The sequence below is a fragment of the Sceloporus occidentalis genome, unplaced genomic scaffold, assembly GCF_023333645.1.
Source record: "Sceloporus occidentalis isolate IW3139 unplaced genomic scaffold, rSceOcc1.0.p SCAF_4, whole genome shotgun sequence".
In the NCBI taxonomy this organism is placed as follows: Eukaryota; Metazoa; Chordata; class Lepidosauria; order Squamata; family Phrynosomatidae; genus Sceloporus; species Sceloporus occidentalis.
The window spans coordinates 152246332-152534689 of NW_028316984.1; the positions used below are offsets into that span (position 1 = coordinate 152246332).

A 288358-nucleotide genomic window follows, 5' to 3' on the forward strand; every position below is an offset into this window, starting at 1 on the left:
AACCTATCACAGAGTTTTCTTGGCAGAATTTCTTCAGAGGACATCTTCCTCTGAGGCTGAGAGAGAGAGACTTGCCAAAGGTCATCCAGTAGGTATCCATGACTGAGCAGGAATTCAAACCCTGTGTCCTTTTCCAACAACCAAACTACTACATCAAGCTGGTAACACTATTTATTTAAAACATTTCTTTTCTACCCCTCATCATAGGACCTCAAGATGGTATTCCATATAAACCATTTAAAACACTTTTACAGGTATAAGCATAAATAATTTGAATATGATAAAACATATTAAACATAGGAACAGTTAATACCACTCTAAAATAATAAAAATAGAATAATACCATAACAATTTAAAACCATATTCATCTACATTTGTTCATGTGCTTTCAAGTTGCCTGTTGACTTATGGTGACCTCATGAATTTCATAGAGTTTTCTTAGGCAAGGAATATTCGGGGGTGGTTTTGCTAGTTACTCCCTCTGAAATATAGCCTATGACACTTGGTGTTCATTGGCTTATCCCATCCAAGTACTAACCAGAGCTGACCCTGCTTAATTTCCAATATCAGATGGAATCTGGTGCCTTTAGGGTATTTAGGCCATATGTATATATATACTTTGAAATAGATTTGCCTCTGATTCTAATAAAAAGACATGTTCTAGCTAGCTTTTAGACAGAAATCAGTGTTGGCACCAGTCAGACGTCAAAGGGGAGGACATTCCACAGTCAGGGCACCACACCTGAGAATACCCTCTCCCAGGCACTCCCCCACTGGTGCCCTCCTGCAGACATCATTTCTAGGGCAAGTTTATGTAGGGAGAGGCACTCCCTCAAGTATTGACATCCCAAGCCATGCAGGGCTTAAAATGTCATCGCCAGCAACTTCCATTGCAGTCAATGCAGCTCCTTAAAGAGTAGTGTTATATGCTGTCTTTATGGTGCTACTGCTGGACTTTGCACTATCTGTAACATCCAAGTCATTATGAGCTGCATGTAGAGTATGTTGCAGTATTGCAATCTGAAATTTGCCAATGCGTGAAGTACTGTGGCTAAGATATCCCCATCCAAGAAAGGTTGGCACACCAGTTGGAATTGGCTCCAAGCACTCCATGCCAGGAAATCCATTTGGACCAGTGATCCATTTGATCCTGCAGAAAAGAATGGAACCACAATAATACAGTGCCTTCAGCTCCCATCCAATAGAGCTAGTGTAGTAACATACCATGGAATTGCCTGATCAATATCAAAAAGAAGCCTTCGACTGCACACTGAGAGATTCATATGGCACTCTGGCATTCCTAGGATTGGCATCATCCAGTGCGGTACCTCATTGACCTCCTGTCATACGACACCATAGAAAATCCTTAGTAATTTTTTTGTACTAATGTTATTCATAAATTGTAATTACCATATATCACTGAATGCAATGGTAATATCTGTGACATAAACAACTGGCAAAATTAAAATTATACCTTTAATTTACAATATCATACTCGCAGACTAAATGTATTTACATGTATGTAGTCCCATGTGGTTAAAGTGAAAATTTGGTAAGATGTGGTGTTTATTAAGATTTTTTTTAAAAAAATTAAAAATGTATTTTTAAAAAAAAAAAATGTTAAAATATAGTTTTTCTAAAAAAAACAACACCTGGGGCCTCTCCTTTCTCCTCCCACTGAGCCTTGCCCCACTCACACAATCTCTTCAGCATTTTAAAGGGATGCAAGTGAATGCCACAGCCCATTTCTGCCCAAAGGCAGATGTTTAGGGAGCAGTGGTGTTACCTCCCTTTAGGGTGCGACCTGGTGTGGTCCACACATTCCTAGTGACATCTCTGATAATACTACTGTAGGGCTGCCATAATTGTCCACTTTTACCAGGGACAAAATGTAGGACAAATTCAAGACCAAACTGTAGGGCAACTGCAGGACAAAACTCAGCTCAAAATGTAGGACATTTAAGGTCCACCATTTTTCTTCAATGTCCTACATTTTGGGCTGAGTTTTGTCCTGCAGTTGTCCTACAGTTTGGTCTTGAATTTGTTCCACATTTTGTCCCTGGTAAAAGTGGACAATTATGGCAACCCTACTTTAAAACTACTTTTACCACCTCAACAAAGGGCCTACTTTTTGTAGCTGAGTGTTGGAGCTCAGCAAGAAGTCAGTGCATGTGTGAATATAGGCCTATAACTTCATGAAGCATGCTATGTTACAAGAGTCATTCTTTGAGAGCCACCCACAGCACATGCCAGAGGTGTCATGAGAACAAGTAAAGATGTAGCCACACTGCATAATTAAAGTAGTTTGATGTCACTTTAACTGTCATAACTCTGTGCTGTAGAATTCTGGGACTTGTAGTTCAACCTGGGCTGTCAGGGAGTTCTGGTGCCTCACAAAACTAAAAAGCCCAGGATTCCACAGGATAGAGTCATAGGTAGTCAATTTGGCATCATACTTCTTTAATTCTGCCGTGTGGCAAAATCTTCCAGAGATAGTATGTTCTAAGGGCTTTCTCATGGGCATGATTGGGGAAAAGCCTAAGAGGAGGAAGACTGCTACATTTTGCAGTTTTGCAAGATCCACACAGCACGGTGATGCTGCAAAAATCCAGGGTTGCCCAGCAGGGCAGGGGCAAAAGGGACAAGTCTATCTCATTCCTGGTAACAGAATGTTTGTGTGTTCATTTATATGTTTGTTTCTTTAATAAACAGAGAAAGAATAGAAGGAATAGGGAAGGATTCTGTAACAAAACTGGCTGAGATCTTTTTACACATCACAACCATGATTGCACTTTAAGTGCCATGACAATACCCTAGGACTTCCAGGGGAGGGGGTTTTTGTCTGGAAAAATAACTTTTTGGACTACAATTAACTCTGAGTCACCCAAAAGCATGACTTCCAGCTGCTGTAGTCCTAAAAAGTGATTGTTCCAATCTCTGTTCTCAGAAAGTATTAGTAGCAGTAGAGGCAAGGCTGTGTGTGTATGTTTGGGTGCATACCTTGAATTTAAAGTGTACTGTCTGTATGCACATGCCATAAAATTACCTGTTTGGAGGCAAAAAACACTCCAAGGTAGTTTTGCCAGTTCCCTCCTCTGAAATATAGCCTACATCACCTGGTATTTGTTGGTGGTCTCCCATCCAAGTACAGTGGGGCCTTGGTATTCACAGACTTACCATTTGTGGATTTGAGCATCTGTGGATGGCAAGCCCATGTTGTCTCCATGTTGCCTGCTCTGCCATTAGGAGCAACAGGACTTCATCTGAAGTTCCACTGTCCCTAATGGTGGTGTGCACGCACTGCCATTGGGGTCCCACTGTTCCTAATGATGGCACGACCAATGCACATACTGACATTGGAGACAACGGAGGCTTACTTGAAGTCCTGTTGTCCCTAATCTTGGCATGGCTGCATGCATGTGTTGCCATTGGGAAGAACAGAACTTGAGCAGCTACAGATTTTGGTATCCCCTGTGGATACCGAATCCCACTGTACTCACTAGGAGTTACCTTGCTTAGCTTCCAAGATCAGGTGGGATCTGGTGCCTTTAAGGTATTCAGACCATAGTGGCCCATTAAACTAAAATAGATTCATATGCTGGTCCTTTGGATTCAAGAAGATGCCACAGTTTAGAAGAGTATCAAAATGCTGTGGCATTTAATCCTCACAAGAGAATCAATGTCTAGTGAGTGGAAAGGCATGGAATATTGTCCTCACTCATCATTCCAAAGTAGGCTGACCATGCATATCATTTTAAATGGGACAGTAACGTGTGTTGTTTTCATATTTCCAGACCATACTGTCATTGTAATATAAATGTCAATTTTGTTCCATTTTCAAGAAAAATGTCGTTATGTTGCAAAAATGGTCCCTGTTTGAAACTGGTTGTCAAAAAAAATTGTGCCACAGAGTGTGAGAAGTTTAATGATAAGGTGTTGAAAGACTGAAATTTGCTGCATAGGATTACTTCATTGGAGAAATATTCATGGTACTATCATGGTGAACCACAGTCTCCAGCTACGTCTACCTAAATTTTTGTATCAGTTCTGTCACTGACGACTTATTGTTAGCTCAATATGTTCATGTAACAAAACTGTTATTATCATCTTACTTTTTCATGAATATGGAATATTATGCAACCTCATCCTGTTTTTGCTCTCCCAATGTTCCACTTTTGTCTCAAGGAACTATGGTCAGCCTATTCCAAAGGCCCTTAGGATTCAGAGCAGGAGGATCTTAATTTCTTTGAGTCCCACACAAGTCCACTTCTGTTAGGAACCCAGTAGCAGAAACAACAGGATTTCCAGTCAAAAGGCCATCATTGCTGTACTGTTCCCATATCACAAGGTCTCCCATCCCCGAACATTACTCACATGAGAACTGTAGAATCTCCCATACTCTGGATCAGGGCCACGAAGACATACTAAGAAGGAGTACATCAGCAGAAAAAACTATAAAACTGTTCCATTGGCCCTGACTAACCAGTGCTTTATCCTGCTGTGTTCACTGCTGGACAGCTCTCCAGCACATCTTGACCCTTGTGACCTTCTTGGTGCCCCGGAGAAGGTATAAATTTGAACTAAATGGTGTGGGTGGTAAGAATGGGACAAAATCTTCATTGCATAACACATTGTGCCCTAAAGATAATAAGCCTGATATCCTCCAGATGTTTGGAAGTGGAACTCCCCAAATCCCTTACTAATGGCCTTGGTGACAGTGGGTTATGGGAAGGCAATTGAAAGCATCTCTAGGAGATACTACATTGCCTATCCCTGCCATACTTAGCTCATCAAAGTGCAGATTAAGAGAAGGGGAGATGGTAGTTAGACAAACAGAACAGATTTATTCATCAGAACTTGACATTGTTATAATCTTCCATGCTTCATCTTGTACTCATGTGTTTCTTTCCACTCCTTTGTAAAGACTGTTGTAACTTGGAGTTGCCAGTGGTCCTTTGGATTTGATCACTTTGAACAGTTCCAACAGTATGGGTTGCTGAACTTTTCATGTCAATCATGATTAGCCATACCTTTTTGCTTTCTTGTGTGCACTGGTAGGTGTAGACAAACCTCTGTCTGTCAAGATACTGCCATATACTGTAGATGAAAAGCTACAGTAGTGTGACAAACAGAATTATCACTAAGTCATTTTCCCCTCCTGAAGACTGAAGTCTTCCTGTCTCCTCGGGAGATGGGGATACTAGTATTTTCTGGAGATCATTGGCTTGCTTAAAATGAGAAATCTGGCAGGAATAGGTGGCATTCTCACCTTGCTCCAAAAATAAAGAACTTGATATTCTATGGGATGTTGGAACCCTGCACCAGAGAGTGTTTTAACAAGGAACAGCTCTTCATAGGACAGCATCCTGGAAAATCCATTTTTCGAGTCTAACAATAGGGGGTTTGCTTTTTTTCTGACTGTAGTTAGAAACAAAGTGCATGGCACTGAAGAAAATTCACAATAGAAATGCAGGATAATTTTGCAGTATTCATTGCACTTTTGAGGAAAAGCTGAAATTAAAGATATCACAGATTTAGGATTAAGGAGGTTTGTCTTCAGCTGCATCTGGATTACAAAAATAATGCAGTTTGACACCACTTGAACTACCATGGTTCAATGCTATGAAATTCTCATTGTGTGAGATATTTAGCCTTCTGTGTTTAAGAGCTCTGGTGCCCCCACCGAGCTAAAAATTCCAGAATGCCATAGCACTGAGCCACGGCAGTTAAAGTGGTGTCAGCCTTAGACTTGAACAGAAATGGTAGGGCACTGCAGAATTAAAGCAGTTTGAAACCACTTTAACTGTCATGATTCTATCCTACAGAATCCCAGGATTTGTAGTTTGGTGAGGTATTTAGCTCTGATCTATCAGAGAGTTTTGGTGCCTCACCAAACTGCAAATCTCAGGATTCTGTGGGACAGAGTTATGGCACTTAAAGCTGTGTCAAACTGCTTTAATTCTGCAGTGTGCCTACACCCTTAGACAGCTTCACCTGACTACCCAAAGTAACCATGTCATTTCAAAAATCATTCTTCACTTGGGCTTTCTCTCTCACATTTCATTTGCATCAACTCCACTGTCAGAATGGTTCATTTTTCCTAACACTCAGACCACAGCGTTATGTAGTGTTCAGTGCTGGTCCTACCATCCATTTTCCTGTCATGAATGGGAAGCAGCTTGTTCACTGTCTAATATGAAATCATAGCCCAGAATCCTGTTGGTGTCTTAGGCATCTATCAGTTCCCTATGGGAATTAATATATTTGTCTGATGCAGAACAGCCATATTCAATTCAAGGCTGGGGAAACATGGGCATTCATGCATGTTGATCATAGGTGTACATTACATATTGCATATTTGACTGCGTAATGTCACAATTTATTAATTGTGGTGTGTTGTGCAACTGTTGCATAATTTTCTGCTTTGGGTACCATGCATCATGGGCAAATGGAGCACCATTGCTATTCTACTTGAGGTAGACTTGATGGTGTTCCTTGTCAGATTACTTGTCTGATTCCACACACTCTTCTATACAAACCCACTGTCCTTACTTTTAAAGGCATCCATATGTTCTTGCCCATAATCCACTCCTCCAGGAATATACAACTAAAATAGGCACTAAAAATACCTCTGTTATAGTATCTTTCTTTTTCTTTTTCTTTTGTTGCATCCCTGAGCCATCATTCCTAGTTATTTGATAACACCATACTAGAGAAGGCACCACTGCAGCAGCAGCATTCAGTACATAATTCAGGAGATTAAAGCTCACTGAAAGAGATTGCTCTAGCATGAACATGGTCAGACAGAGTTTATCAAACAGCTTTCCTTCCTTTTTCCCCTCTTTCTTCTTCTGTCTCTCTTTCTTTCTTTCTTTCTTTCTTTCTTTTTTTTTTTTTTGGAGAACTGCCCACTTGCAGGTTTCTTTTAATAAAAACCTCCCCCCCCCCCTCCGTTACTATTATCAAGGGAGTCCTTGCCTGACAGAGTGTAATTTAGGATCTATTAAATATGATTACATGGCCTTGAAAATGATAGATACGAAACAGAATTATAAGATCACTTTACAAAAGAAAGGTTCCTCTTACAGCATTTCTTGTGGGCATAAAATAAAGACTGGAAAACTCCCAAGAGAATTGTGGCACTTATGGGTTACATTTATGAATAAAGGGATTGATTTTCATATTTAAAAACTGTAAAAAATGAGAAAGGTGATGTAGCAAGTATGTGGACAGCTCTGACATGCCTGAAAATTGAGTGGTGTGTTTGCCATGTTTCACTTCCTTTAATTACTTTTGGGATGGGGGAAAGTGCATTTAATTTCACCTGAACTTTCACATTCTGCATTGGAAAATTAATTCATAATGGCATCTTACAGTTTCTTCCATTTCCGACTGCATTTGACTCTAAGTCTGATTGTGCCAATGTGAGCTGTTTGCTTGTTTCTCATGTGCCCCTATGGTTGCCTCTCATTTCTGTTCTATGATCAGTACATAAATGACTTCATTGTTGGTCCAGGTGACATTCAAGCCACTCAGATAATTATACCCCAAGTTGCCATTTGTGGACAGGGCTTAGGCCACCTTTGCTTTGGAAAGAACTACTCTCAGCATCTGGGAATCCAAGTCCCATCCCCAGCCTCTGGCTATGCCAGGAGAAAAAGATCCACTTCATCATTGGCTAACCCATTTGATAATTTTTCTACAACCATCCTGAAACACAGCAGATAAGGAGATCAACGTCCTATAATGATTGTGTCTCGCCTTTCATAACTGCCCAGTATCTTTATATAACGGTACCTTTTGTGCAGAGTTTGGAAATGCTACTTTTGATTATTACAACTCCCTAAATTTTGGGAGTGGTTTCTATTAGCCGGAACGTCTCCTTAGTTCTGTTGCCCAACATTAGAAATCATCTTTCTCAACCCTTCTCTGGGACCATAACCATTCTCTTCCAGGGCAACTAGGGATACCTACATTGACAGTGTCTTATTGCCTTGTGCCTACAGGTAGCAAGTAGGGATGTAAAGAATATTCTCCAAAATTTGAAAATTAGTAGAAATATGTCTAATTCGAAAATTTCGAAAGCATTTTATAGAGAAGAAATTCTGATCACTTCTCGATCATGAGTAAGAATTTTGATTTTTAGTCAGGATTTGGGTATTTTGCGTAAGAAAAGCTACCATTCATCCTGGGTTTTACCAGAGGCTATTTCCTTTGTTAGGGTGATTCCCCCCCAACTTTGCTCATTCACAGCTTTGCTTTGAAAAACAAAAGAGAACAAAAGGGGAGGCCTTCTGCCCTTTATGTCATGCTCTGCCATTCAAATTCTCACAGAAGAGAAGAAGGGTGAAATCTTAGCATTGGATCATCTCATCCAACTCCATTTTTGGATACATCACATTCTCTTATTCATGGATATTTTGAACTCTCCTTGCCATATATATATATATATATATATATATATATATATCCATATATATATATATATATATATATATATATGCAAAATAAAAGTAGGTTTGCCTTAGCATCACCTTGGGAGAGCTGGAGAGAGAGGTTTGTTATGCCCTGCCTCTGAGGCTGAGAGAATGTGCACTTTCCTTGCCAATTATTATTATTATTATTGCATGACCTTAGCATCACCATGGGAGAGGTGCAGAGAGAGAGGGCAGGGAAATGTCTAACAATTTGTAAGCTGCTCTGATAGGCTTTTGGCTGAAGAGCTGAGCAATAATAATAATAATAATAATAATAATAATTAGAGTGCTAATCCCAGCTCAGCCATGTAAATCCCTGGGTAAGTCATATTGTCTCAGCCTCAGGGACATTCTTAACCATCCTTGCCCAAAAGCAAACCAATCATAGAATAAATAAATAAATAAATTGTAACTTTATTATTTAAAGAGGCTTTCTTGAAATGAAACAAAACCAAAGGGCAGAACCATAAGCATTTATATGGCTGAGCTGGGATCAGGACTCTAGCCTCCCAGTTCACCATAGAAATTCACTGGCTGACCTTGGACAAGTCACATACTCTCAGCTTCAACTCCAACTCCTAGGTATTCCTTCATGGTAGAAGAGGGGTGGTGGTTGGATGACCTCTTGGAATCCTTTCGAATGCTAGGTTTTATCCATCCTGGCAGAATTCCTGCCATTGCACCCCACCCTGCCCCTTCTTCTCTTTTGTGAGGGTCACACTCTCTCAGCCTCAGAGGCAGGGCATGACCATCTCTCTCTCTCTCTCTGCACCTCTCCCATGGTGATGCTAAGGTCATGCAATAATAATAATAATAATAATAATAATAATTGGCAAGGAAAGTGCAGAATATCCATGAATGAGAGAGTGTGACTTACCCAATGTCATCCTGTGGAGTTAGATGGCTGAGCTGGGATTACACTCTAGCCTCCCAGTTCACCATAGAAATTCACTGGCTGACCTTGGTCAAGTCACAGGCTCTCAGCTTCAACTCCAACTCCTAGGTATTCCTTCATGGTAGAAGGGGGGGGGGGTTGGATGACCCCTGGCAATCCCTTTGAATGCTAGGTTTTATCCATGGCAGAATTCCTGCCATTGCACCCCACTCCGCTCCTTTTTGAGGATTCCTGCTTGGCAGAAGAGCATTGCCATTTGACACACCACCCTCCCCTTCTCATCTGTGAGGGTCACACTGTCTCAGCGTCAGGGGCATTCCATGGCAAAACTCCTCTTTATGCCAAGAAAACCCTTGGTTTGTCCCATCTTCCAGTGCCATCCTGATGTTGAACAGGGCTCAGAGTACATGTCCTGTAGGATCCCATGTATTCCTATGTATTACTTCATAGCAGAAGGGGGTTGGACTGGATGGTCCTTGAGGGTCCCCTCAACTCTAGCATTTCTTGTTGGGGCTTCAATCACAGTTTATTTGTTGAGACTGGGCTTTTTTTCCCCTTTTGTGTGTGTGCCTTCAGGTTTTTTTAAGCATAGGAATGTTCTTTAAACATTTGCCAAACTTCCTTTTGACATGGTAATTGAGTTTGAAATGCAAAGTAATTAGCGTAATTATTCGACTTGTCTTTTATTGTCATTCGAGAAATCTGTGGAAAATATTTCGCTAGCTTCTGAAAGGGAGAGAAGAAATCACCTTTTGAAAGGGGGACTTGTGGAACGAATATTTTTTAAAAAAATTCTCATCAAGTTCTCAGTGAACAAGAAGAAAAACATGAGTTTCTCAAATCACTAGTAGCAAGTGCCAGGAGATGCAAGATGCAGTAAAGAGAAACAGTTACAAGTCAGCCAAGCCAGTCCAGGGCATACATGGGTACTTAGGGGAGTTCACCAAGGTTGAAGGGAGGCACCACAGTAAGATCTCAACCATTCCAAAATGTGCCAGGAGAAACCAGTAGTCATGATAGAAATCACTACAGAAGGAGAAGCACTAACATCAACAGGGCATAAGGAGTTAAGTGGTTAAATGCCTGTACTGCAGCCACTCACTCACTCAACCATAAGTTGTGAGTTCAGTGCCAGCCAATGCTCTAGTTCAACTCAGCCTTGCATCCTTCCAAGGGCTAAAATGAGTACCCAGCTTGTTGGAGGCAATTAGCTTACAGTTGTAAACTACTTAGAGACTGCTTAGGTGGTATGAAGCGGTATATAAATGAAGCTGCTATTGCTACTGCTTTGTCATCCCCACAGTAGTGGACTCCCTGGCTGCCCCTGAATCCAACAACATCTGGAGGGCCACAAATTTCCCACTGTTAAACTACCAGAGGTGTTACTCCAAGTGTCCCATCTTCAAGGCTTAGACATATCTCACATGACATCTCTCTCTCTGCAGGGTATAATTGCCTTGCCCTTCTAGGAAATCCTGTTTTAATCTGGGGTGTTTGTGTGTGTTTAAAACACTTATTACTTGTGCTGATTGTTTATTATGATTTTATTTGTTTTGTTGCTTCTTGATGTTGAACTATGATGGCTTATGGTGGGTTTTTAATATGTATATTAAATATACATATTTAATGTGTATAACCACTTCTGCAAATAAGGAATGTAAAAAATGTTTTAATTAACACAGTCATTATTAAGGGATGTTGAAGGTTATCTATGTGAGTATATGAAATAGTATTTTTTTTTCCAGAAAAAACATCCATATTGTTCTCAGTGTATTTTATTTATTTTTCAACAGAAACTAGTGTTTGGATAGACTGGAGTGCAACTGTGTTCCCTCCACTATCGTTGGAGTGTATGTCAGCTGGGTAAGGTGCACATCTCCCACAGGAAGTTCCGTTTCAAGAAAACTGTGCTGTAAATATCTGCCTTCTTCCCATCCCTTCCTCCCACTGTCAACAGATTGCTAGAAGGGAAAACAGCTGTTTTGAAGCTGGTCTCTTTGGAATTGATGCTTAGTTGGAAATGTGCTGCCTCCTAGCTGTAAGCTGGGTATATGAATGCCAATAGGAATCCAGGTTAGTGGTGGAAATATACTCCTCACTGGCTTCCCTGGGAATTTCCTTCAAATTCAGCTGAGCTTCAGTTCAAAGAGGCTTGCAGAGACCAGGATCCAGATGGGAGCAAAATGTCTCTGTCTCTCTATCTGTCTTGTCTCCCTTGCTACCACCCTGCCTTTGGTTTTAACTGAGCTGTAGGTCTTATTCTAGTACAGAAACAGATCTTCACAATGACAGCATCTTGTCACAAAGACCGATGCTCCAGTGGCTGCTCCTTTGAAGGAATCTTGCTTTGGAAAAATTGCTATGAATAATAGCAGGTGGAGGGGGAGAATATTACATGGAAGACATAGGCCTGTTTATTGTTACAATCATATTCCCCTGTGCAAATCTCTTGTGGAATTCTCTAGTAATGCGGTTACTCCAGTCTTCCTCTCTTACAGAAAAATATATATTCTGCTTGAAAAGCTTTGTAATAAGGAAGAACATGCCTAGAAATGTTGTTGGCCTTGCTAAAAAGAAAATCATTTATTTTTCAAAATGAGGCACAGTAAATTGTTCACCCCCCCCAAAAAAAACCCAATTGTTAATATCCTATTGAAAAGAGGATCTGACACACACACACCCCTTTTTTTTTTGTTAATTTAAGACCTAGTCTGATGAAAGTTTCTGGAAAATTAAAAAAAAATACCTCCTATTGTGAAATTATAGCTGCTCCTAAAAAAGCTGGTGGATTTCTGGATTCTCTTTTTGCCACAAAAGAAAGTCACTAAAAAAAAAGGCAATAAAATTGACTTTTATTTTGAGCAAATAAAGAAGGCAGAAACTGGAACATTTTGCTAATGTATTTATAAAGTTCTGCTAATCACCATAATATATATATATATATATATATATATATATATAAAATGATGAACTGCACCCTCCTGTACAAAAGTGCTGTTTGTTTGCTGATAAATCCAGAAGGATTTGCTAATAAATTGGGAGTGTTATGAGTTGGTATGTATAACCAATACAGCAATTAACACTAGAATCTTATATATAATCACTGGCAGTTAAAGAAATAGGCCCCATCCACTTTAATACCCATCTTATGCTTGATTCTGGGTATGAAAAAGCAGAGAGAGGTGTCAGTGCTATGTGCTCCACTGAGACCAAAGATTTTATCTAGTCACAGTTCACATTCAGATGATTCTGATGTTGCAAATAGGGAGCATAGTTTTAATGCTGTTAGTCCCCATGATCCAGATATGCTGCTCTAGGCTACATATGTGATTACAGTATTGTTTGTGGGAGTGGGGACATATAACTGACTTTCTCTCCTTGTTACTTCTTTCAGTCCTGAGCTAAGATCAAGTGGAGCGGTACTCTTGACAGAACTGTTTCCATGAGAAGAGCCAGGGGCTACCGATCCTGCGCTCTTCATCCCTGGGATTTATTGTGCACCCACTAATCTATCTCCATGAGGCTGGAAGATCCTCCAGAGCCAGTTTTCATGTGGTATAGAGGGCTGGCGGAGAGAAGAAAGTTTCACTGTGCTGGCAGTTGTGCTGCCAGAACATGCTCCATTTTATCTCTTGGAATTGCTTGTTTCAAGCAGCTTCCTGACAAGACAGAGAACACATACTCTGCTTGTGATGTTGGATGTAGGCAACGGTCCGGCTGAATGATAAGCAGCTGTCTAATCAAACATGTACCAGAATCCTGTTGGCTAGTCTTAACTAAAACAGATCTATTGAATCAATTGTAGAGTGACATGTCAACATATAAGTAAATGCCACTGATGTAATGAATCTACTCTAGTCAGGACAAGGAACTAATTTTTGGTGATTGTGTGTTTGACTATGGAACATTCCCATCCACAAGATTGGTCTCTTCCAACTCTATGATTCTATGCGACAGCTTTCATTTGCTGTGAGTTTATTTATGTTTTATTTTTTAATCAATTTTTGTGTTAAATCAATATTATTGCTTGTCTCCTTGATGCCTTTCCCTTCTCAAAAGAGGCAGGGTATAAATTCATGGAAACAAACAAACAAACCGCAATCATTCAGCAACCATTACAGTTAAACTAGATTGAAATGTAAAGAAATAGCCATATTAGCATGTATCAGTATCCAAAAGGATATTGTAGTATCTTGTAGAGAGAAAGAGGTCTGTAGTAAAAGCTTTCATAGACTCAAGCCTTGTCTGCACTGGCCAGGATACTCTGGGGGCAGCCCAGAGTATCCTGGCCTTGGTGCAGATAAGGTATCCAGCCAGTGCAGAGTATCCTGGCCAGTGACGTCAAGGCTGCCCTGACCTCCCTGCATTAACTGGCCCTCCATTTCTGAGCTGTGGTAGCTGTCTCCACAGGGGTCCCACTGCAATGACCAGTGCCGCTGCCACCTCCATGCGTTTCTTGCTTCTGAGGTCAGAATGAGGTGCCCAGTGACAATCACATGGCTGGACGCCTTGTTCTGACCTTATAGCAAGCAACTGGCCACAGTGGCAGACGCTCCAGGCAGCTCAGTAGGACACCCATGAGACAACTGCCCTGGCATGGAAATGGAGGACTCTCCTGGGAGGTTCTGTGGCAAGAATTACATTTTTAAAATCCATTATAAGATTATTATACCCTGGTGCTGGTGCTGGTGCTAGTGCTGGTGCTGGTGCTAGTGCTGGTGCTGAACGTGCCAGACATTGTCCAGACTGCTTGCGTCAAAACTGTGGCTTGGGCCATGCGTTATGCAAAAGGGATGATGCCACAATAAGGGCAAAACAATGACAATCACATTTGGCCTTTGCTGATAAGGCCTCAGTCTTCTTCATTAGATGTGTGATTCATCAGGTTAAAATTTGTTAGGCAGACATCCTTAGACTTCCTTTTATATGGATACTAGCATCTGGCACCTATCTTTTGTTTACAAAGGCACAAAGAGTTTCCTGTGGGTTTTCTGGGCTATGTGGCCATGTTCTGGAAGAATTTATTCCTGGCATCTGTGGCTGGCATCTTCAGAGGTTGGTGGCATGGAAGTGTGTGGGGTATATACAGTATATACTTGTGTGACCCTTAATTGGGAGGAAGTAATTTACATGTTAATCTATGTGTTGGTCTGTTGCTGAATGGCAAGGCCTCAGGGTGGGAGGATATGCAATCCATTGTCTGCAGGGCAAACCCCTGACCCTGGGTGACATGAACTGAGTCTTGATTTTGGTGTTCTTCAGGACTGGTACCTAAACTCTGTTTACTTTCAGTGTCTCCTGTTGAAATTGTCCAGTGGTTCAACAACAGAACAACACAGACATTAACATGTAAATTACTTCCTCCCAAGCAAGGGTCACACAAATACATATATACACACACACACACTCCACACATTTCCATGCCATCACCCTCTGAAGATGCCAGCAAATAGTCAGGAATAAATTCTTCCAGAACACAGCCACATAGCCTGGAAAACCCACAGAAAACTATGGATGCTGGCTGTGAAAGCCTTCAACTCCACAAAGACACAAATGGTCTCGGATTCACACACGAAGAGCCTGGTTTTGTATAGACCATTCTAATGGTGTTAGAATGACCCTTGTAACCTAACATTACACCAACATGTAGATTTGTGCTTGTAAAAGCATTTGACCTCAGACAATTGAGTGAACAAGCTTTCTTGCTTTTTGCTTTTCTTCCACAGATTCCTATCAATTCATCCTCAGACCAACCAGCAGGAAAAGGCAGAGGAGATCTTGCACACGTTCCTGAGAAGGTGTGATAAATTGTGTGTGCAATCTTATTTGCACTGTGAAAGCTCTCTATTATATTTTAAAATCTCTATGGTCACAGGGTTGAGGGGCCCTTTCACACTACACACACATAATGCTTTTATTCCACCTTAATTGTCATAACATAATCCTATGAAATTCTGGGATCTGCAGTTTTGGGGGTGGGGTATTTTGATTTTTTTTAGCCAGAGAGCTCCAGTGCCTCAACAAACTACAAACCCATATTTCCACAGGATGTTGCCATGACATTTAAAGTGGAATGACAGCATTATAATTGTGGAGCATGAAAGAATCCAATGTATCAGTTTTATTATTCTGCAGCATCTGTCCTCTTATTATAACATGTTCCTATTTATGTGGTGCATCTCTAATCTTGCACATACATGTACCTATACCAAATTACATTTCCTGCATTTGACTCTTCATTTCTGACTGTTGGTTCTAATTTCCTTGGCAGAAACTTTCTTACTATTTGTCAATCAATTGGATGGTGTTTATTTAAACTGCTGGACTTTACCCACCCCCAGCATTATTTTCCAAATGTTCAGAAAATAAGACAGCATTGAAGGAAGTTTAATATTATATTCAGCTTTAATAAACACTATATAACATGTGCTAATCACGGAGAACGGTTTTATTTTCATGACACTGTTAACCACTCATGGAGTACTTACTGAATGTGTCAGACAGACTGAAGCAATCCACTTAATGACTTAATGGAGGAGTTACATTGTTCCTAAATTCAATTACACCCTTCATACCTGAAATGCTAAAGTAATGCCAGCATTTCCATTACAAGTTCCTTCGGAAAGAGGTTATGTCACAGTTGTAAAACCCAGCCTTGGTTGCCAAGGTCATTCACCGAGGAAGAAGTTTCACTTGCATTACTACACATAGCCCTATATCCAGATGTATGATTATTTTCAATGTAAGTATACAAAAAAAATCTAGTTTGGACATATCATAAGATGACACAGCCCATTAGACATGACAATAATGCTTGGCAAAAGGGGAAGCAATAGAAATAGAGGAAAATTGCATTATAGGTGTATAGGTTCAATCAAAGAGTCTGTAAGATCTGATCAGGGCTGTCAATGATACTATGTCTTGAAAGTCTCTCATTCTTAGGGTCAGCAGAAGTTGCCATCTTCAGAGTAATTAACAGCAATACCCAAAATCCAGCAACAAGTCCACCCTGCTTCCCAATCCAACCACTGCCATCTAGTCCAGCAAGGGCCATCCATTCCAATCCCCTGCCATTCAGGAATACAAATCAAAGCACTCCTGACAGGTGGCCATTCAGCCATCTCTACTATATTTTGTTGGTTAATATGTTCTCTTTGAGAGAATATCTGGCTGACCACCATTGAGAAGAGAATGCTAGGCTAAGATATGATTCTATGATGGGTCATTGGCTGATCTGATAAAACAATTCTTATTTCTAAGTTCAAATCTTATGTGTTCAGCTGATCCCTTCCTTGAAGGTGAGTGAGGCTACCTAGGTGCACAGAAATGTCTAAACTGAAAATTACAGAATAAAGAACCATTAAATTACAAGAAAGATAAAGCAAAAGTATCAAGTCACTACAAATTTCACAGCAGAAAAGTCTCAGGACCATGTAAAAAGTTTCTCTATGTGATATTTGCATCTGAGTTCAATTCAAGATGGTAGGCCTACAAAGCTCTACATGGCTGAAAGACCACCTCTTCCCTTGTGAGCCTGCCAAAAAATTGAGATCTCAGAGATGCCCCTGTTGCATGTCATTATGCCTTGTAAAGTTAGATTGCTGGGTACATGTAACACGGCTTTCTCTGTAGCAGAACCCTGACTGTGGAACTCTCAGCCCAAACAAGCTAGGCTGGCTCCATATCTTTTAAGCTTCCAAAAGGCAGCAAAAACAATGCTGTTCCACATGGCTTTCAATGCTTGAATTTGCTTTATTTTAACTGTTTTAAAACTGCATTTTAGAACTGTTTTTAGATTGGGGTTTTTTGTACATTGTTAAAAAGTATTTGAATGTGTTTTTAAAATGCTTTTATCTGTGTACTATTTTAATTGTTTTTATTTGTTCATCGCTTTGGAAGCCCTTGTAGGCTGGGAGATGACACAAACATATCTTAAATAAATATATATAAATAAACATGGGGAATGATTGTTTATGTATGTAGATGACACACTTTACTTAACAAAAAATATTAAAGCCCTCCGAGCATATTGGCTCAAGGACTGATTTCGGGCTAGATTTTTTTTCTTTTTATTATTATCATCATTGGCTTGCATTAATATTATATAATAGTTGACATTTGATATTTATTTCTTGTCATTTTATTCTGTCATTTTATATTTTGTTCTGGAAACCCCTTAGGTTTTACATTTCACATGAGGGGTCCTAGACTGGGAGAACTGGGGTAATAGTCGTAAAATAAATAAATAAATAAATAAATAAATAAATAAATAAATAAATAAATAAAATTAAGTAACAAGGAATACATATACTCACCTGCATGTGCTTGTTTACTTGCCTTTTGCAGTCAAACTGGTTTTAGATCCATGGAAATAATATATCAGTTATAAGTGCTGATCATCTTTGGGAAGATAAAATAATGAACCCCTTAGTGTAAATATTCCATGGACCTTTTTTGCCATATTGAATTCTTAGATATTATTTTGCACTCACCTGGGTGCTTTTGTTTTATTGCCTGGCTACTCAGCCAGTGATTTCCTGTAGCCAGAGCCTCTGCATTCTTGCTCTTATTCCAGATCTTGGCAGAATTACTTTTTTAAAAGTACATCTCCCAGAATCCCCTAGCCAGCATGACCATTGACTGTGTTGGAAGGGGGATTCTCAGAGCTGTAATTGAAAAAATAACTATCAAGCTCTGAAATCACTTGTAAAGTCAACCAAGACCATGCTGGCCAGGCTGGCTAAGGGATTCTCAGGATTTTAATTAAAATAATAATGTTATCAGGCTCTGAAACTATTTGTAAAATCAACAGGGAAACAGAGCCTAAGAGCCCTTTAGGACGTAATAGTTTTGTGTATATGTGCACAGCAAACAATCCTTTGTAGTTAGAGATGTCTCTATAATCCACACTTGACTTGCATTTTCCCAGTGTGACTTCTGGAGACTTGTGTCATTTTCTCTCATATTCCAAGCCTGGCAATGACATCTAACCAGGAAAAGTCCATCTCCAAGCAAAGCCTGCACATAGCTTGAACCAGCAGTAAAATCACTTATGATACACATAATTCTTCTTATGTTCTCTCTAGAAAATAAGGAGTAAATGTTCCTATATCATGCAGAACACTTTTGCTGAAAAGGGGGTATCCTTTGTGCTGAGTAGTGCAGAACTCTTCATCCAGCACAATGTAAGCAGTGGATTCTTCACCAAGTAAAAACTCTGAGCAGGCATCAATTAGAAATGCTGTATATATGTATATAATATCCTGTCTTGGATTACTACTGAATCCCTTCTGGCTGTGTGATCCTGAGACTACATAGTACTCTCTTCTTTGTTTCAAACATAAAATTGTGACTCTAGGAGGAGAGTAAGAAAGAAACTTTCCGCATTTACTACCAATGAGAGATTAATTAATACACTCATTACATCTGAAAGCCTGAATGTACCTGTCTTCCCACTGTGATACCCACAGTGCAATCAGTGGTAATTTAAAAATCAATTTCTCTTCTGTAGTAATTAAATGTGTCCATTTAAACAGATATAATTGATAGTGCCTGCAACTCATTTCAAAATAGGGATCCTTCTGGGATTCTAGAGATTAACAGAAATGGGTTCTGTTTTTTCTTTCTTTCAAGAAACTCAATAAACAGCAGTGGCAAGCAAACTTGATCGTGGGATAAACTGTGTGCTACAGATGTCACAAGTTAAAATGCATCAGAACTGATACACTTTCTTGCTATAAGAGCCAAATGCAACAGTTAATCACTCTGTTGCTCCTATGGGTCATAAACCGTTTAATCCTAGTTTAAGCAGCATTTATTTACAGTATTTGCCTTCTCTGAAAGATTAAAGTTGCATCTTGGGGATGTTTGTAGGCCAAGCATCACTCTTTGGAACAAAACTATAGCTACGTAGCTATATATAGCTATGTGGCTTCCTAAGAGCAATGGAAGAATGAAAAGAGACAACTTTCATTGGAAGAAAGTCCTTTCTTCTAATGGTCAATATTTTTTACTACTGTACAGTATGTGAGATGTCTCTTTTCATTTGTCCATTGCTCTTAGAAGCCAAGTACCTATAGCAGGCATGGGTGCCTTTGCTCCCTGGTGTACATCTGTGCCTCTTCTTAAGAGAGCCAGATTTAGCCACAATTGTTGTTATTATGTGCCTTCAAGTCATTTTTGACTTATGGAGATCCTATCAAGGGGTTTTGTGGGGCTGAGAGTGAGTGATTCACCCAAAGTCATCCAGAGATTTTCCATGGCCGAACAAGGAATCGGATCCTGGTCTTCAGAGTTGTAGACCAATGCTCAAACTACTACACCAAACTACTCACACTTTCATTACCTTTTGATTAAGCTCCTTCCATGGAAGATAGGCAGTGTAGATCATTCTCTAGGACCCAAAAGCATCATGTCATCCACTGCTATTTATCTATCCAATACCCACACAAGGCAGGGAAGGCTGGATGTACTTGAGATCAGAGCTTGGAAGTAACAAATTACAGGTAGCACAGTTACCTGTAACTCATTACTCTTGAAGTAATGAGGATACCATTAGACTACTGCAATGCACTTTACATGTGGCTGCCCTGGAAAAGTGTTTGGAAATTGCAGCTAATGAAAAATGCAGCAGCCAGACTCGTGTCGGCTGTGCATCACGGAGATCATATAACACCAGTCATGTAAGAACTGTGCTGGGTTCCAGTTTGCTTCCAAACTAAATCCTGGTTGTGACCAACAGATCCTGGTTTTCATCTACAAAGCCTGAGGTGGCTTCAGGCCAAGATGTCTGAAAAACCACCTCTTCCCATCCAAGCCTGCCAGAAATTTGAGGTCTTCAAGAGGAGGCCAACACCTCGTGAAGTTAGGTTGATGGATACATATAATAAGGCTTTCTCCGTAGCAGCATCTCGACTGTGGAAATACTTGCCTAAGGACGTTAAACTAGCCCCATCTCTTTTAAGCTTGTATAGGGCAGCCAAAACAGAGTTGTGTTTCACATGGCACTTAACATTTGAAAATGCTCCATTTTTACTGTTTTAAAATTGGATTTTAGAATAATTTTTAGGAGTTTTAGAGATCATTTTAATGTGTGTGGGTTTTTTTTAATTATCTCTGTATTGTTTGTATTGTTTTTATTTGTTCACTGCCTCGAAAGCCCTTGTGGACTAAAAGGCAGCACAGAAATACTTTAAATAATAACAAATATAACAAAGTTATAATTCAAAAGCGATGAGATTAATAAAATAAAAGTTACTTTGCTGTTGTAAAGAATGTTTTCTAATTACTTTTGAAGGGTATTCTCCTATCACTTTAATCTCTTACCACAGTATTCTTTTTCTGTACAGTCCTCTCTCTCTATACACGGGGGATCCGTTCTGGACTCCTCCGCGTATGGGAAAAATAGCATATGCTCAAGCCCCATAGGAAAGAATTAGGCATGGCGCAGGTACACGCCTCATTACTTCTAATGGGGCTTGCCTTCCGCATAAGCTCAAAGCCGCAGAAGGCAAGTCCGCCTATGAGGAGGGCTGACTGTACTGCATTAATTGTCATGGCTCCATCCTATGGAATCCTGGGATTTGTAGTTTGTTGTGGCACCAGAGATCTCACAAAACTACAAACCCCAGACTTCCATAACAATGAGCCATTATGGTTAAAGTGGTGTCAAACTGCATTAATTTTGCAGTGTAGACACAGTTCAAGTGGGACATAGATGTTTGGTACTCCAGGTCTGATCCTCTTGTATTTTCTTTATCTCTTTTATGGGGGCATTTGGCAAAGGACCAGGCATGTTTAATTCAAACCGACGATACTATTTGTATATGCAGAATCCCAAAGTGTGCCTGAGGATTCATTAAATAGCAATGTTCTACTAGACTATTCATTGCTATGCTTGAGCAGGATTTGTGGGGAAGGAAACAAGCTTGTAGCGGTGCAAACATGTTAAAGAATTTTGAGAAAGGGAGCTGTTCTGTAGATGCATCTACAGATGCTTCTGCTGTATTTCATTCTACAAACACATTTAAAGGAACAGAAGAACAGTGCCACAGGGGGAGGGAGGAAAGCTTTGAGAAATGAACTATTGCTTATTGTGCTTTCAGCCTAACAAATGAAGATAATCATGACTTCCCTCATGGACTTGTAGAGATACATAAATTAAAAGAATTGTAGTTATAGCTCCTGAAATTCTGGCGATAAAGCAGCTCTGGATCTAACTAGAAAAGTCAGTTATAGGCCAGTTCAAGGAGCATCACTAAGGGGGTGTGAGGGGTGAGTCTGCACCAAGTGACACCCTAAGTGGGGTGACAACACAACTTCCCAAACATCTACCTTTTGGCAGACATGGGTTGTGGCATTTGCCTGCGTCCCTGTAAAACACTGAAGAGAAGTTTTGAATGGGGTGAGGCTCAGGGGGAGGAGAAAGGAGAGGCCACAGGTTTTTTAAACAATTACCGGTAAAATTTTAAATTCTATTTAAAATTTTAATTGTTTAAACTTCTTTTAAAATTTTCTTTAAAAGCATCACATCCTACCAAATTTTCAGTTTAATTACATGAAACTAGGTACATGTAAATATGTTTAGGCTGTGCATATGATATTGTAATTTGAAGTTATAATTTAATTTTGCTTGCTTTTTTGTCACAATTATTATCATAACCTTCAGTGATAAATGGGAATTATAGTTTAAGAATAACAGTACAAAAACATTACTAAAGATTCTGTATGGTGTGGTATGGGAAGGAGGTCAATCAGAAGGTGACACAACCTTAGTGATGTCACTGGCCATTTCTTAAACTTCTTAGGGTAATACAAAAGATATTATCAATAGCTGGGGCAACACTAGGTCAATAATGTGTAATAACAAATGCAAAGATGTTAAGATAGCATTGCAGGCAAATAGCTGGCACAAATCTAAGACCCTGGTTACAAGCCCATGTACTGTGTTGTTATATTTGTTTTTATTACTCACCATTCAAGCTTCTTGGTAACATGTCACACCATATGCTAAGTTCCTACTGCTCGATCTTTTTAAGGGCAACACCACTACACATAGGTGTTGCTTGTACATACTGTGAGCATTATTATTTTTTGATATAGCTCTGTCCACAATGCATACAATAATCACATCCTGTGCCATAGACTGGACTGTAAAAGTTCCCTATCAAAAGCTTAATCCGAGGAATTTTTGTTTCAGAGTCACAAATGACAGCGTAACTCATCCTTTTAGTATTTGGGTAGGGCTTCTAGCTTCCATTTATCTTTTTACCTTAATCCACAACACCCTTCTTCCAAACAAAATAAGTAAAGAAATCCTTCCTGTATTTAAATTTCTCATAAATAATTCCTTCTGTTTTTCTTGCTAATTTAAATTCTTCTGGAAGTAAATTTGGAATGGCAGTGCAACCATTTGATGTATGATTTGCTTCCTTGCATAAGCCATTATTTAGGATCTCTGCAAACAAGGGGTCCTGACTTGATTTCTAGCACTGTCAAACTAAAGAATGGTAAGTACGTACAAGCTGTAAATTCCGTGCTTTGCAAACACCTGCTGAGGACAGTCCTCAGGAGATGGGACTTCTGAATTTTTTAAATATGATTATCATATGCTTAGGCCTATAAATTATGCCTCTTGCTTTCCTTGCCTCCCCTTTTCTTATTGTAAATTCTTACATACAAGCTGCAGTGCTAGCAACATGTCTGCAGCCTCTTAACAATGGGAAGAAGCTTTCTAAGAGTATTTTTTTTTCTATCAGACTGTTTCTTTGTTAGAAGTTATCTGAGCAAGCTCTAGATACAGATGAACATGCTATGTTAAGTGGATAACATCAGTTCATTGCAATAAAATAGCGCTGCTATTGATTGTTCAATCCTCTGCTACTAGACAGGATATTATTGAATACATATTTTTGTAGATGGGTGGTGGTATCAGTAAAGCATGCTGCCCATAACATGGTTCCTAAAAAAAAAGATGAGTATAGGCTGCATCTGCACTGCAGAAATAATGCAGTTTGACACAGCTTTAACAGTCATAGCTCAATGCCATGGAAATATGGGATCTGTAGTTTGTTATGGCACCAGAGCTCTCTGACAGAGAATGCTAAATTTCTCACAAAACTACAAATCCTAGATGTTGAACTGCAGTGTCCAGGGTGCATCTGCACTGCAGAAATAATGTAGTTTGACACAGCTTTAACTGCCATGTCTCCATCCTATGGAATCCTTGGATTTGTCATTTATTGTGGCACCAGAGTGTTCCTGCACAAAACTATTAAAAATATTACGTATAAAATTACCTTCAGGCTTTGTGTATAAGGTATACAGTGGCTCCTTGGCATCCACTGGTGTTTGGTTCCAGGACCCCCCCCCCCCCCATGGATACCAAAATCCGTGGACACTCAAGTCCTATTAAATACAACAACATAGTAGAATAGTATCCCTTATGTAAAATGGCAAAATCAAAATTTGTTTTTTTCGTATTTATATGTTTTTTAAATATTTTCAAGTTGTGGATAGTTGAATTTGTGGATAAAGAATCTGTGGATGTGGAGGCCAACAGTATCTTACTGTTGTAACCATTTTAAATGCGATTTTTAAACTGTCTGAGATCTCTTGGTGCAGAATGGGCTATAAATATTTTAATAAATAAACACTAAGACTCTTCATCATTAGCTGCTACTATTTTGAAATTTCTCCTATTTTTTTTAGTATTCAGGTAGTGTTCATTTACAGGGAAGCAATCTCTGTATCTCTTTTCTCCATTCTCGTGCACAGCCAGTCCTGTTTTAGAAATCCATGGAGACTAGACAGATTCATGTAGGGCAGCACTGTCAATGGCTATTTGTCACAGTGGCTTTTATTACCTAAAATACCAGAGACAGTACATGCTAACTTCATTTGCTGGGGGATAATAATGGGAAGATGCTAATATGTGCATGAACTGCTTGTGAGCTTCCTATAGGCATCAGGTTGGTAATGTGGGAACAAAATGCTAGATTAGCTAGGGTTGCTTTTTGGGGCTGATATACCTGTGCTGTTTGTGAATTGGAGAAGAGTTACATAGAGTGCGGTTGCATTTAGAATCTCGTGGCTTTAAAGAATGAGCTCTGTATTTGGTATTCTGTACAGAAAACAGACACATTTTTCTGTACTTATGCACACTATTCCCAGATGTACATAACTGTAATTTTAGCTATGATTCAAGAAAGTACCTATCAATATCTTATAGCTGTTGTTGTGTGCCTTCAAGCTGTTTCTGACTTATAGTGATCCTAAAAGTAATCTATAATGGGGCTTTCTTGGCAACATTCATTCAGAGGGGCTTTGTCATTGCCTTCTTCTGAGGCCAAGACAGTGTGACTTGCCCAGAGTCACCCCATGGGTTTCCATAACCAAGCAGGAATTTGAACTCTGGTCCCCCAGAGTCCTTGTCCAACATTTAAACCATTATACCACACGGACTCTCATATGAATATTTTAGGAAGGGATATATAGGATTGGATTATTTCCCTGTCCCTTGTTTAAGAACAATGTTGTGTTTGTAGTTAGTGTATCAAACAAGCATGCTTAACTGGGAATAAAGCCCACTGAATACTAAGGAGATTACCCCGTTACAAAAAAAAAAAGTGGCTTGCCCCTGCCATTTTCAAGTCAATTACGGGATGCAGTCAGGTATTATCACAGGAAAAATGCTGCTGATGCTGCCAACTGACTGCATCCCGCCTAAAACCCACCTACAAGCCATGCTCAGTTGGCCGGTTTGCTGAGCGTGGACTCTAGCTGGGTTTTAGGCAGGAGGCCGTCAGGCGGTGGCATTGGCAGCATTTTCCCTGCAATAATACTCAACTTTATCCTGTAATAGACTTGAAAACAGAAGGGGTAAATCAAGTTTTTTTAAGCATGTGATAATCTCCAAATGTGATCATCTCCAAATTCTGAGTATTCTGAGTAAACATAGGCTTATTCTTCATGATGTGAAAGAAAACATAATAGTGTGTTTTTTTCCTTTTTCTTTGTATAATTACAGGGATATCCTGGAGAGTTAGTGGCTCCAGCTGAAAATAAAGGAGTTTATCAAATGGGAGGAATTTCTCTTAAATTTGAATGAAAAGAAAGTGGGGCCAGAACGCATTCAATTAAAGTCGCTAGTTTAGCGCAATTATGTGAATGTGCATTGCATTCAAACTGGCTTCCCATTGCCCAAAAACAGCATGCCATTTCCCGAATTTGTGTGTGGCAGTCTATCATGTAATAACATGAAATGACATGATTGCATTCGGACTGACTTCCCATTGCCCGAATTTGCGTGTAGTGGGTTATCACATAATAACGTTAAGCCCCATGATTGCGTTCAGATTGCCATTGGATTATACTTCCAATTTCCCTTGTCTGATAAACTCCATAGTGTCAAGGATCTTGACAAAACATGAACAAAGCAGTTTTCTGTTCAAGACACTAAAAAACTGGTAGTGCATCACAATCAGCCTTATACTCTGGGAAAGGCCATAAATATTTGACATTTCCTACCAACATTAGTCTTTACATCCAAAGTATCACTAAGGATTATCTCATACGCACTGGCCAAAAGCCATATTAATGTAATGCATGTTATACATTTTTTAGGCAGTTGGTCCATCTGGAGAGACAGCGTCTCACCACAAAGTCTGCTCCCCCTTTTATGTATATCATTTGCCACAAGGATTTGAAACATGTAACTGTATTCTAAAGCCACCAGCAGCTTCAAAGTGAGAACCATCAGGGTGAGGATGAACAAGCTGAAAGTTCACAGAGTACTTAGCAAGAGTGATTTGGTCAGAGGGTGTTGTGCTTGCCAAAACTATTTTACAACAAAAGACAGCCATGCATGCAGCAGCACTAAACAAGATCTGGTCATCCGCATGGCACCAGAAGAAGGACAAACATTCAGATATGTGAGACATGCCAGAAAATATTTCTTCCACAATTTAACATGAAATTGCTCAACCACGCTGGCTCAGAGCCATTTAAATACTATACATGTGGAAAATCAAGAAGTCAGCAGGGATGACAATGCATGGCAAAGAAATCTTTATGGGATTTTCTTTGTCAGAAAGAATTTAAAATCCAAAGCAAACTTCTTCAGCACAAAAGACATGTTCCAAATAATGTTCCAGGTAATCCGTCAGGCAAAAATTACGCCCGTCAGGACTGGATGCGAACGGTGCGCGCTGGGGGACGGAACAGGGCCTCTTGGAGGATGTCTTCATGTGCGGTAAACTCCGTTTTGGCGAGGCTGCGCATGCACTCGAGTGTCCTCCTTCTGTCCCCAGAACGTTGAAAATTGAGTGCGATAAGGTCCTCAGCTCCTCAGCAGAAAGCCATGGCAAACCTCCTCTGAACAAATCTTACCAAGTAAACCTCAGGATAGGTTTGCTTTAGGGTCTCCATAAGGTGGAAAACAACTTGAAGGTACACAACAACAAATAATAACTGAGTCCTGTACCTTTAAGTGCAGTGGAGGGTCCAGCATGGTGTAGTGGTTTGAGTATCGGACTAGGACAATGGGAGACCAGGGTTCAAATCCCTGCTCGCCATGCAAGCCCACTGGGTGACTTTGGGCAAATCACACTCTCTCAGCCACTCAGGGGAAGGTAAAGGCAACCCCCCCCCCCCGCCCCCAAAGAAACTTGCAAAGGAAACTCTATAGGGTCACCATAAGTAGGAAAGGAGTTGAAGGCACACAACAACAACAACAACAACAGAAGAAGAAGAAGAAGACAAGAAGGAAGTGGGAGGAGGAGGAAGGACAGGAGAAGGAGGAAGAGGGGAAGAAGAGAACGAGGAAGAGAAATAAAAAGGAGAAAGAAGAAAAGGTGGAGAAATAAGAAGGAGAATAGAAGAAAGAAGATAAAAAAGAAGAGGAGGTGGAGGAAGATGAGGAGGAAGAAGAGGGGAGGAATGCCGGCTTATCCTTGCAGTAGCACCTGCTCCTGCTCCTGCTCCTGCTCCAACAAGCAGCTCTCTGCTGCTCACAGCGTTCACCTCATCCTCCGGGTGGGCTGCTCTCTCTCTCTCTCTCTCTCTCTCTCTCTCTGGCCTCATGGCTCCCTTGCCTACCCACGCCACGTTGGCGCCCCTACATTTTGCCACCCTAGGTGGCCACCTAGCTCACCTATATGGATGAGCCGGCCCTGTCTATGGTATGAACACCTTGGAAGAGATACACAAGTAGCTACATAAAATCGTCTATAGTTTCTAGCAAGCAGATCATTTAGGTTTTAACTCTGGCTCTTTATCAATATACTGAATTCAGGCTATGGTTTGAAAATGAGTAGAGTTTGGATTTGCAGAAGAAAGCATAAGACATGTTTAAAGTATCATAAGCAGGTAGGTGGGCCTATCACCATAAACCCACATAAGCACAATTTTGAGGAAAGTAAAGTCAGGCTGAAGAAAGAAACACAGGTTTTTCCCATTCACATGAAAAAATGCAGTCCTTAAGCAGTCATAATCTGGCTGCATTCACCAAGCAGAAATCTGACCACAGAAAGCTTGTCACTCACAAGGAGAGAGCAACACAAAGAGAGTAAAGGTATTATCCTGGCAAGAATGTAAAGAAACCTATGATTAAGAAATTAATCAGAAAGATAAGCTTACCTGTGGAAGTGTGTTAAACATGGATGATTCAATGCATAATAAAGATGACTCAATTGGATGATGGTTTCTTTGATAATCCACAGGCACTTCAATGTACTTTTTCAGCTTTCAGGAAAAATATACATAATAGACATAAAGTGTGCAAATGTGTCAGATAGGAAAAAACCTTCCCTTCTTCTCCCAAGCTTCAAAGGTATTATCTTACACAGGACAGAAGCCCTTTGGCTGTATTCTTTGCAGGAAGACATTTAGACAGTCAGCCCACTTAAAAAGACATCAGCTCTCCCATACTGAAGAGAGGCCATGTAAAAGCCCTGCATGCCAGGTGGAATTTGAGAACCTGAATTTACTTGTCAGTCACCTGGGAGACAGCTTTGAATTTAAATCTTTACAGGCTTTGGCTCATCCAAAGACACTTTCACAGTCCTCTGACATTAAAGAATCACACTCAAACCATGTAGCTGAAATCGAAGTAGAGATATAATTCGAGGAATGTATGCTTAACATTGAAAGAAATGACATTTCATTGTGTCTGGGCAATCAAATTCTGGAAATGGACCAAAGTGTTGAGCTGATATGATTTTCCCCCTTTGACAAAGAGCAAAAAATAGCATTTAAGAGGCTTTTGCAATATAATGTATGCCTCAAGACATTCAATGGATTCTCAAAATGTGAAAAACTGTTTGATGCATGCTGGACAGATGTCTTTAGTAAATATTGTTTGTAACAAAACATTTGTGCAACCTCACTCCCTTTGAGAAGGTAACACTTTAGAAAATATACTTTTTTGGACTAAAACTCTCAGAATCCTCCAATAAATATCATAGCTGGCAGCTTCTGTGAGTTGTAATCCAAAAGAATAACTTTTCCATCTTGAATTTGTAAAGAACTACTTCAGTTGCATCAAATGGAACATTAGGGCACCATGGCTGAAATTAAGGAAAGCCTTGTATGTTGGATGCGTATATGACCAGGGATGTAGTTACCAGGGGAGGGGACAAAATGAGGCAACCACCACATCACAAATAATTCTGGATCCTCCCAAAGGAAATGTTCTTTCAGACCCCAAGTTTATGGTATTGTTGTACAGTGGGCCCTGATATCCAATGTGGTTTGCTTCCAGGACCTCCCATCAATACCCAAATCCATGAATGCTGAAGTCCCATTAAATACAATGGCATAGTGAAATAGTGTCCCTTATGTAAAATGGCAAAAACAATACTTTTTGGAATTTAAAAATAAGCATAGAAAATGGGATTAAAAATTGAATTAACTTAAAAATGATAAAGCATGCATTTAAAATTGGTCAAAATTTAAAACTTTCTAAATCTTTTTGTGTGTGTTTCTTAATGTGTATTTAGAGTGCATGGTTTAAACGAGATATTCAAGCAAGGTTTGATGTGGTTTTGAGTGCTGTGCTTGAACACTTCAACAGTTCAGTTCAGCAGTTCACTTTTCTCCCAAGGGACAAAAAACTGGGGAAAAGGGGAGTGACATGTGATAAAAGGAAGGCGAATAAGGCAGGCAGGGGACGGCTGGACATCATACTACCATATTGAGCTCATAATAGAGTAAGCAAGTTCATACAATTATTCTTGCACATCCAAACAGTCCATCTCTAGAAAGTGGGTCCTGGCTGTACTGAAATATAGTGTGGCATGCTTTTTATTTATTATATTTATTAAAATATTTGTATCCTATCTTGTATCAAAGATGTCAGGGCGGCTTGCAAAAAGCATGAAAGCAAGTTGCACAGTTTAAAACAAGAAAATAGTTAAATTAATTAAAAACATATTAAACACATAAAACATATTAAACCTCAGCAATAAGTTTTAAATAATTACAAAAAAATTAAAAATTTACACAGTATGTACACCATAGTTGGGACGAATTAATGAGGCCCAAAGGCTTTGATGAACAGACATGTTTTAACCTAAATGACATGAGTCAACACCAAGTGGGCCTCCAGGAGAAGGTATTCCACAGTTGAGGTGTCACGGCAGAGAAGGCCCTCTCCCATGTCCCAACACAGTGTATTGAGCTCACTGGTGGGACATGGAGGAGGGCCTCCCTAGTAGCTCTTAATTGTTGGGCAGGCCCATAAAGGGAGGCGTTCCCTCAAGTACTGAGTCCCAATGTATTGTCTGGAAATGTACTGTCAAGCAGTGCAATTCCTATAAGACTGGCATGATATATTGTCTATATGGTACTCCAGTCAACAGTCGAGCTGCTGCATTTTGCATTAGCTGCCGTTTCCAAAACTACATCAAGAACAGCCCCTTGTAGAGTGCATTACAGTAATCTAACTGGGCTATCAATGCATGGACTACTGTGGCTAGGTTATTTCTGTCCAGAAAAGGCCGTAGCTGGAGCACCAGTCGAAGCTGCACCAAGAACGCAGTACCACATAATCCACTTTGACCTTTGGTGACAAAGATTGATCTATGAGCACTCCCAAGCTACACACCTGCTCAATCAGAGGAGTTCAACCCCACTGAAGACAATCTATTTACTCAGTTCCTGGACACAAGGACCACCAATCTATAGAGGCTCCATCTTATCAGGATTCAGCTTCCAGCACATGCACAGTCCCATCTGAATCAGATGATAAGGAGAAATAGAGCTGAATATCACCAGCATACTGAAGGCACCCTACTTCATAGCCTCTTATGAACTCCCCCAGCAGCTTCATGAAAAGCATGGAGGATATGATGGAACGTTATGGCATTCCACAGTTTAATAGCCATGGGGCTGAACAAGAATCCAACAATACTGCTCTGAAACAAGCCCACTAGATAGCAACAGAACCTCTGCAGAACAGTGTCTCCTACTCCCACCCCAAAGTCAGTCCAGTAAGATACCATGATGAACAGTATCAAAAGCCACTGAGATATCCAGGAAGATCAACAGAGTAGCATTCCCCCTGTCTTTCCCATGGAGTAGGTTGCCAATTAGAACAACTACAGCTGTTTCAGTGCTATATCGTGGTCTGAAACCATACTGAAATGGATCCAGATAATCCATTTCCTTCAAGAACACCGGAAGATGACCAACCACAACACTCAAGCATCTTGTCCCAAAAGGGAATATTTGCAATCACATACCTGCTAGACTTTATCAGCCAAGATGGGCATGGGTCATACTTACATATGGTGGGCAGAATTACTTCAAGCATCTTGTCCACATCATCAGGCCTCAGGAACTAAACCTCATCCTGTGCACTGGACCCCTCCCTGGGCTTTATAATAACTGTGGTGTCAAGATCTGAACTCTTGTTTATTCTAACAATCAAACATGTCCTCCTCTGTTCATTCACTTACTCATGCACTCAAGTTTTGCTTTTATTTCCCCAGCCATCAGTATCCTATGGCCACTGAGCATGATTCTGAACTCTGTAGAATGTTCTGGAAGTTCTCTACACTGGCTGTTTTCCCTGGACTTTGCATGCATGCATGTGTGTGCATGCACACAGACACATGCACAAAACTTGGGGTTCCCTGAGCCTGCTTTTCTTTCTCTTTTGTATGTTGGTGACATGATCCAATGGATGAATAGTTTGATTTGTGTAGATGGCTGGCTGGTTTATGTGCCTCTTAAGATTCACATATGTGGCTTAGCTTTCCCCTTTAAATCTAGTTTGGACACTATCCTCAGATGACCTCAGATTTTCTTAGGTTGACATGAAGCTTAAGAATGCATCATCTATGATCCCTTTGCTTAATGGGCTTCAAACAGCTATCTGGTTCATCGGACAACAAGGTCTGCAGCAAGGTCTATCTAGTCTATCTAGTCCAAGGTGAATTTCCAACAAATCAAAGTGTGCTTTTTACATACAAATATCAAGGGTGGAACGTTTTTCAGAAGATGTCCTGAATAAATATTTATACACAAATGAAAACAGCACAGAAGGCTTCTTTTAAAGTCCTGAATATTTCAGAATGCATCTGTTACTAAACTGAGGCACCACGTACAGCCAACCATTACTGTTTAATGAGATAAACAAAGAAAAGAACTTCTGCTATCTAAAAAACACACACCAATACATTTGACAAATCCCATTCATCTGAGAAGGCAGAATCCAAGAAACTGAGCCAACTAGCATAAGAGATTGAAAGGCAAACATAAAACATACCCAGTCTTTACAATTAAATAAAGCTCTGTTGATATTCTGATTACATACAAAACACCCACAGAACTGTATTAATTTATGTGAATTAGTGACTTCAAGGCTTGTACAGACAATTTTCAATTGATTATTGCCAGTGTGGTAAATCTAAAAACATACTACTTTGGTTTTAAAGATATTTAAATTAAAATAACTGTTTGATAATTACCGTATATACTCATGTACAAGTCGACCTCATGTATAAGTTGAGGTCAACTTTTGGGGCCAAAAATATGGATTTTCATATGACACGTGGATAGGTTGAGGGTGTGCTCTCCTCAGCGTCTCCCTGACTGGGCTTTCCTCGCAAAAGAAGCCCAGCAAGGGAGAGGCTTTTGAGCGATCGCGCGCCTTCCTCGGCGTCTCCTCAGCCAGGCCCCTGCACTGAGGAAAGGGCCTCGCCGAAGAGAGGCTTTGGGGAAGGCGATCGCCCTCTCTAGCATCTCCTCAGCCAGGCCCCTTCTCTGGGGAAAGCCTGGCGGAGGAGAGGCTGCAGGGCACGCAATCGTCCTCCTCACTGGGCGTCGAGGCTAGCAGGGGCTGCGGGGCAATAGGGCACCCTTGCCAGCATCTCCCCAGCTGGGCTATCTCTTGCAGAGGTAGCCTCGCTGGGGAGAGGCTTGGTTAAAGTACCCCATTGCCCCATAGATAAGTTGACCCGCGATTTTGGATGCCATTTTAGGGCAAAAATTTCTCGACTTATAGTCGAGTATATACGGTATGAGTTTCATTTCAACATAAATATAAGTTATTTGGGGGCCAAAGCTATGAATGTGCCGAAGCATATCCAGTGGTATTGGACTGTGACTATTGAGTGATTTGATGCAAGAATGAGACCAGGCAGCGTATTTCATGCAGTTCTTGTTGTGATGAGTGATTTTCCCCCCTCCTTTTAAATGTATAGAATGCTTTTACACAAATGGTACTCACAGCATTGCACAACACATACATTATAAAATAAAACTACATATGGGAATGTTCAGTACCTGGCGTTTCAGTGTCATATTCAATTAAAGCCACCGTAGCCTGGATCCTGAGGACCACACAGTAAACTCTGTCTCTCCATAAGGACTTCGATCAATCTGCTTTCAAAACCGAAGAGTAGCCTCCAATGGTGTGTGAGGATCTAGCAAGATGAGTGCTAGCAATCATGTATCATGGCATAATCAAAACATTGTACGAGAGATGGTACATTGTCCAGATAGTAAACCTGCTAATGGTACTTCATCAGTGGATCTGCTGTGGTATTTTACTTTCGTTTCAGACTCCCCTTAATTTAGGAGCTGCTGCACTGCTCTAGCAAAACTAGAACCACTGCCCTTGTCTGTCCTTTCTTGGCCAAGTACAGCTATGAGAATTGTAAAAAAAAAAAAAAAGAGAGAGAGACAGAAATTGTCAGAGCCAGTGGCTTCATGTGTTGTTGTTCTTGTTATGGTTAACTCAAGTCACTCATGGTGACCCTGTGGGAGACATCTCCAAGCTCCTCTGTCCTCAACTACTCTGCTAAGTTCCTGCAAATCCAGCCCTATGCTTTCTGATTGAGACTTATCCATCTATCCATCCTCTCTTTCTTTCTTTCTTTCTTTCTTTCTTCCTCTCTTTCTACTACCTTCTACTTTTCCTATCATTATTGTCTTTTCTAATGAGCCATGCCTTCTCATGATGTGGCCAAAATAATCTGATCATCTTGGCTGCCAATGATATTTCAAGCTTGATCTGTTCAAAGATCCATTTGTTTGTCTTTTTGGCTGTCCATGGTATTCTCAGCACCCTTCTGCATCAGATCTCAAATGAATTGATACTCTTCCTATCTGCTTTCTTCACTGCGTTGCTTTCGCATCCATACATGGTGCCTTGGATGCTTAACATAACATGGCCTCATACGTGAAGATCTGGAATTTCACTCAGTAGTTAGATTTGCTTTCTACTGTGCCCATTCTCCATTGTGAATGTGAGTGGAAAACTTGGAAAAAACTATAATAGCAGGCTACGTTGGTTAGGGGATTCTGGGAGCTGTAGTATAAAAGGGTAACTTTTCCTGGCTCTGTGTGTGCATATGCACACAAAAAACTCAAAGCAGTATATGTAATGGGACAAATAAATGGGTTTGGAGCAAATCAGGCCTGAACTCTCCCTAGGAGCCAAGATACCTAAACTGAAACTCTAATACTTTGGACATATCATAAGAATACAGGACTGATTTTTAAAAAGACATTGATGCCTGGTAAGGTGGAAAGCAATAAAAAAAGAGGAAGACAACACTATGGGTGAGTAGACGCAATCAAGGGAGCCATAGTCTGAGTTTACAAGACCTGAGTAGGGCTATTGCTGACAGGTTGACTTGGGCACCATTCCCACTCGCCCATTTGCCCTGGATAGAACTGGGCAGATCTGGGTCCTCCACATCAAATCCACTCAGAAAGAAATGCCCACTCCCCTTTACTTCACTTGGGGCAATCTGCCCCTCAGAAGTTCACATTTGTGGTACCGCTTTAAAATGGAGCCTCCTTTGCTGTCAATCAAATTAACTTCTGCTTTCGTCAAAAGTGACATATCCTACAGCCATTGGCCAACCGAATGGGTGCTTTCCCCCCCTCCTTTAAAAAAAAAAAAACTGGCGGCAGTGTGTGCATATTCTGTCAACTTGTCATATTTTAAAACCTCCAGGTGTGTGTGTGTGTGTGTTGTGTGTATTTGGGTCACTACAGATTATGGCAAACCTAAAATGACCCCATCCTGGGGTTTTCTTGGCAAGGTTGGTTCCGAGGAGATTTGCCATTGCCTTTCCCCTGAGGCTGAGAGAGTGTGACTCCCCCAAAGTCATGGGTTTTCGCAGCCTTCCAGCCTCCTGTCTCCCCTTTGCTTGCAGCCCAGCATTTCCTCCTCTTTGGAACTTCTTGCCTCCCCTTTGCTTCCTGCCCAATGCAAAAGCTCTTGCCTCCCCCTTGGATGCCAGCCTCCTGCCTCGCACAAAGTCATGGATTTCCGCAGCCTTCCAGCCTCTAGCTTCCCCTTCACTTACAGCCCAGTGCTACCTCCGAAGCCCTTGCCTCACCCCATGCCATGATCTTCCCGTCATAATAATAATAATAATAATACCTCACCAGAATGCCATCTCTGCATCCTCTTACTTTCCCTCCAACTGCAAACCCAGTATGCGTTAAGATACACGTATACATATGGAGCAAAAGCATTCACATATTGTATCAATTTGCCAAATTGAAAGGGAAACATTTGTAACATTCGCATTGTAGCATTCGTATATTACACACACAAAAATAATTTTTAAAAAAGCCTCTTGCAAAGTGACCTGCCGTGCTGGCAGCAAGCAGAAAGGGAAATGTAGCATAAGCACACAGATTCTATCAATATGTATATGTATCAACCTGTACAACTATTTGCATAGTCTGTCAAAAATAAAAACTACAAAAAAAGGGGAGAGAGAAGAAGCTGCCTGTGAGAGGGGAGAAATGTTCCACGCTCTGCCCTCCCTCTGACCTAATCCTTCCTCTGAACTTGATCCAATCATGACCGGAGCCAAGTTCACATTCGCCGGCACCCAGTTTTTCTCAAAAGATACAGGTAAAACTCCGCTTTCAAAAGACCCGTACCAAGGGGCATTTGCCCCTGAACGGGTGTGCAAGCCTCAAATTCGTGTGTATAAGAATCAGGGCCAGTATGAACTTCCCACTTTTAATCTGGTTTCTGAACCAGGGCAAAAGGTAATCTGAATGGCCCCTTGGATGTCTCACATTCATAGGGTAGCTATAAATTGAAGTTGACTTGAGGGCAATCAGCAGTATTGTATGTAAGGTTCCCTGGTTGCTTTCTTCCAAGACTCAATCCACTGCCATATAGCTTTAGGGACATAAATCCCTGGGCCCAATTCAGTTGTTAGTCCCACAAGAGCAGATTCACTGAATCAAGAGAATTTATATAAGGAAGGACTTCTAACATTCATTCAGTCTATTCCGGATCTTTCTCTGCTACTTCCATTACAGAGAAACTGTTTTGTGTGCACTCAGTTCAGTTTCTTTTCCCCTTAAACCATTGCAACTTAATAGGGTTTCTTTCCAAACTTCAGAAGAATGTCTGTCAGTATATGTCAGTTATCTTATCCAAGAAGAATCCCACAATCTTCCATCTAGTGCCAAGTTTTTCATTAGATACAGTGTCCAAATTTGGTCTCTTTTGTGGATGTTAGTCACAGGTACCTGCAGAAGAAAACACACACACAGCCCTAATGTATAGTTAATTTAAAAGCTTTTGAGATAATGTAATCAATTTAATTCATATTGAATTAACATTTTTAAAAAGCATCCCTTTTACCTGTCTCATTTATATCTGGTTCCCATAGTTGTTTTATTGTATAGTCATTGTTTTATTGTGTTTTTTTTAAAAAAAAAAACCTTTGTAAGAATATTTGGACGCTGTGTGAATGATAAATAATGTGCAGTACAAATATTTTAAAGATAATTTATTAAAATATGTCAATACTTAATTTGATGCTGCTTTATAATACACTATTTCAAGTATTAATAACAGCTTTACATTTGAAAAAACCTGGGAGAATTCCTTCATGTAATACATTCATTATTAAGTGATTTTATTTCAAGAATCTAGAAATGAGAGTCTAATTTAGAGACTATGTTTTAGACTAATGTGGAGACTGATGAACACAGGACAAAGATGCCTGTAAGTAAATAATAAAAGTACATCATGTAGCTCCTACTCTTGCACTAAATGTCCAGCAGAGGGAAGCCGTGATCACAGCCTTTTTCACTGATGACTGAGAAATTTTGAGCTTTTCAGTACTCGGCACCATGCTCAAAGGGCAATCACATCTATCTGTCTGTAATACCTGGGCCTTATCACACGTGGGGGGTTTGCAGCTCAGATCCGCAGTCACTCCTGTACTAGCAACACGAAATGTGATGGTTTTTCACACCAGATCTGGAGTCACTCCTGTCTAGCAATGCGAATTCATGTTAAAACGTGTTATTTTACCACACCTTTCTGATACCCTTCCGAATCGAGGGGGAAGCGGAGTCAGTTCAATTCCAGACAAATCACGTGATGTGGATTCAAGCAAAGCGTGGTGAGTGCACATTGTATCACCGCACCAGAGGGTTCAACTATTCGAATCGGCACCCTTGCATCCTGCCACCCTACCCCCTCCTTCCCTGCCCCCTCCTTAGCTGTCATCCTTCATTGGGGTGAAGGAGCAGTCAGGGGATGATGGGATAGATCACAGGGGTCACTGGGGCCAGGGTTGGGGTGAAGGAGTAGGCAGGGGATGACAGAATGGGTGGCAGGGTTGCAAAGAGGACGAGATGGGGATGCAGGAGCAGGCAGGGGATGATGGGATGGGTCGCAGGGTTGCAAAGAGGACGAGATGGGGATGCAGGAGCAGGCAGGGGATGATGGGATGGGTCACAGGGTGGCAGAGAGGACGAGATGGGGATGCAGGAGCAGGCAGGGGATGATGGGATGGGTGGCAGGGTGGCAGAGGGGGCGAGATGGAGTGAAGGAGGAGGAGGGGAATGAAGGAGCAGCACGCAGGGGGCCAAGGGGGCAACATCAGAGTGATCTTCCACACCAGACCAATTCGAAATGAAATCGAAGCGAATTCGCTTGTTTCTGAATTTATCAAAATGAAGAGTCAGTGCAGACTGAATGCGGAAGCACCTCCTAAGAACCCCCCATAGAAAGCAATCACATGAGATAACACATCATGTTTATCGTGAATTCGCATAGTTGGACCTGCAGTCACGTCGCAACTGGGCTGCAAAAATCTCCAAAAATTTCAATGTGATAAACACCACAGTGTTAAATGGAAACTGAAACTATAATACTGTATAGTTAGGGTTGCCATAATGGAGGACCTCCAAACCGGGACAAATGTAGGACCAGGTTTGAAAATGTAGGCCTTTTTTTTTAATTTCCTGGCAAGGAAAAAAAAAAGTCCTACATTTTCAAACCCTGTCCTCCTCCTCCTCCCAGCTTCGGAGGATGCCTAGGCCGGCTCCCAAGCCGGGAGGAGGAACGGGGGCCGCTTGGAATCGCGGTGATCGCCATGGTTCCAGCGGCCTCTTCCTCCTCCCGACTTCGGAGGACGCCTAGGCCGGCTCCCAAGCCGGGAGGAGGAATGTGAGCCGCTTGGAATCGAGGCGATTGCCACGGTTCCAGCGGCCTCTTCCTCCTTCCTGGCCTCACGGAGGCCTTGGAGGACCCCGCGATTGCGGAGCCGCCTCCAAGGCCTCGCTGTGGCCTGGGAGGGAGCGTCTCCGCGGCCGAAGCTCCGACCGCGGAGAGCGCTCCCAGGCCTCAGCGAGGCCTTGGAGGACCCTGCGGTGCACGGAGGTGGCCGCAGGTGGTGCCGTCCCGGTCTGGGCACCAAACCGGACCGGGACCGGGACGGCACTGCCCAAACCGGGATTGTCCCACCTACAGGCGGGATATGGCATCCCTATGTATAGTGTAGAATTCAAAGATATAGCTGTGTAAGTCTTTAGACTCAGTATGCAAAGAGATCTTGTAGCACCTTTGAGACTAACTAAAAGAAAGAAGTTGGCAGCTTGAGCTTTCATAGACAGATGCAACTGAAGAAGTAGACTTACTGTACCTAAGTCTAGGAAAATTCATGCTGTCAACTTCTTTCTTTCAGTTAGGTCCAAAACACACTGAGAAATAATCCAGTTTGAGACCACTTCAACTTCCCTGACTCAGTGCTAGGGAGTCCTGGGAATTGTTGTTTATTGTGGCACCAGAGCTCTCTGACATAGAAGACTAAATGTCTCACAAACACTACACTTCCCAGGATTCCCTAGCATTGAACCAGGGCAGTTAAAGTTGTCTCAAACTGGATTATTTCTGCAGTGTGTTTTGGACCTAAGTGAAAGATAGAAGTTGGTAGCATGATTTTTCGTAGACTTGAGCCTACTTCCTCAGATAGTCTCAGGTCTACAAAAGCTCATGCTGCCAACTTTCTTTCTTTCAGGTAGGATGTTATCAGACAAGGGAAATTGGAAGTATAATCCAACGGCAATCCGAATGCAATCATAGGGTTTCACGTTATTGCGTGATAGACTACCACATGCAATTTTGGGCAATGGCAAGCTATTTTCGGGAAATGGGAAGTCAGTTCGAACGCAGTTCGAATTCACGTAAATTCGCTGAACTAGCGAATTCACATGAATGTGTTCTGGCCCCACTTTCTTTTCATTCGAAATTAAGAGAAATTCCTCCCATGTGATAAACTCCAGAGTCTCAAAGGTGCTACAAGATCCCTTTGCATACTGTCTTCTAAGTCTTAACTGAAAGGATGTGCTTGTATGTACCTTCAAGCTACCTGTCAACTTATGGCTACCCCATGAATTTCATAGGGTTTTCTTAGGCAAAGAAGACTCAAGAGGTTTCTTCCTCTAAAATACAAGCTACAGCAGTGCACCCAGTATTTGTTGATAATCTCCTATGCAAGTACTAACCAGAGCTGACCGTGCTTAGCCTGCAAGATCACAGAACAAGATCTGGGGCCTTTTAGATATCCAGGCCTTATAGATAGTTTACAGGCTTTTATTTTACTTTGGGTGGGACTTTTTCTTATTCTGTGGCATAAAGAGGGATCACACTAAATTAAACATTCTTAAACATTCTTCCTAGAATTGTAGATCACCTCCTTAGTTACTGTATATAAGTAACAAAAGTTACTATGTCAACCTCATGTATGTTGAGGTCAGGTTTTGGGGCCAAAATTATGGATTTTGCCATGACCTGTGGATAGGTCGAGGGTCAAACTTGGAGGCTCCTTCAGTGTGTGTATGTGTGCATATGGCAAGAGAGAATCTTATTGAAGCTGTTTGTTTCATTGTTGGTTTCAGCTGGCCAGATGGTGGGAGAGGGTCTCTGTTTGTTTAAAAGCAATTAATTAATCACTCAGGACTCTTTCTGCTTGGTGCCAGAGAAAAAGAAACTATCTTCCACCACTTGGAGAAATCTGAAAGAGCTGCTATCACATTATCATACTGACCCATAAATAAGTCAACCTGGGATCTTGGGGTCAATTTTGAGGCATACATATTTAGATTTATAGACAAGTATATATGGTAAGTAAGCATTTCCTGATCCTGACATTATGCTAATACTGTTGTTAAGATGCCAAAAGTATCACCACACTATGGATTTCAGATTCTGTTTTTCACTACCCCTATATATATATATATATATATATATGCATATATGTATGAGAGGGCCACCGTGGTGTAATGGTTTGAGCACTGGACTATGACTCTGAGGACCAGGGTTCAAATTCCAACTTGGCCAAGTAATCCCACTCAGTGACCTTGGGACAGTCACACTTTCTCAGCCTCAAAGGATTGCAAAAACAGGTGCATTGCGTTTTTGTGACCACTTTAATGGCGTGTTTTGTGTGATGTCGTGTGAAATCGTTACTTGTAATTATGCAATTTGGGGGGGGATATTCATGGGATAAACTCCCGATCTCCTTTGTGTGATAAACTCCTATGGCCACTCTGTGGCCATAGGGCTGGAAACGACTTGAAGGCACACAATAACAACAATATACATTCTAAAAAGAGGCAGTAAAATAAAAGCTGCCACCATCTCAGTTCATGGTAACGCTAAACCTGACTAAATTCCCTCCTTCCTCCCCGCTTCAATCCTTAAACACGAAATAGAGAGCTAAATTTAATAATAATAATAATAATAATAAATAATACATTTTATTTTTATTCTGCCTCTCCAATGGATCAAGGCCAGTTACAACAGTAAATTTTTTTATAATAATAAAAACTATAAAATGCATAAATACAACATCATTATAAAATCATATTAAAATCACTGAAACATCGTACAATAATTTGCGTGAGACATAGTGGGGTAAATTAAAGAGCAACTACTCTTTTATTGAGTTCTCTTATTGGGTTATTTTAACTTATACATTTTAGTTGCAATGTGCTTAATTCTTTTTAAGGGGTTTTTGTTATTAGTAGTTCTTCCACATCCACGGGGGTCTTGTGCCCTTAACCCTAGCGAATATGGAGGGACTAGTGTACAATGTATTGTATATTGGAATGATTTTTAGATGTAAAAAGGTGATTGTTTTGTTTGGCAACAGAAAAGCGGGGTATAAATAATGTTTTTATTGTTATTCTTTGTTTATTGAGTTCTCCGGGATCGCCATGTAAACCCACTGGGGTGACCTTGGTCAAGTCACACTCTCTCAGCCTCAAAGGATGGCAATGGCAAACCCTGCCTGAAGAAACCTGCCACAAAAGCCCCAGGATAGGTTTGCCTTAGGGTTGCCAGAAGTCATAAAGCACTTGAAGGCACACAACACACACAACGCCCTCAAAATGCTTCAGGGGCTATTGGGGGTGTGTGCATTTCCACAACAACAACAAAAGGACTGATAACACAGAGCTTCAACTGCATCTTATTCCCCCCCGGGGTCACATTAATGGCCGGAACGTTTGTGTCGGGGCCAAGTTGGTGGAGGGAAGGATTAATCAACCGGACCGGAAGTGCAACGGAGGCTGCTCCGGCCTGGATGGGCGGGACTATTCAGCGAGAGCAGGAGGGGGAGTGGCCGAGTCCAAGCGCAGCCCTGGGAGCGGGGGGGGGGGGGAGGTTTCCCAAGTCTCTCTCGTGGGCTCTTCCTCCCAGGGGCCAAAATGGCGGCGTCGGCAGCGGCGTCTTCGCAGGAGCCTCCTCTTCCTAAGAAGGTCGTGGCTCCCACCGTCTCCCAGATCAACGCGGAGTTCGTCACGCAGGTCAGGGACACCGCCTGGGCACCAGAAGGGCGCTTTCTTGCTCTGCCCTATGGATGTCTAGCTTCACGAGGCCTTTAGCCTTTCCTGGCAAAGAGCGCCGAAACAAATGGCAGGGCTGGCCCTTAGAGGGTCATTGGGAGACTCTTGGCCAAGGATTCCTCAAGGAATACCCCAGTGATCCTCTATGGGCAAGTATTCCCCTATGTCTCCCTATGGGCAAGTACTCCCCCATAGTTCCCTATGGGCAAGTACTCCCCCATAATTCCCTATGGGCAAGTACTCCCCCATAATTCCCTGTGGGCAAGTACTCCCCCATAATTCCCTGTGGGCAAGTACTCCCCCATAATTCCCTGTGGGCAAGTACTCCCCCATAATTCCCTGTGGGCAAGTACTCCCCCATAATTCCCTGTGGGCAAGTACTCCCCCATAATTCCCTATGGGCAAGTATTCCCCCATAATTCCCTATGGGCAAGTATTCCCCCATAATTCCCTATGGGCAAGTATTCCCCCATAATTCCCTATGGGCAAGTATTCCCCCATAATTCCCTATGGGCAAGTACTCCCCCATAATTCCCTATGGGCAAGTATTCCCCCATAATTCCCTATGGGCAAGTATTCCCCCATAATTCCCTATGGGCAAGTACTCCCCCATAATTCCCTATGGGCAAGTATTCCCCCATAATTCCCTGTGGGCAAGTACTCCCCCATAATTCCCTATGGGCAAGTACTCCCCCATAATTCCCTATGGGCAAGTACTCCCCCATAATTCCCTATGGGCAAGTATTCCCCTATGCTTCCCTATGGGCAAGTACTCCCCCATAATTCCCTATGGGCAAGTATTCCCCCATAATTCCCTATGGGCAAGTATTCCCCCATAATTCCCTATGGGCAAGTATTCCCCCATAATTCCCTATGGGCAAGTATTCCCCCATAATTCCCTATGGGCAAGTATTCCCCCATAATTCCCTATGGGCAAGTACTCCCCCATAATTCCCTATGGGCAAGTATTCCCCCATAATTCCCTATGGGCAAGTACTCCCCCATAATTCCCTATGGGCAAGTATTCCCCCATAATTCCCTATGGGCAAGTATTCCCCCATAATTCCCTATGGGCAAGTATTCCCCCATAATTCCCTATGGGCAAGTATTCCCCCATAATTCCCTATGGGCAAGTATTCCCCCATAATTCCCTATGGGCAAGTATTCCCCCATAATTCCCTATGGGCAAATATTTCCCCATAATTCCCTATGGGCAAGTACTCCCCCATAATTCCCTATGGGCAAGTACTCCCCCATAATTCCCTATGGGCAAGTATTCCCCTATGTCTCCCTATGGGCAAGTACTCCCCCATAATTCCCTATGGGCAAGTATTCCCCCATAATTCCCTATGGGCAAGTACTCCCCCATAATTCCCTATGGGCAAGTACTCCCCCATAATTCCCTATGGGCAAGTATTCCCCCATAATTCCCTATGGGCAAGTACTCCCCCATAATTCCCTATGGGCAAGTACTCCCCCATAATTCCCTATGGGCAAGTACTCCCCCATAATTCCCTATGGGCAAGTACTCCCCCATAATTCCCTATGGGCAAGTACTCCCCCATAATTCCCTATGGGCAAGTACTCCCCCATAATTCCCTATGGGCAAGTACTCCCCCATAATTCCCTGTGGGCAAGTACTCCCCCATAATTCCCTATGGGCAAGTATTCCCCCATAATTCCCTATGGGCAAGTACTCCCCCATAATTCCCTATGGGCAAGTATTCCCCCATAATTCCCTGTGGGCAAGTACTCCCCCATAATTCCCTATGGGCAAGTACTCCCCCATAATTCCCTATGGGCAAGTACTCCCCCATAATTCCCTATGGGCAAGTATTCCCCTATGCTTCCCTATGGGCAAGTACTCCCCCATAATTCCCTATGGGCAAGTGTTCCCCCATAATTCCCTATGGGCAAGTATTGCCCCATAATTCTCTATGGGCAAGTATTCCCCCATAATTCCCTATGGGCAAGTATTCCCCCATAATTCCCTATGGGCAAGTACTCCCCCATAATTCCCTATGGGCAAGTACTCCCCCATAATTCCCTATGGGCAAGTATTCCCCCATAATTCCCTATGGGCAAGTACTCCCCCATAATTCCCTATGGGCAAGTACTCCCCCATAATTCCCTATGGGCAAGTACTCCCCCATAATTCCCTATGGGCAAGTACTCCCCCATAATTCCCTATGGGCAAGTACTCCCCCATAATTCCCTATGGGCAAGTATTCCCCCATAATTCCCTATGGGCAAGTGTTCCCCCATAATTCCCTGTGGGCAAGTACTCCCCCATAATTCCCTATGGGCAAGTACTCCCCCATAATTCCCTATGAGCAAGTACTCCCCCATAATTCCCTATGGGCAAGTATTCCCCTATGCTTCCCTATGGGCAAGTACTCCCCCATAATTCCCTATGGGCAAGTGTTCCCCCATAATTCCCTATGGGCAAGTGTTCCCCCATAATTCTCTATGGGCAAGTATTCCCCCATAATTCCCTATGGGCAAGTATTCCCCCATAATTCCCTATGGGCAAGTACTCCCCCATAATTCCCTATGGGCAAGTATTCCCCCATAATTCCCTATGGGCAAGTATTCCCCCATAATTCCCTATGGGCAAGTGTTCCCCCATAATTCCCTATGGGCAAGTATTCCCCCATAATTCCCTATGGGCAAGTATTCCCCCATAATTCCCTATGGGCAAGTATTCCCCTATGTCTCCCTATGGGCAAGTATTCCCCCATAATTCCCTATGGGCAAGTATTCCCCTATGTCTCCCTATGGGCAAGTATTCCCCCATAATTCCCTATGGGCAAGTATTCCCCCATAATTCCCTATGGGCAAGTATTCCCCCATAATTCCCTATGGGCAAGTATTCCCCCATAATTCCCTATGGGCAAGTATTCCCCCATAATTCCCTATGGGCAAGTACTCCCCCATAATTCCCTATGGGCAAGTACTCCCCCATAATTCCCTATGGGCAAGTACTCCCCCATAATTCCCTATGGGCAAGTACTCCCCCATAATTCCCTATGGGCAAGTATTCCCCCATAATTCCCTATGGGCAAGTGTTCCCCCATAATTCCCTATGGGCAAGTATTCCCCCATAATTCCCTATGGGCAAGTGTTCCCCCATAATTCCCTATGGGCAAGTATTCCCCCATAATTCCCTATGGGCAAGTGTTCCCCCATAATTCCCTATGGGCAAGTATTCCCCCATAATTCCCTATGGGCAAGTGTTCCCCCATAATTCCCTATGGGCAAGTATTCCCCCATAATTCCCTATGGGCAAGTGTTCCCCCATAATTCCCTATGGGCAAGTACTCCCCCATAATTCCCTATGGGCAAGTGTTCCCCCATAATTCCCTATGGGCAAGTACTCCCCCATAATTCCCTATGGGCAAGTGTTCCCCCATAATTCCCTATGGGCAAGTACTCCCCCATAATTCCCTATGGGCAAGTGTTCCCCCATAATTCCCTATGGGCAAGTACTCCCCCATAATTCCCTATGGGCAAGTGTTCCCCCATAATTCCCTATGGGCAAGTACTCCCCCATAATTCCCTATGGGCAAGTGTTCCCCCATAATTCCCTATGGGCAAGTACTCCCCCATAATTCCCTATGGGCAAGTGTTCCCCCATAATTCCCTATGGGCAAGTGTTCCCCCATAATTCCCTATGGGCAAGTGTTCCCCCATAATTCCCTATGGGCAAGTGTTCCCCCATAATTCCCTATGGGCAAGTGTTCCCCCATAATTCCCTATGGGCAAGTGTTCCCCCATAATTCCCTATGGGCAAGTGTTCCCCCATAATTCCCTATGGGCAAGTGTTCCCCCATAATTCCCTATGGGCAAGTGTTCCCCCATAATTCCCTATGGGCAAGTGTTCCCCCATAATTCCCTGTGGGCAAGTGTTCCCCCATAATTCCCTGTGGGCAAGTGTTCCCCCATAATTCCCTGTGGGCAAGTGTTCCCCCATGATTCCCTGTGGGCAAGTGTTCCCCCATGATTCCCTGTGGGCAAGTGTTCCCCCATGATTCCCTGTGGGCAAGTGTTCCCCCATGATTCCCTGTGGGCAAGTGTTCCCCCATGATTCCCTGTGGGCAAGTGTTCCCCCATGATTCCCTGTGGGCAAGTGTTCCCCCATGATTCCCTGTGGGCAAGTGTTCCCCCATGATTCCCTGTGGGCAAGTGTTCCCCCATGATTCCCTGTGGGCAAGTGTTCCCCCATAATTCCCTGTGGGCAAGTGTTCCCCCATGATTCCCTGTGGGCAAGTGTTCCCCCATAATTCCCTGTGGGCAAGTGTTCCCCCATAATTCCCTGTGGGCAAGTGTTCCCCCATAATTCCCTGTGGGCAAGTGTTCCCCCATAATTCCCTGTGGGCAAGTGTTCCCCCATAATTCCCTGTGGGCAAGTGTTCCCCCATAATTCCCTGTGGGCAAGTGTTCCCCCATAATTCCCTGTGGGCAAGTGTTCCCCCATAATTCCCTGTGGGCAAGTGTTCCCCCATAATTCCCTGTGGGCAAGTGTTCCCCCATAATTCCCTGTGGGCAAGTGTTCCCCCATAATTCCCTGTGGGCAAGTGTTCCCCCATAATTCCCTGTGGGCAAGTGTTCCCCCATAATTCCCTGTGGGCAAGTGTTCCCCCATAATTCCCTGTGGGCAAGTGTTCCCCCATAATTCCCTGTGGGCAAGTACTCCCCCATAATTCCCTGTGGGCAAGTGTTCCCCCATAATTCCCTGTGGGCAAGTACTCCCCCATAATTCCCTGTGGGCAAGTGTTCCCCCATAATTCCCTGTGGGCAAGTACTCCCCCATAATTCCCTGTGGGCAAGTGTTCCCCCATAATTCCCTGTGGGCAAGTACTCCCCCATAATTCCCTGTGGGCAAGTGTTCCCCCATAATTCCCTGTGGGCAAGTACTCCCCCATAATTCCCTGTGGGCAAGTGTTCCCCCATAATTCCCTGTGGGCAAGTGTTCCCCCATAATTCCCTGTGGGCAAGTACTCCCCCATAATTCCCTGTGGGCAAGTGTTCCCCCATAATTCCCTGTGGGCAAGTACTCCCCCATAATTCCCTGTGGGCAAGTGTTCCCCCATAATTCCCTGTGGGCAAGTACTCCCCCATAATTCCCTGTGGGCAAGTACTCCCCCATAATTCCCTGTGGGCAAGTGTTCCCCCATAATTCCCTGTGGGCAAGTACTCCCCCATAATTCCCTGTGGGCAAGTGTTCCCCCATAATTCCCTGTGGGCAAGTGTTCCCCCATAATTCCCTGTGGGCAAGTGTTCCCCCATAATTCCCTGTGGGCAAGTGTTCCCCCATAATTCCCTGTGGGCAAGTACTCCCCCATAATTCCCTGTGGGCAAGTGTTCCCCCATAATTCCCTGTGGGCAAGTACTCCCCCATAATTCCCTATGGGCAAGTGTTCCCCCATAATTCCCTATGGGCAAGTGTTCCCCCATAATTCCCTATGGGCAAGTGTTCCCCCATAATTCCCTATGGGCAAGTGTTCCCCCATAATTCCCTATGGGCAAGTGTTCCCCCATAATTCCCTATGGGCAAGTGCTCCCCCATAATTCCCTATGGGCAAGTGTTCCCCCATAATTCCCTATGGGCAAGTGCTCCCCCATAATTCCCTATGGGCAAGTACTCCCCCATAATTCCCTATGGGCAAGTGCTCCCCCATAATTCCCTATGGGCAAGTACTCCCCCATAATTCCCTATGGGCAAGTGCTCCCCCATAATTCCCTATGGGCAAGTGTTCCCCCATAATTCCCTATGGGCAAGTGTTCCCCCATAATTCCCTATGGGCAAGTGTTCCCCCATAATTCCCTATGGGCAAGTGTTCCCCCATAATTCCCTATGGGCAAGTGTTCCCCCATAATTCCCTATGGGCAAGTGTTCCCCCATAATTCCCTATGGGCAAGTGTTCCCCCATAATTCCCTGTGGGCAAGTGTTCCCCCATAATTCCCTATGGGCAAGTGTTCCCCCATAATTCCCTGTGGGCAAGTGTTCCCCCATAATTCCCTATGGGCAAGTGTTCCCCCATAATTCCCTGTGGGCAAGTGTTCCCCCATAATTCCCTGTGGGCAAGTGTTCCCCCATAATTCCCTGTGGGCAAGTGTTCCCCCATAATTCCCTGTGGGCAAGTGTTCCCCCATAATTCCCTGTGGGCAAGTGTTCCCCCATAATTCCCTGTGGGCAAGTGTTCCCCCATAATTCCCTGTGGGCAAGTGTTCCCCCATAATTCCCTGTGGGCAAGTGTTCCCCCATAATTCCCTGTGGGCAAGTGTTCCCCCATAATTCCCTGTGGGCAAGTGTTCCCCCATAATTCCCTGTGGGCAAGTGTTCCCCCATAATTCCCTGTGGGCAAGTGTTCCCCCATAATTCCCTGTGGGCAAGTGTTCCCCCATAATTCCCTGTGGGCAAGTGTTCCCCCATAATTCCCTGTGGGCAAGTGTTCCCCCATAATTCCCTGTGGGCAAGTGTTCCCCCATAATTCCCTGTGGGCAAGTGTTCCCCCATAATTCCCTGTGGGCAAGTGTTCCCCCATAATTCCCTGTGGGCAAGTGTTCCCCCATAATTCCCTGTGGGCAAGTGTTCCCCCATAATTCCCTGTGGGCAAGTGTTCCCCCATAATTCCCTGTGGGCAAGTGTTCCCCCATAATTCCCTGTGGGCAAGTGTTCCCCCATAATTCCCTGTGGGCAAGTGTTCCCCCATAATTCCCTGTGGGCAAGTGTTCCCCCATAATTCCCTGTGGGCAAGTGTTCCCCCATAATTCCCTGTGGGCAAGTGTTCCCCCATAATTCCCTGTGGGCAAGTGTTCCCCCATAATTCCCTGTGGGCAAGTGTTCCCCCATAATTCCCTGTGGGCAAGTGTTCCCCCATAATTCCCTGTGGGCAAGTGTTCCCCCATAATTCCCTGTGGGCAAGTGTTCCCCCATAATTCCCTGTGGGCAAGTGTTCCCCCATAATTCCCTGTGGGCAAGTGTTCCCCCATAATTCCCTGTGGGCAAGTGTTCCCCCATAATTCCCTGTGGGCAAGTGTTCCCCCATAATTCCCTGTGGGCAAGTGTTCCCCCATAATTCCCTGTGGGCAAGTACTCCCCCATAATTCCCTGTGGGCAAGTGTTCCCCCATAATTCCCTGTGGGCAAGTACTCCCCCATAATTCCCTATGGGCAAGTATTCTCCTATGTCTCCCTGTGGGGAAGTATTCCTCTATGTTTCCCTAAGGGCAAGTATTCTCCAATGGTTCTCTATGGCAGTGGTTCTCAACCTTCCTAATGCCGTGACCCTTTATTATAGTTCCTCATGTTGTGGTGACCCCCAGCCATAAAATTATTTTCATTGCTATATGCAAATATGTGTTTTCCGATGGTCTTAGGCAACCCCTATGAAAGGGTCATTCGACCCCCAAAGGCAGGGGTAGGCAATCTTTTTGAGCCGGGGGCTGGGTTGCTGTCCCTCAGACAACTGGGGGGCCGAAATAAAAAATAAATAATTAAATAATTTTTTTTAAAAAAATTAAATATATAAATAAACCAGGACAAATGTAGGACAAAATTTTCAAATGGAAGACACTTTTTTTTTAAAAAAAAATGGAGGACACGTGAAAAAATTTGCTGATTTTTTAAAAAATGTTAATATAAATGCATGTTTCTGAGGCTTCTATAGACAATTGCCCCCCAAAGGCCCCGGCGGCAATCGGCGGCAGGACTGGGCTGGGGCCGGTCCCAAGGCCTTGCCGGGCCGCATCCGGCCCGCGGGCAGCAGGTTGCCTACCCCTGCCCAAAGGGGATCCTGACCCACAAGTTGGGAACCACTGCTCTATGGGCAAGTATGGTTTTCTTATGTACTGCCATTACTTTTAGTATGTCCTCATACTTGGGGAATGTCCTGGCCTCCGTCCGCCTGCACTCCTTTTTTGGGGGACGAGGCCTTCCCTGAAGGAGGGAAAGGCCAAACGGAAGGCTCTGGAGAAGGAGGGAATGGGGTCAGAGGGGGGCTTGAAGCTCCATGGAGAAGGGCTTCTAAGGGAAAGGGGCAGGCTCCTGGGATTTCTAGTTTTCCAAGGTCTTTAGCCTTCCCTGAAAATGAGGTCTGGTGTCTCAAAACTACACATCCCAGGGTCCTGTAGGAGAGAGTGTCAGACTGATTTGTTTCTATACCTCCTTGGGCCTCTATACTGGCCAGCAAAGCCCAAATAAATAAATACCCCCCCCCCCCCGGTGTGTCTGTACTGTATAAATAAAGCAGTTTGACACCGCTTTAACTGTCAAGGCTCCTTCCTACCGACTCCTGGGATGTGCAGTTTTGTGAGACACCTACACTCTTTGGCAGGGAAGGCTAAAGAACTTGTAAAACTAAAAATCCAGAGGATGGGGCGACAAAGTGGTGCCAAACTGCATTGTTTCTACAATGTGGACACTTTTTGTGCGTCTTTCCCCCTGGGTGTCGTTCCTTCCGTGGAGTCTCTGTGTGAGTGTGCGTTGCGTCATGGGTTCTCTTGGCAAGGTTTGTTCGGAACAGGTTTGCCCTTGGCTTCCCCTGAGGCTGAGAGTGTGTGACGTGCCCAAGGTCTCCCAGTGGGGATTCGAACCCTGGTCTCCAGAGTCACGGTCCATCACTCAAACCACTAGGCCACACTGAGAGAAAATTAAAAAGGAAAGATAACCAAGGAGTCAGAGAAGGGGAAGCTAAAGCCCAAAGCACACTTCAGAAATAATCCAGTTTGAGACTGCTTTAACTGCCCTGGCTCAGTTCCAGGGAATCCTGGGATTTGTAGTTTGTTGTGGCCCCAGAGCTGTCAGACAGAGAAGGCTAAATGTCTGACAAAACTATAGTTCCCTGATTTCCCTAGCATTGAGCCAAGGCGGTTAAAGCAATCTCAAACTGGATTATTTCTGCAATATGTTTTGGACCAAACACAGGACGTTTTACTTGGTCTGTGGTGGCTCTCCACTCCAATCCTGTGCTAAGAGAAAATCTCGGAAAAGTTAGCCTTTGGATGACAGGTCCCAGAAACTGTTACCCAATATGCTGGGTGGAGGATTCTGGGATTTGTAGCATCCCCCCCCCCCCGAGTAACTTTTTCTACCTGTAGAGGCAGAGTTTGTTGTTGGTAACAGCCTCTTGTCCAGGGTGACCAGATGTCCTCCTTTTCCGGGAGATGTCCTCCATCTCAACCTTCTGTCTTGGAGGAATTCCAGAATGCCTTGAGGAAGACTAAGAAGTAGGAATTTATATGTGTGTTTTTAGCTTTTATTTGGTCACGTCATCCCTTTTTTGTTTTGTTTTGTTAGTATTCTACATTTTACAGTTCCTTGTCTTCCTTTGAGTTAGGGTCGCCTTGCCCCTGTTCTCCATTGCTCTGCTCAGGTCTTGCTTCCCAGTGGCCTGTGACCTTCCTGATTGAGTCTATCCATCTGGTGTGTTATCTTTCTCTCTTTCTACTACTTTCTACCTTTCCTAATGTTATTGTCTTTTCTAATGAGTCGTGACTTCCCGTGATGTGGCTAAAGTACAACAGCCTCATTTAGACCATCTTGGCTTCCAGGGAGATTTCAGGCTTGATCTGTTCTAGGACCCATTTGTTTGTCTTCTTGGCTATCAACAGTATCCAAACACTCCGCTCCAGCACCACATCTCAAATGAGCTGATTTTCTTCTTACCTGCTTTCTTCACTGTCCAGCTCTCACATCTCTATACATGGTAATAGGGAATACATTGGCTTGAACGATTCTGACTTTAGTGCTCAGTTGTATGTTTTTACTCTGTCTACCTCTATGGCACCCTCCAAATGCTGTTGGTCTGCAACTCTCATCCTCCCTAGCCAATATAGCCAATGGTGCAGGATGGGAACTACAGCCCACCAAGATCTGGAGTTCAGAACAGTTTTGAAAGTTTAGAGAGTGGTTCCAAACTTTGGCCCTCCTGGTGTTTTGGACTTCCACCCAGCTTGGCAAACAGTCAGGAATTCTGGGAGCTGAAGTCCAGAAAATCTGGAGGACCAAAGTTTGGAAACCACTGGTTTAGAGCACCGCACCCTTAACGGTACTGTATACATTGGATATTATGAGACAGAAAGATTCTCACATTGTTCTGTGGATTGGAGAAAATATGGTAAAAGCTCGCTTGGATGTCCCTTTGCATATTTTAATGACATGGTCTTTTTTTCTTACAGTTGGCAAATAAGTACTGGGCCCCACGTGTCAAGAAAAAACTACCCTTTGAGTCAAAGGTAATAGCTTACTACATTGTTTAGTGCTTCTGTCTTATTTCAACAGTAAATGCTAGACGTTAATGAGAATATTGTTACAACTATTCAGAGATACCAGCTTTGATGCCAGCTTTCCCTGGCTTATTTGTACATTTTAAAATACTTTTGACTGCATTCTTTTTTAATTTTGAATTTATCATTATTGTTTATAAATACGAATACCTGTTGAAACAACTGTACCTTGATGTTTGTGTGCTTTAAAAAACAGTTTGATTTTTGATATTTTTCTCCTTTATTCTTGTTTCCCAGTAAATCCTTTTAACGTAGGATTTTAGTGAATAAAAATGTTAACATGAAGCATTACTATAGTATTAGTGTTGATGGTGACCTAATTTACGAGATTTTTTGCATATTTTTGGAAAAGAGGGGTTTAATATTACTAAAGCAGCAATTCTGGTGCATATCTAAACTTTCTCTCTTTTTCTAGGTTATTGAAGATGTATATGGAAAAGAAATTGTTAAATCAAAGTATGTACATTTCACTTTCTGTATTATATTCATATTGAAGAAATGTTTCCAAATTTATTTTTAAAAACTAAACTTGATGCTCTGAACTACGTAACTGTATAGTAGTCACTGTAAACTTTGGCGCGTTACACACCGCCATAAGGGACGTCCTTAGGACATCCCATTTTGAAAAAGGGGCATCTCTTCCAGACGCCCCTTACCCTATTACGGACAGAGTCCGTAACAAATGGCGGCAGCCATTCCACACAGCCGCCGCCATTTTGACATAGTGTGCTTTGGCACTTGTGTCGTCTCTTCCGAGTTGCTGGAAGGAGCGCGATTTTCGCGCTCCTTCTTTGCAACGTGGAGGAGTTGCGCGGTTTGGCTGCTGCAACTCCTCCGCGCTGCAACCGGCAGCGGCCCGAGACCGCCCCTTTTGGGCGGTCTGTAACGGGCCTGAGTGACATGTACTTCAGACTTCTTAGTATGATTAAAATGCCAGGGTAGCTGTGCTAACCATTAAATAGCACCAAAATGCATGCCCGAATTACTGACAGAAAAGAGGGGAAATTATAAGTGAGCATATTCAAATTCCAAATGTGAAGGGTTAGGTTGGAGAATGCCTCTTGGTACTTTCAGCTGAAAAATGCTCCTGAATAGGTCTGGCCCTACCATTACAATGGATCAAGGGAGGCGGCCTACTCAGGTAGTGGATGCTGGAAGTGACAGCAGGCACTTGACCCCTTCTCTGATTCTTCCCTCCAGTCTTATTTTTGTTTTGTGCAACACAGTCGAAAACACACACTACAGTGATAGCTTTATATGGTCAACCAGAAGATGCAGAAATTATTACACTACATTTCAAAACTTACTGACTTAGTGAACAGACAAAGATGGTTAAAAAAAATCACAGAGAAGAAGAAAAGTGATTGTGTCAGGGATCAGACAGGGGTCTTCAAGTCGGCATCTTCATTTTCAATATTATAGAGAGTGTATTTAGGCAGACAAAATGTTCAGGACTTGCTTCCAGAAAGAATCAGAGAAGTAACCGGAACAAAGGAAATAAAAGTGGCAGTAAAGTTTCAATTCTGCATTGTAACCATAAAATCTGCCCCTTTGAGTTCTGGTATGTCCTTTTTTTGTATAAAGTCAAAAGTCCCTGTGTTAGTAGAGTTGCCTGACCTCCACGGGAAGAGCTTGTACTCTCAGATCTGGAGAGGAACAAGTGTTGTGACAGGCAAACATGCTGTAGAAGCCCATTTAGATTTAGTAGTCAGTAAATAGGCTTTCTCCTGTGTCCTCATCAAACATGCCAATGATTGTGCCAAAGAACTTAAAACTCAAGCAGGCTCATAGACTAGAGATGTATGTGTGATAGGATGATCTTCCCCAAGGAGTAAGCAACTTCATAAGCTAGTTGTTTTACTTTAATAAATAGATAACTATATAAATAATTGTATTTCATGTTATCAATTTCCTGAATGTCCAAAGCTTAAGAAATTCTTACTGTGAATGTTGATTTTGATCTGCCTATGAAACAATACTGTTTACAATTTTGGGAGTTTGAGTAACCAGAATAGTAAATTCCAAGGCACTCTGGCCAGACACAGATTTGCAAACATAAAAAGAAAAGCCTTCACTTCGTGAACTAAGAGATGCTCAGATTGTATCCTCTCCAAAAGCTGGTTTACAGTTGTTCAGCAGTGGATTGCTTACGCTCCCAGCTTGTAACATACCGTATATACTCGACTATTAAGTCGACCTCATGTATAAGTCGAGAGCAAGTTTTGGGGCTAAAATTAGGGATTTTGATATAACCCGTGGATTAGTCGAGGGTAAAACTTAGGAGCATATAGCAAAGGATCTAAAGGTTGAAGCAAAGCAAAACAATGTCAGAGAACTTACAAAATTCCAGCAGACATAACTCTTTGTGCTTACTCTTAAGACTGGATGGATGAGAGAGTAGAGAAGTTCGGTGCTTCCAGGACAGATTATACTCTTGCTTTTCACCAGGAGATGGTTTCTCCTTTTAAATAGGAGTTAAGATACAGTACTTACATTGACCCATGAATAAATCGACTCAGGTTTTTTGGGTCAATTTTTTGACCTAAATGTCTAGACTTATAGATGAGTATATAGAGTAATAGAATAAATCACTCTGAGCAGCCTTCTGTATTGAAAGGAAAAGAATAAAACTGAAGTTTATGGAAGTTATTAGAAATTCTGTAAATGTGCTGCAAGGACTCTGGAATAACTGGATTAACATATTCAGGTACAAAACATACCTGTCTTAAGTACATTTCATAAGTACAGTTATGTACAAGTACAAGTATTGTCATAAGTAATAATAATAATTATTATTTATATGCCGCCTTTTCCCAGAGGAATCAAGGTGGATTACAGCAAAAACTATAATAAATACAAATAACAATAAAATCACATTTCAAAATCACAATATACATGATGTAGGGAGAATCATTATTATTAACCTTTATTTATAAAGCGCTGTAAATTTACACAGTGCTGTACATACAGTCTTTTTAATTAGACGGTTCCCTGCCCTCAGGCTTACAATCTAAAAAGACACCACACAAAAGGAGAAAGGAGTAGTAGTGGGGAAGGGGATGAAATGTCCCTTGCCTAATATCCACCGCTGCTGGCAGGTAATGTGGTGGTGGTGGTGATGATGATGATGATGATGATGATAATGATATTTATTTATACCCCGCTCTTCAGCCAAGGCAATCAGGGTGGCTTACAATTTGCTAATTAGACATTTCCCTGCCCTCAGGTTTACAATCTAAAAAAGACAAGACACAAAAGGAGAAGGGAATGACAGTAGGGAAGGGGGAAAGTCCAGCATATCTGCCCTCGGAGGCCTGTTGGAGCTGGCTTGCCTTCCTCTCCCTGAAGATGGTGGATAGAGGGAAGGTGAGAGAGGGCTCCGCTAAATAAAGGAGTCCATATTGTAACAATGATATGCCACAGCCTCCATTCATTACTGCCATGTCACTGGTGCCTCGCTCACAGGCATGTCTCCCCTCAAACAGCTGGGCTGGAGTGGTGTTCCTGGGCTGAAAGGTCTGTGAGCTGGCTTTTAAAGGTGCCTCTCTCACAGGCGCGCCTCCTCTCAAATAGCTGGGCTGGAGTGATGTTCAATTCTGTCTGCTGAACAGAAGTATCCCAACAGTTGTGCCAATGCAGCATATGAGATGAAATGTCAGTGTTGCAGTGTGAGATGTTCAAAAGTGTTCAAAAGTCCCAGTGTCTCTTAGGGGAATTAAATCAAGGCATTTGTGTTTGGATACAAATCACTGTATGGAAAACTGATATAGGCCAGAAAAGGTTTAATCTGTCTCCCCCCCCCCCCCCCCAATCTTTGATTTCAGATTTGCTATTCGGAAAATAATGCTTCTAGAATTTAGGTAAGTGTTTTTGAAGCAAGAAACACATTTTAATGTTTTTATTTTGTTTAAAAACAACAACAATGTGACATGGTGTAGTAACTCATACGCTAGAATGTTCCAGGTTCAAAATTGTCTATAGCCACAAACTAAGGGGACTTTTGCAAGACCCTATATCCCTGTCTTAATCTGCAGCACAGAGACATTAGTAATAAATATACCTTACAGGTAGTTGAAGGGATTGCTGAGGTAATTTTCAAGAAGCACTTTGTCTATTCTAAATCCTGACTAATGATTTATATGGTTTCTAAGATGAGAATGAAGCGCAGTAACACAATTGTGCGAAGCGCTGTAATTCATTCTTTCAGTTGCACGTCTCCTAAAATGTAAGCTGTACAGTTAACTTTGTACAGCCATCACGGACATGCTGGCTGGGGAAAATGTGAGCTGTAGTCTAAAACCTCTGCAGGGCACTAGGTTGGGGAAGTCAGTTCTATAGGAAATTTAGTATAACATCATGTACGCTTAACAGTAGAGTACATGAAAGCATTGGCGAAACTGGTGAAAATGAAATTTCCAACTATTTTTTTTTATCACTCATGGTCATGGATGATAATGAATCTGAGCCTAAACACAAGAGTTTGTTTTATAGCTCCATTGAAACTTTTGCTTTTGCATTAAATCTATAATGTGCAATTAACAGATGCTAACCCCTGATTAGTTACACTGAAGCACTTTTGATCTTCTTGTGAATGAAATAATAAAGTAGTCTGAAAAACCAATTAATTGGGCGTTTGGTGTGTCACAAAGAAACATTGATACTGAGTGCTTGGAAAAGGATGTTTTAATGGGAAATTTGAGCTATAAATACTGTAGAGAAAGGTGCATAGACAATTTTTATTGTTCAAAAGAACATTCTGAGCAGTTTTCCCTCTCTAGACCAATCTCTGCTGGTGGTGATAATAACCAGAAAAAGGAATTGGGTGGAAATGAGACACAGATAGAAAGGTTGTGCTTGGACTTGATAGAAAATTGTACGCATAAGACAAGAGAGTCTTATTTTTTGTGCACATTTTCACATACCAGGATCATGGCATTGTGGAACCATGCTTGCTTTTTTTGTAAGTGTCTATGGTGTTGGTGTGATTCCCCCCTTTCCCCATGTTTTATTTGCCATAGTATATGCCATTGTATAAACCAGATTTCTTTGGAGATTTCAGGAGGCAATGGGACTTCTGTTTTTGAGTACCAATGCAAATATCTATTGAAATCTGTCCCTCAGGTAGTGCAGATGTGTATTCTCTTCCCCCTGTACAATCAACATCAATTAGTGTTCAGCCTAATATAATGCTTGTACCAAGTAGATATAATACTTCTTCAACGAACAGAACCATCCACAGGGCTAATTCATCTGCCATGTTTGCTTAGACTGATTTAAATAGCCTGAGTAAGTTTTGCTGCAGAGGCTTGTATTGGAGAGGTAAAACTGAAAGCTGCTCATAAATCATGCTGATGGGTCTTATAGGTAATTATGCTTCTTATCCCCTGATGAGTGACACATATGGGTGGTAACGCTTTTGTCTTTTCACTGTTCACAGCCAGTACCTAGAAAATTACTTGTGGATGAATTATTCTCCTGAGGTGTCCAGCAAAGCTTATTTGATGTCAATCTGTTGTATGGTGAATGAAAAGTTCAGGGAGAACGTGCCAGCATGGGAGGTAATAGACATTAATTATTGCTAGCAGTAACTTTGATCCACTATTTGCAACTTTCACATTGCCCACTTAAAGTGTCATTGAATGTCAGAAGGTTCAATATTGGCTGTCATTGTGCTTCATCTGACATATTCTTGTGTACCCTTTTTAAACAATAGCATGCTCTGGTTGAAGAATAGCAGTGGACAGTTCAAACACTTCACATTGGAAGAAACATCAGCATGAAACAAATTGTTTTAGTGATTGAGGTGTTCCCTCTGTATTGTTGCTGGACACAAATGCAGTCATTAAATGGTGCATTTTTAAAATGATTTCTAAATATAAGGGCAAGAGAACTTGTCATTTATGTAAGATGGCTTCATTGAAACTTCACGAGGCTCATCTTAGGGACATTTTTACATCCCAAAGTGGCTAATTTCTAAGCCTCATGGTTCCATTTTGTGTCACTCCATTAACTCTGAAAGAGATGTGATGGGCAGGGAGAATGGTGACCAGGGTAGGAGGGAAGGGAATGAAGCAGCAAGCACAATAGTACTTTTAAAAGTACTGCTTTTTTGCAGTGAGCTCTTGGTTTCTTCTCAGGGGCAACCCACATGAGAATGTTCTCTATCCACTACTGATGGTGATTGTGTCAGTATAAGAGCCAGTGCTCCTTTTTCAACCAGTGAAGGGAGACATCAACCAGTGAAGGGGAGACATCCTTATGTGGGTTCTTCCTTTTCACATATTATGTCATCCCACTGCTGAAAATGCATGCAGTAAGAACTAATGTTCCCTGTTCTTCCAAATACTTAAATAGCATGTATTTGGGACCAAACATTGTTTATTAAGAATCTACTCATAACAGATATCATGAACCTTCCACATTTGTTATTTTGCAAAGTTGTTTCTGCTTAAACTCTCAACATATTAGTTACTTAGAAGTAATATATGCTGAAACCGTAGTTGCTTCTGAGAAATTACATTTTTGGTCAAGCTGCAAACCAAACAAGTATACTAATAATAAACATCAACTATTGACAGCAGTAACTGATCCACAATTTGCAATATCCACATAATAATGATAATGATAGCAGCAGCAGCAGTGGTTTGTTTGTAGTTGTTTTTTTGTATCCCACCTTTCCCTCCAATTTGGGATTCAAGGCTACTTAGAAAGGTTAAAAACAAGTCCAGCTTCAAAATTCATAACATACAAAATAGAAACAGAATTAAAATCAGCTAAAAGTAAGAATTTTAAATGAAGGATTTCCACTAATGACAAGAATATTTTGAGATCACTGAAGGCTTATTATGTTGTCCAAAGGTATAATCGTTGTATTCTGCACAACCTGCTTCTGCAGCATCTAGATATGGGGAGGTATTGACCCAAAAAATTAAATTATTTATTTACTTTATATGTCTCTTGGTATGGATCCAGTGTTAATGTGGTCACAGTGGTATAATCATTTTCTCTTGTCAGAAAAGATAAATCACTGTATTTCCTACTGTGTAATAACATTTTAAAAACCTGAATGCATCATGGAACAATCAACACATTTGCTTTCATGTATAGTCCTTTAAATCTGTGTTCCAGTTCTCACCTGTCCAAGAAGGAGTGAGATTGTGTCCACTGGGTCACTGTCTGTGCATCTGCTTGTCCTTCCCTTGCTCTCCATGTGTTCAGAAGATACTGAGAGATGTGTACCTGCACACATGTCATATCTGCAAACAAATTCCAATTGTCTCAGCTAGCGTCAGACTCATAGATTCATTGAGACTTAATTAACTAGTCAGCATGCCCGTCTTCCTCTAAATACATGGTGGTCATTGATGGGGGACAACAGGCACTATCCGACTCCAAGCATTTACTTTGTATGTGGATGTAATGGTGAGAACAGAGTCAATAACTCTCCTTGACTTTCTTTTCTCCTAAATGATGTTCCACTTGAACTACTTGCTGATCTTTTTGGTCTTCCACTTAGACCTTCAAAAAGAAGCCAGAGCACTTCCCATTCTTTTTCAAGCGTGTGCTGGATGCTTCCTTGGTTGAGAATGACAGTGAATTTTCTCTCCAAGAACAGACAATACTCTTACTCTTCCTTGATCACTGCTTCAACAGTTTGGTAAGCATATTTGCTGAGTTTATTATTGTTGCAGTTTGCCATCTTTCTCACACCATGGATTAGTGCCTGTTGCACTTCTTGCTGGAGTCTTCTTCTCTGTTAGCCTTTCCCACCTATACAGCATGCTGTTGTACCGTTCCATGCTCAGTGGTCACAGTTTTTGTTTGGGTTGGTGTTTGTTTTTGTTTTTATCAAGGAACTCTGTCACATCTATCATTTAGCAAGTTAAGATTGCAAAAGCCTCTGTAAGACAGGGATGGGACCCATACAACCCTCCAGACATTGTTGCAACTTTTGTTGGCTCTAGCTAATGCAGCCAACTTCTGGAGGACCATAAGCTGCCAACTCCTGATACAGAGGCATTCTCAGCAGTTGCTCCTCTGCTACAGATTTCCTTTTCTTTGAAACACATTAAGAGTGTAGATTTGGGCATATTTTGGAGGTGTGACAAGCTCTCTTTTGGGCAGTTATGCAGTGGTCAGGGCCAGGATGTAGGAATATGTTAATGCAAGTGAGACTTGTCAGGGATGTTTTAATTTCATTTTACAGCCTGTTCACCATATGATATGGGGTGTTTGTTTTTTTAAAAAACTTTAATTGAAAATTTATGATTACTTAAAAGGCTGCTCTGAAGTGATCTCAGCAAAATTGCAGAATCAAACAACCTCTTTCCACAATGGACTATTTGTTACAGTGAAGTTACAAATACAATGAACAATATAACCCTTGGACCTACAACAAGATGTTTCTTTGAGAAGGAGAGCCAGCTGTACCTTCCTTCAACCTATTTCATTCCACTTTGCCCCCTGCCTAGTTAACACGCCTAGTCCTAATTGACTCTTTTGTTGCCATTGTTAGTCATTTTTTCCTAGATCTTCTTTCTGTGAGTTCAAATACCGGAATTTCCCAGGCATCCTGATAATCTCCCTGGTAGTTCAGCAAACATGTTTTAGCTACATTCTCATCATAATGCACATCAGTTTGCAGATTATGATAGGTCAAGATGCATGTTTCACTTTCTATCTCTGTCAAGAAATGGTGGATTATAAATCTGAATTATAAACAGATAGCTTCTGAAATGTGGCAGTTTTCTTGCGTAGCATACTTTATTTGAATAAATCAGGAAGCTCTTTTTTTATTAACCAGGCTGCTCATAGTGTATTTGCCATTTATGGTAGCTCAGCAAGGCCTCAGTAAGTCTTTGTTGTTTGCTTGTTTGCCAGCAAAAGAATTTAAAGGCCACAATTTATGTTTGTTGAGATGCATTGAACGTTACAGGTCACAATTTTTATGTTTATTATATATTACTGAACCTGCAAGCAGATTTCTGTTATGAATCCTCTCAAAAGTTCTTTTGGGTGTTGGAGTATAGAAAATACTGAAATTTTTTAGTTCAGAGTACTTACTGTTCTAATTTTTTGTTGTGGATTTTCAAGTAGAGCATATACTGTGGCATAGTGAGACTGCTGTAGAAAGGGTACAGTCGGCCCTTCTTATAAACAGATTTTTTATATACGGATTCAAGCATCCGTGAAAATGTTCCAAACAAGTATAAATTTCAAATATCAAACCTTGATATTCCATTTTTATAAAGGACACCATTTTGCTGTGTCATTATATTTAATAGGACTTGAGTATTCATGGATTTTGTTATCCACGGGGACCTTGGAACCAAACCCCGGCGTATAACAAGGGTCCACTGTATTGACAAAAATTAGGGTCACCTAATGCACTTTTTCTTCAAAACCTATGTAGGTATCAGTCCTATACAAATATGCTAATTGTATGTTTAATTTCTTGTGGCAGGAAGTTGATTTGATTAGAGAACAAGTCCAGCAGCTCATCTCCCTGCCAATGTGGATGGGTTTGAAGCCTGTAAGTGTTTCACATTAAGAACCTCTGAAGTGTAGCACAGACTTGAAAGTTCATATCACTGACAACCAAGAATAATTGCTATCTCTGATGAAAATATATAGACGATTGTATAGACTAGAGCAGTAGTGGTCTGTTTTAGATCTGGATGTTACCCTGGGTATATTTAGCCTCCTGTGCCCAGGATAAATTTTATTTGGGATTACAAGCATATTTTACTTTCATAGAATCCCCACCTCACTTTCTAATGAATTGTTGTCTCAAAACAGATCCTGTCTTCAAGGGTATCTATATTCATAAGTTAGCAGTTTTGAAATACTACATAAATGACTTTTTCTCTGAGTTCCTTTTCTAACAATCATATTGAAGAAGCTTCAAGTTCTTGTCCTGTCTGGGTATTTTAATGGTTATGGAAAGAACATAGGTTAAATTGAAAGCACAAGACAGTGGTTAAATGCTGGTACCCACAACATTGTAAGTTTGATCCTAGAGGAGGGGGCTCCAAGGTCCACTCAGCCTTTGTAGGTTGGTAAAATGAGTACCCAGCTTGTTGGGGACAGTTGGCTTACACATTGTAAACTGCTTAGGGAGTGCTAGTTCACTTATAAGCGGTATAGAAATGTTGTTGCTGTTTGTTGAATCCTGAAAAATTAAGTGTCCCCTTCACCGTTTTAGGCTCGTCTGGAACTTGAATTGAAGAAGACTCCAAAGCTTAGAAAATTTTGGAATTTGATCAGAAAGAATGATGGAAAAATGGATGAAAATGCACAAACACAGTAAGTTTAAAAGTAACAATGAATTGCATTTAAAATCTAGTATGTACAGATTTGTACTCTGTTGTTTTTTAATAATAACTCTTCTGCTTGGGTGAAGCCCTATTTTTATGTTCTATGCTGGGCTGGTATCAACGTCTTGTGTCTGATTCACACCATGAGCTGGGCTCATGTAGCAGTATTCACTTATGAGAATTTGGGAACAATCCTAAAACTCACTGTTGGATTATGTCTGGACCTTTAACCCACTCTAAGACTATCTGTGTCATTCAGACTCAGTTTTGATTTTCAGCCAGAAGACTAAAATGTAGTTGATAATTATCTGCTCTTAGATGTGAGACAGTGTAGCCATTATGCAAAATACTTTTGAGTGCTGTGCTGGTATACACAGCCTCTGGTGTGCAGCCCAAATGGGAAATAATATGGAATCCATTTTGCTGTGAAGTCTTCTTGAATAAATCGGGTTAAAAGATACACGAGATAAGAACTACTTGAGCTAGAAAGGATAACTTTTCTATTCCCTCCCAGAATTTTTTTTAAAAAAGTGAAAACCTTGCTGCCTTTTAAATGATCTTATTTGTTCAAATGTTCTGTTGTTCTTTCCTTCCTTTCACACAGATAGACTTAAAGGCAGCAGTCTGCATCTCTGCTGTTTTCAGTAGTTTTCAGTGTCATATGGAAATTGTCACACTGCGTGCAGTTTATTGACTTTATAGAACTAGACTGGAAGAATTGCTTAAGTTTGGTTTGGGAATCTTCTAATTCTTTTCCTGATTTCAAACATTTTCCAGAAATATTTTAGGGAGCTACGTGTACTATATACTCAAATTGTCAGTACTGTATATATCAAATAACAATTCTCACTACCAGCCCCTGTAAGTTTATTGAAGATCTACTGGTATTATAAGAGAGTAATCTTTTTAAAATGGCTATTATCCTAAATATTAATTCTATAACTTTCTGCTTTTTTTAGAGCATACCAAGAAAGAAGATTTCTTTCACAATTAATTCAGAAATTTATCTCCGTATTAAAATCAATACCACTTACAGGTATGTCATGTGAAGCTGTGTATAGACCCCCTTTCACTTCTTCCATGTTTCCTCTTTCCTTAAATTTAGGTATATTGTCCAGGAGGGGTTATGCACCTGCTGACTTATGTTGACCCCTTAAATTTCATTGAGTTTTCCTAGGGAAAGAGTACTCAAGAGGTGGTTTACCATTGCCTTCCTCTGAGTATAGCCAATTGAACTTGGTATTCCTTCCAAGTGCTAAGCAGGTCTGATCCTGCTTAACTTCAAGGGCGGAAAGGATTTGTCTATTTAAGCTAAATAATAATAATAATAATTAATAAAGTTTATTTATATTTTCCGCCTCTCCCATGGATTGAGGCAGGATTACATCATTAAAATGATACAAAATACAATCAATAAAACTAATACTGAATTCACCAACATTCCTATTAGTTCTCTAAAATAGCAATTCAACAATTAGCCAACAGTCATAGTCAAGAGTGGCACAGTCATCATAACCTTTTATATGGAGTCCAGTGGATAAGCCCACTGGAAGAGATCTGCCTTGTGTGCCTTCTTACAGTATACAAAACTATTAAAGTTACAAGAATTTAGACTTGCGTAGATAATAACATGGTGTTTTGAAAAAAAAAATGCAGAGAGAGAAAAGGGGCAACCTGATGAGCGGGAATTGGGCTCAAGTACATCAAAAACCGTTTCAATTTTTTCAGAGCCCCATTTTCCCTCTTCCCTTCTGTAGCTGCTGCTTGACAAAACTGTGTGAAGGTGGACAGTAGCACCGTACAGTTTTTCTACTTAGTAGCCAACCAGCAGGATGCAGCTTAAGCTTCTCAGAACTCTTTGATTGGGAGTGAATTAGCCGGCAACAGGACCCTCATGAGTTCAGAGTAGCAGCCTGATTGCTCTTGGGGTCCTCTTGCTCAGTAGTTTTAGACCACTGCTGCATTGAAGAATCTTGGGTAAACTACCACAGTGATTCAAAAGCTCTTGAGAACTAGCTCCTTCAGAACTGTCAAAGGCGGGTTACAGACCACCATTTAGTATGTATTCTATACGTACTAGGGTTAGGAAGGGGCGGTGCTTCCGCACCCCCCTAACCCTAGTACGTATAGAATACGTACAAGATGGCGGCGACCTGTTCATACGGGCGCCGCCATCTTTACGTATCGTATGCTGTGCGTCCGAACGTGTCGCGGCGCTAATGACGTCACAAATGCGCCCCTGGTGCCTCGCGAAGTCATTAGGGCGCCGCAAGAAGAAGCTCCATTTTGGAGCTTCTTTTTTGCTCCGTAACGGAGCCGCGCAGTTTGGCTGCGACGGCTCCCTTACGGAGCAAGCGGCGGCAGCGGCAGACCGCCTCAAAGCGGCGGTCTATAACCCGCCAAACTCTCTTACTCACAAACATGACATATGGATGGATGAGAACATGGAGAGAAATGGATTTCCCTGATGAAAAGACACCCAAAACACCTTCTTTAGGAATGGAAAACTGAACATCTTAAGGATATTAGTGGTTTTAACTAATGGCAGCCTTTCAAATAATTAGGTCACTTGTACAGTCTTTTTTAAAAAAACCAAAACTTTTCTTGAACTCATACTGAAGCTGTTATAAGTTTGAAATAGTGTTCATGAATAAATAATAATAATAATAATTTTTATAAATAAATAAGAGTTTGTGATTACCCGTTTGCAAAATACCTCTCAAAGTTAGACATGCTTAGCTTTAAATTAAATATTATTATGTTGGTCTTTTTTTATAAAAATATTTGCCAGGGTTTATCTCTTCCAGCTGCTAGTATTTCAAGGATATCTACCATCTGAGATCTTAATTTTGGAATGGCTACACTTGTCTGATACTCAGTTTAATTTACACTACGTATCTCTACTTTGTTCTTTTTTCTCCCCCCTTATTAGGCAGTTTCTTTGTGGTGGGGGGAGGGTTGATTTAAAAAAAACAGTGCCAATGTTATAATTTAGACTTCATGAATACTTAGGGGCCAGTGAATAAGTTGCTTTCCTTTTGTGGCACAATACCATTTGCCTAACTGTTTCAATATTCTCTTAAAAACATTTTTAAAATTGTTTAAATCATGATGTTAAGAAAAATCGCTGTGATTTTTATTGCATGTTAGAACATACAACAAGCAACATTTGTTTCCGTGATATTCCTAAAGACGTGCAAAGTAAGTGATGGAAAGAGTAGACATCATTGGAATAAAACAGCAAATATTTAAGATGTTTTTATTTTATTTTTAAAAAGGAAACTACCTTGATCCTTTGGAAATAAACTCAGTACATTGTAAATTTGGTCCTTCATGGTACCTGGATTAATTCTTGCCAACACACACCAACACATTGCTTGCCAACATGTGGTAATCATAATATTGTTTAATGTTAGTATGCTACCAACTATATCTACATATAATCATAAACATAATGTTCAGTGTTGCCAATTTCCAGGGAATTCTCTGAATTAAATTAATTTCTTTCTGGGGATTTTGACTGAATATGCTGGTAAATATTGGGTAATTCTGGGGATTTGGGATTTTGGTAAAACATTCTGGGCAATATCTTCGAGGCTTGTTGACAACACTGGTAATGTTACACCGTTTTTTAAAAAAAATAATTTTACACACTGGATTTTAATGAATATACCAAAATGAAAATAGTAAGGACATCCATCATAAACTGAATCTCAGTCTTGGGGGAAAGGTGGGGTGTAAATTGTTTAATTGATTGATTGATTGACAAACTTAATTCACCTATGTGAATTAGGTGAATCACCTAAGACCTAGAGTACTGAAATAACCATTAAACAACAGCTGTTAGGTTCTGAATTTGCATTGAAAACATTATTAATCAGTTCCAGGATTAGTTTGTAATTCTTTATGTTTACTTTTAGGTCCTCTCTCTATGGATAAAGTGCACTATTGTGAAAGATTCATTGAACTCATGATAGATCTAGAGGTATGTGAACTGTAAGATGGTATTAGATAAACGATTTGTACTGGATAACCAGGAAAATGGGTGTTTGTGTCATGATGGAAACACAATTAACCCAAAAGATTGAAATATTAGACAAAAGAGACTGTCTTATACTGAATTCTAGTGTTAGTTAACCTAGCCCAATATTGTCTACACACTGTCTGTGACTGTCCAAGGTTTTTCCCTACTTCCACCCCTTCCTTTATATGCTTCGGATTGAACCTGGAACCTTTTGTAAATTATGTGCTTGATCACTGAGCTACACCTTATTTACCTATAGCATTGATAAGCAAAATCTCATCTGAATCCCATATTTCCTGTCTCAGTCCCAAATTTTGGGGGATTGAGAACATCAGCTCTAAATCACCCCTTGCTTCAGAGAGATTTCTGCTGGTATTGCAGGCAACCATTGTTGGAATGTATTTTTGTTTTTATTTAGAAATGGGTTTAGAGCTCTGGTGCCAGATTGAGTGATCTTGGAACCAAACCTCAGTGTATAACAAGGGTCCACTGTATTTCCTTTTGACCTTCTTGAATATTTTCCTGTTTATACTCACCGAGTAATCCCTAATACCTTGAGAGAAGGAAATATCCTGTCCTTCTGTTTTCTCTGTACATTACAGAATGTAAATCCCATCATGTCCCCATTTCTTGTCTTTTTTCTCATAAACAATTCTGTGAACATTGTTCATCATTACATTTCCCACTTCTGGATCCCAACTACAACCTTTTTGAGATGTAGCAACCAGAAGTGTGATTGTTATTTGTAAAGCAAAGGGGAGACATGGCATGTACTGTGATCTGAATATGACAAGAACAGAAAGAAATGTCAGTTTCAAGCAGCCTTCAAGGAGCATTTGTAACCTAAGATGAAGTGGCAATCTTAAAATGAAGTTGGTGTAAATGGTGAAATTAGCAGTGTCTTCCATGATTTTCAGAGTTACTTTTTAAAAATCCTGAGCTTAGTTCATGAATCAGCAATTGCCAGTAGTCGTTATTTTAAATATGATTAGCTTGAGAACCTCTGTTTAACTGTTCCTCCTCCAGAAGTATTTTTTTCTGGTGGTCATTCAAGGAGGGAGTAAAGCTGTGCTTTGCATGCCATCCAGAGCTTAAATCAGCATGTAGTTCTGTGAACTAAGGGGGGGCTCTCTTTACATGGGGGAATACTGAATGCCTTCTTACAGAGTTGAGTAAAAAGCACATATTTGGTGTAACAAAGTTTGTTGTTGTGTGCCTTTGAGTTGTTTCTGACTTAAGGTGACCCTAAGACAAGCCTAATACTTCAACAGGATTCTGGAAAAAGTATGCAACATCCATTATGAAAAGAGTAACCTACAAAGAACAGAAGTTTTGATCTCTAAATATGTTCTTGTGTTTGGCTAAGCAAAAAGCAGAAAAACTCTCTGTGCTTCCAAGGAGCATCATAGTTGGTATCAACCACTCCAAACTGCAGGATTTTGTCCCCAGAGAGAGGGTATATTAGGTTTTCAGCTGGGACACTGCTGGATCGTAGTCAAAATGCCAAGCAGCAGAACATTTCATGTTAGTTCTTTCTGTGCTGAGGGCATTACAGGAGAGTTAAAAGAGTTCAGATAGTTTCTGAAGCCTGTTGTGCTGATTGGAACTGGCAAACCAGAAATAGGCTATAAAAAGCCATCACATTTGTTCTCTTATAGCTTGTCCCATCTGAACGGAGTGTCTTTACATATACTTAAGATCCTTATGCTCCTCCAGGGTGTTTCGTATTTGGTTATATTTCTATTATGATTGAGACTAAACTATTTGAACATTTTGCCGCTTAGCAGTGATGTGACTTGCATGTGTTCTGACCAGTTCAGATTTATTGGCAACAAATAGAGTCTCTTTCTCATACCCTTCTTAAAAAAAAAAAAATCAGTGCTTGCCGTTTTGTATTTTGTCTCTCCAAAACCTAAGTGTCACCATCAGAGTTTGTTCTTTCCTTTTTTTGTGCCATGTTTCATAGGTTGTAACTGTAAAAGCTGTAGCATAATTTGAAGTCGAAGGCTTTCATGGCTGGCATCCATAGTTTTTTGTGGGTTTTTTCAGGCTATGTGGCCATGTTCTAGAAGAGTTTCTTCCTGACATTTCGCCAGCATCTGTGGCTGGCATCTTCAAAGAATGTTTGCCTGGAACATTCTCTTTTAATGAAGTTTTGAAGGCATTTTAAGCAGTTTGGGAGCACCCCCCTCCCCCCATATCAGTCTGAAAATGAATTTTAAAAAATTGAGGGCCTCATAAGGGGGTCCCATGGGCCTCATTTAGGGATGCCAAGGGCCACGTGCCACCCTGCTCTAGATGCTTCACATACACTGTGTGCCAGTTGCATCTCACCTTGGAGGTCTGGTGGGTTGGGGGCCAGAGATATCCAACTTTCTGCATATTTTGAACTGCAACTCCCAGAAGTTCTAGCCAGCATGTCTTATGATGAGGAATTCTGGGGTCTGCATGATTTCAACTTCTTGCCTAGGACAGGGATGTGAAAACATATACCATACACTAGATATTAGCCAGTAGTCATGCTGGGAGTTGTAGTTTAGTAACATTTAAGAGGTTCACAATTCTCTTCCCTACCATAGGATTTCTGGCCACTAATTACCATCACTTTTTAACAGAGTATTCATTCTAATCATTCTTCTGGTCATAGCTGCCCCAACAAGATCATGTGTAAGGTTTTTGTAATGTGATATTATCTTTTCCAGGCCCTGCTTCCAACACGACGCTGGTTTAATACTGTCCTAGATGATTCTCACCTAGTTGTGCATTGTTATTTGTCCAGCTTAGCTAAAAGAGAGAAGGAAGGCCATCTTTTCTGCCAGGTGAGACCTACTCTTATTTTGCAGTACATTCAACATCTCAAAGTACTTACTTGCCAATATAGTCAGACTTTATTGCCACAGTATTACAGCTCAAGCTATTTATTTATTTATTGAATTTGTATACTGCCTTGCTCCCAAATTGGATTCAAAGCAGCTTACGAAAGTTTAAAACAGTTATGATAGCCCTGTTTAAATATTTGAAGGGATGTCATTTTGAGAATGGAGCAAGCTTGTTTTCTGATGCTCCAGAAAGTAGGACCCGGAACAGGGGTGCAAACTACAGGAAAAGAAATTCCACCTCAACATTAGAAAACTGTTCAACAACGGAACACACTTCCTTGGAGACTGGTAGCATCTACTTCTTTGGAGGTTTTTAAACAGAGGCTGGATGACCATCTGCTTGAGGTGCTTAGACTTTATATTCCTGCATGGTAGAGGGCTGGACTGGATGGCCCTTGAGGTCTCTTCCAAATGTATGATTCTATGGTTCTATAAAAAGGTACAGCTAAGGCAGAAATGTACAAAAGTTTAAAAGAAATTAAATATTACACTCATTTAAAACATGTTAGTAAACAGTTAAAACAATGGAACCTATTTAAGCATGTTTTCAGTTAAAATAAAATAAAATAATTAGAAATAGCACACTATTTACACACACACACTACAGCTCCATCAAATTCAGAAGCCTGACTAGCTTTTCTTCACCTGCCAACAGAAAAAGTACAGGGGAAGTGGGACTGAACTTCTCTCTTTGGAAGGCACTTCTACCGTCTGGGAGCAACTATGTAGAAGGCTGTCTCCTGAGTTCTCACTCACTGCTCCTGTTAGGCTGGTAGGGCTGTGAGAAAGCCCTCCTCTGCAGATCTTAATGCATGCATTGGTTTATATAAGGAGATATGATCATTCAGATAATCCGCACCAAAGCTGTTTGATAGGTGGTGAGTGACTAGTTGTTGGCCGCTGATGGGTGAATTCTTCATTAATAAAAAGTATCTAATATTGGAGGAGCAGCGTAGTGTAACTCCATGTTTTAGAATTCTTCCTCTTAATGACTAATGTTGTTAAATTGTATGTTTTTGTTTTTGTTTTTGTTTTTGCATTATAATAGATCGGAATTGTTCCTGTTCATTTAGGAGCTGCACTTACCTCCTAAAGATATATAAAAATACTGTATCAGAACATATTTAAATGTTTTGAAGGCCTAATTACAAATTAATTTTGTATAGTAATATAAAGACATATTTCAAAAAGAAATGTGTCTTTATATTACTAGGCAAAATGTATATAGATTCTTGGATTTAAAAAATGTATATGCATTCCTGGATTTAAGGTTTCTGATCATACTAGATGTTAGATTTTAGGTTTTGCATGGTAATTGGAGATTCAAATTTTCTAAATATCTGATTTATCATAATTTTGTTTCAGCTTTTAGACATGCTCAAGTTCTATACTGGCTTCGAAATTAATGATCAGACTGGAAATGCACTGACAGAGAATGAAATGACCACAATTCACTATGATAGAATTACTTCCCTCCAGGTAAATGGCCATTTAACGAGATAGGTTTGTGATGTCTTTTGGTGTGCCTTATATTAAAAGCTCTTCTGCAGCAACCACCAAATATTTTCCCCTCCCCATACTTGGAACAGATTCTGATTCAGTTTCACTGCATATCACTGAGATCCTTACATATTCTTGACTTTGTACACTTAGACAGGGATAATAATACATTTCAGAAGGATTGACAACTCAGTTGCAAGCCTTATGCCAATTTAATATGTGGTGATGTCTGGTATTAGTAATAAAGTACAGTTTATCAGGAAAGTTTGCATGTTTTGGAGTACTACAGTAACTTAGATAATACTGAATATTAGCTGTTGCAGCCTCATGCCATCCAATCAATGGAGCATTGGGATCAATCAAATATACTCCCCATCCACTCATTCTGCCTTTGTTTTCCACTTCTCTGATTGCATATTTCAACTCCCATGCTGCACCTGCTCTCTCCTGATCTGTGTGCATTTAAGCTCTGTGTTTTCACAGTATCCATCCCAACATGTACCATGTGTATGCCACTGCTTGTGTACAATTAAGAACAAGGTCAAAGCATGCATACAACATGGATTAATGCAACATAAACTATGTTTCTGTAATCCTCATCTTTTGCTGCAAATATCTGAAAACCTGCACAGGTCTAATGTTATAAAGTGCATTTCTTCTTTTTTTCCAAAGGATTTGCAGGGCTTTAGGTCTTGCCTGTTGAATTACACTTTTTTCAGGGTTGTTTTGCAGATCTATGCCTCAGGAATCTAGATTTGTGATTTTATAGTATTGGTTTTGACGATTGCATGTGTTGGAGAAAATTGGAATGGTACATTAAATTGGGAGGTTCTGATTTTTCCCCCATGGTTGCTAAATGTTGGGAAAGGAATTTCCTATATCCTGCTGCAAAAACTCAATAATTTAGGTGTTTTTGACAAATCTAATAATCTTTAAGTTACAGCTGGAAAAAGCTACATGTAGTTTAATTCAATTTCAGTGTTGTTTAGTGACTGAATTATTATTTATATGGTGCCATTATTGTCTGTGACATTTTATAGCATCCAAGTTGACAGATGTCTTCTAGGAGTCTTAAAGAAGTAAAAGCATTGTTATTATTTTTATAATATGTGTCATATTAAACCCAGTCTAATAAGAGCTCAGGGTGGCTAACAATCTTATAGTAAAAATAGCTGAAATATAACATGGAAACATGATTCAGTCCTCATATGCTAATCTATATTTTTTTACCTCATCCGATAGTCTTCATTCTGTATTGGACATTGTCTCACTGTCTCTTACTGTTCTTGGAGGTTTGTGTTTATCCTATTATATTTCAGTGTTTATACAAGTTATGTTGGTAGATAAAGATGGCTTTTGATACTCATCCTGTTTTTTTATTGGTTTCCAGAGGGCAGCTTTTGCACATTTCCCAGAACTTTACAATTTTGCCCTTTCAAATGTATCTGCTGTAGACACACGTGACTCCCTAATAAAGCTTTTTGGACCCCTAAGGTAAGTAATTATTTTAACTCAAATTTCATAGGGATGTGTGTTTTTCTGGTGGATGCTTTTATTTGGAATGTGATTTCTGGTATACCTCTGTTAATGAAGTAGATGTATTCCTGGAGTAGATGTGTTTGTTGTACCAGATGTAGAAATAACATGGATAGAATAGGGATAGGTTCCTATTCCACAAAAAAGGGCAGTTTAACATGTTTGTTTTATCTATGTATTCAAAGTATTTCTGTATCATCTCCCAATCCAAATTACCATAAGCAAACCTTGATTTTGCCCTTTTAAATAAGGGGCACCATTTTACTATGCTATTACATTAAATGGGACTTGAGCATCCATGGATTTTGGTATCCACGGAGGTTCCTGGAACCAAACCCCAGTGGATACCAAGGGCTCACTACTATTTTTAATATGCTGAGAGTAGCTGGTGAGGAAGGTTTTATCTCGTTTCCCCTTTTCTCTCTGGGTGCATCTACACTGTAGAAACAATGCAATTTGACACCACTTTCACTCCTACAGATTCCTGGGATTTGTAGTTTTGTGAAGCACTGGCACTCTTTAGCAGAGAATGCTAAAAAACCTTATAAAACTACAAATCCCAGAATTCCATAGAATGTAGCTATCACACCTAGTGTCAAATTGTATTATTTCTGCAGTGTAAGTACATCCTGTTTTCCTTTCCTGCATACTCGGGAAGGGATTCTACAGGCTGTTGCTGCTACTTTGCCTACTGTAGGCAGGCGACAGACAACTAGAGTAGGATTGGCTGAGAAGTATCTCATTCTTTCCCAGCTCAGCCTTTATTGTATGGTTTACTGCAGACACGCTGCTGCAGCCTTCCCAATCATTCGTCACCATCCCAGTGCCAATGCTGTTTTTTAAAAAGTATTCCAACTAGACAGAGGACAAGGAGGAAAAAAGAATGAGCTGGATGGGCCAAAAAAAGAACTTTGTAAAAAAAAAAAGAGCAAAAACTTTGTAAAAAAGAGCTTCTTTGTCACAGACTTTGTTAACAGAGCTATACCTGTATTGATTTCCAAACAAAAGCTGTACTATTGTAATAAATATTTTTGGATGAACTGGGTTGCTTAAACAACATTTTCAGTGATATTGGTTGCCACGAGCTATATAAAACTAATGGTCATTGCTCTGGTAAAATCATTCAGAGCAATCTTTGTAAATTAACAGTTGGAATATGTGTAAATAGCTACTTGACTTTGTAGTCCTTAATACTGATGCCTGGGATTTTGCATATGAAAGAAGCTGTATAATTAATATGATGAAGGTATAATTATAATTTGTTTGATTATAGATTTTAAAGTTTACTGGGTGGTACATTCTTTTATTTTTTTTAAAAAATGAATCTCATGATATTAGTCTGAATTTGCATGTAACTGTAAGTCCTGATCCTAAAGCTGAAATGAACTCAAAAACAACCTCATAGAATCATAGAGTTGGAAGAAACTGCACAGGCCATCCAGTCCAACCCCCTGCCATGCAGGAAATCCAAATCAAAGCATCCCCGACAAATGGCCATCTAGCCTCTGCTTAAAGACCTCCAAGGAAGGAGACTCCACTACACTCCGAGGGAGTGTGTTCCACTGTTGAACAGCCCTTACTGTCAGGAAGTTCTTCCTAGTGTTGAGGTGGAATCTCTTCCTGGAGCTTGCATCCATTGAAATGCATGCACTGAAGAAAGAGGCTCCTCCCTCCCTAACTGTCATCTTTCGGCCTCTGAGGGAGAGAGAAGGCTGGCCTAGTACCATCGGGCTAGCCTGAAGAAAGAGGCTCCCTCTCCCTAACTGTCATCTTTCGGCCTCTGAGGGAGAGAGAAGGCTGGCCTAGTACCATCGGGCTAGCCTGAAGAAAGAGGCTCCTCCCTCCCTAACTGTCATCTTTCGGCCTCTGAGGGAGAGAGATGGCTGGCCCAGTTCCATCAGGGGCTAGCCTGAAGAAGAGCCCTCCCTCCGGTCCATCTGCCTTGGTCCAGGCCTCAGAGGGAGAGAAGAATGCTGGACCTGATTCCCTCCCCCCTCACCATTCCCTTCTCCTTTTGTGTCGTGTCTTTTAGATTGTATGCCTGTGGGCAGGGAACTGTCTGTTATCCCCTCTATTGTAAACCGCTCGGATTCCCAGTGATTGGGCGGTATATAAATAAAACATATTATTATTATTATTATTATTATTATTATTATTATTATTATTGTTCCGGGTCCTGTTCTCTGGAGCAGCAGAAAACAAGCTTGCTCCCTCCTCAATATGACATCCTTTCAATTATTTAAACAGGGCTATCATATCACCTCTTCACCTTCTCTTCTCCAGGCTAAACATCCCCAGCTCCCTGAGTCGTTCCTCATAGAGCATGGTTTCCAGACCTTTCACCATTTTAGTCACCCTCCTTTGGACACGCTCCAGTTTCTCAACATCCTTTTTGAATTCTGGTGCCCAGAATTGGACACAATATTCCAGGTGGGGCCTGACCAAGGCAGAATACAGTGGCACTATTATTTCTCTTGATCTAGACACTATACTTTTATTGATGAAGCCTAAAATTGCATTGGCCTTTTTAGCTGCCGCATCACACTGTTGACTCATGTTCAACTTGTGGTTACTTGGACTCCCAGATCCCTTTCACATGTTGTCTCATTCAGCCAGGTGTCCCCCATCCTATATCTGTGCATTTTATTTTTCTGCCCTAAGTTCAATACCTTACATTTCTCTGTGTTGAATTTCATTTTGTTAGCATTGGCCCAGCTTTCTAGTCTATTCAGGTCATTTTGAATGTTGATCCTGTCCTCTGGGGTATTAGCTATTTCTCCTAATTTGGTGTCATCTGCAAATTTGCTAAGTATGCTCCCAATTCTGTCATCCAGGTCATTGATAAAGATGTTGAATAACACTGGGCCCAAGACAGAGCCCTGTGGGACCCCACTGGTCACTTCTCTCCAGGATGAAAAGGTGCCATTGTTGAGCACCCTTTGGGTTCGGCCGGTCAACCAGTTACAAATCCATGTAACAGTTATCTTGTCTAGCCCACCTTTTACAAGCTTGTTTGCAAGAATGCCATGGGAAACCTTGTCAAAGGCCTTACTGAAATCAAGATATACTATATCCACAGCATTCCCTTCATCTACCAAGCTGGTAATTTTATCAAAGAAAGAGATTAGATTTGTCTGGCATGACTTGTTTCTCTGAAACCCATGTTGACTTTTTTTTTGATTATGGCATTACCTTCTAGATGTTCACAAACCCTCTGTTTAATGATCTGCTCTAGAATCTTTCCTGGTATTGATGTCAGACTAACTGGATGATAATTGTTGGGATCCTCTTTTTTCCCCTTTTTGAAGATGGGAACAACTTTTGCCCTCCTCCAGTCTGCTGGGATTTCTCCTGTTTTCCAGGAGTTTTCAAATATGATTGCCAATGGCTCCAATATTACATTTTCCAGTTCTTTTAGTACCCTTGGATGTAGTTCATCTGGTGCTGGAGACTTAAATTCATTTAGATTAACAAGGTATTCCTCTACTATCTCTTTACTTATTCTGTGCTGAAATTCCCCTATTCTGTCCTCTGCTCCATTATCCTCAGGTTGAGCACCCTTTGCCTTTTCTGAGAAGACTGAGGCAAAGAAGGTGTTGAGTAATTCTGCCTTTTCTCTATCTTCTGTTAGCATTTTGCCATCTTCTCCACGCAGTGGCCCTACCGTTTCCTTCTTCTTCCTTTTGCTGCGGACATATCCAAAAAATCCCTTTTTATTCTTTTTAACCTCTCTAGCAAGCCTGAGTTCATTCTGCGCTTTAGCTTTTCTGACTTTACCCCTACACAAGCCTGCTATTTCTTTGAATTCCTTTTTTGTGATTTCTCCCTTTTTCCATTTCTTATACATGTTCCGTTTCAAACTTAGCTCAGTTGAAAGTTCCTTAGTCATCCATCCTGGTTTCTTTCCTCTCACCTCCCATTTTTCTTTCTCACTGGAACAGTTTGAAATTGTGCCTTCAGTCTCTCCCTTTTGAGAAAGTCCCATCCGTCCTGAACTCCCTTATCTTTTAGTATTTCTGACCACGGGATCACCCTCAATACTTCTCTAAGTTTACTGAAATCCGCTCTCCTAAAGTCTAGAATGCATGTCTGACAATGCCTGGCTTCTCCTTTCCATTGTATAACAAACTCCAGGAGAACATGGTCACTTCCACCTAAGGATCCCACCACTTGCACCCCATTAACCAAGTCATCCTTGTTGGTTAGGATCAGATCTAAAATAGCTGACCCCCTTGTTGCCTCTTCCACCTTTTGGACCATGAAATTGTCTTCCAGGCAAGTGAGGAATTTGCTAGACCTTGAGGATTTTGCTGAGTTTGACTTCCAGCAAATATCAGGATAGTTGAAGTCGCCTATCACTACTACATCTCTCTTTTCTGACTGTGTGGTCATGTGTTCTAGAAAGATATCATCAAATTCCTCAGTCTGACTTGGGGGTCTGTAGTAGACTCCCACCGTAACATCCTTGTTGTTTCCCTCCCCTTTAATTTTTATCCAGATGCTCTCCACCTGGCTTCCATGATTGATGTCCTGGATCTCTTCACTGGTGTAAATATCTGACATATAGTGCTATTCCTCCTCCTTTCCTGTTTGGCCTATTTCTCTTAAAAAGGTTATACCCCTCTATTTCCACATTCCAATTATGAGACTCGTCCCACCAGGTTTCAGTGATGCCTATTATATCATATTTGCTTTGTTGTACTAGGAGTTCGAGTTCATCTTGCTTATTTCCCATGCTCTGTGCATTAGTGTACAGACATCGAAGACCATGGGTCCCATTTACTTGCTGCTTGTGCAAGTTTTTTTGCCTCCCACTGTTGGATCCTTGCACTGTTTACCTTGTTTACTCTATGTCAGTTTGACTATTTTCTCCAGCCCTTTCGCCTTCCTTAATATTGTCTCCCTTCCCCACGGAAATCAGTTTAAAGCCCTCCTGATCAAGTTCTTGAGACTGTTGGCAAAAACATTTCTTCCAACTGGCATGAGATGCAACCCGTCTGTTGCAAGAAGTCCCTCCTCATGGAACCGCAGCCCATGATCGAAGAATCCAAATCGTTCTCAAAGGCACCATCTGCGAAACCAGTTGTTCACATCCGCTATTTTCCTCTCCCTTCCTGGACCGTGCCCTTCAACTGGCAGAAGAGACGAGATGACAACCTGTGCATCCATTCCTTTCAGCTTCCTACCAAGCACCTCGTAATCCCTTTTGATGTTCTCCAGGTTGTGTCTTGCAGTAACATAGGTTCCCACGTGGACCAAAAAGAAGGGGTATTGGTCAGTAGGCTTGACCAGTCTTGTCAGCCTCTCTGTCACATCACGGATCTTTGCCCCTGGGAGACAACACACCTCTCGAGACATCTTATCAGGCCTACAAATCACTGCTTCTGTACCCCTCAGCAAGGAGTCCCCCACTACGACCACACACCTCCTACGAGGCTTAGCAGTGACTGTTCCCTTGGGTGGGACTCTCAGGCTTGCCTGCTCTGTCCCTGAAGTCTGTCTATGCTGCTCTTCTTCATCCTCCTTGATAAGGGAAAGAGCTTCGAATCGATTCTCTAGCTGCAAGCTCCCTGAACAATCCCTTCTTGGCCTACTTCTCTGTGTGACATTCCTCCAGCTGTCTGCCTCCTGTGTATATGAAGTGACCTCCTCCGCTCCAGCAACTTCCTCTGCGTGGTACTCGTCCAGGATTGTTAGTTCTGTTGTGTCCAGGAAATCCTCCTGCTCCCTAATATGTTGAAGTGTAGCTACTCTGGACTCCAACTGCTGCACTTTCTCCTCCAAGAGGGCTACCAACTTGCACTTGGGGCATGTGAAGTTCTCCACTTCTGTAGGCAAGAAGACAAACATCCCACAAGTGTTTCAGGTGACTGCCGTGGTTCCGTCAGTGTCCATATTGAAAAGTCTTAGGAAATTACTAGAAAAGGACAGTGGGCTTCCTTGTTAAAAAAAAAAAATCCTCCAGAAAACACCAACGTTAAAGTCCCTGATGTTTCAACAATTTGTAGCAGTGAGCTAAATCAATTCCACCTCTGCTGTAGATCTCCTTGGATGAAAAAATAAAATAAAAATAAAAACAAAATTTCACATGCCGTTAGGCGCGCGGCTCTGGAAAGAGTGATATAGAGCTAGTCTGCTAGCTCCGTCCCCTAGTGACTCACAGATGTGACTCACTGAAGCTCCACCCCCTCTGCAACAAGCACACTCTCCCTCTCTCCTCCTCCTCTCTGTAGCAGGAACCGCTCAGTGTTATGAATGTACCCCTCCCCACCAAGTGTAGTTCAGTTTTATCCAAACTTGTGCTCATTTGTTCTTTTGGAGCAAACAAGTTCTTTCAGACCAAACGACAAATTCAGGCCAATAGCATCAGTTTGTTTTTTCATATAAAAAGAATATAATAATTAAAAAAATAGAATGTTTCAAAACACGGAATCTTCAAGCCCTGAATTGTTGTGCTGGTCTGTGTAACTGGAGTTTATTTTAAAGCATGGTCTCTGGTTTTGAACATATGTAGGATTTTGTGAAAGGTGAAATTAAACTTAGCAAGGGTCCTTCTCTTGGCCACACAAGAATAGTACTGGTAAGTGAAGTATGCAAGTCCAAGCTTTGCTCAGGTGTGTTCCAGTTCATGCATGTATTGCTGAATGAATCCTAGCTTAGCATTCATTATATGGGAGCAAGATTGCTGTCAGGAATGCTTACGCTGAAGGGTTACTTGAATAAAACAAGGATGCTGTCTAGACTATGGTCATCAGGTCAAGCAGATAGTCTGGGGGCTTTCCCTTCTGTGCATTTCAAAGAATAGGAACACAGTTTGAAAGAAAGCAGCTCTGTTCCTTTCTCCCAAGAACTATATGACTCTTTCATTACTTTTTGCTTTATTGTTTAGTCCAAGTACACTCCACCAGGTGGCATCATATCTCTGCTTACTGCCAGCCCTACCTGAAGGGGAAGATACAAACTATGAAAAAGAGTTTCTGCTTGAACTTCTGGTAAATGTGATCCATTTCTTTATATCTGACTTAGTTTTTACAAATTTTGGAAGTTCTTTTTTTCTTCTTCATAATACAGGTTGAGTCTGTCTGAATTCTGAACTACTCCAAAAAACCAACTTCATGGGTCACTGAGATAGTGACACCTTTGCTTCGTGATAGTTCAGTGCACACAAACTTTGTTTCATGCACAAAATTATTAGAAATATTATGTATAAAATTACTTTTAGGCTATACACATATAAGGTATGTATGAAACATAAATGAATGTCATGTTTAGACTTGAGTCCCATCTCCAAGTTATCTCAATATGTCTATGCAAATAATGTATTCCAAAATCTGAACAATATAAAATCCAGAATATTTCTGGTCCCAAGCATTTTGGATAAGGGAGACTCAACCTGTAGTGCATTTCCATCATATTGTTATTGTTTTTGCATGTTTTGAAAAACCTGTTGCGGACCACTATTAGTACTTCACTAGACCACACTGCCTGTCTTAAACATCTTATGATCTTCATTAAGCTGAAATATAAGTCGTATTTCTTTCTTATTAACATTTCCTTGGGAAAAAGTCTCAGTGACTCTCACTTGACATTATTTAATGAGTAAAGCATTCTCAAAATTCTGTAAATACTGTCTCACACAATAGTGTTCTAGGCAAATGTCTATTAACTTTTCCAAGCTGTGGTCTCTGAGAGAATAATCAAAGCTGAATGGTGAGAAATTTGAGATTATGAAAGGAAGTACTTCATATAGTACATAGCTGCCTTGAATCCCATTTTGGGAGAAAGGCAGGATATAAATCCAACAAATAAATAAAAAAGTATGAACTTAACTTTTTCAGGAAATGGTGGCCTGTGTTGAATTTGATTTCTTTAAAAAGAGATTTGGCAAATTCATGTAGGAGCAGGGTTGTCATTGGCTTCTAGTCACGATGGCTGTTTGCTGCATCTTGGGTCAGGGACAATTGCCTCTTTACCAGTTGCTGTGGAATGGAAGCAGAAAGGTAGTATTGCTCTCATGTTCTGCTTGTGAGCATCCTTTGTACCTCCAGATGGCATAGGAAAAACTGTAAGACTAGATATCCTTTGATTTGATAGAGCAAAACTGTTAAGGACAACCAAACTGGTGTAGGCAACTTGTCTATATATGCTGTGTTTGAATGTCACATTTTGTGTTACATGAAGGTCAGTGCTAACTATTGTGTGATGATGTCACTATGAAGATTTACTTGTATTTGATGGCAGCATAATCTGTCACTAGATGGATGCCATTTTCATCAAGGATCTTATTCATGGCAGTATAGTCTCGATATTGCTTTTTTAAAAGTGTAAAAAAGTAGCAGATTTGGGGGGGAAATGCAGGCTGATTCTTCATAATACCTAACAGACAGTCATCACTACTCATTATGTAGGTGGCTAGGGATTTGCATTATGCATCTGGGAAAGTTGTGTAGTATATTAAAATGAGTGTCCCAAAGTGCCTTAAAACGAATATCCAAAAGTGAATGCCAGAACTCATTGAATATTGATGCTAATAATGCTAGATGAATTTCTGCACACAATGCATACATTTAATATGAGATGCATATGAGGATGACCATTAGATGGCATTACAAGGGAATTAGACAGATGCATACAGGATCAGTTACTGCTAGTTGCAATGGCAAACAAAAAGTTTGAGAGGCAATCTGCCATAAAATAACCGATGTTGGTAAAAGCAGCTATTGTCCTTGCTTCCTGCTTGTGGGCCCCTCCCATATGCAACTGCTTGATTGCTTTTGAAAACAGAATGATGGACTAGATAGGTCTATTCCAACAGGGTTCTGCTTAATTTCTTAATTGTGCGACTATCCAAAATAGCAGAGTTTGTAAAAGTTACTTTTTGGTGTATATCTCCCCAAATGTCCCATCCTGTCTGGATGCTGGTTATACTGGTTGAGTGCTTCCGAGAAATGTAATCTAAACAAGTAACTGTTCTAAGCTTAATAGAATTGTATCTCTCAGCACATTGGGACACATACAAGTGTGTGGTAGTGGTTGCACATAGCTGATTGTCAGCAATAAGTCAGTGTCCAAAACCTGTATATTTACCAGGTTTATCACATTGGTAATAAAAATGTGCACACATTGTGGTACACATGTAATTGTTGATCAGATGCATAACCAGAATTAAGCAATAAAGAGGACCTAGCAGGCTTCCTTGTTTCTTTTTGAGTTCCATGGTTGGCAGAAATGCTGGTTTATACAAAATGTTAACTATTGTTGGCACCAAAGTTAAAGTTAGGGAGCGTGTGAGCCTATAGGGTGTACCCAGTCAGTGAAATTACTGTTTTATTGTACAACCCATGAACAATATCTATCAAACATAAAAAAACCCACAGATAAAATAAAATAATATGTGGGACTAACTACTGATAACCAATTTATTACATATGGAATTTCTAGGCCCTATACATTTCTGACCATATTATATTTAATATTGTGATTGGGCAGCATTATATCTTACAAAGCTTTTGCCTGTGTGTGTGATAGATACATATGGAGACAGTGTCAGACATAGTCCCCGAGTTTTAGCTATCTCAATTAGATGCCTCTATTTCCCACTGAGAAGATCATTTGTGATGAAAATATTGTTGCAACAGAATAATTGTTTTTTGTTCAGCATGAAAGGTAAATAAAAAAATAAGAGTTTAGATTTTTATTGTTGATTATTGTTGTTTGGTGCCTCCAAGTCCACTTTCATTTCTGGCAACCATGATAGGATTTTCTAGCAAAATTTATTCGGAGGAGATTTGCCATTGCCTTCCAGAGAGTGTAACTTGACCAGGCTCATGTCGTAGCGTCTGATTTGTTTCCTGTAGCAGCTGTATATTTGTCAATTCTCTTAAGGCACATTATTTAAAAATTTGCTTTTTAGGTATCCCGGCATGAACGTCGAATTTCTCAAATTCAGCAGCTGAATCAAATGCCTCTGTATCCCACTGAAAAGATTATTTGGGATGAAAATATTGTCCCAACTGAATATTATTCTGGAGAAGGTATATTTGCTGCAACATACGTAGATTTTCATATCATTCTAGTTTTAAATGTAAAGCTATCTGCTTAATCTCAGTTTGGAGTAGAGAAGTGCGCTTATTAAACCTTTGGGGACAATTGAATACATTGCTGCTCAGGAATTCTGTGCTCATGTGTGTTCTTGTTCTGCATTTCTTACTTTATTATTTCTAAAGAGATCCTATTTTTTCTTAAGTGATGATGTCTGTATATTTGGACATGAAAGTATTTTTATAATATTTATGTTATAAGGGGTCCTGGTGGTGCAGTGGTTAAATGCCAGTACTGCAGCTGTTTTTGAATGGCAAGGCCTACAGGGTGTCCATTTACTTAATTATCCATTATCCCCTTACCCTGAATGGTTTTCCTTTGCATTTGCTGGCTTCTGATTTTGGTGTTTTTCAGGACTGGTAGCCAAACTGACAGGCTGTGCAGACCGCCAATTTGGGGTAGAGTTGGGATATAGTTGGGGTGTGGTGTCTCCATGACTCATACCCTGGCTCTGCGCCCAGTATGATGGGCGGTATGATGCCACACTGCACAGTGCACAACGACACAGCACTCCTTCAGCATTGCATACATACGATGCAGACCTGAAGAAGTTCCGCCAAGCTGCAGCAATGTGGCTGTTGCACCCTGGCCCCAATCTGGCTGTAACAGAGGCAGCTCTAGGCCACCCCTTCAGGGCTGTGTAAACAGTCCATGAGTTTACTTTAAGGGTTTCTTCTTTCCTGTTGAAATTGTCCTGGTGTTTTGGGATTTGAATGGCTTCCTTGTGTATTCTGACCTGATAGTTTTTGGTATAGAAATGTACTTGCTATTGCTATTGTTATAACATTTTTATAATATTTGTATTATAAATATTACAAATGATTTATAGTATTTCAGTAACGGTAGTTCTATACTAAAATAAAGTAAACAAATGCATATATTAGACAACTAAAAGAACTTTAGGAACAATTAACTTATGTGTGTGTATGTGAGATTTGCTACTTTACATAAGCAAAAAAGGTTTCTTTTCATTTATTGATATCAGAGCTGCTTGCTTGACTTTGAGGATAGCATCATTAGGATGAAACCATAGTAAATAAAGCAGTTGTGTGGTTTTCCCCCTCTCATGTCAAAATAACTTGGGTGGCTTGTGGTAATATCACCTGATTTGGATAAATGTGGTGGCACTAATCATTTCTCTGCCTCAGGAAGAGAACATGGTGGTCTGGCCCTGATGAAGAAGCACCTCCTTCCTTATGAACCTGCCCATAATGGCCTATAATACCCAGGGACCTGTTACATTTCCTGTCATCTTGAGATGTTCAGTTAATGTGTACCAAGGACAGAGCCTTTTCTTTTCTTTTTTTTTTTTCTTTTTCCTAGGCTGTCTTGCCCTCCCAAAATTGAATTTACAGTTTCTGACTCTGCATGACTACCTCCTTCGAAATTTCAACCTCTTTCGCCTAGAGTCTACCTATGAGATCAGGCAGGACATAGAGGATAGTGTCAGTAGGATGAAACCATGGTAATTAATGCATTTTGTTGTATTGATTTTGGTGGATAAGGAAAGACTTTTTCTAGCATATGGTTTTTCTCTAATGAGTTGTTTCTCTGTTACACCTCCTGTCACTACAAATACTTCCTGGAGTATCAGACAGTTACCACAATTAAAAGGCTTTATGTAGATAGAAGTTGTCTCTACCATGCTTGAACAGGTTCTGGCAACCTTATTTTCTGTTAGGCAGGGAATTTTGGGGGGCCCAAATTGCCCAGAGAAGTTGTGGTAAGGAATCTCATTTCCTTCCCTTTTTCTACTGTCAGGCAGGGGGTTGAATCAGTGGCCACAGGTCCCTTCTGAATCTTCACATATTTCCAAATAATTCATGAACATGTTTGTAATGGGGTGCACTTATTCATTTATTGGATTTACTTCCCACCTATCTCTCAAAATGGGATCACTTGCCTCTTTAAAATAATCAAATGCAAAATTAGCATCTCAATTTTATCTTTCAGGCAATCTGAATATGGTGGTGTTATCTTTGGAGGATGGGCTCGAATGGCACAGCCCATTGTCTCTTTCACAGTCATAGAGGTAGCAAAACCCAACATAGGAGAAAACTGGCCCATGAGAGTCCGAGCAGACGTAACAGTCAACTTGAATGTTAGAGACAACATCAAGGAGGAGTGGGAAGGTATGCAGAATGCAATAGTCTTCTGGCTAAGATAGTGTTACTTTTTGATGGTGGCGGAAGGGATGCTTTTACTCCTGCTTGGTACTTTTATAAGATTTTTCAAACTCCTTATTTCCAAAGATGGTGTTGTGCAGCTGAAATGGTAATATGAACACAAAATACAACAAAAATAAAACAGAATACATCAATAATTGAAGAACAATTCAATGAAATGAAATTGTATTTACATTGTAGTATGCATGCATACTGTGTATATATATCATTTATACTCTATTTTTACTTTAAAAGAGTCCAAGTCATCTAATATATTTGTAATGAATTAAATCACCATATGTGTGTGTATGTTTGTATTTAAAAACCTAAACTAAAATAGTCTATTAAATAAAAGAGACTTAAGACCTGCAGAGGAAAATAGAGAGGATCCTCACTGAAACTGTTAAAATAGTTTTGCAGCAGATTAATGCCTATAAAGCCTACTTAAAATGATTTTTTTTTAAATCAGCAAAAGGCCATTAGCAGTAGAACAAGATCAGGGGTTGTCAAAGAATGGCCTGCAGGCCATATACATACCCAGGGTTGTTTTTGGGCTCCCAGCTTCTCCAAATATTTTTTCAAAGAAAAATAATTGAAAACAAAATTCCTCCAAAATGTCCTGCCAACCCTCTAGGAAGCATGGGAGGCAATTTTGGAGAAAAATGCCTTTCCAGAGCCTAATATTACCCAGGGGAGGCCAGAGAAGGCATTTGGGTATTTGGGAAGAAAATTAATAATATTTTTAGGGAGTGCAGCCTGCCAAGGTTCCCTCGAGGTTTAATCTGGACCCCTTATTCCCCAAACCTGCCTCCTAGCCACCTCCACCCCCCAGCAGAACAATCGCTGGCAAGACCACTTCTCTTGCTATTTTAGACAACCACTTATAATTACTTCTCCTTAGTAAATTGGTTGTAGTATTACAACTGATAAGAGACAATTGGAGAAATAATAATGACTTGAAAGTGAATGATAAGCAATAAGAAATCGAACAAAATAAAGAAATGAATCCAGTAAAGAAATGAATCCAACATATGTGTGGCAGACGTTCTTGTGTGTAAACTGTAGTGAGTATAAAACAGGAAACAGTCCTGCTCATCCTCTGCAACAAGAATCAGCTTGTTGCCTCCTACAGGGCTCACCTCAGGAGCACCAAGAGATTTTTGCTGCCCTTGTGTGCATCCCAGTTCAGTGTGAGGTGAGAAGCTGATCCTTTTTTTCCATTGGTCCTTTGATGGAGTCATTGGTTCACTCCCCAGCTGTACTTGGAGGCACATGAACTGGCAACAGTCTTTCTTGCTGTTTTTGAGGGTGTTCTGTCCTGGCACAATGACTGAGCCTCTTAGCCTGTCCCCTAAAGGTCCCGCACCTTATGCCATGCTGAAAAGTGCATATCTCCTGAGCTTGTCTTGGGTCTGCTAAGAGGCTTATGCTCGTTGCCTTATTATGTGGCAGATCATGGGCTCAACCAATACTAGTAAGGAGAACTGGCAGTCACAAATAAGTTTGCTACCAAAACTAACCAAAGTACTTACCTGCTTCTTAATGCTACATGTTGGATTCGTGGCTGAGATCTCTTTGGATAGCAGGCTGCAAATTTGTATAAAAAAGTTAATGCCACTTGATGATGGGTCCAATTGATGAAAATGAAATTTTCCAGGCTAACTTTATAAATGTCTCTTGAAATCCATTCCCATACAACCTGACATCACTATCACTGACTGAAATGATTTATCTGTTGAAGGGTGTAGTAGGAAATGAGCCAAATAAATTTTTATTTTTCCATTCTGTTTAGGTCTGCGTAAACATGATGTTTGCTTTTTAATTACTGTTCGGCCTACACAACCCTATGGTACAAAATTTGATAGAAGGCAACCATTTGTTGAGCAGACTGGCCTTGTATATGTTAGAGGATGTGAAATCCAAGGCATGTTGGATGACAAAGGACGTGTCATTGAAGAGGGTATGTTCTCAGCTTTACACAACTTTGTAATTGAAATACAAACATGCAATTAAATGCTACCACAAACAGCCATTGTGCAAGTGTGACTATGGTCCAAAATACATTGCAGTAATAATCCAGTTTGAGACTGCTTTAACTGCCCAGGCTCAATACTAGGGAATTCTGGGAACTGTAGTGTTTGTGGGACATTTATCCTTTTCTGTCAGAGCTCTGATGACACAATGAACTACAGTTCCTAGGATTGCTTAGCACTAAGCCAGGACAGTTAAATCAGTCTCACACTGGATTATTTCTGCAGTGTGGATTGGACCTAAATTATATTGCAAGTACATTGTTATTGCAGTAGGAAAGCCCAGAGGGGTGGAATATATGTGACCCAGACAGACTATGAGAAGCCTTGTTGTTGAGTTGGCAAAACAAAACTTTGATGGTTTGATCTGCCAGGTTGTGGCACACCTATCCAGATTGTTTTGAACAGATGTGGCCTCTGAAAGAGAGGTCACTGATCAGGTAGTTTATTTGAAGAAATACTGAGAAAATACTGTTCACGGTACATTTCCTGATTTCCAGATTTGGGGGAATAGTTAAGTGTACAGAACAGAACAGAATAGAAATGGAATAATTTGTAGAGAAAGCATCATATCTTGAACCACTTTTTCATTTGCAATTTTGTACCAATCATTTTCTTTGTTTGACAAACTTTGCTTTCAATGTGAACAGGACCAGAACCCAAACCAAGGCTTAAAGGTGACTCAAGAACATTTAGAGTTTTCTTGGATCCTAACCAATATCAACAGGACATGACCAATACCATTCAAAATGCAGCAGAAGATGTGTATGAAACATTTAATATAATAATGAGAAGAAAGCCAAAAGAAAACAATTTTAAAGTAAGTTAGAATACTGTGTTCTCTTTTTGCAGATAACTATTGGAAGAAATTGAGTATCTCTTATTCAAAATTCTGAAATCCGAAATCCTCCAAAATTGTCCACATGAGGGTGTGTTTTCTGATATTTCAGTTTACACAAGCTTTGTTTCATGCACAAAATTATTAAAAATATTAGGTATAAAATTGCCTTCAGGCTGTGTGTATAAAGTATACAGTGGGTGCTTGGTATCTGCTGGTTTTGGTTCCACAACTCCCCATGGATATAAAAATCCGTGGATACTCAAGTTCCATTAAATACAGTGGCATAGTGAAATGCTGTCCGCTTACATAAAATGGCAAAATCAAGGTTTGCTTTTTGCAGTTTATATTTTTTAAAATACTTTCAAGCTGTGAATGGCTGAATCTGTGGATAAAGAATCCATGGATAAAGAGGGCTGACTGTATAGGCTTGGGTACTTTTTCCAAGATATATGATTGTATATATGCAAACATTCCAAAATCACACAAAAATCTGAAATCCAAAACATTTCTAGTCCCAAGAGCTTCAGATAAGGGAGGCTCAACCTTTAACACTTGACCATCCAGAAAATTTTGGAAGGAATTTAGTATGCATATGGACTGTGTTAATTATTGGTAGTATTAATTATTTCTTTATACTGCTTAATTTCCAGGCATAGTTTGACTAAATGTGTGATACCATTCATGGGGGAGATGTAAACTTGTAGTCCTAAATATGAACCTATTTAGTATTTAATGGCAAAATAATACATGTTAGGAATCCTGAAGTATGGCAGAATCCACAGCAGTAGGGCAAATGAGCAAAGCAGCATTAGTTTTAGATGGCAGGTTAATTGGTACATCAGAATTTTTAGCAATATAGGCAGAATAGTTGTATTTTATAAACAATAAGATAGTGACTTTTAAATTAAGTATATCCCACTGGAACATCTACTATCATTGTAGTCAGCAAAAGAATTAGGCTGATATTTGCTTTCCCCTCTGAAACGATGTTAAGCTGCATCAGATGGTCCAAACATTGCCCAGTCTTCTCTGAATACTAAAGTTTGGCATTCAAAGTTTTAAAAGGTTATTTGCAAGCAAAGCACACTTAGACAACCAGATAATACAGAAATGATTTGACAGTGTCTCTTTAATTTCATATTTTTCTCATGTTAAACATTAAACCAATTGATTAGTTTCAGACCCCTTTTTAGTATTGCTATGTCCTGGAGGATAAGTTATCCCTAGCTGCTCTATGCCTCCTTGTTCACATAGTAGAAAAGAAGGTAAGTCGGTCTCACTAATGGCAAATGTTGGTAGTGTGTCAAGTAGATAGCAGACAGCTTGATTTCTTTCTGAGCCTGTAGGGAGGAGGATGTGAAAAATCTTATGTAGTCTCCTAAATTAAACAAACATGACAGCTGTAGGAGTACAAACATAATGCAATAGCTAAATATGACAGTCGGCACTTCTTTTTGGTAGGTCACCCCTCTTGCCTTTTATAGCTTGTGGCCACCACATTAGTATTTTGGAGCTTGCTTTCATTTACGCTAGTCATCTGTTGAATAATACATTTTAAAAAGACAGAATGTTGCCATTTTTAACAGGCCTTCTTTAAAAAAATAACTGTATTATAAATGTATGATTGCATCTTTTCCTTTCTGTCAACTGCTGGGAGCGCTTGTTATGCAAATCTCATACAAAGTCACGAACATGCTGGTATATCAAGCAGATATTTTCACTGATTCAGGACAACAAACCACTATAAAAGATAAACAAAGTAAGATTAAATTTGCATAGTGTTTACACTATGAGGATAGAGTGCAAATTCTCCAAAATTGCCCACATGACATTTTATGGATGCTGTTTAATGTGGCTCAGGTTTAGTCTCTGTGCTTATAAATAGACAAACCACGAAATCCAAAATCCATCCTGTACTGATACCTTTATGAGGACAACTAAAAGGAACAAAATATATCACATTAACTTTTGAAGCTTCATGGGCTTCTTCATCAGTGAAAGATAGTAAAAAGCATGCAGGGCAAAGAACATGATGCTGTGGTGACAATGTCTACATTTTAGATTATGATTATACCTGAATGGAAACATACCTGAGTGGAAACAAAGTTAATAAAACAGAGTCAGTAAAGTGACTATTATATGGTATATAATATGGTATTTCCTCTCATTATTCGCATTCGGGACTTATATTTGAGGATGCAAGATTGAAGTTTATTTATTTGCCCAACTGTGGGACTTGATGGATAGTTTCTGGAGAAGCTGGATCTTCCCAAAGGCATCTAGAGTGCTAGTGCAGCATTGCTTCAGAGCAAACACTTGCAAGTTATTTTTAACAAAATAACTTGGGGAAGATTAATATGAGAATGCATCAGCAGCAGTAATTGCTGCCTGCACCAGATGCTACCTGCTGCTGTGGCTGCCTGCTGCTATTACTGCTGCAACAGCAGCAACAGAACTTTTGTCACACCACATGCCCCAGCCACTGCCAAGGAAAAGAGGAATGGGCCCACCAAATATGATTCACAATCATATTTAATAATATATTGTCTTGGAACGGAATGCATGTGCCAGAGAGGCTTGGATTGGTTGGATTATCACATTAATTTTCAACTCTTGATGATTGTGTATATGATATGTTTGAACTATAGTGTTTTATTTAACTGAGTAAAGGAGAGCTTATCGCCTCCAACCCACAAGGACTCCCAAGGCGATGAACAAATAAAAACGAATTAAAACAATGCAAAAATAAAAAATTTTAAATTTTAAAAGCAGTTTAAGAACAGGCGTAGATCCAGTTTTGAAACAGCTAAAATAGCAATCTCAAACATTGAATGCCATGCGGAACAGCACTGTTTGGCTGTCCTTTGGAAGCTTAAAAGAGGTGGGCCCAGCCTAACTTCCTTGGTTAGTGAGTTCCTTGGTTTAGGTGCTGCTGCAGAGAAAGCTCTGTTACATATACCTACCAACCCAACTTCACGAGGTGATTGGACACACAACAGGGCCGCCTCTGAAGATTTTGAATTTCTGTCAGGCTCATATGGGAGGAGCCAGTGTTTCAGATATCTTGACTCCAAGACATTTAAGGCTTTGTAGGTCAGAACCAACATCTTGAATTCAGCTCAAAGCAAATTGGAAGCCAGTGCATATCTTGCAGAACCAGTGTAACATGGTCTCTAAAATGCACACCTGACATCAGTCTGACTGCTACATTTTTCTCTAGCTGAAGCTTCCACACACTTTTCAAGGGCAGCCTCATGTAGAGAACATTTCAGTAGTCTAATCAAGAGATAACTAAATCATGAACCACTGTGGCCAGATTTGTTTCTGCAAGAAAGGGCAGAACTGGCGCACCAGCCAAAACAGGAAAAAGGAACTCCCAGCCACCCTAGCAACCTTGCGTTCCAGGAGCAGTGCTAGATCAAAAACTACCCCCAAGTTATGAACCTGATCTTTCAGAGGCACAGCAAACCCATCCAGGACACGCTGCAATCCCAATCTCAATCTCAGGTTAGTTTTCTTCCAACCAGCAGCACTTCCTTCTTGTCTGGATTAATTCTCAGTCTATTCACCTGCATTCAGTCCTTCACTACATCCATCCAGTGATTCAGTATTACCACAACTTCCTTGCTATCAATTATAAAGGAGAGAGTGCTGACTGTCACCAGCATATTGATGACACCCAACTCCAAAGCTCTGAATGGCTTCTCCGAGTGGCTTCATGCTGATATAGAAAAGAATAGCGGACAATAGTGACCCCTGTAGAACCCCACAGGCTAATGGCCCAAAGGCTGGGTAACAGTCCCCCAGCACCACATGAGACTGTTCAGCCAAGAAAGACTGGAACCACTGCAAAGTAATGCCCCCAATTCCCATATCAGCCAGATGATCCAAAAGGATACCATGGCTGATGGTATCATATGCTGCTGAAAGATTCAGGAGAACCAATAAGGACTCATTTCCCCTCTCCAACTCCCAGTGTAAGTCATCCATCAAGCCACACAAGTCTGTTTTTATCCTGTTACTAGGTATGAACTCAGATTAGAGTGGATTCAGATAATTCATTTTACCCAAGAGAACCTTGAGTGATGTTGTGACCACTTATTCTGGGACCTTACTTAGGAAGGGCAGATTAGAGACTGTTCGATAGTTATTTAGGGAGGTAGGATCCAACGTCACCTCGCCCCCTGGTAAATATCTAGAAGTGCACACACTTTTTCTCCAGAGTAATTCCTTTTCCTCAGTTCAGGGGAGATAAGGATTGCAGTAATCTCTCAGTATGAACATCCCAAGCTAGTGACTAGATAACTCAGGCTGCTTGTTCTGTTTGTTAGCAAGCTTTAATTTGAGCTCGTCTTCCCAGTCCTCTCTGTGTACCAGATAATATAGTGGAGGGGTCTCCAGTGACGCTGGACTTTTGATCATACTAACGCCACTTGAATCACAGACAGCTTCTCACAGAGCCTTGGAGATGTTGGCAGCACTGTGCACTGTTTCAAACCTTTGTGTACTATGATATTTGAACACTCTTCCTCAAGAAAATGTATTTTGTCATCCTGAGCTGGGAGTGTCACTGTCCTGTTTGGGATTAGATGTTTGTTCTTCTCACTGTGTATACTGTGCTTTAGTGCAGTATTGTAGACCACATTTAAATAAAAGTTAAGTAACCCTTATGCAAAATGCTTGGAATCAGAAGTGTTTTGGCTTTCAGATGTTTCTGGATTTTGGAATTCCTGTATTTGCATATACATACCTAATGAGAGATATCTTGGAGATAAGACCCAAGGCTAAAACAAAATTCATATATGGTTCAATATACGCTTTATATACAGAGCCTGAAGCAACTTTTAGACAATGTTTTAAATAATTATGTGCGCAAAACCCATTTAAAAGAATGGGTGCCCGCCATTGTTTTAAACAGGGCTTGCCTTCTACATAAGGTTAAAGCCGTGTATGGTGTGCCTGCATATGGCATGGGTACACTGTATATGTGTCATTGGCATGTGAGAATGTCAATTCAAATTAAAAATCATTTTTGTATGGAAATGAAGTGGCAAGTCCAGTTTGGCATTGGAAACTAGCCTGTAAATGAAGAGAATAGATGAGTGTAGGATGCCCCCATAAGGATGGGGTCAGATAGTGTTGAAATATGTGTAGTGTGTCAGCAAGCCATTATCTTTGTTCAATCCATTGCTTAGGGACTGTAGTCTGTAGATGAACTCCAATTCTGTCATTTCTCTTTCAAATCTGCCTTTGTAGTTCTTTTGTTCCAAGACCACTGTTCTGAGGTCTGAGATGGAATGCACAGGGAGATTGAAATGTTCTGCCACTAGTTTTTGTGTGTTCCCATTCCTGATGTCTGATTTATGTCCATTTATCCTCTGGTGCAGGGACTGGCCTGCTTGCCTGATGTAGTGCTGATGGGCATTGATGGCATAGTATGGCATAAATCACATTGGAGGATGAGCACGTGAAAGTCCCCCTAATATTGTGGGTGCTGTCATTAGGTCTTGTGATAGCATTTCCTGGATAAATGTACTATCCGAGTTGGCATCTTAGTTTGTAGCAAGGCTTAGTACCTGTGTCCCCATCTGCCATGTCCTCCTGTAGAAAAGTACCTGTTTGAGGTTTGGAGGCTGTCTGTAGGCAAGTAAAGATCAGCCACCAAGCCTCCTGGAAAGAGCAGCATTATTGTCCAGAATGGGTTGTAGTTTATTGATGATGTGCCTGAGTGGTCTCAGTTGGGAGCTGTATGTGACCACTAGTAGAGGAAGAGCCCGAGGCTTATAATGTTCTTATAACAATAAGTCATTGTTTAATTTGATAAGACATTGAAAAGATCAGAAAATGTTCTCCAAGCAATTCTTGAAAACGCAAAGACCAATCTCTGCCATAATACCCCCTCTGTTCCCCCTTCCTCATTTTTCAAATTGTTCCCTGGCCAGAAATGGCTTGAAGAATGAAGCTGTGGGAAGGCAGATGATGATATGATAGGGTGAAGGAGAGATTGTTCTTTTTTTGCTTATAGAATATTCACCCTGCAGTGTTGCCTACAAATAGTATGTTTGCTGATGAATGCATACAGCAACATTCTTTTTCTGGTTAGTGTTTCTCTGCAGATGATATAAAAAAACAATTTTTTGTGAACTGAACTGAAATTGCTCCTGCTAATGGGATAGTTCAGTAGTTAGAGGCTGTATATAAATACTGTTCATTTTGCTGAACAAGCTCTTTGTGGGCTGATGTCAGCAAAAAATACAGTAACTCATTCAATCTGACCAAACTAAAAACCCATCAGTGGAAAAGAATTACTTTTCCAGAATGCCTGAATAGCCCCATGACATTAACTGTTTCAGGCTGGGTTACAAATGTATCATTTACTCATATTTTGTATCATTGCAGGCTGTTCTGGAAACAATAAGGCATTTGATGAATACCGACTGTGTGGTTCCTGATTGGTTACATGATATTATCCTTGGCTATGGAGATCCAAGTAGTGCTCATTATTCAAAAATGCCAAATCAGATTGCCTCCCTGGATTTTAATGATACTTTCCTTTCCATTGATCACTTAAGAGCCAGCTTTCCTGGATACAGCATTCAAGTAGCAGTTGAAGATCCTTCGCTTCAAGTTCCTCCATTTAGGTAACTTACAACTCCCTCAAACTGCTGAGTTTCATTCCGTTATGTAATATCTCTGTGGTGGCAAACCTATGACATGTGTGCCCTTTCTGGCATGCAAAGCCATTTCTGAGGGCACATGGAGAGACGGGAGGGAGGGGGAATAGTAAGAACAGGCGTGTGCCTTTTCTTCCTCTTCCCCCACCCTCCTGTGCTGTTAGCTACCTCTCCGGAGATAGCTAAAGATCCCGGGGGGGGGGGGGGGAGTAGGTGGAACAGGCACATACCTGTTCCTCTTCTTCCCCCCACCCTCCTGGGCCTTCAGCTGTCTCCAGGGAAGTCCAGTACCAGGAAGTCCCCCCCTCCCTGGTAACACCCAGCGCAGAAATGCGCTTGAGTTTGGGCACTTGGTCTCTAAAGGTTTTGCCATCACTGCTCTATCTTCTTCTCAGTATAACAGTCAAGAAACTGAAGTACAAACTGACATACAGAGGATATCAGTAGATTGTTACCCATAAAAGGGAAACATTTTCAAATGTAGGAATGTGTTGATGAGTCAGGAAAATCAAAATGGAAATTTCCAGAAGTATGAATGTTTTTAATAAAATATGTATGTATCTATTAGTTGTTAGAGTTTCTCTTTTCTGATCCTCATTCTTCTTTGCATGGGTATCTCTGTCATAGAGGAAGCATGCTAATTCATGATAGAATGCATGTGACAGGAGGCTGAATCCAGTGATATGTTCGCAGTAGTGCTTCCCAGTCCCCAGCCAGAAACTTTCCTGTGCTGAAAACTGACTCCAGAAGGTTTTTGAGGCCTGTAAGAGCAGGAAATTGAGGAGAATCACTCCCATTTTCGCTCACAGAAACATGTTACTGGATTCTAGCCAGGCTATGGAGATTAGCGCACTGGCTTTTATTTTCATGCTAGGCACGGGGTGTAAGCACACAGGGACAGATTCTATCGCACAGCTCTGTCACTGGGCAGTACTCATCCCATACCCAAAGTGGGCTTCTCCTGGGTCTTTTAAAGAACTGGAAAATCCCATTCTTTAAAAAGTCCAGGAGAAGCCTGGGTTGGGTAAGGGATGAGTACTGCCCAGGGATGGAGGTGTGCGATAGAATCTGCCTCTGTCTTTATCAATGACTTGGATGAAAGAATTGGGGGCATACTTGCAGATGACACCAAACTAGGAGGAGTAGCTAATACCCCAGAGGACAGGATCAAAATTCAAAATGACCTTAATAGATTAGAAAGCTGGGCCAAAGCCAACAAAATGAATTTCAACACGGAGAAATGTAAGGTACTGAACTTAGGGCAGAAAAATGAAATGCACAGATATAGCATGAGTGACACCTGGCTGAACGAGACTATGTGTGAAAGGGATCTAGGAGTCCAAGTAGCCCACAAATTGAACATGAGTCAACAGTGCGATGCAGCAGCTAAAAAGGCCAATGCAATTTTAGGCTGCATCAATAGAAGTATAGTGTCTAGATCAAGAGAAGTAATAGTGCCACTATGTTCTGCTTTGGTCAGGCCCCACCTGGAATATAGTGTCCAGTTCTGGGCACCACAATTCAGAAAGGATGTTGAAAAACTGGAGCATGTCCAAAGGAGGGCAATTAAAATGGTGAAGGGTCTGGAAACCATGTCCTCTGAGGAACAACTTAGGGAGCTGGGGATGTTTAGCCTGGAGAAGAGAAGGTTAAGATGTGATATGATAGCCCTGTTTAAATATTTGAAAGGATGTGATATTGAGGAGGGAGCAAGCTTGTTTTCTGCTGCTCCAGAGAACAGGACCCGGAACAATGGATGCAAGCTGCAGGAAAAGAGATTACACCTCAACATTAGGAGGAACTTCCTGACAGTAAGAGCTGTTGGACAGTGGAACACACTTCCTCAGAGTGTGGTGGAGTCTCCTTCTTTGGAGGTCTTTAAGCAGAGGCTGGATGGCCATCTGTCGGGGATGTTTTGATTGGGATTTCCTGCATGGCAGGGGTTGGCCTGGATGGCCCTTGTGGTCTCTTCCAACTCTATGGCGGGATACATACCGCCATTTAGTACGTATAGAATACGTACTAGGGTTAGGAAGGGGCGGTGCTTCCGCACCCCCCTAACCCTAGTACGTATCCTATACGTACAAGATGGCGACGCCCCTTCCACATGGGCGCCGCCATCTTTGCGTATCGGATGCTGAGCGTCCGTACGCGTCGCGCCGCTTGTGACGTAGCGAGCGCGCCCCTGGCGCCTCGCTACGTCGCAAATGCGACGGTAAAAGAAGCTCCATTTTGGAGCTTCTTTTTCGGTCCGCGCGGGAGTCGGGCCGTCTGAAGGCTACGGCTCCCCCGCGGACCTACTGGCGGCGGTGGCAGACCGCCGCAAAGCGGCGGTCTGTACCCCGCCTATGATTCTGTGCATTCACACCCCATGCCTAGCACAGGAATAAAAGCCAGTACACTAATCCCTGTAATGTGTGCATTGCTTTGGAAAGATGGTGATCTACAATCCCCAAAAGTGATCTTTCACACTGCTAATTCAGTATATGCCACCTGCCCTTTTATGGATTGGATTCATGAAAGCAAGTTGCTATTATTGAAACTTTACAGCATCTATTCTAGTGGAGTTCATAGGAATGGTCTTTGTGTCCTATTGTTCAAGGCAGCAGCACATGACTTATGAGCTGGACAGTTGTCTGAAGTCTTCTCATTACTGTGAGAATATTATTCAACATCTGTTCCTATCTTTGCATTTTAAAATTTATCATTTGTAATCTCTTAATTTTCCCCTCCTGTGCTCTCTCTTTTTACTGGTATCTTGGATATCTTGTGCTGCCAATGTCTCAAGCAACTGTTCCCTGTATATAGAACTAAGTCCTCATTCCAGTTGTTAATATTAATCCTTTAAAATAAATAAAGGAATCTTACTGCATTTTCATAGTCTTCAGTCATCTCAGGTTACATATTTCCTGCATCATACTGCTATCTCCATTTTGCTGTAAAGGTCATAAGGTTTGAGGGTACAGAGGGCTACTCGGTGTCTGAAAATTGTTTGTTGGAGAAATAGACTCACTTAAGGAATACTTGAAACTGAAAAATAATTTTATCCAATAGAATAACATTTCCAGTTGATAATGAAGTGGGAAAGAAACGCAAAGAGTATGATGAAGAAAGAGCAGAAGACCCCAGAGTGTTGATTGTTGAGCCACATGTTATCCCCAACAGAGGACCTTACCCATACAATCAACCAAAACGGTAAAATCTCTTGTTAACTTTGTATAGTGTGTGGGATAGGTGAATCATATAAAGTATGATATTGAGGGCATTTCCATTATGATATGTCTGTTGGTAAAAGAGCTTAAAACATATAATCACATCCCCATGGTCTGACCTTTTCTTCTTCGTGTGATGTCAGTTATCATTATTTAATTTTGAAATAATCAGACTATTTAATATATCTTAAGTATAAATTGGCAGTAATGGTAAATAGTGCTGATAGCCCATTGACACATAGTATTTAAATGAAGTTGACATGTACCTTTTTAATACTGATTAATCAGAGTTATTTTTTAAAAATTTGTTGTATTGTTTAGTAATTACTACTCTGAATATATTCTTTGGGAATTTTGGTTGTCCATGTACTCATGCATATTAAAATGATACTTGGCAGTAAATGCCCAGTCTTTTCAAGCTTGGTGATAACATATGACTTTTGACATTGATCAAATGGGTTATTTTGTTCAGTAGCTTTGTGGTATCCTAATTACATATGAAGAACCATAATGTAATAATTTTAGAAGGGCCCTATAATGATTTGGGAGTACAGTGGTGTCATCCCAGCCCTCGAGGCAGGAATAGATTTCTCTTGCTATATGTGAATTCCTTCATCTTCCCACATTCTGAAAAAAAGCAGTGGTCCAGATCCACAAATGCACTCCACCAGCACATTTGTGCCATCAACACAAGTTTTTTGTCCTGACATCCTCACAACTGTGGAACAGCAGGCAAGGGGTTCCTGGTCACATCTTTTTCCCAGCAACTGTTCATCAGTGGAGATACACTCTGGTATATTTTGGCTGATTTTGTGCAGCTAGGGAAGAAGTAACTGTGGGGGGAAAGTGTAAGGCTACTCCTTCGTGTGTAAGGGCAGCAAGAACATGCCTGGGGGGACATTCCTAAAACTGAACAGTTGCCAAGGGATGGAGCTCTGATTATGACCATGCTTCCAGCAGCTGTTACAGAGCAGAAAGAGGAGGATGTTGTATGAGGAAGTACAGGATACCTACTTCTGCAGCATTCTTGAAAGTACATGCGCTGACATAACCAGGATTTACACTTGAATGTCTTTTATATAGGATCTTAGCCATTGTATTAGCAAGTTCAAGTCTCCTTGACTAAAATGATTGCCAAGTCTGAAAAAGATGTTCATAAAGATTGTCTTGCAGATATAATTTTGCTGTACTGTACCATGTTCTTGGATTAACCATATTTATTTCTCTTTAATTCTGTAGCAATACAATTCAGTTCACTCATACCCAAATTGAAGCTATACGAGCAGGGATGCAACCTGGGTTGACTATGGTAATAATACATATCACTTCATGCTTAATCTTTTAATTTTGAAAACTTGCTTTTTTTAAATAATAGCTGATCTCTGAAATATGTGTAATTCTTAACTGCCGCTCAGCACTAAAGGTTTGGAATGCTCTTTAACACTGAATAGTTTCATAGTTTTCACTGAAGAAAATGGGAGAAAGAAGAAAAATATTGGGCTTTTTTCTGATAAGAAGAGATGTGTGTCAGTTGAGCAAAAAAATACTTCTTTAGTTGGTGATAGCTGTTTTGTTCCAAATGGGGGAGTAACAATTATTTTTCAGTATGCAAAGGGATCTTGCAGCACCTTTGAGACTAACTGAAAGATCTCCCTGCATCAGATGATAAATTGATATAAATCAGGCACTAGGAATGGGAATATATAAAAACCAGTTACAGGACACTTCAATCTTCCTGGGTATTTCAACTTGGGACCTCAGAACACCAAAACTCCACATCGTTTTACATTCCTATGGGCTTTGTCACACACAGACTGCTATATAGGTCTGTTCCTGAGTTTTCCACTCCACAAAATGCATCTGAGGAAGTAGACTTAAGTCTACAAAAGCTCATGCTGCCAACTTTTATCTTTCAGTTAGTCTCAAAGGTGCTGCAAGATCCCGTTGCATACTGATTTTCCAGACTAACACAGCTATGTCATAGACTTTCACTCTGAACTGTTCATGGCCAATTTATACTTTTTCAACATTTCTTTCGTCCAAGTGATTAAAATACTTTGTATACTCCTATTTCTTTTTATAGGTTGTGGGACCACCTGGAACAGGGAAAACTGATGTAGCAGTCCAGATAATATCTAATCTCTATCACAACTTTCCTGAACAAAGGACCCTTATTGTTACACATTCAAATCAGGTAAATTTGCTTTTTGTTCCTCACAGCATCCTTCACTTTAGTTTCAGAGCAAGTGATGAGACTTAACAATGATCCAGTGGGGAAGGCAATATTCTTTTTTTGTCCTTCCAAATTTGCGAATTTGAATTGGGAGGTTTTTGGCTTTGATGTAACCTCTCAGCAGAAGACGGGTAACACTATACATTCATTATGCAGCCATCTCCAAACAACATTCCCTTGTATGTAAGTTCGTTTATCCTTGTCATGTTACGTGTCCTTCACCCTTGTTTGCTTCATTGGCTTGCCAGGTAAGGGAAATGTGTAATACAGTATTGATGGTTTAGGGGATAAGCGATCCAATGCACTGTGCATAGAAGAATAACTCCAATTTAGACTACTGATGTTAACATTTAAATGGGTTGGGATCAAGTTACTTAATTAATGTCTGCTATATATACTTGCTCGGCCCTAATTCCATGTTTTGAGACCCTTTTGGCCATTCATGTTCTAAGACCCTTCATGAAGTGAGGTGCTTGCCACAGCTAACTGAGTCTTGGTGTTCATTGGAAGTGTGATTCTAAATAACAAATGTTATTATTCAAAATGCCAGGGCTTTCCTATCTTGTTTGTGGGCTTCCCAGAAGCCTACTGTTGAAAGCTAAATGTTAGACAGACCCCTTTTGGAAAGTTAGATATAATTTTAATATTCAGCTGTATATCCACACTTCAGGATCTTGTTTAGTTCCTCCATAACTGTCTTTCCAAGTCCTAGTTAGCTAGGACTAGATTTCTTGATTGCACTCTCCATTCTGATTAATGTTTGAGTCTAGGTATGGAAAATTTTGAACTATTTTAGTGTCTCCATTGTCTGCTTTAAAGTTATGGACGTCATTGGTGGTCATTATTTTTCTTTTTCTTAATGTTCAGCTGTAAACCTGCCTTTGAACTTTCTTCCTTGACTTTCAAAAGTAATTGTTCCAGTTTTTGCTGTTTTCTGCTAGTAGTATGGTGTCATCTGCATATCTTAAATTGTTAATGTTCCTTCTTCCAGTTTTCACACCTCCATCTTCTGAATCTAATCCTGCTTTACATATAATGTTTTTGGCATGCAAGTTAAACAGATAAGGTGATAGATAGTCTGATCCCCAGGCCAATTGAAAACCATTCAGTTACATTTTCTGACAGTAGCCTCTTGTTCTGAGTACAGGTTACGGTGCATCATGATAATCGAACTTTAAGAGCGAGCCATAGTTTTTCATGATCTGTACAGTCAAAGACTTTGCTATAATCTATAGACTCACAGAATTGGAAGAGATCGCAAGGGCCATCCAATCCAACCCCCAACCCCCTGCCATTCAGGAAATCACAATTAAAGCATCCCTGACAGATGGCCATCCAGCCTCTGTTTAAAGACCTCCATAAAAGGAGATTCCACCACACTCCAAGGGAGTGTGTGCCACTGTCCAACACCTCTTACTGTTAGGAGGAACATCTGTCATTGCTTAATCCATATATGGTAAAAGCCTTTGTTGTGGAATTTTGAATATCACTTTGCTTGCATAGGAATTTAACGCACAGGTCATGTGGTTACTGCAATCCCTGGTAAAAACAAACTAGGATTTTTCTTCACAGGTTTACATTTTGTACTAAGTTCAAATTGGGTTGAAAGCTGTTTCTTTAAAACTTTGGCACCACAAAGCAGGCTTTCCTTTTGGTGACTAGTGTTATGCTGTAAATATCCCCTTCATAATTGCTTTGGTTTTGCTTCTTACCAAAATAGGAGTGATTCTTCTAGCATGGTGGATTCCCCTGTAATAGCATCTAGATTTCTAAAATCCACTCTTTCTGTTGCTCTTGTCAATCTTTAGGCCTTGAACCAGCTGTTTGAGAAAATCATGGCTCTAGACATTGATGAGCGTCACCTCCTGCGTCTTGGTCATGGAGAGGAAGAACTGGAGACAGAGAAGGATTTCAGCAGGTGAAGACGTAGCTAGTAAAAAAAAACCAAATCATGCAAACAGACAAGATATTTTGATATGTCTCTGTGTTGAATTTTCTCTAGTTTTCCATCCCACATAGGCACAAGGCTGGTTGAAAAAACTTGTTCATCTTTGTCTTTATAGTGGCAATTGGCTATTGATTCAAATCTTGATTTCTGTGCACAGTTAAGATCACTTCGGCCTGTTACAGACAGGCCAAAATAAAGCTGCTTCGAGTCACTTTAGAGGTATGGTAGTTCAATGATGCGTGCGTCCTAAGAGTCCAAAAGCTGTACCAAAGCCACACTCCATTTCTAAGGACTGGAGTGCAGCTTTGGTGCGGCTTTTGGACTCTTAGGACGCATGCATCATTGAAATACCTTACCTCCAAAGTGACTCGAAGCAGCTTTATTTTGGCCTGTCTGTAACAGGCCTTCATTTCTGTGTACTGCAGCCTGTCCATAGCTCCAGTGGTAGCTGGAAGCACAGTAATGACTAGAAATGTTTATTTTAAGAAGAGAGTACATTTTGGATTGTGCATGATCTAAAATGAAATACAGTCTTGTGAGCATGCAATATGGAAAGAAAAGGATTATCTTGTGTACCTTAGAAGGATTTTTATCCTGAAAGTTGCAGTATAAATAAAAATACTTTTAAAAACTTAAGTAAATAAAATAGCAATAATAAAGATGCCCTTTGTGACTTCAGTTATGACATGGTGACTTTATATACCATATTGTTCAGTCAAATTTTCTCTCTCAATATTTTGCCTATAAGTCAACAGTTCTCTTATAAAAGAACTTAATTAATTATACTACTCCACGCAAGCCATGAGCTTGTGTTTAACTGGAGAGTTGTTTGACTTTGTATTGTGGATTCCAATGCCCCATCACAACTGCCTTTGAAACATCCACAGAATGAATAACATACATAATTAAAAGAATAGGCAGAAAGCAGATTTACTACTTCATGAAAGGACAGCTCTGAAAACTTGCTTTGACATGATCTGGCATAAAATGTGGAAAGTCATTTCAGAAATACAATTTCCCTTTAGTGCATTGTGTTAGTTACATTAATTGTGTGTGTGTGTGGGGGGGGGGCTTGCCATGTTAGACTGTTGTGACAAAAAAATGAAGAGTCTAGAAAATTTTATTTGGTATAAGCTTTTGAGGACTCTGACCAACTTTACCAAATGTGTCATTAGTGGCATGATTCTTTTAATCTTTATCTTTGTATTTTTATCCATGCATTCTTTTTCATAATGATAAATCATGTCAGTAGCCAGCAAAAAAAAAAAAAAGGGGGGGGGTCACATGCATCTCTCATTCTTTACTGGGTTGTTTTGATCTGCAGGTATGGAAGAGTAAACTATGTTCTGGCTCGGAGGTTAGAGCTTCTGCGGGAAGTTGGGCGATTGCAAGAAAGTCTGGGGGTCCCAGGAGATGTTTCCTATACTTGTGAAACAGCTGGCCATTTCTTTTTATATCAGGTAAGAAAAAGCAATCCTTTATCCTACATTCACAGCTGAGCCAGGGCAGGAGATGTGGGGCAGCTGGTTTGTTTCCAGTCTGTGTGAAGTTACTATACCAGTTCTGTTACTATATACAGCTTCTGTTGTGGAGTGTAGGACTGATGATAGGAGGAAGTTTATGTCTGAGCAGAACTTTGGTCATCATTGATATGCCCCTAAAGTCCCTTTATTTACAATCCTAACTACCAGCACAGAACCACCAGCAGGTCAGCCTTAGCAGTAGAGCTTTTGATTTCCAATCATGGTGGACTTTGGCAGGTGGGATTACCTTTGTATTGGCAGAGACATCTGGCCCACATAGTTATATTGTATCCAGCGTTCCAAGGAGCACAACCAAAACAAATTGCAGAAAGGAATACAGCACATTAAGGAGTATTGTGGGGGAAGTGGCACAAAATTCTCAGAATATGGACTGACAAACCAGTTAGGTTTCTCTTTAAAATAGAAGTGACCATTGAAACTATAATCATGCTGTTGTTCATACGTTACTGTTGTTTTAATGCTATGTGAGATGAATCATAATCAGAAAGGTCAGCGTCTTTGCTTTTGCATGAAAGTTGGTGAGGAGTCTGAACTGACCTATCCTCTCTAGTTCTCTTTCTTTATTATATATTTCAGAGTAATAACCTACCTTGAAGATGAGAGACATTTTCTGAAAGAAAATAAAATACTTTGTTTGTGTCTAATTTTTGGTGAATCCCTATTTAAACTGTTCCACACTTTTTGACCAAAAGAAGAAGAAAAAAACCAAAATAAAACAAAAAGGATACATCGAATGGGTCTGTGAACATTTTAGGATGTAGATTAGCATTGGTAACTAATGATGGGTGTTGTAAGCCCATAAACGAAGATGCAAAGAATCTCATGTATGAGTAGAAAGTGCTCCCATGGGATCACTCCACTTGCAGCCCTGCATCTTGCCTAGGAACCCCTGGCCTTCATAAGTGAAATGGGGGCATTAGAAGGTACTGCAGTGTGTGGGGGGAGGAAAAGCCACCATATTTTTGTAGTGTACAAAAAGCCCTTGATTTCTGGCCACTGTAAATGTAAGATTGCAAATGCCGTAATTCTTTCTTTCTTTCTTTCTTTCTTTCTTTCTTTCTTTTGCAGGTAATGTCTCGTTGGGAAGAGTATATGAGCAAAGTGAAAGTTAAAGGCAGCAAACTGCCTGATGTTGCTGATATCTGCAGCTTCTTTCCTTTTCACCAGTATTTTGCAAATGCCCCTCAGCCAATTTTCAAAGGACGATCTTACACTGAAGACATGGAAATTGCTGAAGGATGTTTTAGACATATCAAGAAGATATTTACTCAACTTGAGGTAAGACTAGCAAAATCAGAACTTATCCATTTTTAATTAGAGGAAAGAAGAAAAACTTCTGATAATGCAAATGGATGATTAACTGCATTCTATACATTTGTAAGATTCTGTACACTGAATTTTGGTAACCAATGAAGAGAAAGTCTGCAGGTGATAAATTTAATGTAAGCTGTGAACTGCCATGGAGTTTCAATTTTCTGAAGAAAAATGTTGGCACAAACAAACCACCTGCATATCTATGTGATATATTAAGAAAAATATTACTAAAAATGTGCATCAGTGTTATTTCAAAATTAAAAAAGATTTATAAAACAAGAAATGCAAATTACTGGAAATGTAGTAATGTTAATGCTGATTTTATACACTTTTGGTGACATTGCTTATATTTACCATCTTTTGGAAGGATGTATTTTTTTAAATATTGTTTTATTGATTTAAAATCACAAATACAAAAATAAAGTAATACATACCAATTCCATTCATCCCTATACACCAAACAATTACAAACAACAAAACAAACACATTAATTACTTCCTTACTTAGAGATATTTCATAGTTGTCTTAGAATCATAGAATTGTAGAGTTGGAAGAGACCACAAGGGCCATCCAGTCCAACCCCTGCCATGCAGGAAATCCCAATCAAAACATCCCCGATAGATGGCCATCCAGCCTCTGCTTAAAGACTTCCAAAGGAGACTCCACCACACTCTAAGTGCAGTACCTTACATTTCTCTGTATTGAATTTCATTTTGCAATTTCTTTTTGTCCATCTGGTATTTAATCAAATTAAATCTTCCTTCTTTACTTTCATAATATAACACCATGCTTCATAACCCATAAAAGATTTCATTATCTCTGGATACACTTTAAATGCACATTAATTCAAATAATTAACATTATCAGCTTAAATTATACTTTAATCAGTATCTAATACCATAATTATATTTTTCCCCACTTCTTTTTTTAAATAGTTTATTATTTCTTCCCAATCTTGTTTAAATTTGTTTGTGCAGTCGGCCCTTCTTATACACGGATTTAAGCATACACGGTTTGAAAATGTTTCAAAAAAGTATAAATTTACCTTGATATTTCATTTTTATTAGGGTCGCCATTTTGCTATGTCATTATACTTAATGGGACTTGAGCATACACGGATTTTGTTATACACGGGGGATCTTGGAACCAAACCCCAGTGTATAACAAGGATCCATTCCTAATCCTTTAGATAATTTGTCCATTTCCAGGAGATCTAAGAGTTTAAAGGACCAATCTTCAATTGATGGAATTTCTTCTTTCTTCCAGTTCCTTGCGTAAATTATTCTTGCGGTTGATAACATATAAAAATTGTTTGACCAACTTTTCTCTCTATGTCTTCATCTAACATATTTAACAGAACAAAATTCGTGGTATCCAATTTCAAATCAATTTTAAAGATTACCTGTATTTTAATTTCAAAATAGATTTGCTTCCAAAATTTTTTCGCTATCTCACATGTCCACCACATGTGGAAAAGTGAACCCTTTTCTTTCCCACACTTCCAACATATGTTTGTATGGTTCTTATACATTTTGCACAGCCTATCGTGTGTTAGATACCACCTAAAATAAATCTTATAGTAGCTTTCTTTCACATTTTGACAAGTATAACCTAATCTCTTCTTCCACGTATATTCCCATTGATCTAAACTAAGAGTGTGACCCACATTCTGTGATCACTTAATCATATTTTCTTTTACCACCTCATCCTGTGTAAAAAACTTTAACAGACATTTATAATCTCTGGACAGTAATGCTTCCTTATTTGACATCAATTCTTTCTCCAATTCAGAGTTGTAAGGATATATTTAAATAAATGTAATATATAACCTGTTGTGTAATTCTGTAATAATTTTCAAAATCATAGCCATGTTAGACTACAACAGAACCAATGGAAAATCATTTGAGGGAGATTTCAGACACACATACACACACACACATTACATTTTCCTTTATAGATTATTCCTCTGCACTCCCAAATTCAAATAATATAATTTAACAGGATGTTGAGTAGAGTTAAAGTTTCTGGTAATTAGTTAGTTGGAACAGAAGGTTTTGTTACAAGTCATATATTGCCTTCAAAAAGTAAACTTTCTAAATTTTATGAAGACTCCATTGCTTTAATATCAACCAATGATTCCCTAATCTCATCTTTCCTGATGGAAATGTGTGAAGAAGTTGCACAATATTTTGTGATGTATAAGTTGGCACAAGAAAGATATTATGTTGATACAAATTTTCTTTTGGTCTTTAATTAATAATCTTTAAAAAATATATGTACAGAAGACATTACTTTTGGGAAGTCCTTTAATAAGATACTGGTATGGTGTTAAGAAATATTTAAATCTGTTTGTGGGGAAAATAAGTTTTATGCATCTATTTTGTCTTACTCTCTTGTCCATATAAATGTGTTCTAGTGTGACCCTTATATTATTTTTAATGTAATTAAAAATGTGTGAGAAAATGTCAGGAGGAAAATAACACCTTTTAAAAGAAGACAATTCGTCATCTTACTTTTTGTGCCTGCAGAACTTTCTCCGTGAGTTAGAGTTCAAAATATAGCTGTTAGTCTGTAGAATCAGTATGTAGAGAGATGTTGTAGCACCTTTGAGACTAACTAAAGAAAGAAGTTGGCAGCGTGAGCTTTCATAGACTTAAGTCTGCTTCCTCAAATGCACCTGAAGAAGTAGACTAATGTTTAGGTGGAATCTCTTTTTCTGTAGCTTGCATCCATTGTTGGATGGATGCAAGCTACAGGAAAAGAGATTCCACCTCAACATTAGGAGGAACTTTCTGACAGTAAGGGCTGTTCGACAGTGGAACACACTCCCTCGGAGAATGGTGGAGTCTCCTTCCTTGGAGGTCTTTAAACAGAGGCTGGATGGCCATCTGTTGGATATGCTTTGATTGAGATTTCCTGCATGGCAGGGGTTGGACTGGATGGCCCTTTTGGTCTCTTCCAACTCTATAATTCTATTATTCTAAGCCTACGAATGCTCATGCTGCCAACTTCTTTCTTTAGTTAGTCTTAAAGATGCTACAAGATCTGCAAATCACAGATTGTATACAGCCGGCCTTCCACATTTGTGACTTTGCCTTTTGCCCATTTGATTATTATTTGTTTTCTCTAGGAATGTCTCTATGTCCTCCAGCCAGTCTCTGCCAGACGTCATGCTGAAGGACCAAGAGATACCTAGTGAGACACTTCTCTAGGCATTTGTAGGTCCTCCAATGTGATTCTGTGGTCAACCTCTGGTGAAAGTTGACCATATCGTTAACTGCACTGGAGGACTAGTGATTCCTAGAGAGGTGTCCTCTCAGTTTAAAAAAGTGGTGTTTTTTTAATTTGCATTTTTTCCACTTTCATGGGAGTCTTGTGTTCCTAACACCAGCGAATGTGAAGGGGCCACTTTTTATTTGTTTATGAAAGATGCTTCCAAATATCCCAAGTGATTCTATATATAAGCAAGTAAAAGGGCTAATGTGTTGGAACCTTGGTGTCAGAACCAGATGAACCCTGCCTTCCAGACACAGTCAATTAGTCTTCAGTGAACAAACAAAAGACATTTATTGCTGGAGCCACAGAGGATAGAAGTTGCTAGTAAGGTGTCTCAGATAGAACTGAGGCTATTGGGGCACAACATTTGAAAATTAATTGCTCTACCTCATCAGCTTGACAGGCTGTGTGTGCACTGTTCCCAGAACAGTATTCTAATGCTGATCCTTCTTTTTTACTTTCTCAAGAAAACTAAATTTTGTTATTTTTCAAGCCAGACTTGGATAAACTTTTGCTGGCTAAGAGCAACCCCCCTACACATTTCTTTGTCTCTTCTCACCATCCTTTGCTCTTACAGACTGTTTTAACCCTTTAGCTAAATATAGCTTTGACCATTTCTTTAACCATTGAACAAACACATATATTGAATGACTTCATACAATCAAACAACATCATCAAACAAATACAAATACATGACAGGATCTTTTAGATTCTGACACTTAGACACAGACAATTTGTGTAACTTTGCTGTTCATTTTGAGGAGTAAGAAACTTTGCACACCAGTATCTGAGTCTGACATCAAGAGAAGTGGGAAACATGGTTGTGAGAGTTCATGGTGGGCATCAGAGCACGCAGAGAGCCCTCTGCAGAACAGCTGTTCTGTTTAGTGGCTGGTTGACAGTTACAGAGCATTGGCATTCTTCACTGGTACACATAAATGCATATGTCTTCTGTTTCTTGTAGGAATTCAGAGCATTTGAACTGCTTCGCAGTGGACTTGACAGATCCAAATACCTACTTGTGAAAGAAGCAAAGATCATTGCAATGACTTGTACACATGCTGCTTTGAAACGCCATGACTTAGTTGAGTTGGGCTTCAAGGTAATATCGCTGTGAACAAAATACTAAGAATTCCCTGTGTTCGTTGGGTGTCATCTGCCACCCAGTATTCTCTGTATTTCACTGTGACTGTTCAGACTAGAATCTGATTAAACATCAACAATGCTCCATACTTTTTGCAGTTCAAATAGTGACGATAACTCCAAAAGAGGTCAATGATAAGTGCTGCCTCCTGGCTTTTGCAATAGTCCCTGTGTCCCCCTGGGGTTTCAGAGGCCCTGTTTTGAGCTGGACTGAGTGGAAGTTGCAGGCCTCCAAGATTTTATTTACTGCTGAAATCTGACATGCATCACTGCTGTAGGATAAGCTTCATTCAAATCAATACAGCAGATGTTCTACTACAGCAGAGAGAACATTGCATCCCTTTATCTGATGGATTCTAGCATCCCTTCACAGCAGGTGGATTTGAACTAATTCTATCCAGAGTATTCCAGGGCCAATACTACATATATCTGTAGCTGGATAGTGCACTCTTACTCTCACCCCCTCCACAAGGTGAGGCAACTGAAAGATGGATCCCCACAATTATATAGGGCAGAACCAAACAATGGAAGCTGAACTGAGCAAGCATAACCCATGTCTCATTCCAGTAGATACAGAAACAGTACAAGCAAGCTGTTAACAGGAAGATTTACTCCCCCAGTCTGTTCCCAGCTTCCTCTATCCTTGAACTTCCAAGTCAAAGTGTAAAGAATCAACAGGCAAGATAAAGAACCAACAGCAAGATAAACCCTTTTGTTAATGTTAGTCAACAGCTGTTAGTATTTGGTCATGATGCACATAAAGTTTCTAGAACCATCTCCCTAGTGGGAGGGACCACAACCTCCACTACAACCCCCTCTGTATATCAAGGAGCAACAGTGACATTCCAGAAACTGTCAGCAAGTGCCATGCATATTATGAAGCAGCATTGCTAGGTTAAGAACACAGGTATAACAAAACATCAAAACAGCAAAGTTTCTTGTGGCATCTTTTAAGATCGACATGTTTATTTTTGCATGGGCGTCCTCACATACATAAGAGAAATAATAAATATGTAATTAGTAATAGTAATATTGCAGTAGCTCTGATGAAATCATAGTTAAGAGAATGTTGGTTATGGGCAATTTAAAAGTGCAGTCTATAAAGAAAATACATGCCATAGGTGTGTGCAGCATTCTGTCAGATATGGGGGAGGATAACTATATTCCGACCAGACACTTGATTTTATTTCAGAAAAGGGAACTTCGTTTATCTATGTCAAAATGAGAACTCTGCTACCCAGAAAACTAAATTTTAAAAGTTTTCCATATGAAAACTATAATGTGCGTAGTAATTACTAAAACCGTTTACATATAATTAAGTAATTACTCTCCCAAATAAAATATCCCCTCATTAAAACACACATACACATACTGCATGCAACTTCTGTTCTTAGGCTAATTTATTTCTTTTTGGTTTCCTAGTATGATAATATCTTAATGGAAGAGGCTGCTCAGATACTGGAGATCGAAACATTTATACCACTTCTCTTGCAGGTGAGAACACTAGTACCATTTCAATGTATGGTCCGTGTGGAGCAAAACTGCTTTCCAGTTACATATCTTTATGTCCTGTTTACATATTTATATGAACAGATTTATGAATCTACTATATCAGAAAGTAAGAATTTAGGTTTAAAATGCATCTGTTTTTTATCATCTGGGATTAAAATAAGAAATCTACGTCAGTTTTACATGTGAGTCATTTTACAAAGAGGAAGAGATCACATTCCTAGCTGAACCATATTATTGTAGATACAGAGTGGGGATTATGCTTCCCTCAAGATGTTGGACTGCAACTCCCAGCAGCCTTAGCCTGCATAGGAAGTAGTAGGAATGCTGGGAGTTGCAGTTAAACATCTGGAGGTCTAGGAGGCTGTAGTTTAAAATGTTAAAAGGAATCTATTCTTACTATCATGTCTCTATTTCTTAGTTTAAAATACAGATAGTTGAAATCAACAATTATTCTACCTATGACTTTGTACTTTTTAAATGTAGCTAAAAATTAGAACTTTGAAATAATGCAGTTGATTAGTTCAGTCTTTTTTTACAAAAAGTTATGCTTCTAGCACCTTAATTTTAGAATCTTGCTTTCATTCAACAGAATCCACAGGATGGGTTCAGCCGATTGAAACGGTGGATCATGATTGGGGACCACCATCAGTTGCCTCCAGTTATTAAAAACATGGCTTTTCAGAAATATTCCAACATGGAGCAGTCTCTTTTTACGCGATTTGTTCGCGTAGGAGTGCCAACCGTTGACCTAGATGCTCAGGGTAGAGCTAGAGCAAGGTAAGGTAAAAGCAGGGTATTAAGAATAAATCTCTGTTACAGATGAAGTTCTTAATGAAGGCGCAAAAATTCATACCAATACTAAAGCCTGTCTTATTTGGAATTATTTTTCCTCAGCCCTGAGATGAAGGTCATGTATTGTCACTTCTTGTTTTAGATGCTGCTTTTGCCCTTTCAGATTGTAAGCATTCCATAGTCTTATTTTTCGTACTGTTGTATATTACAGTGGTTTTCCAATACACTTAGGAATGTTTGTAAAGTTGTGATCATTGAACTAAATTAAGAAAGCAAATAAGCCTTTTTCCATGCTTTGTTACTGATGAACATTTTTTGTGGATCCTGCTTAGTGCTTAATGGTGATTCGCAAAGGGATCAGCAGGCACAACTTGAACTTAACAAGTGTTTTGTTGGTGAATAGTAAATAGCAGTTTGAGTCTTTGAAGCAGCCAGAAACATGGAAAGGAATTTTGTGCTATTCCACTCAGATGCCAATATACCATTTTGCATGTTCCACCATGTGTCAGTATCTTCTGCTGTACATTTTAGTCTTAGCTGCTGTTCCATTCTCCTCCAAGCTACTGTCACATGCCATTTGAAGTACTTGCTTATATCTTCCTTCTTATGCAGTCCCCTTGTCTCTCCCTCCACTTTCCATATTCACATCCAACAATTTGCCAGTCTGGCTCTCATCTGTCCTCTACTTGTTGTTGCATCTCATTTCTTCTACATGTATTCTGTAACATCCTAGAGCTAGTTTCATTAATTACCTTCTCAATGAGGATTAGAGGCACCCACTCCCCTCTTAAAAACTATGCCCCACTGTTGTACAGTGACACAGTAACTTAATATGGATGTGATTCAACCTCCCCTGGTTATCTTAAGGGTTCTAATGTATCTCCAGCTGTCTAGATCTTAGAGTTGTGGCAGTGGTTAGATGTGTCTTTTACCATATACTTTGGTAAAGAAGAATCTTACTTTATCTTCACTCTCATTCAAATCAACTGTAATTTGGATCTTCACAATTTTAGGAATAACCTATGTGTATTGTGCATGGGGCAACTTGTGGAATGTATTTGGAGAGTCAGATGGAACAGAAACTAGATTAAACTCTTCAAGATGAGCAGATTGTTGGACTTTGAGGGCAATTACCAAGAGGACAATGATTTTGTTATTGCTAATCCTCTCCCTAGATGTAGTCCTATATTGTTGGTTTATAAAACAGTGTTCTGTTCTTGTACAATATGATTGTTCTGTTATAATGTATTTGACCAGATATTGACCTGAGAGCTGAATGTATCAATAACTTTTTCCCCCCCATAAAAGCTTGTGTAATCTCTACAATTGGCGTTACAAGAACCTGGGGAATTTGCCACATGTACAACTCTTGCCTGAATTCAGAACAGCAAATGCTGGTTTCTTGTATGACTTCCAGCTTATAAATGTAGAAGATTTTCATGGTGTAGGAGAATCTGAACCAAATCCTTATTTCTACCAGGTAAGAGAAATAATTAATTTTAGTTTGTGTATTGATATTTATGTATGCATATGTATTTTTACACTCCACCTTTCTCCCAGCATGGCATTAAAGGCAGTTTACAATGCTTTAAAAGCACAATACAATTTTAAAACGCTGTACAAAAGTTAAAATCTAATTAAATTAAATTGTTATTTAAAAAACACAAGCAAAAAACTGCATTTAAAATGGTTTTACACCTCCCATTAAAAGCTCTAACTGCCACAAAATACTAAAGGTAAGTGCCTCCTCCTTAAATAGAAAGGTATTTAGCTGTCAGTGGAAAGGGTGAGGGCCAATCCCTGGCAACAAGACTTTTACAACATAGGAGCAGACACCAAGAATGCTCTCTCCCATGTTTTCACAAAACATGCTTGCCATGATGGTGGGATCAAGGGAAAGCCTTCCCTTGTGGACCTTAGAGCATGAGTGGTTATAGAGACAGGTGGTTTTTCAGATGGTGTGGATCCAAGCTGTGTGGGTCTTCAGAGCCAGCACTTTTAAATCTTTCTGGAAATAGATCAGCAGCCATTGGAGTTGGTTCAGCAAAGAGGTTGTATACTTTCTCTAACTTACCCCAGTCAGCAACTTGGCTGCAGCATTTTGGACCTACTGAAACGTTCAAAGAGTTTCCAAAGACAGCCCCACATACATTGTGTTACAGTAATCCAAAGAGGATGTAATGAGGTATGTGCTTTTCCAGAGTATCAACTGTGAAACAAGAATGTCATGCATATTAATGATCTTATGCCACTAAATTAATTAAAACTGAAAAAGCATTAAGGAACTGAACTTTTGCCCAACAGGCATATACATGTCCTCATGTATCTCACTGTTCAGGGAAAAAACCTATTGTAGGTAGTCAGGATTTTTTCAGTAGAGCCAGCATGGCACAGTCGTTTGAGTGTTGGACTATAACTCTGGAGACCAGGGTTCGATTCCCTGCTCAGCCATGAAATCCATTGGGTGACCTTGGGCAAGTCACATGCTCAGCCTCAAGAGAAGGCAATGGCAAACATCCTCTGGACGAATCTTGCAAAGAAAATCCAATGAAAGCTTCATCTTAGTGACCCGTAAAGTAAAAAAATGACTTGAGGGCACACAAGAAGTGCCTGGCTGGAAGTAAGAATGTTACTTTCTAGAGATGCTCTACAATCTAAATGCTGTAAAGGGGCCAGATCCCATCTGATCTTAGAAGCTAAGCAGGGTCAGCCCTCCAATGGATACCAGGTACTAGAGGAAGGAACTGGCAAAACCACCTTTGAGTATTCCTTGTTTAAGAAAACCCTAGAAATTCTTGAGGTTGCCTGACAAGTGACTTGAAGACACACACACACACACACACTATGCTGTAGACAACTACAGTCTGCCCTCCATTTTCATGAGGAATCCATTCCGAACCTCCTCCCCCCTGCAAAAATAGAATTTTTCACACATTCAAGCTCCATAGGCCTGTGAGTGGCTGCGGGTGCTCCCCCCCCCCCCATTTTAATCCCCTCCATTTACTTCTTGTGAGTGAGAGTCGCAGATATGAAATCCACGCAAACAGGGGGACAACTGTATACTTCTTTTGGACTGTTCTGACAATAAAATCTGAAGTAATTTTCTCAGGCTCTTTTAAGGGGGAGATCATTGGTTTTAAGCAAATGTTTGAATCAGGGTACTTACCACTTATTATTTTTTGTACTGTGAGCCGAAAGATTGTTCCTTAAACTGCTTTTAAGGAGCTAATTAAACTACAGAGGAGGTGGTGTATGTGGCCACTCATTTATATTAAACAAAGAGACAAATTATACTAGTGCATTGAGGTAAAAGTAAATGAGAATACCCAGGTTTCAGGAGTATTTTAATTTTATGTTTTCAGATTAGTGAAACCTGTTTTGAAATTGCGTTGAGTGGGTGGAGGGCAGAGAAAGCAAGGCAGGCTGCTCATTTCATTCTTGCGTTCTTGTGGTTTTTTCTCCAGAATGGTAATGCAAATTTCCTTTGATCAGATGTTTAAAACAAATGTATCCTTGATTTGAAACTTTTCAGAATCTTGGTGAGGCAGAATATGTTGTTGCGCTCTTCATGTACATGTGCCTGCTGGGTTACCCTGCAGAGAAGATAAGCATCTTGACAACATATAATGGACAGAAACACCTGATTCGGGATATTATTAACCAGCGTTGTGGGAATAACCCACTGATTGGAAGACCAAACAAGGTAATATTCCAGATACTAGTAAATGACTTTTTATATTTCAAAAGAAATTTTGAATATGCTATCTAGTGTTTACTAGTCAAGTTTGTTTCTAGTGTTTACTAGAAAAAGTCTGTACTTTGATTGTATTTACTGATTCTTATAGATTTGACATCACTGTCTTGATTGCAGAATGGAAGTCATTCATTCTTTTTCTTGGTTAATGGTGAGCGTAAAAAGTAAATTAGGCTTTGAGATCCTAACTGATGAATTGTAGGCAATAATATAGAAAGTTACACATCAGATTAAAAATGCAAATATGCTTTGGATTTACTAGTTCACAAAAGGGATAATTCAGCATTTTGAAGGATTTTAAAAAATTGATCAAAAGTTTTCTAAAAAGCCCCCAAGGAGTATATAAGTTACAGTGGTTTACATTTTCTAATTAGTTTTTTTCCACTTTTTGCCCAGAGGCAAAAAGCAACAACAGTTAAGATTAGAAAAATTATAACCATGGGGAGTTGCATTTCAGGAATCAAATTATTGTACCAGTAAGAAGATTATACACTGCTTACATATACAATAGATTTAAAAAAAAATACTGACATTAAATTTGAACTAAGCAAAGTAGTAACAGAGTTGAATTTTTTCTTTCTTTTTAGATTCAGAACAACTATATCATTAAGGCTCCATCTTATTATTTATTCTTACTCATACTTCATCATTTTCATAGTATAAATATATGCATGTTTAATTTTTTTGAGGCAAATATATACAGAAACCATCACTCTGAAATATGCCCACCCTATTTATAAACATGTATTAATAAATTTCAGTTATAGTACTTGCTTGTTCTCATAACCCCAGTTGTGCAGACATGATATTTTTTATAAAGTGAGTGCTTGTTATTCACCGGGGTTTACATCCGGGACCCCCCCCCCCCTCATGGATTCCAAAATCAGTAGATGCTCAAGTCCCGTGATGTACAATGGGATAGTGAAATGGTGTCCCTTATATAAAATAGCATGTGGTCTTCCTCTATTTCTACTGCCTTTTACCTTTCTTAGCATTGTTGTCTTTTCTAATGAGTCATGCCTTCTAATGAGGTGGCCAAAGTATGACATCTTGGCTTCCAGGGAGAGTCTAGATTTGATCTATTCTAGGGCTCATTTGCTTGTCTTTTCCACAGGACTCTTCTTCAGTACCACATCTCAAATGAGTTGATTTTTTTTTTTTTGGTCTGCTTTCTTCACTGTCCAGCTCTCACATCCTATGTAGTGATGGGGAATACAATGGTAATTGTTCCAGGTCTATCATGTTTTTCGCTAGTAGTATGGTGTTCTCTGCATATCTCTGATTGTTGATGTTCCTTCCTCCTATCTTTACTCCTCCTCCTTCTAAATTTATACCTGCTCTTCATATGGTATTTTCTGTGTACGAGTTGAATAAGTAGGATAATAATATGCAGTGTTGCCTGACCCCCTTGCCAATTGGAAACCATTCTGTTTCTCCATATTCTATTCTAACAGTGGCTTCTTGTCCTAAGTACAGGTTTCTCATCGAGATTATCAAATGTAATGGCACTTGCATGTATTTTTGAAAGCATTCCATAGCTTTTTGTGGTCTATGCAGACAAAGGCTTTACTATAGTCTATAAAGGTAGAATGGAAGGCTTTCAAAAACTTTCAAGAGTGCCATGAGGAGGAGGAGTAAAGATAGGAAGGAACATCAACAACCTGAGATATGCAGAGGACACCATACTACTAGCGAGAAATACCATAGACCTGGAACAATTACTAAAGAAGGTCAAGGAAGAAAGTGCAAAAGCAGGCTTGCTCCTGAACATAAAGAAAACAAAAGTAATAACCATGGATGATCTACATAAAAATCTAGACAATGAGGAAATCGAAATAGTTAAAAAAATTCCCAGTGGTTAAATGCCTGTATTGCAGCCACTCACTCAAAACCATAAGGTTCAATACCAGCAAAAGGGCTCAAGCTTGACTCAGGCTTGCATCCTTCTGAGGTCGCTAAAATGAGTACCCAGATTGTTGGGGGCAATCAGCTTACAGTTGTAAACCGCTTAGACACTGTTAGTTCAGTATGAAGCGGTATATAAATGAAGCTGTTTGTTTGTTTGTTTGTATTGGTTCTAATAACAGTGAAATATTTTATGATGCAGTCCTGTGGCCTGTGAGAGGATGTTTTAAGACCTATGGAATAATTTAGACCATCTTTTCATTAACACACATAATAGTCTATCCATGGAAGTAATACCTACAGAATGGTGGAACTTCTCTGTCATTGGGGGTGAAAATAGAGCAGTGGAGAATCCAAAGCCAACTCGTTTCCCCAACACATTTCTGAAAAGAAAAGAAAAAAAAAATGCCAACCCAGCCTTAAGAGTCAATGAAGTAAAAATATTCCTATTGCATATAATGGGAAGGAAAACAAATGTCTGCCATCACCCTTCCCAGCCATAATCCCAACCCACACATACTGGCAGATTTAAGAAGATCCTCCATCCCCTTAAGACCATTGTGCCCATAGTCTAGGACATAGATACTACTGCCAAACATCCTAAATACTTTTACTCCAGTACTGGACCTCTTACCCTTTCCCGTCACCACTCCCTTCTCCTTCTGTGTCATGTCTTTTTAGATTGTAAGCCTGAGGGCAGGGAACCGTCTAACTAAAAAAATTGCATGTACAGCGCTGTGTAAATTTACAGCGCTTCATAAATAAAGGTTAATAATAAATAATAATAATAGGAAAGAGAGGTGTAGCAGTTTAGTTTAGATTAAAGCAGCAGTTGTAAGTCAAAAGATAGTCTCATTGAAATACATATATTTTGAGATCATATTTGAAATCTTTAAATCTTTCACTGAAAGCAATAATCCTTTTAGTCTGAGGTATACCAAAAGGCTTACAGGGTTGTAATTGGCATCTGGTTGTTCCTCTTTAAATTCTTCAACAGCCACTTTCTAAATGCCCCATTTTCCAAATCTGAAGACAAAGCTTTTATGGGAGGGGATGGGCAGTCATTGAACTTCTGCTTTTCATCTGGAGTTATTTGGTTTGCAACCTTCGTGTGCCTGATTTATATTTTAATTAAGATTTCCACTGCTGTCTAGCTGTGTTTGTAGTGAAAGTCATCTTTAGTATCTTTGGGGGATGTTACTTTAGTTCTAAAAAGTGCAGGGTACTTTTACCAAAGTGTTCTTTTGAAATCTGACTGAGGTACCAGTGAATTAATGGGCTCTCAATGTTTCCATTAGGTGACAACTGTAGATAGATTTCAAGGTCAGCAGAATGATTATATAATCCTTTCACTTGTGCGGACCAAAGCAGTTGGACACTTGAGGTATGTAATAATGTGTTTTCTTATGGGTCACCATCCAGACCTACCATGAATGGAGTGGTTGTGAGCACGGAGCTCAGTAGAATCCCTTTTATCCCCCAGTGAAGCATTGTGGGGATTTGGGTGCATGCCTCCCATTCAGTGTTCTTCTCTGTGCACTGATCATAAGGAAAGAAGGATTTATGTGTGCATTGGAGCTGGATTTTGTACAAACACTTCTAAGATGTGTCATTGGACTCCTTGGAAGTTTTCTTTTTTTGTGAGTACGTACTGAATTTTGCTGTGTTTTTAAAATATATTTATTGAGTTTTAATACATTATATACAGTAAGAGTATGCAACACAAAGCAGAAGGGAAAATTAATACAGTAATAATAAAAAATACTATAGAATTCCATCTTGCATTATTACATATGTCACAATTAAATAATTTTAGTGTTAAGTCTCATCTTCTTGAAAACTTTCGTGATTAAAACCCTCCATGCTTCCATTAATTTATGTTCTGGAATTGCATGCATATAAGGCAGAGCGGACACACATAGACTACACTGTTGCATTGTAGCAGTCACTTCTAGCTGCTATATTTTTTGTCAGTTCCATCCCCCTCCAACCCCCCAATTTTGTTTTGTTTTGTTTTGGGGACGTTTGAGGGAATGACCCCTGCATTTCTGGGTGGTTTTCAGGTAAAAGGTTCAGGTAAAAGATCCAAATCAATGGATTTTTCAAACCTGGTGGTAACAAAGGAATCTAAGGAGCTGCGAAATAGTGTTTAGCCCCACTAGTCCATGCCAAATAAAGGGATCCTGTGAGTTTTAGCAGATTTGTCACAATAACACACTTTAAAAATATTAATCAATTATTAATATACCAGCTATTAATCAGCTTTAAAATATTGATCAACTACACTTTTTGCAGTTAGAGGGAGGAAACTGTATACTTTGATTATATTACTTAAATTGTTGAAGAAGGTTTCATTGTAAGCAACTATAAGAACATTTTACTTATTAACAGTGTGCCAATTTCTCTCCCCCCCCCCTTTTTTTTCTTTCTTTTTTTTTTTTTTTGAAGGGATGTCCGGCGTTTGGTGGTTGCAATGTCAAGAGCCAGACTTGGGCTTTATATATTTGCAAGAGTATCACTATTCCAGAACTGCTTTGAGCTAACTCCAGCATTCAGCCAGCTGACCGCTCGTCCTCTCCAACTGTATATTATCCCCACAGAGTATTTTCCCACAACACGGCAGGTATGACCAGCTAAACTGAATTATAGAAAAAGAATGTGATGATGATTCCAGTATAATAATTTAAACTGCCTATTTTATCCAAGTGTTCTTGTACTGGTTTTCTTGTAGACCTCTCTAAACAGCACCTGTTTTCCCCCCTAGAATGGAGAACATCCATCTCATCAAGTCCATGTTATAAAGAATATGCCTCAGATGGCCAATTTTGTGTACAACATGTATATGCATATGATACAAAGTACACGTCAACACAGGCAGGTATGGAACTCTGACAGTTGGGAAAATACTGTTTTAAAGTAAATGCACTGTGTTGAATCACTTTTAATTATTTCTTATAACAAAATGAGTTTATATAGATGTATTAAAATATTTAGTTAAGGAAAATATGTTTTAATAGGCCTTGACTGAGGTTTTTGTCTTTTGAGCAATTTGTAAAGTGGTGTTTCTGAAGTGTGTTGTACGTAACAATTAACTTGGGACCTTTAGCACTAAGGCCCGAAACAGAGGGGTGAAAAAAGCCAGCTTCTGCGTGGCTTGGTGCCATGGTGTTTACATGATCCACACACCCAACCTGCGCCAAAGCTGTGCCCGGGCACCTAAGGAAGCCCAAATTCGGCCCAGGAAGGAGTGGATCTTTTCTGTTCCTTGCTGCAGTCCATTTGGGATTGCGACTGGGGCCAGATTGGGGCCATGCACGTGTGGTTGCTGCGGCCCTGGCACGAATGGCACTGGCGTGGCCCCAATCTCCCCCTTTTGGGTGGTCTGTTTCACCCCTAAGAATACTTATTCAGCATAATAATTTCAAGCTTTTTTAAAAAAATAAAAGTGGTTGGTAAGGGAAGGATGTATAGCATATGCCTACTAGAACTACTTGCATAATAGGCTTTAGGAAGGAATTAGGCAAATTCATAGAGGTTAGAATTGTCAGTGTCTTTTGGTCATGATGCCCAAATAGATTCAAAGGTAACATGCTTCTGAATAGAATTATGTGGAAGGAGCATGACAAGAAGAAGGCAATTCATGCTTTCCTTTTGGCTTCCCAGGCTCATCTGGTTGGCTACTATGGCAAGTAGGATTCTGAACTAAATAACTCTGGGTGGGCAAACAGCACCCTGCAGTCCATGTGCTCCCACCTATGGAAATTGCACATCCACCAAATAAATGTTTGCTCTGATTCTCTGAACCACTTAACAGCCCAAAACCCTAGGGACCAAAGACTTGTCGAGTTTAGTATTGCTTGAATTTGTAGGTTACCCTCAGTTGCGGTTTTGTAGGAAAAGGCAGAATATAAATAAATTTAATCACACCATCATCTTAATTATTTCAATCACAAAGTAGCCTACCACATACTTACACTAAGATGTGCTTAATCAAAAATGGAATCAAAGTGTTCCTAGTTCCTTCTGCTATTTTGCTGGAGGAGGAGCAGGAGTGGAACAAACAAGCCCAGGGGAAATGAGGCGCATTCATATCAGCAATCCTTACATTAATATTATTTGACAATAACAACCCTATATGCATGTTATCCCTGGACAGAAGGCATGTGTGAGTATGGGTAAATAGGCTGCACTACTGGTCTAATACTTTTGAAATCCACACAAACAGTCAAACACACAACATACTCAGAAGCAAAGCCAGGTAGTTTTTACAGGTTTCAAAGACTCTCAATGAGGGAGAGGGTATGCAGGTTGATACTACTGAATATCCTGTAACAAGACTTTAAGGCTAGAACAGACAGCCCAAAAAAGCCCGCTTTCAGGCATCATAGGCACTGCGTTTAGACGCCGCATGTCCCAATGATGCCAGGAAGCCAGCTTGAAGTTGCCTAGCTGTGTGTGGCTTCATGGCGCTCTGGCAGTGGGGCATTTACACGCCACTAGAACATCATGAAGACGCCATGGCGGGGCAGAAAAAGCCAACCTTTCCCTGGGCAAAAAGGAGTGGATCTTTGCCACTCCTTTTTGGCCGGCTTCAAGGTGGATTGGGATCAAGGTGTGTGGTTACTGCAGCCCCAATCTGTCTTCCAACCATCTGTTTCACCTCTTATTTTATTGATTTGCTGCAAGTGAATTCTAGATTCTGTTAAAACAGGTTTGTTAAAATGAGTTTGTACTCCAATAAGTGATTATTCTGAAGAGATAGCTCCATATCCATTTTACACGCAAACACTAACTATAGTCACTTTTGTATAGAATACTTTTGTGAGCCCAAATTCATGGATAGTTCCATAGACTTGCAGCAAATTATTTGGTGTGTTTTCTCCATGGTATTCTTTAAGATGTTATTTTTAGCCTGATATTAGTCGAGGGTTACAAAAAGAATTGAATGACAGTAATCATGCATGGATAAAAATTGTACCAGCTGCATCGCAGAAGGAGCCTTAGTTTGTATCCGGAAGCATTAGACCTATATTATGCCAAGGACAAAGGAATCCCTAATTTGAGAATTCAGATTTTCTGAATATCTGTAATTAGTCTCCCCCCCCCCCCCAAAAAAAAAAATCATTTTGGCACAGATTACAAGTTCTAGATGTAGTAATTTCAAAGTTTGAGTTTCTTTCTCCCAGTTGGCTGATGAAACATCAAATCTTTCTGTGTGTGGCTGAGATAGGATCTTGATTGCATGCTTGAACCCCAATGTGCAAGAGCATGTTCGGAAGATGCAATGGGTGACGGAGCCACCAGTATCAAAACCAATGAGCCTATATCCTTTTCAGCAAAAGGAGAAGGAAAGTGGGAAGAGAGCATATAATGTTGCTGAGAGAGACTGTTTTTTGCTTAAATAAATAAACACAATAAAGTTATTTAACCCCCCCCCCCCCCCGCCCAAGATAATCTTCAAGGAGTCTGTTTGAATTTTATGAGCTTTTCTCTCAAGAGCTGCAGACATGGAATCTGTTCTGTGATGCTCCCTCTTTTCCCATGCCACTATTCCCTTAACATGAAAGCCAAGAAACATAGAGTTTCCTGAGTCAGAAATTCTACATACAATAAAGAGAAAAGAAAGAGGAAGTGTGAAAACATTTCCCCTAGTCTCAGCAGATTGAATTGCAGGGAGAATTGAACATCTGAAGAGATTTATAGTGATACCCCTGCAGGAATAACATGACTGGGAATGTCATGGGAATGTTTACATGAAAACAAGTCCTATTTCATTTAAGGATTGTGCTGTGGGAATGTGCTGTCTGTAGGGTTAATCCTCAGACCAAACATTATGTTTTCAAAAGTAATATGATAATTACATGAATTTTTTTTAAATGTGTGGTAATTCATGGTTTATTTACCATCCATAATTCAAAATGAGCCTTTAAAAATAGTGTTTGATAAGTCACAGTGTTTTCTTTAAGCATTTAACTTTTCAACAGTGCTTTAAATTATTGGCAGTCTTCCAGTTATGGAATCCCTCCAGAAATTACTGATGTTATCTTAAAATTAGAACAGTCAGCTTCCATATCTTTGGATTCTTTATCCACAGAGTCAACCATCCACGGCTTGAAAATATCCATATACAGTGGAACCTCGCCATACGCGAGGGATCCGTTCCGGATCCCGCCGCGTATGGCGATTTCCGCCTATGCTCGAGCCCCATTGTAAACAATGGGGCTCGTGCACGGCGGCGCGGAGGTGCGCGGGGCGCAATGGGCGCGTGCGCCCATTCAACTGAATGGGACGCGCCGCCCCTTCTGCCCCGCACGCCCAGCGGCTTGAGCGCGTACGCTCAAAGCCGCTTAAAAAAAGTCCGCGTATGCTGAGGCCCCACTGTGTGTATATATATATATGTATATGTATGTATATGTGTGTGTGTGTGTGTGTGTGTGTGTGTGTATGTGTGTGTGTATATATATATATATATATATATATATATATATATTCCATAAAGCAAACCTTGATTTTGCCATTTTATATAACTGACAACATTTTACTATGCCATTGCATTAAATGGGACTTGAGCATCCATGGGCTTCTCTATCCACAGAGGGTCCTGGAACCAAATACCAGTGGATGCCAAAGGCTCACTGTAGTAATAACTGTAGGCAAGAAGAGTGCAGGGAATTCCTTATAAGAAGCATCTTAATCTCAGTCCAATTGCTAGATCTGCTGAATCAATGAAATATACTTAAATGTTGACTTACCATTCAATAGTTGATTCAATCAGTTTCCTCTAGTTGGGACAAACAATTGGATTTAGGCCTCTGATTTTACAGGCAAATTTGTTTGGTTTTGAAGTTTTTGATTTAATATGCTTAATTTGCTGAGTTTGACAAGTGTGAGTCTGTTCTTGAATAAATCCCCAAACATATTCATAGAATGTTCTGACATTTTTCTTTTTAGCAGGATTTATTGCCCCCTCCGGCATTGATTGAAGAAAATGAAACACGTCGCTCTCAAGTAAGTGAAATAGTTCCAAGCAGGGAAGCTGAGATGGAAACAGAAGATGAAATCAAAAGCACCCCAGTAGAAATGGTGGAAGAGAAAGTTTTGGAAGAGAAACAAAACACAGGAGAAGAGGAAGAGGAGCATCGGAAAATGCCTGAGCATCCAGGAAGAGATAGTGATAGTGAAGATAGTGAAACAGAGGAACCTGCTGAAAAATGAACATTGGTCTTTCAAGCAAAAGTCTGAAAAACGAGTATATATTAAAATTGCTGTGCAACAGTGACCAGTGCTGTGTGTATCCACTCACTAGTTAAGTGGGCCAGACGTCTAAATGTTAATGATGCTTGAAGTATCATTTCTTCATAGCAAGTAACAAGTAAAATGTATGAAGTGAACCATTAACATGGTTGTAAACAAAAGACTGTAAGTGGAATTTCATTTTATATTTTTTATATGTACATGATGTATTTAGTAAAACAGTTTTAATCTATTCGTTTGTATCCTTTTCTTGTACTGTAAAAACTTGTCCAGTTTTTTTTTCTAAATTTCTTATATTTTCTGTGATGAAAATTGCTAACTGTATGTCAGGAGTTCCCAACCTGGGGGTCACGCGACCCTTTTGCGGGGGTCGCCAGGTTGGGAATCCCGCCGGCACCGTGCAGGGAAAAGGGGAGGGGGCGGGGCTCCCTCCTCTTTCCCTTCTCCCTGCGAGTGCTGGCCCTCGCAAGGAGAAGGGGATGGGGGCGGGGCCGCCTCCTGCTCCTTGCCTCCCTTCCTGTGGCTTCCAGACAGCCACGGGGAGGAAGGGAAGCGGGTGGGGGTTGCCTCCTTCTCTCCCTTCCTGCGGCTGCCAGACAGCCGCGGGGAGGAAGGGACGATCGGGGCTGCCTCCTCCTTTTCTCCCTGTGGCTGCCAGGCAACCATGGGGGGAAGGGGACGGGACTCTAAGCCCCAGAGGCCTTTGCGGCCGGAAGTCCTGCCCCTTCTCCCCTGGTGGCCTCCCTAATTGGTTGGGAGGCTGGGAAGGGGCGGAACCTCCGGCCGCAAAGCCTGCTGGGGCATGTAGGCGGCTGGAAATCCCGCCCCTTCCTGGCCTCCCAACTTATCAGGGGGGCCACGGGCAGGACTTTCCTCCCCAAAGGGGGTCGTGGCCCAACAAAGGTTGGGAACCGCTGCTGTATGTCTTCACAAAACAGTGGGGAGTGGATTTAACACCTGCTTTCTGCAGGCAAAAGAGCTTTGTTCAAAGAGAGATCCTGCTTCCCAGTTTTGAATGATCCCCTGTGCAGCATAGTTTATTTCATCAACAATGTCCTACAACCCTCACTATTGCATTTTTAAGTGCCTGCTGTAGAGAGGAGAGGTAGTGATGTCCCATTTTGCTAAGCCAGTTTTGTACACAATCTGGATTCAACCCAAGATCATGTGATAAAACCATTTTAATTGTACCATTCCAAGCAATTGCTTTCGTTTGAATGGTTTTCATGTTTGTTTTTAAATTCCGTGTAAATTGAAATGTCAGCAACATAGGAAGAAAGCTAGACTTGGCATCCTTTCCTGCCAGCCAGTAATTCCTTTTAATTTGGAAAAGCATTCAGTAATAGTATACTGCACCTGTGTTCTGAAGTAGTGTATTCTAGGAATCATTTTATCATATGTGCTACTGCTGTTTGTAACTAAAGTCATATGACTCAAGTAATTAGCTTTGCACTAAAGTATTCTACTGAGTCAGAACTACTTTAAAATGCACTGTTTGTATCTTTATACTGGCCTTAATTCAGTAAATCTCATACATGCATAAGCATCAAGGTTTTGAGGAGTATAAGAGCTCTGCAAATGTTTGACTTGTAGCCACTAGGAATAACTATGTCAAGTGTAAAGATAAAAACATTTATAGTACAAGATAAATGTTGATTTCCTATGCAACTCTCACATTATTGGCAAGACAAACTAAAAAACTAGCAAGGAACTAAGACAGTCACACACAAACATCCAGAAATTTCTGCTAAATATTAAGTAGTTTCAAACTGTTACCCTAAAAAGTGGGGAGGGGAGTTGGGGGTCCTCACCAGCAGTGTCAGCATCTCCTTCAAATCTGGGAGAAATTACAGCTCAAACGGAGGCCTGTGAGAGGAGAGTAACGTTGAGGATCTTTTCATCTGCGTACACTAGTACTAACTGCAGAGAGACTCCAGTTTCAATAAATAGAAGGGTTTTTATTTAGAAATGTGCAAGGGTGCACACAAACTTATAAAACTAATTCCACCTTAAGAACCATACAAGGCTGACAGAAAGAAAAATGTGGGATGGATAGTCAGGAATCAGGATTTAAAGAGGCGATAATTACCAGTCCTGAAGAGGGGACCATGGAAAACCAAGGGTGGCTCAGACAACATCTTGAGGGAGCTACACAGAGAGTGAGAAAGGGGACCTTCTGTGCACACACATTGTGAGCAAAATGGCTATGCCTGGGGTGAGCATTTATATCCTGTTTTATATCCTGGAGGAATACTTGATGTTACCATACAGTGTAATAAAGGCTTTGATGATCTTCCCATGGAATTGATGGAAGGGGCTGGATTGATCTCTTTTAACCCTGGAGTGATAAAACATTGATTGGATTTGAGACAATCTCTGGATAGTTTGACAGGAAGGATGAATAGGGACACAACATGGGTGAGGTGGAAGGTCTTTTGCCATGAGACTCTCCACTGCGAGAGGAAATACAAAGAGCCAGGGGAGGGAGGAGTGATGAGCAAACCCATTTATTGTTTATATTAGTACCATCTAGATCTCTTGCAGTCAGGGCTCCTTACACATGTAATTTGCTAGTTTACACAACTCATTGCGACCCCTTAAAACATGCCTTACATTAGATATTAATTATGAATCCCCATATCCAGCAAGCAGTATGCTAACAAAACATGCATCCTTTTATACATTTCCAGATTTACAATTTGTAGAAGTTAATTTGGCATATAGTTTTATGACATTAAAGCAATCAATTAGTTTCTTTCCACACTTGATTATCAACTGCACTTCACATTTTTATTGCCCAGACTATATATGCACTGATAAATGGTTGCTTTGCAAAAAGTAGACATCACTGAAAGAGCATGAAGTCTTCACATTAAATTGTTTTGCTTCTCACAGTATGGCTATTTGTGATAACGTGCATACTAAAATGTGAAGTGCCCTCCTGGGAGATAAATGTGTGAAGATGTTTAGACATTTTATAGCTGTATCATATGTGCTAACCAGTACCTGAAGAACAGTTTTTTAAAAACAGAAACAACTGGTCTATATGTCTGTCATCATGGTATTCATACTGTGGACAACTATGCAGCATCCAGGTGAAAAGCTCTCTAATAATAAAAGCTTTGGCACTTCAGTCCTTACTGGAGATAAATGTGACAGGCTCTGCCCATTTATCAGCTATGAATTCCTGAATTACCAGGCTGCAACATTAGAGTAGTCCTGCTATGCATCGTGAGACGCTTCAGCATCCTGCTGCTTAAATTTGACATCTCTATGTTGTCAAGAGAACTATTTTTAGACTGTTGGTCTGGGGGCATGGAATGTTTATTAATTACTTTAAAGGGAAAGGAATGGGCTATAGGGAGGGTGCTATGTTTTAGCATTTCAGATACTGTTCCAGTTGCAGGGCAGACTCTGTTTAGGGGACTATTTTTTAAGTGTTAGTGCAACACCAACAAATGCCCTAACAATCTGATAATGCAACACCAAGAGTATAGAGCTCTTCAGCTATAGATAGGCTGTTCCTTCCTATTGGTTAGGCTGGCTAGGGTTGCTGGGACCTACAGTCCAAAGTCTGGAGAGCTGCATAATTCCCACCCTTGTTATACTCAAAGATTTTTTAAGTAACACACAGAGGACCTTTGGTAGTTGCTGCGTCTTGGTTCCAGGACCTCCCATGTATACCAAAATCAGCGCATGTTCAAGTCCGATTAAATACAGTGGCATAGTAAAATGGTGTCCCTTATATAAAATGACAAAAATCAAGATTTGTTTTCTGGAATGTATATATTTTTTGAATATTTTCAAACTGGATGCTTGAATCCATGGATAAAGAATCTGTGGTTATGGACAACTGACTGTATGTATATACTTCAGCCTTTATCTTTCTTGGTGTACATATTTTCATAATCCTCACTATCTCCAACACAGTTGTAGATAAAGAGAACAGAACCTTGTGTAGTTAACTGAACATTTGATTTTGAGGGGATAGGTAATAAATTTGACCTTCAAATCCAACACTGTTCTAAAACGTCACTGTGGTGTCTTAATTTTCTTCTGTATATCTGAATAGTTGAATGGCAGATGTTTAATTCTTAGAAAGCTAATGAAAGCCTGGCCTTCATTGAGGAGATGTGCTATAGGCTGGCTTGTCCTTTGAAAAGCTTTTTTTAAACACTTGATAACATGATGGGCAGTTTGCTAGTCAACTTGAGTGACCTTTTTGACTGTTTAATGACTAGAGTTCTGAACATGTTTAGCTATGAATATATACTTATTTTGATATATCTATGAAGACTGCTTATATAATTCTCACATCCTGGTTCAAATTATATTTCTTAGAAGTGAATCCTAGTGAATCTAATCTTTCCAGTTATTTGATTGAATGGGCAACTAATAACCATAAGTAGCGATCATACATAATAGCTGATTCCTGAGTTCAGGAAACTTTATGTCCTCTGTGGGTAGGGCAGCATTTAGTCAAAGGCATGAGGAATGTGCCCTATTGATCCCTCTAGATCTTTCAGTAGCCTGTGGTACTTCAGCTGTAAAACCTGTCAGACATTCCTGGGGGGCTACTTTTAGATTAGTGTCCACTAGTTGTAGCCAAATGAGGCATAAAATTCTGGTTACAAATTAAAACAATGATTTGACTTTCAAAGCATTTAAATGCTTAGGACCTATAGATTCACAGAGTTCCAGTGGAAAATGCATCCACATTTGTCAGGGGTGCATTCATTTTGAACATAACTGTGCTGACCCTTGAGAAAACAAACATTTAAAAAATAAGAATTATTTTTAAAAATCCATATTTAAGTACTATCTTTATTGGGACCAAATGAAATACTACAAAGGTTTGTCCAGCCTTTCATAGAATGTGGGTTGATCCTGATAGATATTGTAGAATTGCTATTTTAGTTGTGGGTCTTAAAATAATTCAAGTTATAATTATATATTTGATAAAAAGTTTTTTTAAATTATGTACTTAGAATTCATGATCAATATATAGATAGCAAAGTTTAGCCAGAATTCATTTCTAGCAATATGATGCATAGTGATAATGTACATTTCCTCCCATTGTTCTCATTTTCATGAGAAGAAACAGATTTTTCAATGTTCAGCTAATGCATCTAAGGCTGGTATGTGTGTTCTTTTGATCCCAGTGCAACCTGTGTAGCTTACAGTTGAATGAAAAGACAAGAGGGTTAGGAAAATGGTCTAATCCACTGTTAACTCTCCCTCTGACCCTTTAAAGAGAAGTCACTTTGTCACAGTGAGTGAACTTGACCTTTCAAATGCTGCCACAGTGTGCTTATAACCTGAGAATGTACAGTCAGTTTGACAATAGTCTGCTGGGTTGGGGAGGGGGGAGGTTCAGTTATGATAGCCAGCTAGTCACTTGCATTATTCTTGAACTCAAGGCATTCCATGATGGGTAGTAATGAGAGAGTAAACAATTTAAATTGTTGGAAGTTGATGCTCCCTATTTTATCTCCAGCTTACCTTCATATTTTTAGCACTGTATATACTGTGCCTTCATCTCTCCTCAATTACAAACTCAGGTCAAATTTCATTGGTAAGCCATTTGTCCTAAATTACTCCCTACTCATACAACATTCACCCACTGGCAGCCTGGCAGCCTAAACTGCAATAAAAAGAGGCGTTGAGGACAGCTGCTTGTTCTGACTCATCTCCTCTCCCAGCCTTAGTATAAAGAGATGTGTATGCATATAAAATTTTAACATGAAGCAAGAAAATTTACCAATGCATAAATAATATCAGAAATATTAGTAAGGAAACTCTAGGAACTGTGTGAAGGTGAAGGCCCTCCAAATGGTCTGGACCTCAACTCCCAGAAGCTCCAGCCAGCTTGGCCAGCCATCAGGAATTCTGGGAGCTGAAGTCCCAAATATCCAGAGGACCAAAGTTTGGGAACCACTGATAGTGCTTTAACATTTCTGTATTGTTCAAATGGGAAAATTTGCATTTTTATTTACTAGGCAGGGAAATGTCCACAGCATTGTCACACATTTGTCACACATTGTATCTGCTGGGGTTTGGTTCCAGGACCCCCGCTCTCCTGTGGATACCAAAATCCGTGGATGCTCAAGTCTCATTAAATGCAATGGCATGGAGAAATGGTGTCCCATATATAAAATGGCAAAATCAAGGTTTACTTTTGGAATTTATATATTTTTTTTGAATATTTTCAAGCTGTGGAGGGTTGAATCCGTGGAGTCATGTAGCTCCAACTCTAAGGGGTTTATCACACTAGGGAGATCATGTTGAAAAATGAGGCTTAAACTAGATTTAAATTTTAAAAAACCTGCAAATGCAGGAAGTTTATCTGAAGACATCGCCGTTAAAGTGAATTAACATGAAGTTAAATGGAGGTAACGCAGAGAAAACTGGCAACTTTTTACTTTCGGAACTTCCCAAAAGTAAAAAGCTGCCAGTTTTATCTGCTTTACGTTTGGTTTAACTTTGCATTATTTCACTTTGGGGGTCATTATGTTTTGCAGTTTTAAAAAAATTAAAATCTAGTTTAAATCTCGTTTTTCAGTGGGATCTCTATTGTGAACTCTATAAATTTTAAAATTTCTGGGTAGGAATCTGCTGACGGTTTGCACTGAAAAATAGAGGGCATTAAGAGTTAAATAACAGAAAGAGGTATTTTATTTGGAGCCATACTTTTGGACTCCCTGAGGAAATATGATGTTGTGGATGACAGGTTTTAAAGGTCCTGACAGAATAGAGTAAGGCAGAGGACCCAGATTTAGTTGAGAATTCAGATTTACTCAAAGCTAGCTGTCCCCAGTGGAATTCCCATTCCATCAGAACTGAAGCATCGAACCAAAGAAAATGGTTACCTTTATAGGAAAACAGACAAAGAAAACTCATCTTCATCACCTCATTGGGCATTTCACACTCCAAACATATAAATTTCCAGCAATTATAGCCCAGATACATGAATACATTTAAATATACTTTAAAATACATTTGGCTACACCCCACTGCCCCGTATCAGCTATGTTGGCACTCAGAGGCCCTTGTGCCAGTGAAATTACATTCTCTATCTTTTTACTAAGGCTCTTTGTTCCCTTTAGGCGCCTGGATAAACGCTTCACCTTGAACATCTCTACATCTGGCCCCCTTCTACATTCCACTCTCCAAGAAGCCTCTATTCTAAACTGCATGTACTTTGGTTCACTCTCATCTTTTATTTCATCTATATATACATATTGACTCTTGCATATTACCAAACATTGATATTTGGGTTTGTCCACCTCACATACAGATGTAAACATGCTTTGGATTACACACTTCAAATCCTGCATCACAGGTTGTGATGTGTAACTTAATGAGTCAAGCCTATGGTGTGCACTTTCTCCAGGTCTAGTAAAGGCAATACTAGATGGATCACTAAATCTTACTTGGTATAAGGGAGATCACTATGTTTTAATGCAGTCAAAACACTATTTGAAATCACAAAATAGCATACTAACTGAGCCGCTTTAATTTGGATTTTAAATTAGGTTACATAGGTTTAGAATAATATTGCAAAGCTAATTTTGCTATACATCTATAGGGCTTACTGCATTCATACTACCTGTCAAATGTGCACTGGGCACTATTCCTTTGTCTTATAGGCGTTTATAAAGAATGTCTAGACTTTTCTCCATGACCTTGCAGCAAAACCTTCCTGGGAACTCAGCCATGCTGACAAATACAAACAATTTTCTAAGCTCTTGATTTAGAAAAGAAAAGGCTAGAATATCATCCTACTGTACATTCTCATTTCAATATTTAAAAAAGAGAGAGAGCAGGTTTAGGTACATGCTGAAGTATTACTCCCTGTTGTGACCAAGATTCACAGTTCTTTAACCTCCTTTGTGCTATTTTATAGTATATGGATTGTGAAGGAGGAAGTCTAAACTTGCCCTTTCTGCTGACAAACGTGCGTGTCTGTGTACTCTTGATTCTTCTCCCAGTGTAAGTGACTTTTGGCAACAGCCTCCTAGAAAAGTACTGCAAGGAAGCCTATTTTGTTGTTGTTGTTGTTGTTGTTGCTGTGTCCCTTAAAGAATTTTCCTACTTACAGTGATCCGAAGGTGAACAGAACCTATCATGGGGTTTTCTTGGCAAGTTTCATCACAGAGGTTTTGCCATTGCCTTCCCCTGAGGCTGAGATAGTGTGATTTGCCCAAGGTCACCCAGTGGGTTTCATGCCGTAGCCAGGATTCAAACCCTGGAGTCCAGAGTTATAGTCCAAGGCTCAAACCACTACACTACATGTAAAAGCCCTATTTTTGGCTTTCAGTTGCTGGCACATGGTCAAAATCAATGTTAAATTTTCCTCAGTATGTTTCAAGACACCCTAAATTCCAAACTTTTTTTTTTTTTTACCTTCAGATGTGTGTGTTAGGAGGTGGGAATTATTTACAGAATTATGCTGTCTTTGTGCAGTGGAAATTATTGTTTTAACAGTCAGTTAATGAATCACAGAATCATAGAGTTGGAAGAGACTACAAGGGCCATCCAGTCCAACCCTCTGCCTTGCAGGAACTCTCAATGAAAGCATCCGTAACAAATGGCCATCCAGCCTCTGTTTAAAGACCTCCAAGGAAGGAGACTCCACCGCTCCTCGAAGGAGTGGGTTCCACTGTTAAACAGCTCTTACAGTCAGGAAGTTCGTCCTAATGTTGAGGTGGAATCTCTTTTCCTGGAGCTTGCATCCATTGTTCTGGGGCTTAGTCTCTGGAACAGCAGAAAACAAGCTAGCTCCCTCAATATGACATCCCTTCAAATATTTAAACAGGGCTATCATATCACCTCTTAATCTTCTCTTCTACAGCTAAACATCCCCAGCTCCCTAAGTCGTTCCTCATAGGCATGGTTTCCAGGCCCTTCACCATTTTAGTCGTCTTCCTTTGGACATCCTCCAGTTTCTCAACATCCTTTTTAAATTGTGGTGCCCAGAACTGGGCACAGTATTCCAAGTGGGGCTTGACCAAAGCAGAATACAGTGGCATTATTACTTCCCTTGATCTAGACCCTATACTTCTATTGATGCAGCCTAGAATCGCATTAGCCTTTTTAGCTGCCGCATCACATCATTGACTCATGTTCAACTTATGATCTACTTGGACTCTTAGATTCCTTTCAGATGTAGCCTCCTTAAGCCAGATGTCCCCCATCCCATATCTGTGCATCTTGACTCATCCTTGCAGCTATCATCTCATGTAGATGCGATGGCTAGGAGTGCTTGGTACCAGCTTCGGCTGATACGCCAACTGTGTCCCTACCTGGACCGAAAGGACCTTGAAACAGTGGTACACGCGCTGGTAATCTCTCATTTAGATTTCTGCAGTGCGCTCTACATGGGGCTACCTTTGTACCAGGTTCAGGTTCGGAAGCCTCAATTAGTCCAAAATGCAGCAGCCAGATTGGTCACTGGAACATCCAGGTCAGACCATATAACACCTGTTTTAAATCTCTACACTGGCTGCCAATTAGCTTCCAGGCGCAATACAAAGTGTAGTATATTTTAAATGATGTTTTATTATTTTTATTGTTGTGATTTAAATTCTAGTTGACTCACTGTTTTTATAATATGTATTTTAGATATTACTGTTACTGTATGGGTCTTCTATGGTCGTAATCCCTCCTTGATCCATTGGGAGAGGCAGGAAAATACAAATAAAATTATTATTATTATTATTATTATTATTATTATTATTATTATATTTTTTATTGTGGAAACTGTTTATTATTATTTTATTTTCTTGTTGCTTTCATTATTTATTATTTCATTATTTATTATTTTTATAAATAATAAATATTTTTTATTTTCTTGTGGAAACTGTTTATTATTATTATTATTATTATTATTATTGTCTAGCCCACATTTTACTAGCGAGTAATGTTTAAATATTGTGCTTAGTTTAATTCTATTTTAATGTGCCCTTTTGTATGATTTTAATTGCACTGTTTTAATTTGTGAGCTGCTTTGCTCACAAATAAATATAATAATTAAATAAATACTTGCTTGTGTTTTTTCCCTGCTCTTTAGTTATTTGTCATTAACTCATGTGAGAAAACTACAAATCCTGGAATGAAGGGCTTTAAAATAAAACAAGGGATTCTTCCTCTGTTAAAATGTTAAGCCAAGACACTAATCCTAGGGCTGTTTAATTCCATGGAGTCCCCATTGTAAGGCCAGTGTGGAGTAATGGTTTGAACAGGTTGGAGACCAGAGTTCGATTCCTGCTTGGCCATGAAACCCACTGAGTGACTTTGGGCAAGCCACAATGGCAAAACTCCCCTGAAAATATCTGAAGAAAACCCCAGGATAGGTTCGCCTTAGGGTCTCCATAAGTCGGAAACAAACGACTTGAAGGCACACGGGCCCCATTAGTTTCTTTGCAGCTTTCCCTTATACATATGTCTGCTTTACAATGTATTGGTGGCGATGAAGGAAGGGATTACAAATTCTTATTTCTTTTAATTTCTTCTGTCAGACATTCTTGGAGAACACTTGCCAAGGCGTGTGTGAGAGAGAAAGAGGGGAATTCCAAACAGAAATGTCTGAAAAATGAGATTAATGCTGTATCCATACTGATGAAGCAAACTGGTTTGACACGACTTTAGCTGCCATGGCTCAGGCTATGGAATTCTGGGAATGTTTTTTTGTTGTGGCACCACAACAAACAAGCATTCCCAGAAGTCCATAGCCCTGAGCCATGGCAGCTAAAAGTCGTGTCAAATTGGATTACTTCATCCATATGGATACAGCCTAAAAACCACAGTTCTTTAAATCCTAGATTTTCACCCTCAGTTTCAGCCGGAGGACTAGCAATGTTAACATACAAATAAGTTTCCCTCAGGAGCCTAGAAGTAGCCAGAGAGGCGGAGCTGGTGGAACTCTTTCTCTCAGCTTGGAGCTTATCTGAGGGAAGGAGAACACATTGCTCTGCTGATCTTTTTAGGTGTTATTAATATTATCATTTTATTTACTTATATCTCGCTCCTCTGTGCAGCCTCCGAACTAAGGCCTATCTACATTCACGGAAGGCTCCATACAATGTGTCAACAGTGTTGACGTTTGCCTTCAACTCATTTCTAACTTATGTCAACCCTCAGGGGTTTTCTTGAAAAGTTTCCTCAGAGGCAGAGTGACCAGTTGTCCTCCTTTTTCCAGGACATGCCCAACGTTTCAACCTTTTTTCTGTACCAGAGAATTTCTGTCTTAAGACTTAATTACGGAAAGTCCGCCATTTTGAGCGTGACTGAGAAGCATGGGTTTACATTTGTGTCGGTGTTTTTAGCTCTTGTCACATCCTACATTTTTCTTGAATGTACTGTTTTACGGTGTCTTGTCCTTTGCTGAGGGGGAGTTTGCCATTGCCATCCTCTGAGGCTGAGAGAGTGTGGCATGGCCAGGGTCACCCAGTGAGTTTTCACAGTTGAGTCAGGATTTGAATCCTGGCCCTTCAGAGTCCTAGTCCAGCAATAAAACCACACTGTCTATGGTGAATTCGCCCTATAATTTCCTGGATTATATAGATATAACCCCAGTGTTTCCTCACACTTTTGTATATGCCATCATTGCTGTGTGTTTTCAAGTCATTTTTGACTTGTGGCAACCGTAAGATAAACCACTCACAGGGTTTTCTTGGCAAGTTTCTTCAGAGGGACTTTGTCATTGCCCTCCTCTGAGGCTGAGAGAACTTGGCCAAAGTCACCCAGATTTCTAAGGCCGAACAGGGATTCGAACCCTGGTCTCCCAGCATCCTAGTCCATCACTTTAAGCTACTACACTATCGTGGCTCCTAGATACTTTTAAAAGGAAAGAGTTGTTTTTGTCGTGTGCCTTCAAGTCATTTCCTCTGTTTTGCCTTTTCAAAACTATGTGGGAACCTGATGTGGCCTCTTTTTATTATCTAATAAAATTGGTTTTTTATTGGCATTTTTTTGCTTATGTTTGTAATTTCTGGTTGGATATTTTTTAATAATAATAATCTTTATTATTTTCATTCTCATAAAAACAAAAAAGACAAGGAAACTAAATGCAAGACAATTCACATACAAACAACAATCATTCACATTAATAACAGTAGCAACACTAACATTGCATCTACCACCAAACTACCACATGAGCCTAACATATAACTAAAAGTGACTTCCTTTTTGGGGGGTATTTTTATTATCTGGCTATAAAGAAGTCTACAATTTTAAATAGTAAACTATCATTATTTGCTGTTATTGTTCTTGTCTTGTGCTTTCAAGTTGTTTCCAACTTATGGTGACCCTAAGACCGCCATTAGCCATTTTTTTCTGGGGCTGAGAGAGTGTGACTTGGCCAAGATCTCCCAGTGGGTTTCGTTAAAGGGGATGCGAAAATGTAATTGGGGTTTCGCTTTGGAAATGTCAAAAGGTGGGAAGGATGGACAGAGATCCGATCACCTGAGGAACAAAGAACATGAGGAAAAAGCTGGCTTTGCCTATTACATAGAATACAGACATTGCAAAGTTGTCCACCCTACACAAGGTTTGCATCCTCACTGCAGAAATAATGCAAATTTGACACCACTTTGGCCGCCATGGCTCGATGCTATGGAATTCTGGGATCTGTAGTTTTGTGAGCTATTTGTGAGCTATTTGGCTGTCAGAGCGCTCTGGTGCCACAACAAACTACAAATCCCAGGGTTCCGTAGCAATGAGCCATGGCAGCTAAAGTGGTGTCAAACTGGGTTATTTCTGCAGTGCAAATGAGGCCAAGGGCTGGAGAGGTAAAGTGCCTAGCTTTTATATACATGTTTTATACAGGATTGGAGGCTAGAAGGAAAAATGTGAAGAAAGAGGATTTGAAAGGGAATATTAACAAGGGCAGAAGACTTACACAGAATAACAGTCCTAGAAAGACTGGGCGGGGGGGTAGACATATTTATACTAATCTAAGCAAAAAGTTTCGGTATTAGGTATTTTTGAAGGCTGTATTCCTTATTGTACAGTTTGCCATTTAGAACCAGGAAGAAATAGATATTTTGATCCCATGCTGCAGTGCTTTTTAAGCTATCTGATACTGAAGACAAGCATTTTTCTTTTTTCAATGTACCAGGAACATATTTGTGCCCATTAGCTCAAAATATTTATTTCTCGCTGAAAGCTCCAGGGAATGGTAGCTGACGGCTCACAGATCAGCATGGATTGATGGACCACCATTTTGAGTAGCATTACTCTAGAGGACCATGTTGGGAGAAACGTTATGTCCCAGCTTTCTAGTAGATGCTTTCGGAATAATAATAATAATAATAATAATAATAATAATAATAATAATAATGTTAAGTTGAGCGCTTTCACAGTTGGCATCCATAGTTTTCTGTGGGTTTTCTGGGCTATGTGAATGCATTCTAGTAGAATTTATATGGTGTAAGTGCCAGGCCCATTTTAAAAAGGCCCAGATGGGACTCACTTGTTCTTCTTCAACTTCTTTCCCTTAGGAAAGATATTTAGCATGTGTTTGTTTAGCTGAACTGAAGGGATTGGCGTTTAGTATGAAAATGATCATTCTAAGAGAAAAGAAATGAATTGGTGAAGAAAGAGAGAGAGACTGTCAGCAGGACTGTTCCAAGAGCATAAGACCAAAGGAGACAACAACAATAAGAAATAAACACATAAACAAGAACAAAATAATACCATATGTTTTATAAAGGCACTCAGTGCCTTTATATCATTTCTTCATTTCTCTTTCATCAGGACATGTATGACTGAGAAATACTTACTGTATGATTCTAGTTGCTTTCAGTTGCTTCAGTATATGACTTCTTTGTACTGAGCATGTGGCTTCCTTTCTGTTGCATTTTCACTATCAGCTGACTTGCCTAAGAGGAAACAAAGACATGCTTGTATGACAGTTGTGGTGGCATTTAGCTTGTGGGTGTTGCATTATCTTGCTTGTTTACTTTTATTTTCTTTTAATGCCTAGAAAAGAAAGCCTGAGGTTCTAAAGGCCATCCATCTACAACATACAGCATAAGGTAAGCTTGCTACTGACCTCTTGTCTTGCACTGAATAGCCAAGGATTATTTTGGAGCCATTTGAATTAATGGTGCCTTTCAGTGATTGAAATATACCCATCTGGGCAGCCAAATCTTCTATAAATTGCAAGGGTGGCACAAAATTGGCAATGCCAGACTTATTCCAAAAACCATTTATATATTTGAAAAGTAAAAAATAATAATAATCACATCAGCACATATTGTTATATTCTTCATTTTCTAATGGAAGCAACGGAATAGGGATTTATACAGTATGTACAAATAACAACTGGTGTTATTTGAAAGACACGTATTTGCTAAAATCTATTCTAGTCATTACCACCACTACCAATGGGAGCAGCAATAACTTGTATCTCACAGTGCCATATATTCTATCCTAATTCCTGTAAAATTATGTGAATTGTCTAAACTAGAGGAAGGAGATAAGGCAATGTTTGGATCCATCCTGAAGAGCAAAAACAGTGAATAAGGCTTCTCAGACTGATCACTGTGAGCCCACTATAATTTATGTTGGATCCGCCTTGGAACGACCCCCCCCCCCCATAGAAAGCAATCACATGAAATAATACATCATGTTTAAACGTGATTTCGCATGGTTGGACCTGCAGTGGCTTTGGATCAGAGCTTCGAAACCCTCTGTGTGATAAGGGCCATTGTCTTTGGACAAATGGCTAATTTGAACTGTAAGAGTTTTTAAAATGATTAATCTGCAAATGTTTTTCACAAATGGTCTTAAAGAAATCACACTGCCATAATATTAAACTTCTCTTTTAAAAATGTGCTGTGACCCAGGTTTTGCACACTGGGCTTTCATATCCCCTCCGTGCAAAAGTTACTGTACAGGACATGCCAAAAAAAATCTGGATATTTACTTCCGCTTCCCCTCTTCCAAGAAATCTGTCTTTGATCTATGGATGGCAAGTCTTGGTATAACAACCATGTGCCTTTCTTCCAACAGTGCTAGGACAGTCGCAGATTCAACTTGAATGGCATTTAGTAGAGCTTATTCTATTATTGTGTGCTGCTCCCTCCCAGTCTCATAAGCATGTGACTAAAGGCAGACTCCACAGCTTCAGCTTCATCCAGAGTTTTTCTCCTTCTCTTCTCACCCTACATTTTTTCCACAGCCCGATAAAAAAAAAAATTGAAGAATCTTCTATTTCAATTATTTTTCTCATTTTCATTGACCTAATAAAGGTTTACGCTAATTTAGATTTTTCTTATGCACCAATATAGCTTTGTTTACTTTTTTAGATACTTTTGAGAATTCATATTCTGGGGGGGGGGGGGGAGGATCCAATTTCATGAATACACCTGGATTTCTGTTTTAAATTGTGGTATTTTTATACAGTTGTCCCTCCATATTTGCTGGGGTTAGGGGTGAAGGAACCCCATAATGTGGAAAACCTGCAAATGGAAATAAAAAACCACTATTCTTTTTACCTAAGAAAACACCTCTAAGAATTGCCAAGTCCTACAGTGCAACTGTATGGTCAACATACTAAGAAGTTCTGGGTTCCCCAGTGCAACTGTATGGTCAACTTCTGGCAGAGTTGCGCTGAAGGACCTAGAGATTCCTAAACAGAACATATTACTCAAAACCGCAAATAATCAAATTTGCAAAAGCCAAAGCTGTGAATGTGGAGGGCTAACTGCCCGATTGGTTAATAAACTACTAATTGTTTTTCTTTTATTATAATATCGATACTTGCCCTTTCTGTCTCCTTCAGCTTTCAGGCTTGACCAATAACCATTCATTAAGAATCAGATAATCAAATTCAATAATCTGTAATTTAAAAACTAACTACCAAGGACTTGTTTACACTGGCCCAGATACTCTGGGGGCAGCTCAGAGTATCCTGTTCCCCAGAGCTGCTCTGACCTCTGTTACCTGGTCTTCCGGCCCTGTGCTAGGGTAGCTATCCACATACATGTCCCACTGAGCAGCCTGGCACATTCACCACAGCTGTGGTTCACTTGCTTCTGTAGTCAGAACAAGGCACCCGATGACGATCACATGGTTGGGTGCCTCGTTCTGACCTCAGAACAAGTGACTGGCAACAGCAGCAGGCACAGAGTGGCTTAGTGGGACATGTGTGTAGACAGCCACCCTGGTGCAAGAACTGAGTGCGCAGGATCTTCCTGGAAAACCAAGAGGTAAGTTTTTAGAATTTCATGTTAAGGACATTATACCCAGGTTCTGGTGCTGGATGTGCTGAATGCCATCCAGACTGTTCACACCAGAACGAGGGTTTGGCATGTATGTCTTCTGAACAGGATGCCACCTGGAGGAAGGGGAGGGGAATGGTCTTGTGGCCCCAGCAGAGAAGGCCCAAGAAGGGTCTGTCCTGCATTTCCTCTACCATACCTTATATGAAAGACACACACACAAAACATGCTGTCCTGATCATCAAAGCATGCCATAGGTCTCATTGTGAGGAGTCTGTTTTATTTGGGGCTCTAAGGGGTGGAACAGACAGGTGGAAAGACAGCCACTTTGGAGGTGTGCCGTTTACATGATGCGTGGCTCCGAAGCAGCTGGAAGCTGCACCAAGGCTGTGCTCTGGTCCTTTGGACTGGAGCAAAAAGGAACCAGGATAATCTGGCTCCTGGAACCACCAGTCAGCCCTCCTGAGCATGGCCTGCTTTTGGAATAGGCCATGTGGTCAGCAGACCCATTTCCGGCTGGAGCGGATTCAACCCACTCTTTTTCACCCATCTCTTCCAGCCCTAAGAGTCAGAAACAAGAGTTGGGACACTAGCTAAAGCAGTGAAAAAGCTCTGATGGTTATCTAAGACAAATACAGGGTTCCTTATTCTGTAAAGTGGAATGCACCCTTTCCAGAATATACCCGAAGTGCTTTATCACTGCTGTATTGTTTACAGCAGCTACTCCGAGAAAGAGCCCTGGTGGCACAGTGGTTAAGTGCCTGTTCTGCAGCCACTCACTCACAAACCATAAAATTGTGAGTTCAATCCCAGCCAAAGGGGCTCAAGCTCGACTCAGGCTTGCATCTTTCTGTAGATTGCTAAAATGAGTACCCAGCTTGTTGGGGACAATTAGCTTACACTGCTTAGGGAGTGCTTAAGTGCACTGATAAGCAGTATAGAAATGTACTTGCTGTTGCTATTGCTATTGCTACTTCTAAATGAATTCTTCACCGGAGAATTACCCGGGACTGAATACAGAAATTATTTTGTGCAAGCTATGGAAGTCTATTTTGTTCATTTGCTGAAATGAAACTATATTGATTTCTAGTTCCAGATATTACAGCTGTGCCAAAAAGAGTTGGTGTACTCTTCTACTTCTAGAAAAGGCTGGTTACAGTTAACACTAGAAAAAAGGTATAATTCTATTTACATTTAGTTTCCATTTGTATTATAGTAATAGTATATTAAAGAGGTTATAAGTACAGTCGGCCATCCTTATCCATGGATATTTTATCCATAGATTCAAGCATCCATGGCTTGAAAATATTACAAAAAAGTATAGATTCCAAATAGCAAACCTTAATTTTGTAATTTTATACAACCATTTTATTATGCCACTGTATTTAATGGAACTTGGGCATCCACAGATTTTGTTATCTATGGAGGTCCTGGAACCAAACCCCAGCGGATAACAAGTACTCACTGTATTGACAACTACTCTAAGAAAATCTCAAGTGTTGTAGCACAATGCCAAAATAAAACATGGAAAGATACAACCTGGAGAATCTGAATCAGCTGTCTGCAACCCACAGACATTATTTGCTAAGATGATTTTCATTGTAATAGTATTTAAGGAAATAGCCAAGTTAGTCGGTTATAGCATAAGAAGACATAATAGAATTCTGTTGAGACTAACCAAGAGAAATAAATTTGTATAAGCTTTCATGGGCTTTTTCATTTTATTTATATGACACCTTTCTCCCAGCATGGGAGCCAGGGCAGTTTACAGAAGGTTAAACAAGATAAGCTAAAAAACTGATAATAACAAAGGTAAAACATAATTAAATAAATTATCACATTAAAATACCATTACATTTTAATAAAAAATAAAAAACATTTAAAAACACAATAATACATTTAAATATACAGCATATCCACCCCATAAAAGGCCTTCTATATCCAATCAATCATGATGCAGTTTGTGTCCTGGCAGTCTCCCTTTATGAACCCATGAGAACTCTAAGACCATCTGGAGAGGCCCTTAATTCTGTCCTGTCACTAAGACCATCTGTCCTGTTAATGGAAACAAGGGAGAAGGTCTTGGTGGCTGCTTCCAGGCTTTGGAACTCCCTCCCTAAGGAGGCCAGGATAGTCAGGTCCTTGCTCTCTTTCCCTTGGCAATTGAAAACATTGTGACAACAGGCTTTTGGAAACTAAATGGGATTGGCTTTTAATGATGTGCTGTACTGTTTTGTGGTTTGGTAGGCTTTTAATTAATTTTAATGCTTCTATGTTTAATGTTTTAATGCCATAAACAGTTAATTGTCTTTTAAACAACATTTATATACATTTTTACATTCGCTTTGTATAGTTTTTAATCTGTAGTGTTTTAAAATACACTGTTAGCTACCTTGGGTCCCATTATTGGGATTCAATGTGTAATATAAATGATGATGACAATAATGATGCTAGCATGCTTGAATAAAAAGGTGCCTGCTGACAAAAGGAGATGAGAGCAGGGACTGGCCTGGCCACCAGTGGGAGGTAATTCCACAGGCTGGAAGCAGCCATAAGAGGGCGGTTTCCCATGTTCTCACCAGAGGGGTCTATGATAGTTGTGAGACCAAGCTCCAAAACACTCTGCAGAAATAATCCTGGCTCAATGCTAGGGAATTCTGGAAACTACTTTTGTGACACAGTTAGCCTCTGTGGGGCCACAATAAACTATAATGCCCAGGATTCCCTAGCACTGAACCAGAGTAGTTGAAGTAGGCTCAAACTGGATTATTTATGCAGTGTATTTTGTACTCAAGAAAAAGTGCCCCTCCCTGCCCCAATATCAACTCTGTCAGGTTTGTATAAGAAGATATGATATTTCAGATAGTATAGGCTCAAACCATATTGGACTTTATAGGTCATAACCTCCATTTTGAATTTGGAATTTAACTGGTGGCCAATGAAACTTTGGACCCAGTCAATATTATGCTATACACAGAGTGTGTTACTGTAGTGGAAAGGGAATGTAATGAAAGCATGTGCCATGGTAGCCAAGTCTGACTTCTCATTCAAGCAATGAATTTACTAGTCTTAACTGTGCAAATGCACTCCTCAGCATTACTGAAAACTGGATATCAAGGCTCAGGCTTCAGTCCATGAATATGCCCAAGCTGCAAATGTGAGATTTCATGCAGTATAACCCCAAATGAACTTCAGTTTGTCCCCCTTGTCCAATCCATTATTAATGGCAGACACTCTTTCAATACTGAAACAACTTTTCTGGAATTAATTAATCCCATCAGTTTCATGATTATTTTGTAACCTTGTATGTTTTAAATTTTGTATGTTTAAAAATTTAACTTTTTATTGTTTTAATTAGGTTATTTTAATTATTATTTTACAATGTTGTTTTAATATGTTTTTATATTGTGAGCCACCTTGGGTCCCTTTTTGGGAGAAAGGCGTGATTAAAATAAAATAAAATAAATAATAAGGAGTCTTTGAAATTCTTAGAAGTGATTACGCAGGAATTCCCAAAACAGTGAGGATTAATGCTTTTCTCTTAATGAAAAATAATGGTTGACTATAGCTAGTTGCGTTAAATATTTATTTCTTCAGCCCAGGCATGCCTGTTCTTGTGTCTTTGAATGCAGTCTTGCATCCTGAAAGCAAAAGTAATAGAGGAAGCTATCTTTTTCTACCCTCTAAGGCAACTAGTAAATATCAGAAATACCTGTCAGATACTATTGCATGTTGAATCCTGGATGCCTTTACAGCTTGAGCCTCAACAAACAAGGTTTTATAACTTTTTAAAAAAATATTTTTAAACATGGGTGTCTGCCAGATTTCATTCTCTTCATGTCAGAGATTGTTATATATTTTCAGGTTTCAAAGTTTGATATTAATGATTTTATTTGTGAAACTTTCTCTTAGAGTTCTTTGTTTAGAAAAAGTTTAGAAATCTTTTTCTAAAGATGTCTGTATCTGAACTTTCTGAATTAACTTTCTGATTTTTATTATTAGGTGCAACATGGATGGTGTCTGTATCTTGTGGGGAGTGGTTTGGTTCATCATATTCTTCTACCTTGGATGGCCCATAAGCATTTTCTTAGGAGGACTATATGGATTAATCGCTCCCCTTACAACTTTGATCGGTCTAGATGATATTGGTGATGTTTTATTGAAGGGAGTAAATCTGGGTAGGGAGTGTGCTACGAATGTACGTAATGGAAAGGCTCTGTGTTAATAATGAAGATTAACAAGCAATATTTTGTGTCGGGTAAGAGGTTTTACATTTATTTACAGTTATATGTAATGGCATGTTATTAAACTATAAAAATTCAAGACCTGCTTGCTACATCTATAGTCTGCAAATAAGTAATCCAGATCTTTCCTGACAATGTTCTGCTCCTTCCAATAGGGAAAACTCATTTTCTGGTTTTTGCTTTGTTGTATGAATTAATTACAGTTCAGAGCTGAGTTGCTTCTTGAAAGCCAGTATTTCATTTTTGCATTCAGTTACTATATTGCAAATTAATCTGAAGTAAAACTTCATTGTTTATAGTTAAATTTGCTGTGAATATACTATGGAAGCCATTATTTTGTATGGGTTTTCTATGATACCTTAATATGTCATTTATAATAAATGCATAATAAAAGTACTTCAACCTGATGTTTGTTAACTATGCTTTTAAAATTGGTCTCGTTGCCATCGAGGACCAGTGTCTTCTTCAGATCAGGGTAAAAAAATTAATTATCTCTTATCTTAACTGCAGGGAAAGATAATCAGCTGGCCTGAGGGAACCCCAATATTTGCAGAATAGTTGCACCCTAAGTTATTTACACTGATAACTTAGGGTGCATCTACACTGTAGATATAATGCATTTTGACACCACTTTAACTGACATGGCTCCATCCTACAGAATCTTGGGATGTGTAGTTTTGTGAGGTACCAGAACACTTTGGCAAAGAAGGACAAAGAACTTGTAAAACTACAGATCCCAGAATTCCATAGGATGGAGCTACAACACTCCAAAGCAGTAGCAAACTGCATCATTTCTACAGTGTAGATGCACCCATGATGAAGTTAACCACCTGCTTAGAAATAGAACAAATACACAAAAAAGGAAGAAGGAACCCCCATTCCTATGACTGCATTTCCAATGAGGCTCAAGCAAGGAATCGGCCCCTCTAATTAATTTAGCCATTTTTACATTGCAGAAACAAAACCACTATCCCTGGTTCTTTAAGCCTAAACAGCACATTACTCCCAGCTGCATAACAGATTTTTTTCAAATACAGTATGTCATTTTCTTACCAACTACATCTGCAGAGGCATCAATATGGAGTGGAAATCTGGTTTGGTATGAAGGGCTTCTTTGGCTGCATCCGCACTGCCGAAATAAATAAATAAATAAAAATATAGCCTGAGGCCTGCGATCAGCAACAGAACAATACACATGCAAATCATTCCTGCATTCCCAGGCCCACACAATATATATATACCCAACTTTTTCCAGGCATGCATTCTCTGAAGATGCCAGCCACAGATGCTGGCGAAACGTCAGGAAGAAACTCTTCTAGAACATGGCCACAAAACCCAAAAAACCCACAAAAAAATATGGATGGCGGCCATGAAAGACTTCGACTTCACAAATAATAATAAAATTTATTTGTATTTTCCCGCCTCTCCTCGGTGGATCGAGGCGGAATCATAACCTAATTTAAGAAACAATACAGAATAACACACAACAATTAGATAAAATACATAACAATTAGCGATTAAAAACAAGATATCACAGGCAACACTGGAGTTCAGGGAGGTGGATTCGTGTCTTACCAAAAATTAGGTGGGTGTGCTTGCCGGAAGAGGTCCGTCTTAACTGCATTCCTGAAGGTTTCCAGGGAGGCAGTAAGACGGATCTCTTCCGGGAGACTATTCCACAGTCTTGGAGCAGCTATCATAAAAGCTCTTTGGGAAGTTGAAATGTAATTGGTTGTTGTTGCTTCCAACAAGTTTTTCCCCATCGTTCTAATAGTGCGGGGCGGATTGTATAGGGAGATGCGTTCCTGTAAGTAACTCGGACCCAAGCCATGTAGGGCTTTAAAGGTAATAACCAACACCTTGTATTGTGCCCGGAAGCAGATTGGGAGGCAATGAAGGTATTTTAAGATTGGTGTTATATGGTCAAACCTTGAAGAACCAGTGACCAATCTGGCTGCCATGTTTTGCACTATTGAAGCTTCCGAACTTGGTACAAGGGTAGCCCCATGTAGAGTGCATTGCAAAAATCAAGAGGAGAGGTTACCAGAGGATGTACCACCGCCTCAAGGTCTTTTCGGTCTAGGTAGGGATGCAGTTGGCGTACCAAGCACTTCTGGCCATCGCATCTACTTGAGATGTCAACGGTAGAGACAGATCCAGAAGTACTCCCAAACTGTGAACTTCGTCCTTCAGGGGAAGTCTGACCTCCAGGACAGGTTGGTAAATTTCCTTCCCCAGACCTGAGGTGCCTATTGCAAGTACCTCCATTTTCTCTGGATTCAGCCTGAGTTTGCTTTCCCTCATCCAGCCCATTACCGACTCAAGGCAGGTATTCAGAGGAGAGATGCCACCCTTAGTCACTGAAACAGTCGGAGGCATAGAGAAGCATATTTGGGAGTCATCAGCATACTGATAACAGTGCGCCCCATGTCTCCGGACAAGCTCTACCAGTGGTTTCATGTAAATGAAAGTATTTCATGTAATGCAGTTCAGTGCTGCTTTAACTGCCATGGCTCCATGCAAAGGAATTCTGGGATTTATAGTTTGGTGGGGGTACCAGAGCTCTCTGACAGAGAAAGCAAAATATTTCAAAAACTACAAATCCCAGAATTCCGTAGCATGGAGCTATGGCAGTTAAACCAGCTTTCTAATCTAGAATGACCTTAATAGATTAGAAAGCTGGGCCAAAGCTAACAAAATAAATTTCAACACAGAGAAATGTAAGGTACTGCACTTAGGGCAGAAAAATGAAATGCACAGATATAGGATGGGGGACACCTGGCTGAACAAGACTACATGTGAAAGAGATCTGGGAGTCCAAGTAGACCACAAACTGAACATGAGTCAACAATGCGGTGCGGTAGCTAACAAGGCAAATGCAATTTTAGGTAGCATCAATAAAGCTGGAATTGGTACTGAATTATGTGGAAATATATTATGTAACTTCTTCATATATGCCACTTTGAACAGGGTTTGCTATAGAAAAGCAGCATATAAATAAACACAGTGCTGAAGTTGACAGTGCTGCACAGAGGCATAGCTGAGTGATTTTAGATACCTCAAGCAGGGTTCCAAATGCTAAGGGATCCTCATTCCTTGTGAAATGGTGCCTGTTGTGTATTTGCTTTTACAGGCACAGGAGCTCTGAAGAGAAAAGACAAAGGCTTACGCAGCCAACAAGGGTGGATAGAAGCTGGTAACAGATTACTGGGGTCCAATTATTATTGCTTATGTTTTTTTAATAGTATCTTTCTTGGTAGTGTTATCAGTTGATATTTAGCCATGGCAGCTAAAGTCGTGTCAAACCGGATTACTTCATGCATATGGATAAAGCTTAAAGACCCCATCTAGGCAGTTCTTTTAATCCTAGATTTTCACCCACAGTTTCAGCCAGAGGGCTAGCAGTGTTAGCATACAAATAAGTTTCCAACAGGGGCCTAGAAGTAGTCAGAGAGGCGGAGCTGGTGGACCTCTTTCTTTCTGCTTGGAGCTTCTCTGAGAGAAGGAGGCCATATTACCTTGCTGTTCTTTTTAGGTATTATTAATATTATCATTTTATTTACTTATATCCCACTTTTCTCTCCATACAGGGACTCAGCCCAGCAGCCTCTGTGCGGACTCCGAACTAAGGCCTATCTACATTCACAGAAGACTCCATAGAATGTGTCAACAGGGTTGACGTTTGCCTTCAAGTCATTTCTAACTTATGGCGACCTTCAGGGGTTTTCTCGAAAAGTTTCTTTAGAGGCAGAGTGACCGGCTGTCCTCCTTTTTCCAGGACGTGCCCAACATTTCAACCTTTTTCCTGTCCAGGAGGAGAGAATTTCTGTCTTAAGACTAATTCCACAATGTCCGCCATTTTGAGCATGACTGAGAAGCACCAGTTTACATTTATGTCAGTGTTTTTAGCTCTTGCCATACTTTGAAAAGGATTTGAATCCTTTGAGCCATAGTCTAGCTCTAAAACCACACCACTGAGGGTGAATTCACCCTATAATCTTATTAGAACGCCAGCTCTGCTTTCGAAAGAAGGGAGGCCTCTGCTGATGGCCTGCTTTCCTGGGTTGTATAGGTATAACCCCAGTGTTTTTTTCCCACCATTTTGTATATATCATCATTGCTGTGTGCCTTCAAGTCATTTCTGACTTGTGGCAACTGTAAGATAAACCTATCACAGGGTTTTCCTGGCAGGTTTTTTCAGAGGAGGTTTATTTTTTCCCTCCTCTAAGGCCAAGAGAGTGTGACTTGGCCAAAGACACCCAGTAGGTTTCCAAGGCCGAGCCGGGATTCGAACCCTGATCTCCCAGCATCCTCGTACATCACTTTAATCTACCACACCACATGCTGTGGAGATAGTTGTAATAATATAATAAAATGAATAAAACTTTTATTTTTATCCCGCTTTTCTGTAATAAAACAATCAAAGCGGCTAGCAACAAGTTAAAAAACATCCATATACATATCTCAATATACCCCCCTTAAAAAGAATTTAACATAATCCAGTTAAAATTAAAATATTAAAAATATCTATTAACAGTGAACATAACATGAGCGGTGTGGCAGCCTAATACATGGAGTGAGGGGGCAATCATTCTATGGCCTATATCTAATTATTTAGATATTGCTCTACATAAGAGAAAGAGATTAAAATACCTGGATTTTTATTCATGAAAGGCTTTGTAGGTTAGGAGGATGTTTGTACTTTTTTGGGGGGAATATTTTTATTAACTGGCTATAAGGAAGTCTACGATTTTAAATAGTAAAGGATCATTATTTGCTGTTATTGTTCTTGTCTTGTGCTTTCAAGTTGTTTCCAACTTATGGTGACCCTAAGACCACCATTAGCCATTTTTTTCTGGGGCTCAGAGAGTGTGACTTGGTCAAGATCTCCCAGTGGGTTTCGTTAAAGGGGATGCGAAAATGTAATTGGGGTTTCGCTTTGGAAATGTCAAAAGGTGGGAAGGATGGACAGAGATCCGATCACCTGAGGAACAAAGAACATGAGGAAAAAGCTGGCTTTGCCTATTATATAGAATACAGACATTGCAAAGTTGTCCACCCTACACAAGGTTTGCATCCTCACTGCAGAAATAATGCAAATTTGACACCACTTTGGCCGCCATGGCTCGATGCTATGGAATTCTGGGATCTGTAGTTTTGTGAGCTATTTAGCCTTTTCTGTCAGAGTGCTCTGGTGCTACAACAAACTACAAATCCCAGGGTTCCGTAGCAATGAGCCATAGCAGCTAAAGTGGTGTCAAACTGGGTTATTTCTGCAGTGCAAATGAGTCCAGATTGGACAGGTAAAGTGCCTAGCTTTTATATACATGTTTTCTACAGGATTGGAGGCTAGAATAGAACTGCTGGACCTGATCTCCTTCCCCATCACCATTCCCTTCTCCTTTTGGATCATGTCTTTTAGATTGTAAGCCTGAGGGCAGGAAACGGTCTAATTAAAAATAATAATTATAAGTCACTCTGATAGCTTCTACGGCTGAAGAGCAGGGTATAAATACCATAATAAATAAAATAAATGGAAGGAGGAATGTAAAAAAAGAGGATATCAAGGGGAATATTAACAACAAAGGCAGAAGACTCGCACAGAATAACAGTCCTGCAAGAGTCTGGGGGGAAACCTCATATTTATACAAATGAAAGCAAAAAGTTTGGGTACTGGGTATTTTTGAAGGTTGTATACATTACTATACAGTTTACCATCTAGAACCAGGAAGAAATAGATATTTTGATCCCATGCTGCAGTGCTTTTTAAGCTATCTGATACTGAAGACAAGCATTTTTCTTTTTCCAGTGTACCAGGGACATATTTGTGCCCATTAGCTCAAAATATTTATTTCTCGCTGAAAGCTCCAGGGACTGGCAGCTGACAGCTCACAGAGCAGCATGGATTGATGGACCACCATTTTGAGTAGCATTACTCTAGAGGACCATGTTGGGAGAAACGTTATGTCCCAGCTTTCTAGTAGATGCTTTCGGAATAATAATAATAATAATAATAATAATAATAATGTGAAGTTGAGGGCTTTCACAACTGGCATCCATAGTTTTCTGTGGGTTTTCTGGACTATGTGAATGCATTCTAGTAGAATTTATTCAGGATTATATTCTTCTAGATTGCAGTCACATAGCCTGGAAAACTCCCAGAATAATAATAATAATAATAATAATAATAATAATAATAATGTGTTTGTTTAGCTGAAGGGATTGGCATCTAGTATGAAAATGATCATTCTAAGATAAAAGAAATGAATTGGTGAAGAAAGAGAGAGAGACTTGTCAGCAGGACTGTTCCAAGAGCATAAGACCAAAGGAGACAACAACAATAAGAAATAAACACATAAACAAGAACAAAATAATACCATATGTTTTATAAAGGCACTCAGTGCCTTTATATCATTTCTTCATTTCTCTTTCATCAGGACATGTATGACTGAGAAATACTTACTGTATGATTCTAGTTGCTTTCAGTTGCTTCAGTATATGACTTCTTTGTACTGAGCATGTGGCTTCCTTTCTGTTGCATTTTCACTATCAGCTGACTTGCCTAAGAGGAAACAAAGACATGCTTGTATGACAGTTGTGGTGGCATTTAGCTTGTGGGTGTTGCATTATCTTGCTTGTTTACTTTTATTTTCTTTTAATGCCTAGAAAAGAAAGCCTGAGGTTCTAAAGGCCATCCATCTACAACATACAGCATAAGGTAAGCTTGCTACTGACCTCTTGTCTTGCACTGAATAGCCAAGGATTATTTTGGAGCCATTTGAATTAATGGTGCCTTTCAGTGATTGAAATATACCCATCTGGGCAGCCAAATCTTCTATAAATTGCAAGGGTGGCACAAAATTGGCAATGCCAGACTTATTCCAAAAACCATTTATATATTTGAAAAGTAAAAAAATACTATTTCACATCAGCACATATTGTTATATTCTTCATTTCTAATGGAAGCAACAAAATAGGGATTTATACAATATGTGCAAATAACCATTGGTGTTATTTGAAAGACATGTATTTACTAAGGTCTATTCTAGTCATTACCACCACTACCAATGGGAGTAGCAATAACTTGTATCTCACAGTGCCATATATTCTATCCTAATTCCTGTAAAATTATGTGAATTGTCTAAACTAGAGGAAGGAGATAAGACAATGTTTGGATCCATCCTGAAGAGCAAAAAACAGTGAATAAGGTTTCTCAGACTGATCACTGTGAGCCCACTACAATTTATGTTGGCCCTTATCACACATGAAACTGGAACTCCAATCCAGAGCTAATCCAAAGTGAAGGGGAAGCAGAGTCAATTTGAATCCAAGGCAATTCATGTGATGAATTATCACAAGTGAAGAACGAAATTGTGGTCATTCCTGAGACAAAGCGGAGTGAGTGCATATTAAATTACCTCACCAGTACATATGCGGATTCACCAATGCCAATTGGGACCCTTGTGTATGCTCAGTGGGGATCTGAATACATCGTGAACCTTTGTACTTCTGATGTGAAGAAGGGGGCCACTTCCTGGTTCCAGTTTCATATGAATGCTAGCCTCACGTGAATGATAAGGAATGTCACCTATCCCTACATGCCCTCTGCTTCATCTGAATGTATCACCGGCAAAATCATCATCATCATCATCATCATCATCATCATCATCATTATTTTGCAGTGTAAGAAAATTTTTATTAAGAATAAAAATAATAATAATATTTCCATAATAATAATAAAATTCTTTCACAGAAAAATAATCAGTTTAGAAGCTGCAGGTTTACTTGGAAGTAAATCCATTGGATCTGAAGGAGACCCATTTTGGAGGAGTGCAGAAATGACCCGATTTCCCTTATGCTCCATGCTCCCTAAAGTACTACCTCCCTAAATCCAACCCACTCTCCTTCCCTTTATAACAGTTACCTTCTCTCAGGTTGCATCCACATTGGGGAGATAATCCGGTTTGACCCCATTGTAACTATCCTGGCTCAGTGGTATAGAATTCTGGGAACTGTAGTGTCGTGAGACATTGAGCCTTCTCTGCCAGAGAGCTCTGGTGCCTCAGCAAACAAATAACTTATTATCATTATTATTATTATTTGCAGTGCTTTGTTCTCCATTATTATTATTATTATTATTATAGAAATATTATGGAGCCTCCATTCTTGAAGGAGTACCGGAAGCAAATGGAGCATAATTGCAGCGCAGCATCATGGGAAATGTGGGACCTTGGAGGTTTGGGAGGGTGTACCAGGACAGAAACAAAGTTGTATTCCACAGCAGACCAATTCGGATTGAAATGGAAGTGAGCTTGGAAACAATTGTTGTGAATTTGCATGTTACTGAATTCACAAAATTCAGGAGTCACTTTGGATTGCCTGTGGATCCTCCTTGGAACAACCCCCCATAGAAAGCAATCACTTGAGATAATAACATCATGTTTAAACGTAAATTTGCATGGTTGGACCCGCAGTGGCTTCGGATCAGAGCTGCAAAACCCTCTGTGTGATAAGGGCCATTGTCTTTGGACGAATGGTTAATTTAAACTGTAAGTGTTTTTAAAACGATTAATCTGCAAATGTTTTTAACAGTTGCTCTTAAAGAAATCACATTGCCATGATCTTAAACTTCTCTTTTAAAAATATGCCGTGACCCAAGTTTTGCACACTGGACTTTCATATCCCCTCCGTGCAAAAGTTACCATACAGGACATGCTAAAAAAAAGTCTGGATATTTACTTCCGCTTCCCCTCATCCAAGAAATCTGTCTTTGATCTATGGATGGCAAGTCTTGGTATAACAACCATGTGCCTTTCTTCCAACAGTGCTAGGACAGTCGCAGATTCAACCTGAATGGCATTTAGTAGAGCTTATTCTATTATTGTGTGCTGCTCCCTCCCAGTCTCATAAGCATGTGACTAAAGGCAGACTCCACAGCTTCAGCTTCATCCAGCGTTTTTCTCCTTCTCTTCTCACCCTACATTTTTTCCACAGCCTGATTAAAAAAAAAAAATTGGAGAATCTTCTATTTCAATTCTTTTTCTCATTTTCATTGCCTTAACAAAAGTTTACTTTAATTTGGATTATGGATGTTTCTTATGCACCGCTATAGCTTTGTTTGCTTTTTCAGATACTTTTGAGAATGCATATTCTATTGGGGGGGGGGGTTATACAGTTGTCCCTCCACATTCACTGGGGTTAGGGGTGAAGGATCCCCATAATGTAGAAAACCTCCAAATGAAAAAAAAAACCACAATTTTCCTAAGAAAAAAACCTCTCTAGGAATTTTCAGTTCCTACAATGCAACTGTATGGTCAACATACTAGGAATTCTGGGTTCCCCAGGTCAATAATCATTAATTAAAAATCAAATAATCAAATTCAATAATCAGTAATTTAAAAACTAACTGCCAAGAACTTGTTTGCACTGGCCCAGATACTCTGTGGGCAGCTCAGAGTATCCTGTTCCCCAGAGCTGCTCTGACCTGTTACCTGGTCTTCCGGTCCTGTGCCATGAGAGCTGTCTGCACACATGTCCCGCTGAGCAGCCTGGCACATTCACTACAGCCATGGGTTACTTGCTTCTGTAGTCAGAACGAGGCACTCAATGACACTCTAAGGGGTGGGAGAGACAGGTGGAAAGAAGTGGCTTCCAAACACTTTGGAGGTGTGCCGTTTACATGACGCGTGCTCCGAAGCAGCTGAAAGCTGCACCAAGGCTGTGCTCTGGTCCTTTGGACCGGAGCAATAAGGAACCAGGATAATCTGGCTCCTGGAACCACCAGTCAGCCCTCCTGAGCATGGCCTGCTTTTGGAATAGGCCATGCGTTCAGCAGGGTTTGGACCCACTTCTGGCTGGAGCGGACTCAGGCCACTCTTTTGCACCCATCTCTTCCAGCCCTAAGAGTCAGAAACAAGAGTTGGGACACCAGCTAAAGCAGTGAAAAAGCTCTGTTGGTTATCTAAGACAAATACGGGGTTCCTTATTCTGTAAAATGGAATGCACCCTTTCCAGAATATACCCAAAGTGTTTTATCACTGCTGTATTGTTTACAGCAGCTACTCCAAGAAAGAGCCCTGGTGGCACAGTGGTTAAATGCCTGTACTGCAGCCACTCACTCACAAACCATAAAATTGTGAGTTCAATCCCAGCCAAAGGGGCTCAAGCTCGACTCAGGCTTGCATCTTTCTGTAGATTGCTAAAATGAGTACCCAGCTTGTTGGGGACAATTAGCTTACCCTTTGTAAACTGCTTAGGGATATACTGCACTGATAAGCAGTATAGAAATGTACTTGCTGTTGCTATTGCTATTGCTACTTCTAAATGAATTCTTCACCAAAGGATTACCTGTTATTGAATACTGAAATTATTTTGTGCAAGCTATGGAAGTTTATTTTGTTCATTTGCTGAAATGAAACTATATTGATTTCTAGTTCTAGATATTACAGCTGTGCCAAAAAGAGTTAGTGTACTCTTCTACTTCTAGAAAAGGCTGGTCACAGTGAACACTAGAAAAGGTATAGTTCTAGTTACATTTCATTTCTATTTGTATTATAGTAATAGTATATTAAAGAGGTTATAAGTACAGTCGGCCCTCCTTATCCATAGATATTTTATCCACAGATTCAAGCATCCATGGCTTGAAAATATTCCAGAAATATAAATTCCAAATAGCAAACCTTGATTTTGCAATTTTATACAACCATTTTATTATGCCACTGTATTTAATGGAACTTGTGCATCCACAGATTTTGTTATCCACGGGGGTTCTGGAACCAAACCCCAGGGGATAACAAGTACTCATGGGCTATTTCATTTTATGTATATGACACCTTTCTCCCAGCATTGGAGCCAAGGCAGTTTACAGAAGGCTAAACAAGATAAGCTAAAAACCTGGTAATAAAAAAGGTAAAACATCATTAAATTAATTATCACATTAAAACACCATTACATTTTTATAAAAAAATAAAAACATTTAGAAACACAATAATACATTTAAATATACAACATATCCACCCCATAAAAAGGCCTCCTATATCCAGTTAATCATTATGGCGTTTGTGTCCAGGCAATATCCCTAGGGAAGCAGTGCCAAAGTCTGGGAGGAGCCACCAAGAAGCCACCATGTTCTCACCAGAGGGGTCTGTGATGGTTGTGAGACCAAAGTCCAAAACACACTGCAGAAATAATCCAATTTGAGATTTCTTTAGCTGCCCTAGCTCAATGCTAGGAATTCTGGAAACTGTAGTTTTGTGAGACAGCCTTCTCTGTCAGAGAGCTCTGGGACAACAATAAACTATAATGCCCAAGATTCCCTAGCACTGAACCAGAGCATTTAAAGCAGTCTCAAACTGGATTATTTATGCAGTGTATTTTGGACTCAAGAAAAAGTGCCCCTCCCCGCCCCGATATCAACTCTGTCAGGTTTGTATAAGAAGATACGATCTTTCAGACCATATTGGACTTTATAGGTCATAACCTCCATTTTGAATTTGGAATTTAACTGGTGGCCAATGAAACTTTGGACCCAGTCAATATTATGCTATACCTAGAGTGTGTTACTGTAGTGGAAAGGGAATGTAATGAAAGCATGTGCCATGGTAGCCAAGTCTGACTTCTCATTCAGGCAATGAATTTACTAGTCTTAACTGTGCAAATGCACTCCTCAGCATTGCTGAAACCTGGATATCAAGGCTCAGGCTTCAGTCCATGAATATGCCCAAGCTGCAAATGTGAGATTTCATGCAGTATAATCGTAAATGAACTGAAGTTTGTTCTCCTTATCCAATCGATTATTAATGGCAGAGACTGTTACAATACTGAAACAACTTTCTTGGAATTAATTGGGAAGGAGAAATTGAGTTGGCATATTGTTGACACAAAATTCTAGATAACCTCTCCATCAGTTTCATGTATATGTGAAACAAATATGTCAGATGGAATCAAGCTCTAAAGGACCCCACAGCCAACAACCATGGAATCAGGCAGGAATCCCCCCGCATCACCTTCTGAGTTTGCCCCTTCAAGCAAGACCCGAACCAATGCAGAGCAATGCCCCCAGGAGTCGCATCCCAGATGGGGTCCCAAAAGGATATGATATTTAATGGTATCTAAGCCACTGAGACTTCCTGCAGAACTAATAGGGCACTATTCCTGACATATGTCATCCACTTAGGAAATTAAAACAGTCTCTGTCCCATAGCCAGGCCTGAAACCAAACTGAAATGGATCTAGATACAATCAACTTCTGATGAATCTGAATCTGCACCACTGCATATGATGAAGTAGATGATGCTGGTCATGATCAAAGTGCTGTTCATGACCTATAAAGCCCTATACTGCTTAGGTCCAGATTATTTGAGAGACCATATCTCTCCACACAAACGACCTAGAGTCCTAAGATCCTCAGGAGAAGGCTTTCCCTTGGTCCCACCACCATCCCAGGCTCGTTTGGTGAGGACACAAGATACAGCCTTCTCAGTGGCTGCTCCCAGCCTGTGGAACTATCTTCCCCAGGAGGCTAGGCTGGCTCCCTCCCTGCTGGCCTTTCAGCCAGCAAGCAAAAACATTTTTATTCCAGCAAGCTTTTTAAATCATGCAGGCCTGGTTTCATTTGGGGGGGGGGTGTTTGGTTCGTTTAGATTATTTTGTAACCTTGTATGTTTTAAATTTTGTATGTTTAAAAAAATTAACTTTTTACTGTTTTAATTAGACTATTTAATTGTTTTTTAAAATGATGTTTTAATGTGTTTTTATATTGTGAGCCACCTTGGGTCCCTTTTTGGGAGAAAGGCGTGACTAAAATAAAATAAAATAAATAATAAGGGGCCTTTGAAATTCTTATGAATGATTACGCAGGAATTCCCAAAACAGTGAGGATTAATGCTTTTCTCTTAATGAAAAATAATGGTTGACTATAGCTAGTTGCGTTAAATATTTATTTCTTCAGCCCAGGCATGCCTGTTCTTGTGTCTTTGAATGCAGTCTTGCATCCTGAAAGCAAAAGTAATAGAGGAAGCTATCTTTTTCTACCCTCTAAGGCAACTAGTAAATATCAGAAATACCTGTCAGATACTATTGCATGTTGAATCCTGGATGCCTTTACAGCTTGAGCCTCAACAAACAAGGTTTTATAACTTTTAAAAAAATATTTTTAAACATGGGTGTCTGCCAGATTTCATTCTCTTCATGTCAGAGACTGTTATATATTTTCAGGTTTCAAAGTTTGATATTAATGATTTTATTTGTGAAACTTTCTTTTAGAGTTCTTTGTTTAGAAATCTTTTTCTAAAGATGTCTGTATCTGAACTTTCTGAATTAACTTCCTGATTTTTATTATTAGGTACAACATGAATTGTGCCTGTCTCTTGTGGGGACTGATTTGGTTCATCATATTCTTCTACCTTGCATGGCCCATAAGCATTCTCTTAGGAGGACTATATGGATTAATCGCTCCTCTTACAACTTTGATAGGTCTAGATGATGTTGGTGATATTTTATTGAAGGGAGTAAACCTGGGTAGGGAGTGTGCTAAGAACGTACGCAAGGGAAAGCCTCTGTGTTAATAATGAAGACTAACAAGCAATATTTTGTGTCGAGTAAAAGGTTTTATATTTGTTTACAGATATATATATATATATATATATATATATATATATATATATATATAAAAATGTTTCAGACTTTATAGAATATATGATTTACATCTGGCATTGTATTGGAAATTGCCATTGCTGTGTTGATCATTTCTCTAAGCTAATGCACTGAAACTGAATCAAGGTTTTGTTAGATCTGTGTTAGAATAGAATGGCATGTTATTAAACTATAAAAATTCAAGACCTGCTTGCTACATCTATAGTCTGCAAATAAGTAATCCAGATCTTTCCTGACAATGTTCTGCTCCTTCCAATAGGGAAAACTCATTTTCTGATTTTTGCTTTGTTGTATGAATTAATTACAGTTCAGAGCTGAGTTGCTTCTTGAAAGCCAGTATTTCATTTTTGCATTCAGTTACTATATTGTAAATTAATCTGAAGTAAAACTTCATTGTTTATAGTTAAATTTGCTGTGAATATACTATGGAAGCCATTATTTTGTATGGGTTTTCTATGATACCTTAATATGTCATTTATAATAAATGCATAATAAAAGTACTTCAACCTGATGTTTGTTAACTATGCCTTTAAAATTGGTCTCGTTGCCATCGAGGACCAGTGTCTTCTTCAGATCAGGGTAAAAAAATTAATTGTCTCTTATCTTCACTGCAGGGAAAGATAATCAGCTGGCCTGAGGGAACCCCAATATTTGCAGAATAGATGCACCCTAAGCTATTTACACTGATAACTTAGGGGCCATTCAGACTACACTTTACCCTGAATCAGGAATCGATTCTTGCACATGAAGTTCATATTTGCCCTGAATCTCTCACTATTGATTTTGAGGCATGCACAACCGTTTCGTGACAAATGCCCCTTGGCGCGCGTCATTTGGAATCGAGGAAAAAACCCAGGTTCTGCGAATATGAACTTGCCTCCGATCATGATTTAGGTAAGAGGGAGGGCAGAGGGCGAGCAATCCCTCCCCTTCATTGGAGAAGGAAGAAGAGGAGGAGGAAAGAGCCGGAGGAAGGATGGAAAAAAGGGGAATCAAGGTGACTGGAAGCAAAAAAGGGGGATCGGAGTGTCAGGAGGCAAAAAAAGGCGAATCGGCGTGACTGACGGGAGATGCAAAGGACAGTCAGAGGGAGGGCAGGGGGGGGGACTGGAGAAAGTGACGGAGGAGGAGGAGAATGAAGGAGCCGGGGGAAAGAAGGAGGCCATGGAGGTCATTCTATAATGGAGCAGGAGGAGGAGAAGGAAGATGCAGGATGAAAGGTCAATTCAGGGCAGGTCAGAGGAAGGCCACAGGACGGAGCAAGCCTCCCTCTTGCACCAGGGAACTTCCTCGTTTCCCAAGGGAAAACGAGCTGCAGAGCGAAGAGGAAGGAGCCTCTCTCCCTTTTGATTTTTGATTTTTGACAGTCTATGTGCATTATTTTTTGGGTGACATAGATGTGTGTGTGCCTGTGCTACTTTCATTTCCTCTTGCTCCTGGAACAGCACCTTAGAAGAGGCTATATTATTATTATTACTATTATTATTACTACTACTACTATTTGTGTTATATGCAGATGCTACAATTAGAATGCCTGCACTACATTTCCCTTTCATTTCCTCTTGCTCCTGGAATTATTTGTTTAAAATGCGAATGCTACAATGCCAATGTTACAAATGTTTCCCTTTCAATTTTGCACATTGATACTTATTGAATGCTTTTGCTTTTGCTACACACAAGACACACACCGGAGGTTTTGATAACATCTGCGCAGTCTGCCCGCCAGTTTTTTTAAAAAAGGAGGCAGGAAGCCCCCGTCCGCTTAGCCAATGGCTGCAAGAAACATCACCTTTTACTAAAGCGGAACTAATTTGATTGACAGCAAAGGATCCTTCCTTTTAAACTGGGTAAAGAGCTGCAATGGTGTTCCGGGGCTAAATAACCCAATTAAGGTATTTATAGTTGGCACTTGCTTCCGGAGGCATTTGAGAGGAGGGCCCCTGATTGTACCCAGTTCCCTCCAGCGCAAATGTGCCAGTCTGAATGGGCCCTTAGGGTGCATCTACACTGTAGATGTAATGCATTTTGACACCACTTTGACTGACATGGCTCCATCCTACAGAACCCTGGGATGTGTAGTTTTGTGAGGTACCAGAACATTTTGGCAAAGAAGGACAAAGAACTTATAAAACTATAAATCCCATAATTCTATAGGATGGAGCTACAATACTCCAAAGCAGTAGCAAACTGCATCATTTCTACAGTGTAGATGCACCCATGATGAAGTTAACCACCTGCTTAGAAATAGAACAAATAGAGATAGGTTATGCATGGATTACACAAAAAAGGAAGAAGGAACCCCCATTCCTATGACTGCATTTCCAATGAGGCTCAAGCAAGGAATCGGCCCCTCTAATTAATTTAGCCATTTTTACATTGCAGAAACAAAACCACTATCCCTGGTTCTTTAGGCTTAAACAGCACATTACTCCCAGCTACATAACAGATTTTCTCAAATACAGTATGTCATTTTCTTACCAACTACATCTGCAGAGGCATCAATATGGAGTGGAAATCTGGTTTGGTATGAAAGGCTTCTTTGGCTGCATCCACACTGTAGAAATAATGCAGTTCAATGCTGCTTTAACTGCTATGGCTCCATGCAATGGAATTCTGGGATTTATAGTTTGGTGGGGGTACCAGAGCTCTCTGACAGGGAAAGCAAAATATTTCAAAAACTACAAATCCCAGAATTCCATAGCATGGAGCCATGACATCTTAAGTGGTGTCGAACTGCATCATTTCTGCAGTGCAGATGAGCCCTTTGTTTCGTATCTGGTTGTTTTTATCCTGAGTTCCTTACCATCACCATCACCATCCCCCAAAAAGGTACTGGTGCCTGAGTTATTCTTCTCCAGGTTGTACTGCAGTGCCTGCATTTGGTTAAAAAGTAAAGGTAGCCTATAAGTAACAAATCCTTATATGCATTTTGGGGCTTAATGAAATGTAGACTTGTCATGATACAACAATATTTGTACCCATTTGAAAGTTCCATACATTCCTATCAGCATCATAGAATGTTAAACAGAATAGTTGATATAACCTTGTGGACATACCACAATGTCTTACAATGCAGAAGTGGCTTTACTCATTGCTACCTTCTAACATCAGAATAAAGAGTAAAACCAACTATAGTGGGCCCTCCAGATTCACTGGAATTAGGGGCTCAGGACCGCTGTGAAAATGGAAAAACTAGTGCTTTCTTATTTGTGGTTTTTTAACCTGAGAGAATACCTCTCTAGGAATCTAGAGCAACTCTATGGCCAACACAGGGAAAACAAGCTCAGGTTGAATCCAGAGAAAACGGAGGTACTTGCGATAGGAACGTCTGGGCCAAGTGGGGAGATTTGTCAACCTGTCCAGAATGGGGTCATACTTCCCCTAAAGGACGAAGTCCGCAGTTTGGGAGTGCTCCTAGACTCGTCTCTACAGTTAACATCGCATGTGGAGGCAGTGGCCAGGAGTGCTTGGTACCAACTTCAGTTGATACGCCAGCTGCACCCCTACCTGACTCGGAGAGACCTTGAAGCAGTGGTGCACGCACTGGTGACCTCTCGTTTAGATTTCTGCAATGCGCTCTACATGGGGCTACCTTTGTACCAAGTTCGGAAGCTTCAGTTAATCCAAAATGCTGCAGCCAGATTGGTCACGGGAACATCAAGATCAGACCATATTACACCAATACTAAAATCTTTACACTGGCTACCTATTAGCTTCCGGGCGCAATACAAAGTGTTGGTCGTCACCTTTAAAGCCCTACATGGCTTGGGCCTCAGTTACTTAAGGGAACGCCTCTCCCTACACAATCCGCCCCACACACTCAGAACTTCAGGGAAGAAATTGCTGGAATACAAAAAAACCAAATTGGTCACTACTTCCCAAAAAGCATTTACAGCTGCGGTCCCAAAATTATGGAACAACCTGCCAGAAGAGATCCATCTTATTACATCATTAGAAGCCTTTAAGAAGGCATTAAAGACAGATCTCTTCCAGTGGGCATATCCACCCGACCTGCTATAGTTGATGATTCCCATCCCGATTTGATTATATGGAAAAACAGATAACAATAATAATAATAATAATAATAATAATATTTATTTGTATACCGCCCTATGGGAAACCAATCCGGGTGGTTGACAACAGTAAAATATAAAATACAACAATTAAAAACACTTTATCCCTCCCCCCCCTTAAGACAGTATTAAACAGTATAACATATTAAAAACACAATATCAAAGCATAAAAACAACAATTACAAACTAAAACCCCTGATATCCCTCTGTTGATCCTCAACCATCACTAAGATGGGGCCACGGGAGGAATGAGGGAATCAGGGAACCTGGGCCGGGATGGTTAATCTGGAAAGGCCTGCCAGAAGAGATCCGTCTTGACAGCTTTTTTAAAGCTGTCTAATGATGTCAACTGACGGATCTCATCTGGCAGGTCGTTCCAGAGTTTGGGGGCGACAGCAGAGAATGCCCTCTGGGAGGTCGCTGCAAGCCTAGATTTTAGAGGCTGCAGTAAGTTCTTCCCAGAGGACCGGAGAGCGTGGGGAGGATTGTACGGGAGGAGGCGGTCCCTGAGATAGCTTGGACCCAAGCCGTTTAGGGCTTTAAAGGTGATAACCAACACCTTGTACTGGGCCCGGAAGCTGATAGGCAGCCAGTGGAGGGACCTCAAAACCGGAGTAATGTGGTCCCTCCTAGATGTTCCTGAGACAAGCCTGGCTGCCATGTTTTGAACCAGCTGTAATTTCCGAGTCAAGCACAGGGGTAGCCCCATGTAGAGCGCATTACAGAAGTCAAGGCGTGAGGTTACCAGCACGTGCACAACCGTCTTGAGATCCCTTACTTCCAGAAAAGGGCGCAGCTGGCGTATCAGCTGAAGCTGATAACAGGTACTCCTGACTGTCGCATTTACCTGATTTGTCATCAGGAGCAACGAGTCAAGGAGCACCCCCAGACTGCGAACACAGTCACTGGAGGAGAGTGTGACCCCATCCAGGGCTGGAGGTTGCAACCCAATTCTTGGTTTCGGGGCCGCTACCATGAGCACCTCCGTCTTGTCTGGATTCAGTTTCAGTCTGTTTTTCCTCATCCATCCCATTACTGCCTGAAGACATTCAATGAGAGAAGAGATGCCATCAGAATTCGAGGCCGACGAATGAGACACGGAGAAATAGATTTGGGTGTCATCAGCGTACTGATAACACCCAGCACCATGACTCCGTATTATCTCACCCAGCGGCTTCATATAGATGTTAAATAACATCGGGGACAAAATAGCCCCCTGAGGAACCCCACAAGTGAGGTACCTCTTACTGGAGCTACAGTCCCCGAGTAGCACCCTCTGAGACCTGCCCGAGAGGAAGGACCGGAACCACTGCAAAGTAGTGCCCCCGATACCTAACCCCCTCAGGCGGTCTAAGAGGATGCCGTGATCTATAGTATCGAAAGCCGCTGAGAGGTCTAAGAGCACCAACAGGGTCACACTCCCCCTGTCAATGCTCAGACGCAGATCGTCGGTCAAGGCAACCATGGCAGTCTCAACCCCAAAGCCTGTCCTAAAGCCGGTTTGAAATGGGTCTAGATAATCGGTTTCATCCAAGACAGCTTGGAGCTGAAGGGCAACCGCCTCTCGATCACCTTGCTCAAAAATGGCAGCAATGACACCGGCCTATAATTTTTCATATCCAGGGGGTCTAGGGAAGGTTTTTTCAGGAGTGGCCTAACCGCCGCTTCCTTTAAACAAGATGGAATATGTCCTTCCCTGAAGGATGCACCGATGATATCCGTAAGGAATCTCATCAATGCATCCCCCCCCTGGACGGCCAGCCATGATGGGCAAGGGTCGAGAGGGCAAGTTGTCTTCCTCACCTTACCAAGCAGCTTGTCCACGTCATCAGTACTCACAGATTGGAACTGATCCAGTATGACTACATCGGTGGAGTCACTGGACGCCTCACCTGTCGACTCTGTTTCAACGGTGGCATCTAGGTCGGCTCTTATCTGAGAGATTTTGTCTGCAAAGAAGTTGTTAAATGCGTCACAGCAGGCCGTCGTTGGGTTAAGTAAGGGATTTGGCGCAGGGGGCACCTGCGTCATTTCCCTCACCACCTTAAACAGCTCTGCTGGACGGGACTCTGCAGACGCAATACGTGCAGAGGAGAAGGCTCTCTGCTGCACGCATTGCCTCCCGATAGGAACGAAGAAAGTTCCTATGGCGAGTTCTGTCGGATAAGAGTCGAGTCTTCCGCCACCTGCACTCTAGCTGTCGTCCAAACCGCTTCATCTTCCTCAGCTCTGGCGTGAACCAGGGCCTCCGATTTGGGGCGGGATGGCAAGGGCGCTTGGGAGCGATCGTGTCGATAGCCCTGTTAAGATCGGTGTTCCAGGTATTGACCAGAGCATCGACAGGATCACCGGCATTCCCAACCAGTAAACCCTCTAAGGCTGTCTGGAATCCAATGGGCTCCATCAGCCTTCGAGGGCGGACCATTCTAATGGGTCCGCCACCCCCGGTGGGGCAGATATTGGCTCTAAGTTTCGTCTTGACCAGGAAGTGATCCGTCCATGACAATGCGGAGGTACTTACCACCTCCACCCACGGATATTCCTGTTCCGTACTGAAGACCGCATCGAGTGAATGACCTGCACAATGTGTGGGCCCTTTGACCAATTGGGATAGGCCCATGTTTGTCATGGTCTCCATGAACTCCCGAGCCGCACCTGTTAAACTGGTCTCGAGCGGGATGTTGAAGTCCCCCAGAACTAAAAGTCTGGGGGTCTCCAACAACAGCTCAGAGACCAGCTGTGTCAGCTCGGTCAGGGAGTCTGCTAGACAACAGGGTGGCCGGTAGACTAGCAAAATCCCCAAACTATCCCTGGTCTTCAGGCTAAGGTACATACACTCGAAATGGACTGTGTTCCGGACAGGTATCCTGGCCAAGGTCAGATGGTTCTTATAGACTAGAGCCACTCCGCCCCCCCCGCCTACTTCCCCTCACCTGCTCACTGACAGAGTACCCAGCTGGGAGGGCCTGCGCCCATATGGCAGTGCTATCCTCTCCCAGCCAGGTCTCTGTGAAGCAAGCCAGGTCGGCATCTTCATCCAGGAGGAGGTCCTGGATGATATGGGTCTTGTTTTTTACCGACCTGGCATTGCAAAGGAGCAGAGTGAGGTTCTGTGGAATGGTTGGTCTGCTCTCCAAGCCATTCTGAGAAACAGAGGGAACTGAAGACGGGATAGCTTTCAGACAGCGATCCCGTCTTCTTTTGTAACATCTGTTCCCTCTATCCCAACCATACCTCCCATTCCCTAGCACAACTCCAATGGCCACCCCCGCCACATTCCCGGCCTCAGGTGAGATGGTGAAAGGTCAAAGCCCACTGAATTGGGAGGGTGGTGGTGTTCCCTGGGCCCTCAAGGGAACCCACTGCGTCCGCAACTCTCCCTCCGCTACAACCGCCGCCACCGAGCTCTGCTTGAGGAGTCCCAATGGTATGGGGAAGCTAGCTTCTGGCTTCAGGGCTGGAGTGGTCTTCCTGGAGGGAGTGTTTGGGGAGGGTGTAAATGTCTCACCCAAGCCACGCCCCCTTTCCTCAGCTGCTGCTGCCTCTGCCTTTGCCTGGAGTCCCAATGGTGTGGGGAAGCTAGCTGCTGGCTCTGGCTTCTGGCTTCAGGGCTGGAGTGGTGAATCAGACGCTTTGTTTCCCCTACTGTAACACCGCTGGCTGACTAGTATTGACTAGTAGTGTATCGTATTTTACTGTATATTGTTGTTATATAATGATGTGTTTAATCTGTTGTGTATTTTGTAAATTGTATTGTTGACATTGATGTGATCCCACCTCGATCCGCAGGGAGAGGCAGGAAATAGAAAAATAAAAATTATTATTATTATTATTATTATTATTATTATTATTATTTTATGTGGGAATTTGACCATAGAATCATGTTGGAGGACCTACAAATGCCTAGAGAAGTATTCTCTCTAGGAATCTCTAGGTCCTCCAGTGTGGTCAAATTCCAGAAGAGTAACACTGGGGAGAGATTCCTAGAGAACACAGTAATGAAATCCATGAACAATCAAAGCCGCAAAAGCCAAAACTGCAAATATGGAGGACCAGCTCTTGGGCCACCAACAGATGCTCCAAGGGAGGTAGCAAGATCTCATCCATATTGTCTAAGATCCCTGTTAAGATATAAGACTTCTAAGCCAATTGGGAGGTATTTCCCGTGTCTGTTTCTAGAAACAAATTGTTCACCAAGTCAACTACATACTGTCTCAGTATCCTTTCCCAAGCTAAAAGCCAAATTGAAATAGATCCAGAAGGTTAGAAAAAAGAAAATCTACCTACAACTTGCCCATGTTGTAAACTGAATTTCTCAAGAAGCTTTGTACTGTAACATCAGAAAAATCCTTTAGGTGCCGAGGCTTCTTCAGAAATTCAATGTTCACTGCCTAAGAAAGGAGTGGGAAATTACTTTTTCTGTTGCCATAATCACAAAAAGTCAACACAGGTTTTAGAGAAAGAAGTCATGCCATACAAATCTAATCTCTTCTTTGGAGGTTTTTAAACAGAGGCTGGATGACCATCTGCTTGAGGTGCTTAGACTGTATATTCCTGCATGGTAGGGGGCTGGACTGGATGGCCCTTGAGGTCTCTTCCAAATGTATGATTCTTTTTTTGATAAAATTACCGGCTTGGTAGATCAAGGGAATGCTGTGGATATAGTATATCTTGATTTCAGTAAGGCTTTTGACAGGGTTCCCCATGACATTCTTGCAAACAAGCTACTGAAATGTGGGCTTCACAAGGTAACTGTTACATGGAATTGTAATTGGTTGAACGGCCGAACCAAAAGGGTGCTCCACAATGGCTCCTTTTCATCCTGGAGAGAATTGACCAGCAGGGTGCCACAGAAGTCTGTCCTAGGCCCAGTGCTATTCAACATCTTTACCAATGACGTGGATGACAGAATTGGGGGTATAGTTATCAAATTTGCAGATGACACCCAATAAGGAGGAGTAGCTAATACCCCAGAGGACAGGATCAAAATTCAGAATGACCTTAATAGATTAGAAAGATGGGCCAAAGCTAACAAAATGAATTTCAACACAGAGAAATGTAAGGTACTGCACTTAAGGCAGAAAAGTGAAATGCACAGATATAGGATGGGGGACACCTGGCTGAATGAAACTACGTGTGAAAGGGATCTGGGAGTCCAAGTAGACCACAAATTGAACATGGGTCAACAGTGTGATGCAGCAGCTAACAAGGCCAATACGATTTTAGGCTGCATCAATAGAAGTATAGTGTCTAGATTAAGAGAAGTAATAGTGCCACTCTATTCTGCTCTGGTTAGGCCCCACCTGGAATACTGTGTCCAGTTCTGGGCACCACAATTTAAAAAGGATGTTGAGAAACTGGAGCGTGTCCAAAGGAGGGCGACTAAAATGGTGAAGGGTCTGGAAACCATATCCTATGAGGAACAACTTGGGGAGCTGGGGATACTTAGCCTGGAGAAGAAAAGGTTAAGGGGTGATATGATAGCCCTGTTTAAATACTTGAAGGGATGTTACATTGAGGAGGGAGCTAACTTGTTTTCTGCTGCTCAAGAGACTAGGATCCAGAGCAATGGATGCAAGCTACAGTAAAAGAGATTCCACCTCAACATTAGGAGGATCTTCCTGACAGTAAGAGCTGTTTGACATTGGAACAAACTCTCTCACAGTGTGGTGGAGTCTCCTTCCTTAGAGGTCTTTAAACAGAGGCTGGATGGCCATCTTACAGGGATGCTTTGATTTAGATTTCCTGCATGGCAGGGGGTTGGACTGGATGGCCCTTGCGATCTCTTCCAACTCTATGATTCTATGATTCTAATGAAGTAAAAACTTTATTGCCTGGATTTTATGACTCTTTGTCATAAAAGAGTCAAAGAATGGAGTGGCTTCTGCCTGCACTGAGATCCTTCCAGCCAATCTTAGCTGACAACAACAACAACACATCTTGACAAAATGTAGGCCTTTGACACTTGTCAAATCAATGAAATAGTCTTTAATCTTGTTACCTTTTTCAGAGTTTTTGCAATGACTGTGTAACATGCTAGTAAGCTACGTGGAAGGAGCCCAGAATGTCACTCTTCCCTGTCTGCACTGCATAATTAATGCAGTTTGACACTGAATATATGGCAATGAATATATTGTGATGAAGAAATAGTCACTAAACCAGGCACCCTTGCAAAACTGAAACATTTTCAACTCAGTCCATGCCACCACAGGCGGATTGTGCTTACTTGTAGAAGTAAATCCCATTGAATTCAATAGTACTTATCCATAAACAGCCTTAATATTTTCTCTTTTCCCCTTGTGTAAACTATTCTTGATAGCTACACCACAGGGACTTCAATTCCACATTGTCTGTGAAACATACTCTTACTTTTGTATTACCAGCATTATTGGAAAGGTTTTGTGCAAGCAATAGATATTTTTAAGCCTAGTTGATTATTATATTTTTGGCCAATGGTTCTTGCTTTCTCTATTTATCTTTCTCCATTAACCAGATACATCTCGGCCTTGGCAGCTTTAAGCTAGTTCAAGCCTTGGCAAGCTTCTTAGCAGTGAAACTGCATTCACATTCTGTGATCAATGTGGTTATTCTGAAAGAACTTCATTAATTTTGGCCCTTGTGCCAAATATTTTTCCACTGCCAGATAGGAGGGGAGCTGAGTGAATAATTGTTCTTCTTTCACTATCCAATCATTCAGAATGTTGGAGATGAAGTTGTAGGAGAAAGGAATAGTGTGAGCATAGAGGAAGTGCTCTTCTCACAAATGAATAGATGACCACCAAATATATGATTTACTGTGTGCAGAAAGTTCTAATTATGGGTTTGCAATGCCCATGCATTGGAAAGTTATCAGGTTCACTATAGAATAACTATCACAGGGATTTAATTCAGATTTAAACCCTCTCTGTCAAAATATGTAGTTATAGATATGCATTATTCACTAATAAGTCCTTGCTGAAAAAAAATATTATTTGAAATAATAAATACAGCTAAAAATAACAAAAACAAAGCAGAACACAGTCAGAACACACACACACACACACACACACACACACAACTGACAAAAGGAATAGATGCATACACACATTATTAAAAATTAACTATCCAAAAGCAGGATTGCAAGGAACTTGTTCTTGGCAGAAATGAGGAGCCATTCAGACTACCTTTTACGCCGGATCTGGAATCAAATCTTGCACGTGAAGTTCATATTGGCCCCGAAACTTTCACAATCAAATGAGAGGCATGAACAACCATTTCGTGGCAAATGCCCCTTGGCGCGCCTCATTTAGAATTGGGGTAAAAGCCGTCTCTTTTGAAAAAACCCGGGTTTTGCGAATATGAACTTGCCCCTGACCATGATTGGGGCAAGTTCATGGGAGGAGTTTAGGTCAGAGGGAGGGCAGAGGGTGAGCATTCCCTCCCCTTCATCGGGGCGAAGGAGGAGGAGGAGGGACCCGGAGGAAGGATGGAAAAAAGGGGAATCAGGGTGACAGGAGGCAAAGGGTGACAGGAGGCAAAAGGGGGGAATTGGGATGACAGGAGGCAAAAAAGGGGAATCAGGGTGACAGGAGGCAAAGTGACAGGAGGTAAAAAAGGGGGAATCAGGGTGACAGGAGGCAAAGAGTGACAGGAGGCAAAAAAAAGGGGAATCCGGGTAACAGGAGGCAAAAGGAGGGGGGAGCACACTTCCGATGGCCCAATGAGTGCAGGAAACATCACCTGTGACAATCGCGGAACTAAATTTGATTGACAGCAACTTTAACCCGATTTTTCCAAGAGGGCATTCAGGGTTAAAATACCCTGATTGGGAGTCAGCACTTGCTTCCAGAGGGATTCGGGGGGGGGGGGGGGGGGGCTGAATCTTCCCAGTTCCTTCCAGCGCAGAAAGGTCAGTCTGAATGGGCTCTGATATCAATCTGACCTTCACGGAATCAAAAGACATTATTGTTTAGGAAACGCCCTCTACAGATACTCCATGTGAAAAATTGATACAACCAAGTCTAAAAGGTAAGGTAAGAGTAAGGGTATTGACACAGCTGAGTTTTTTCAAGGTACATCCATCTTAGATAAGAACAAGTGAAAGACATAAATCAACAAATTAAGCATCTATACAGATGTTGCGAAACTGACGCTAAGTAAATCATGGCGTAAATCAAGTCGGCTTTGACTTGAAAGTAATAACCTCCAATTCCATAAGTCATAGTTCACCTGAAGTGGTACTTAATGTCTGAGAGTACACAAAAAGTAAATTGGGAGAAAAGGGTAATACTGTACAACAAACTCCAGTCAGAGGAAAAGTTTGACAAAAATAACAATAATAACTAAAACTGCTGATACTATTTCTAGAAATCACAGTTGAAAACTACATTTTCCCCCCTAATGTGGTACAAGGAAATTGCATTTGATTCTACTTCTAGTGAAATGGTACATAGTCTCCATTTGATCCTTTCTGAAAAAGAAACACGCATTCTAAACCTAAATACCTGCAGGGAGAGGCAGGAAATATATAAATAAAAACTATTATTATTATTATTATTATTATTATTATATAAGACAGAAAATATACATTATTGTGTCTCCTCTGACTTCCAAGTGTACCTGGATTCTCAAATGTGGACATAGTTATCACCGCTTCAAGTGGAGAAAATTAGTCCTTAAACCATTACTCACAATAGTGAAAGGGCAGAATGGTCCCAATTGCCTTATCTTGACTACCAATTCCCTATTAACTTCTGCAGGTATGGAATGTATGGAGACCATAATTTGGCTAAATGTAGGTTGAGAAGATCAAGAAGATTTCATAACAGCCCCTTCCTACCACAAACCCTCCAAATGTCTGATATAGAGTTATTGCCAACTAGGTAGGAAAATAATTAGAGTATAGATAGATAGACAGACAGACACGAAGATGCTATTTACATTAGTCTCTGATGGCAAATGAATATATCTCTGGTATGATGCTGCCCTGGTCTGTGTGGAACGAAGTTGTTGGTTCTCATTTGAAGTGGACAGTTGCAACAAACCATGTAAGTAGAATGGTCCTGTATGTAGTCTTTCAGATTTCCTTATGTATGACATCATACTGGTTACTTGGAAACAATGATGCTTAGAAGACCTTGTAAGCACTGTGTGCTTCTATAAGGAAACACATGGATTTTTCGTGTAGTCCTTGTTTTCAAAAGTTTGCTGATGTCTTCGGATTACAGTGAACACCCGAAAACAAAATCAGCCATTTTTAAAGAGAATTGCAGGGATAGAGATCGACAAGGTAAATCATTTCCTTATTCATCACTAACGCTCTACACTGCGGGAATGGGGAAAGTACATCTCATTAAAGAAACAAGAATAGGAATAAATGGAAACAAAATCAGTTTCTATTTCATAGTCAGTCTGTAGGCACAAGCAGTATACCTACTGTATCCTTCACACTACAGAGTGCAATCCCATAGAGACTGCAAGAAAGAAACAGGCACAGATTTTAAACTAGGCAACAACTTTATGAGTATAATTGAATTAAACAACAGGTTGAAAGGCAGAGCCAGCATGATGCAGTGGTTTGAGTGCTGGACTATGACTCTAGAGACCAGGAGTCAAGTCCTCACTCAGCCATGGAAACCCACTGGGTCACACTCTCTTCTAACCTTCTAAAACGAGACAGTCTGATGTACTCAGGTTGGCATGATGGCAGCCTGTTTTTCAATTTTATATACCACTCAGCAGCAATAACCAGTAGAATTAACTTCAGTATAGAATCAGTGTTGTGTGGTGGTTTGAGTGCTGGACTCTGGAGACCAGGGTTCGAATCCCCCCTCAGCCATTGCAACCACTGGGTGACCTTGAACAAGTCACTCTCTCTCAGCCTCAGAGGAAGGCAATAGCAAACCTCCTCTGTTGCCAAGAAAACCCTGTGACAGGTTTGCTTTAGGGTCACCATAAATTGGAGATGATTTGAAGGCCTTCTTCTTGGTTAGCCTGCTCAAGCTTGAGAATTTTGTTGAGATGAAGCCCCACAGGTAAAACCTCTGTTCTGGGAGTGGCTTTCTTACAGTTTAAGCTTTCAGGTGGTTTATTCATCATTCCAATTTTCAGGAGTTGCTCAAAATCTGGTGCCCGGATGACTTGATGCTTCTTTCTATAAGCATATCTGACTTTACCCTCTAGGGGCCCTAGCCTTTTTCTCTTACCATTTTAGCTGCCAGATTTATGATGGTTGAGAACGGCATACATTTGTGTAGCTTGGTTAATATCCTTGGCAAGCTTCCTCACAACCCCACAAAGTAACTTGCTCTTCCTTGGCCAATCTGGATGCATGAAAAACATGCATCCTATGAAGCCTAGACTTCTGAAACTTTGAAGTACATATTCCTTACATTCAGGAATACTTTCCTTTTAAAAATGGGCTGCTTATTTTTAATTAATTAAAAATTCTGTAGCCTGTTCTGTCATATCAATTCACTAAACATTACTGAGTTACACAAAAGTAAATGGAGTAAGCTACTCAGAAGTAAGATGAGCAGGATGCCTTGCATTTTGGACCAGAGGCTTGCAGATGTTTGGGGTGGGTGAAGCTATGGAGAATTAAAACTTTAAAACCATTATTTTTAATCTTTCCTAGATTAACTAAATTAGCTAGATTAGCCAGAAAGATCTGATAGAACAACACAGATTTTCCTGTCAGGTTACGGAAGCTGTATGTACATACATATATACAAAAAGAGAGTATGAAAATGCCTACCGCCTGGTGTATGCGCCTTACCTTTCTTCCTTGGCTGGATGGCAGCATTTTGTAACTTTAATTGTGTACAGTGCATTGAGAGAGACTTCTGCATGTATATAAGAGAGAAGGAGGGGTGGGTAGTAAGTCTCTTTCAAGTTCCTCGGAGTGTAGTGGAGTCTCCCTCCTTGGAGGTCTTCAAATGGAGACTGGATGGCCATCTGTTGGGGATGCTTTGATTTGGATTTCCTGCATGGCAGGGGGGTTGGACTGGATGGCCCTTGCGGTCTCTTCCAACTCTATGATTCTATGATTCACTTCTTGTCTCTCAGGCTATAATCCATCCTATGTTCTCTTGTTCTTGTTGTTCGCTGCCTTAAGTCCACTTTCATTCCTAGTGGCCATCTGAAAAAGACATCTCTGCATTTCCTTATTCTCAACTTCTCTGCTTGGGTCCTGCGGTTTTAGGCCTGTGGTCTCCCTGATGAAGTCCATCCATCTGATGTGTGATCTTCCTCTCTTTCCACTACCCTCTACCTTTTCCAGCATCCTTGTATTTTCTAATGAACCGTGCCTTCTCATAATGTGGCCAAAGTACGACCACCTCAGTTTCGTCATCTTGGCTTCCAAGGATAGGTCAGGCTTGATCTGTTCTAGGACGTATTCATTTGTCTTTTTGGCTGTCCATGGTGTCCTCAGCACACTTCTCTAGCACCACATGCCAAAATGAGTTGATTTTCTTCCTGCCTGCTTTCTTCAATGTCCAGCTCTCACATCTGTACATGGTGATATGCAGTACAATGACTTGGACAATTCTGACTTTAGAGTTCAGCTGCATATCTTTAAACTTTACAATTCTAACTAGTTCTTTCATAACTGCCTTCCCAGTCCTAAATTTCTTCTGAATTTTTTGAATTCAGTCCCCATTCTGATCAGTGTTTAACTATTTTGATTTCTTTGTTATCTAGGCTGAATTCATATAAATCCTCCATAGTCACTATTCTTGTCTTTGTTTATGTTTAGGGATAGGCCTGCCTTTGTAGTTTCTTTAGTAATTTTTCCTAATCTATGATGCTTTCCATTAATATGGTGTTGCCTCCAAATCTTTAGATTGTTGATGTTCCTTCCTCCTACCTTCACTCCTCCTACTACTGATTTCCCTACTATTCTTGTGTGTTTTTCTGCATACAAGTTGAGCAGATAGAACGATGAAATGCTTGACCCCTTTGTCAATTGGGAATCCTTCTGTTTCACCGTGGTCTGTTCTTACAACCTCTTGTCCTAACTAACACATGCACTGCTGCAGGTGCCTAAATACTGTACCATGAAGCAGGAGAGGTAGGCGATGGCTGGGTAACATTTACCTTTGGAGAATGTATATCTTTGTTGGTGTTTGGATTTTGATGCTGGTACTCCTTTTATTAGGTTTAGTGTAAATTACGAGTATATTGTTTCATTTTAGTGTATATTTAGTAGTGTGAGATATTTAGCCTATTGTACACCTTCTAAATCCTGAGCTGGAATTGGTACTGAATTATCTGGAAATATATTATGTAACTTCTTCATATATTACTATATGCCCCTTTGAACAGGGTTTGCTATAGAAAAGCAGCATATAAATAAACACAGTGACTGCTGAAGTTGACAGTGCTGCACAGATGCATAGCTGAGTGGTTTTAGATACCTCAAGCAGGGTTCCAAATGCTAAGGGATCCTCATTCCTTGTGAAATGGTGCCTGTTGTGTATTTGCTTTTACAGGCACAGGAGCTCTGAAGAGAAAAGACAAAGGCTTACGCAGCCAACAAGGGTGGATAGAAGCTGGTAACAGATTACTGGGGTCCAATTATTATTGCTTATGTTTTTTTAATAGTATCTTTCTTGGCAGTGTCATCAGTTGATTGTTTTTGGTATCCATTATAAAATTGATGAGTTTCAAAGAAAAAAATAATGACATATAAAATGTGAAATCCCATATAAAGAGTTTTAGGCAGCTCACCAAAGGATCTAAACTATTGCAGGGTGGGTCAAGAAAGGAAGCTGGTCTCCCCAGGAATAACTCAACAGGACCCAACAGTGGGAAGCAAAAGAACTTGCACAAGCACAAGTAAAGGGGACCCATGGTCTGCGATGTCTCTACACTAATGTACAGAGCATGGGAAATAAGCAAGATGAACTCGAACTGCTAGTACAACAAAGCAAATATGATATAATAGGCATCACTGAAACCTGGTAGGATGAGTCTCAGAACTGGAATGTAGAAATAGAGGGGTGTAACCTTTTTAAGAGAAATATGCCAAACAGGAAAGGAGGAGGAATAGCACTATATGTCAGAGATATTTACACCAGTGAAGAGATCCTGGACATCAATCATGGAAGCCAGGTGGAGAGCATTTGGATAAAAATTAAAGGGGAGGGAAACAACAAGGATGTTATGGTGGGAGTCTACAACAGACCCCCCAGTCAGATGGAGGAATTGTATGATGCCTTTCTAGAACAGATGACTACACACTCAGAAAGGAGAGATGTAGTAGTGATGGGTGACTTCAATTATCCTGATATTTGCTGGAATTCAAACTCCACCAAATCCTCAAGGTCTAGCAAATTTCTCACTTTCCTTGAAGACAATTTCATGGTCCAAAAGGTGGAAGAGGCAACAAGGGGGTCAGCTATTTTAGATCTGATCCTAACCAACAAGGATGACTTGGTTAATGGGGTGCAAGTGGTGGGATCATTAGGTGGAAGTGACCATGTTCTCCTGGAGTTTGTAATACAGTGGAAAGGAGAAGCCAGGCATAGTCAGACACGCATTCTAGACTTTAGGAGAGCGGATTTCAGTAAACTTAGAGAAGTATTGAGGGTGATCCCGTGGTCAGAAATACTAAAAGAGAAGGGAGTTTAGGATGGATGGGACTTTCTCAAAAGGGAGATACTGAAGGCACAATTTCAAACAATTCCAATGAGAAAGAAAAATGGGAGATGTCTCAAGAAACCAGGATGGATGACTAAGGAACATTAAACTGAGCTAAGTCTTAAATGGAACATGTATAAGAAATGGAAAAAGAGGGAAATCATGAAAAAGGAATAAAAAGAAATAGCAAGCATGTGTAGAGGTAAAGTCAGAAAAGCTAAAGCGCAGAATAAACTCAGGCTTGCTAGAGAGATTAATAACAATAAAAAGGGATTTTTTAGATATGTCCACAGCAAAAGGAAGAAGAAGGAAACAGTAGGGTCACTGCGTGGAGAAGGTGACCAAATGCTAACGGAAGACAGAGAAAAGGCAGAATTACTCAACACCTTCTTTGCCTCAGTCTTAGAAAAGGAAAAGGGTGCTCAACCTGAGGATAATGGAGCAGAGGACAGATTAGGGGGATTTCCGTACAGAATATGTAAAGAATACCTTGTTAATATAAATGAATTTAAGTCTCCAGAACCAGATGAACTACATTATAAAAGGGTATTAAAAGAACTGGCAAATGTAATATCGGAGCTATTGGCAATAATCTTTGAAAACTCCTGGAGAACAGGAGAAGTCCCAGCAGACTGGAGGAGGGCAAACGTTGTCCCCATCTTCAAAAAGGGGAAAAAAGAGGATCCTAACAATAATCATCCAGTTAGTCTGACATCAATACCAGGAAAGACTCTAGAGCAGATCATTAAACAGAGAGTCTGTGAACATCTAGAAGGCAATTCCATAATCACAAAAAGTCAACACGGGTTTCAGAGAAACAAGTCATGCCAGACAAATCTGATCTCTTTCTTTGATAAAATCACCAGCTTGGTAGATGAAGGGAATGCTGTGGATATAGTATATCTTGATTTCAGTAAGGCCTTTGACAAGGCTTCCCATGACATTCTTGCAAACAAGCTTGTAAAATGTGGGCTAGATAAAGGAACTGTTAAATGGATCTGTAATTGGTTGACCGGCCGAACCCAAAGGGTGCTCAACAATGGCTCCTTTTCATCCTGGAGAGAAGTGACCAGAGGGGTCCCACAGGGCTCTGTCCTGGGCCCACTACTGTTCAACATCTTTATCAATGACTTGGAGGAAAAAATTGGGGGAATACTTATCAAATTTGCAGATGACACCAAATTAGGAGGAATAGCTAATACTCCAGAGGACAGGATCAAAATTCAAGATGACTTGAATAGACTAGAAAGCTGGGCCAAAGCTAACAAATCCTTTAGGTGCCGAGGCTTCTTCAGAAATTCAATGTTCACTGCCTAAGAAAGGAGTGGGAAATTACTTTTTCTGTTGCCATAATCACAAAAAGTCAACACAGGTTTTAGAGAAAGAAGTCATGCCATACAAATCTAATCTCTTCTTTGGAGGTTTTTAAACAGAGGCTGGATGACCATCTGCTTGAGGTGCTTAGACTGTATATTCCTGCATGGTAGGGGGCTGGACTGGATGGCCCTTGAGGTCTCTTCCAAATGTATGATTCTTTTTTTGATAAAATTACCGGCTTGGTAGATCAAGGGAATGCTGTGGATATAGTATATCTTGATTTCAGTAAGGCTTTTGACAGGGTTCCCCATGACATTCTTGCAAACAAGCTACTGAAATGTGGGCTTCACAAGGTAACTGTTACATGGAATTGTAATTGGTTGAACGGCCGAACCAAAAGGGTGCTCCACAATGGCTCCTTTTCATCCTGGAGAGAATTGACCAGCGGGGTGCCACAGAAGTCTGTCCTGGGCCCAGTGCTATTCAACATCTTTACCGATAACGTGGATGACAGAATTGGGGGTATAGTTATCAAATTTGCAGATGACACCCAATTAGGAGGAGTAGCTAATACCCCTTAGGACATGATCAAAATTCAGAATGACCTTAATAGATTAGAAAGATGGGCCAAAGCTAACAAAATGAATTTCAACACGGAGAAATGTAAGATAATGCACTTAGGGCAGAAAAATAAAATGCACAGATATAGGATGGGGGACACCTGGCTGAATGAAACTACGTGTGAAAGAGATCTGGGAGTCCAATGCAATTTTAGGCTGCATCCATAAAAGTATAGTGTCTAGATCAAGAGAAGTAATAGTGCCACTATATTCTGCTTTGGTCAGGCCCCACCTGGAATATTGTGTCCAGTTCTGGGCACCACAATTCAAAAAGGACATTGAGAAACTGGAGCGTGTCCAAAGGAAGGCGACTAAAATGGTGAAGGGTCTGGAAACCATGTCCTATGAGGAACGACTTAAGGAGCTGGGGATGTTTAGCTTGGAGAAGAAATGGTTAAGAGGGGATATGATAGCCCTGTTTAAATATTTGAAGGGATGTGATATTGAGGAGGGAGCAAGCTTGCTTTCTGCTGCTCCAGAGAACAGGACCCGGAACAATGGATGCAAGCTGCAGGAAAAGAGATTCCACCTCAATATTAGGAAGAACTTCCTGACAGTAAGGACTGTTGGACAGTGGAACACACTTCTTCGAGGAGCGGTGGAGTCTCCTTCCTTGGAGGTTTTTAAACAGAGGCTGGATGGCCATCTGTCAGGGATGCTTTGACTGAGATTTCCTGCATGACCGGGGGTTGGAATGGATGGCACTTGTAGTCTCTTCCAAATCTACGATTCTATGATTTTATGGTTCCCAAGAATAACTCCCGCAGCTGCCAAGCCAAAAAAAGAAGAAGACGAAGACAGTCCTTTTACCTTCAGCTAAGCCATCTTCAGGCACAAGAAACCTCCTTCATTTTCCCGACTGCCACAGTAAATAGCCACCCTGATCACTATGGTTGGTTGTCCGCCATGCTTGGCCAGACCTCCCTGCTTGGCCATTCAGATTCTGAAGAGATAGTGTGAGTGGGATGAGGCTCAGTGGAAAGAGAAAGGGGAGGTCCCAGGGCTTTTTTAAAAAAAATAAATATTAAATTTATAATAAAAAAAAATTAAAAATTAACACCCGCTTTTGGGGTGTCACCCAGTGCAGTCTGCACCCCCAAAGCCTCTGGTGATGCCACTGGCCCAATCCTTCTCCAGCCCTGTCTGCTTGGTCACCTTCCTTGTCCCTTGGAAACACTATCGGCAAGTCTGCTGAAGGGGCAGTAGGTGCACAGAGTCTTTCCCCAGCCCAAAAGGAGGGAGGAAGGTGACAAAGAAACTGCTTCCTTTGATCCTTCTCCTTCATGCATATTTGGGAGCCTCTTTTCTGCTCGGCCCAAAGCCATCACCTGACCAAGAGTTGCCCAGCTGGCCTGCAGTCACCCCCTGGCCACTCCCAAACATCATGCAGATCTGTTGCTGGCAAACAACCTGTGGGCCAGCCCAAACAAAAGTTTTCACTGGGACCTGAAAACATTCTCAGGGGCTCTCAAGGCATCATGGCAGTTCAAAAACACCTTGGTCGGGAGGTTATGCAAACCTTCATTACATGCAACATCTCTAAGGTCCAAAACACAGTGCAGAAATAATCCAGTTTGAGACTGCTTTAACTGCCTTGGCTCAGTGCTAGAAAATTCTGGCAACTGTAGCTCTATGAGACATTTAGCCACCTCAGAGAGCTCTGGTGCCACAATAAACAACAATTCCCACTGAGCCAGGGCAGTTAAAAAGGTCTCAGACTGGATTATTTGTGCAGTGTGTTTTTAAACTAAGACTAAGAAACCTAAGACTTTCTGTCTACAAAACAAGGTTGTAAGGAGCACGTCCAAATAGGATATTACCAGTGTCTGTACATCAGTTGGCCAACCCTTTTCCTACTACATCATTTCACATGATGAACAAATAATTTGCACAGAATGCAGATCTGTCTGCTTGGATGAAGGAAACTAGGCTCTGGCATACCTGAGAGAAAGTAAAACTCCTGATATCTGGGAAGGATGGAGAGAGAAGTTAAGGGGTTAGTGAACATGAAGATGGATGGAGAAAGTAGTGGGAGGTTGGTGGGGGGGGGGGGGAGAGAAATAAAACAGTGGTAGTGAAGGAGTTTGTAACCCAAGCAAAGCCAATGAGTACCAGGCATGAGAGAGACAAAAAGACCAGTTTGAAAGTAAAAGTTGGGAGTGGAGATGACAGACAGCACACAGTGCTGAGGAAGGAACTAATGGGTTTTCAACCTGGGTCAAACTAGGTACTGTTACTATATTAAAAGTAAGTAAAGTATGTGCCTTCAAGTTGCCTGTTGACTTATGATGACCCTATGCATTTCATTAGGTTCTCTTGGGCAAGGAATACTCTGGGGTGGTTTGCCATTGCCATCCCCTGAAGTTTAGCCTGGTGTTTCTTGGCAGTCCCCCATCCAGGTACCAACCGGGACTGACCCTGTTTAGCTTCCAAAATCAGAGAATCTGGTGCTTTTGGGATATTCAGGTAACTCGGTATTATCGCTATAAATAATGATTTACCATTTATGCTTTTAAAATTGTACATATCCCAAATGGTAAATGCATTGGAATATATATTTCAAATAGAGCTGAAATTGTACATACAGTATTTAAGTGACTGACACTAGCACTAATGGCATTTTGTTGTCATTCATAGTGTATCTGAGAGGAATCTGTCCAATAAGCAATGTCTGCTTATGAGGGAGAAGGGGACGAGGAAGGAACAGGATATGACGAAGGTGATGAGTCGACTGAAAAGACTGAGCCACTTGTACCCCAAGAACCTCCTAAAAGGTATATACTGTGGGAGTTTTTGTGTACAGTCACTCCATTTTGCCCCTTGCATTCCATGTATGCAAAGACGTATTACTACCATTAGTTTGACCTGTGCACATGAAAGAGTAATGCAGCTGCCCAAAGGAAATTAAAGACATACGTAGAGCACCATGGGCTGGACCCAGATTTAATCATAAGCAACGTTAGTAAGGATTGAGAAGCCTTACTGATTTCAATGGGACTGCTCCCAAATATGACTATTCAATCTGGATCCATTCCTGTGTCTTCACAGACTTAGAGGCTATGCAGACTGCCCCTAAGGGGCAGCCTGCAGCTGTCTCTAGCTGCTCCAGAGCAGGGCCGCAGCAACTGCACACTGCGGCCCCAATCTGGCCTTTCAAGGGCACAAAAAGGAGCCGCAAAATGCGGAGCTGTGCACACCAGTCATAAAGGCTGGCCTGGGGGTGCAGTCGGGGCATGGTGTCCACATGCCTCAACTCCGCCCCTGGGTGGCATGATGCCACACACTGCTCCACACGGCATCATGGCATTCCTCTGGCACTGCGTGCACATTACGCCACACAATAGGAGCGCTTTAAAGCCACGGCGCCGCAACTATTGTGCCTTTTCCAGGGGCAAAAAGGACCTGCTTTTAAAAAATTATTATTATAATTTTATTAGGAAAAAGAAAAACATACAATATAGAAAAAACAACAGCAACAACATAGAAACAATAACTACAATTGAGTAGCATACATACAAACATATAAACAAGGTACTACAAATCTAAAACTAATCTTAACCTATTCAGTCGGTTGTAAATTGATTCATCCTTGTTTAGGTCAACAGCAACCAAATTCTTGATGGTTAAACTTAAATCTTTTCTTCTGAACTTCCTGAGATATCTTTATCATCCTAGTACTTTTATTGCATTTTACGTATTTTGTTAGACTTTTTTCTTTCCTTTCCATTTTCCCCCCATACCAATATATTTATTCTACACAAATTTCCAACCTTTATTCTTCCCAAACTTCTGAAGACATATCAGTTCATCCAAGTTAACTTTTCCTCTTAATTTAGCTGTGAGTAGATCCATGTCCATTGCTTTTCTTATCTTAATTAGCCAGTGCTCTTCTGTTGGTATTTGAATGAGTTTCCAATACTGTGCATACAATATCCTGGCCAAGGTGATCATGTACAATAATATTCAACTGTATTTTGTTTCTACTTTTTCATCTAGCCTGTTAATCATATTCAGTAAAAATATTTGAGGGTCCAAAATAAGTTCTGTTTGAAGAATTTCGTTAATTAGACCTAGTATATTCCTCTAGTATTGTTTGGCCATTTGGCAGTTCCACCACATATGTATGAAGTTACACTCTTGCTTCTGACACTTCCAATATTTTAAGGATCCAGTCTTATGAATTTTATTTAATTTGGATGGAGTCATGTACCATTGGTAGAACATTTTGGTGTATTTTTCTTTGTAATTTTGGCAAAGCGTAAACTTATTTGTCTTTATCCATGATGTTTCCCAGCTGTCAAGTTCAATGGTACTGCCGATGTCTTGGACCCATTTTATTATTATATGCTTTATGGTTTCTGATTCTAGATCTCTGTTTTTCATTAGTTTATAGAATTTAGAGATAAGCTTTCCTTCTTCTTCAAAAATAATCTATTTCATTTTTCTCTCTTTTAAATTCGTATGTTTTGTAGTAATCTCTAAATTGCTCTAAGTTGGCTATATAGGAACCATTTGGTTTTTATGTTATCCTCTTGTAGCTGAGTAATAGATTTTATTGTTAGTTTGTCCTTGTCAAAAAGGAGCTGCTTTTTGCGGTTCCTTTTTGCACCCTGGAAAGGCCAGATAGGGGCTGCAGTGTGTGGTTGCCACAGTCCCAATCCAGCACAGTTGGAGGCGGCTGCAGGCCGCCTCTCAGGAGCAGTCTGCACAGCCTCAGCCGGTCTTTTTTGCACCCTACAAAGGGGGGATAACCACGACGCCATAGCTTTAAGGTGCTCCTTTGGTGCTGCATCGTGTGGACACAGCGCCAGAGGAGTGCAGTGACATCGCGCACCGTATGGAGCAGTGCACTCCAACTTAGGGGGCAGAATTGGGGCATGCATCAAATCAAATGCAACTTTAGAATTTAATTGTAAGCCTGAGGGCAGGGAACCGTCCAATTAAAATGATTGTTTGTACAGCGCTGTGTAAATTTACAGCGCTTTGTAAATAAAGGTTAATAATAATAATAATAATAATTTACAGTTCTCTGAGTGATGTAACCCCCACTGAAGTGAGCAGTAGCAAAGGAAGAAATGAGTAACCTATACATAACTTTATACAGAAATATACTCTTTTCCCAAATCCACATCAGTGAGTGGATGGAAAATTCAAGCTTCTACGCTTACATCTCTAAAAGAACATAAAAAGCTGCCTTATACTCAGACCTTTGGTCCATCCCACACAGTACTGTCAGCTTCTCTGGTATTGGCTTCCCAGGTTTCAGGTATCTCTTCCAGTTCCAGGATGGTGGGAGAACAAATAAGCTATATGCCAGGATTTACCTCCCAACAAAGACCTGAAGTTAATATTACCAACATGAGTCTATTAGTGTGGTTGCGTGAACTGCGTTGCAGCATGCCGAAGTTATGCACCTGGATGGGCACCAAAGAAGTGACATGAAGCTCTGTGCAGGCTGGAGAATTTCCTCTCCCCCTCCAGAAGTGGGAAAGAAGACAACAGGCAGATATCTCTCACGGAGGCACTTTACTTCTGATTCCACTGTAAACAATCTTGTTCTCACCGACAAAGCTACTTGCATAACACCACACACCATCCAACTCACACTGTACAATGAGGCTCTTCCCCTTATATACATGTGCCATGCACAGGCACTTTGTCCACATCCAGCCTCTTCCTACTGTGTTACATATTTACATATCCCCTGTGCAGTGTGAATTTGCACTTTTCAGCCACTGAAGATGTCACCTCCTGTGACTCAGCACAGCTCAATTGCTGACATCATGGCTCCTGTCTGACACAAAGTAACCCTGTCACCTTTGTCCCACCTCTGGACATTTCCCCCAGGATCCATCCTTAACAAAGCCAGCTTATGCATACCTACCTCTCCTTATACACAATGAGTGAACAGCTTTTTCTGCTCAGGACTCTTTCCTACTACAAAATCACACCACTCTGATACCACTTTAACCACCATAGCTCCATCATGTAGAATTGTGGGACCTGTAGTCCCCTCAGGCATTTAGAATTCTCTGCCAGAAAGCTCTGGTCTCTCACCAAACTACAAATTGAAGGATTCCATATGATGCAGCTATGGCAACTAAAGCAGAATCATAGAAATATGTTTGTGTCATTTGAAAGAGATCTTACAGGCAAATAATATTTTGCTGTTTTGTCCAAATTAGGAAACTATGGGCCCAAACAGACAGGCCAAAATAAAACTGCTTCAGGTCACTTTGGAGGTATGCTGTTTAAATGATGCATGTATCCTAAGAGATTGGAAGCTGCGCCAAAGCCATGTTCCAGTCTTAAGGACTGGAGTGCAGCTTTGGTGCAGCTTCTGGCCTCTTAAGATGCATGTGTCATTTAAACAGCATACCTCCAAAGTGACCCGGAACAGCTTTATTTTTGCCTGTATGTTCGGGCCCTATGATTTGACGAAAACATAATTTGTCCACACACAGACCATGGTTTCATGCTTGAAATTCTGGTTTCATGCTGGTAAAGTAGAATTGCACATAACATCAAACCATAGTTTTGAAATTTGTGGCTTGTTTGCCTCTAAACTAGAAATGGAACAAGAACATTGGAACAAGCGCTCCACAGAGCAGGGCAGAGGTTTCAGATATCTCTGTAACCTGAAGGAATCCTGCTGCTGCACAAAAGATATGTGTGGTGGTTGGTAACTCTTCTCTGAAAAGGGCAAAGGCAGCAATGTGCCATTATGATAAGCTGGAGGAGGAGGTATTCCTCTCTGTTGCTCCTATCCAGGATGCAATGAAAAGATTGCTCACATAGGAACAGACAGTTCTGTCCACTGTAGGTTAACTGTATCACAAATGACTATGAGTCACTGGATAAGAAGGTGGAGAACTCTAGGGCACACATGATGTTTTCTTCATCCCTTCCCAATGAAGGCTTTGTCCTAGAAAGAGAAAATAATACAAGGAGTACATGCTAATACGTAGTGTCAAAAAGAAAATATTAGATTATTGGACTATGGTCTACATCTCTTTGATGAATGATTTTTTGTGGGCCATGGGTCATGAACACTGAGAAGGACATATTCAGAAAAAGTCCCACATTTAATAAAGAGGTGGAATTTTGGGCAAAGTCCCATTATTTCAGAGGAGAGCAGTCACATTTACAAAGCCTCCCTGAATAGCAATAGCATGTACATTTCTATACCGCTTAACAGTGACTTCAGCACTCTCTAAGTGGTTTACAATTTATAAGCCAATGGCCCCCAACAATCTGGGCATTCATTTTACTGACTTTTGAAAGGATGGAAGGCTTAGAGCCTCTGGGATCAAACTCACAATCTAGTGGCTGCAGTGCCAGCATTTTACCACTTTGCCACTAGGGCTCCCTGCTGCTCTTCAGAAATTTGCTCAAAATGTGGAGGAGACCTATGGGGTAATGAGGGTGGGCTGATTGTGTGACCCAATTTCTCTTATTTATGAGCCCTATTTATGGGCTTTTAGCTAATATGAGCCCTGCTGCCACCAAATATGTAACTAGAGCTCACTTCCTACATCAACAATACTGTTATTTTTGTTGTTATTTCTTTCCCTTCACTCTATAACCTTAAAGTACCAACGTGGTGTTCTGATTTGAGCATTGGATTGCAACTCTGGAGAGCCAGGTTCGAATCCCCCCTCAGCCATGGAAACCCACTGGGTCACTTTGGGCAAGTCTCTCTCACACTCAGAGGAAGACAAAGGCAAACCCACTCTAAACAGATCTGCCAAGAAAACCCTGTAATAGGTTTGCCTTAGGGTCACTGTAAATTGGAAACAATTTGAAGGCACACGAGAGAGAGCCTTCTTTGTGGCTCCTCAGACCCTTTGGAACTCCCTCCCACGAGATGCTAGGCTGCCCGCCTCCCTGCTTGCTTTTCGTCAGCAAGCAAAAACATTTTTATATAAGATTTATATTGTTTGTAGAATATTTTAATTGTTTTGAATTTTATTGAGATTTTTAAATATATATATTTAAAATCTGTGAGCAGCCTTGGGTCTCTCCTGGAAGAAAGATGGCATACAAATGAAATAAATTAATAATAAATAATTATGATCCCACAAAGGAGCCCTGTCCCAAAGATACCTGCCAGGTCTAGACTTAGAGGTGGGTGTCATTAGCAAGTACTACAAAGCACTACAAAGACAATAAACAACACACATATATATTTATCACTAGTATTCATCTGTATCTCTTCTTTTTATCTATAATATTAAAAAAGTACTCATTTAAATATAATGTTGCCCTCAGGAAATTTATACCTGATGCATGACTCTCACCTTTAATCCGCACATTCATAAATAAAGGAAATCTGTATGCTACTAAGAGCCTCCTGAAAGACACACATAGCATGTGGTGGTGGGGAGAAGGGGATGATTTTGTTAACTAGCTGTAGATGTTGCTGTTAACCAATTTTTAGTGGAATTGTGTGTGCATAGGGTTCATTTATGTATGAAAGAAAGGTTGCTGAATTAGAAAGCATTAATTTTCTTGTTTCCCAGAACCATAAACTATATTCCTTTCTTTGGAGATTTCTCTTGGTGACCTTAAGATAAAAAGATTTTTTTGGTGTTATTTGGCTTTTGTTAAAATGCCAGTCAGAGGATGTGGCTGGCTCCAATGTCAAAAGTCCAAACTTTTAAACAGCTATCCAGGCTGCTGTACACTATCCCTAAAATAGATTCAGCAAGCTGGATAGCGCCTAAACAGTTTGAATTAAACCTTGGAGAGGATTCATTGCCTTCCCCTTGACATGGAACCCATGCACCTCCCCTGATGGCAAACTTTGCCTATATATAAAGCAGAAAGGCAAACGTGAGACACTTTCTTTAGATACTGCTTTGAGGGACGTTTTGCACTGACATGAGAGCAAATTCTCCACCCAAAGGAAAAAAAAAAGCTTTGCTAAGATGAAGGCAAACTCCCCCCCACCCCCGAAAAGGAGGGGCCATTCCTTCTGGCAGGATTCATAGGACTTGTCTGCAAGGGCAAACTGTCACTGAAGAGATAGCTGTATTCCTTGAGGCTCATTTTAAGTATGTAATATAAAGAGAGAGGACAGTTGTGGTAAAAGTCCTGGAAATGCATCTTTTAAAAAAACACTTAGTTGCTATAAAATAGAGAATCTCCTATCATTCAGCAAGCTTCCGTTTCAATGGGAGATGATAGCTATGCCAAATACCAGTGTCTGGAAGGTGACTGTGTTCCAATGTTTTCCATTGGTCAGTCTTTGCCTTTCCCTGTGTTTCAAGCCATATGTGATTATTCCTCATGAATCACACAGCATTGTGACAGAAGGGGTGTTCACATTGTCAGGAAACAATTTGTGAAGGGAACTGCCTCGATGGTCCCTGCAACCTTTTGTCATGTTGCCCCAAGAACTGGATTTTAGACTTTTTTCAATAGGCGTTTGATGTGCAGACTGGTGAACACCCATAGAGCTCATGCATGTGAGAAGTGACACTGGTTGGACTAGGCTCCCTCCTTGAGTGAAAGGTCTCCTTGCAGTTCACAGGTAAAGATTTCCATCAAACTCCTGCCACAATAATGTTGAACATGCAGACATCTCGGGAGCTTGGAGGTGCAGGGTGGTATTAGGGGCAGTGATAGCCCATGCAGCCATGAAACCTTCCCTGTGTCTTTTAACACAGGGAAGGAGCCATGTGGATAATTGATGGGAATTTTCGATTCACGAGGGATATTGACAGTCACCTTCTCCATCCCAGTCAATGCAAGATTCTTGCAACTACAGCATCCATGATTGATACTCATCCAGCTTCTGCTTAAATATTTCCACTGAAGAATTGCTCACCACACTCCCAACTAGTTTGTTACATGCTGCTATCTAGTAGGATTACTGCTGCCTGTCAAGTTTAACCATTCTCACAGGAAGAGTTGTGAGGATAGACTGGTTAGTGGAGAGAACTATTTGCATCAGTCTAGAGTCCCTGGGAGGAAGGCAAAAATTAAGGAGGAAAGGGGGATCCCAAATAGACATTTGTAAACTGTAGAACCAATATCCATCAAAAACCTCTGCAGTGTGGTCTATGAAAGCTTGCTAGCTTTGAATGATTTCTATTTGAAATGTAGACAGCATGTTAAATAACATCCTTATGTATTAATAAAAATATTATTGCACTATATTATGTACTTTAAATGCTTGTGACTGAAATATTTTTCTTTCTTTCCAGTGAACCTCCTCCACAAAGCTGCTGCTGTCTTCTGTGGAGTCTCGTCTGGCTGGCTGTGTTGGCTGCTTTTGCATGGCCCTTGAGTGTGGCTATGGCAACGCTTTATGGATTTGTGGCACCTTTCATTGCCCTCATAGGTCTGGATGATGTGAGTGATTCTATGCTGCAAGCGGTACATGTGGGAAGAGAGTGTGCGCGCAACGTCAGAAGTGGCAAGCCTATGATCTGAAGAAAGGACCTCACTGGCTTTAGCATTCTATGCCTTCTCAAGTCTCCTAATCTTTTGTGTATTTATCATCAAAATCATCTGTATCTCTTCTTTTAATATTTACATTAAAAAGTATTTATTTCAATATGAACATAGTAGTATGATGTTGTGGTGTAGTAGTTTAATCACTCAGCTATGACTCTGGAGATCAAATCAAATTCCAGCTCATCCACGTAAACCCATTGGGTGACCGTTAGCAAATCACACACTCTCAGCGTCAGAGGATAGCAATGGCAAAGCCCCCTCTGAAGAAACTTGCCAAGAAAACCAATTATAGTTTCGCTTTAGGGTCACCATAAATCAGAAACTACTTTGAAGGCACACAACAAGTATGATGTTGTTACCTTGTTCATTGTGCATAAGGTACATTAAATAAGTGCAGCTCAAGCCCTCAACATTGACACAAGCACACATCAACTGAATGGGTGGTTTCTTTATTTGCTGTTGGTGCAACTAACATATTTGCCTTTTAGTAATTGTTGTTGCTGTTGTGTGCCTTCAAATCACTGTTGACTTATGGTGACCCTAAGGCAAACCTATCATGGTGGAAATTTTTCAGAGGGAGTTTGCCCTTTCCCTCCTCTGAGACTGAGAGTGTGTGACTTGCCCAAGCTTATCCAGTGGGTTTCCATGGCTGAACAGAAATTGAAATCCTGGTCAACCCTAATATAATTAGGGAGTGTAAAGATACATAATTAAATACTAATGTTTTCATCAGGACAGTCCTTCCCCATGGACTCTGGTCCTGCTTCCAGCCTTGTTGCTTTAAAAACAATGCACTACTCAGCTATAGTTGCTAATAATGGATTTGGGGTACTATCTATTTTGAGCTTCTGTATTTACATGTTCCTCTTTATAAGAAACTGCAAACGGAGTCTTATCTGAAGCCATATATCAGCAGCATGAATATAAAGGTGGAATGCTGTGAAAAAGACTAGTACTCTTTTATGTGGTGCATTAATTTTGTACTCTTGTACTCAGATGCCCACAAGTGTATCTTAGAGAGAAAATCTCATGCCTTCTTGTATTCTGCAATGCAGACATGTCAAAACAGTTGGTCTGAATATGTATGTCATCAACTTTTCTGTGCTTGCCATGGAAAATGAGATTTGCTTCTAGTAGCACCTGAGGGTCTATGACTCCATAAATAAGAAAAAGCTGCCTTTGCAGATATCTGTCACTTTCAAACTCAAAAGAATATTTGAAATTGTATATTATCCACATAGTTTATGTACAAATGTCTACCAACTGGGGACGGGGACTAAGGAAAAGTCCCATAAAATTACAATTTCTAATAATTCAACTACCCTAGATGGTTTGGGCCCAGAGTACTTGAGAGAACGCCTTCTTCCCTATTGTCCGTCCCGCACACTAAGGTCCTCTGGAAGAAATCTACTACAGCCAAAAAAATCTAGGCTAACATCAGTTTCCCAGAGGGCCTTTTCTATTACTGCTCCAAAACTATGGAACGACCTGCCGGAGGAGATCCGTCTCATTCCCACTCTGACAGCTTTTAAGAAAGCACTCAAGTTGGATCTCTTCCGGCAGGCCTTTCCAACTTAGTTACCCTCCCCAGATATAGAGATATTTGTCCCTTCATCTGTCTATTCTTCCTCGCCTATCTTTCTGCCTATTCTTTGTTTAATGTTTTTAATGTTTTAATGTTTTTATACTATTACTGTTCCATTTTGTTTTAGTACTGGGAATGAGGGGGTAGGTCTAGAGTTTGATTTTTTTAAAACTCTATTGTAATTTGATATATTTTATTGTTGTAACCCGCCCAGATTCTTCGTAATTCGGTGGGCTAGAAATAAATCTTTATTATTATTATTATTATTATTATTATTATTATTATTAACAATTTAATGCCTTTGTCCTGTTGTGATGAACTGGCAACAGCTGATCAGGTATATTTGCCAATAAAAAGGCTCAAAGTCATTGACTCCTTTCACTGCCATCTTGATTGCAACAAAACCTTAGGAGTTTTGTTATTTCCTTATTCTCTTGCAGTTCAGGTCCAGGTAGGGACACAGTTGGCGAATCAGCCGAAGCTGGTACCAAGCACTCCTAGCCATCGCATCTACATGAGATGATAGCTGCAAGGATGAGTCAAGATGCACAGATATGGGATGGGGGACATCTGGCTTAAGGAGGCTACATCTGAAAGGAATCTAAGAGTCCAAGTAGATCATAAGTTGAACATGAGTCAATGATGTGATGCGGCAGCTAAAAAGGCTAATGCGATTCTAGGCTGCATCAATAGAAGTATAGGGTCTAGATCAAGGGAAGTAATAATGCCACTGTATTCTGCTTTGGTCAAGCCCCACTTGGAATACTGTGCCCAGTTCTGGGCACCACAATTTAAAAAGGATGTTGAGAAACTGGAGGATGTCCAAAGGAAGACGACTAAAATGGTGAAGGGCCTGGAAACCATGCCTATGAGGAACGACTTAGGGAGCTGGGGATGTTTAGCTGTAGAAGAGAAGATTAAGAGGTGATATGATAGCCCTGTTTAAATATTTGAAAGGATGTCATATTGAGGAGGGAGCAAGCTTGTTTTCTGCTGCTCCAGAGAACAGGACCCGGAACAATGGATGCAAGCTACAGGAAAAGAGATTCCACCTCAACACTAGGAAGAACTTCCTGAAAGTAAGGGCTGTTCGACAGTGGAACACACTCCCTCGGAGTGTAGTGGGGTCTCCTTCGTTGGAGGTCTTTAAGCAGAGGCTAGATGGCCGTCTGCTGGGGATGCTTTGATCTGGAGTTCCTGCATGGCAGGGGGTTGGACTGGATGGCCCATGCGGTCTCTTTCAACTCTATGATTCTATGGAAATGTAGCTACAAAAGCCAAAGGGAGTTGTTCTTAGCAGGATTAAGCTGTCTCACTTTCTTTTCACACATACATATGTCTGCTCATTTAATTATTTTTTTTCAATTTGGATATAACACAAAGTTCCTATTCAGGAAGAAATGCAGCATAAAGGTCTATAAACAGCTTAAATTTTCACAGTTTCAGCACTGAATGGAAAACAGAGAGAAAATGAAGATTATATCTTGTGAGAATCCATTACAGCTGGAACCATTTCTTTCTTATGTGAATCCCTGATGTCCAAGATGATCTGTCCATGCATCTTCAGTGATTGCCAATAACCAGGATAGGGATAGTACTCTGATAGTTGGGGACATTTTTCTCAGTGCAAGATTTAAACGAGGACGAGAGATTCTTGAAGGAAAAACAATTTGAAGATTTTACAATTTTAACAAATGAGGTAGAAGCAGAACTCTGAGCAGTTAGGGAAAAAAATAACCAGAAACAGAAGGCATACCAATAAAGCTATTTCAAGCTACAGAGACAGAATCTATTCTAGTTCTAACTAAAATCTGTCAACAAATATGGAAAACAAATCAATGGCTCACAGATTGGAAATGCTCAATATACATTACAATCCCCCCAAAAGGGGATACCAGGGGTTACAGTAACCAAAGTTACTGCATTGATCTTGCTTAAAAAATCAAAATGATGCTCAGTTCAGGAAAGAAAGAGGCACCAGGGATCATACTGCAAAGGTATGCTGGATAATGGAGTGCACCAAAGACTTTCAGAAGAAAATCAGCCTATGCTTTATAGATTATAGCAAAGACTTTGATTTGTGTAGCAATCATGGAAAACTATGGATCACTCTTAAAGAAATGGGTGTGACACAACATTTGTTTATCCTGATGTGTACAGGCTCAGGACAAATGCAGATGAAACCAAATGCAGATGAAACCATGCTACCAAAAAATAGCAAAGACTTGGAACGATAACTGAATAAAGTAATGGAAGAAAGTGCAATTGCAAGTTAACATCTGAACATTAAGAGAACAAAAATAATGACCATAGATGATCTCTCTCTCTCTCTGTGTACATGCTTTCAGGTCATGTGTCACCTTAGGTCGACCCCATGGTTTTCTTAGGCAAGGAATACTCAGAGGTAGTTTGTCAATCCCTTCTTCTGAAATATAGCCTACACCTCCTGGTATTCATTGGTAGTCTCCCATCCAAATACTAACCAGGGCTGACTTTGCTTAGCTTCCAAGATCTGACAGGATCTGGCTCCATTAGGGTATGTAGACATAATTTACATAACTTTAAAGTACAGAGTGGGTCAAAATGAATGGTGAAAAAACAGAATAAGAACAGATTTACTTTTGAACCATTTATTAAAAAATCACCCTATAGAAGATTAAGATACTGAAACAGAGTCATTAATCAAAATGGAGGCTGCAGTCAAGAAATTAGAAGATTTGGCTGAAAGGCATTTATAAAGGAACTGACAAGATCCTGAGGTGTAACGATATACATTAAATACTAAAGTTAGCATTGTCCATACCACTGTATTCCCAATTTCTATGTATGATTGTAAAAGCTGGACAGTGAAGAAAGCTGATAGGAAGAAAATCAACTCATTTGAAACAGTGTTGGAGAACAGTTCCGTAGATACCGTGGACTGCTAAAAAGACAAGCACATGGCTCCTAGAGCAAATGCCTGAGCTCTCCCTGAAAGCCAAGATGACTAAACTGAGACCATCATACTTTGGACATATCATGAGAAGACATGACTCACTAGATAACACAGTAATGTTTGCTAAGGTAGGAAAAGAAGACCACATTACAGATAGACACGCTTAATAAAGGAAGCCACTGCCTCAAGTCTGCAAGATTTGAGCAGATGACAGGGTGACTTGGAGGTCTCTAATTCATAGGGATGCCATACATCAAAGTTGACTTGATGGCAGTTAACAATAACAATGTCTTCTAGTCATGGAGGGACAATGGACAGATTGCATGTACAGCGCTGTGTAAATTTACAGCGCTTCATAAATAAAGGTTAATAATAATAATAATAATAATAATAATAGAACTTCCTCTTTCCCTAGCAGTTTTATAGTTATGGAGAAATTTGTTGTGGTGTGCCTTCAAATTATTTCAAACTTAAAGCAACCCTATCATGGGGTTTTCTTGGTAAGATTTATTTAGAGGGGGTTTGCCATTGTTGTCCTCTGAGGCTGAGAGAGTATGATTCACTCAAAGTCACCCGATAGGTTTTTATAGCTCAGCAGAGATTCAAACCTTGGTCTTCCAGTGTCCTAGTCTAACACTGAAACCGCTGCACCATTCTGGCTCTCTTGTGTATATAAATACACAAGTCTCTAGCCTTCATTTAACCAAATAAAACTATTATGCAATGTAGTAGTGCTGTCTGTGCAAATTTTCATCATTCAGGGAACCATAATACTGTTGGTATAAATATACAAGAAAGAAGCAAAACAACAATAATGTCATGACTAGCCAACCTTTTAAACTGGTAAACTTTGATGTGATATCCTTCGCATATAATAGCAACATTCACTTTTTCCCCATTGCTTCTTGGCCAATATGTTTAAAATATTCAGTACTTCTATATTTCCCAAAGGTCAAAATATTTTCTCCAATCAGTTGTCTTATGCAGGGGAAGCCAGTATCGAGTGTAGCTAAATCAGATGTATGATGGGCCCTTTGTGTCTGCTGGGAAATGGTTAGCATCACCGTAAGTCAGAAATGACTTGAATACAACAACAACAACAACAACAACGGTTCCAGAACTGCCCCCCCCCCAATACCAAAATATGTGGATGCTCAAATCCCATTGTATTCAAAGGCATAGTAAAACTGTGCCCCTTATACAAAAAGGCAAAATCAAGCTATGCTTTTTGGATTTTGGCAGGTGGGGTGGGATATTTTCAAGCTCTGGATGGAATCCATAGATGCAGACTCTCTGAATATGAAAGGCTCACTGTATATGGGAATGCACTTCTATACAAGTGTATTTAAGCTAGGTCAACATATCAACTTATCTTGAAGATCATTATATCAACATCAACATATGTATCTTGCAGAGGTGGGCTACTAGCTGAATTCTTACACAATGAAGAAATTAATTTAATAATGCTGATAATATTTAAAGTTAAAGTACTGTTTTCCAAATTTTAAGTTAACACAAGTGTTTACAGAAAGAAATCACCGGGTTCAGTGTCCCCCCCCCCCCCAAAACCCCCAGTACAGCACTTTGGACTCTTAGCTTGGCTACAGGATTAGACCACTGAGCTTAAAGCCAACAGTCTTTAGAAGTATTATTGCTTACTCTTGCTGTGAGGCACAAGTTTGTAAGTCTAAGGCCTGTTACAGACTGCCAAAATAAAGCTGCTTCGGGTCTCTCTGGAGGGATGCTGTTTAAATGATGCATGCATCCTAAGAATCCGGAAGCTGCACCAAAGCTGCACTCCAGTGCTTAGGAATGGAGTGTGGCTTTGGCACGACCTCCGGACTCTTAGGACCCATGCATCATTTAAATAGCATACCTCCAGAGAGACTCGAAGCAGCTTTATTTTGGCAGTCTGTAACAGGCCTTAGCGACATATAAAAGATCTGCAGTTTCAACACTGTGCCTTTGAGCCCACATGGAGAGCTACTATGTTGCCTAAATCCAGCACAGGGCATGATGCTGTTTCTGGGTAATGCAGGCAGTCAAATACCACAAACCAAGAGGAAAGCTCTGGCCTTTTGTTCTGCTTTAGGAAGAATGGTGCTAGAAATAGAAGAATAGGAAGTACGGCAGGCAGATCCTGGGAGAATAACAAATTAACCCAACAAGGCACCAGATTTAAGGTAAGTCATATTCGCACTAGTTGCTCAATGAAGGCAATTATGAAGTTAAACACAAGTTTCAGTTGCTAGTCCCTACAGTGAAGGAAAGCCTTCCTTAGGCCTCTATTTTCTTGACCTAAATTGGCCTGGCTAAGCATGAGAAAAGCCAGATTTCCACGGGACAGTTAATTCTGATTTGCACTCAAAAGAAACCTGATAGTATTTTGATCTTCTGATCTATCTAGAGGTAAGGATCCTTCAGGATTGTCCTCAATATCCCACCAAAGGTCAATTCAGGCTACCCCAAATGGGTTGGGGCCTCAGTACTTGAGCAGAGCCCCTCTTCCTATATATCCCTGCCAAAGGATTGAAGTCAGTTGGAGTATGGCTCTCCTTTGTGTCCCACCAGTGAGGCCAATGCAGTCTGTGGGGACATGGGAGATGGTCATCTCAACTGTGGTACCCCAACTCTGGAATATCCTTCTCTTGGAGGCCCAAATAGTGCCCACACCAATTTCATTAAGGCACCAAGTAAACAATCTTCTAAATCTGTTTTAACTCATTAATTAAGTTTAATATATTTTATTCATTTAAATTATTTTGGTTTAAACTATTTTAATTATTTGTTTTAATTTTATTTAATTTAATTTGTAAGCCTCCATGAGATCTTTTTCAAAAACATATAGATCAATGTAGAAATATTTTAACGCCCTTGTTTCCAAGAACAGATGGGAATTTGTGTCTTTAGGATATTTAGGAAACTCATTGTGATCTTTAAAGACACTAAGGAGCTTATAACACAGGAGGAAATCAGGAATTTAAACAGGAATTAACCTATGAAAATTGCACAATTGACATTAAAATGCGATTAAAATGAGATTAACACAAGAGCCATTATCCCGTGAATAACAAGGCAATAAACAGCAAAAAGTAATTCCTGGGGAAATCCTGTGAATGACTTGCTGCTGTTTCTTGTCTGGTTATTCATAGGATAATGGCACTTTAATCACATTTCATCTTGACGTTGTGTGAAAACCATTAGCACAATTGCGGAATTATCACAGGTTAATCACCATTTATACTTCCAATTGTCATAAACTTGCTAGTGCTAGTAGCTCATCTATCACCTTCATGATCCTTTTGTTCCTAGCTGTTGCATTTTCTTTGCCCCTGCATTCTTTCTAGAGCAAGAGATATATTAGACATTTTTCTCAGGTATTACTGACAAAAGTGACTTTGGCCAAATCACATTCTCTCAGCCTCAGAGGATGGCAATGGCAAGCCCCCTTTGAAAAAAAAAACTTGCCAAGAAAACCCCATGATAAGTTTGCTTTAGGATTGCCATAATTCAGAAAGGACTTGAAGGCACACAACAACAAACCAACAAAATGCACACATAGGAGCTACCATGACCGAGCTTCTCAGAAATCCAACTTCCCTGGGCTTTTGTTGCAGCTTTCCTTTAATACTGTGCATGTTGTCACCAATAGCAGAATCAAGGTGGGCTAAAGAGGCGATCAGTTCAGTTCAGTTAAGTTCCTCACTAGGAGGAAATTCTTCACACTTCTGCACTGAAGAGAAGTTCAAATTATCTCCAGTTATGGAGCTATTTAAAGTTCTATGATGCGTGGTGACCTTATGTGGTTACAGTAGCAGAAACCTCTTGTCAGAGCAATTTCGATTTCTCAGAGTGCTCCTTAGGATTATATTTCAGAGGAACAGTTTGTATTTGTTTTCAGAAATCAGAAAAGTGCTTCTTTTGACAATGTATTTGTTTTCATCCCTGCAGTTAGAATTAAAACTATAAAAAACTCTGGCAGCAACCCACTACTTCGTATTTTTCAGTATGTTGTATGTACAGCAAATATGCTATCTGTCTGAAATGCTAGCACAAACAGCAGAAACAACAAATGTGTTGTAGCATATGCTTTTAATTGGTTGGAGTTATCAATGCCCTCCACCCCTTTCCCAAAGCCTCCTTTCCTAGTGTCTTGCACAGACACATGAACATGTCTGGATAATTTACAAGCTGAATTCCCAAACCCACTCAACAACTGCCACTCCTGCCTTTCTATTTTTAACTAAACAAGAACAACACCCCCCCCCCTTTAAATTGTTGGGACAGATCTGGGGGATTCCAGTGCAGCAGCCAATTATGAATGTAGTTGTTTCAACAACTGATCAGGGAAGCAACTGCCACATTTCATTAATACCAGAATGCTCTCTCTTTCCCTCCCTCTCTCTCTTTCTCTCTCCATCTGTATGTGTGATGGTTTTTCGTCCAAGCTGTTCCATCTTCCCTGTGCGCATTACTATGTATTACCAAATGTGAACGTGCACAAAGACAGGAAACCTAAATAGAACGGTGTTAACGTAATCCAATGCACTCTTCCCCGAACCTTGCCTACCTGCCAAGAGGCAGGAGAAAACCATTTGTCCCTGTGTTCATCAAAGTTTAAAGAGACTTCAAGTGTGCCTGGCTTCAGAAACATATGCTGCCTTCTTTCTTAGTTAAGTTTCTTTTTTGTGACAGCTTCGATAATCGACCAGCTCACCTGCTGTTACTGAACAAAGGCTTAGCTGGCAAAAGGGAGATGGGGAGAAGAACTGATGAATTCGTTGACACAGAATTACAAATCAGACCTTGAAAAAGTTACTTTTTAGATGGTAGGTCGCAGATCCCCCACTCAGCATGATCAACATGGCAGGCTATGGAGTTTTGGAAGCTGTAGTAAAATAAATACCCCCCTTCACCCATGCATCTCTCTCTCTCTCAAAGAGGTTTCCTTTCCTGTACAATGACACAGTTAGTACCAGAAAATTCCTGAATTCTAGAAGTACGTTTATTTATTGGTACATCTGACACTCTATCCCAGTGGTTTACAGCACTTTCTCATAGGCTCACACTTCAATCCCCAGGGGCTCACAGTCAAAATAGATTAGGTTCCCTTATGGACATTCTCCACATTGTTTATGGAAATTCCCTTATGGACATTCTCCACTTTGCTTAGGTAGATGACCTTATGGACATTCTCTACATCCCATGTGTAGATTCTTATGGACATTCTCCACTATGCTTATGTAGATTCCTTTATGGACATTCTTCTCATCCCTTATATAGATTCCCTAATGGACCTTCTCCGCATCTCTTATGTAGATTTCCTTATGGGTATTCTCCACATATATCATCAACAGATGAAGGAAGGGAAAATGGGACCAATCTACTGGGCCTCTTTCCAAGTGCATATGCTCCAGCCAGCAACCTTTGTACATAAGGGAATCTAGATAGTGATGAAGTTCTATCATGGCACACCTCCACACATGTCCCTTTTCAAACTTTGGCTCTGTACCAAACAAGCAAGGGCAAGGAGATACTGGTGATGGATTGTGTACCACTGGTATTGGAGCCTTCTAGGCACATCTATTCCCTCTTTCTCCAAGACTTCATTGTAAACATAGAGGAAATGTATGACTTCAGAACATTTACTACCTGCTTGGAAAGGAGCCTTCTCATTTTTCATTTCTAACTCAATTCTCAGAACACAAAAATGCCCAGTGAATATCATCAATTTATACTGTACTACAGGTGTTCATTCATCACACATGATGAAATGGAGCCCTGCCCTGCCCTTAGATCAGCTTTCCAACATGTGTTGGGAATTGGCATTAGCAATGCCTGCATAATATCACTGAATCCCTTCACTGGGCGAGTCTTTGCCACAATGTCAGGAATGACTGGTTGGCTGTGCAGATATTTAATAGGAATGAGGCAATGATGGGAGTGAAAACAACTCACCTGTGCATTTCAGCTACTTGAGAGTCATCTAGATCAGGACACATAGATATGGCTATTAGGCCACAAGTTATGAGAATGGGATTGCAGCCAATGCCTTGACATCCATTTGCCTTCAAGGATGCTGATTTGATGTTGTAGCTTTCATGTCACATGCCATGCCACAAGTGTGTCTTATTTATAATCTAACTGGATAAACATCCTTGGTAAATTCCTTAGCAGGAAATGTTCTGTGTTTATTGGGCTAAGAAATAAACATTCATATTTTCAAAATATTACCTGCTAGGGTGAAAAGAAATTAAAATACTCCATTTTATTAATTTACCATATTTGTTAATGGGTCAAATGCAAAAGATTTGACATAAGATATCATTCCATTCCTCCTCATCCCATTATGTATAAAGAAGCCATATCCATTTCAGTGAAATTGCTTTTGACAGAACCCATGAAGAACTGAATGTTAATCATTTATGAAATTGGTGTGTGTGTGTGTGTGTGTAGGGGAAGGAATCCCATCCCATCAAAGGCGTTTAACCATTTATTGCTGAGGGAGACTTTATCTGGTAAGGTGCTCTCCCCCCCTTTTTGCATATATTCTATATATATTCTATATGCGATGTTAATCTCTCCTTTTATGTTTTATTATTTTACTGCATTTAAAAAAACTGATTTCATCATCACTAGCCCCCTTGAATTCTGTTTGTGGGCTGACAGAGGCAGGCTTTATATTTAAAAAATAAAAACATAGATGGTGGCCCGTTCCGCACGGGCAAAAAGTACGTGCTGTGCATGTACTAGGGTTAGAAAGGGGCATCCTTTCGGGACACCCCAATCCTAGTATGCGCTCAGCGCGTACAAAATGGCGGCACCCGTTCTACACAGGTGCCGCCATTTTGACGTTGCGGATGCCTAGCGTCCACACATCGTCCAGCAGAAATGACGCTGTGACTTGCGGCGCCATTTCCACACTGCAAGAAGCTGCATTTTGCAGCTTCTTTTTTGTTGAATCGTGCGGTTTGTCTGCTGCGGTTCCCGGACGCAGCAACCAGCGGTGCCGGCAGACTGCCCTTTTTGGGTGGTCTGTAAAGCGCCGGTGTTGGGATTTTTAAAACCAGAGTTCAGAGTTGAGGGAGTGTTTTGGTTCGTTGTGAGGGGCCAGCATGGCACAGGGGTTTGAGTGTGGGGCTACAGCACTGTAGGTCAGGGTTCGATTCCCAACTCAGCCATGAAAGCCCCTGGGTGACCTTGGGCAAGTCACACTCTCTCAGCCTCAGAGGAAGGCAATGGCAAACTTCCTCTGAACAAATCTTGCCAAGAAAGCCCCATGATAGGGTTGCCATCAGTTGGAAATGACTTGAAGGCAGACAGGAACAGCAGCAACCACATACATTGGATAAATAAAAATAAAATGAATGGGATTTTTAAAATACAGTCCAGTTTGTGTGAGGAGTGGCGTAGTGGTTTGAGTGTTGGGCAACGACTCTGGATCCCAGGGTTGAATTCCCAGTTTGGCTCTGGAATTTCACTGGGTGACCTTGGGCAAGGCACATGCTCTCAGCCTCAGGAGAAGGCGGCCATGGCAAACCTCCTCTGAAGAAACCTTGCCAAGAAAACCCCAGGATAGGGTTACCATTTGTTGGAAATGACTTGAAGGCACACAACCATGAATTGATTTAGTTTTTATCCTGCCTTTCTCCCAAGTTGGGACCCAAGGTGGCTCCCAGTATACAAATGCACAGGTGGGCCGGTGAGCTGTGGAAAGGAGAGTTCATGCCCTGGTGTGAATGTGTGTGTTTTGCTCATGCTTTGGCCGCCTTGGCTGCTCTCAGCCTCAGAGGAAGGAGGCCAGGGCCAGCCTCCTGTTGGAGAAGGCTTGGAGGCCCAAGAAGAGAAGGGGTTTTCCAGGTGGGAGAGAGAGGGCCAGGGCTGGTGCAGGGAGCCATGGCTGCTGCCCTTGTGGCCCAGCTGCTCCTCTCCCCTGCCTTCCTGACATGCCAGACAGGGAGGCGGCCAGGGCTTTGATTCATTGCTCTTTCCCCAGAGCTTTGGGATTCTTTGGCTCAGAGAGCGAGCCCTCCTTCCTTCCTTCCCCATCCATCCATCCATCCATCCATCCATCTGTCCCTCCGTCCACCCACCCCCTGCTTCCCCCTTCCTCCTCCTGGCCCCCCGAGGGGCCTGGCCCTGCCCTGCCCTGCCCTGCCCTGGCTCCCTCCTTCCCTGGCTCTGCTCCTGGCGCCCAGACCCCTGGCCTTCTTCTCCTTACAAGGGCTGAGGGCCCGAGGCCTCCCCGACTCCATTCATGGCCTCGACGCTCCTCCAGGGCGCCCAGGAGACCAAATAAGGGAAAGCTCCCTCGCCAGCAGCCCAGGGACCCCTATAAAGGGCCCGGATCCCCAACGCCAGCCACCCGGCCCACACCACAAGACCAGCACCAGCACCAGCAGCACCAGCACCAGCAGCAGCAGCGCCCCAGCCCTCCAGGGCGGCTGACTTCGGGGTGAGTACTAGCAGCAGAGGGGCTTGGCCAGGACAGCTCCTCCATCGCAGCCTTCGCAAAGGTCTTCCATTCGGAGCATCACTAAATAAGCTCCACCACCCCTCTCCTGCTCTTTCTCCGCCTTTCTTCTTCTTTCTTCTCCTCCTTCTCCCCTTTTCTTCTTTCATTTTTTCTTTCTCCTTCTCCGCCCTTCTCCTTCTTTCTCCTTTTCCTTCCTTCTTCTCTTTCTTCTTTCTCCTCCTTTCTTCTTCTCTGTTCTTCTCCTTTTCCTCCCTTCTTCTCTTTCTCCTCCTTTCTTCTTCGCTTTCTTCTTCTCCTTCTCCTCCCTTCTTCTTTTCTTTCTCTTCCTTTTTCCTTCTCTTTCCCCTTCTCCTCATTCCCTTTCTCCCTCTCCTTCCCTTCTTTTCCTTCTCCCTTTTCCTCCCCCCCTTTCTTTCTCTTTTTCCTTCTCTTCCCTTCTTCTTCTCTTTCTACTTCTCCTTCTCCTCTCTCCTCCTCCTCCCTTCTTCCCCCTCTCCTTTTCTCCCTTTCCTCCCCCTCTTCTTCTTCTTGTCGTTTTTATGATTTAGTTACTTTGTTGTTGTTCTTTTGCGCTGTCCAGTCCGTTCCAACTGATGGAGACCCTCTCCTGGGGTTTTCTTGGCAAAGACTGGTTCAGAAGAGGGCTTGCCATTGCCTCTTCCCCTGAGGCTGAGAGAGTGTGATGTCTCCAAGTTACATTACTGTACTTAAAAAAATGGTTTTGTTGTCACTAGTCCCCTTTGAATTCCCTTTGTGGGCAAAGAGAGGCAGCTGGGCTTTAGATTTTAAAAAATGAAAACAAAGAAGGCAATGGGATTTTAAAAAAACCAGAGTTCAGAGTTGAGGGTGTGTTTTGGGGCAGTTGTGAACAGGGCCAGTGTGGTTTGAGTGTTGGGACGTTATCAGACAAGGGAAATTGGAAGTAATCATGAGGTTTAACGTTATTGTGTGATAGACTACCACACGCAATTTCAGGCAATGGCAAGCTATTTTTGGGCAATGGGAAGTCAGTTTGAATGTAATTCAAATTCACGTAACTTCACTGAACTAGCAAATTCATGTGAATGCGTTCTGGCCCCACTTTCTTTTCATTCAAAATTAAGAGAAAATCCTCCCGTGTGATAAACCAGGGTTCGATTACCAGCTTGGCCATGAAACCCAGCTTAGGCAAGTCACACTCTCTCAGCCTCAGGGGAGGTCATGACAAACCTCCTCTGAAGAAATCTTGCCAAGAAAACCCCAGGATAGGGTCTCCTTAGTCAGCTGGAAACAATCTTGAAGGCACACAACACGCGACACAAGTATAGCTGCATCCGCACTGGAGAAATAATGTGGTTTGACTCTATTTTAACTGCTATAGCTCCATGCTATGGAATTCTGGGAATTGCTCCGCTCTGGTGCCACAAGAAACTACAGTTCCCAGAATTCCATAGCATGGAGCCATAGCAGTTAAAATAGCATCAAACCACATTATTTCTCTAATGTGGATGCAGCCAATGTATTTAGATTGCATGTAGCCCACCCACACCTTTTCTCTCCTGCCAAGTTCCTGGGAGCTATTGGCTTTCCCTGTGAAAAGGAAAAGGAATTTGGTCTGGTTTCTATTCTGTACTTTAATGGAGTGAACCAACCTGCTGAACGTTATTTTCCAAATAGGCTCAACACTTTGGACAGTGCCTTAAAGTTGGGCCTGAAACCTGGAGCAACATCCCTGGGCAACTGACCGGAAGCCAACAGCAGCCCTTCCAGATGTGTCAGTGTGTCTGTGTGTGTATTTGGTGGTGAAATCCAGAAAAATAACTTCTTTGAAGATACTAATGCAAAACCCACTAGGATTCCATCTCCCTGTAAAATAATAATAATAATAATAATAATAATAATAATCATCTTCAACAACAACAATATTCTGGGCTCAGCAAAAATGTTGGGGTAGGCATTGTGATCCAGTGTGGTTTGAGCATTGGACTAGGACTCTGGAGACCAGGGTTCAAATCCTCGTTCAAGCATAAAAACCCACTGGGTGACCTTGGGTAATTCACACTCTCACAGACTCCGAGCGTGACAATGGCGAACCCCCTCTAATGAAACCTACCAAGAAAACCCTCTGATAGGTTCACCTTAGGGTCACCATAAGTTAAAACTGACTTGGAGGCACAAAACAACAAAGGCATAGAATAGTCTCCACAAAACTAGTGGCAAACTGAGGGTGCATCTACACTGTAGAAATAAGGCAGTTTGACACCACTTTAACTGCCATGGCTCCATCCTACAGACTCCTGCGAGTTATATTTTGGTGAGGCACCAACACTCTAAGGCAGAGAAGGCTCAAGACATTGCAAAACTATACATCCCAGGTCTACAAAACAGTGATACCTTTATGCAGCTAACCAAAATGTACAAACTACATGATGCAAGCTTTTGAAGCTCCACTTCAAAGGGAATTTCACAAAGGGAATTTCACCTCTTCTGTGACTCTAGGCCATGCTGCCTTCCATGATGTGTCTCAGTCATTCTTGTCTCTTTCAGCTTCTGCCAGCTTCCTTTGCAAGATGTGTGACGACGAGGAGACCACCGCCCTGGTGTGCGACAATGGCTCAGGCTTGGTCAAGGCAGGCTTTGCTGGAGATGATGCCCCTCGTGCCGTCTTTCCCTCCATTGTTGGCCGCCCCAGACACCAGGTAAGGCCCTGGCTTTCACCCTTGGTCCCCCCCTGACCAACAGGTGTGGGGGGGGGGGATGGTTCTGCCCAGCCCTCTTTTCATCCATCCACAACTGTCACAAGGAGACTTGTGGTGCCTGAAAGACTACAGTACATGAAAAGGAAGCAGCACTCCTTTGCCCACCATGTCACTGTGTCTCTTCGCATTGGATAAAAATCCTACATGGCCCCATTATAGCATATTCCCATCTTCCTCCCATCCCAGTTTCCTCTGCACCCACTTCTACTACCCTCAGTTTTCTTTTCTTCCACCTTCAGTCCTTCTCCCCTGAATGCAGTGAACTGTTCTTCCAACCATTTTTGCTGTCTTTCTTTCACAACAGTCACCAAGTCATTATTGACAAACCTTGCTCTCCACAAACCTTCATTTTTCTGGTAAAATTTACTGCGTCCCAATTTTGAACAGGAACAGAGAACTAATTTTGTTTGGGGGGGGAGGGCCAACCGTCTAATTAAAAATAATAATTGTAAGCTGCTTTGATAGCCTTTAGGCTACTCTAATAAATAAATAAAATAAAATAAACATTAGAAGGCAAGTTGTTTTTAATTTTGCCTACTTGCAGTGGGAAGTCAAATTGCTTTTGCTTGTCCATTATCCTTGAAAAATTCTTAAATATAAAGATTCTTGCAACGTAGTGTAGCTTACCGCTAAGTAAATGGGCAGGACAGATTGTTTCAGCTTTTCTTATTCCTAGGAAAGTTCAGCTACAATCACTGCCCTAATATTTCTTTTTACTTCATCATTTAGTAAACTTCTGGTTGATAATTCCTGAGGTAGCTCAACAACACAAGAGCCTTAGTGGGCAAATTTTACCAGATCGCTTCTGGGGACCTGGTATTTGTGGGATTCTCAGCAAATATTACCTGCAAAGTGTGCCTTAGGATTTCTTACAATAGCGTGGAGATGATTTCCAGAAGGAGAGCTATATTAAGTCTGTTGCTGTTAAAGCAGTGAAGACTGTTGTGTCACCTTAAGCACTGCATACATTTTTCTATTTCATATGCAGTTCATATATAAAGATGCGCACACACACACACACAAATAAATACAAAAAATGCAGGCAGTAGGAGCTGCATGAGTGGTTAGATGTGAAATAGTTACATTGACTACTCACAGTGTAGTGTTGATGAATGTCCAGACATTCATAAGTTAATTAACACCTGCATTACTTTACTGTGTTTTTCCTTTTTTTTTTTTTGCTCCAATATTATAAATAATAAATAGCCTGCCTTTCCTGGGATCAAGGCGGGTCACAACAGCCAAAAACACAATACAATCAATATACAACAAAATTAAAATACAGAAAATACAAAATCTTACAACAACTTACAACAGTTAAAATCCAGCTAAAAAGTTTTCCAACTAGCACAAAATTGAAAAAACAATGAGGAGAGAGAAGGGGGCAACCTATATTGTTTCATGGATTTAGCATACTGTCCTTTCTTCTCATTTTCCTTCTCCTCCTTTGTTTTTGAGTCCAATAAGGCTATGGAATAGGTACTCTTAGATCTTGTTGGACTCTAATACCCATCAGCCCCACTTGCCCGGTCAGCTGTGAGGGGTGATGGAAGTAGTCATTCATTAATATCTGGACAGTCCTAAGTTTCCTACTCCTGCCCCTACTCCCCATGTTCGTAGCTAAAAAATCAATGTTACATTCCAGCCATCCTTATTCACCCCCACCCCCCAAAAAGTTGTAAATCTTTAAGGCTGCACAGGGCTCTTTATAGGAGGAGGTAATGGTGTTCAGTTCCCAGATCCTGCACTGTTTCTTTGATTCATGTCATATTTTCACCAAGCTGGTTCTTGTCCCTGATTATTATGACTATAACATGCCCTAAAGAAAGCCCATGTGGTACAGTCATGAGTGTTAGACTCTGGATGACCAAGGTAATGCCTTGGGTCATTTTAGGCAAGTTACATCCTCTCAGCCTAAGAGGAATGTGACGGGAAACCTTCAATTTATTTATCTTAATAAAAAAACTGAGCAGGCAAGATTTCTGAAGTACAACATCAGATGTCCCTTATTTGTGAATAACTGTGATGTGTTGACATGCAAATAAATACAGGGGGAAATTCAGTGAAAAATAAAGGTGAACTCCAGAAATTAGTCTTACTAATGTCAAGAGAAAGAAATGTAAGCATGCCACTATTGTATTTAAAATTAATGGAGCTTCATGTGGTTCCTGCCCTCACAAACAGCAGCAGGCTATTTCAAGACCAAAGAATAAATTGTAGGGAATGCAAAATTGTACAGAGGTAATGTATATACTCTGGAATGCACTAACTGGGTGGACAGTTAAAAAAGTATTGTTACTGCTAATGTTAACTGAAGTTACTTCCAGAATAAAATAGTAAACTACAATACTGTTTGGGAAAATAGTTGCCAGTTCATATGTTACTTCGGTTGGTTTCCTCCTCAACCACATCTGACAGCTGTTAAATGACCAAGATAAAGCAAATAAGTTCCCTTTACATTATGAAATAAATGGCAAATTGTTACACTGGAAAAATAAAGTAAAAGCAAATTTTCACTGTTAATCAGTATTTCATGTTTTTATCTCTGCCCATCTCACGTTTCTGTAAATCATGCTGTCCTTTATACCACTCACTCTCACAACGCCTGGCATTGTTTATTTGTCTCTTCTGCTCCCCAGGGTGTTATGGTTGGTATGGGCCAGAAAGATTCCTACGTGGGTGATGAAGCTCAGAGCAAGAGAGGTATTCTGACTTTGAAATATCCCATTGAACATGGCATCATCACTAACTGGGATGATATGGAAAAAATCTGGCACCATACTTTCTACAATGAACTGCGCGTTGCCCCTGAGGAGCACCCCACCCTGCTCACAGAGGCTCCTCTGAACCCTAAAGCCAATCGTGAAAAGATGACTCAAATCATGTTTGAGACATTCAATGTACCTGCCATGTATGTGGCCATCCAAGCTGTCCTATCCCTCTATGCTTCTGGGCGTACTACAGGTAAGACACCAACCTGTTCTCTTTATCAATCTTCCCTAACCATTGACACTGTAAAGCAATTAAATCACAAACCACAGGAAGTTCACTCCTTTGTGATTTTTAATTATCAAATTGCTAGAAAAGAAGTATTACCTATTTCTGAACTCATTCCCTAAGGAAAATTGTGCCCTTCTTTCTCAAGTTTGAAAGTGTGAGGAAAATCCAGTGGTTTATCATTGTTTAGTCAGAGGTTGTAAAAGTAACTTTTTCTGGAACTAGCACTCCCAGAGTCCCCTTATTGACCCCTGATCATGCTGGCTGAGGATTCTGGCAACTATAGACCAAAAAAGTACCTTTTCTAAGCTTTGAGCATGACTAGAGTGAGCCTTCATAAATTATGGTAGTTACATGTCAGCTACTTATCCGTCCAATATTTTGTCATAACATTTATAGTTTTGACACCATGCTGGTGATGAAAGACTCAGTTCAGTTGTGCCAAAGAAAGCCCTGAAAAAGAATGAAGGACTTGGCAGCAGGGGTGTGATGGGCACAATAACCACAATTAGGTGACTTCCTCCCTTCCTTTCCTCAATCAATGTCTTCTCATTTTTATTCTACTGTGTAGACAGGGCCAAGGACTTAGAATCTTCTCATCTGATAACTAAATAACTAATGTTGGGTTATGGGGAGACTATGGGATGAAGCCATGGATAAGGAACTCCTATGTCAGAGTTGTAATGTATAAAGTACACCATGTTATGAATACAGTAAAGAAGATCTGGTGCCCTCTGTTCTGTTGCAGGAGGCTATTTGCACAGGTGTCCTACTCTGCTGCCTGGCACAGTCAAGTCAGTCGCTCTGAGGTCAGAACCTCAGTGTTGGTGCCTCATTCAGACTTCAGGAGCGAGTGACTCACCACCACAGTGGCCATGCCAGGTGGCACAGTGGGACACCTATGCAAACAGCCAGTCACAATAGAGGGCCACAGGTAATGGAGAAGTCCAGACCAGATTTAGGGCCAGGATACCCTGACATGCTGCCGCCGGAGTATCCTGGCCTGTGCAGGCACCACCATAGATTATGAAAACATGCTTCCATAAAGTCAGGATCAGATCAATGCCTTTTGCTGCCAGAGGTAGAGCAGCCAATATTCCCCCCCTACTTCCCAAAGTCAGTCCAGTCAGGTTATTTTAGCAGCTAAGGCAGAAAACCCCACAAAAGCCCCCACCTCCAGTTCCTGAAGTACAAATACAATTGTAATAAATTGAACAACCATTCATTTACTGCCCTTTCTTGACACCCAATAGCCACTGCTTGAGGAATCCACCCCAGTGTCTCAGAACCAACTCTACAAAATTACTCAAAGAGGAGCTAGGTTCTATAGTGGATGTTGGCTTTAAGGGAGTCTTTTCCTTCTCTATTGTGGTCAGTGATGAGATACTGAGAGAACTCTGAAATGAAAAATCGCAGCCTTCAGAATAGTTTTCAGTTATAAAAAGAACTTTTCAGGCCACCTAGATACATATATATCTTCAAATCTGCTGTGCTGCTTATTGTAAGGCCACAAGGTTTCTGAAAGGGTTGTTACTGAATGTGATGACAGGCTTATCTGATCTTGACAATTTCTGCTTGGCAGGTATTGTCCTTGATTCAGGAGATGGTGTTACGCACAATGTTCCTATCTATGAAGGCTATGCTCTTCCTCATGCCATCATGCGCCTGGACCTGGCTGGCCGGGATCTGACCGACTACCTCATGAAGATTCTGACAGAACGTGGTTATTCCTTTGTCACAACTGGTAAGTTCAGTTCAAACTCATTTGAACCAACCAGCAGTTCTCCCAGTGAACTTTAAAAAAAATCCATAGTCCAAAGTGTGTATATAGACTAATCTTAAAAATATTGAACAGTATAATAAACTGAATACATTGGAATGAATCCAGATGTAGTCATAGAAGGCTCATATGAAAGCATGGAGACAATTTCAATGGGTCTATTCTAGGTATGGCTGAATCTAGATCCAGTCCATAAGCTACACTATCATTACAATTCAAAGTGCGTGTGTACCCCATTATTTTAAAACATGTAAAATTTCATAATACTCTGTTTTAGAAATTTAAAAATAGAAGTTCATAAGAAGCTGTTTTACACTGTGTCAAATGAGACCCTCTTCCCCTATTTCATCTAAACCAGTACTCTCAGTTCTGACTGGCAGTTTTTTGGAATTTCAGAAAGGATTCCCCCCCCCCCCCCCGGGCTACCTGTGGTTCCTGCACAGTCCCTCAGGGTGTCTCATCCAAGTATTAATCAGGCCCAACTCTGCTAACCTTCCAAAATGAGGCACAGTCAGGTGTGCTCATTGGCATGGTGGCACCCTGCCATTTTTCACTTGTATGTACCACTCACATAAGATTTAGTGGCAATAGCCAGTAAAATTAATTTCAGTAGCGAACTGGTGTGGGGTAGTGGTTTGAGTGCTGGACTATGACTCTGCAGACCAGGGTTTGAATACCCACACAGCCATGGAAACCCACTGGGTGGCCATGGACAAGTCACACTCACTCAGCCTCAGGGGAAGGCAAAGGCAAACCCCTTCTGAACAAATCTTGCCAAGAAAACCCCAAGATAGGTTCACCTTAGAGCCACCATAAGTTAGAAATGGCTTGAGGGCACACAACGATAATTCCCAAACCACATAAGGAAGAACTATATTCAAATTCTATCTTTCCCCCTAAACATTTTAATTCTTATCTTATTCTTTGACTGGAGCCATTCTTCTTGCCACATTCCTCAAGACCTCATTGCTTATCTCATTGCTTTTAATCACAAGCCTCCATTTTAAAACCTTTCTCCAAGACTTTCACAATGGCTTTCTGGACAGATACACCTTCTCCCCATACTCCAACAGACATATCCAGTGATACCTTGGACTATCCCTCACTCATTGGTACACTAGAGGACGTTCTGGAGGATATTTTGAGATGGCATCCCCAAACAGAAATACAGAAGACATTTTGGGCATCTTTTCCCTAGAAAAATTACTATTTCCCTGCTTTTGCTTGTCTTGCCTTTGGCCTGTGTCTTTCATTTCCTGCTGTGAATTTCTATGTTTGCTCTACAGCTGAACGTGAGATTGTCCGTGACATCAAGGAGAAATTGTGTTACGTTGCTCTGGATTTTGAGAATGAAATGGCTACTGCAGCCTCTTCCTCCTCTCTAGAAAAGAGCTATGAATTGCCTGATGGCCAGGTCATCACAATTGGGAATGAGCGTTTCCGTTGCCCAGAAACTCTCTTCCAACCATCTTTTATTGGTAAGTATTTGCATGGATGTAACATTTAGGCCCAGGTGACTTTAACTAGCCTCTGTTATTTGTTTATTTTGTATAATTCATTAGTATTTATTTATTTATTTAGACTATTTATTTAGCATATTTTTGGCTTGCTCTTCTGCTCAATGAGTGCTTAAAGCAATGTGTTCATAAATATAATAAAAATAACAAAATACATAAATTATAATAAAACCAGGGATTAATAGCAAACCTTGAGGATTGTGTTGATTATTGACACTTTGGTAGAGGAACATACATTTCACCAGTGTAAAGCTGGTGATTTGAAGACTGGTGTTATTGTGTGAGCCATCAGCTGCCATTCACAGCAGGCTGCTAGGAAAGTATACTGCTATGATTATAACATGGTACAAATATGATACTGGGTCCCTGACACATTGAGAAAAAAATGATGCTGAGCCATTTAGACAGCTTGAGAAACACTGGTCTGGATAAAAGTAACAGAAAAGTAACAAGTACTAAATGTACAAAGCTACAAAATACTTTGAAAATGTACAGCATTAGTTGTACTTAGTGACATTTTGTAAAAGGGTATTCAGTGAATTACTGCTAGCTCTCCATATCCACCAATTCTTTATCCACAGATTCAACCATCCATGGTTTGAAAATATTCAAATGGATATAAATCCCAAAAAATCAAACCTTGATTTTGCTATTTTATATAAGGGACACAATTTCACTATGCCATTGTTTTGAATGGGACTTGAGTATCCATGGATTTTGGTATCCACAGGAGGTCCTGGAACCAAACCCCAATGGATACCAAGGGCCTACTGTACTTTAAATAACTAATTCGAAACTCAGTTGTATCCAACTGAAAAGACGTGGAATATGAGTAATGCTGCTGACAAGATCTAGTTCAGGATGACTTCTCATAGCCCCTTTATAGACAATTAATGTTAACAGGAGAAAATGAAGCCTTTAGGACAGTGAATATCATTCAGATGTTTTATAAAATGTTTTATATTGGAAACTGGGGGATGAAATAGTACAAAAATGGGGTCTAGCTCATAGCAGCTACAGAGTTCCCATGTTGACATTGACAAATTCCCATTACATTGCAAAATCCCTGCATTACTTGAGTCTGCTATTTTTAGGGAGCATTTGTAACCTGTGTAGAGTTACTGCATTTACTCTGATGACAAATAGGTACGTCTAAGCCAAGGGCCTAATATCTTTATCCTCTTGGTCTTTCATCTCAATTAAATTAACATTCATTATCCAGCAATGAGAGATTTATTCTTCAACAGCAAAATAACTAATTACACAGGAGAAGTGGGAAGACATACAGCCCTCTTGCTTCTTTATTTCCCATGTGATTACGCCTTAGGGACATCTACATCTCTGTACATTTCCATGGTGCTAAATAATAAAATGGGGCTGTGCCCCACTTATGCATGTCAAAGGGATGGGTGCCTTTTCTTTCAAGAACTTTACTTTCTGGTCTTGCAGAAACTTGCCTCCATTTCTAAAACATTTTAGCTGCCCCCCAGAATGGTGCCCCAGATTTATTATGTTGTTGTTGCCAACATGTCATTGGATATCCTTGATGAAAGACTGAATTTTACTAGCATCTTGTTGTGGTTTAGACTGAATAGCATTTTTTCCAACTTTTGAATTTTGAAAATTTCAGCCATTGTTGTTAGGGCTTGCACACCTGAAGGAAGAGCACACATTACTGGGTGATTTGAATGTGTTACCTCCTTTAATTTCAGTAGGATTTCTTTTAGCAACTCTGCATAAAATCCATTGAAATTAATGAATATGATGGTAAAGCAACAGTGCCTGAACACTGTTTCTAGTATCCAGGAAAATTTGAAGATCCAAAAGGGCCAGTGTAGGTTCATGTTCCCTAAGACCAACCTTTGACATGATCAATATGACACTCTCTTTCTTCCTCACTAAATAAATCTGCTGGATGCAGCAAGTGCTATAATATAACCCTCAGAGGTTTAATGCAGTTGTTCTTCAGCTGCTGTCTTGTTATAGATCAAGTTTCAGATCACTTTAAGAAGGCCACCTGTCAACTAATACTTTGGAATCCCATCCATGAATTCTTACTTCTGATGTATTTTCTCCCCATGTTTGCAGCTAAGCTCCTGCTCATTCCTTCATCATCTGTTGCCCTCACAAACATGACCTCTGCATTTCTCTTCTTTCAAATGCAGTTGCTAACATACTTCATTACACCCTGAAGTTCTCGCCATGAAAGCAATCAGCTGCTCTGCTGCCACTGTCTTGTCTTGTATTATAAAACATAAAATTAGCCCAGTCAACAAAAATGTGATGAGTTCACTCATTTATTTTGTCATTTTGAGAAATGCTTTCAACCAGCATCCAGGCAAAAAATTGGTTTATACAACCTTTTTCTTTTCTTTTCTAGTTCATGCAAATAATCCCAGACTTCCTGGAAAGCAACACTGAGAAATCTAATACATAAAGTAATACAATAGAGCCAGCGAGAATTCCTTGCTTCCAACCTCTCTAGTTATGCAAAACAAATGTTGCATAATTCTACCTGTGCAAATTGTTGCAGAATGTTGCATAATTCTGCCTGTACAAGATTCAGTTTTAGGTTTAGGCAAAAAAATTATATGGCATAAACACAGGCGAGAGGGCAAAGTGTGGCCCTCCAAATGTTGTTGGATTCTGTCTCTCAGCATTCTTGTCCAGGCTGTGGATGATGGGAGCTGCAGTCCTTCACTTGGAGGGTTGCACTTTGTCCTCTTTCTCATCATATCAGAAAAGGACAAAGTGCAACCCTCCAAGTGAAGGACTGCAGCTCCCATCACTCTGCCACATTTTCTAACCATTGGTTTGTCAAAATGCTTCCTGTCTTCTCACACCTTATTTAGAAATTCCTCCATTTTCTTGGTAGATTCTTGATAAAACAAATAATTTCTCATACTTTAGCCTTCTTTCAGCATATTGACAGGGTTTCCATGACAATACTTTTTTTCTCTATGCTTTGTCTTTTAATGACTTATCCACTTCCCTTCTTTCTTCAAGGGATGGAATCTGCTGGAATTCATGAGACTACCTATAACAGCATCATGAAGTGTGATATTGACATACGTAAAGACCTGTATGCCAACAATGTACTCTCAGGTGGCACCACTATGTATCCTGGTATTGCTGATCGTATGCAGAAAGAAATCACTGCTCTGGCTCCCAGCACAATGAAGATCAAGGTAAAAGGATGTGTTTGAGGCCCCAAAGTGAAAATTACGGTGCAGTCCTATGGTCCCAAGAAACTATGTCAGCATTCATGAGATTTTTTTGAGGGAGAGGGGAAGGACATTCCCTTGTCCACAGGTGGAGAGATAAGACCTAACTTAGGGGGAGAGTGTAGTGGAGTCTCCTTCTTTGGAGGTCTTTAAGCAGAGACTGGATGGCCATCTGTCAGGGATGTTTTGATTGAGATTTCCTGCATGGCAAGGGGTTGGACTGGATGGCCCTTGTGGTCTCTTCCAACTCTACGATTCTATGATTCTATGAGAGATATTTCCTGGTAGTCTACCTGCAATTAAGACATCATTATTATAAGGAAAAAAAATGGCTTGAATTCAGGAAGCATGATATGTGTGCTGAGTAGGCGCTGTGAATGCAGCACAAAGAACTCAATATTGCACAATGGACAAAATCCGTAGAAGCGTAGAATCACAGAGCATGATTTTGTGTAACTGACACATTCAGGATGCAATGGTGGAAGTGCTGTTGTGCAATCCATGATGTTGCACAATGCCCATAGCTTCTTTTTCTGTCCTGTGTTGCTGCCTCCTCTTCTCCATAGCCATTGTGCATTGTGCCTTACAGTTTGGCCACTGTGCTATTTTGTCAGTGTTTGTCAGCATGCATTGCCCGATGTTGCTATTGTGCATGGGGGCATAGTGCTGTGATGGCATATGCCTGCACGCTGTTCTTTATGCCATGCTAAGGGCCTATTGAATTGAAGTCAATGTGTGTTATATAGATTAGAAAGCCAGTGCTAGGATAGCTTTCATTGAGAATCTTTTTTTTTTGTTTTGTTCCTCCTTTCAGATTATTGCCCCTCCAGAGCGGAAATATTCAGTTTGGATTGGGGGCTCTATTTTAGCATCTCTTTCAACCTTCCAGCAGATGTGGATCAGTAAACAGGAATATGATGAGGCTGGTCCTTCAATTGTCCACCGCAAGTGCTTCTAAGCCTCTTTCTTCTCCCCTTCCTCCCTTCCACTTATCTCCCACTCAGGATGACATGCTTCTTGAAGTCTTTTTCCCTTCAGTAATCCTTCCTGAACTTCAGTGTTCAGTTATTGTACAGTTTGTTTACACACACCCGTGCAATGTATTTGTGCTTCTTTGAATATTTATTGCTTTATAAATAAACAAGATCTGGGACTTGCAACCTAAATATGCAATTTAGTCTGATTTCTTTTGTGTGGACACCCATGATGATCTAAAACCTTATTAGTAATAAGTCTTTCTGACAGATAGTGTCAAAAACATCATTGTCCTCCAGAGTGATCCTGTTTGGTGGAACAAGAGGCTCAGGCTGTTGTTATTAATTCAATCTCTCTGTGTATTTTTAGTCTTCTTTTGAAACTCCAAATGGTGAAATAGTTGATGTTAATATTTGAAAAGCAGTAGCCTGGGGTAAATAAAATATATAGGGCAGGAGTGACAATCTGTCTTGCATGAAATCATTATATTTGAAAAATTTTCTCGCCCAGTGCAACTGAGTGTAGTCTAAGCACTGAAAGCATAAGCTCCATTCAGCAGTCACAATTCTGTTATGTTAATATGATCAGAGAGTTATTTGTAACAAATTAGCTCAATTTCTTAATCCTCCTAACACCCATCAATTATTTTCTCAGGGCAAGGCACAGCAAAGAAAAGCACTAATCTGTTCTGACAACTCACCCACCCCTACCTTCTCAAGCTTTCCCCAAACCTTGAAAGAAACAAATGGGAGGCTTTGATGTATTAAAGTCAATGTCTGAAGTAGAAATAGTTTTAAACATAATGTAATGGTTGCTGCTTTCTAGCGCCTAGTTCTTATCTTTGTATAACACCGGTCCAGAAAATTCTAGCACGTATTGCTTTCTATTAAGCAGCAGAAGCAGCTGGTAAAAAGCTCAGCTGAATTCCCTGTCACACAAGTTAACACTGGTAAGTAATGTGATCACATTGCAGGTGACAAGCGTGCAACACTTGAACAATAACCAGCACAGTCTGGAAAAATTACTTTTTGGACTGTAACTTCTAGTCAGTATGTCTAGTTAATATTTTTTTTAAATGATCACTATTACAGTTTTACCTGCAGGTGCTATAAGGTTTGGAAATGGGTAGGACTTTGAATAAGGGGTGAAGTAGAAAAGACAACAAAGGCTTAAATACTCTAAAGGCACCTGATCCCAGCTGATTTTGGAAATGAAGGGGTTAAACAGATGGCTGTAAAGGCTGAAAATCCACAAAATTAAAATGTGTGGGAAAATGAAACTGGCAGATTTCCCCTTACTCTTTGGATAGATAAAAATTTGGTTCCATTTTGTTTCATATCAGGATTTCATTGGATCATAGAGTTGGAAGAGAGCACAAGGGCCATCCAGTCCAACCCCCTGCCATGCAGGAACTCTCAATCAAAGCATACTTGACAGATGGACATCCAGCCTCTGTTTAAAGACCTCCAAGGAGGGAGACTCCACCACACTCCAAGGGAATGTGTTCCACTGTTGAATTTAGGTCTGGAAACCATTCCATATGAGCAGTGATTTAGAGAGCTGGGTATGTTTAGCCTGGGGAAAAGAAGGTTAAGAGGTGTCATGATAGCCATGCTTAAACATTTGAAGGGATATCAAACTGAAGATGGGGCAAGCTTGTTTTTTACTGCTCCAGAGACTAGGACAAAGAGCAATGGATTCAAACTACAGGAAAAGAAACTCCACCTACACTTTAGAAAGAACCTCTTGACAGTAAGAGTTGTTTGAAAGTGGAACATGCTGCCTCAGGGAGTGTGGTGGAATTTCTTTCATTGGTTTTTAAAGAAAGGCCAGATGGCCATGTGTCAGTGGTGTTTTGATTGTGTATTCTTGCATGACAGGGGCTTGGACTGGATGGATCTTGTGGTCTCTTCCATTTCTATAATTCTATGATTCTGCTGAAGTTCACAAAAATGTTTTTTTGGGCAGAAGACACAGCTAACCAATGTACCCATCCCCATTCCAATAACTGCAGGAGAGTTGCAGAGATTATGTAAATATTGTCCACTTTAGTTTCTGATGCTGAATCACAGTCTATTCTAGGGAAGAGCATGCTTCCAGGCACTGTTTAGAAGTGTCCTTTGACCTGACACTTCCCCTAAGGTTCATATTGATGGTGAATGCCTTTCATCAGCTTCAGCTGGATTTCCAGCTCTGTTTTTTTATATGCAGTGCAGTTACTTCGAAGCTGGAAGGTTTACAGCCATAGTCTCTTTCAGCAGGCTCACCCCATCAGTAAGTCAAGGGTGTAATTTATGTTGCCTTTCAGATATTGTTGGACTTCAATGCCCAGCATTTTTCTCAGCTGGCTAAGGCTGATGGGAATTGCAGACCATCAGCATCTAGAAAGCCATATGACTCCCATCTCTTCTTTAGGGAGTGAGACAATTGCTTAATGTGACTCATGGATTCTCAGTAAGCCGACCATTTCCTTTTGTTGGAGTACACAGCTGTGTGTGCCCTATGCCTCTTAAACTGTATCTGGAATTGTGGGGACAGACATCTTTCCATTTTCTTCCAGTTGCAAACAGCTTGGGCCATGCCTGTCTGTACAAGTGATTGCTTTAAAAGACAGTTGAAAATAGGGGAGTTTTTTGTCTGGGCTCAGATTTTTGGACTATATTACCCCTCTTCCATGGCACATCTTTTGGCTGCCTGATCCTTTCTGGGCTAAGTTTAAACTGCTAGTTTTAGTCTTTAAAACTGAAAAAGTCTTGGTAGCCCATGTGAACTTTCCCATTAATTGAGCTCGACTTATAAGGCCTTGCTTTCAGCCTTACCATTGGGGAAATTAGTTGGATTATGAGTGGCAGTGTCTTTTTAGTGGTGACATCAAGATTATGGAGAAAATTTCTAATGGGGTGCATTGGTCCTCTTCTCTCTTAGCATCTAGATCAGGGCAAGCTCCAGCTGAGGTCCAATTTCCCACTAGATACTCTGTGGGTGCACCTCTTCCAACAAAACCAGAACTATATTTCTGGTTCTGTAAAATGCTTTTTTTTAAAAGGGACTCAAGGCATGGGGAGAGCACCATGCCTTGTTTTAAAGGAGAGAATTGCTGTTCCTGAAAGCTGCCAGAAGAGGAAATTTTCTTCTTCTTTTGGATAATTTTTGGGATCCAAGGCCCATAAGATAATACCGAGGATGCATGCAACCTGCATCTCACACATCACTCTCCATACACTTAGAGAAACAAGTCATGCCAGACAAATCTAATCTCTTTCTTTGATAAAATTACCAGCTTGGTAGATGACGGGAATGCTGTGGATATAGTATATCTTGAATTCAGTAAGGCCTTTGACAAAGTTCCCCATGACATTCTTGCAAATAAGGTTGTAAAATGTGGGCTAGACAAGGCAACTGTTAAGTGGATTTGTAACTGGTTGACTGGACGAACCCAAAGGGTGCTCAACAATGGCACCTTTTCATCCTGGAGAGAAGTGACCAGTGGAGTCCCACAGGGCTCTGTCCTGGGCCCAGTACTGTTCAACATCTTTATCAATGACTTGGAGGAAAAAATTGGGGGAATACTTATCAAATTTGCAGATGACACCAAATTAGGAGGAATAGCTAATACTCCAGAGGACAGGATCAAAATTCAAAATGACCTGAATAGACTAGAAAGCTGGGCCACAGCTAACAGAATGAACTTCAACACGGAGAAATGTAAGGTACTGCACTTAGGGCGAAAAAATGAAAAGCACAGATATAGGATGGGGGACACCTGGCTTAAGGAGACAACATGTGAAAGGTATCTAGGAGTCCAAGTAGACCACAAGTTGAACATGAGTGCGATGCGGCAGCTAACAAGGCCAATGCGATTTTAGGCTGCATCAATAGAAGTATAGTGTCTAGGATGTTTATCACACTATACTCTTAAAGTGCTACTATTCCACTTTGACTCCTCTAGCTGCCTCCTGTTGCATTCTGGGATTGGCAGTTTTAAGGAGGGGTATTTAGAATTCTCAGGCAGAGAAGTTCTCTGCCTGAGAATTCTAAATACTCCTCCTTAAAACTGCCAATCCCAGAATGCAACAGGAGGCAGCTAGAGGAGTCAAAGTGGAATAGTAGCACTTTAAGAGTATAGTGTGATAAACATCTAGATCAAGGGAAGTAATAGTGCCACTATATTCTGCTTTGGTCAGGCCCCACCTGGAATATTGTGTCCAGTTCTGGGCGCCACAATTCAAAAAGGACATTGAGAAACTGGAGCGTGTCCAAAGGAGGGCGACTAAAATGGTGAAGGGTCTGGAGACCATGCCCTATGAGGAATGCCTTAGGGAGCTGGGTATGTTTAGCCTGGAGAAAAGAAGGTTGAGAGGTGATATGATAGCCCTATTTAAATATTTGAAGGGATGTCATATTGAGGAGGGAGCAAGCTTGTTTTCTGCTGCTCCAGAGACTAGGACCCGGAGCAATGGATGCAAGCTGCAGGAAAAGAGATTCCATCTCAACATTAGGAGGAATTTCCTGACAGTAAGGGCTGTTTGACAGTGGAACACACTTCCTAGGAGTGTAGTGGAGTCTCCCTCCTTGGAGGTCTTCAAGCAGAGGCTGGATGGCCATCTGTCGGGGATGCTTTGATCTGGATTTCCTGCATGGCAGGGGGTTGGACTGGATGGCCCTTGCAGTCTCTTCCAACTCTATGATTCTATGATTCTATGATTCTTGTGTTCCATTTCTGAGTTTTGGCTTTTTGCCAGCTCCTTTGGATTTGACTTTATTTGCTTCTGTTTCTAACCATTCAGTTTGTAATTATGCTTTTTTTAAAATTTGTGTTTCAATTCTTTTTAATTATTTAACTTTCTCTTCTCTTTTTTGTGTGTCTTCAGACAGAATGTGCCAGATACAGACACACATACCAATACATATAGAGATACTGTTGTGATATAATAACTCATTTGAATGAATTTGAGCATGACAACAACAAAAATCTTTAAATCATGTGCAAAACAAAAAATAAAAACAGGAAGAGGATGTGGATGTGGAAAACACAGGAATGCAAGAATTTAATACTTGAGATCCTCTGGATTCTCTGAAAAAAAGATCTCAGTGAATGAATGAATCACCTCCAATCCAGAGTAAAGAGCTAGTGTAGCTGCAACAGCTATTATTTCATAAAAAGTAGACTCAAATATTTGAATATATTTCTTCTTTTTAAAAATTACTTTTCAACATGAACAGTCTAATTTAAAATCAAGGTAATATACATTCAGAAAACAAAAAGACAGAAAGAAGAAAAGGAGAGAAAAGAAAACGAGAGAGAGAGAGAAAAAATGAAGACACTTAACTAATACACAGTAGGACTCTGCCCCCCCCCCCCCAATCCTGACTGTAGTAAAAATAAAAATAAAAGAGAGAAAAAAATATTATTCCACCATTACAGATCCATTTTAATAATCCTACTAAAATTACTAAAAACCATAATCACAGATTATTACATTGTATTACATTTAGATTTCTTATTGCTCAAATAATACATAAACATTTTCCAGTCTTTCAGAAAATCTTCAAATGGCTTATCCTTTAAAATCCACATTAATTTGACCATTTGGGCTAACTTTGCAACCTTAATAACTCATTCTTTCTGAATATTGTCCTATTTAGGGGATGACGATCTCGTCAATATTTGTACAGACAAATCTGTCCCTTTGCTTCCAATGCAAATGAGGTCATGGATTCTATACCTTAGAGAAAAACTGGAACCTATTTTCAAAGATAGTTTCTGTATATATAGACATGATAGAAAGTGATGGGAAAACATATCCTGGAGCTCCCTGACTTTGTCAAATTGCATCCTATATGGTTGCTCCATTGGGCTTATCTGAGTAGTGATGCAAAACAATGCAAACAAATACTTCACTTCGGGAGCTAAGCAATAATTTTATTTCCATGAACAGCTTGTTTAGTAATGTAATGTAACACAATATTTAATTCATATCTCACCTTTCTGCTAATATGGGAAATAAAATACAATTAAAACAAAGGATAATACAAAATTAAAAAAAAACAATTAAATAAACAATATTAAAAACATTAATTGGCTAATTGACTGACTGACTGATTGATTGATTGATTGACTAAATCTCAGGATCTGATCTGGCAACCCTAACTGTTGTCAGGGTTGAGAGCAGAAGATGCATAGGTCTACTGCTGGATTAATCTGTAGCAACAGTCACTTGATCTCCATCACATCTAGTTTCAGACTGCAAAAGAAACAGCTTATTCCCTGAAGCATACAAATGAGTGAAGGCTTGCTTAAGTGGAAGTCCCACTATATTGCACAGAAGCCCTGACTATATATATCCCATGTGTGTGAAAAATAAACATGCAGTATGATATAAAACCAAGTTGGAACAAAGTTTGAAGTGGAAATTGGACAATCTCAACAAACTTGAATTGTAGCCTGTTCAGTGTTTCAAGGTTAGAATAATTGGAAGGTCTTCTGGGAAAAACTGTTTTCAACAACCTAACAGTGAAAGAAATAGAAACAGCTACTTTTTAGCTATAGCAGTTTCTTCTGTTTCATCTATAGTTGAACTATTTTCCTCAAAGGTAAGCAGTTGCCGATTTCTCACAGAGAAATATAAAAGAGCTTAAAGCCATATAAAATGGAAAGTTCCTATTTCTGAAGCATGGAATTCAACATTCAGCTAAAAAAATGAGGACGCATTTGCATTGGATATGTGTAAATAAATTCAGCCTGGGAGCAACCGATATACAGTATCAGATTTATGGGCCACTCTTCTGTAAAGCAGCAGAACTATCACTGCCATGACAACACTGTACTTAATGGAGACTGCCTTAAAGGAAAACACATCAAAGATACTAAAAAGCTTCTTGTGTGCTTTACAGTTTCCTTACATTAAGAACTGATGCCTTTGTCAAAACCTGAATTGCAGGCATGATCTGAAAATAGTTCATTTTACCCACTTCTGACAAGTGTAGTTTGGAAAGATCAGCATCCAAGGTTCTCCACAAAGTCATGAGGACTCCTGCAACTGGTAGATGTTTGCCCCAGTCCAGCAGAGGCAATGAGGGGAAGGGAGGATAGTAGGAGATCTCACAATGAAATCCATAAGCCTAGCCAAATCTTCCTTTGATTTTAGCTAAATCGTGCCTGCCCTCTGCCTCCCTTTCAATCAGACACTGGCATAGACATGGAGAAATATGCATACAGATTACATATCCCTTATCCGAAATGCTTAGGACCAGACATGTTTTGGATTTTTTATTTTTATTTTGGAATACCTGTATTTGCATATACGTACATAATGAGATGATAGCTAGTGTGGGGTAGTGGTTGGATTCCCTGCTCGGCCTCAGAAAACCCTGTGATAGGTTTGGTTGCCAAATGACTTGAAGATACACAACAGCAGCATATTGAAATATCTTGGAAAGGGGACCCAAGTCTAAACACATATTCTGTTTATGTTTCATATATACCTTATACACATAGCCTGAATGCAATTTTATAGAATATTTTCTGTACATGAAACAAAGTTTGTGTACACTGGACCATCAGAAAGCAAAGGTGTTGCTATCTTAGCTACCTATGAAAAAAAGTGTTGGGATTTTTTTTTTTGGGGGGGGGGGAGTATTTCAGGTTTTGGAATTCTGGATCAAGGAAATTGGACCTGTATCTCTAGATGAACCTGCAACCATTGTAGCAACAGGTTTTGTAATGTTGTACATGTAGTTCCTGGCCCAATCCAGGACATGGGGCTGAGGACTATCTGTAAAAAAACGTATACCATTCATTCAGCAGCCAGTTGGATCTTTGATAAGGTTTTCAAGGCAAAAGGCATCCAGGAGTTCTTCTGTACAGTGCTAAGAAAAGTTAGCTAAAGTGCCACTGCCATTGTCTCTGAGACATCCTTCAACAGTACCACTCCTCACTACTGCAGACTGTCCAGTTCATCCATTCATTTCAAGAATTTATTCTGGCTCCTCAGCAAAAGCCTGTCTGGTTTGGGAGAACCTACCAGTAGTACAGTTACTGTCAACATAGCCCCTTACCTCCCACTAGCACACAGTTCTACCACTACAGATACCTCCCAGTAGCACACAGTTCTACCACTACAGACAAGTAGTGCCAAGAGAGAAATAGGCCTGAACTCTCACTAGAAGGCAAGAAGAATGAAGCTGTCATACTATGAATATATCATCAGATGATGTGACTCTTCACTTGCAGTTAGCAGTTATGTGAAGCACTTGGGCCTCTCTGGCAGAGAGTTCTAATGCTGTCAACTACAGCATTAAAACTATCTGGCAGAGAATTCTAAGGACTTTCTCACACAAGGCTTAAGAAGTGGAATTAGAGCAGGATAGTATTGTCTGTGGTTGTACATTATAACATGATGCTGTGTTTGATCTGCAGTTCATCCATTGCTGGAGCACACTGGAATGTTTCACTTCCATATTCCCCCCCCCCCCCCCAACTACTGTATATATCTTTGAACTAATTTCATTCCACTTATCTTTGAAGGTAAAGATGTTGTTTATGTCCTGCCTTGAATCTCACTGTGGGAGAAAGGCGCAATATAAATCCTGGATGGATAGATAGATGATAGATAGATAGATAGATAGATAGATAGATAGATAGATAGATAGATAGATAGTTCATGCTCCCATATTCTCTCTGTCTCTCACCCACCCACCCACCCACCCACCCCATGAGGTGGGTTTGGTTTAGAAACTATAATTAACTTAAAGTGATAATATGAACATTATGGTGTAGCTGGGAAATGAACCTCATATCCAGTATCCAAAATTGGGCAGTCAGGTTGGGGTTGGGTGGAGATTTAGAGCAGACAGGCAGGAAAAAATGGCTCGATCTGGGTTTTCTGAAAGTGGGCCAAACCCCCACTCTCTGCACAGCCTACTCCCAAGGCATCCTGAACACCTATAGGTTGTCTCCACCATATGGTGTCAACCCACACTGTGTGGTTATCTTTTTGTTGCCTCCCCCACTATGCATGCACATTATTGCACAAACACACTGACTGCAACCTCCAATTACCTCTTACTTTTGCTGAAAAGGTAAGGGCTTCATGGAGGTAAGCCTTTCTAAGAAACCCTAAATTTACAAAAAGCAGTTCTTGTACTGTTCTTTACTAGAGATACATGAATCTGCCAATGTTTCATTCAGTTCCTCATTTTTCCAAATTTAAATTCATTTCATTCTGTTTCCTCATCAATCTACAATGTCCCTCCCCCACAAGTTAATATGAAAATTGCTATTTTGACTGCATTTTAAAACATATGTAGTTTTGTATGTAATATTGCCCAATGTACAATTTTGTAAGTGATCCAATCTAGTAGAAAAATTATAACAATTATAAAATAATACTATAAAATAATAATTATAATCGTTTTCACTAATTTGGGGATTACACAGAATTTACCACACATGGCCCTAACATACACATCTTTGTATACATGTTTTGACAAGACAACTGGACTGTTAAATTGAGAAGAGCATAAATGTTGGAATGTTACTACATTTTGGTCTCCCCATTGATTCATGAAGTGAGAATTATACCGGCTTGTTTAAAAATGTGAATAAAAGAAATTTCTACCAATGTCTACTCTTTGCATACACAAGCCACACACACACACACAGAGTATTCATAATACTTTTGCAGGAGAAGAATGATAGTCAGGGACTTCGTCCTTGAAAGCAGTTGCAAAGTATAAGAACACACTGGTAGAATTTCCTTTGTGTTGAATTACTAAATATGTTTTCTTTCCCAGTCCGATAGCTGGTTGATAAAAAGCAGGATTGTTATTCTAAAATACAATTATCTATATATATTACCACCAGTTCCAATTTTAGTGACATGCTTTCCTTGGGTTGTCATGACCTCAGGCACCTCTTTAATTTAGATTTTTCTTCCTCTCTATTACAAAGTCTGGGAGCCAATTATTTAGCAAACAACAATCAGTTAGATGAACTGGAATCACGGATGGTTGATAAAAGATTAGGCTATGATGCTTAAGCCAAGCTAACACACGCATGCTTTTTGTTTTTGTCTGTCAAACAGCATTTCATGTGTCTGTATCATATGCATGTGTTTTGATGTTACAATATATTTCATTTGAAATAAAATACCATCCCCCCTCCTTCACATTTGAATTGCAGAATCCTATTCCCCGGGGCCTTGAATAACACAGAGATTTTAAAATAATGTTTAAAACTCTTAATCTCTCACTGAGTTCTTGTTCTCCTTTCACCCTAGTTCTTCTCTACAGTAGTTTCTTTTCAAATCAATCACAGCGTGGCTCTAATAATTTCAGCAGACTCTTTCAACATTGCTTCATGAGGTTTGCTATAATGTAACATGAATTCTCTTCTGAGGCGGGTGATAAAAGAGGTGGGGGTAAGGGAAAAGGCACTGGGAATACCCAAGACATATGGTGGTGCAATCCTCAAACCAACAGAGAAGAATTGCTGCCCGAAATCAACATATTGAAGCAACAATTGCTGGGAGCACGTACAAGAGTCATCATCTGAATGAAGACAAAAGAAGACAAGGCACAGTGCTAGGTCCAAGAGCAATGTTTTGTGTGAATGAATTCATACTGAAATATCCCAAAATGTCTTCTCAGATTGCATTGTGCTTTTCCCCTTGCATCAAGGTAGCAGATGCCAAGCTTCACCATTAGGTAAAATGAAGCAGTTGCCTCAGAGCCTTGCTTTGTGCTGTCACAAAAGGGAAGCAAAGTCTTTGTTATTTATTATTGCTGTTCTGTTTTCATTGCCAAGCAGCAGGAGAGGTACTTGTGGGCTTTCCTGCCTCATGTGCCAAAACTCACAGGACTGACCAAGCCATGTTGCCTAAGGCATAGGACAAAGTGGCACTCTCCACTCCTGTTTCCACATACAGAAGCCAATTGGAGTGACACTGAATATTACTTCAACACTGGCACTTAGACTGTGACTTTTACTGCACCCCAGGGTGGCACGGTAGCCATATGGCATGTACAGCCCTGTCCTCAAGCACCTTGTGGATGCTTCCCCCAAGATCTGCTGTCTGGGGCAGTTTCCTCATATTAGTCTAACAATACTCCTGTAAAGTAAAACAAATTGCATGACTTCGACTATGCATGCAGACTTGGGGAGTGAGGGGACATTTTATCTGCATAATGTACATTTCATATCCCAGTTCACAACATACATTGTCTTTCTCTTTTTAACGACTCACATTTTTAATTTTTATACACTTTTCCATGTACTCAGTAGCTTACAGGTGGCTTGTGCAAACTGCCGAGTGAGTGTCATGACATGTTGCAGAAGACAAATTTGTGTTTTTCCAGGTACAAGAATTAAGTTCCAGCCACTGTCCTACCTTGCAGAGGCATGGTATATATTTATAACAACACAAGTTTAGTTTTTGAAATGATTTTGGTTACCTAAACTGGGACAATTTAGAGCTAGGAAAAGTTACTTTTCTGATTACAAAAAGGGTACCACAGCTGGAGGAATCTGGATATTTTCCAAATTCTGGGAGGAAATTTACTCTTTTTAAAAAACTAACCAACAGGGTTATTCTTTCTTTTGATATAGGTTTTAACATGTGTTACATAGTTTCTGCATTTATTTTTGGATCTATGTACTGATCACATGTGTTTAAAAGTTACACTTTTCACCAGGTCTATTTCTTTTTATGGTTAGGTGCATGTGCTTTCCGCTACATGGCTTTTGGGCTATCATGTCTTCAAATCACTTGTTTCAAGCTCACCCCATCCATCCATCCATCCATCCATCCATCCATCCTTCCTTCCTTCCTTCCTTCCTTCCTTCCTTCCTTCCTGCCCATTGTCTAAAGATCTCTGTAAAAAACAACTCATGTAAATAATAAAATGATTTTAATAGGACCAAAAAAATTAAACAATTTAACAAGTTAAACAAGGACAAATTAAATTTGGTTAAAATAGTTTAAAACTGTATACAACCATGCTCATGTGTGAATATGTATAAAGCCAATTAGCCCCCAAAGACTTTAGTACAAATCATGTTTTTACTTACTGATGGAATGACAGTAACATTGGCACCAATTGGGTTCTTAAGGGTATTTTATAAATAGGGTGCCATAGCAGAGAAGGCCCTTTTCTATGTTCCGTCAAACAAGGAATATTCATATGTCTTTCCACAGCATATTTCCTTGACTGATGGAACATAGAAGAGGGCCCTTCCAGCAGATATCAAACCTCAGCCAAGTGTATATAGTGAAAATTTTCATGATTTTTATTAACCCTTTAAATGGCCTCTGAAGGACTGCAATCCAGTGCATAATTACCTGCCAGTAAGTTCATTGAACCTGGTGGAATGAGCTACCAAAAATAGATGTTTTGTGTTGTGTAAATTGTCAGTTTCTCTTCTCCTGGGGTTAATGGTGGGCTGGGGGCAGGATGATTTGTCATTATTATCTTTATTATTTTCTTTTGAAAAGGTAAAATAGTGCTATTAAAAGCATCACATAAAGCATTACAACAAGAGTTTCTTCTAGTATAATTTGCTTGAAGTAAAAATAACTGCAACAATGACCCTGGTGGGATGTGAAGGCATCACTAATGAAATGTCACCTTTTCTCCACTCATTTAAATTCTTTCAGCACTCAATTTCTTCTTCTCATTAAACTAAATTTTATAAAAACATGAAGATGGCTTTATCTCAGAAGCATGAACCTGAACTCAGGAAGGACTGCACTGTTGTTGTTGTTGTTGTTGTTGTTGTTGTTGTTGTTGTTGTTGTTGTTAATAATATCCTGCCTTTCTCTCAGTATATGGACTCAAGGTGGCTAACAACATTTAAAAGAGTACAAGTTAAAAACAATATGAAGCATTAAAATGGAAATACAAAGCATAAAAACAAGTAAACCATTTTAAAAAGTGAAAAACATTACACATTAAAATTCGATATATATTAAAAACTCTGTACAAAACTCTATACAAACCTTGCACAGCATTTAAAATCCATTTGGTGCTTACTGGAGCTGTTACTGGTGCAGGAATTCAGTGAATGCCACTGAGTCTCTTGTTCTGGTAATCACTAAGGATGCACTTCACCACTGATTTTCTTCTACTTGTTGGGATCAACAAGTAAATTTAGCAATTTCTATCCTGCTGCAAGAAAGACTTCAAAACACACAGTCTTTGAAGCGTATTTTCAATTCAGGATTTTTCTGCACAAAATTCACATGTGATTGTTTTTTACTGAAAATAGCTTTTTTCTGCACAGAAAATAATGGCTGGAATCCTGCTGGGCTGTTATGAATACATAACCTACAGTTACGCATTCATAACTGCTACCTTTTCACAACCCCTATGTAGCTCCTAGTTTAGGGACTATGTAGGGATCATGAAAGGCCAAGGCCCACTTAATGTTAAGCAGCAGATGGAATTGATGGGAGTCCACTCACCTTTTGATTCAGAAGCAGTTTATTTTTTGGAAAAAAAATTGCATTTCCACCACATAACGTACATTTACATATTGACACATATAACAATAAACATATCTGACATATAGAATGTACATGACATACTGAAAAACACATAACATAAATGCTTGAATTCTTTCTACCTTAAAGAAAAAGAAGCAGTTTATTGGTGTTCCAACACCCTTTGCACATGTGATCTCTGGCACAAGGGAAATTTGTGACTGGGGTCTTTTTTTTGCCTGTCACACTCACATATTTCCAGTTAGAAACATTTACAGGAATCCTATGAGACTTGTTATGTTTTGTAACTTTACATATACCCAGCTAAGTAGCAGAGGCACTAGGAAATCCATTTACTGAATTGGGAATATGCATAATAGGACACTTGCAAGTGTGTTCAACACACATTCATGTTTGATGCTCAATGAAACTTATGCAATGAGCACTGGGACCAATTCAATGTGTATCCTGTGGGTCCTGTTGTATGTTGGTCTCATTGCACATTAGTCACTTTGCTGACTTTGCTATGTAGTAACATAACAGCAACCATCTACTAGATACAGATTTTAAAAAACTGCCCAATTCTAATTCCCACAGATGTAAGTACACTTATGAAGGTCTTGTAAGACCTTCACAAGACACTATTTATTGCACAGAAAATTCATGTACATAAAAAGTTGTCTTCAGTGCAAATGAACCACATGAAAATTTTGAATGGAATGTCCCCAATTGCAAAATTTTCTGTGCAAGAAAACAGCTTTCTCTACACAGAAGACACTTTCACACTGAAATATTTTCTGCACAGAAACAGATGTTGAAAATGCTGTTTTCTGTGAAAAACAACCATGTGAAAATTCTGTACAGAATTGCCCAAACTGTGAAAATTCTTGTCAGCCCAGGATTCTTCTCACCAGGGTTTCTTGATACTCAGAAACATATTTTTGATCATTTTTGAATAGTTTTAAATATTCTTTCCTCCATAGTTGTCAGTGAAATTCAGCAGCTACAGTGGCTGCTTTCTATGGTGCAGGAGCTTTTTACATCACAGAACTGCAAAAGACCACATGACAGTGTGTCTCTTTCCATTCCTGAAGCATCAGGAAGAGATGGGATGCAAAAGAAAAGGATGAGGTGGGAGGAAGCCAATGAGATTTTAATGCAGAGACCATGGTTTCTGCCACAGTCCAGGAAGTGAGGATCCAAAAAGGGAGATGAAACTTGCATGTATTTCACAGGCTGTATGTTTCCCACTGCCATGCAAAGACAGAGCAAATGCTTCCCCTTGCTTATGTGTAAAATGATCAATGACAACATCTACATACCAAGACAATCACTGCCAAATACTTTAGAAATCCCAAGCTCCATTCACTCATCTACCTCTTCTGGCTTCAATCCTCTCCCTCTTCTTATTCCCATGTTAGTCTGCTCTAGCTCAAATAGAATATTTCAATTATGCTAAAATCCAAAGAACTGCTTCTTTTTTTCTTTGTGAACGACGTGTGTGTGTGTGTGTGTGTGTGTGTACACACACATATATATATAATGGTTCAGATTCCTTCATTTGAATAAAAAGCTGCAGATTAAGACCTCTGTACGAAGTCCAAATTCTGAGACAGATTTTGGCTTTTTGGAAGGCTTCAATTGAGCTATTTAATGCCTCAGATGCTGTAAATGTTAAAATAGCAGTTTCCACTTTGAGAAATAAACTCAGGTTCTGCAAAAAACAAAACAAAACAAAAACCAACAACAAACCTAAAAACCAAAAAATAATAAAAAGAATAAAATAAAACACAAAACATTGAGGGTCCCTGTGTGGAATTTACTACTTCAGAAGAACTGGTAAGGTAAGTAGAAGTTTACTATAGAACACCACCACCATCACCCCCGTCCTCCTCCTCTTCTTCTGGTATGCCTTCAAGTCATTTCTGACTTATGGTGACACCAAGATGAACCTGTACTGTGAAGCACAACTCCTTCCAGAATAGAGAACATGCAAGTACAAGCAGGTGACTTCATACGTTTTTATGAATAAAAGATAATCCAATGCAATCATTTCATTAATGCACAGGCAGGCATCAAATGAAAAAACTGGAGAGCAGATGGTTTTGAGATCTTAGATGGATGTTTTCATTTAGGCAGCTAATTATTTAGCTGCTGTGGATTAAATCAAACCCTGTCTGCAAAGCCCACAGCATTAGTCTTTGAGGGAAAGTTCCACTTGTTCCACTTTGTGCTTTCCACTTGGAAAGGCCTTTTTGATCCACAGTGATGGGCAACAGTTGCAAAGTGAAATCACCCATCCTGATGAGATATATTTGGAAAAGTTTCCTTTTCACACATCTGTTAAATACCTGTACATGCTTTAAGAAATAACCTTTATAACATTGTTGTTGTTGTTGTTTTTAAAAAACATGATTTTTAAAAAAAGGAAGTAAAAGAGAAAAAAAGGGGGGAAAAGGGGGGGGGAATACATATGATATGTGGGTGGGCCAGACAGGTACATTAATATCATGCCACCACATTTACAAAAACATATTCATTGGTAGGTAACCTCTGTTGGCCACTAAGGCTGTACTGTATCTGCACTACAGAATTTTTTTTTGGGTTGACATCACTTTAAATGCCACGGCTCAATGCTAGGGAATTCTGGGAATTGTTGTGTGTTGTGGCACCAGAGCTCTCTGTCAGAGAAGGCTAAATGTCTCACAAAACTCCAGTTCCCAGAATTCCATGGCATTTATGTCTGTGTAACTTAAGGGTGTAGCTACACTGTAGAAATTATGCAGTTTGGCACCACTTTAAGTGCTGAAGCTCCATCCTATGGAACCCTGTGATGTGTAGTTTTACGAAGTCTTTTGCCTTCTCTGCCAAAGAGTGCTGGTGTCTGACAAAACTACCAGTCCTAGGATTCTGCAAGATGGAGCCATGGTAGTTGCTTCCTAAGTAACAGAGAAACAGACTCCTATCAATTGCAGTGGCTACTTTCACTAAAAATTGGGGGACTTCTATGGTCCCCAGTTTAGGGGGCTACATAGGGACTGTAAATACATAACAGTCATGACTGTGAAACTCCAAGTTATATATTTGTAACTGTCATTCAGGATTCTGGCCAGTACTTCCAGCATAGCAGGTGTGGCTGAAGCCTTCAAAAACGATGGTTTACATTGAGACAACAAAATGTGTTGCAGTTGGAAATATTGCCATTGTGCACCCATGGGTAGCTGTTAAGTGGGATGCAGTATTGAACACGATGAGAATTCTTTATGAAGAAGCCTAGTCAATTGAAACTGGAAGCTTAGAGGGATAAATAACATTCCCATGGCTTTTAGCACTTAGCACTTTACATTTCTATACCGTCCAATTAAAAAGATTGTATGTACAGTGCTGTGTAAATTTACAGCACTTAATAAATAAAGGTTAATAATAATAATAATAATAATAATAATAATACCTCTTCATAGTGAACTAAGCACTCCCTAAGCAATGTGAAGTTGAAGGCTTTCATGGCCGGCATCCATAGTTTTTTGTGGGTTTTTCGGGCTATGTGGCCATGTTCTAGAACAGTTTATTCCTGACATTTCAGCAGCATCTGTGGCTGGCATCCTCTCTGAGCATAGCCTGAAAAGCCCACAAAAAACTCTCTAAGAAGTTTACACTGTGTTAACCAATTGCCCTAAACAAGCTGGGTACTCATTTTACGAACCTACAAAAGGATGGAAGGCTGAGTCAACCTGGATTCACTCAGGTCCTCTCTGGAACATTTACTCCAGTTAGCCAGGACTAGATCGGCAACTGTCACCCAGAGGACTATTTCTTCAGCCACCCCAGACTGTGGAATGACCTGCTGGAATAGATACAATGGCTGAAGTCTGAATTTAAAACAGCATTAAAGACAGGTCGAGATGATTTTTAAATTATTAATTTTAAGATATGGATTGATTATTTAATATGTATCAGTTTTATATGTTTTTTTAAACTGATGTTATGTGTTTTAACTGGTTTATGTGTTTTAACTGATGTTATGTGTTTTTAACTAATATGTGCTGCATTTTAATCTGTTGCTGTTCGATCCATGATGAGAGACAAGGCAAGAAATCATCATCATCATCATCATCATCATCATCATCATCACCATCAACATCACCATCACCATCACCATCACCATCACCATCATCATCATCATCATCATCATCATCATCATCATCCGTTTAGGGGAAGAGAATAGCATCATTTAAATGGTTTGGAAAATTCCTTAATACTTTCAGCTCTCCTGCTATGTGGTGACACTGTTGGTCAGAGGAATCCCTGACTAAAGCACATACTGGAGCCTCCCTGGCAGAAGTTGTGCCATGAGAGTAACATAAATAAGCTGGATCACCGCAGCAGGCTGACCCATAAGTCTTTAGAGACAGATTAACCTCTCCTTGGTACCCACACTACAAATAAATAAATGTCACTCTCTAGCCCTGTCTCATTCTTGCTGGTGAACCACAAACACACAGGATGTGGAACAGAGAATGTCTTTCTCTTGGATTCAGGAGTACATTGATGATGCAAAGGGATTTGGTGTGTGTTCACGCACGCACACAGAAGTGCATCTTCTTTGTGCAGAGGCACTTCTCCCTCCTTAAGGGGGAATCTGATTCTGTAAAACAGCATGGGCTACAACTGATAAAATGTTCTCAAAAGAGCTGCTTTTAAAAGGACTGCCTACAATATTGCTGTTTCATTAAGAAACAGCTGGTTTTAAGCCAGAGAAGATCAAGCTAACCTTAATCCTAGGGGATTGTGAATAGAATGTAGGCTGGTTTACTGACAAAAGTGCCACATTCAGCAAAGCACACATTCTGAACAGCATAGCAGGTTGAAAAACTTGGTTCTTAGGCTGATAAATCCTCAGAGAAAGAGAGAGAGGGGGGGGGGGAGAGCTTATAGAGGCTTGCTTCATTTTTGCCCTCTTGTGTCTTACACCTTTCCCTAGCCTCTTATTTTTAACCTTGGCAAGCTTGTAAAGCATGGCAGTTTGACTCCATTTGATTGTGGATTTCAGATCTGTTCAAACTTCAATCAAAACCTCAGAGGAGGAAGACAAAAGATAAAAATGTAAAGCAGCAGAGGCTGCATTGGCACAGCAGTGCCTGTTCCAAGCCAAGGCAGGACTGACATAATGTGCATCCCATATATGAACCATCTGCTAGCAGGTAGTAGATCTGCAGTGCCTTCGAATACATTTTGTTTTTGACCATGGGCAACAAAAGCAACTGCCCCATTGTAAATGATTCTTGGTTTTGTGCAATACAAGAAGCTGAATTATTTAGCATATTTCTCTAGCTGAAGGTAATCAATCTGGAATTTCTACAATTAAGCTACTTTAATGTGTTTAAAATTAATGTCACACAGCTTGTAATGATGCAACCATAATGTAGATCTTTGTGCCTTGTATATTCCTTAAGTACTACAGTGGTAACTACAGGGTGTAATCATTGATGATTTCTAGGAGTAGCTAAAGGAGTTTTGTTGTTTTTTCTTCTTGGAGTTAATTAGAAGCTGCTGAACAGCATATTAGTGGTGTATTTGGGACTAAATCCAAGAGGAGAATCTGCTGATGAAACTGCTTCTATCAGCAAAATCAGGTGGGGATCTCTCCTTCCTGCTGCATCTCCCCCGCAAAGACCCTGACAACCTGCTCTAGAGATCTTGGAAAACCTTCAGAGTCAATTTTCATGTGGTGCCAAGAGTCACAGAAGGGAGGACAGGGAAGAAAATTCTGTTGTGCTTCTGCCTTATTGCTAAAGAGCTGATCATGATACTGTTCTATTTATTTTATTGCATCTGAGGAAGTAGACAAGTCTATGAAAGCTTATGCTACAACTTATTTCTCTCAGTTAGTCTCAAACATGATACAATATCCCTTTGCCTACATTTATTTTATACCATTCTGTCAATGATATACTTCCTCCCATGCCCCAGGATGTATATGTTGCAGGCAGCTTGGGTATATCAGAAGGCTGGTGTCTCTATAATGATTTGGAGATCACCCTACCAATAAACTGCTTACATGTATCTCTTCCTCCAAAAAGCACTGGCTTTTTCTGGGGGAAAAAGGCACTTTTTTGTACCTGGGTGTTTGTCACCATGGTTGGGCCAGCCATGATCACATTTACATCCTGTGAAATTAGGCTGGCATGATAAGCAGGCATAATATATATTATATTAATAATATATTATTAAGCATTTCATGCTTTTTTAAAAAATGATTTGTTCTTCTCCCACTTCTTTAGCAAAACATTGTTTAGCAAAGACTGCTGGAGTTGACACCAAATCCCTGTTTTACTAAAAGAAGTTAAGAGCCTTCAGGTTAGTGGAATGGGTAAATGATCTGAAATGGCAGCAGCCAGCATGTTTGTCCTTTCAGTATTTGCAGTTATGTCCCCTGTTACCCAAATATGATCTATTCTTTATAGACATTATGTGGTTCAGAGAAATGTATGAATTCTCTAAACCCAGGGTTTAAATGCCTTGAGGCATCTGTGAGACCTGTCCAGGTAAAAGAAGATAGATCTCTCACCAGGTCCCTGTTATAACCCATTTTGGGAGTGATTCTATTTAACTTGGGATCAAATATAATATTGGAATTATTTCCCAATACAGTGAGCCTTTGATATATGCTGGGGTTTGGTACCAGGACCCCTTCCTCCCATGGATAGCAAAATCTGTGGATGCTCAAATCCCATTAAATACAGTGACATAGTAAAATGGTGCCCCATATATAAAATGTCAAAATCAAGGTTTGCTTTTTGGAGTTTATATATATTTTAAAAACATTTTCAAGCCATGGATCTGTGAATCTGTGGATAAAGAATCCATGGACACGGAGGGCCAAATGTACTACTATATAGCCTTTGCTAAGCACATCAGTTTGTCCAGAAGGCAGGAGAGGAAAAAAAGAACTGCTGGCTTTTGGTGAGAGAGTAATATCCCAATCTATCAGAATAAATAAAAATAATATATTAGGACTTACAATGATACACTAGATATGATATAACACAGATGTGCCCCCTTCACCTTGTATCAAATGCTCTTGCCATCACATCCATGAATGCTATACTCTTGTTGCCAAAATTACACATGTGTTAAGGGTGAGTGACATAGCACTAGCCTGAGTTGTGAAATATCTCTTTGAATAAAGATTCTTTGCTCTAGTTCACACATTATCCCAGAGATAAACTCAAGTTTGCCATTAGAATATCTACTCAGCAGAGAGCTTCAACCAAGCATGGCTGTCTATGTTGTAGAGTTGCTTAACATTGGAGGGCTCTGTGGGTTGAGCAAATCTTGTCTTTTCCCTCAGACCTGGAGGACCTGCACTAACCAACTGAGACTGATAGGTGTAGGTTGCACTATGTGGCTGTTCATTCCCTCTTCTTCCTTGTTCTGCCAAGAGCAAGAGTAGCAATATCTCTAATGCAACACAGGTGAGTGGCACTTGCCAGGAATGGCAACCATGACCTGCAATTGCTCACCAGCCTTCTCAGCTCCATCTCTATTGAATTCAATGAGTTAGTGGATCCACACTTTACCATTTAAAAGACATGCCTAAAAGAGCTTGGTATATGCAAAAATACACCTTAAAACGTGATATGTGTATAGTAGCCTTTTGCCGCTGATCTCCTGATTTGATCTGGACTGGTTCCAGATTGTGGATGCTCTCTCACCTTTTTCCCATTCTCCTGCTCAATGGAAATGTCAGGGGAAGACTCCCATTCTAGGGCCCCAGTCAGCAGAATGGAGGACCTGCAAATGCAGTAGAACTAGCTTCCTGCTAGAGTTGCCAAATCTCAGGGCTTGGCATCTCTTTCTCTGATCTTCAGAACAAGGGGCAGATTTCATGGTAAGAGTAATTTCTTGGAAAGTGTGCATGTATATGTTTCTCATTTGTTAGCCTTCGTGTTTTTGATTTCAAAGACATACTCTGCAACACTGATTCTGATGGTTAATCTACCATCCTTGATCACCAAGCCTGCCTCTTCTAACATCACCCTTGCAACATCACTAGCCCTCGCCCCAATAGGGCCTCTTCAGATCTCAGGTTTTGGCCCTGATAAGTCTCAGCCTGGGATGGTCATGATCTGCATTTTAAAATAAGTGAAATAACATACACTACACTCCTATGTCAAGAATGTCTGCTCTGTAAGTTCAAGTTCAGACTCCAAAATTAGTTAACTACATTGTATTAGTACCCCAAGTGGCCTAGTCCTTTGTACACAACTCACACTATTATTATTATTATTATTATTATTATTATTATTATTATTAGTTCCCTGCTTTTCTCCCAAAATTGGGATTCACTACCAAGAAAGAGATGGAATGAGCTGGGAGAGGAGACAGATTAGACCCAACCTCCTCTGCTTTCTGTGGTTCTTGTGGTACAGATCAGAAACAGCAAGAATAAGAATAAAAGCTGTTGACTTAGCCTAACCACTGTTTTTCTCTCTCTGTTGTAGTGGAGACAACTGTTGTTAGTCTAGGTGGGCAGTTTTCTATCCCTTGCACCTTCTGAGGGCTGCAAAGACTGCCCAAAATCTCTCTCCCCATTAAAAAAAACATGAAAGTGGCTGAAAATCTTATTTTGTTTTGGAGGTTTGATGTTAAAATGTGCAGAACAGGCCTGCAACCTATTAAAAAGGTTGCTTCTGGAAGCTTCCTGGGGATGCAATTCACCGCTGCTGCTGCTGCTGCTGCTGCTGCTGCTGCTGCTGCTGCTGCTTCTTCTTCTTCTTCTTCTTCTTCTTCTTCTTCTTCTTCTTCTTTTTGGCAAAAAAAAAAAAAAAAAAAAAAGCTCATTGTTATTTTTGTTGTTATATTTATCTATATCCTGCTCTTTCCCCAGACTGGCACTCAAAGCAGTTTACAATAATATTAAAAATATTTAAAACATTGTTAAATGTTTGGAGTGGTCTAGGAATTCAAAAACAGCCTTGAGCTGCCAATGTTACCCTAAGGGGGACCTTTTCTCTAGCTCTGCTGTATTTATTGAGGGCACCCATAGGGAGAGCACAGGCAAGAAAAAAGGACAGAGGTACTGCTTGGACAAAGAGCATTTGCCTCCATTTGCTTGTTCATTCACCTGCAATCTCCTTCTGGGTGATATGAGGATTGGGCCTAGCTAGCGTAAGCCTCTTCATTCCTTTAAGAGCTAGAGAGAAAATGGGGGCAGGGCAAGCAAGATGAGATGCTGCCTGTGTAGCACTTTCAGCATCACTGAAGGAGATTCAATGGATGTACTTTTTATTGTTATATATGCTGAATATGTTTTTAATTGGATTGTTTTTTGTTAATGCTTTTAAAACATCTATAGTAGTTATTATTTTAGCTATTCTGTTTCAGCTGATATTGTAAGCTGCTTTGGGCCCCCTATTGGGAAAAAGGCAGGATATAAATCAGATAAATAAATAGGCCTTGCAAAGAGCACCTAGGAGCTGATGCACTGTTCCTCTTGTTTGATCCAGGACATCCCTGTTGGACCCAGCACCTTCACACACTCTTGTGTTGAGCAAGGGAGAAAGAGCCTACTATATATACAGTCACCCCTCTGTTTTTGTGGGGGATTCATTCTAACCTCGTCCGAAAACAGAAATCTGCCAATATTCAAGTTCTATATTCAAGCCATGGTTGGGCACCACATTTTAAGTCTCTCCGTAAACAGAAATCTGCCAATATTCAAGTTCTATATTCAAGCCATGGTTGGGCACCACATTTTAAGTCTCTCCGTAAACAGAAATCTGCCAATATTCAAGTTCTATATTCAAGCCATGGTTGGGCACCACATTTTAAGTCTCTCCGTTTGCCTCTCACAAGTAAGTGAGGGACGTGGATCCAAAGTCTGCACAAACAGAGGGACAACTGTATACTCATGTAGAAGTGTAGAAATTTTTGTCAAAAAATTGACACCCAAAACTGAGTTGACTTATCCACGGGTCAATGTAAGTACTGTACTTTAACTCTTATTAAAAAAGGAACAATCCCGTGGTGAAAGTCAAGAGTATAATCTGTTCTGGAAGCAGTGATCCCCCTCTGCTCTCTCATCCAGTTAACATTTTAGTGAACACATACAGTTATGACTGCTGAAATTTTGTAACATGTGACAGAGAGGCTGACAAGACTTGTCAAGCCTACTGACCATTACCCCTTTCTTTTGGTTCATGTGGGAACCAATGATACTGCAAGGCACAGCCTTCAGAATATCATAAGGGATTATGAGGCTCTGGGTAGGAAGTTGAAAGAGGTGGGTGCACAGGTTGTCATCTCCTCTCTTCTCCCAGTCGAAGGGCATGATCCAGGAAGGGAGAAGAAAATAGCAGATGTAAACAACTGGCTCCGCAGATGGTGCCGCCAAGAATGATTTGGATTTTTGGATCATGGTCTGAGGTTCCATGAGGAGGGACTTCTTGCAACGGACGGGTTGCATCTCACGCCAACTGGCAAAAACGTTTTTGCCAATAGTCTCAAGAATTTGATCAGGAGGGCTTTAAACTGAGTTATGTGGGGGAGGGAGACAGTATTCTGGAAGCCAAAAGGGCTGGAGAAAATAGGCAAACTGACAGAGAGGGAACAAGCCAAACAGGACCCAAAAGTGAGAGGAAAAAAAACTTGCACAGGCAGAAAGTCAAGAGGACACATGGTCTGTGTTGTCTCTACACTAATGCACAGAGCATGGGAAACAAGCAAGATGAAACTGCTAGCACAACAAAGCAAATATGATATAATAGGCCTCACTGAAACCTGGTGGGATGAGTCTCATGATTGGAATGTGGAAATAGAGGGGTATAACCTTTTTAAGAGAAATAGGCCAAACAGGAAAGGAGGAGGAATAGCCTTATATATCAGGGACATTTACACCAGTGAAGAGACCCAGGACATCAATCCTGGAAGCCAGGTAGAGAGCATCTGGATAAAAATTAAAGGGCAAGGAAACAACAAGGACATTATTGTGGGAGTCTGCTACAGACACCCAAGTCAGACTGAGGAATTGGATGATGTCTTTCTAGAACAGATAACCACACATTCAGAAAAGAGAGATGTAGTAGTGATGGGTGACTTCAACTATCCTGATATTTGCTGGAAGTCAAACTCAGCAAAATCCTCAAGGTCTAGCAAATTCCTCACTTGCCTGGAAGACAATTTCATGGTCCAAAAGGTGGAAGAGGCAACAAGGGGGTCAGCTATTTTAGATCTGATCCTAACCAACAAGGATGACTTGGTTAATGGGGTGCAAGTGGTGGGATCCTTAGGTGGAAGTGACCATGTTCTCTTGGAGTTTGTTATACAGTGGAAAGGAGAAGCCAGGCAGAGTCAGACATGCACCCTAGACTTTAGGAGAGAAGATTTTGGTAAACTTAGAGAAATACTGGGGGTGATCCCATGGTCAGGAACACTAAAAGAGAAGGGAGTTCAGGATGGATGGGAGTTTCTCAAAGGAGAGATACTGAAGGCACAATTTCAAACTGTTCCAGTGAGAAAGAAAAAGGGGAGATGTCTCAAGAAACCAGGATGGATGACTAAGGAACTTTCAACTGAGCTAAGTTTTAAACGGAACATGTATAAGAAATGGAAAAATGGGGAAATCACCAAAGAGGAATTCAAACAAATAGCAAGCACATGTAGGGGTAAAGTCAGAAAAGCTAAAGCACAGAATGAACTCAGGCTTGCTAGAAAGGTTAAGAACAATAAAAAGGGATTTTTTGGATATGTCCGCAGCAAAAGGAAGAAGAAGGAAATGGTAGGGCCGCTGTGTGGAGAAGGTGGCAAAATGCTAACAGAAGACAGAGAAAAGGCAGAATTACTCAACACCTTCTTCTCAGAAAAGGAAAAGGGTGTTCAACCTGAGGATAATGGAGCAGAGGACAGAATAGGGGAGTTTCAATACAGAATAAGTATGGAGATAGTACAGGAATACCTTGTTAATCTAAACGAATATAAATCTCCAGGACCAGATGAACTACATCCAAGGGCATTAAAAGAACTGGCAGGAGTAATATCGGAGCCATTGGCAATGATCTTTGAGAACTCCTGGAGAACAGGAGAAGTCCCAGCAGACTGGAGGAGGGCAAAAGTTGTTTCCTGACATCAATACCAGGAAAGATTCTAGAGCAGATCATTAAAAAGAGAGTCTGTGAACATCTAGAAGGCAATGCCATAATCACAAAAAGTCAACACGGGTTTCAAAGAAACAAGTCATGCCAGACAAATCTAATCTCTTTCTTTGATAAAATTACTAGCTTGGTAGATGGAGGGAATGCTGTGGATATAGTATATCTTGATTTCAGTAAGGCTTTTGACAATGTTTCCCATGACATTCTTGTTAACAAGCTTATAAAATGTGGGATAGACAAGGCAACTGTTACATGGATTTGTAATTGGTTGACTGACCGAACCCAAAGGGTGCTCAACAATGGCTCTTTTTCATCCTGGAGAGAAGTGACCAGTGGGGTCCCACAAGGTTCTGTCCTGGGCCCAGTGCTATTCAACATCTTTATCAACGACTTGGATGACAGAATTGGAAGCATTCTTATCAAATTTGCAGATGACACCAAATTAGGAGGAGTAGCTAACACTCCAGAGGACAGGATCAACATTCAAGATGACCTGAATAAACTAGAAAGTTGGGCCACAGCTAACAAAATGAACTTCAACAGGGAGAAATACAAGGTACTGCACTTAGGGCGGAAAAATAAAATGCACAGATATAGGATGGGGGACACATGGCTGAATGAGACTATGTGTGAAAGGGATCTGGGAGTCCAAGTAGACCACAAGCTGAACATGAGTGAACAGTGTGATGCGGCATCTAAAAAGGCCAATGCAATTTTAGGCTGCATCAGTAAGAGTATCGTATCTAGATTAAGGGAAGTAATAGTGCCACTCTATTCTGCTTTGGTCAGGCCCCACCTGGAATATTGTGTCCAGTTCTGGGCACCACAATTCAAAAAGGATGTTGAAAAACTGGAACATGTCTAAAGGAGGGCAAGTAAAATGGTGAAAGGTCTAGAAACCATGTCTTATGAGGAACGACTTAAGGAGCTGGGGATGTTTAGCCTGGAGAAGAGAAGGTTAAGAGGTGATATGATAGCCCTATTTAAATACTTGAAGGGATGCCATACTGAGGAGGGAGCTGACTTGTTTTCACTTGCTCCAGAGACTAGGACCCGGAGCAATGGATGCAAGCTACAAGAAAAGAAATTCCACCTCAACATTAGGAAGAACTTCCTGACAGTAAAGGCTGTCCGACAGTGGAACACACTCCCTCGGAGTGTAGTGGAGTCTCCTTCCTTGGATGTCTTCAAACAGAGGCTGGATGTCGGGGATGCTTTGATTGTGATTTCCTGCATGGCAGGGGGTTGGACTGCATGGCCCTTGTGGTCTCTTCCAATTCTACGATTCTATGATTCTAAGATAAGTCCCAGCATAGTCAAGCTAGCCAGTCCCAACAAGGCAACCTTTCGCCCAGCTTTGCTTGAACCTACCTTAATGTTTTCTTGTTCCCCTTAGCAACTGCTTTGGTTTCAGGAGGAGGAGAAGAATGGGAAGGGCACTGAGGAAAGAGGCCCGTGTTGGAGCCCCACCCATCTCTGCCAATGAGGTCTCACTGGCTGTCCCCACATCACCTGCCCCTTTCCTTCAGAAACCGCTTCCCTTCTCCATGGAGCTTCAAGCCCCCCTCTGACCCCATTCCCTCCTTCTCCAGAGCCTTCCGTTTGGCTTTTCCCTCCTTCAGGGAAGGCCTCATCCCCCCAAAAAGGAGTGCAGGCGGAGGGAGGGCAGAACATACCCCAAGTATGAGGACATACTAAAAGAAATGACAGTACATAAGAAAACCATACTTGCCCATAGAGAACCATTGGAGAATACTTGCCCATAGGGAAACACAGGGGAATACTTGTCCATAGAGAATCATTGGGGACAAATACTCTGTTTATAGTTTTTTTCTATATTCCCCAATGATTATTTGCCCATAGGGAAACATAGGGGACTACTTGCCCATATGGAAACATAGGGCAAGTATTCAATGTTTCCCTATGGGCAAATATTCTGCAATGATATTCTATGGGCAAATATAGCTTCTCTGTGGGCAAGTACTGTCACTTGCTTTAGAATGTCCCAACCAGATGTCATCATCACCACCACCAAGGAGGACCAGGTGCTGCAAAATGGAGGAAGTTCAAGAGAAATGGAGGATGTTCCCAAATAAAAGCGGAAAGCACGCCTATAGATGTAAATTCAGGTTTCTTAGACATGCTCAAAATGGAGGATGGAGGACGTCTGTAAAGAAAAAAGCTGGAAAACATTCCTGTCAATATAAATTCATGCTTTTTAGTCTTCCTCTATGTGGAGGACATTTTGGAGTTCCTCCTGGACTGAGGGCCAAGTGTAGGACACATCCTGGAAAAGGAGGACTAGGTCTGGCCACCCTCCCACTGGGTCCCCAGGCAGCTGGGGGGGGGGGGCAGGACCATCCTCCCTCATTACCTGTTCCTCAGTCTCTGAGAGGTTTGAGTGTTGGACTGTGACTCTGGTGACCAGGGTTCGATTTCCAGCTTGAGCATAGAAACCCACTGGCTGATCTTGGGCAAGTCACACTCTCTCAGCCTCAAGGCAATGGCAAACCCCTTCTGAAGAAAGACAGACCCCAGGATAGGGTTGCTACCGATCACAGCACTCTCTCAGCTTCAAGGCAATGGCAAAGTCCCCCTCTGAAGAAAATGTACCAAGAAAGACAGGCCCCAGGATAGGGTTGCCACAAGTCACAACACTCTCAGCCTCAAGGCAATGGCAAACACCCCCTCTGAAGAAAGACAGACCCCAGGATAGGGTCACCACAAGTCACATGCTCTCAGCCTCAACTGAATGGCAAACACTCCCTGTGAGAAAAGACAGAGCTGAGGATAGGGTTGCCACAAGTCACCTCACTCTCTCAGCCTCAAGGCATCGGCGAACAAGTCCTCTGAAGAAAGACAGGCCCCAGGACAGAGTGGCCACAAGCCACAACATGCTCTCAACCTCAAGGCGATGGCAAACCTCTTCTGAAGAAAGAAAACCCCAGGATAGAGTGGCCACAAGCCCCAACACTCTCTCAGCCTGAACTGAATGGCAAACACCTCCTCTGAAGGAAGACAAAGCCCAGGACAGGGTGGCCCCAAGTCACAACCCTCTCTCAACCTCAAGGCATGTCCCTTTGAGGAAAGGCAGGTCCCGGAACAGAGTGGCTGAAAGTCACAACACTCTCAGCCTCAAAGGAATGCCAAACCCCCTCCTTGAAGAACGACTGGCCCCAGGATAGGGGGGGCACCACGAGTCTCAAGCCTGGAGGCCACAATCGGGTTTGAGCCATACATTAAATGCCTTGGCTCAAGGCTATGGAATCCTGGGAATGGCAAGCTCCCCCCCCCCCCATCACCCTGCACTGAAGCAAACGTGCCAAGAGAAAGACAAACCCTAGGATCGCCATAAGAGAGAAAGGAGACACAGACACACACACACAGAGATATGCCTAGCTCTCTGGGAGGGGAGTCTGCTGCTGCTGCTCCTCCTCCTGGCCTTCCCTTGTTGGAGAGGCTTCCCCAGAGGGGCTGCTCCTGCTCCTGCTCCTGCTCCTGGTCAGGGCCCTTGCTTGCTTGCTTGCTTGCCAATGCTTTTGCCAATGCCTGCCTCCTGGGCCACCCTGGCGCTGACGCAAGCGTGGTGGGCGCCTACTTAAGGGCAGCCGGGGAGGCGGGCAGAGAGCGAGGGCCACCACCTCCATCCCTCCTCCTCCTCCTCCTCCTCCTCCGCAGAAGCAGCAGCATCCTCCTCCTCCTCTCCATCCTCTCCAAGGGAGCCTCTCCGGCGCCGGGGACCGCAGCCAGGAGCCTCCCTCCTGCTCCCAGCAGCAGCAGCAGCAGCAGCCAAGGTGGTGGTGGTGGTGGTGGTGCGGGGGCCCCTCTCCTCCTCTCCGCTGCCGCCCAGGGAGCTCTGCCGCCTGATGCACCGCCATGGGGGAATGGACCATCCTAGAGAGACTCCTCGAAGCCGCCGTCCAGCAGCACTCCACTATGATAGGGAGGTAAGGGGCTGCCCCACGCCCAAGACCCCGGCCCCCTCGGCCCTCCCCGCCCTCCTCCCTGGAGCCCAAGCAGCAGGCAGAGCAGCCACAGCTTTTGCCGCAGCCCTTGGCTTGGCTTGGCTTGGCTTGGCTGGGAAGCCCCAGCCACCCCCAAATGTCAAGCTCCCCTCCATCCCTGCCTGGAGTCTCCATCACAAACACACAACCCCGGGATAGGGGGCTCCTGCAAGAAAACTCTGAGTCCCAATTTTGGGGAATACGAGTCCTCTTCTTTTATTTTTTTGAAGGAGGGAGGGGAGCTTTCAGTCCCAGATTTTATTTTGGAGGGAAAACTGTGTGAGCCTCAGTTTTTTGGGGAAGAGAAAGCTTTGGAGTCCCATTATTCATCTATTTATTTATTTTTGCGGAGGGTGGGAAACACTTTTGAGGGAATAAAAACTTTTTGAGTCCCTGGTGTTTTTTCGGGGGGGGGGTGCGAAATGGAGTCCCCAGTTTGAGAGAAGAGAAGGGCGAGTCCCAGTTTTTGAAGGGGAAAAAAATGGAGTCCCAACTTTAGAAAAGAAAAGTGTGACTTCCAATTTGGGCGGAAGACAAGTAACTGTGAGCCCCAATTTTTTTTGGGGGGGGACTTTGAGTCCTATTTTCTGGGGAAAACTTTTGAGTCCCAATATTGGGAAATTTGAGTCCCAATTTTTGAGGGGGGAAAAGCAGGGTACAAATAAATAATAGTTAATAATAATAATAATAATAATAATTCCAGGGTGGTGCAGGACTGTTCCTGCTGCTGCTGCTGCTTCCCACTCCCTGGCTCTTTTCCTTGAGCTCCTTTGCTTTATTGCAGAGTTCATGGCTAGTGCAGAGGACTCTTTTAACCTTGGCTCTAATCCTCCCCTCACTTCCCCTCGCCCTCCTCTGCTTGCTTTGCTCATTTGTTCCTTTCTTTCTTTCAAAAGGAATAATGGCAATTGCACCAAACACTTGCATTCACCTTGAAGGACACCAAAGAGAGAGGCTTTGAGGTAGGATGCAGAGGCCATCCACACTGCAGCAAGCATCTGGTTTGACACCACTTTAATTGCCCTCTGGTGCCCCAACCAACAACCATTCCCAGAATTCCATAGCCTTGAGCCAGGGCAATTAAAGTGGTGTCAAACCACATGCTTGCTGCAGTGTGGATGCAACCACACAGAGAGAAAGTGTTTTTTATTTGCTAATAATCATATATATATATGTATATGTATATGTATATCCTAGAGCTGATGATTGCAGCTTGCAAAAAAAGAGAAACCAGCAAGGGTAAAGTAAGGACAAGGCATCTCTCCCTTGCTTTTGGGTTTGCTCCACTCTCCTCCTTCCTGGTTGAGGATGGTTGATCGATACTGCTGCATACCATAGGAAAGTGCAGAGAGGTGCCCCTGTGCCTTTGATTTGACCAATTTGGGCTCTAGCTGCAGCTGAGGTTGAGGGAAAAGGAGGAGAGGAAAGCGCAACCCACTGTTATATGTGTGTGTGTGTGTGTGTGTGTGTATATATGTATATGTATATAAAGTGTCATTGTGGTTATAGATCTTGTCCTATATAAGTCAAAAGAAGATTTGGGCTCACATAAACTAAGCAAGCATTTCCTTCTATTCGCTGTAAATATCCGTATGGAGAAGTACATTGCTTAAGCAAGCTTTCTTTATTTCTCTCTTTCTCCTTTTTTGAAAATCAAGCCTCTCTTAACAAATGCTGAGAAAGTTCTGGGAGGCTGAGTGAGCTGGAGATTCAGCACTGGACAGCTCCTCTTTGCTGTGTAGAAAGCCGCCAGGAAGATGTGTTCTTCAGCTGAATAAACTGGCAGAATGTCCTGTTCAAATTAAACCCACAAACTGTCAAATTATTTCCTGTATAGATAACTTAGGGATTGAATTATTTCAGAACAAAGTACCTGAAGTGTACTATCATAAGAATGTATAAACAATGAATACTAATGTGTCAACCTTATTATCGAACGTGGAGCTAGTTCACAGCATGGGGACTGTGACTGTAAAAACAGTAAACCCCAAAATATCTTCAATGGAATGACAATGATCAGCCTGGAAAGGGTGTTGCAAATAGAAATGTCTTTGCTTGTTTGTGGGAAGCCTGTAAAAAAACTAGATGAATGGACTGCTTTTAGGAGGGCACCTAGTACCATTCCTGACAGTGACCAGATAGGAGCAATGGGGAAGTTTATGAGGAGAGTAAAATTATGGCTCCCTCTCCCACTGCATGACCTACCATCTAAAAATCATAATGTCTCTGAATACGAAAGGTTCTTCTTCTGGCTGCCTTGGCTAGTAGCTACCAACAGACTTCAGCTTCATGCATTTAAGTTCTTTCGTCAAAAATGTCAACGTTTTTGTACTCGAGGCCACCTCAGTTTTCCAGTGACACTTAATTCTTGGTAGGTGTTTCAGAGTTCCTCTCCTGCCTTCTAAAAGTGTACTCATCCAACCTTTATTTTATAGGATTCTGCTGACCGTGGTGGTGATCTTCAGGATTCTTATTGTGGCCATTGTAGGAGAAACTGTTTACGACGATGAACAGACTATGTTTGTGTGCAACACTTTGCAACCAGGGTGCAACCAGGCATGTTACGACCAAGCATTTCCTATTTCTCACATTAGGTACTGGGTATTTCAGATCATCATGGTGTGTACTCCCAGCCTCTGCTTTATAACATACTCTGTTCATCAGTCTGCCAAGCAGAGGGAAAGGAGATATTCCACTGTCTTCCTCACGCTGGACAGAGATCAGGACTCTATGAAACGGGAAGACAGTAAAAAGATCAAGAACACCATTGTCAATGGGGTGCTGCAGAACACTGAGAACTCCACCAAGGAGGCTGAACCTGACTGCCTGGAAGTGAAAGAAATCCCCAACCCAGCTATCAGAACAACCAAGTCAAAGATGAGGCGGCAAGAGGGCATCTCCAGATTTTATATCATCCAGGTGGTCTTCAGAAATGCTCTGGAGATTGGTTTTTTGGTGGGACAATATTTCCTGTATGGATTCAATGTCCCATCCATGTATGAATGTGACAGGTATCCTTGCATTAAGGAAGTGGAATGCTATGTCTCTAGGCCTACTGAGAAGACTGTCTTCTTGGTCTTCATGTTTGCCGTGAGTGGCATTTGTGTGGTGCTCAACCTGGCTGAACTGAACCATTTGGGGTGGAGAAAGATCAAAATGGCAGTGAGGGGTGTGCAAGCAAAACGGAAATCAATATATGAAATCAGGAACAAGGACCTGCCACGTATGAGTGTGCCTAACTTTGGCAGGACTCAGTCTAGTGATTCCGCTTATGTGTGATTCTGTGACAGAACTGGAATACTTTGCTGGGTGCCACTGACCTTGTGGACATTTGAGTTAGGGAAAGAACACTGCTCAAGCAATTGTTTCCTCAAACCACCAAGAAAGCCGTTAAGGTACTGGATCTGCACTTTCTAAACCACATATAAAACTGAGTGCTAAATAAATGACTGTGAAGAAACAGCTACAGAACACCTTTAACCTGGCCTTACATCTCAGTTACCTTTCTCCAAATGCTCCAACACTGTTTGTTGACTGGACCAGCTTTAGGATGGGTCTGTCTGGATAAATGATGGAAATGTGTCCAGAATGTTCTAGTTCGAAATGGCAGGGAAGCCACTTCTTGAGGGGGGAGGGCTAGGGGAGGGTTTTTACAGCAATATAGAAATGCAAGCATGTCTAAAGAATCTGAGGTGGAGTAAGAGGTTTGCACTATCCAGGCAAATGACTACAATGTCCACCAGTACATCTGTGGGCTTCATCTCATGGATGCCTGATATTACACTGTCTGCCTGTGTCACACAGGTAATTACTGTGTATGGCTACCATTTTTCTGCCATTGTTTTTGTACAAAAACAATTATACAAAACAGCAGCGCTGAATATAATTTTGCCATTTATTTTTTATTTTGCCTGTCTGCTCACACCAGAGACCTTAATCATCATTATGCTAGTTGTGATCTACCAAATTCACAAATAACTATATAAAACACAGTTCCCTGCTGTGTGTGTAAGCAAAATGGAATGACCTAAGGTTCAGCCAAGTTATGTACTTAACTATATTTTAAAACACACACACACATACACACACACACCTATACCAAAGGAGCAGAATTTATCGCTATTAACTGTGAACAAATTCACCGCCTCTTTGCTCTTATTGATGTAAGTGCCATACTTGAAGTTAAAGCATCTAACTCTCTATTTAGTCAAAGGCTTGGCTGGGGTCCCAACTTGAAACCGTAGAGTTTTATATTTTCTTTTTGTTTTCATCAAGTTATTATTATTTATATTATTATTATTATTATTATTATTATTTTCTCTAGTTGTTGCAATGGTGTAAAAAAGCTGATAATTATATTGATAAAGCAATTGCCTTTTTGTAAAATAGAAAGTTAACTTTCTTTTATATATACATATATATTAATAGTATTGCATTGTTATATCAAGATAAAATTTATATGGATACCTATCTAGAACATAAGGATCGTCCTATTATAACTTCTTTTGTATTCATGGCCTGGATAACATCCAAAACATCTGGATAGCCATTTACAGGGTTGTTTGTTTTTTACAATGACATGGTGCTATGGTAGGGCAATGAATCTGGATAAATCAGTGATGCAGCATGTTCCGGAAAGTGCAGGTTTAACTATTTGTGTGCATATGCATGTGTGTGTTTGGATATCCTATCTCTGTTTGCCCTCAACGTGCTTTTTATTTGTCATAATGTGAGCCCATTAGAGACAGCAAATTAAATTTCTCAAGTACAATTTCAATTATTTGGCCTTCAACTAGGATAGACTATAAATCCATTGTGTGTGTGTGTGTGTGTATAACACACATCAGATTATGATGATAAGAATGTATGTATTCATATACACAGTCTCATAAGAATTAGATCTAGGAATGCAAAATGTCACTCAAATTAATTTTAAGTACCCTGGGAAATGTAAGGTTACAGACACTGCCATAATTTTAATTTAATTTAAAGATTGGTTCCATTATGTGATCTAAAAGCTACATAAATAAGAAGTATCCCTCTCCCTCCAGAGTAATAGCACTCATATCTTCTAGATGACAAACTGTCTGACTGGGCTGAGCTCTGTTTCACTCATCAACAGTACTTGCTCTGTGTTGTCTATAAGATCAACTAATGGTCCAGTGCATTGCAGAGAGAGAACGTTAACCTGACCACAAAATGTTTAAGGGGTGGGAGCATGCCCCCTACCCCCATACCCAGCGTCTTCACTTGTGCCATCTCAAACCTCTCCACTCCCAACTTTTGCATGTTCACTGTGGAAATTTCAAGGGAGATTATACTGCATTTCATTTTGAAGACACTTAGAATTTATGTTCAGACCTTCATGCTAATATATGAATGTGAAGGCTGGTAGTGGAGAGGGAAGAGATAGGGTATGCAAGGACATTGGAATGGAAGGGCATATGCAGCCCAGGGCACATTTTATGCCCTCAGGTATTTAATCTAAAGATTTGAGCTGGGTTTATAGGCTGCATTTATCTGAGATCCAGCACCTATGTTACCTAGGAGGAAATAAGTAACTCCCTTCTTCCCACCTCTTCTTGTCTCTACGATAATGTGTAAAATGGGAAGACAAAAATTCCACCTATTTGTACAAACTATTTCCAAGACACCAGGCTAGCCACAACTGCTCTTTTTAGTTACAGAATTTCAGCTGGAGAATTTGGCCTTATCCACATTCAGGCTTCATTAAAACCAATATTTGTCTAAAATACCAAAATGATTCCTGCTCCAGTCCAGATGATCTCCTTATCTTGAATGCATATGGACATGACACCTGAATGCAGAGATTGTCACATCATTGCTTTCAATGGGATGCACATTTTGGTAGTATCCAAATGTGCACCCACATCCTGGTGCAATTAATCTTGCGTAATGACACATGATGACTATTATTATTATTATTATTATTGTAATTATTATTCATACACATTTTTTCCTTAAACGTTTGAGGCAACTTGTACTAAATTGAGGAACCCTGATGGCAGTGATGGGTCAAACAGTACAAAGACCAGCATGTGCAAGCTTTGACTAAAGATAATCCACAATTAAAGGATGGGGAAAGAATACACTAAATATATGTTATCATTGTTGATGGAAATGAAACTGTATGTTATAGTTGATGAGACTACCTATCTGTCTGATTTTAAATGGTCATATTCTTGTCTGTTTAAATAGTCAAGCATCTGTATTACATTTACATTTATTTTGGTGTACAGTTCAATAACTTCTGGAAAGATAACTCCTCGACTACTGTATTACGACTTACACTTGTGGAATTTCATCCCCATTCTGTGTAGCAATGTTACTTCAATTGTGAAAGTACTTGGAAAATTCAGGGCATGCCAGTTACAGTTGTTTACTACAGGCAGTTTTTTTTAACATCAAATAAGGAGATGTTAATGAACTGTTATAGTGTGACTGCTTCTGGGAAAGAGCCATAAGCATCTCACTTTAACTTCAACTATGCTTGGTTGGGAGCAATACTTGATGGATTGACTCTTATCTCTAAAATCTGAAATATAGTTTTTGGGATGTAACATCAGGTAGGTTCAAACTTAACCTATAAGACACTTGTTCCTCTGTACTTTTTTGCACACTTGAAAACTGGCCAGTTCTGTGTGAATTGGCTTCAGTGAAAAGAATGGTGTTCTGAGGGTTATGAAACTTCCAACTGTAGTGTTACATTAATGAGCCTTTTACAGATGCAACCCATCATTTGATATTGTGACCAACAAGTGATGAATATGCTTTTGTATATCAGTTCATTTACTCATGGGTGTTGTTGTGTTATTTTGATATGACTGTGTTAAGATTCAGGATCTCAGTTGCTTGCATTATTTGTCTTTTACAATTGGCAAACTGAGATTGCGCCAACACAGTGAGCAGAGGAAGGATTTAGACTGCTTTAAAATAAGAATTTACTGTGAGTGCAGATTCCATGCACAAATTAGAAAGAGGTTTCCATTCCTGCAAGTCAGCCTTGCAAAATTCTCCTGATTTCCATGTCTCTCACAGCATCCTGTGTGCTCCACCATACATTCTTTCAGGGTGAAAAGAATTTATTTATTTATTTATTTATCAAAAGAACATATATTCTATATATTACATCAAAAATATATCAAAAAGATCTCAGGGTGGCTTACAAATAACATTAAAACCAGTTAAACGGTTGAAAACAATAAAAAGAATTTAAAGAAGCTGAAAACACATTAAACATAATAATGAGTTAAAACAGATGTAAAAAGATTTTAAAAGTTTTTAAAATCATGTACATCAGTATTTGGGATGGATTAATGAGGCCTTCATGAGTAAGCAAGTTTTCACTTGGTGCTTAAATGAGTGCTGGTACCAGACGGGCCTCCAAGGGGTGCCACCAATGAGAAGGCTCTTTCCCATATCTCAACACAATTATTCACCTCCTTCAGTCCTCAGGCAGGCGCATATAGGAAGAGATGCCTCCTCAAGTATCAAGGTCCCAAGCCATTTAGGGCTTTGAATGTCATCACAAGCAGCTTGAATTCAGACCTGAAATGTATTTTGAGGTGTACATGGAGCATTAGGGAAGCACCTTTGGGCAAGCTGAATTCCTCTCATCTTATCTCTGGTTCCAGCCCTTTAACTTTTCATGAAAATGAATGTTTTACAATTGATTATTGACCCTTGTCACCATTTAAAAATATTTGTTGTTTTTCCCTTACATGTTCCTACTGTCTAGTAATAAATAACTGCAAAGCATGAATGTTATTTTTAGAAGGCAAACATGGCAGCTAAAGATTTTCATCTGTAATATAACAAGCTCCTAAAGATTATTTTTTTATATAGGGAAAATACTCTCAGCAAATCTGATTTTCATTTTATACACTACTGGAATAATCTTTAACAGTTAATTTAAATGGGAATTACATTATTGGTAATCTTAGTAATAGTAATATTAGTAGTAGGATTAGCAGCAGTAGACACAGTAATAGCGGTAGTGACAGTAAGTAATAACTATAATGCACAATAAGCAATAGGCTACATAGAAAGAACCTGCTTATATTCATTGAAATCAATGGCAAAATAATACCTCTGGATTTCACTAGCTCTGGGTCATACTCAGAATTATTAACATTGTACAGATTCCATAGTGTTAGCTCCCTTTCATAGTTTCCCATTAGTATATGTATGGGGAAAAATGATGAAGGCATGCCTTGAAACCTGTCAGATGATATATTCCAATGCTTTTAGTGAAAAGCACAACAAACGACGAATACTCGAAAAGCAATACTGGTGACTTTCCCAATTGCCATTACAGTAGCTTTTACATAGGCAATGCACAACTTGTTTACTAAACTGGAAACATTTGAATGGATGGGAATAAAGTGGAATATTAACTTGAGCCAACTGTGCAGACATGTTTGCATGCATGGAATACTACAGTATTGTTAATACATGGAAATTCTTAACCCTATAGGTTTTATTGAAAACTTAAATAAATACATATATAAATGATAAAAGAGAATCTTATTTCAGTGACAGAAAATGCAGCCAGCTGCAACCATGGTTAGAAAACAGTTTGGAAATTCTGGGTGGAGCTAATCACAGTTACCATTAAAGTTGGTACAGAAATATACCACTAACCATTATTAACTTTGAAACTGCAGAGGGATGGTGGGGTTTCTGTCGCTGCAAGAATGAAGAAAGGAGAGGGAGGAAGGGGACAAGAAATATGAGACACTGGGTTTAGGTAATCTATCTGGCCTAAATCCAGTTCATAATTCCAGCTAAAGCAGAGCTGTTTTCCATGTTTCTGTTGATTTAAAGCTGCTACTCTAGCTGACACTATGGATTGGATTGAGGGTATTATGGCTGTACAGGACCAGTTTCTTGGGAGTGAATGTTAAATACTCAGATCAGTACAACTCGCTTACACGTTGTTTAGGACTGGAGGAAGAGATCAAAATTTCTCCACACCTCACTTTAGAATGTACAGTAATTGTTTTCATTAATTACATTTGATTTTGTTATCCTCATCCAAAAAGGAATGAGCACATAACAGGTGATACAAAATCTGGGGTCATAATTCAACATTTGTCTTACCTCAAGAAGAGTAATTGAAACATGATTTTTGTGATTAACAAATCCCATTCATTTCAATGGGTCAACTCTAGGCAAGGCTGATATTCTTCAAGGCCATATGATAAAATTCTTGCGGTGTATTCATTTATACTGAATGAAAACGTTGGTGTTTAAGAAAAGATACTGCTTGTTGAACTTGAGTTAAATTCACATCTTGGATAAATGTCTGTTGGTTATTAAAACTTGTGCCATTTGTTATAAAGCTAATTTTATTTGAGAAGCCTTAATGGGTGATATTGATTTTGTCTTTACAATTTAGGTGATATTAGAAAATTGTATCTTCTGATCATACATTGTTGGGTTGTATGGATTGAAGATTGGTCAGAGCTGCATCAATGTGTATTATGATGACAGATCATTATGAGAAGAAGATTAAGTAAAGTTACAAAATAGGGAAATAGGGGGATAGAAGGATTTGCTGGCATTATGGAAAAAAATAAGCAGACAGGACATGAACTTGTGTTTCCAATGTCTCTGCTCTTGCACCAAATTATCTTTGTTAGAAATTAAATCATGTTCTGAAACACATTTGTGAGGAACTTTACAAAGATTCCCGTATTATCTATTATGTAACAAAAACAATTTTGAATGTCTCTTGGCAAACATTGCTTATATACCTCTCAGAGACAGCTGCATATTATATTTTAATATTAGGGCAACAATAATATCAATATCTTGTAAAGTATACTGTGAAGAGTTTCCAGAGGTTGAGATCAAATCTATCATGGCACAGCCCATCCCCTGTCTCTGTGGGTATTACATGTCTCAGTGTGCTCTCCAAACATTGAGGTGCACTCTTCCTTCTGAAGAATCCCAACCAATAAAAGCAGAATCCACACTGTAAGGAAAGGGAGAAGGTTTTCTGTATTATTAAGTATAGAAGTCTGATTTTCTCTGCTGAAGTGAATATCAGTCATTCACATATAAGGGAGAAAATAGCAAGATGCATTGAAGGACATCAGAGAGCTGTAGTAGCTAGAGAAACTAATTTGATTTACATTCTTAAGTGAACTGACTAGACAGTGCCAGTGTGGTATAGTGTTGCACTAGGTGTCCAGGAGACCAGGGGCCCATTCACACTACAGAGTCATAGTTCTGGTTGCTGCTGCTGCTGCTGTTGTAATTATTGTTGTTGTGTGTCTTCAAGTAGTTTCCGACTTATGGCAATACTAAGGGCGACCCTATCATAGGGTTTTCTTGGCAACTTTCTTCAGAGAGGGCTTGCCATTGCCATCCTCTGAGGCTGAGAGAGTGTGATTTGTCCAAGGTCACCCAGTGAGTTTCAATGTTTGACCTGGGATTTGAATCCTGGTCTCCCAGTGTCTTTGTTCCATGCTCAAACCATTACAATATGCTGGCCCTGTTACTGATGCTGTTATTGCACTTTAACTGCAGTGATTCCATCTCATGGAATCCTAGGATTTTCAGTTTAAAGAGGTGCCATTTTGTACTCTGAGCCACAGTTCCCAATAGACTACAAACCCCAAAATTCCATAGGATGGAACCTTGGCAGTTAAAGCAGAATGATAACACTATAACTGTGTAGTGTGAATGGATTGCAGGGTTCCAGTCACTGCTTAACCATGGAAACTGCTGGGCAATCTTGAGCAAGTCATACTGTCTCAAACTAAGAAAAAGGAAATAGCAAACCTCCTTTGACTCGTTTTTGCCAAAAGGATAATGTTGCCATAAACTGGAGTCAGCTTGAAGGCACCCAACAGCAGCAATGCGATGACAACACATTTTTCAGATTTGTCACATCTCTGAATTTCACAATATAGTTCTAAGACCAAAAACTGCACACAAAAATATGTGTATTAAGGTAGTTGTTTCTGTGTGCTTTCAAGTCATTTCTGACTTATGGTGATCTTAAGGCAAACCTATCACAGGATTTTCTTGGCACGTTTCTTCAGATGGGGTTTGCCATTCCCATCCTCTGAGGCTGAGAGAGTGTAACTTGCCCAACATCACCCAGTTGGCTTATATTGTTGAGCAGGGATTCAAACTCTGGTCTCCAGAGTCATAGTCCAATGCCTAAACCACTACTCTACACTGGCTTCTCAAGATATCAGATGAGGAAGATTGACACTTTTTCAAACAATATGTCAGGAATCAGGACCATGTTTGTGCCATATTGCCCCAGAAATAATCCAGTTTGAGACCGCTTTAACTGCCCTGGCTTAGTACTAGGGAATCTTGGGAATTGCAGTTTATTGTGGCACCAGAGCTCTCTCACAGAGAAGGCTAAATGTCTCACTATAGTTCCCAGAATATCCTAGCACTGAACCAGGGCAGTTAAAGCGGTATCAAACTGGATTATTTCTGTAGTGTGTTTTGGACCATTGTTATTTTATTCACACAGTTTCCTGGGAACTTGATGTGGACCAGCACTGATTTGCAGACCACCACTTTGAGTTATATTTTATTAGGGAATGCTGGAAAAGTTATCTATTAGGGGAAGCTATATATAAAAAAGAGAACGTCTGTATGTTTAAATATTTTTACAGACTTGTATGTAAATTGGAGAACAACATGTAGGGCTGAATACATGAGAAACTGACATGATAGCCTGATTTGTATACCACTGATGTGGTGTGGGTGAAGTCATTTCTCTTCTCTTTGTAGTCCCAGTGACTTTAGCCATTAGGAATTAGCTCTACTGTTCCACATAGTGGGCCCTTTCACACTATGTAGTTATAACACTGATTCCACTTTAAATGCCATGGCAACATCCTATGGAATCCTAGGGCTTGTATTCTGATGCGGCAAGAGAGATTTCTGGCTAAAAAATCTAAATCACCCTCCCTATATTGTAGTCCTAGGATTCCATAGCATGTTGCTATGGAAGGAAAATGGAGTCATAGAGCTATAACTGTGTAGTGTGAAAGGGTCCCAGATGAATGAGTGAATTTGTACTCAGGAGAGTAGTTACGTGTAGGGGAAAAATTGAAGGCATTGTCTTCCGTTACCTAGTCCTCCATTTCTGCACCAGGATGGCTACTGGCATGGACATCCTGTTGAGCCACCCAGTATGTCCACCACAGGTCACTCACTTCTGAGATCAGAACAAGACATCCAGCAATGACTAGATGGCTGGGTGCCTTGTTCTGACTTCTGAGAGAGAAACTGAAGACAACAGTGGATGTGCCAGGCAGTTCAGTGGGTTGCTCTTAGTGATGGTTGAGGATCAACAGAGGGGTATCAGGGGTTTTAGTTTTTAATGGTTGTTTTTATGCTTTGATATTGTGTTTTTAATATGTTATACTGTTTAATACTGTCTTAAGGGGGGGAGGGATAAAGTGTTTTTAATTGTTGTATTTTATATTTTACTGTTGTCAACCGCCCGGATTGGTTTCCCATAGGGCGGTATACAAATAATAATAATAATAATAATAAATTATTATTATTATTATTATTATTATTATTATTATTATTATTATTATTATTATTATTATTGCTCATGCAGACAGCCACCCCAGTGCAGAAATGGAGGGCTCCAAAACCTCCAGGAAGATCCAGATTAAGAGTTATATTTTTAAAATTTGTTTTAAGGGTGTTTTACCCTAGTTCTGAGACTGAATGTGCCCAATGTCATCTGGACTGTTTGCACCAGAAATGGGTTTGGGCCATGTTTCATCCGAACAGGATGCCACCAGAATGTGGGTGGAGGTATGGCTTTTTTGGACATTGCAAGAAAAGCCTTCGTCTCTTTTTTATATCTCAGTTATTGGGTATTATCAGTCCTCTTTGCTTTGAACCCTGTATGTGAGACATGCATTGCCCTCTGCCCCATGAAATGGATTGCTGTCTTTAGGTCCAGTGAGGGGATTCTGTCTCACACCAATACTGAAATAAGATTTAACTAGCAATCAGTTAAATAAGATTTAACTAGCAATCAGGTCAGCATATGAACATGGAATGGGAGGGCTGCCATCTTGCCCTTTGCCCCAGGCAGCAAAATGTCTTGGACTGGCCCTGGTAGTATGCTCTATTGAGTTCAATAGGACTAAACCCCAAGTTTGTGAGTAAAGTGATAGGAACATCAGTTAAGTTCAAGAGTCCTTATTGAATCTCGCTGAATGGAATGGAACAAGTGGCAGCGCATTTGGAAGATGCCAATTTGCCTGGTTGAGGCGTGTGTGTGTGTGTGTGTGTGTGTGTGTGTGTGTGTGTAGCTGCAGTAATCAGTCAGTGCAACCAGCTGGTTACTAGTTTTTGTGTTAAATAGGGCCTGAATAATTATGTGTAATCTGACTAGGTCTGTAATTTTGTTTGCCTATTTTTAAACAAATTGCTATTTTTGTGAATCTTTTATATGCATTTTAAATTATGAATAGTGCTTTATCTCATTCCTAGTCTGCAAGATTGTTACTTGGTCTGTTTTTAAAGATGTGGAAAGGAGAAAAAACCTTCTCTCACCCAGTACTGAAAATCAACTAAGCTATTTTGCCACCTCAGAGCAGAGAACCTCACAGTGCCTTTCCTCCTACCTGACAATAAAAGTACAACAATAAGAAATGAAATAACTGATATGTTGCTGTCCTTTCATGAAAACCCAGATCTGTTGCCTGTGTTAGCTGCTTCCTTTTACCTAATGATAGGACTGACCCTGGTAGGAAGGGAAAGAGCTCAAGAGATTTTTCTGCTTCAAATCCTAGTACAAACTCAGTACTTGACTTTCTTAGGGTACACTTTAGAGGTGAGTGGAGTGCAATTTACAACCTTGATTGTATAACTGAATCAAAACAGTGCCTATACATTTTATATCCATAACTGAAATTGGATGAGAATATTACAGTGCAATCCTATATATGTTCATTTTCTCACAATTACAGTTTGTGTTGGATTCTGGAATGTTTGAGGAATGACTTAGGGAGCTGGGGATGCTTAGCCTGGAAAAGAGAAGCTTAAGAGGTGATATGATAGCCCTGTTTAAATATTTGAAGGGATGTCATACAGAGGAGGGAGCAAGCTTGTTTTCTGCTGCTGCAAAGACTAGGACCCAGAGCAATGGATGCAAGCTCTAGGAAAAGAGATTCCACCTCAACATTAGGAAGAACTTCCTGATGTAAGGGCTGTTCAACAGTGGAACAAACTCCCTTGGAGTGTAGTGGAGTCTCCTTCCTTAGAGGTCTTTAAACAGAGGCTGGATGGCCATCTGTCGGGGATGCTTTGATTTAGATTTCCTGCATGGCAGGGGGTTGGACTGGATGGCCCTTGTGGTCTCTTCCAACTCTATGATTCTATGATTCTATGAACTGGCGAACTGGCATGTGAACAAATAGGGTTTCCTACTGGGCTTGCACACTTCTGCTCTGTTTAGATATACCGTGAAGAGACAAGAAGTGCTTTCAGGACACAAAAGATGTTGGATGGAAATGGACTGTGTTTTGCAAGCACAAAAGCTGTTACATTTGGACATATCCATGAGCAGATATGCATAGAGGTGACTATGCTTTGTATGTACACTTGACAGGCAAATATGCAAATACACCTATGGTCCCTGCAGTTTTGCCTTCATGTTGTCAAATGCATTTTTGACCTTGTCTCATGATACTCACCTTACCTACTACTGGAACATAGCATAATTGGAATTCAGCCTTAGTTGCATAAAAAGCCGAGCTCCCCGCCACCCATCTTATCCTAGAATTATGCATTTCTTTGAACATTTCTCACATTTTTGTATAATAAGCATGAGACTAAAAAAAAAGAGATGATACCTGCTAAAAGAAAACACACACACAAAATTGATTTGCCAATGAATTGAGATGCTTGCTTGCTATGAACCACTGATCCTTCTAAGACACTATGACTTTGGGATGTCCTGCTTGGAAAGTGGGAAGACTTTCTTAGGCAGATATATTGCATGCTCTTCAGTGCTTGCAAACAGCTTTGAATCTGAGCAACAGTATGGAGTTCTCAAGCAGTCATTGGATTCATAGAATCAGACATTTGAAAAGGACAAGAAGGTGTCTATTTTTGAGTCAATTGACGTTGGTCATGATCACAGGGTGTCATGAGCCATTTCATTTAGTGGCAGCCACATGACAAATAATACCAGTTAAAGGCACAATAATGTCTTTAAGGGGGAAATGCAATACTGATTGAGATTTCTAACTTATCATTAGTCAGCCACATTTTATTATATAAAGCTAAAGTGAGGCACATTCTTTCCCCACAAGAACTGCTTTTCATTGGAGTTAATATCTGTGGGGGTCACATGCTCAGATAGATGAGTATACAGCCCAAATGGGAGAAGCCACAGTAAGTGGTGGGAGGAGCCTGAAATGGTGGTTGTCACTGCATTTCTTTAGATTTATTCTGCTCTACTGCAGTTTGTGAAAACTTTTTTTCATTACAGAGAAAGCACTTTTTCACAGACGAGATAAACAAATGTCACCTCCCAAATTAATTTTTTTAAAAATCACCTCTGTTGATTTTCATACTTAAATAAAGTTAGGCTTAGATCCTATTGTCAATCCTGACTATGGCGTTTATCCACATGAACTTTAAAACTGTCTCGAGCCTCCCAGGCTGCAAGGATTATCGCATGTTAAATCACCACCTAATCACAGTGCGCCATCAGCCTGGGTTTAAGCCGGGTTCCAGCTGCACCCCACCAGCACTTTTTTGAAATTGGAAAGCTTCTGACTTTGATAAAGTGGTGGCGGAGCATGGCTGGGACCTGGCTTGGACCGGAGCTGATGGGAGGCGGTGATTAGGTGGGTGATTAGGTGGGGATTTAGCATGCGATAATCCCCACCTCCATCCCGCATCCTGGCTGCAGCCCAGTTTTAAAGTTCATGTGATGAGCTCCTATATTAGACTGATCCATTCAATGGGATTTACCTATATATGGGCTCACCATAGCTGGGTCTAAGCAACAGAATGTCCACCATGATTTATTTTCTATGACTGCATCTGCACTGCAGAAATCATCCAGTTTGATGCCACTTTAACTGCTCTGGCTTAATGATGTGGAAAGATGGGATTTGTAGTTTCATGAGGCATTTAGTCTTCTCTGTCAGAGAACTCTGGTGTCACAACAAACTACAAATCCCACAATTTCCACAGGATGCAGCCATGGCAGTAAAAGCAGCATCAAACTGGATGCAGATGACACCTAAGAAAATGTAACTTTTATTACAGAAAGTCAGAGGATCCCTCTGAATCTCCATTACAACAATATCAAGGACCTGTATGCATTTTCCTGGGCTGTAATGGCAGAGATTTGCTATGCAGAGAGAAAGCAAAAGGCTCTTTCAGTGTTCAAGGACACTATTCAGGGAGTGGAGATAAAGAGAGAGAAAGGGAACTGAAGATAGCCTCCCTCCCTTAACTTGCATTAAAATGGTTTAAAGGCATCAATTGTGCTCATAGCCCTGTTCACTGTTCCAAAACATCTACTGATTTTGAAACCATCAGAGTACTCATATTTGTCTCCTGTGTTCACTGAGAACTAAGCTGTGTTCATACATGAAATCTCCAAGCAACAACAGGGATATCCTGAGGTATAGGGTTCAAGGCTTAGCCTTGCCCCCCGGGTCATTTGGTTTCACCATGCTTCTTTCTGATTAGCATGAACTTCTGTAATTTCTACTTTAAATTTTGTGCACATGGAGACTCCCTGGGAAAACCATATTTTTAAACTGTGTAGGAACCTGGACCATCCACATGCCTTGGGCTCCTTTTCTCCTAGGAACCTTACCTAGTTTTCCTAAAGGTCATTATGACCACTGAAGAATATGCTGGCTCCAGCTATGAAATATGAAAATGTGGGGACCCCAAATACAGTGCAGGATGTGATAACAGAGGTGAAGCAACATCAGGGCATGGGTCAGGATGGCAAAGAGGAACACACAAACTAGGAGAGGCTGCAGAAATCTGGTTTTGTCTGAGCCTACTGGAAAGGGCAAGTTGCAGTCTCCTCCTCATCTTTCCATCCTTAATTATTTGAGTACCAAATCAATTTATTGAATTGAGTTTGCAGCAATTGAAGTCATTGGAGGACAGAGCAGAAAGAGAAACTGGGCTATTTTAAAAGTAAGTGTAAAAGCAGGATGACAGGATTAGTCCAGACTGTCCCTACCAAATCAGGATAGTTGGAGGGTGTGCACTCTTCTCAGTTGAGAGGGGGAAGGAAATGGGAGTTGCTCATAATGGAATGCATCCTTTTATCCCTTCCCTTTAAAATTACATCTGTTGAACTGCCTTTCCATTCTACCCCCCTTCCCTTTGAAAAACAGTGGGACATTCTGAACATTGTGCAAATGACTACAGGATAGCACATTGTGCTCCATTCAAAAAGTGACATACACTCATGCAAGCCATATGTCTCTAACAGCATTCCAGTCCATATTCATAAATCATTCACTCTCTCTTGTTCTGTATGTGTGTGTAGACACACACACACACACACACACACAGTACCAAATTTAATAGAATCATTCAGACCCACACACAATTAACAAACAGAACTTAAAAATATTTATCAACAGTAGACACTTTTCTCTTAATAAATATTTTAAATTCTGTTTGTTAACCATTTCAGTAAATCTATTATCTTCAGTGATTAACTGCACCCTTGGATCCAAAACAAAATTCGGAGAAGTTCTGTTGGTTTGCTTTTTAATCTCTCTCTCTCTCTCTCTCTCTCTCATATACAGGGGCTGTGCAGACCACCCCTAAGGGGCAACCTTCAGCTGCCTCTATTTTCGCCAGATTGGAGCTGCAGCAACTGCACACTGTGGCCCCAATCTGGCCTTTGTAGGACACAAAAAGGATCCCTGCAAAAGGCGTGGTAGCTGTGGTGCTGTGGCTTTATGGTGCTCCTTTGGCACTGAATTGTGTGGCTGCAGCCCCAGAGGAGCACCATGATGCCATGCACTAGCATCACGCCGCCCTGGGGGCAGAGTCAGGGCATGCATCATGTGGACTCAACTCCCCAACTCTGTCCCTACACCAGCCTTGAAGGCCAGTCTGCACAGGGCCACAGACACACAAGCACATACAAATGGTTCAATTAAATTTGGTCCATTAACCACAGTGGTCTAAATTGAATTGTTATTCTTAACTAAACTAGATCCACAGAATCTCTGGGAATATGGTAAATTCAATTGATTCAACGGCTGTATTTTTCAGATTTAAGTAAATAAAACTTCCTTTCTCAAGACATGAATTAATTGGACTGGATTAATAAAGATGGCCATACCCCTACACTACAAATATGCCATTTGTAGATGCTGACACTATAAGTAATATCAGAGCTTTCATACCACTACTGATGTGTTAAACAGGGATTGTGTAGCTAGTTGGATTACACTGTAGTGTTCCCTTAAGGTGCAAGAAAAGGCACAAGAAGGCACCACCAATGTAGTTGAATTCCAAATTAGCATAGGAATAGGCTATCTATGGCCTACATTTCCTTTGGGGGGGGGTATAACCCTAATTATAAGTTTTTATAGTTTTTAGTTCATGAATCCAGGGCTTGAAGATAATACAGATGAAACTTTGAAACCTTGCTTCCTTGGCTAACTATTGATTGGAGAGACCCAGATTGTTTCTAAATGGCTGACCTCTGAATGACTTAGCAGGAGAAATTATTAGTTGATCTTTTTAATGAGAACATTATTTGATTTCCCTCATTTTAGTATTAAAAATGAGGCATAAATTATTTATACTGTAATTTGTATACCTGGAAGCCTTACTAACTTTAATAGCAGTTTTGGATTTAAATTTCTGTCTACTAAGCTGAATATATTTACTCACTGATTAGCTACCAGCTTGACCTTTATCCCACAAATTAGTGTATTCAAACTGATTAAGTTCATAGGGTTTCCTGTCCTCTCTGTGTATGCTTTTGTGATAAAAATAAATACTGTAGAGCCAGTTACCCAGCCGGAATGACCACACTGGTATCTAAATATAGCTGACTGTAATGAAACATGTCCATTTGGACACATTAAAACTGTCACACCAGCATACCATTTTGCATTATGCATATACATCTTGAGTCTTTTTTTTTTATCCAAAACACTTGGGACTAGAAATGCTTTGGATTTTTATTTTTATTTTTTTTACTTTGGAATATTTGCATATACATAATGAGGTATCTTGGAGATGGGACACAAATCTAAACACAAAATTCGTTTATGTAGCTTGAAGATAATTTTATATACAATCTTTTAAATAATTTTGTGCACGAAACAAGGTTTGCGTACACTGAACTATCATAAAGCAAAGGTGTCACTAGCCCAGACACTCATGTGGACAATTTTGGATTTGGAGGATTTTGGAATTTTGGATAAGGGAGACTCAGTCTGTAATACATATCACTTAAGCCTAAATAACCACTATTTCCAGATTGGAGGGACATTCCAGTAAAATACATCTCTGATTGCATGGAAATTTTTACTGCGATTTCAGTCTTCTAGATTGTTTCTCTGTTTCTTTATTATTATTATTATTAACCTTTATTTATGAAGCGCTGTAAATTTACACAGCGCTGTACATGCAATCTTTTTAGTTCGATGGTTCCTTGCCCTCGGGCTATAATACTTATGTCAGAAGAGGGGACTTCACAACTTCACACTAAATTCTACTGTTTGGAATAAGAATAGATTCTGTATAGGAAGGGAACCAGTTAACAATGAGTACTAGGGAAGATTACACCACACATATGCCATTTTTGTAGTAACACTGATTTTAAGTAAAATCTGCAATTAATCAAATGGCTGTCTATTTTTTCTGAAACTCTGATGTCTTTCTGCAGCAGATTGATGCAAAGAATGCTATCATTTCCCCTGTCCCATGGAACAATGTTTTTCTGAACATTTGGAGCCCCTTCTCTTTTAATATACAGACCAATAAATAAACAGAATCCATTGATTCTGTGGAACAAAGTGAAATGGCATGGTGGTGGGCACATTTTTGGTGGGTGCACTTGAGAGTATTAGAATACAGTGTCCCACCCTTCAGTTGACTTCACAGCCTATATGCTCCTATTCTGTTGACAGAATATGCACATACATATTACCCTTCTTTCCCCTTTTTGTTGTTTTAAGTGGTCTTTTCATAGTGAAGACTGAAGAACCTCTATCCTCCTTAGATGCTTTTGGCTTCTGAGCAGGCTGATTATTAGATGAAGGTGTTATGAAACTTACTGTAATGAATGTAAGGATGTGAGCGGTAGTGTCATGCTGTTTCATTAAGAGGCACGTAATAAAATTCATGTTTTAGCTAAGAAAATTAAAAGAACCCCATAGTTAATTATTTCATTATATATCCCCAGGAGAATGAACTTCTCAAGTCAAGAGAGTCAACTGAAGCTTTGCTTTTCCTGATGTTCTTAGAGTTTGAGGTCAGACAGCAAGTACAATGGGAACCAGTTGGTTCTTTTTTTGTGATTAGCCCTATTTGCTAATCCCTCCCTCCACGATGTTAACCTGATGCCACACTTACAGGGGCATCACTACATTTGGACTGTGAGGAGAAGTCGTGCTATTGCCTCCCCCACCCATACTTCCATTCCAGACAGTCAAGGAGGAGGTGGTGACTGTGCTTGGGGAACTCATTTTAATTTTTTGCCTTTTGGCCCTGAGCAATAAACTAGCCAGCATGATGCATTGATTTGAGCATTGGACTCTGATTCTGGAGACCTGGGCTTAAATCCCTGCTTGCCATATAAACCCACTGGGTGACCTTGGGCAATGGCACGCCCCCCCCCCCCAAAGAAATTCAACCTCATGATAGGTTTGTCTTAGTTGGAAATGACTTGAAAGCACACAATAACAATAACTATGTGGTTAATCTCTCACAGGCATCAAACAATTTTTTCTCTTTCATCCACTGCCTTCTATGGATCTTAACTACTGCTGGAAATAGTTCATGTGTTGTAATAACTGCTCTTTGTGTGTTTGGGCTGGTGTTTAACTGATCTTCTATAATGATTTTTAAATATTTCTTTTATGTAAGTCCTCTTGGATATCAATTTGATGGAGGGAAATAAGTCACAGTTTTGTGGGAAAGGTGGGATATACATGTTGATGATGATAATTTTGACTGGCATCCTGTATTGCAATTACAGATTTGTAACCTAGAATTATAGATCCATAATTGCTCCATATTCAGTTAGAGTATGTTGTCATGACTGTGGCACTATTGGCATGATGATAAATGAACCCCCCCCCCCCCCCACAAGCTCACCTTAACAGACAATAGCTGCATTGAGTTCAATTGCTAATTGGAATACAAGGACCGTATTTCCATCCCCCTCCCAACCGCAAGTTGGGCTGCAACAAAGTATTACAACAGCGGTTCTGCTTCTTGTTGTTGCAGTCTTGCTCACTGGTTGGAGGGAGCTGAAAACATCTTCCTTGTGATCAGCAACTAGACAGACTTCCTCTATAATTGCTGCAGCTTCTGAATATTAAGCTGGGCTGGGGGAGGGGTCAGGCAAGGAGATGTTATGAATGTATTCATAATTAAGTAGCTAGTGTAGAATATTGGTGATTAATAATAATGGCTATGAACCTGCATGGGACACATAGCTACTTGCTGTGCACCATCTCCTAAAACCCACTTTAAAAGCCAGGCATCTGAACCAAGCAGCTGTGAAACTGGCAAGTGGGGTGCTGAAAGATGAAGCATCTGGCCCCCTCCTGCCAGCAAGCCATGGTGCAACGAGAAGAAGCAGGGACCAAACATCATCCTTCAGTGCTCCTCATGCCTGTGTCACAGAACACCTTCACTTGGTATGAATGTTTGGTTTTAAAGGTGGGGTTTGGAGGCATTTGTGATTGTGACAATATCATGATCTGTAAATATGAATACAAAACAGTTAAGAGATTCAAAATCTGCCTTATGAAATTGTATCTACCTAACAGGATGCTAGCCAATAATATAGTGACAGGGAGCTGAAAGGTGATTTCTGACTGAGTGGTGGAATTGGAACTAAGCTTTAGACCGGGTAACATGTATAACATTGGCACTTCTTCTTGCACAGTTCTTTGACTGCCTTCACTATTATCAATAAATCATAGCAGAAAGAAGGGTGGCAAGATGCTGCTCTATACAATTCTGTTGTGACCATCTATGCAGTTCTCCTAGAAAACAGTTGACTTACAAGGTTAAACATACCAAATACGTGTTCACAAAGCAACATGTATAAAAATATTAATTTCTATCAAACCATTTTAGAACTAATGTATAGATTTGTATTCATGCAAAATAAATGAACTTAAAATAGCTACAAATTTCATTTATAATTAATTCTCCAACATTTGCTTGTTGCTAGTCAAAACAATAAAAAAACCCAAGATGTTTCAGCTTAAATGTGTCGAAATGTCAGCTCATCTATAAATAAAGAATACTTTCTGTACTTTTACTTGAGGGAGCTGTCATAAGAAACACCCCCCCCCCCCCCCGTTACAGTGACATGTAAACATCAAAATTCTGTTCTTGCAGGATATATGTCTGAAAGGTTTTCTTGACCTAACTTGGTTTGTGCAAGGAATAATAGTCAATTCTATTGAGACTCGCAAAGAGTGAAGATTGATTTCATTCTGGTAGTCTGTTCGGAACTGTTTAAAAATCAAACAAATACACAATAGGAAGACAGTAATAGCTTGTTTTTGTTTTACTGATCAGAATGGATTAACCGGAGCATGTTGACATCAGACTTCAATATTCATACTGACTCAGTCCCTACTAATGTTGCCAGATTTTCATAATAGTATGAGAAGACATTTTAAATTTATGACATGCAAGATTGACAGTCAGTAAGGAGCTATTAACAAGCTTGTGTTCTACCTAAATGCCAAATTAAAGTATAAAATAGTGCCAAAATTGGAAATATATAGCACAGGTAAGCATGGAGCAGTTATGGATCCATAATTCTAGGTTAACCACAGTCCAGGATGCCAATTTACAATTTTTGAACTATAGCTGCCCATATCTCTCCAGCCATGGATTCTCAAAGCTGACCTAAAAAAAGGGAAAAGGGAAAAAAAGAAAAGGAAAAGAAAAGAAAAGAAAAGAAAAGAAAAGAAAGAAAGAAAGAAAGAAAGAAATGAAAGAAAAAGAATTGTCAGTTTGTCAGTTTCTGTCTAGGGTTGTAGCAGAGCTAACTAAACTAGTGGACATTCTTGTATTCAGGCCTCAGAAACATCTTGAAGAATACTGGGGAGGGGCACCATGTGGATTTGCTGTATCTGTCCTTGTATTTGCAGCCAACATGATGCTTCTTAGGACCCTAACTTTCTGTTTCCTCTCCCCAGTTAACAGAAGAATGTGATCTACTCCTAGTGCCCCTAATGGAGGAAACAGATTTTAAGAAGTACATGGGTGTACATAAGATTTGCATATGCTATTGCTATGATTCTCCCGGTCAACTCAACTTATGGTGACCGTATCATAGGGTTTTCTTGACCAAATTTATTCAGAAGTTGTTTGCCATTGCCTTCCTCTGAATGTAAGAGAGTGTAACTTGCCCAAGATCACTCAGTAGGTTTCCATGCCTAAGTGTGGATTCTAACCCTGGTCTCCAAGAATGTTAGTCCAACACTCAAACCACTATAGAACACTGTCAGTTTCTAGAAATAATTAACATAAATACAATACATCTCAGCATAGTGTAGAACTATGAACAAGGGACATCTCTGCCCACTCAATCTGTTGTCCAGGTGGTAAGTGCCGATAGGCAGTCTTTTTGCTCATCTTATTGTTTCTTGTCTTTCTATCAAGATGCCCTCAAACAGGGAACTTGCCTGTCAACAGATGTTCAAATAGAACATCTGTCAGTCAGAACACAGGGCTACTCCAACTGCTTCCTGCAGTGTAGACACCAGCTTAAGCTATTAACTTCAGCCATATTGCTTTGCCTCTACCTATCTAACTGTGAGCATTTCTTTCAGAAGACTTTCTCATCCAAGCTATTTTTTGGTTAAGATGATAGGATTTTAATTTGCTATATTATTTTATATATTATTCTGCTATTGAAATTCTGTTTAAAGTTTTGTTGTCAGAATATGTTCTTGGGATTGGAGACACTTGATGTCTATGCTTGTAAACTTGGCCTCAATGTGCAAAATATGCCCTCAGTATAGGACTGGGATTCCTTAAATCCATTTGTATTTGAAGGAACTCCACACTTGATTGATTTGGGAAATTTAATCTTACTTTCATGAGTTGGTGCAAATGTACTGACTTGGTGCAAAAGTACTAGTTTGGGCCATTCATTTGTCTTTTTAACAGTCCCTAGTATCCATAGAACTCTTCCCCAGCACCACATTTTAAAAGGAATTGATTTTCTTTTAGCCTTCTGTGTTAGAGAGCTCTGGTGTCACAACAAACTCCAAATCCTAGAATTCGACAGCATGGAGCCATGGCAGTTAAGGTGGTGTCAAACTGGATTATTTCTCCAGTGCTGATGCAGCCTTACTGAATTAAACCTCCCTTTCTAACAAGCTGTAGTGGGAATAAATGTAGCTGCAAGCAATTGTCACGTGAAACCCTGCCCCTTTTGGGGTTTTTGCCCTGTCCATTTTTTGCTCTGATCACTCCCACTGTGGACTTTGTACCTTTGCTGTCTGGTAGCTTTGACAGATTTCTGAAATGGCTTCCTGGCTCACGGCTGAAAAAGGTACCCATTTCTACTTTATGTTTCCAATGTTCCCATTTTTATAAAAGCATTCAAGGGAAAAATGGCCAGCCACATCCATGGCAGGGGGATGGACTGGATGGCCCTTGTGGTCTCTTCCAACACTATGATTCTATGAGGTGTTATTTGGTTACATGCAGGTGATATTATCCATAGGAAGAACTCAAACCTACAACTGTCCCCCTGTAAAACTTTATAGCTTGGTTCTGCCATACACATAAACTAGATTTTAGACTGCATTATCCAAGAGCAAGAGATTTTGGAATCCCTTTCCTGATTTAAAAATAGCAGAGGTTTGTTTGCTGTCCAAAGTAATCTCAGGATGATTGACAGAAAGAACAGAATGATCATGGTGGGCTATGAAAGCACCTTAGTGTTTTAAAATATTAATAGGTGAACAAAGGTATAACAATTCAGTACATGCACCTCATGCATTTCTTCTTGTCTGAAATGAAATATGTGGATCTTACTGTTGCTGTTTTGACATTGTGGTACATAAAAAGCAAGGCAAAGCTTGGAGCACTGTATTGCTGAACTCAGCAGCTATTTAAATTCTAAACCTTGTTACATTTTAATGTAAAACCAGAAGGAACATCACAAGCATTTTCTATCCTTCGGCAGAATCAAGGAGAAGAGGCACTGTCAGATGCTGCATACTGTCAGTCTGGAAACCTGCCACTACCCTGAACAAAGTTTGTGATCTAACCCAGTGATGTCTTGCGGCAGAAGGTCTATCAAGCCAAATTTGCAGTTACATATTGCAGTTTAGATTCTGAATGACCAGTTCAGACATCAGAACAGTTTCATTAGCATTTGTGTGCCTTTGTGTTTATACTTGCTTAGGAAATGAAGTGGAAAATGTGTACACCTAAAACCTAACTTTAAAGCAGAATAAAGAAATGCTTCTTTTATAGACCTTTTCAGTAGCCTGTTTCAATAAATACACTAGATTGGATCCTGCATCTGCATCTTACATGGAAACAAGGGAGGCACCTCCTGCCAGTTTTTTTCAAGGCTCCTCTCTTCCCCTATTCCGCAGGGTCTCTCACCACCCAATTCTCATAATGTAATATTTTCACAGGGCTAGCAGGTGCATCATAGGGGGGGGGGGGGGGAGGGTGTAAGGAAATATTTTTCCAACACTGAAGTGTGTGTGTGTGTATGTGTATGTGTGCACGCTTTCAAATCACCTGTTGAATTATGGTGACCCCATGAATGTCACAGGTTTTTCTTAGGCAAAGAATACACAGAGATGGCCTTGTGCTCTAATATATCCCATTAGTCTACTGCATCTGGTAGTCTTGGATGGTCCAGTGATGAAAATAATAAAAATGGAAGCCCTCATTCTTAGCTAAAAAATTTCCTATTCCTTTTATATGCATAGCCCAGAAGTCTCCATGACTGGAAATTAGGAAGGTCATGTAGGCAATAGGTGACTCTTTGTCCATTGTCTTTCTAACATATAGATAAGGAGACTTCCTCTTTGACTTACAAGTGTTAATCAATAACTCTCCTGCTTAACTGACAGACCCCTTTTTGTAAACATTCAAATTCCCTGTTGACTGAATTTCACATATTATTTGCTTGGATAAGCAGTTTAGAACAAACATAGTGAGCCAAAAGGTGTTGATGGAGGGTAGACATAGAGGATAAGCTTTGATCTAAGAGGTTAATGTTAATCTCCTTGTTGACAAGTTGCGAAAGGGTATATAAACTGGACTCTGAAAACCATTCTGTTGTTTCACTCTGGATTTCTAGAATGTACACCTTTATTTCTGCTGCAGAAATAAACTTGCCCTTTTCCTACACCTTTGTCACATTGCTTCTGCTAATTTGGACTCTCTGCTGAGCAATGAATCTCACTTTTGTGACAATCCCTCATCCAAGTACTAACCAAGCCTGACCCTGCTTAGCTGATGAGATCTGACAGAATCAGTACATGCAGTATATTTAAAGTTAGAACAATTACACAAACATTGAATTGAATGAAACATCATAATGTTATAGGCCTAACTAATGTTACCCTAGAAAGACAAACAAATTGGTCCTTGAACAGATTAGGCCTCAACTCTCCCTGGAAACTAAGGGGCGCAAAACACCGCCCCTCTTTGCTGTGCAGTGTTGCATGCAGGCTGCAGAGGAGGAGGAGGCTCCTGGGATGCTGGCTGGGCTGGAGGCCTTGAAATCTTCGCTTTTGCCTTCCCTGCTCCCCCATTCCATTGGTTTGTCTGCAAGCTCTGGAGGACGAGGAGGCACTGTACACCCACTTCTGCCTTTCCCTCCACACACCCACCTGTATCTCCATAGAAGTCCACTGTGAGACAGGCGGTCGTGGAAAGTGTGTTTGGCCTTCTATGAACCTTGAACTGCTATAATTGTCCCTTTTTACTGTAATTATGGCAAAGTGTGTTTTATTATGCCTGATAAATTATTTGGATCATGGTTCTTTGATATATTGTATTTGGTATATTTTTTATTTTTTTCCTTTTTCTTCTATTGAGTATTATGTTATGTTGATATTTAATTTGTTAATTATTCTTTTGATTTGAACCTGTGTTGAGGGACTGGGGAAAGGATTATTTATGAACTTCATTGATTTGTAATGTTTTTATATTATCATTTGATTGCTATTGTATTTATATTGTTTATTGATTTTGTTTTGTTTAGGTATTGGTCAGAGGATTGGAAAGGGATTATTTGTATCTTATTGTATTTTCTGTATTGTATTTTCTTATTACTGTTAGCCGCCCAGATCCCCTGTGATTGGGCGGCATACAAATAAATCTATATCATCATTATTATTATTATTATGATTGCCGCAGCAACCAAACGGGGCGGCAACAATGCGCATCAGGAAAGGAGCCACCTAGAGTGGTTCATTTTTTGCAGAGTCATAAGGACTGCAATGCAGCCCTATGACACCTCTTCTACCCAGAGCAGTTTGGGTGCTCATGCTCTTGCACGTCATGGACACACGCCCCATGTGGGTACAGCTGCACAATCATGGCAGTGCCCACATGTACTAGGGCTCAGGAGTGTGTAGTTGCTGCGCTCTCCCGATCCCTAGTTTTGGCCCCATGACGGTGCTTCCCAACTGTCTGTACTGGGCCTAAGATGATTAACTGAAACTGTCATATTTTGGACACATCATGAGAAGGCATGGCTCATTAGAAAAGACAATAATCCTAGGGAAGATAGAAGGTAGTAAAAGGAGAGGAAATCTGCATGCCAGATGGTTGGATTAATTCAGGGAAGTCATGGGCCTGACTCTTCAGGACCCAAGCAGAGCTGTGGAGGAACAGGAGTTTTTGGAGATGTTTCATCCATAAGGGGTGTCGCCATGAGTTGGGGTCCAGGGCAATGGAAAACAATTATTCCAACATGTGAAACAGAGTACTGGGGTCTCACTAGGGGGAGCATGACAGAATTATCCCCCCAAATAAAAATTCTGTCTCCTCAAATGAAATTTTCCTTTAGTTTACAAATCTATAGCATTGCACACCTTTAACTCCAACATTTGCTGTTTTTCCATTACCTTTGTAACTTTGCTGGCCTAAACTGTATTTCCAAAGGCTTAACAGAAGTTTCAAATTACTGGAATGCTACACTCCTGCAGAATACACACTGCAGTTCTTTTCAAGCTTCCGGAAGGGGCAATTTAAAACAGATAAATCTTGGGATAAATAATAGTTGTCCAAACCATCTCTCTCCAACTTTTAAAATGGGTTTTGGGAATGACTACAATGACCAATGGCTGGAATTCTGTTGATGACTTCTTGTTACTTATTTGCTATCAAGTTGGCTTCAACTTACAGTAACCCTATGAATGAGAGACCTCCAAGAGCTGCACTCATCAACTGCCCTGCTTTTGCAAATTCAAGGTTGTGGTTTCCCTGAATGAATCAATCCATGTGTAATGCTGTCTCCTTTATCTAGTGCCTTACATTTACCAAGCAGGCTAGGTCATTATCATCCTTTCTAATGAGTTACGTTATCTCATGATACATCCAAAGTACAACAACCTTAGTTTAGTCACCTTGGCTTTTAGTGAGAATTCATGCCTGATCCATTTGCCCATAGCATAAATGACTAACTCAAGGAGTTTCACTTTCTAGGAAGTTGTACAAGGGTGGTACCCTAATGGGCTATGCAAATTGTGCAACTATAATACAACAGGCCTTCCCATCTGTTGGGTGATCAGTTGCAATATGGTGCAATCCAATGATGCATAACTTTAACATCATTACACTGGCACAAATTTTAGTTAGGTAGGTGATGAACAGGATCATGGCCATCCCAAAACAGCATGGGCAGGATCAGTGCAGCTATGCTGTCTAGGAATTTTGGGTGTTGTAGTTCAAAAGGAGCTCTTCTAGCAAGCAGTTCCTTCAAGTTCTGTTTTCATTGATGGCTGAGGGGAGGTTTGAAATGGTGTCCACATACCACAGACTGTACTACGCTAGACCTAGCCTGTAGAAAGCATAAGTAATAATGATGGATACCAACACTGATAATACAGGTGTTGGTCTCCATCATTCATAACTTTTGACAGTTTTTTTAAATGGTCAGGTTCCTTCTCCCACTAAACCCTTATTTTGTCAAGATTTACCAAAGTGAACTTCTTTTGTTGGCACCACTGTGTTTGTCCAAAGGGGTTCTTGGATCTCTGGAATGAAGGAGAGGGAGGCTTGAATGCCATTTTATTTAAATTATTTACATTTATCCTGTTACATTTTCTGCCACTACAAAAGGAGAGCTTCCACATCTGCTCTACTGTTTTAGTAAAACAGACCATGCATAATCCATGAGGCCCTTTGACCTCATTCAAGAGGCATTGAGGTCTGGGAGCCATCACTTGTGGCCATATCACCATGGAAATATGGCAGCTATCCAACAATCTTTACTGCTTCTTGCACTGTATGACTGGATTAAATGTTACGGCAGACAAATTTCCCAGTGGTCCCACTTCCTCTCTTTCTACTGTCCATTACCTTTCCCAGTACTGTTATCTTTTCTAGGAAGTCTTGCCTTCTGATGATGTGGCTGAAATATGGCAGGGTCAATTTATTCATCTTGGTGTCCAGGGAGAGCTTAGGCTTGAGCAGTTCTAAGACCTATCCATTTGTCTTTTTGACCATCTACAGATTCCTTGGCACTCTTCTCCAGCACACATCTCAAATAAGTTGAATTTCTTGCTAACAACTTTCTTCACTGTCCAGCTCTCACGTCCATACATGGTGATGGGAAATACTATGGCTTGGACAAGCCTAACTTTCTTGTTCAGCTTTATATCCTGAGCTAACCCCCAAATCTACCTCAAAAGCCAACTAGTCACGCCGAGTGATGGAGGTATTTTTTTTGCTTGCAGTTGGATTATTACAGGATAACATATTCAACCTCACTTCTTTCAGCAATAGAGGGAGCTGGAAATGTCTTCCTGCAGCATCCCATTCACCTGCAGAACAGACTTCCATCACTCAATAATAATAATAATAATAATAATAATAATAATAATAATATGTTTTATTTTTATACCGCTTTTCCGAGGTGATCACTACAGCTGCTGGGTGTTAAGGAAGATTTTGGGAGGGATATTTGGGATCATGGCACTAGTGTCACATTCATAAATGGGAATACCAAACAGTTCAAGTCTATCTTACACATTGGTAACTGCGCAACAGGATGCAGGCAACATGTTAGACAGATGTATATCAGAAAAGTCAGAAACATCTACAACTATTTTGTTTTAATGTATATCAAAATGAAAGCTGTCTGAACGAATGTCTAGATTGAATACTGTAACATTTAATCAGAAAGCAAAGGAAGAAGCAATAAATAAAATCCATCCTCCGCTTAGCAGGTGGTCCAGAGAAACAAGAGGGCAGCATAAGCTTCTTAGCAGCTCCAGATTATAAAGTAACATTTTTTTTTTAAAAAAAAAAAAGGGGGGGGGAGGGAAAAAAAGAAAACTGCTGATTCAGAAAATGAAGGCTATGTCTGCTGTGTGAAATGATTTTATGAGATACTGCAGTATTACACACCAGGATTCTTAAAAGTCTGCAAATTAGATGGCTGTGTAATTCAAATGATCACTTTTAGTCTGATCACACTGCTGTTGATAGTATTTTAACTATTGTCTTCAAAGACAGTAAGAGCCTTCCCTCCCTCCCTCTTCCCCCTCTCTCAGTACAGCTAAATATAGATCACCTGAGATGACTCAGTTTAAGCAGCATCACAGCCACAGTGATTCAGTGGAACATGCACTCTAGTTGCAGTACAATGAACGTATAGGACAGTAAGGAGCAGAACAATGCCTATAGGTTTTATCACCTTGCCTTGGCTTGCAGTAGATTCCCTCCTAAAAACAACAACACTTTTTCCTTTTTGGCTACAGGCAGAAATTGAATGCTAAACATGTTAACCATTTCGTGAAAGGAGAAGAAAGTTCATCGCAGAAATATCTAACAGACCAAAGCTAAGCATCTCTTCTTCTTGTTGTTGTTAAATGCCCTCAAATTGAAACCATGTCCAATGAGGAACAACTTAGGGAGCTGGGGATGTTCAGCCTGGAGAAGAGAAGGCTAAGAGGTGATATTATAGCCGTACTTAAATATTTGAAGGGATGTCATATTGAGGAGGGAACAAGCTTGTTTTCTGCTGCTCCAGAGAACAGGACCCAGAACAATGGATGCAAGCTCCAGGAAAAGAGATTCCACCTCAACATTAGGAAGAACGTCCTGACATTAAGGGCTGTTCAACAGTGGAACAAACTCCCTCGGAGTGTAGTGGAGTCTCCTTCCCTTGAGGTGTTTAAAGAGAGGCTGGATGGCCATCTGTCGGGGATGCTTTGATTGAGAGTTCCTGTATGGCAGGGGTTGGACTGGATGGCCCTTGTGATCTCTTCCAACACTATGATTCTATGACTTTGACTCATGGCAACCCCATGAGTGAGACACCTCCAAGACCCTCTGTCATAAATCACTCTGCTCAAGTCCTGCAGGTCCAGGGTTGTGGCTTCTTTGACAGAATCTATCCATCAAATATGTGTTCTTCCTCTATTTCTACTGCCCTCCACCTTTCCTAGTGTTATTGACTTTTTGAATGAGTCATTCCTTCTTGTGATGTGTATGAAATATGATAGGTTCAATTTGGTCATCTTGGCTTCTAGGGAGAGTTCAGGCTTGATCTGTTCTTGGACCTACTTGTTTGTCTTTTTGGCTGTTCAAAGTATCCTCAGCACACTTATCCAGCATCACATCTTAAATGAGTTGATTCTCCTTCTGTCAGCTTTCTTCACTGTCCAGCTCTCACATCAGTTAATGGTGGTGGGGAATACAATGGCTTGGGTAATCCTAACCTTACTATTCAATTTCATGTTTTCACACTTTAGAATCTTGTTGGACAATAGAGCACACCAGAAAATTCCAAAAGAAAATCTGCATGTGTTTTATTGGCTACACAAAGCATTTGCTGCATAGAACACAAAAAACCTATGGTATTCTCTCAAAGAAATTGGAGTGCCATAACATTTTATTGTCTTGATGCGTAACCTGTACTCAGGACAAGAGGCTGCTACCAGAACTGAATATGCAGAAACAGAATGGTTCCCAATTGATAAAGGGATTAGGCAAAACCCTATTTATTCAACCTGTATGTAGAAAATATAGTATTCAGAGGCAGGAGGAGTGAAGACTGGAGGAAGAAACATTAACAACCTATTAGTGGAAACCAACAAAGACCTAGAGTAGTTACTGAAGAAGGTAAAGGAGGAAAGTGCCAAGGTAGGCCAACTGTTGAACATTAAGGCTTAGTACAGACTGCCGTGAAATGGCTGTCTGCATTCCCCTGTTTTAACTCTGGAGGAATGGCAAACCCCCCAAACCACATGCCGTCCCTCTGGAGTAAAAGGAACCCGGTGTTTCTGGGTTCTTTTTGTGGCACCAGAGTGACATTGTGAGTGCACCACTGGTTCACTCGTGACGTAAACAACGTAAGCGACGTGTGGCGATGTGCGGACACTGCGCATTGCTTACATCAAAATGGCAGTGCCCATATGGATGGGACGCCACCATTACTCCACTGCCATGCCATGCTAGCGTTAGGGACTGTGCGGTTGATGCACAGTTCCTAACCCTAGTATTGGTGCCAGCACGGCGCATTTGGCCAGTCTGTTCAGGGCCAAAGAAAACTAAAATTATGACCATGGAAATTCTACAAGAATTCACTCAGCCTAGATAACAAGAGCATTTAAATAGTCAGAGTTCCTATACCTTGGATCAAATATTGAACAGAATGGTGACTGCACTTAAGAAATAAAAAGACTGGGCTTGGGAAGGACATATATGAAAGAACTGCACAAAATCATAAAGTGTAAAGAAAATATCATAAAATGTAAAGACATTACTGAACACTAAAGTGAGGATAGTTCAAGCCACTGCTTTCCCTATCACCATGTACAGAAATGAGGGCAGGATAGTGAAAAAAGCTGATAGGAAAAAAATGAACTCATTTGAGATGTGGTGCTGGAGAAGAGTGCTGAGGTACCGCAACCAGGAAGTGGCGTGGTTATATTGCTTTTATTTCATTGTCCACTTATTTTTACCCAAATGCTCTAGACTGGTCATCTCCAGGATTTATGTACAAGTGATTTTTAAAATTCATTTTACATTTCATGTTACTCACCCTTCTTTTCTGCCACATCTTTTTTTTTTTAAATATCTCCTTCTATTGGTATATTGCATTCATGGGAGTCATCCCATGTGGTCTCTGTAATATTTACAAGGTCATGTTTACTTCCCTGTGCTAGGGCTAGAACTTCAAGCTCATCTTCTTTGTTTTCTAGATTATGTGCATTGGTGTATAGACCTCTGAAGCCTTGTTTGTTCTATTACTTTATTATCAGTTTTACTGTGGATCCTTTTCTCTCCTTTAGCTTCTCCTCTAGAATCCTGACATCCTTATACTTGAGGTAAGGAGTAGAACATTATGTGGATATTTCCCCAGGGATTGATTAGAAGAAACATAACAATGACAAATTATTGGCAAGACATTTTTTTGTTCTGTAGTTACTGAGAGCCACGTTACCAGTAAAAGGCTGAATATTTCAGTATGTGTTTCCTGGTATATTTGCAGAGTTGAGGTAGAAAGCTATATTTTAAAAAAATAATTATCTTAAATGGCAACTTTAGTTCATGGATGATGATTTTAATATCAAGTAGAACACTTATTCATCTCTTCCTTCTCTGAATGCTGAGTCTTCCAGGAAGGACCAGAAAAAGCAAACTGGAAATAAAAGCCCTAGGCTTTTCACTTCTATTGTTTAAAGAATTAGCTTTTGCAGCAGAATGTCAGCAGACTTCCTGCCCTAGCTGTCAAAATACAGTCAGCTATAGGCAAACATTTGGGGCAGCTAAGATTTCTGTCTCTGCATTAGCAAAGTCAGTGTCACCAGGCTTCTAACTTCTTGTTGCATTTTAAAGTTAGCTGTTTTTTCCTTTATTTAAAAGTCCTGTGTTTATTCATTCCAATGTTTATATATTGGTTTTCATTGAAAATAAAATCCCAGAATGGATCATAATGAACACAGAGAATATTAAGCAATAGCGGAAACAATGAAACAATAAAAGTAATGAAAATTTATAAAAACTTTCAGTAAAAACAAACGGTCAGCAATTAGGAAAATAAACAGAAAGGTGAGTAATAATGTGTTTTAACTGATGTTCTGAGGCTTAACTGATGTTGTGTATGTATTTTAATCTGCTGCTGTTTCCCACCTTGATCCATCAGGAGAGGAAGGTAAGAAATAATAATAATAACAAAACAACAACAACAACAACAACCCCCTACCATGCAAGAATACATAATCAAATCACTCCTGACAAATGGCCATCCAGTCTGTTAAAAATCTTCAAAGGAGGAGACTCCACCACACTTTGAGGCAGAGTATTCCATTGTTAAACAGCTCTTACCACCAGGAGGTTCTTTCTAATGTTGAGGTAGAATCTTTTTTCTTGTAGCTTGAATCCATTGCCCTTCAAATATTTGAAGGGCTGTCACACTAAAGACTGAGCAGGTTTGTTTTCTGCAGCTCCAGAGAATAGGAGCTGGAGCAATGGATTCCAGCTACAGGAAGAGATTCCATTTACACGGCCTAATGTAACTACGAAGACCTTTCCGCAAGGTGGGAGCCACCACACAGATATCTTGGCCTTCCCTTTTTAATTTGATACAGTATTACATAGTAACAATGACAATAATTGTATAAAAATTCCTTCACTATCAAAAAGCATATTATGAAAACATGTTAGATCCAATGATGACTTTAGCACAACGAAAGTGGAATTTTCAACATGTTCATTTCTATAAGGTGCATTTAGGCTGCAATGCAGTGGTCACTTATTAGGTGGTAAGTTCCACTGAAGTCAATGGGACTTCTGGTTAGAAAGGTATAGGAGTGCCCTGCTATAAAATATTATTATGATCAGTTTTAAAACCTGAGGCTTCAGTAATAAAAAAAACTACATGTAGATGATATAAGAAAATGACCTATTGTTTTCAAAGAGAAATTGTTTCACTCTTACATCGAAATCAACGGGACTTTAAAATGTTTAATTATGTCTGAATTATTTGTTTCTCCATTCCAGTCAGAAGAATAAAAATATTTCCCCCTCTAAAATCAGATCACTGTGTCAGCTCTCTCTCAATCCATCTGTGGCTCAGCTGTGGCTGTGGGCATTCAGGAATGTTGCTGTTGGAATATGCAGCTGGTGTCAAGGATCATAATTACAGAAACACCTATGTAACCAGCAGTATTTTATTCTCTAGTTAAAATATGCAATTGGAGTGGAGATAGATACAGATACATGTGGCGTCAAGTATTCTTGGAATTATATTTCCAGTTGAGCCATAGAAGTACTGCTTGTACAAATCTCCATGAGCTTTGAAAATATTGTATATGTGATGTTCTGTTATTTATTACACTGGTTCTCAAACCTTTTACCCCTGGCCTCCCCATTAAATGCAGACATTGGACCCACCCCCAGCTTGAAGCAGTATATGAATAAAAATATTTTGTTTGTTTTGTGTGTGGATTTTCATTCACACATTCAATATATTCATGTTTTTGACATCTAATAAAGAAATAGTTAGAATCATAGAATCATAGAGTTGGAAGAGACCTCAAGGGCTATCCAGTCCAACCCCCCCTGCCATGCAGGAACTCTCAATCAAAGCATCCCTGACAGATGCCATCCAGTCTCTGTTTAAAGACCTCTAAGGAAGGAGACTCCACTACCTTCCAAGGGAGTGTGTTCCACTGTCGAACAGCCCTTACTGTCTCAGGAAGTTCCTCCTAATTTTGAGGTGGAATCTCTTTTCCTGTAGCCTGCATCCATTGCTCCTGGTCCTAGTCTCTGCAGCAGCAGAAAACAACCTAGCTCCCTCCTCAATGTGACATCCCTTCAACTCCTCCCTCAGGCAGAGGCTCCAAGCACCCTCCTTGCCTATATCTTCCCTTCCAGGACAGAAAAGGTTTGGGAAAGGAATAAAGAGGAGAGGGGTCAGAACCTCCAAGTTGCATGCCCCTCCTGAACAACTCTCATCCCCACTGTTTGAGAACCATTGATTTATTAGTAATTATGTATTTTTGTTATTATGTGCTTATTTTGACTTATGGGAACCTTATCATGGAGTTTTCTTGGCAAGATTTGTTGTCTTCCTTTGAGGCTGGGAGAGTGTGATTCGTCCAAGGTCACCCAGTAGGTTTCCATGGCTGAGCAGGGATTCAAACCCTAGTCTCCATGTCCAACACACGAACCACTACTCTGAAGTGGCCACTAAGTAGTAATATACAAATCACATATTCATATGTTTCAGCAAGTCTTTTTGTTATCTATAAAATGTTCTTTCTGGAATTTCCCCCTGCACTAGAAAATTTTGGACAGAACACACAAATACAAAGCTGCTTGCATGCATTTGTATATGCAAAAATGTGTTTCTCCTTTCTCTTTTATTTTCATGTTCTTCATAATTGTTGATAACTTCCGAAAGTAAAACAATACTTTCCATGGCAATACATGTAAGTATCTCCACCAATTTCAAGGGCACAGGATCCTTCCTGATCACAGATTCCATTGCGATGAAGCAGTCTGGCATCATGGGAATGTTATCCCTTTGGAAGAGGGAAAATCTGATACCACTGACTTCTGACACCACCGACTTCTAATTTTCTCGTCTTCCTTGTGAGAAATTACAGAGGCTTGTGTACATTTGAAAGTGTCCTTCAGGGCATTCTGGTAATTTTATGCCATGGGCATTCCGATAAACAGATGGCAAGAGGAAAGAAGATAGTGGGGGGCAAGGGTTTGATTGATCACCTTGGAAACATCTAGTGTCAGATCACCTTCTCACCCCATCTGTTTACAGGAGACAGAGATCATGAACAAGTTTTGAAAGACTGCTTTTTCTCTAATGAGCCTGCCCATGTTTTAAGGTCTTGGGCAGAGGTTTCTCCAACTCCCTCTTGGTTCCGTGGCTGTCAAAGAAATGTTGGTTGGCATTTCTTGGTGATCACTCCCAGGTTTTGGAATTCTTGGTTGTGGAAGGCTAGGCTGGTTCCCTCACTGTCCCCCCCCCCCCCCCCCAAACAAATACCGTTTTATTCAGGGACTTGACACACAGATGGGTTTTAACTGATGTGAGCTGTTGTTTCTTTCAGTCTTTCTGCTTCCATTGGCCTCAGTCCAATTGCTAGATCCATCTAGAGCAGGCACATTGAATTAACTACTGAAGCCTTGCTGATAGAGCACAACCAAGCAACCCTCACTCCCAGATTACAAAATGTCTAGCAGGTACAAACTATTTTAAATGGATGGGGCCTTGATTTTGAATTAGGTGTGATATACATCAATAATAATAATAATAATAATAATAATAATAATAATAATAATTTGTATCCTGCCTCTCCCTGTATTGGATTGAGGCAGGTAACAACAAACATAAGAACAATAAAAATAGAACACAACAGACTACAAGTAAAAACATAGCAAAGCATATAAAATCCAATTCCCTATCTCCCTCCCACCTTAAAATAGCATTAAAAACGACAATTCCCAATGGGAGAGTGAACATTCCGAGGAGGTCAATTTGGGAATGCCTGCCGGAAGAGACCCGTTTTTATTGCCTTCTTAAAGGCCTCCAAAGATGTTATATGGTGGATCTCCTCCGGCAGGTCATTCCAGACTTTTGGACTGATGCCATTGACTACTTGCCATCATTAAGCTTCCAAGCAAAGAAAGAAACAACTGTAGCCAATGGACACAAATATGGTGCTTGTCCTTTCCACATTGGGGAAAAAAACTTTACCAGTCCAGGACATCAGATAGCTTAAGAAACACCCAACAAATTCCTTATGTATCCAAGGGACAACATACCATTAGACAGAGGAGATAGCTGCCATAGGTAACAAAACCTAGAAGGAAGAATAAAAGTTGGAAGATAAAGCTGTATGTGCCTGGTGCCCACATATGTTATGAGGGAAATTATCCTGTTGCTATTGCTGAAGTAATATTCAAATGGCTTGGTGTGGGGCATCATTTTGTCTTTCATTTTGAGATTCCCCAAGGACTGTGAAACTGTCCTGTGAACCATGGAGCAGTGAAATGCATTCTTTGTTAAAGTCAGCAAGTCACTTTGTTATCTATAGGATTCATCCATAATTCATTTAAAAATATATATAAAAATACCCATACAGGGGAGCCCAACACTTAGAAGTATAACCTTCAGGAAAAGAAAATGTGAGGATCTGTGCATGGTACATTAGTGCATGAGCCACGTTCTCACTGAAATCACACCTGTTAAAGAAAATAGAATTATACCTTTTTGTGAGCAACGGTTGTGGTATGTCTTCTCAATTGTGAGATTGGGGTTTTTGGCATTGCACTCTCTTCCTGACTCCCCCTTAACCCTGCCTCCTTGCCCTATGCCCTTCTTAGCATGCATTTTGAGTTTATTTTATTTTAATTTTAACTTTCACTTTTCCATGCAATTCTGGAGGTCTGCTGCTGTATTAATTTTTTAAAGCAAAATAAATAGAAAAAATAATAATAAAAGTAATCAGCCTGCTTGGGAATGGTGGAGGGAGGACAGAGGTAGACCACATCACTGCCAGTATCACCAATGCCCTAGCAGTGAAGATTTGCACCAGGGGACTAGTGTGATTGCGAGCACATTGACAGGTTTTTCCCATCAATGAAAAAGGATGCCCTAGGTGTGCTTCAGAGACACAGCAACAATAGATCACAGGTGTCGTGGTACAGTTTCAAAGTCATGTGTGAAAGATTTCCAAGGCTCTAATCTGTTGGCTGGCATGTCATCTACCAATCAGGAATTAAAGTGCCTGCTAAATTAAACTGATTTGTATTTCTGGAATCTTTCAGTGCATTATATGTAAAATATAATTCTGCATAATCCTATGCAGATTTCATTTCCATAAACACCTAAGAATAGACCCTACTGAGCACAGAGTAGCTTCCATATGAACAGATATATCTAAAATTACAGTAGACATGACTAGCTAGCATTGTTCAAACAAGATTAGCTATAGTAATAATTATTTTAGCAGATATAAGTATGACAGACAACAGATGTAACTTCCTCCAGCACTTTCCACTTCCCTTGTCTAGACCATCTTCAAGAGCCTTTCTCTTTGGGCTAAATGCCAGCTACTTATCAAACAACATTTCACATGATGGCATGCCAGTCGTAAGACCAAAAAGATGGAATATGTAGACTGCAAGCCAATCATCTGTCACCGAACTTCAGCTTGGTTTATAGGATTCCCTTCCCTGCTAATAACTGATTTATAATCTCAGTAATAAGAACAAAAATGTGATGACTTTATGTAATAAAACATGTGTTGATACAAAAAAGTATATTTGTATATACATGGCTTTGCTTGTTTTAACCTGTTTCATAGCTAATTATTATTAGTAGAGTACACTTGGAGGGCCAGCATGGCATTGTGGTTTGGGTATTGGCCTATGACTCTGGGAACCATTGTTCAGGTCCCAGTTTGTCCATGAGATCCACTAGGTAACTTTGGGCAAGTCCCATGCTCGCATGTGAAAACTCATGATAGATTCATCTTAGGGTTGCCATAAGGCAGAAATGACTTGAAGACACACAACAACATTTACTTGGCATTATCTACCTGGCATGTTCATCTTCTGAAGCAGGAATCTTTAAGATGTCAATAACAATGGAGATTATCAGATGGGAACAGGATGGGGATGGGATTGCTCTCCTGTCCTTATCATGATTGTGCCAAAGCATTTCATAGATGTTGGGTTTATCCTGTCTTTGAAGTGGAACTGTATTAATGCAAACTCCTGTTAAAACAAAATGACAGGATAATTCTACTTCAGTGGTGGGACAATGACAGGATAAGTGTGATGTCATATGAATTTTTTTTCACAATCATGTCATAAGGACAGGAAAAGGATGGGACAAGGATGTTCTTTTCCCCATCTGATAATCTCCAATAGTGTACCACATAGCAGTTTGGCAAAAGCTAATCCTGTCCAATGTATTTAGCTGTACATCCCATAAAGGTGGTTGCAAGAGTAAATTTCATATATCTGTGGAACAAAAACTATGCACATATTAATATGAAATGTTTCTGAACAGAGAGAGACAGCTATGTTTGCCAGGCAACAGAATACAACAAAATCCACAAAAGAGAAATATTTTTATTGGGACAACTAAAAAAGTACAAATATATCACATAAGCTTTTGTCAGGCAAAAGTGTTAAAAATCACACAGGAGGGCAAAAAAAATGACAGTGTTAGAATCATAGACCTATATTTTGTCTTATGATGTTTTTCTATTGTCAGTTAAGATGGTCTAGACACAGTGGTTCTCAATCTTTGGTCCTCCAGATGATTTTGACTTTAGCTCTCCTAATTCCTGACTGTTAACCAAGTTGGTTGTGGCTTCTGGGAGATGAAGTCAAAAAAAGAAGGGGAAAAAAAAGGTGGATCCAAGATTGGAAACCATTCAGTGCAGGCAGAGGCCTATTCCCCTCAAATATCAGCTCTATTAGCAACAGAAAAATAACTCCTCTTGGGGGCAGTACAGACGGAATGCTCCATGCCACCTGCCTTTCCCTCCTTGACGGTGCTGCAGCAGCCACACCGAAGCACTGCCAAAAATAAGCTGCTCTAAGCGGCTTCTTTTTTGCAGTGCCATAAAGGGGAAAGGGCGCCGCCATGATGCCACTTTCTGGAAGTGACATCCGGATGCTGTGTGGTGGTGACATCATCATGGTGGATGTAGTCTTTGGGATTCCTGGAACTGTAGTAGTCCAAACTTCCCTCCTCTCAGCTCTAATGCTGAGCAACATTACAAAGCTTGTGAATGTTATGGGTTTCTGTGTCTAGCATATTTAATGTGAATGTGTAATAAATGATACATGATAACAGAAGCCATATTTATGTCTACATTAAAGAATCAGTCTTTGATATGTGTGACACAATGTACTCCTTAAAGAATTGCTTCATCTTTACTCTCACATTTTCTTTCCTCTTCAATTAGATTATAGCACCCAGGAGTGTTTTTGTCTTTTAGATCCCATGTCTCTCCCACTGGCATTCCTGGGTGCAATAATCTCCTTATACTGTATCTTGGGAAACTATCCCAGAGACCCTTACAAATTTTCATGACCAACAGGAGCATAGTTATCTCCCTCATGTGGCATGTTTTCCACATATCTTCCTCTAAGTTAGAATTTTGACTGAATGGCTGGGCCATGTCAGCCTTTCCACGCTAAACTTTTAAATAATTTCCAATCCATTTTTTACTGCTTTATTTCCCAACAAATGAGGTTCTATATAGCTAGGGAATTCTTTAGAAATCCCCAGATTTTATTGGGTTCTTCTGGCATCACCCCCCTCCATATAATGTGGTGAAGTTTACAAGTCAAACTTAGGGGCCAACAGATGGGTGGCTCAATGCCGCCCCTTCTAGCCCTGGAAGCAGGCTGTGGCAACCACATGATGTGGCCTGCACATGGAGCAAAAAGAAGCCCCCAAAGCGGTGCCATAGAAGAGGTACCATAACCACCACGGCATGGATTATGACAACCCTTGTGTGAAGCGCTGTTTGGGTGTTGTGCATGAGGGACATCATTGTGGCACACCCCATGTAAATGAGTGTGCACCAAGATGGCACCCCAGGGGAGGAAGAAGGGCTTTGAGCATGTAAACGCTCAACCCTTCTTCACCACTAGAACGCAGTCAGGCTGGCACAAAGTGCTGGTCTGTACTGCCTCTTTGTTTCTTTCTTTAGCTGAAAGTGCAGTCATAAAATACAAATCTACTGATATTAAATTATCATTGCTCTCATGCAAACTAGCATCAGTAAGCATTTTTTTTTATCACAAGGGAAACTATGCTTTTACCTCATTATCCTAATGAAAAAGACCCAAATAATTTTGTTCTGAATAATATTACCATACATTCCAAAATTTCACACATGTAAAACAGGACATATGTGGCCAAGCAACATCTGAGTGTGGTCAAGATGGCAAAAGTTTTTAATGAGGAAAAATACACAAGCCAGGAGCAGCTGCAGCAGTTTGCTTTTATCTGAGTCTGCTGAGATGCACATGTTTCTGGCTCCACCTGTCCTCTCTTGACAACAGAGTTAATTGATTGAAAACTACTTTTGTACTTTGAACTCAGATTGGAGCAACTGAAGTAAGGTGAGGATAAAGAAGGGAACTGGGGATAAAGAAGAAAGAAATTGGGATATTTTAAAAGCAGCTGAAAAAGTGAGATGACAAAGGATTAATCAGGGTGGTATCTGGACTGGGCAAGTAGCATGTCCTCACCCCATCCACATGGTGATTGGTCCAGATGATGCAGGATACAGTCCCCAATTCTGGTGTGAACTGCCCTGACAATGTACAGTCAGTTCAACACTGAACCCTTACAATAATTTTAAAAATGTACCTTTTGCTCCAGATCTCCCCAGTAAATTTGGAGCCCTCTGCAACAATGCTGGGTGGCTGTTTGCATGTGTGTCCCACTGTGCCACCCAGTACCACCAGTGCTAATAGCTTTTTCTGAGGTCAGAACAAGGTGCCTAGCCATGTGATCAGTGCCAGGCACCTCGTTTTTCATTGTTTTCAGCGATTCAGATTAAGTGGAAACCATGCTCATTTAAACCAGTTCTTAGCGAATCATGATCTGGTTTAAACTGTAGTGGGAATGAGGCCTAAGAAGGTTAAAATAATTTAAATTCTTGTGCATAAATAATTTGGAATGACCCAGGCCTCAAAAGGTTTAGTGAACAGCCATGCTTTTATTTAATGCCTCAATATAGACAGTGTTGGTGCTAGTCAGGTCTCCAAGGCTAATGGATCTAAGAGCAGTGTTGAAACTACCTTAGCAGTCCTGGTAAAGGTGTCAGGTATCTTCCTTTCATTCAGAAAATTGACTGACTGCTCTTAATACCTGGCATTTTGAAAGGCTAGGAAACCAAAAGAAAGGACATCCATTTAAGGTTAATATCATCAAGGTGTCTCTGTTCAAAGAGGCTGCAGCCTGAGTCAGACAGTGACTGCGAGAGTTGGAGAGAACTGAGTTGTAGATTCTGTAATCAATCTCCCTAGGGATTTGATGAGTGAGAAGTGGATGTAGGCTGTCAAGTGTGTTTGACTGTATTTCCACCAGTGCCAACTTGTATATCTGTAAATGCCGCAAGCTACTTTTCAAAGGAAACCCAACCAGGATAAGTGCTGTGTACCTGGTATTTTCTACCACTTAGAAAAGTGTGGTGTGTGCATGCACATGTGGGGAGGGGGGATATGTAAGCACAATAAGATAAGCCCTCTCATATATATATATATTGCACACGAATGTATATGTTAGAATTCCATATGGCTGTTAGACATCTGGAATATTTAGTGTATTTACAAAACATGAAATTGCAACAAAAGTGGAAAGAAGCAGAATATTAGCCAGCAGAACTATTCTCCCACACCAGAGCAACCCTTCAAGCTTTTCTCTTACCTATATGCTGGTTTTAACTGAGGTTACATCTCACAGTTCAATGGGCCTTACTCATTGGTAAGAAGACAAAAGATTGCAGCTGTAAGTTTAGAGCAGAGCTGGGGAAACGGTTGCCTTCTAATGGACTCTAATTC

General features: G+C 40.6%; 3 protein-coding genes and 4 long non-coding RNA genes across 11 annotated transcripts; 6 read left to right on the forward strand and 1 right to left on the reverse strand.

Annotated features, from left to right (window-relative positions):
• The first annotated feature begins 41821 nt into the window (after positions 1 to 41821).
• On the forward strand, positions 41822 to 124207 carry LOC149314863 (RNA helicase aquarius). Of its 4 annotated transcripts, none has more exons than XM_089522024.1 (36): positions 41822 to 41964; positions 52186 to 52242; positions 52709 to 52749; positions 56118 to 56153; positions 57731 to 57851; positions 59810 to 59950; positions 61757 to 61825; positions 62498 to 62598; positions 63569 to 63645; positions 65760 to 65810; positions 66530 to 66594; positions 69336 to 69452; positions 70878 to 70991; positions 72403 to 72506; positions 79438 to 79540; positions 82462 to 82582; positions 83973 to 84114; positions 84603 to 84781; positions 86607 to 86774; positions 87495 to 87664; positions 94085 to 94326; positions 97414 to 97554; positions 98811 to 98880; positions 99655 to 99765; positions 101613 to 101722; positions 103077 to 103212; positions 104365 to 104574; positions 108851 to 108988; positions 110452 to 110523; positions 111131 to 111318; positions 112642 to 112813; positions 114866 to 115036; positions 118291 to 118376; positions 119441 to 119615; positions 119757 to 119870; positions 123944 to 124207. In XM_089522024.1, the coding sequence occupies exons 1-36, from the start codon at positions 41866 to 41868 to the stop codon at positions 124205 to 124207; spliced, it is 4476 nt and encodes a 1491-aa protein (XP_089378150.1). In that variant the 5' UTR covers positions 41822 to 41865. The 4 variants fall into 4 exon arrangements, with proteins under 4 accessions (XP_089378150.1, XP_089378151.1, XP_089378153.1 ...); XM_089522025.1 differs by having other exon boundaries at positions 123947 to 124207; XM_089522027.1 differs by lacking the exon at positions 65760 to 65810.
• LOC149314864 (uncharacterized) lies at positions 114594 to 145848 on the reverse strand. Of its 2 annotated transcripts, XR_016280979.1 has the most exons (4): positions 145773 to 145848; positions 138031 to 138129; positions 117294 to 117375; positions 114594 to 114926 (listed from the first exon to the last, which is right to left on the reverse strand). It is a non-coding gene; the product is annotated as an uncharacterized LOC149314864 (long non-coding RNA). The 2 variants fall into 2 exon arrangements; XR_016280980.1 differs by lacking the exons at positions 138031 to 138129; positions 145773 to 145848 and adding an exon at positions 123745 to 124011.
• LOC149314865 (uncharacterized) lies at positions 135033 to 144763 on the forward strand. The gene is made up of 4 exons (XR_016280977.1): positions 135033 to 135234; positions 138234 to 138285; positions 141566 to 141651; positions 144478 to 144763. It is a non-coding gene; the product is annotated as an uncharacterized LOC149314865 (long non-coding RNA).
• A 2320-nt stretch (positions 145849 to 148168) lies between the features above and the next one.
• LOC149314866 (uncharacterized) lies at positions 148169 to 158840 on the forward strand. Its single transcript, XR_016280978.1, has 4 exons — positions 148169 to 148254; positions 151386 to 151437; positions 155153 to 155236; positions 158062 to 158840. It is a non-coding gene; the product is annotated as an uncharacterized LOC149314866 (long non-coding RNA).
• Positions 158841 to 171625: 12785 nt separating this feature from the next.
• On the forward strand, positions 171626 to 188482 carry LOC149314867 (uncharacterized). Its single transcript, XR_016280981.1, has 3 exons — positions 171626 to 171713; positions 180643 to 180779; positions 188217 to 188482. It is a non-coding gene; the product is annotated as an uncharacterized LOC149314867 (long non-coding RNA).
• Positions 188483 to 201357: 12875 nt separating this feature from the next.
• Positions 201358 to 214876, forward strand: LOC149314868 (actin, alpha cardiac muscle 1). Its single transcript, XM_089522029.1, has 7 exons — positions 201358 to 201444; positions 203992 to 204143; positions 206843 to 207167; positions 208783 to 208944; positions 210267 to 210458; positions 213504 to 213685; positions 214536 to 214876. Exons 2-7 carry the CDS (start codon positions 204015 to 204017, stop codon positions 214677 to 214679), a joined length of 1134 nt encoding a protein of 377 aa, XP_089378155.1. The 5' UTR covers positions 201358 to 201444; positions 203992 to 204014; the 3' UTR covers positions 214680 to 214876.
• Positions 214877 to 244186: 29310 nt separating this feature from the next.
• On the forward strand, positions 244187 to 247938 carry LOC149314869 (gap junction delta-2 protein). Its single transcript, XM_089523543.1, has 2 exons — positions 244187 to 244276; positions 246769 to 247938. The coding sequence occupies exons 1-2, from the start codon at positions 244206 to 244208 to the stop codon at positions 247610 to 247612; spliced, it is 915 nt and encodes a 304-aa protein (XP_089379669.1). The 5' UTR covers positions 244187 to 244205; the 3' UTR covers positions 247613 to 247938.
• The last annotated feature ends 40420 nt before the right edge of the window (positions 247939 to 288358 follow it).

Coding starts and splice junctions, on each gene's coding strand:
- LOC149314868 (XM_089522029.1), top strand. CDS start 204,015: ATGTGTGACGACGAGGAGACCACCGCCCTGGTGTGCGACAATGGCTCA. Junction 210,459..213,503: donor CTTCCAACCATCTTTTATTG/GTAAGTATTTGC, acceptor TCTTTCTTCAAG/GGATGGAATCTGCTGGAATT. Junction 213,686..214,535: donor CCAGCACAATGAAGATCAAG/GTAAAAGGATGT, acceptor TCCTCCTTTCAG/ATTATTGCCCCTCCAGAGCG.
- LOC149314863 (XM_089522024.1), top strand. CDS start 41,866: ATGGCGGCGTCGGCAGCGGCGTCTTCGCAGGAGCCTCCTCTTCCTAAG. Junction 108,989..110,451: donor TAGTTGAGTTGGGCTTCAAG/GTAATATCGCTG, acceptor TTGGTTTCCTAG/TATGATAATATCTTAATGGA. Junction 119,616..119,756: donor ATTTTCCCACAACACGGCAG/GTATGACCAGCT, acceptor TTTCCCCCCTAG/AATGGAGAACATCCATCTCA.
- LOC149314869 (XM_089523543.1), top strand. CDS start 244,206: ATGGGGGAATGGACCATCCTAGAGAGACTCCTCGAAGCCGCCGTCCAG. Junction 244,277..246,768: donor CACTCCACTATGATAGGGAG/GTAAGGGGCTGC, acceptor TTTATTTTATAG/GATTCTGCTGACCGTGGTGG.